Raw genomic sequence first — 288,358 nt, 5'->3', positions numbered from 1 at the left:
AACTTCGTCTGTGTCACCGTGTCGTTCGGTGGTATAGCGTTCGTGATGGGGCAACATAGTCTCATCAGGGTCTGATTCTTGATCAGCACCCTGCGAGGGCAATGTTGTGGTCTGAGTCAAAGGACCAGCATAGTAGTCTGGCTGTGGCTGTGCGTCAGTGCACTCCATGTCAGATTCAATTTGTAATGGGCATGGACTGTTAACTGCTTCACTTTCTAAGCCAGGGACGGTATGTGTAAAGAGCTCCATGGAGTAACCCGTTGTGTCGCCTGCTGCATTCTTCTCTGTTGTTGTTTTTGCTGAAGAGGACAAGGAAGTGACTTGTCCCTGACCGTGAACATCCACTAACGACGCGCTGCTTTTACTTTTACCAGTTTCACGAGATGAGGCAAAAGAGCTAGAGGCTGAGTCAGCAAGATAAGCCAAAACTTGCTCTTGCTGCTCCGGCTTTAAAAGCGGTTTTCCTAATCCCAGAAAAGGGAGCGTTCGAGGCCTTGTGTAGCCGGACGACGAACCTGGCTCCACAGCTCCAGACTTAGGTGCAATATTTTTTCCCCCACGACCACCTGATGCTCCACCACTACCACTACCCTCATTACCAGCTGACAATGAACGCCCCCGGCCACGACCTCTTCCACTAGACTTCCTCATTGTTTTAAAAACGTAACCAAACTAACGTTATTTGTTGCAGTCACACAACTTACACGGTGAGCTATAACTTCAGTATGATTTAGCTACCCCTTTACAGGTTGGTGAGACCACAGCGAAAATCAGGCCCAATGTTACACACTCTTTTTTTGGTGGCTGCAAATTAGAGAGATGCCCCACACGCAGGACTGTCACTGAAGCACAAATGTTAATATTAATGTCACACTATTATTTTTTTTTTATTTTTATTTTTTTCAGGAACACTTTAGAAACCCCCCCAAAAAAAAAAAATAGATTTTTGCAGGGAGAATTTAGAAAACAAATGTAACAAACTATATGCTTTCTATGGGCCACTGAGTGAGAGATGACGCACACAGGAATCAGGAGTGGCACACAAGCCCAGAGGCCAATATTTTTCTACCAATGATTGATGGAGTTATTTTCTCTGGTAGATTTTGGAACCCAAATCAAGGAAAAAAAATGTAGGCTTTCTATGGACCACAATTGGAGAGAGAGAGAGAGAGAGATGGCACACCCAGGAGTCAAGACTGGCACACAAGCAGAAAGGCCAATATTAATCTCCCACTGTTTTTTTTTTTTTTTTTTTTTTTTTTTTTTTTTTCAGGGAGACTTTAGAAAAAAAAATAATAAAAAAAATATGATTTTATCAGGAAGAATTTAGAAACCAAATAAAATAAAATGATTTTTTCAGGGAGAATTTATAAAACAAATAAAAACAAAAATAGGCGTTCTATGGCCCACTGACTGAGAGATGACGCACACAGGAGTCAGGAGTGGCACACAAACCCAGAGGCCAATATTTTTCTACCAATGATTGATGTAGTTATTTTCTCTGGTAGATTTTAGAACCCAAATCAAGGAAAAAAAATATAGGCTTTCTATGGACCACAATTGGAGAGAGAGAGAGAGAGAGAGAGAGAGAGAGAGAGAGAGAGAGAGAGATGGCACACCCAGGAGTCAAGACTGGCACACAAGCAGAAAGGCCAATATTAATCTCCCACTGTTTTTTTTGGTTGTTTTTTTTTTTTTTTTTTTCAGGGAGACTTTAGAAAAAAAAATAATAAAAAAAATATGATTTTATCAGGAAGAATTTAGAAACCAAATAAAATAAAATGATTTTTTCAGGGAGAATTTATAAAACAAATAAAACCAAAAATAGGCGTTCTATGGCCCACTGACTGAGAGATGACGCACCCAGGAGTCAAGACTGGCACACAAGCAGAAAGGCCAATATTAATCTCCCACTGTTTTTTTTGGTTGTTTTTTTTTTTTTTTTTTCAGGGAGACTTTAGAAATAAAAATAATAAAAAAAATATGATTTTATCAGGAAGAATTTAGAAACCAAATAAAATAAAATGATTTTTTCAGGGAGAATTTAGAAAACAAATAAAACCAAAAATATGCGTTCTATGGCCCACTGACTGAGAGAGAGAGAGAGATGGAACGCTTAGTACTGGCACACAAGCCCAAAGGGCAATATTAATCTCCCTTTTTTTTTCCAGGGAGAATTTCTGAAACCCAAAAAAAAAATAAAATAGGCTTTCTATGGCCCACTATTTGTGAGAGAGATGGGACGCTCAGGACTGGCACAGATGGCACGCTCAGGACTGGCACAGAAGCCCAGAGGCCAATATTAATCTCCCTTTTTTTCTGGGAGAATTTATAAAACCAAAAAAATATTTAAATAGGCTTTCTATGGCCCACTATTTGTGAGAGAGATGGCACGCTCAGGACTGGCACAGATGGCACGCTCACAACTGGCACACAAGCCCAGAGGCCAATATTAATCTCCCTTTTTTCAGGGAGAATTTCTAAAACCCAAAAAAAAAATAAAATAGGCTTTCTATGGCCCACTATTTGTGAGAGAGATGGGACGCTCAGGACTGGCACAGATGGCACGCTCAGGACTGGCACAGAAGCCCAGAGGCCAATATTAATCTCCCTTTTTTTCTGGGAGAATTTATAAAACCAAAAAAATATTTAAATAGGCTTTCTATGGCCCACTATTTGTGAGAGAGATGGCACGCTCAGGACTGGCACAGATGGCACGCTCACAACTGGCACACAAGCCCAGAGGCCAATATTAATCTCCCTTTTTTCATGGAAAATTGATAAAACAAAAAAAAAAATTAAATAGGCTTTCTATGGCCCACTATTTGTGAGAGAGATGGCACGCTCAGGGCTGGCTGGCACAGATGGCACGCTCAGGACTGGCACACAAGCCCAGAGGCCAATATTAATCTCCCTTTTTTTCTGGGAGAATTTATAAAACCAAAAAAATATTTAAATAGGCTTTCTATGGCCCACTATTTGTGAGAGAGATGGCACGCTCAGGACTGGCACAGATGGCACGCTCACAACTGGCACACAAGCCCAGAGGCCAATATTAATCTCCCTTTTTTCAGGGAAAATTTATAAAACAAAAAAAAAAAATAAATAGGCTTTCTATGGCCCACTATTTGTGAGAGAGATGGCACGCTCAGGGCTGGCACAGATGGCACGCTCAGGACTGGCACACAAGCCCAGAGGCCAATATTAATCTCCCTTTTTTTCAGGGAGAATTTATAAAACCAAAAAAAAAAATAAATAGGCTTTCTATGGCCCACTATTTGTGAGAGAGATGGCACACTCAGGACTGGCACACAAGCCCAAAGGCCAATATTAATCTCCCACTGTATTTTTATCAGGGAGAATTTATACACCCCACAAAAAAAAATACAGAAAAATGAAAAGGCTTTCTATGGCCCACTATGTGAGAGAGATGGCACACACAGGGATGGCACTCTAGCAGAAATGCCAAATTGCCAATCTTAATCTCCCACCAAAAAAAAAAAAAAAAAAAAAACAGGGAATGTCCTACAATTACTATCTCCCTGCCTGCAGTAATCTCAGCCAGGTATGGCAGGCAGCTACTATCTCCCTGCCTGCAGTAATCTCAGCCAGGTATGGCAGGCAGCAATAAGGAGTGGACTGATGCACAAATGAAATAAAAAGTGTGGACAAACAAAAAAGATAGCTGTGCAGAAAGGAAGGAACAAGAGGATTTGTGCTTTGAAAAAAGCAGTTGGTTTGCACAGCGGCGTACACACAGCAATGCAGCTATCAGGGAGCCTTCTAGGGCAGCCCAATGAGCTACAGCGCTGAGGGGAAAAAAAAAAAAAAAAAAACTTCCACTGTCCCTGCACACCGAGGGTGGTGTTGGACAGTGCAAATCGCTGCAGCACAAGCGGTTTTGTGGTTAATGGACCCTGCCTAACGCTATCCCTGCTTCTGACAAAGCGGCAGCAACCTCTCCCTAAGCTCAGATCAGCAGCAGTAAGATGGCGGTCGGCGGGAACGCCTCTTTATAGCCCCTGTGACGTCGCAGACAGCAAGCCAATCACTGCAATGCCCTTCTCTAAGATGGTGGGGACCAGGACCTATGTCATCACGCTGCCCACACTCTGCGTTTACCTTCATTGGCTGAGAAATGGCGCTTTTCGCGTCATTGAAACGCGACTTTGGCGCGAAAGTCGCGTACCGCATGGCCGACCCCGCACAGGGGTCGGATCGGGTTTCATGAAACCCCGACTTAGCCAAAAGTCGGCGACTTTTGAAAATGTTCGACCCGTTTCGCTCAACCCTAGTTATAAGGGTTAAAATTTGACCAGCGATTTGTCATTTTTACAACGAAATTTACAAAACCATTTTTTTTAGGGACCACCTCACATTTGAAGTCAGTTTGAGGGGTCTATATGGCTGAAAATACCCAAAAGTGACACCATTCTAAAACCTGCACCCCTCAAGGTACTCAAAACCACATTCAAGAAGTTTATTAACCCTTCAGGTGCTTCACAGCAGCAGAAGCAACATGGAAGGAAAAAATGAACATTTAACTTTTTAGTCACAAAAATTATCTTTTAGCAACAATTTTTTTATTTTCCCAATGGTAAAAGGAGAAACTGAACCACGAAAGTTGTTGTCCAATTTGTCCTGAGTACGCTGATACCTCATATGTGGGGGTAAACCACTGTTTGGGCGCACGGCAGGGCTTGGAAGGGAAGGAGCGCCATTTGACTTTTTGAATCAAAAATTGGCTCCACTCTTTAGCGGACACCATGTCACGTTTGGAGAGCCCCCGTGTGCCTAAAAATTGGAGCTCCCCCACAAGTGACCCCATTTTGGAAACTAGACGCCCCAAGGAACTTATCTAGATGCATAGTGAGCACTTTGAACCCCCAGGTGCTTCACAAATTAATCCGTAAAAATGAAAAAGTACTTTTTTTTCACAAAAAAATTCTTTTAGCCTCAATTTTTTCATTTTCACATGGGCAACAGGATAAAATGGATCCTAAAATGTGTTGGGCAATTTCTCCTGAGTACACCAATACCTCACATGTGGGGGTAAACCACTGTTTGGGCACATGGTAAGGCTCGGAAGGGAAGGAGCGCCATTTGACTTTTTGAATGAAAAATTATTTCCATCGTTAGCGGACACCATGTCGCGTTTGGAGAGCTCCTGTGTGCCTAAACATTGGCGCTCCCCCACAAGTGACCCCATTTTGGAAACTAGACCCCCCAAGGAACTTATTTAGATGCCTAGTGAGCACTTTAAACCCTCAGGTGCTTCACAAATTGATCTGTAAAAATGAAAAAGTACTTTTTTTTCACAAAAAAATTCTTTTCGCCTCAATTTTTTCATTTTCACATGGGCAGTAGGGTAAAATGGATCATAAAATTTGTTGGGCAATTTCTCCCGAGTACGTCGATACCTCATATGTGGGGGTAAACCACTGTTTGGGCACTCGGCAGGGCTCGGAAGGGAAGGCGCGCCATTTGACTTTTTGAATGGAAAATTAGCTCCAATTGTTAGCGGACACCATGTCGCGTTTGGAGAGCCCCTGTGTGCCTAAACATTGGAGCTCCCCCACAAGTGACCCCATTTTGGAAACTAGACCCCCCAAGGAACTTATCTAGATGCATATTGAGCACTTTAAACCCCCAGGTGCTTCACAAAAGTTTATAACGCAGAGCCATGAAAATAACAAAATAATTTTTCTTTCCTCAAAAATGATTTTTTAGCCTGGAATTTCCTATTTTGCCAAGGATAATAGGAGAAATTGGACCCCAAATATTGTTGTCCTGTTTGTCCTGAGTACGCAGATACCCAATATGTGGGGGTAAACCACTGTTTGGGCGCACGGCAGGGCTCGGAAGGGATGGCACGCCATTTGGCTTTTTAAATGGAAAATTAGCTCCAATCATTAGCGGACACCATGTCACGTTTGGAGAGCCCCTGTGTGCCTAAACATTGGAGATCCCCCAGAAATGACACCATTTTGGAAACTAGACCCCCAAAGGAACTAATCTAGATGTGTGGTGAGGACTTTGAACCCCCAAGTGCTTCACAGAAGTTTATAACGCAGAGCCATGAAAAAAAAAAAAATTATTTTCTCAAAAATGATCTTTTAGCCTGCAATTTTTTATTTTCCCAAGGGTAACAGGAGAAATTTGACCCCAAAAGTTGTTGTCCAGTTTCTCCTGAGTACGATGATACCCCATATGTGGGGGTAAATCACTGTTTGGGCACATGCCGGGGCTCGGAAGTGAAGTAGTGACGTTTTGAAATGCAGACTTTGATGGAATGCTCTGTGGGCGTCACGTTGCGTTTGCAGAGCCCCTGATGTGGCTTAACAGTAGAAACCCCCCACAAGTGACCGCATTTTGGAAACTAGACCCCGAAAGGAACTTATCTAGATGTGTGGTGAGCACTTTGAACCCCCAAGCGCTTCATAGAAGTTTATAATGCAGAGCCGTGAAAATAATAAATACGTTTTCTTTCCTCAAAAATAATTATTTAGCCCAGAATTTTTTAATTTTCCCAAGGGTAACAGGAGAAATTTGACCCCAATATTTGTTGTCCAGTTTCTCCTGAGTACGGTGATACCCCATATGTGGGGGTAAACTACTGTTTGGGCACATGCCGGGGCTTGGAATTGAAGTAGTGACGTTTTGAAATGCAGACTTTGATGGAATGCTCTGCGGGCGTCACGTTGCGTTTGCAGAGCCCCTGATGTGCCTAAACAGTAGAAACCCCCCACAAGTGACCCCATTTTGGAAACTAGACCCCGAAAGGAACTTATCTAGATGTGTGGTGAGCACTTTGAACCCCCAAGTGCTTCATAGAAGTTTATAATGCAGAGCCGTGAAAATAATAAATACGTTTTCTTTCCTCAAAAATAATTATTTAGCCCATAATTTTTTATTTTCCCAAGGGTTACAGGAGAAATTGGACCCCAAAAGTTGTTGTCCAGTTTCTCCTGAGTACGCTGATACCCCATGAGTGGGGGTAAACCACTGTTTGGGCACACGTCGGGGCTCAGAAGGGAAGTAGTAACTTTTGAAATGCAGACTTTGATGGAATGGTCTGCGGGTGTCACGTTGCGTTTGCAGAGCCCCTGGTGTGCCTAAACAGTAGAAACCCCCACAAGTGACCCCATTTTAGAAATTAGACCCCCCAAGGAACTTATCTAGATATGTGGTGAGCACTTTGAACCCCCAAGTGCTTCACAGACGTTTACAACGCAGAGCCGTGAAAATAAAAAATCATTTTTCTTTCCTCAAAAATTATGTTTTAGCAAGCATTTTTTTTGATTCACAAGGGTAACAGGAGAAATTGGACCCCAGTAATTGTTGCGCAGTTTGTCCTGAGTATGCTGGTACCCCATATGTGGGGGTAAACCACTGTTTGGGCACACGTCAGGGCTCGGAAGTGAGGGAGCACCATTTGACTTTTTGAATACGAGATTGGCTGGAATCAATGGTGGCGCCATGTTGCGTTTGGAGACCCCTGATGTGCCTAAACAGTGGTAACCCCTCAATTCTACCTCCAACACTAACCCCAACACACCCCTAACCCTAATCCCAACTGTAGCCATAACCCTAAACACAACCCTAACCCCAACACACCCCTAACCATAACCACAACCCTAATTCCAACCCTAACCCTAAGGCTATGTGCCCACGTTGCGGATTCGTGTGAGATATTTTCGCACCATTTTTGAAAAATCCGCGGGTAAAAGGCACTGCGTTTTACCTGCGGATTTTCCGCGGATTTCCAGTGTTTTTGTGCGGATTTCACCTGCGGATTCCTATTGAGGAACAGGTGTAAAACGCTGCGGAATCCGCACAAAGAATTGACATGCTGCGGAAAATACAACGCAGCGTTTCCGCACGGTATTTTCCGCACCATGGGCACAGCGGATTTGGTTTTTCATATGTTTACATGGTACTGTAAACCTGATTGAACACTGCTGCCAATCCGCAGCGGCCAATCCGCAGCCAAATCCGCACTGTGTGCACATAGCCTAATTCTAAAGGTATGTGCACACGCTGCGGAAAACGCTGCGGATCCGCAGCAGTTTCCCATGAGTTTACAGTTCAATGTAAACCTACGGGAAACAAAAATCGCTGTGCCCATGCTGCGGAAAAACTGCACGGAAACGCAGCGGTTTACATTCCGCAGCATGTCACTTCTTTGTGCGGATTCCGCAGCGGTTTTACAACTGCTCAAATAGAAAATCGCAGTTGTAAAACCGCAGTGAAATGCGCAGAAAAACCGCGGTAAATCCGCCATAAATCCGCAGCGGTTTAGCACTGCGGATTTATCAAATCCGCAGCGGAAAAATCCACAGAGGACCAGAATACGTGTGCACATACCGAAACCCTAACCCTAGCCCTAACCCTAACCCTACACCTAGCCCTAACCCTAACCCTAACCCTACCCCTACCCCTAACCCTAACCCTAACCCTACCCCTAACCCTACCCCTATTCTAACATTAGTGGAAAAAAAAAATTTCTTTATTTTTTTTATTGTCCCTACCTATGGGGGTGACAAAGGGGGGGGGTCATTTATTATTTTTTTTATTTTGATCACTGAGATATAATCTATCTCAGTGATCAAAATGCACTTTGGAACGAATCTGCCGGCCGGCAGATTCGGCGGGCGCACTGCGCATGCGCCCGCCATTTTGGAAGATGGCGGCGCCCAGGGAGAAGACGGACGGGACCCCGGCTGGATCGGTAAGTATGATGGGGTGGGGGGGGGACCACGGGGGGGGATCGGAGCACGGGGGGGGGAATCGGAGTGCGGGAGGGGTGGAACGGAGCATGGGGGGCGTGGAACGGAGCACGGGGGGGCTGGAATGGAGCACGGGGGGGTGGAACGGAGCACCGGGGGGGGGTGGATCGGAGTGCAGGGGGGGTGATTGGAGCACGGGGGGGTGATTGGAGCACGGGGGGAGCGGACAAGAGCACGGGGGGGAGCGGAGCACTGGACGGAGGGGAGCCGGAGCAGTGTACCGGCCAGATCGGGGGTCTGGGGGGGCGATCGGTGGGGTGGGGTGGGGGCACACTAGTATTTCCAGCCATGGCCGATGATATTTCAGCATCGGCCATGGCTGGATTGTAATATTTCACCCATTATAATGGGTGAAATATTACAAATCGCTCTGATTGGCAGTTTCACTTTCAACAGCCAATCAGAGCGATCGTAGCCACGAGGGGGTGAAGCCACCCCCCCCGGGCTAAACTACCACTCCCCCTGTCCCTGCAGATCGGGTGAAATGGGAGTTAACCCTTTCACCCGATCTGCAGGGACGCGATCTTTCCATGACGCCGCATAGGCGTCATGGGTCGGAATGGCACCGACTTTCATGACGCCTACGTGGCGTCATGGGTCGGGAAGGGGTTAATCTCCCACTGATTTTTTTTTTTTTTTTTTTTTTCAGGGAGACTTTAGGGAAAAAAAATAATAGAATAAAATGATTTTTTCAGGAAGAATTTAGAAACCAAATAAAATAAAATGATTTTTTCAGGGAGAATTTAGAAAACAAATAAAACAAAAAAAGGCTTTCTATGGCCCACTGAGTGAGAGATGACGCACACAGGAGTCAGGAGTGGCACACAAGCCCAGAGGCCAATATTTATCTCCCACTGATTGATGTAGTGATTTTTTCAGGTAGATTTTGGCACCCAAATCAAGCTAAAAAAATAATAGGCTTTCTATGGCCCACAATTGGAGAGAGAGAGAGAGATGGCACACCCAGGAGTCAAGACTGGCACACAAGCAGAAAGGGCAATATTAATCTCCCACTGATTTGTTTTTGTTTTTTGTTTTTTTTCAGGGAGACTTTAGGAAAAAAATATAATAGAATAAAATGATTTTTTCAGGAAGAATTTAGAAACCAAATAAAATAAAATGATTTTTTCAGGGAGAATTTAGAAAACAAAACAAAAAAAGGCTTTCTATGGCCCACTGAGTGAGAGATGATGCACACAGGAGTCAGGAGTGGCACACAAGCCCAGAGGCCAATATTTATCTCCCACTGATTGATATAGTGATTTTTTCAGGTAGATTTTGGAACCCAAATCAAGCTAAAAAAATAATAGGCTTTCTATGGCCCACAATTGGAGAGAGAGAGAGAGATGGCACACCCAGGAGTCAAGACTGGCACACAAGCAGAAAGGGCAATATTAACCCCTTCATGACCCAGCCTATTTTGACCTTAAAGACCTTGCAGTTTTTTGCAATTCTGACCAGTGTCCCTTTATGAGGTAATAACTCAGGAACGCTTCAACGGATCCTAGCGGTTCTGAGATTGTTTTTTCGTGACATATTGGACTTCATGTTAGTGGTAAATTTAGGTCAATAAATTTTGCGTTTATTTGTGATAAAAACGGAAATTTGGCGAAAATTTTGAAAATTTCGCAATTTTCACATTTTGAATTTTTATTCTGTTAAACCAGAGAGATATATGACACAAAATAGTTAATAAATAACATTTCCCACATGTTTACTTTACATCAGCACAATTTTGGAAACAAAATTTTTTTTTGTTAGGAAGTTATAAGGGTTAAAATTTGACCAGCGATTTGTCATTTTTACAACGAAATTTACAAAACCATTTTTTTTAGGGACCACCTCACATTTGAAGTCAGTTTGAGGGGTCTATATGGCTGAAAATACCCAAAAGTGACACCATTCTAAAACCTGCACCCCTCAAGGTACTCAAAACCACATTCAAGAAGTTTATTAACCCTTCAGGTGCTTCACAGCAGCAGAAGCAACATGGAAGGAAAAAATGAACATTTAACTTTTTAGTCACAAAAATTATCTTTTAGCAACAATTTTTTTATTTTCCCAATGGTAAAAGGAGAAACTGAACCACGAAAGTTGTTGTCCAATTTGTCCTGAGTACGCTGATACCTCATATGTGGGGGTAAACCACTGTTTGGGCGCACGGCAGGGCTTGGAAGGGAAGGAGCGCCATTTGACTTTTTGAATCAAAAATTGGCTCCACTCTTTAGCGGACACCATGTCACGTTTGGAGAGCCCCCGTGTGCCTAAAAATTGGAGCTCCCCCACAAGTGACCCCATTTTGGAAACTAGACGCCCCAAGGAACTTATCTAGATGCATAGTGAGCACTTTGAACCCCCAGGTGCTTCACAAATTAATCCGTAAAAATGAAAAAGTACTTTTTTTTTCACAAAAAAATTCTTTTAGCCTCAATTTTTTCATTTTCACATGGGCAACAGGATAAAATGGATCCTAAAATGTGTTGGGCAATTTCTCCTGAGTACACCAATACCTCACATGTGGGGGTAAACCACTGTTTGGGCACATGGTAAGGCTCGGAAGGGAAGGAGCGCCATTTGACTTTTTGAATGAAAAATTATTTCCATCGTTAGCGGACACCATGTCGCGTTTGGAGAGCTCCTGTGTGCCTAAACATTGGCGCTCCCCCACAAGTGACCCCATTTTGGAAACTAGACCCCCCAAGGAACTTATTTAGATGCCTAGTGAGCACTTTAAACCCTCAGGTGCTTCACAAATTGATCTGTAAAAATGAAAAAGTACTTTTTTTTCACAAAAAAATTCTTTTCGCCTCAATTTTTTCATTTTCACATGGGCAGTAGGGTAAAATGGATCATAAAATTTGTTGGGCAATTTCTCCCGAGTACGTCGATACCTCATATGTGGGGGTAAACCACTGTTTGGGCACTCGGCAGGGCTCGGAAGGGAAGGCGCGCCATTTGACTTTTTGAATGGAAAATTAGCTCCAATTGTTAGCGGACACCATGTCGCGTTTGGAGAGCCCCTGTGTGCCTAAACATTGGAGCTCCCCCACAAGTGACCCCATTTTGGAAACTAGACCCCCCAAGGAACTTATCTAGATGCATATTGAGCACTTTAAACCCCCAGGTGCTTCACAAAAGTTTATAACGCAGAGCCATGAAAATAAAAAATAATTTTTCTTTCCTCAAAAATGATTTTTTAGCCTGGAATTTCCTATTTTGCCAAGGATAATAGGAGAAATTGGACCCCAAATATTGTTGTCCTGTTTGTCCTGAGTACGCAGATACCCAATATGTGGGGGTAAACCACTGTTTGGGCGCACGGCAGGGCTCGGAAGGGATGGCACGCCATTTGGCTTTTTAAATGGAAAATTAGCTCCAATCATTAGCGGACACCATGTCACGTTTGGCACCTGTGTGCCTAAACATTGGAGATCCCCCAGAAATGACACCATTTTGGAAACTAGACCCCCAAAGGAACTAATCTAGATGTGTGGTGAGGACTTTGAACCCCCAAGTGCTTCACAGAAGTTTATAACGCAGAGCCATGAAAAAAAAAAAAATTATTTTCTCAAAAATGATCTTTTAGCCTGCAATTTTTTATTTTCCCAAGGGTAACAGGAGAAATTTGACCCCAAAAGTTGTTGTCCAGTTTCTCCTGAGTACGATGATACCCCATATGTGGGGGTAAATCACTGTTTGGGCACATGCCGGGGCTCGGAAGTGAAGTAGTGACGTTTTGAAATGCAGACTTTGATGGAATGCTCTGTGGGCGTCACGTTGCGTTTGCAGAGCCCCTGATGTGGCTTAACAGTAGAAACCCCCCACAAGTGACCGCATTTTGGAAACTAGACCCCGAAAGGAACTTATCTAGATGTGTGGTGAGCACTTTGAACCCCCAAGCGCTTCATAGAAGTTTATAATGCAGAGCCGTGAAAATAATAAATACGTTTTCTTTCCTCAAAAATAATTATTTAGCCCAGAATTTTTTAATTTTCCCAAGGGTAACAGGAGAAATTTGACCCCAATATTTGTTGTCCAGTTTCTCCTGAGTACGGTGATACCCCATATGTGGGGGTAAACTACTGTTTGGGCACATGCCGGGGCTTGGAATTGAAGTAGTGACGTTTTGAAATGCAGACTTTGATGGAATGCTCTGCGGGCGTCACGTTGCGTTTGCAGAGCCCCTGATGTGCCTAAACAGTAGAAACCCCCCACAAGTGACCCCATTTTGGAAACTAGACCCCGAAAGGAACTTATCTAGATGTGTGGTGAGCACTTTGAACCCCCAAGTGCTTCATAGAAGTTTATAATGCAGAGCCGTGAAAATAATAAATACGTTTTCTTTCCTCAAAAATAATTATTTAGCCCATAATTTTTTATTTTCCCAAGGGTTACAGGAGAAATTGGACCCCAAAAGTTGTTGTCCAGTTTCTCCTGAGTACGCTGATACCCCATGAGTGGGGGTAAACCACTGTTTGGGCACACGTCGGGGCTCAGAAGGGAAGTAGTAACTTTTGAAATGCAGACTTTGATGGAATGGTCTGCGGGTGTCACGTTGCGTTTGCAGAGCCCCTGGTGTGCCTAAACAGTAGAAACCCCCACAAGTGACCCCATTTTAGAAATTAGACCCCCCAAGGAACTTATCTAGATATGTGGTGAGCACTTTGAACCCCCAAGTGCTTCACAGACGTTTACAACGCAGAGCCGTGAAAATAAAAAATCATTTTTCTTTCCTCAAAAATTATGTTTTAGCAAGCATTTTTTTTGATTCACAAGGGTAACAGGAGAAATTGGACCCCAGTAATTGTTGCGCAGTTTGTCCTGAGTATGCTGGTACCCCATATGTGGGGGTAAACCACTGTTTGGGCACACGTCAGGGCTCGGAAGTGAGGGAGCACCATTTGACTTTTTGAATACGAGATTGGCTGGAATCAATGGTGGCGCCATGTTGCGTTTGGAGACCCCTGATGTGCCTAAACAGTGGTAACCCCTCAATTCTACCTCCAACACTAACCCCAACACACCCCTAACCCTAATCCCAACTGTAGCCATAACCCTAAACACAACCCTAACCCCAACACACCCCTAACCATAACCACAACCCTAATTCCAACCCTAACCCTAAGGCTATGTGCCCACGTTGCGGATTCGTGTGAGATATTTTCGCACCATTTTTGAAAAATCCGCGGGTAAAAGGCACTGCGTTTTACCTGCGGATTTTCCGCGGATTTCCAGTGTTTTTTGTGCGGATTTCACCTGCGGATTCCTATTGAGGAACAGGTGTAAAACGCTGCGGAATCCGCACAAAGAATTGACATGCTGCGGAAAATACAACGCAGCGTTTCCGCGCGGTATTTTCCGCACCATGGGCACAGCGGATTTGGTTTTTCATATGTTTACATGGTACTGTAAACCTGATTGAACACTGCTGCGAATCCGCAGCGGCCAATTCGCAGCCAAATCCGCACTGTGTGCACATAGCCTAATTCTAAAGGTATGTGCACACGCTGCGGAAAACGCTGCGGATCCGCAGCAGTTTCCCATGAGTTTACAGTTCAATGTAAACCTACGGGAAACAAAAATCGCTGTGCCCATGCTGCGGAAAAACTGCACGGAAACGCAGCGGTTTACATTCCGCAGCATGTCACTTCTTTGTGCGGATTCCGCAGCGGTTTTACAACTGCTCAAATAGAAAATCGCAGTTGTAAAACCGCAGTGAAATGCGCAGAAAAACCGCGGTAAATCCGCCATAAATCCGCAGCGGTTTAGCACGGCGGATTTATCAAATCCGCAGCGGAAAAATCCACAGAGGACCAGAATACGTGTGCACATACCGAAACCCTAACCCTAGCCCTAACCCTAACCCTACCCCTAGCCCTAACCCTAACCCTAACCCTAACCCTACCCCTACCCCTAACCCTAACCCTAACCCTACCCCTAACCCTACCCCTACCCCTAACCCTAACCCTATTCTAACATTAATGGAAAAAAAAAATTTCTTTATTTTTTTATTGTCCCTACCTATGGGGGTGACAAAGGGGGGGGGTCATTTATTATTTTTTTTATTTTGATCACTGAGATATAATCTATCTCAGTGATCAAAATGCACTTTGGAACGAATCTGCCGGCCGGCAGATTCGGCGGGCGCACTGCGCATGCGCCCGCCATTTTGGAAGATGGCGGCGCCCAGGGAGAAGACGGACGGGACCCCGGCTGGATCGGTAAGTATGATGGGGTGGGGGGGGACCACGGGGGGGGGATCGGAGCACGGGGGGGGGAATCGGAGTGCGGGAGGGGTGGAACGGAGCATGGGGGGCGTGGAACGGAGCACGGGGGGGCTGGAATGGAGCACGGGGGGGTGGAACGGAGCACCGGGGGGGGGTGGATCGGAGTGCAGGGGGGGTGATTGGAGCACGGGGGGAGCGGACAAGAGCACGGGGGGGAGCGGAGCACTGGACGGAGGGGAGCCGGAGCAGTGTACCGGCCAGATCGGGGGTCTGGGGGGGCGATCGGTGGGGTGGGGTGGGGGCACACTAGTATTTCCAGCCATGGCCGATGATATTTCAGCATCGGCCATGGCTGGATTGTAATATTTCACCCATTATAATGGGTGAAATATTACAAATCGCTCTGATTGGCAGTTTCACTTTCAACAGCCAATCAGAGCGATCGTAGCCACGAGGGGGTGAAGCCACCCCCCCGGGCTAAACTACCACTCCCCCTGTCCCTGCAGATCGGGTGAAATGGGAGTTAACCCTTTCACCCGATCTGCAGGGACGCGATCTTTCCATGACGCCGCATAGGCGTCATGGGTCGGAATGGCACCGACTTTCATGACGCCTACGTGGCGTCATGGGTCGGGAAGGGGTTAATCTCCCACTGATTTTTTTTTTTTTTTTTTTTTTCAGGGAGACTTTAGGAAAAAAAAATAATAGAATAAAATGATTTTTTCAGGAAGAATTTAGAAACCAAATAAAATAAAATGATTTTTTCAGGGAGAATTTAGAAAACAAATAAAACAAAAAAAGGCTTTCTATGGCCCACTGAGTGAGAGATGACGCACACAGGAGTCAGGAGTGGCACACAAGCCCAGAGGCCAATATTTATCTCCCACTGATTGATGTAGTGATTTTTTCAGGTAGATTTTGGCACCCAAATCAAGCTAAAAAAATAATAGGCTTTCTATGGCCCACAATTGGAGAGAGAGAGAGAGATGGCACACCCAGGAGTCAAGACTGGCACACAAGCAGAAAGGGCAATATTAATCTCCCACTGATTTGTTTTTGTTTTTTGTTTTTTTTCAGGGAGACTTTAGGAAAAAAATATAATAGAATAAAATGATTTTTTCAGGAAGAATTTAGAAACCAAATAAAATAAAATGATTTTTTCAGGGAGAATTTAGAAAACAAAACAAAAAAAGGCTTTCTATGGCCCACTGAGTGAGAGATGACGCACACAGGAGTCAGGAGTGGCACACAAGCCCAGAGGCCAATATTTATCTCCCACTGATTGATGTAGTGATTTTTTCAGGTAGATTTTGGAACCCAAATCAAGCTAAAAAAATAATAGGCTTTCTATGGCCCACAATTGGAGAGAGAGAGAGAGATGGCACACCCAGGAGTCAAGACTGGCACACAAGCAGAAAGTGCAATATTAATCTCCCACTGATTTGTTTTTGTTTTGTTTTTTTCAGGGAGACTTTAGGAAAAAAAATAATAGAATAAAATGATTTTTTCAGGAAGAATTTAGAAACCAAATAAAATAAAATGATTTTTTCAGGGAGAATTTAGAAAACAAATAAAACAAAAAAAGGCTTTCTATGGCCCACTGAGTGAGAGATGACGCACACAGGAGTCAGGAGTGGCACACAAGCCCAGAGGCCAATATTTATCTCCCACTGATTGATGTAGTGATTTTTTTCAGGTAGATTTTGGAACCCAAATCAAGCTAAAAAAATAATAGGCTTTCTATGGCCCACAATTGGAGAGAGAGAGATGGCACACCCAGGAGTCAAGACTGGCACACAAGCAGAAAGGGCAATATTAATCTCCCACTGATTTGTTTTTTGTTTTTTTTTGTTTTTCAGGGAGACTTTAGGAAAAAAAAATAATAGAATAAAATGATTTTTTCAGGAAGAATTTAGAAACCAAATAAAATAAAATGATTTTTTCAGGGAGAATTTAGAAAACAAATAAAACAAAAAAAGGCTTTCTATGGCCCACTGAGTGAGAGATTACGCACACAGGAGTCAGGAGTGGCACACAAGCCCAGAGGCCAATATTTATCTCCCACTGATTGATTTATTGATTTTTTCAGGTAGAATTTAGAACCCAAATCAACCAAAAACATAAATAGGCTTTCTATGGCCCACTATTTGTGAGAGAGATGGCACGCTCAGGACTGGCACACAAGCCCAGAGGCCAATATTAATCTCCCACTTTTTTTTTTTTTGTTCCAGGGAAAATTTATAAACCCAATAAAAAAAATAATAAATAGGCTTTCTATGGCCCACTATCTGAGAGAGAGAGATGGCACGCTTAGGACTGGCACACAAGCCCAAAGGCCAATATTAATCTCCCACTGATTGATGTAGTGATTTTTTCAGGTAGATTTTGGAACCCAAATCAAGCTAAAAAAATAATAGGCTTTCTATGGCCCACAATTGGAGAGAGAGAGAGAGAGAGATGGCACACCCAGGAGTCAAGACTGGCACACAAGCAGAAAGAGCAATATTAATCTCCCACTGATTTGTTTTTTGTTTTTTTTTCAGGGAGACTTTAAGAAAAAAAAATAATAGAATAAAATGATTTTTTCAGGAAGAATTTAGAAACCAAATAAAATAAAATGATTTTTTCAGGGAGAATTTAGAAAACAAATAAAACAAAAAAAGGCTTTCTATGGCCCACTGAGTGAGAGATGACGCACACAGGAGTCAGGAGTGGCACACAAGCCCAGAGGCCAATATTTATCTCCCACTGATTGATGTAGTGATTTTTTCAGGTAGATTTTGGAACCCAAATCAAGCTAAAAAAATAATAGGCTTTCTATGGCCCACAATTGGAGAGAGAGAGAGAGATGGCACACCCAGGAGTCAAGACTGGCACACAAGCAGAAAGGGCAATATTAATCTCCCACTGATTTTTTTTTTTTTTTTTTTTCAGGGAGACTTTAGGAAAAAAAATAATAGAATAAAATGATTTTTTCAGGAAGAATTTAGAAACCAAATAAAATAAAATGATTTTTTCAGGGAGAATTTAGAAAACAAATAAAACAAAAAAAGGCTTTCTATGGCCCACTGAGTGAGAGATGACGCACACAGGAGTCAGGAGTGGCACACAAGCCCAGAGGCCAATATTTATCTCCCACTGATTGATGTAGTGATTTTTTCAGGTAGATTTTGGCACCCAAATCAAGCTAAAAAAAATAATAGGCTTTCTATGGCCCACAATTGGAGAGAGAGAGAGAGATGGCACACCCAGGAGTCAAGACTGGCACACAAGCAGAAAGGGCAATATTAATCTCCCACTGATTTGTTTTTGTTTTTTGTTTTTTTTCAGGGAGACTTTAGGAAAAAAATATAATAGAATAAAATGATTTTTTCAGGAAGAATTTAGAAACCAAATAAAATAAAATGATTTTTTCAGGGAGAATTTAGAAAACAAAACAAAAAAAGGCTTTCTATGGCCCACTGAGTGAGAGATGACGCACACAGGAGTCAGGAGTGGCACACAAGCCCAGAGGCCAATATTTATCTCCCACTGATTGATGTAGTGATTTTTTCAGGTAGATTTTGGAACCCAAATCAAGCTAAAAAAATAATAGGCTTTCTATGGCCCACAATTGGAGAGAGAGAGAGAGATGGCACACCCAGGAGTCAAGACTGGCACACAAGCAGAAAGTGCAATATTAATCTCCCACTGATTTGTTTTTGTTTTGTTTTTTTCAGGGAGACTTTAGGAAAAAAAATAATAGAATAAAATGATTTTTTCAGGAAGAATTTAGAAACCAAATAAAATAAAATGATTTTTTCAGGGAGAATTTAGAAAACGAATAGAACAAAAAAAGGCTTTCTATGGCCCACTGAGTGAGAGATGACGCACACAGGAGTCAGGAGTGGCACACAAGCCCAGAGGCCAATATTTATCTCCCACTGATTGATGTAGTGATTTTTTTCAGGTAGATTTTGGAACCCAAATCAAGCTAAAAAAATAATAGGCTTTCTATGGCCCACAATTGGAGAGAGAGAGATGGCACACCCAGGAGTCAAGACTGGCACACAAGCAGAAAGGGCAATATTAATCTCCCACTGATTTGTTTTTTGTTTTTTTTTGTTTTTCAGGGAGACTTTAGGAAAAAAAAATAATAGAATAAAATGATTTTTTCAGGAAGAATTTAGAAACCAAATAAAATAAAATGATTTTTTCAGGGAGAATTTAGAAAACAAATAAAACAAAAAAAGGCTTTCTATGGCCCACTGAGTGAGAGATTACGCACACAGGAGTCAGGAGTGGCACACAAGCCCAGAGGCCAATATTTATCTCCCACTGATTGATTTATTGATTTTTTCAGGTAGAATTTAGAACCCAAATCAACCAAAAACATAAATAGGCTTTCTATGGCCCACTATTTGTGAGAGAGATGGCACGCTCAGGACTGGCACACAAGCCCAGAGGCCAATATTAATCTCCCACTTTTTTTTTTTTTGTTCCAGGGAAAATTTATAAACCCAATAAAAAAAATAATAAATAGGCTTTCTATGGCCCACTATCTGAGAGAGAGAGATGGCACGCTTAGGACTGGCACACAAGCCCAAAGGCCAATATTAATCTCCCACTGATTGATGTAGTGATTTTTTCAGGTAGATTTTGGAACCCAAATCAAGCTAAAAAAATAATAGGCTTTCTATGGCCCACAATTGGAGAGAGAGAGAGAGAGATGGCACACCCAGGAGTCAAGACTGGCACACAAGCAGAAAGAGCAATATTAATCTCCCACTGATTTGTTTTTTGTTTTTTTTTCAGGGAGACTTTAAGAAAAAAAAATAATAGAATAAAATGATTTTTTCAGGAAGAATTTAGAAACCAAATAAAATAAAATGATTTTTTCAGGGAGAATTTAGAAAACAAATAAAACAAAAAAAGGCTTTCTATGGCCCACTGAGTGAGAGATGACGCACACAGGAGTCAGGAGTGGCACACAAGCCCAGAGGCCAATATTTATCTCCCACTGATTGATGTAGTGATTTTTTCAGGTAGATTTTGGAACCCAAATCAAGCTAAAAAAATAATAGGCTTTCTATGGCCCACAATTGGAGAGAGAGAGAGAGATGGCACACCCAGGAGTCAAGACTGGCACACAAGCAGAAAGGGCAATATTAATCTCCCACTGATTTTTTTTTTTTTTTTTTTTCAGGGAGACTTTAGGAAAAAAAATAATAGAATAAAATGATTTTTTCAGGAAGAATTTAGAAACCAAATAAAATAAAATGATTTTTTCAGGGAGAATTTAGAAAACAAATAAAACAAAAAAAGGCTTTCTATGGCCCACTGAGTGAGAGATGACGCACACAGGAGTCAGGAGTGGCACACAAGCCCAGAGGCCAATATTTATCTCCCACTGATTGATGTAGTGATTTTTTCAGGTAGATTTTGGAACCCAAATCAAGCTAAAAAAATAATAGGCTTTCTATGGCCCACAATTGGAGAGAGAGAGAGAGATGGCACACCCAGGAGTCAAGACTGGCACACAAGCAGAAAGGGCAATATTAATCTCCCACTGATTTGTTTTTTGTTTTTTGTTTTTTTCAGGGAGACTTTAGGAAAAAAAAATAATAGAATAAAATGATTTTTTCAGGAAGAATTTAGAAACCAAATAAAATAAAATGATTTTTTCAGGGAGAATTTAGAAAACAAATAAAACAAAAAAAGGCTTTCTATGGCCCACTGAGTGAGAGATGACGCACACAGGAGTCAGGAGTGGCACACAAGCCCAGAGGCCAATATTTATCTCCCACTGATTGATTTATTGATTTTTTCAGGTAGAATTTAGAACCCAAATCAACCAAAAACATAAATAGGCTTTCTATGGCCCACTATTTGTGAGAGAGATGGCACGCTCAGGACTGGCACACAAGCCCAGAGGCCAATATTAATCTCCCACTTTTTATTTTTTTTCAGGGAAAATTTATAAACCCAATAAAAAAAATAAATAAATAGGCTTTCTATGGCCCACTATCTGAGAGAGAGAGATGGCACGCTTAGGACTGGCACACAAGCCCAAAGGCCAATATTAATCTCCCTTTTTTTTTTTCAGGGAGAATTTATAAAACCAAAAAAAAAAAAAAAAATAGGCTTTCTATGGCCCACTATTTGTGAGAGAGATGGCACGCTTAGGACTGGCACACAAGCCCAAAGGCCAATATTAATCTCCCACTGATTGATTTATTGATTTTTTCAGGTAGAATTTAGAACCCAAATAAAGCAAAAAAAAAAAAATGGGCTTTCTATGGCCCACTGAGTGAGTGATGATGCACACAGGAGTCAAGAGTGGCACACAAGCCCTGAGGCCAATATTTTTCTCCCACTGATTGATGTAGTGATTTTTTCAGGTAGATTTTATAACCCAAATCAAGCAAAAAAATAAATAGGCTTTCTATGGCCCACTGATTGAGAGATGGCACACACAGGGATGGCACTCTAGCAGAAATGTCAATCTTAATCTCCCACAAAAAAAACAAAAACAAAAAAAAAAACAGGGAGTGTCCAACAATTACTATCTCCCTGCAGTAATCTCAGCCAGGTATGGCAGGCAGCAATAAGGAGTGGACTGATGCACAAATTAAATAAAAAGTGTGGACAAACAAAAAAGAGAGCTGTGTAGAAAGGAAGGAACAAGAGGATTTGTGCTTTGAAAAAAGCAGTTGGTTTGCACAGCGGCGTACACACAGCAATGCAGCTATCAGGGAGCCTTCTAGGGCAGCCCAATGAGCTACAGCGCTGAGGGGAAAAAAAAAAAATGTAGCTTCCACTGTCCCTGCACACCGAAGGTGGTGTTGGGCAGTGGAAATCGCTACAGCACAAGCGGTTTGGTGGTTAATGGACCCTGCCTAACGCTATCCCTGCTTCTGACGAAGCGGCAGCAACCTCTCCCTAAGCTCAGATCAGCAGCAGTAAGATGGCGGTCGGCGGGAACGCCCCTTTAAAGCCCCTGTGACACCGCAGACAGCAAGCCAATCACTGCAATGCCCTTCTCTAAGATGGTGGGGACCAGGACCTATGTCATCACGCTGCCCACACTCTGCGTTTACCTTCATTGGCTGAGAAATGGCGCTTTTCGCGTCATTGAAACGCAACTTTGGCGCGAAAGTCGCGTACCGCATGGCCGACCCCGCACAGGGGTCGGATCGGGTTTCATGAAACCCGACTTTGCCAAAAGTCGGCGACTTTTGAAAATGAACGACCCGTTTCGCTCAACCCTAGTCACGAGTTAGAAGAGGGGTAGATGTGCTGTCCAGACCATTGAGTACAGCATGTGGGTCCCACTCTTGTACAACACTACTGCCCTCTGCAGAGAGACCTTCTGATTGACAGAGAAGGATACACACATTATTCATGTTTTACACTGCTCTGGTAAAACGAAAGCAGAGTTCTGATTTGTTTTCTTTGGGTAACAATGACAGTTTTACTGTAATACACTTCTGATGAATAAGGCCTCCAAACATTATTCGGTACGAACCACACAAGGGAAATAGGGGCTGTTTTTTGTGGCCCACCCTGTACTGTGTTGTGTGGGTTATATAGTGACAGGTATTAGTAACGGGTGTGATGCACAGTGTACTGTGCCCCCTTAAAAAGTATTAGGAATTGCAAAGTGGCACATTCCTCTCAGGGTGGCATGGAAAGAAAAATGAATACAGACTCAATTTTTGGGGTACTTTATTAAGGTTGAGGCACAAACTTAATTTTACAAGATAACTAAAAAGTCTTCAGGACAATCAACCAGGACCAAACAACTTCACCATTCTCTCTTGGTCATGATCCATTCTCTTTGGTTCCATCTTCCGAATCTCTCTCAATCTGTGTAACTCCCAAATCCTTACACTGTAGCGGCACTTTCTTCACTTGCAGTCAAAACTCCTCAATCTCTGGCCTCTTGGATGTGGTCTTGTTTTCTCTCATTTTTTTCTGCACAGGAGGTCTTCACTTTCCTGCCCTTTCCTCACAGTTTCCTCTTTAAGATATTGTTGAAAGACCCTCATATTCCCCAGCTTAGTCTCATTACAAGGCAGCCCCTTATCCTATACTGTGACTCTGGATCCTCCACCAACAAGAGTCGAAAGAAGCTACTACTTGTTAACCTCAAGTGGCTTACAAATTGACAATTACGGCCATCCCCTACTTAACATGTCTCAAAATCTCAAGATCTCTAAACTGCTCACTGTACTGTAAGTGACCTCAAGTGGAGGGAATCCAGCCTCTACATACTCTGTGTCACAGGTATGCTCGAAAACTGACCCCACATTACACAATCAATCCAGTCTCTCCTTACACAATCACATGCGCTTAACCCATCATTCCCAAGACAGATAGTGTGTGTGGCTCCATGAAAACATGCATTGCACAACTGTATATCTCATAAAACACACAAAACTAAATAATAAAATAAGCATGTAAACAAATATATGATCAGGGCAGACAGCACAACAAAAAATATAAAGCAAGTGACATGCCTATCGTGGGGCCATTACCATTAGAAGAAACATAAACCAAGGGACATACCTATCGTGGGGCCATTACCGTTAGAAGAAGCATAAACCAAGGGACATACCTATTGTAGGCCATTACCACTAGAAAAAGCATAAACCAAGGGACATATCTATTGTAGGCCATTACCGTTAGAAGAGGCATAAACCAAGGGACATACCTATTGTAGGCCATTACCACTAGAAGAAGCATAAACCAAGGGACATACCTATCATGGGGCCATTACCGTTAGAAGAAGCATAAACCAAGGGACATACCTATTGTAGGCCATTACCACTAGAAGAAGCATGAACCAAGGGACATAGCTATCGTGGGGCCATTACCGTTAGAAGAGGCATAAACCAAGGGACATACCTATCGTGGGGCCATTACCGTTAGAAGAAAAATAGACAAAGGGACATACCAATTGTAGGCCATTACCGTTAGAAGAAACAAACCAAGGGACATACCTATTGTAGGCCATTACCATTAGAAGAAACATAAAACAAGGGACATACCTATTCCAGGCCTTTACCAGTAAAAGAAACATAAACCATGGGACATTCCTATCGTAGGCCATTATTGTTAGAAGAAACATAAACCAAGGGACATACAGTACCTATCATGGGGCCATTATTGTTAGAAGGGGAGAGAAAACTAGGAAAGAAGAAACCCAATAGGGTCTTATCCGATGGTACAGATGAATAAGTGATGTGGGACCACTCACCTGGTATGGTTGCAAGCTAGCAACATGAAACAGGTATATATACAGCTGCCGCAAGACACCGATCAGAGAAAGACCAGAAAAATAGATGTGCGAGCCAGTGGTGTATTTCACGTGCGCCGCTAATAACACTCAAGGCAGAGGTAAAATCCAAAAGGTTTAATATTACAGGTTTAAAAAGTCAATGCGTTTCAAGGTTCCACATGACCTCTTCATCAGGGCTAAAAACAAAACAAAAAAACAACAACGCGTTGACTTTTAAAACCTGTAATAATAAACTTTTTGGATTTTACATCTGCCTTGAGTGATATCAACAGCGCAAGTGAAATACACCACCGGCTTACACATCTATTATCGTTAAAAGAAACATAAACCAAGTGGTTGAGCTACAAATCCGAGAGGGAGTTATGAATTAAAAATGTACAGGGCCAGACTCTAGTCATGAGACGAGTATCTAGATTTGTCTTGTTCCACCCCAGACTTATTACCTTCTCCACATTGATATACAGTGTGAGCGCAGCCATGAATTGGAGGAGTCTAGACTTATACTTTCTTTACCGTAATTTTTATCACAGCTTCTTTTACTTCTTGATTCCTTAAGGTATAGATGATGGGATTCAAAAGAGGAGTCACCACAGAAGGGATGACAGAGACTATCTTGTTAAAGTTTAAGAAGTCGCCTTTGGTCGGCCTGATAAACATGAAAATGATTGTTCCGTAAAAAAGAATAACGACAAACAAATGAGAAGCAAATGTGGAGAAAGCTTTCCGCCTCCCTGATGCGGTAGGACATTTAATAACTGTCCGGGTGATACACAAATAGGAGATGACAATGAAAAGTAGACAACCAACAGATATGAAAAAAGTGGTGTAAAAAAACACATTCTCTGCACCTGAAGTATCAGAGCAAGAAAGTCGAACCAAAGGGGCAAAATCACAATAATAGTGATTGATCCTATTTCCTTGGCAAAACGATAGAGTTGAAATCTGTAAATATGGACCAGCTGGTGCAATAAAGGCACAAACCCATGATCCTATAATGAGTACAGTACAAGAAGTAGGGCTCATGATGACTAAATACCTCAGAGGGTTACATATGGCGACATACCTATCGTAGGCCATTACTGTTAGAAGAAACATCTCTGTCGCGCCAAGAGAAAAATGAAGATAAAACTGCATCATGCAAGCAGCTAAAGAAATAGAATCTTCTTTAGTCTTAAGGGCCCATATTAATCTGGGAACTGTGGCAGATGGGTACCAGAGCTCAAGGAATGAGAGTCCACCGATGAAGAAGTACATGGGCTTGTGAAGACGTTTCTCAACCATCACTATAGCAATGATGAAAATATTGGCAGCGATTGTGGCCACATAAATGGTGGATATAAGAAGAAAAAGGCAAAATCTTGTCTTCTCCTCCACAGAAAACCCTATGAGAATAAATTCAGTTACTACCGTCTGGTTAAATTTTTGCTGTATTATCATGTCGATCTGCGAAAATTAATGAACACAAATTAGAAAAGTTTTGGGTACATATTTATAAGTAACTAGATGGTGGCCCGATTCTAACGCATCGGGTATTCTAGAATATGCATGTCCTCGTAGTATATTGCCCAACGACGTAGTATATTGCCCAGCCACGTAGTATATTGCCCAGCCACGTAGTATATTGCCCAGCCACGTATTGCCTAGCCACATAGTATATAGCAGAGCCACGTAGTACGGTATATTGCCCAGTCACATAGTATATTGCCCAGCACAGAGCCACGTAGTATAGAGACTTAAAAATAGTAGTATACTCACCTTCCGAAGGGCCGTTGAAATCCTGCTATACTTACCATCTGCCGCCTTTCCCGCTCCTTGCCACGCTCCCGGGATCGCTCCATTGCAAGCAGCAGCTTCCGGTCCCAGGGCTGGTGTGAGCAGGACCTATGATGATGTCGCGGTCCTTGTCGCACACCAGCCCTGGGACGGGACCGGAAGCTGCCGCTTGCAATGGAGCGGTCCCGGGAGCGTGGCGAGGAGAGGGAAAGGCGGCGGAGGATGAGTATAGCAGGTTTTTTGTTTTTTTTATTATTTTTAACATGACCTATTTTTACAATTGATGCTGCATAGGCAGCATCAATAGTAAATAGTTGGGGACACACAGGGTTAATAGCAGCGGTAACGGAGTGCCATTAACCCTGTGTGAGCGGTGAGTGGAGGGGATTACGGAGCGGGCGCCGGGCAGTGAGTGCAGGGGAGTAGGGGAGGGACTAATCGGACTGTGGCCATCGCTGATTGGTCGCGGCAGCCATGACAGGCAGCTGCCGAGACCAATCAGCGAATGAATAACCGTGACAGAAGGACAGACAGACGGAAGTGACCCTTAGACAATTATATAGTAGATGTCAGTAAATTAAAGTGTAACTGCTGTTTTAGGTGACTTTAGAAAAAGTTGTCCCATGTGCACCTGAGGAATTACACTATTTTGGCCATTATGTCCCCTTTGCAAGCTCAATTCATCGAAAGCTACAGCGGCTTTTGTTTTCTGTACTCTGCCTCTGTTCAGTTTCCCCAACCTCCTTTCTCCATAGACTTTTATAAGCAGAAGCTGTAATCTGATCCCTCAGTGAAGAAAGAACTAATGACATAATTGAGTAATGTTTGAGCGTGAAAGATCAATGCAAAAGAGAAGAAGTAACTGATAAATGGAAGTAGAGACATTTTCTCTGTAGGATATATCTCAAAAAGTTCATTGATGACCTGTATACTGTAGGTCATCGATGTCTGATAGGTCAGGGTCAGGCACTCCCGCCGATCAAGCACTTTGGAATTTTTCCCTTTAAACAACATAATTATATCCCTTTAATTCATGAATAATATAAACCATATGGTATAAGTTGAGTAAAGAAAAAAATGTTATTTTCAGTAATTTTTCAACTTAGAACAACTAAAAAGAATGGAGCAGCTCGTCAACAATGTAGTCCTATGTGCAAAGCTCACTTGAGGTGGGTCAAGTTACCCCTCTAGAAGGGCCTTATGGGTAAAATATTGTGTATCACTGGGTAAAAAAAATCACCAATTTCCTACTGTACTGGGGCTTCTGCTTTCTTTTCACAAGTTTGGTCAAATGAATTGACTTATACCATTGATGGCCGACAAGAACATCTACCAATGCCTGGCCTCTTTTGCTCTCATGAACAAAGAATGTCTCAGTGATCACACCTCACCTATCATATGTTGCTTTTGGAGCTGCGGCACGTTATATTAAATGTGTCCAGTTGCATAATTATAGTCCAATAGGCAGGGCTGCCACTAGGAATTTCGGGGCCCCATACTGGCAAAATTTTGGGGGCCCCCTTGAGACTCCACCCAGGCTCTACCCCAGGCCCGCCTCCACCGCTCGAACTTTCCACAGTCCCACCGCTGTCTCATGGAAAAACTCCACTTCTCACGAATCACACATTAACAGTTCCCATCACCAGATCACACATATAGCCAGCAGCTTTTGTTTTGTCCAAAAGATTTTTTAAGCCGCCACCATGACAAGGTAAACTCTTTTGGCCGGGCCCTACTCTACTATAACCTATTAAACATTTGTTAAAATATCCAATACAATTTAGGTATATTTGTATTTTTTTTTAAATTTTTAAAATGACCAATAATATCACATACAGGGGACAGATACCACTACACCATGACCAGACACCATATTACCACCACATATTGACCTATAATACTACATACAAGGAACAAATACCGCCACACCATGTCCAGACCACATATTACCTCCACAGTGTCCGAATAATATCACATACAAGGGACAAATACCACCACACCATGACCAGACCACATATTACCACCACATAGTGACCAAATAATAGTACATACAAGGAACAAATACCGCCACACCATGGCTGGACAACATATTACCACCACATAGTGACCTATTATGCCACATACACGGAACAAATACCGCCACACCATGTCCAGACCACATATTACTACCACAGTGACCAAATATCACATACAAGGGATAAATACCACTGCACCATGACCAGACACCATATTACCACCACATAGTGACTTATAATACCACACCATGTCCAGACCACATATTACCACCAAATGGTGACCAATAATACCATATATAAGGAAAAAATACCGCCACATTGTGATGAGGGAGCCGCCGCCATCTTGGATATGGGCATACTAACAGAGATTGGCATGACTCAATTTTGTCTCCTGGTCACAGGTCTGCAGAGATGAGCGCTACTGGCCCCCACCTTTTCTCATGAATAAAGTTCCTTTTAGCATGGTAATGGAATTAAGCTCAGTGTAGCAGGCAGAAGGTACTTCAAAGCTCAATGAGGAAGCCCCACCAGCAGGGGACATGGAGATGCCTGGGGCCTCAATTAAAGCACGCATGTCAAGTGGCCACAGGATACATGTCTATTGTGACCTTCCAGTCGAACCGTCTCCAATATGGAATTATGAATTATGGATGCATTGTCCGAGGTACAGGCTCATAAAAAAATATCCCCCTTGCCCTAAAGAAATTGCGCATCTGACAGTGCAACTCCCGGGTCCGTGGGAGTTCTGGGACCTGAGATATGGAGATCAGCCTCCCACAGCGACTGAATGGGTCCGAGTTTGGTCCCTATGTGACCGGCAGGACAAACCTCGTGCACTGGTACCGCCCGTGTGCTGATCCAATCATCCTGAGAGAAGTTATCCCATTTATTAGATATTGGATACAGATCTTGCAGGGAGGCTGAGCGGTGGAGATTCTTAGCCCGCCCAGGTACAGGGGGAAGGGACACAGCAGGGTTAAGAGCTGGGACCCTTGGAGAGTGGGTCAGAACAGAGGAAGATGACTAAGGAACTAAGAGAGAGGGTATGCCAGCCAGAGGGGAGCAAGCACACGCTTTCTGGGGGCTACCCGGCAACTAAGTCTTGGACCTGCGGAACGCTGAGCCCCCCGGCTTCCACAAGCGACCTTCAACCTGGTAAATTGACCTCCAGCTTTATACCTTTAAGCCTTGTGTTATTATTGTTATATTTTACTCTGACTGTAACTCTTGATATATTTTGACTGTATATTTCTTGTAATTACCTAGTGCGCCCTTAAGGCAATTAAATCATAAATTAATTTTGGGCTGATCCTTTTACTCTGATTGCAAATCTTAGAATACCCAGCGTCGGTAACAGGGCAGTCTCACCGGCGGTCCTTTGCGCTAGGTGCAGTTCCCTTATTGACCTGAGAGACGAAGGGGCGCCGGAGAGTTGTGCCTGTGTAGTTACGTCACAGATTGGTGACGTGGGAGAAACTGGGTTTTCTTCACATTCGCCACATCATGACCAGACCACATATTACCACCACATAGTAATTGAATACTACAATACTGATCAGCAATAAAAAAAACACAATGCTAATATCACCATAAGTGCCATTATACACAGGAGCTTTGTACATAGTTTAAAGGTAATACAATCATCACTGGTGACATTGTATACAGGACCGCTGTATATAGTATACAGTGTATAGTGTCAGTGTACAGGTAACACTGACTCACCAGTGACGTCTCTAGGTGAAGTCCTTTATCTTCGCTTTTCAACTTCATCCAGCAGACCGCCGTCACTTATTCCAGCCAGGGCTCGTCTCTGCAGGAAATAACACAGTTATCTAGAGCACCGCTTGCAGAACACATTACTTATTTTTTTCCAAAATTCTAAACTACACCAGATGAAGAAAAAAAGGCCACAGTGTTGCTCTGCACGGCAACTGGACCACCTCCCCCATTTAAAACAGTATCCTCAAAAATAAAATAACTACATCACTGCAGTAATAATATTCCTTAATTAGCCCCTATGGTAATAATATCCCCCATCCTGGCCCCCGTGTATCTCATTCCTGGCTCCAGCCATATGTTCTCCCATCCTGCCCCATCTGTCCCATGATCCTACCCCATCTGTCCCATGATCCTGCCTCATCTGTCCCATGATCCTGCCCCATCTGTCCCATGATCCTGCCTGTTGTGAATTCTGCTTTTGGGTTCCCTCCAGTGGTTGTAGGTGGTAATGCAGTTGTCCCTGGGTTGCAGTCCTGGTCAGGTGTATCTGCTGATTGCAGTTCTGACTGGGGTATTTAGGTGTGCAGGATTCTTTAGTCCTTGCCAGTTGTCCATGGTTCAGGGAGGTTTTGGATCTTTGTCTGGTTCCTCCTGCCTTGCTGCCAATTCAGCAAAGATAAGTGTCTGGTTTTTGTTTCTGTGGCACACATGCTGTGTGCTTAATAATTTTGTGCTATTCATTTGCTTTCTCTTGTCCAACTTAGATTGTGTCAGTGTTTTTCTCAGTCTTGTTGGATTCTCAGGAGTTGCAGATATACGCTCCACATCTTTAGTTAGATGGTGGATTTTTTTGTATCATCTGCTGTGGATATTTTTTGGAAGGGTTTTAATACTGACCGCTTAGTATTCTGTCCTATCCTTTCCTATTTAGCTAGAGTGGCCTCTTTTGCTAAATCCTGTTTCCTGCCTGCATGTGTCTTTCCTCTACTACTCACAGTCAATATTTGTGGGGGGCTGCCTATCCTTTGGGGTTCTGCTCTGAGGCGAGGTAGAATTCCTACTTCCATCTATAGGGGTATTTAGTCCTCCGGCTGTGTCGAGGTGTCTAGGATTTGTTAGGCACATCCCACGGCTACTTCTAGTTGCGGTGTTAAGTTCAGGATTTGCGGTCAGTACAGTTTCCACCAACTCCAGAGAAAGTTCCATGCGGCTCCAAGGCCACCAGATCATAACACCTGCCCCATCTGTCCCATGATCCTGCCCCATCTGCCCCATGATCTTGCCCCATCTGTCTCCATTGTATCCATCCTGCCCCATGATCCTGTCCCATCGGTCTCCATCCTGCCCCATTTTTACATCCTGCCCCATCTGTCTCCATCCTGCACCATGTCTCCATCCTGCCCCGTGTCTCCATCCTGCCACCTGTGTCTCCATTCTGCCACCTGTGTCTCCCATCCTGCCTCCGTGTCTTCAGCCTGCCCGTGTCTGCCAGCCTGCCCCGTCTCTATTCTGCCCGTTGTCTCCATCCTGTCCCCTGTGTCTCCATCATGCCCCCTGTGTCTCCATCATGCCCCCTGTGTCTCCATCATGCCCAGTGTCTCCATTCTGCCCCCTGTGTCTCCATTCTGCCCGTCTCCATTTTGCCTCGTCTCCATTCTGCCCCGTCTCCATCCTGCCCGTGTGTCCAATCCTGCCGCCGTATCTCCATTCTTCCCCGTCTCCCATCCTGCCTCTGTCTCCAACCTGCCCCAGTGTCTCCCAGCCTGCCCCATGTCTCCAATCCTGCCCCGTCTCCATTCTGCCCCTTGTCTCCACTCTGCACCCGTGTCTCCATGTCTCCATTCCTGCCACCTGTCTCCATTCCTACCCCGTGCCTCCACTCCTGCCCCGTGTCTCCAATCTTGCCCCTGTGTCTCCCATCCTGCCCGTGTCTCCCATCCTGCCCCTGTGTCTCCATTCTGCCCCGTGTCTCCATTCTGCCCCGTGTCCATTCTGCCCCATCTCCATTTTGCCCCTGTCTCCATCCTGCCTGTGTGTCCAATCCTGCCGCCGTATCTCCACTCTTCCCCGTCTCCCATCCTGCCTCTGTCTCCAGCCTGCTCCAGTGTCTCCCAGCCTGCCCCCATGTCTCCAATCCTGCCCCGTCTCCATTCTGCCCCTTGTCTCCACTCTGCACCTGTGTCTCCATGTCTCCATTCCTGCCACCTGTCTCCATTCCTACCCCGTGCCTCCAATCCTGCCTCCATGTCTCCCATCGTGCCTGTGTCTTCAGCCTGCCCCAGTGTCTGCCAGCCTGCCCCGTCTCCATTCTGACCCTTGTCTCCATCCTGCCTTATCTGTCTCCATCCTGCACCATGTCTCCATCCTGTCCTGTGTCTCCATCATGCCCCGTGTCACCATCATGCCCCCTGTGTCTCCATTCTGCCCGTGTCTCCATTCTGCCCCGTCTCCATCCTGCCCGTGTCTCCAATCCTGCCTCCGTGTCTCCATTCTGCCCAGTCTCCCATCCTGCCTGTGTCTCCAGCCTGCCCCAGTGCTCCCAGCCTGTCCCCATGTCTCCAATCCTGCCCCGTCTCCATTCTGTCCCTTGTCTCCACTTTGCCCCAGTGTCTCCATTCTGCCCCGTCTCCATTCTGCCCCGTCTCCCATCCTGCCTCCGTGTCTCCATTCTTGCCCCCGTGTCTCCAATCCTGCCCGGGTCTCCAATCTTGCCCCTGTGTCTCCCATCCTGCCCCTGTGTCACCATTCTGCCCGTGTCTCCATTCTGCCTTGTATCTCCATTCTGCCCCGTCTCCCATCCTGCCTCCGTGTCTCCCATCGTGCCTCTGAGTCTTCAGCCAGCCCCAGTGTCTGCCAGCCTGCCCCGTCTCCATTCTGACCCTGGTCTCCATCCTGCCTTATCTGTCTCCATCCTGCACCATGTCTCCATCCTGTCCTGTGTCTCCATTACGCCCCGTGTCTCCATCACGCCCCGTGTCTCCATCATGCTCCGTGTCTCCATCATGCTCCGTGTCTCCATTCTGCCCCCTGTGTCCATTCTGCCCCCTGTGTCTCCATTCTGCCCCGTCTCCATTCTGCACCATCTCCATCCTGCCTCAGTGCTCCCAGCCTGCCCCCATGTCTCCAATCCTGCCCCGTCTCCATTCTGCCCCTTGTCCCCACTTTGCCCCCGTGTCTCCATTCTGCCCCGTCTCCAATCCTGCCCGGGTCTCCAATCTTGCCCCTGTGTCTCCCATCCTGCCCCTGTGTCACCATTCTGCCCGTGTCTCCATTCTGCCCCGAGCCTCCATTCTGCCCCCTGTCTCCCATCCTGCCTCCGTGTCTCCAGAATGCCCCTGTGTCTCCCAGCCTGCCCAGTGTCTCCAATCCTGCCCTCTCTCCATTCTGCCCCTTGTCTCCATTTTGCCCCCATGTCTCAATTCTGCCCTGTGTCTCCCTTCCTGCCTCCGTGACTCCGTTCTGCCCTATGTCTCCCATCCTGCCTCCATGTCTCCAGAATGCTCCTGTGTCTCCCAGCCTGCCCCCGTGTCTCCAATCCTGCCCCCCTCTCCATTCTGCCCCTTGTCTCCATTCTGCCCTGTGTCTCCCATTCTGCCTCCGTGTCTCCAGCCTGTTCAGTGTCTCCCAGCCTGCCCCCGTGTCTCCATCCTGCACATCATCCATCTGTCTCTATCCTGCCGGTGAAACATATTGCGGCTTATCGCTTTCAATAAAAAAAAACCTCTCGGCAATAGAGTAACTGAACCTGCATCTTAGACAGAAGCCTGCCGCTGGGGCATGCGGGCCCCCTCTGCTGATCGGGCCCCATACGCCAGTAAGAGCAGTAGTGCCCTGATGGCCGCCCTGCCAATAGGCCACAGTGAAAAATTTGGACCTGGGTCCCCACCTACATGTTGGTCAGATATATTAGCCCTTGTAGAGTTCTAAATCCTATAAAAACGTACATATTGTTTCCCCCATGATGTAATAATGTCAAAATCCTACACTAATATCACCCATCCAGTGCTCCGTCCTTGTATAATGTTCTCCATCCTGAGCCCCTTCCAATAATATGTGTCCCTCATCCTGGGCCCCTTCTTGTAATAATGTCCTCCATCCTGGGCCCCTTCCAGTAATATAGGTCCCTCATCCTGGGCCCCTTCTTGTAATAATGTCCTCCATCCTGGGCCCCTTCCAGTAATATAGGTCCCTCATCCTGGGCCCCTTCTTGTAATAATGTTCTCCATCCTGGGCCCCTTCCAATAATAGATGTCCTTCATCCTGGACCCCTTCTTGTAATTACATCCCCCATCCTGGGACCCTTCCAATAATATATGTCCTTCATCCTGGACCCCTTCTTGTAATAATGTCCTCCATCATAAGCCCTTCCATTATATGTCCCTCATCTGGACCCCTTCTTGCCATTACATCCCCCATCCTGGGCCCCTTCCAATAATATATGTCCCTCATCCTGAACCCTTTCTTGTAATAATGTTCTCCATCCTGGGCCCCTTCCAATAATATATGTCCTTCATCCTGGACCCCTTCTTGTAATAATGTCCTCCATCATAAGCCCCTTCCAATAATATATGTCTCTCATCCTGGACCCCTTCTTGTAATTACATATCCCATCCTGGGCCCCTTCCAATAATATATGTCTCTCATCCTGGGCCCCTTTTTGTAATAATGTCCGCCATCCTGGGCCCCTTCTAATAATATATGTCCCTCATCTGGACCCCTTCTTGTAATTACATCCCCCATCCTGGGCCCCTTCCAATAATATGTCTCTCATCCTGGGCCCCTTCTTGTAATTACGTCCCCCATCCTGGGCCCCTTCCTGGTATAATGTCCCAGCTCCTGGGCCCATCTTGTAATAATGCTCCCCGTTCGGCCACTGTTCTCTAACACGTAAAAAAAAAGATTCTTGTCACCTTCTCCTGCTCCCACGAAGCGCCGCGTCCTCTTTTATAACCAACACAGAGGCCGCCAGCTGACGTCACCATGCCTGCTATTGTGCTGTCAGATGCCGGCCTTTGATTGGCCAGTAATATGTTTTGCTGTGCAGGGACCCGGCAGGACACTGCACATTTCAGCTGAATGTGCGTCGGTGAGCGCCCCTCCCGCACCAGCGCGGTCTCATCCACTGCGACCTCGATCGTCACACCCCTGAATGTGGCCCTTTGAGTCATTTGACCTAAAGAAAAACTTGCACAGACCCTCAAATAAATTTTATCATCGTCCCGATAAATGCTACTCACATTTACATGTTTTAGGCAAAAGAAAGGTTCTTACATTCCCATCAGGTTTTTAGTCTTTTCTGAAAGGATGGAACAACTTAGTCCAGGAGCCAGCACCGGAGGTAGGGGTCTGGATGACATAATTCCAATCCCACTGGAAATAAAAAAAATATGGAGACTCCTAGTGGAATTGATACAGAAAGCATAGTATATTGGAAAATGGTATAACTTTTCATTTAACAAAGAATAAACGTAAGATACTTGGATTGTGCACAGATTGTCGGATTGTCGGGATTGCTGTATACTCACTCCCTCCACAATACTCTATGGAGCCTTTTTCCGATACCCAAAGAAATTTGCAAATGAATAAAACACCTTCAAGAGCTGTAAAACAAAGAAAAACAACAACAACAACAACAACAAAAATTCACGGTCCTTTAGCCATTGATAAATATTGTCGAATTTATCATGAACCTTTCAACCTATTCATGCTGTCCAAATCACGGACAGGATTAATTAGATCATAGCTGCATGATTGTTTCGGAATTACAGAGAAAATATATTTTGAAGATCCACCCAAGGGATCATAGTGGAAGCGCAGACTAGTCCGGACCTTTACAGCACTTTTAGAGGTGATTGACAGGTCTCTCGCTATGGAAGAGACCTGTCAATCACCTCTAGCGGTGCTGGGAAGAGCCGGCTGGTGGTGGTACCAGACTAGTCACTGGCTGGATCTTCAAAACATATTTTCTCGGAACCACCAATGTGTTTCTGAGAAAAAAATATGCATGGCTGCAATAGTATAGTGAGACTCATGACAGGTTCCCTTTTGTATAATTTCCCCAAAAGATTTAGAAGTTCTGTTAAAATTGTAAACTTCTGTTGAAAATTGCTGATATACATAAATTACAAAAAAATGAAACTTAATAATAATAATAATAATCTTTATTTTTATATAGCGCTAACATATTCCGCAGCGCTTTACAGTTTGCACACATTATCATCACTGTCCCCGATTGGGCTCACAATCTAGAATTCCTATCAGTATGTCTTTGGAATGTGGGAGGAAACCGGAGTGCCCGGAGGAAACCCACGCAAACACGGAGAGAACATACAAACTCTTTGCAGATGTTGTCCTGGGTGGGATTAGAACCCAGGACCCCAGCGCTGCAAGGCTGCAGTGCTAACCACTGCGCCAAATGAAACTTTTGAAAATTGCTTGTATATAAATTACAAAAAAAATGAATCTAAATGATAATTAAAACTTACTAGTCCTGATTCATTTGCGTTTTATTTTTTTGTCACAAAAAGTCCCATGTTGCAAAATTTAGGTAAAAATTTCATGCATATATAAAATTAATCCAGGGGTGAAGTGGAGTAAAGCTGAGCAAAAATTCTGTGACTGTTCAAAAAGTCTCAATTGATGAATCAACCAAAAACATTTGGAAACTCCAAAATCCGACCAAAGTAACAAATATATGTTAAAAAAAAAAAAAGAAAAAGTAAAAAAACACTAAAAAACAAGGAAAACAGGCGAACACATATAAAAGAGACATTAAAAAAAAGAGTAAGGAGCAAATGAAAATAAAAAGGCAAAAAAACTGCAAAAACTAGACAGAAAAAGGTGAAAATGCAATAATGAATAATAATCTTTATATAGCGCCAACATATTCCGCAGCGCTTTACAGTTTAACAGTTTCAAACACAACAGTCATAAGTAACAATGTTAACAATACAATAATTAAAGCACAATAACACGACCCTGCTCGTGAGAGCTTACAATCTACAATGAGGTGGGGGAGATACAAAGTACAGGTGTGTATTTACAATGATGTATTTACAATGATGCTCCAGCCATCTTCAGGTGGTGGGGGATAGATGGAAGTAGTGAATGGGCTACACACACACGCAAACATAAAATGACTTTGATTAGTGAACATGATAGGCCGCTCTGAACAAATGTGTTTTGAGGGAGCACCTAAAACTATGCAAATTGTGGATGGTCCTAATATCTTGGGGTAGAGCATTCCAGAGGATTGGCGCAGCACGGGAGAAGTCTTGGAGTCAGGAGTGGGAGGTACGGATTAGTGCAGAGGTTAGTCGAAAATCGTTTGCAGAGCGCAGTGGTCGGTTAGGCAGATAGACCAAAATGAGGGATATTATCTATTTTCTCTATAAAGTGGGAGGCCAGGTCTTCAGCACAAATGTCTGTGATAGGGGCTTGTGCTTTTGGCCTGTGGAGGGAGTGAAAGATGTCAAAAAGTTTCTTGGGGTTGTTGGATAGTGAGGAGATCAGGGTGTGAAGTAGGTCTGTTTGGCGAGGTGAAGGGCAGAATTATAGATCCTTAACATAAATTTGAAGTGTATGAAGTCTTCTGGTGTGCGTGTTTTCCTCCATAAGCGTTCAGCACTTCTAGAGCATCGCTGGAGAAATCGGGTTTGCGATGTGAGCCAGGGCTGTTTTACTCTGTGTTTGGAAGTTCTGAGGATGAGAGGAGCTACTTGGTCAAGGGTGCTTCTAAGAGTGTCATTGTAATGATGTACAGCCAGGTCAGGACAGGAAAAAGAAGAGATTGGGGACAATGATGAGTGTAGGGAGTCTGTTGTGAATTCTGTGGCAGAGCTCCCTCCTGTGGTCACAAGTGGTACTTCGGCTGATTCTCTCTGGGAGCTTCCGTTTGTGGAGGAAAGTGGTACTGCAGCTTCTGAGTTTCCTCCCTCAGGTGATCTGGTGAGGTCGTTAGGTGCTTCTCTACTTAACTCCACCTAATGCTTTGATCCATGCTTCATGTCAATGTTCCAGTGTTGGACTTGTTTTTCCCTGGATCATTCCTGTGGCCTGCTGCTCTGCATAGCTAAGTTCTTCTTTGTTATTTGTTTGCTATTTTTTCTGTCCAGCTTGTCTTATTGTTTTGCTGGAAGCTCTGGGACGCAAAGGGTGTACATCCGTGCCGTTCGGTACGGAGGGTCCTTTTGCCCCCTTTGCGTGGTTTTCTTTAGGGTTTTGTGTAGACCGCAAAGTTATCTTTCCTATCCTCGCTCTGTTAAGAAAGTCGGGCCTCACTTTGCTGAATCTATTTCATCCCTACATTTGTCGTTTCATCTTAACTCACAGTCATTATATGTGGGGGGCTGCCTTTTCCTTTGGGGTATTTCTCTGAGGCAAGGTAGGCTTATTTTCTATCTTCAGGCTAGCTAGTTTCTCAGGCTGTGCCGAGTTGCATAGGCAGAGTTAGGCGCAATCCACGGCTGCCTCTAGTGTTGTTTGGAGAGGATTAGGGATTGCGGTCTGCAGAGTTCCCACGTCTCAGAGCTCGTTCTATGATTTTGGGTTATTGTCAGATCACTGTATGTGCTCTGACCTCCATGTCCATTGTGATACTGAATTGCCTTTCATTACAGGAGTCTGAAAGTGTGTGAGGGTTAATAGCATGTAGATTTCTGAATGTGTGGTAGGTAGGAGAGTGCTGGGGTAGGCGAGAAATTGTGAGTGTGAAGGAGAGAATGTTGTGGTCAGAGAGGGGAAGCGGTGAGTTATCTAGGTAGGAGATTGAACAGAGACGGACAAAGACCAGGTCAAGGTGTTACCGTCTTTGTGTATTTCAGAGGTTGAGAGCTGTGAGAGGCCTGAGAAGTGGTTAGTGATAGAAGCTGGGATTAAGATATGGAAGTGGGGATGTTAGTGGGGATGTTGAAGTCTCCCAGGATAAGGGTTGGTTGTTCTGAGGACATGAAGTGTGGCAGCCAGGCAGAAAAATGGTCCAGGAAGTGGGTGGGTGAGCCTGGGGGCCGGTATATGATCGCTACTCTGCGGGAGAGGGGACGAAAGAGCTGAAAGGTGTGGACCTCAAAAGAAGCAACACCTCATTAGAAAACAAAATACCATAATACAGTGCTACAGTGCAGTCATATAAGGTGCTAAAAATAATATTATTGCAAACTGCATAAAGAAGTCACCACCATGTGGGAAAAAAAAATAAACTGCATTAAAGTGCAACAATAACAATGTAATGCTTGTTCTAAATAATAGCCTCCAAATAGCAATGATTCAAAAGTTACAATTATATTACCAACTGGATGCACTATATGCAAACTTAGGACCCATTGGACTTATATACTATAGATTGGGTGGGTTTAATTCAAATTTCACATGTAAATTGTAATCTGCTTTAATGTTACAAATTATTATAGCCTTGCTGTTTAGAATTTTAACAAATTGTTGTGGAATTATAAAAGTGACATATAAAAGTGTGAATACTTACCTCTCTCAATGACAATATATCGGCCGCATCTCCACTGCAAAGGTTCTTCAACGAGAGACGGGAGACTGATCACATGGACTTAAATATTTTGTAAAGTTTTCCTATTGCTTTGCATTTGATCATTTTAATTAATCCCACGACGGATTGCAAGAAAATAGGGAATAAACTAAAACAAGTAAACTCACTACTAGAGGCCACTAACAAAACAAAGTACACTCTATAACATCACTGAGTAAGTTTAAAGGGAAATGTCTACCAGCAATCATACATGTATTAGTTTTATTAGAGCTACCTGGCATGTCAGTGTTTAAAGGGAATCCTGATTCATGACATGTGTCACTTACTCAGCTGCTTGCTGCAGTTTTGATTCAAACTTTTTTTCTACTGCGGATCTACCAGTTTTCTAACTACTGAGGTCTGTATAACCCCGCCCTCATCACTGATTGGCAGCTGTATGCACTGTGTATAGGCAGAAAGCTGCCAATCAGTGGTGGGGACATGGTTGGACTACCTGGCAGCAAGTAATCGCCTGCTGATAAAACAATGATTTTAGAGAAACTAAAGCAAGCAGCCCAGTAAGTGATATATATCGCTGGAATTAGGATCTTTGTCTCTACATTATGCTGCTCTCAGATTAAATAGCAGAAACCAGGTGACAGATTCATTAAAGTCCCAATCCAGCTCTTTGGAATTGAAAGGATAGAGACAATTTAAGGGGATGTACCCACAACGTCATTTAGACATACCCACATTGTGCTTCAGGAAAAACCAGGGGCTATTTTCCCTAATGTGTTTTTTTTTTCTGATGGATGTCACTTGTGGCAGCTTTCCCACCAGCATTTTTTTAAATTTCACACATAACATAGTGATGGTGTCACGAAATACAACGATTCAACGGGGGGTGGGGTCGGTCAGCGGATGGCACAGCAAACACACAACGTGGTGGAAAAGGGGAGAGAAAGGCCCTACCGTTAGGGAATTGAGGGATGGACACCCCCTGAGCTTGTCTCTGAACTCCCCTAACACCCTAAGTGGGTCTTTCACCCCACCACCAGCAGGAACCTCGTCCCTCACTGTCACCTCACACTGCCCTTGCTAGTGCACTGGCCGGCAAGGTTGCTAGCCTTACCACTACAGATGGTACAAACACAGTGGACAGGGACAGGGAATAAACACAACACTTAGCTTCCAGACTCCGCTGCCAAGCTCCACACCACAGATGACACAGAAACAGGACTCCAAACTCCAGAAGTAGCTGACACCAGAGAGCTGCAACTGCACGGCTGGTCTCCATAGAGAAACTCTATCACCAACAGTCAGCTGATGCATCAGAAGACCATTTAAAGGATGGTGGGAGTGGTCACCACCCACATCAGCTGACCTAGTCACTCTGCAGCAGGCTTCCAGCAAGGGAAACTAAAATTAACCCCCGCTGGTCCTGAAAGGGAAAAAGCTACATTTAAAACATAGTGTACCCAGAGCTGCCACAAAATCCAAAAATGGATTGTGACAGATGGCTCCTAAGCGGAAACAGCCAGAACAGATTGGTCCCTTCTTCTAGCCATTTCTGGGCTTTCTATGCTCGACGGGGGTTAAATGAAGTTACATAAGCCGGAACATATGCACAGCAAGTTGTTTGACATTGTGCATATGTTCATTATGTTTGGTGATTCTTTAATGCTTTTTCAGTTGGGTTCCAAGTGGAGTTCACATGAAAAATGCTGTGTGCACACACATTTCCTTAGGAAAGTAGTTTCTAGATTCTACAGCCTCTATGTATCACAGTACATACCTGACTGCTTAATGAGTTAACAGTGAATATTTTCTCTCCTCTCAAATATAGCACCAGCAGCTAGTGTTATGGCTGGCAATCAGGCAACACAGCGTGCAGTAATCAGCGCACATACAGAGATCTGGCAATAACCAAAAACAATAGGACGAGCTCTGAGACGTGGAATCTCTGTAGACTGCAGTACCTGATCTATCCTCACACAACTATAAGCAGCAGTGGATTGCGCCTATCAACTACCTATGCAACTCGGCACTGCCTGAGGAGCTGACTAGCCTGAAGATAGAAATACAAGCCTGACTTACCTCAGAGAAATACCCCAAAGGAATAGGCAGCCCCCCACATATAATGACTGTTAGCAAGATGAAAAGACAAACGTAGGAATGAAATAGATTCAGTAAAGTGAGGCCCGATATTCTAGACAGAGCGAGGATAGCAAAGAGAACTATGCAGTCTACAAAAAACCCTAAAACGAAAACCACGCAAAGGGGCAAAAAGACCCACCGTGCCGAACTAACAGCACGGCGGTGCACCCCTTTGCTTCTCAGAGCTTCCAGCAAAAGTTAATAGCAAGCTGGACAGAAAAAACAGAAAACAAACTAGAAGCACTTATCTAGCAGAGCAGCAGGCCCAAGGAAAGATGCAGTAGCTCAGATCCAACACTGGAACATTGACAAGGAGCAAGGAAGACAGACTCAGGTGGAGCTAAATAGCAAGGCAGCCAACGAGCTCACCAAAACACCTGAGGGAGGAAGCCCAGAGACTGCAATACCACTTGTGACCACAGAAGTGAACTCAGCCACAGAATTCACAACAGTACCCCCCCCTTGAGGAGGGGTCACCGAACCCTCACCAGAACCCCCAGGCCGACCAGGATGAGCCACATGAAAGGCACGAACAAGATCTGGGGCATGGACATCAGAGGCAAAAACCCAGGAATTATCTTCCTGAGCATAACCCTTCCATTTGACCAGATACTGGAGTTTCCGTCTAGAGACACGAGAATCCAAAATCTTCTCCACAATATACTCCAATTCCCCCTCCACCAAAACAGGGGCAGGAGGCTCCACAGATGGAACCATAGGTGCCACGTATCTCCTCAACAACGACCTATGGAATACATTATGTATGGAAAAGGAGTCTGGGAGGGTCAGACGAAAAGACACCGGATTGAGAATCTCAGAAATCCTATACGGACCAATAAAACGAGGTTTAAATTTAGGAGAGGAAACCTTCATAGGTATATGACGAGAAGATAACCAAACCAGATCCCCAACACGAAGTCGGGGTCCCACACGGCGTCTGCGATTAGCGAAAAGCTGAGCCTTCTCCTGGGACAAGGTCAAATTGTCCACTACCTGAGTCCAGATCTGCTGCAACCTGTCCACCACATAATCCACACCAGGACAGTCCGAAGACTCAACCTGTCCTGAAGAGAAACGAGGATGGAACCCAGAATTGCAGAAAAATGGAGAGACCAAGGTAGCCGAGCTGGCCCGATTATTAAGGGCGAACTCAGCCAACGGCAAAAATGACACCCAATCATCCTGGTCAGCGGAAACAAAACATCTCAGATATGTTTCCAAGGTCTGATTGGTTCGTTCGGTCTGGCCATTAGTCTGAGGATGGAAGGCCGAGGAAAAAGATAGGTCAATGCCCATCCTACCACAAAAGGCTCGCCAGAACCTCGAGACAAACTGGGAACCTCTGTCAGAAACAATATTCTCAGGAATGCCATGTAAACGAACCACATGCTGGAAGAACAAAGGCACCAAATCAGAGGAGGAAGGCAATTTAACCAAGGGCACCAGATGGACCATTTTAGAAAAGCGATCACAGACCACCCAAATGACCGACATTTTTTGAGAAACGGGAAGGTCAGAAATGAAATCCATCGAAATATGTGTCCAAGGCCTCTTCGGGACCGGCAAGGGCAAAAGCAACCCACTGGCACGTGAACAGCAGGGCTTAGCCCTAGCACAAATTCCACAGGACTGCACAAAAGCACGCACATCCCGTGACAGAGATGGCCACCAGAAGGATCTAGCAACCAACTCCCTGGTACCAAAGATTCCTGGATGACCGGCCAGCACCGAACAATGAAGTTCAGAGATAACTTTACTAGTCCACCTATCAGGGACGAACAGTTTCTCGGCCGGACAACGATCAGGTTTATTAGCCTGAAATTTCTGCAACACTCTCCGCAAATCAGGGGAGATGGCAGACACAATGACTCCTTCCTTGAGGATACTCGCCGGCTCAGATAACCCCGGAGAGTCGGGCACAAAACTCCTAGACAGAGCATCCGCCTTCACATTTTTAGAGCCCGGAAGGTATGAAATCACAAAATCAAAACGAGCAAAAAATAACGACCAACGGGCCTGTCTAGGATTCAAGCGCTTGGCAGACTCAAGATAAGTAAGGTTCTTATGATCAGTCAAAACCACCACGCGATGCTTAGCACCCTCAAGCCAATGACGCCACTCCTCGAATGCCCACTTCATGGCCAGCAACTCTCGGTTGCCCACATCATAATTACGCTCAGCAGCAGAAAATTTCCTGGAAAAGAAAGCACATGGTTTGAACACTGAGCAACCAGAACCTCTCTGTGACAAAACCGCCCCTGCACCAATCTCAGAAGCATCAACCTCGACCTGGAACGGAAGAGAAACATCAGGTTGACACAACACAGGGGCACAGCAAAAACGACGCTTCAACTCCTGAAAAGCTTCCACGGCAGCAGAAGACCAATTAACCAAATCAGCACCCTTCTTGGTCAAATCGGTCAATGGTCTGGCAATGCTAGAAAAATTACAGATGAAGCGACGATAAAAATTAGCAAAGCCCAGGAATTTCTGCAGACTTTTTAGAGATGTCGGCTGAGTCCAATCCTGGATGGCCTGAACCTTAACCGGATCCATCTCGATAGTAGAAGGGGAAAAGATGAACCCCAAAAATGAAACTTTCTGCACACCGAAGAGACACTTTGATCCCTTCACGAACAAGGAATTAGCACGCAGTACCTGGAAAACCATTCTGACTTGCTTCACATGAGACTCCCAATCATCTGAGAAGATCAAAATGTCATCCAAGTAAACAATCAAGAATTTATCCAGATACTCACGGAAAATGTCATGCATAAAAGACTGAAAAACAGATGGAGCATTGGCAAGTCCGAACGGCATCACCAGATACTCAAAATGACCCTCGGGCGTATTAAATGCCGTTTTCCATTCATCTCCCTGCCTGATTCTCACCAGATTATACGCACCACGAAGATCAATCTTAGTAAACCAACTAGCCCCCTTAATCCGAGCAAACAAGTCAGAAATCAATGGCAAGGGATACTGAAACTTAACAGTGATCTTATTAAGAAGGCGGTAATCAATACACGGTCTTAGCGAACCATCCTTCTTGGCTACAAAAAAGAACCCTGCTCCCAATGGTGACGACGATGGGCGAATATGTCCCTTCTCCAGGGACTCCTTCACATAACTGCGCATAGCGGTGTGTTCAGGTACGGACAAATTAAATAAACGACCCTTAGGGAATTTACTACCAGGAATCAAATCGATAGCACAATCACAATTCCTATGCGGAGGTAGGGCATCAGACTTGGACTCTTCAAATACATCCTGAAAGTCCGACAAGAACTCTGGGATGTCAGAAGGAATGGATGACGAAATAGACAAAAATGGAACATCACCATGTACTCCCTGACAACCCCAGCTGGTTACCGACATAGAGTTCCAATCCAATACTGGATTATGGGTTTGTAGCCATGGCAACCCCAACACGACCACATCATGCAAATTATGCAGTACCAAAAAGCGAATAACTTCCTGATGTGCAGGAGCCATGCACATGGTCAGCTGGGCCCAGTACTGAGGCTTATTCTTGGCCAAAGGTGTAGCATCAATTCCTCTCAACGGAATAGGACACCGCAAAGGCTCCAAGAAAAATCCACAACGTTTAGCATAATCCAAATCCATCAGATTCAGGGCAGCGCCTGAATCCACAAACGCCATGACAGAATATGATGACAAAGAGCACATTAAGGTAATGGACAAAAGGAATTTGGACTGTACAGTACCAATAACGGCAGAGCTATCGAACCGCCTAGTGCGTTTAGGACAATTAGAAATAGCATGAGTAGAATCACCACAATAGAAACACAGTCTGTTCAGACGTCTGTGTTCGTGCCGTTCTACTTTAGTCATAGTCCTGTCGCACTGCATAGGCTCAGGCTTACTCTCAGACAATACCGCCAGATGGTGCACAGATTTACGCTCGCGCAAGCGACGACCGATCTGAATGGCCAAGGACATAGACTCATTCAAACCAGCAGGCATAGGAAATCCCACCATTACATCCTTAAGAGCTTCAGAGAGACCCTTTCTGAACAAAGCCGCTAGTGCAGATTCATTCCACAGAGTGAGTACTGACCATTTCCTAAATTTCTGACAATATACTTCTACATCATCCTGACCCTGGCATAAAGCCAGCAGATTTTTCTCAGCTTGATCCACTGAATTAGGCTCATCGTAAAGCAATCCCAGCGCCTGGAAAAATGCATCAACATTACTCAATGCAGAATCTCCTGGTGCAAGAGAAAACGCCCAGTCCTGTGGGTCGCCGCGCAAAAAAGAAATAATAATCAAAACCTGTTGAATAGGATTACCAGAAGAATGAGGTTTCAAGGCCAAAAATAGCTTACAATTATTTCTGAAGCTCAGGAACTTAGTTCTGTCACCAAAAAACAAATCAGGAATCGGAATTCTTGGTTCTAGCATCGATTTCTGATCAATAGTATCTTGAATCTTTTGTACATTTACAACGAGATTATCCATTGAGGAGCACAGAGCCTGAATATCCATGTCCACAGCTGTGTCCTGAAGCACTCTAATGTCTAGGGGAAAAAAAAGACTGAAGACAGAGCTAAGAAAAAAAAATGATGTCAGGATTTCTTTTTTCCCTCTATTGGAAATCATTGAAGGGCTCCTTGTACTGTTATGGCTGGCAATCAGGCAACACAGCGTGCAGTAATCAGCGCACATACAGAGATCTGGCAATAACCAAAAACAATAGGACGAGCTCTGAGACGTGGAATCTCTGTAGACTGCAGTACCTGATCTATCCTCACACAACTATAAGCAGCAGTGGATTGCGCCTAGAAACTACCTATGCAACTCGGCACTGCCTGAGGAGCTGACTAGCCTGAAGATAGAAATACAAGCCTGACTTACCTCAGAGAAATACCCCAAAGGAATAGGCAGCCCCCCACATATAATGACTGTTAGCAAGATGAAAAGACAAACGTAGGAATGAAATAGATTCAGCAAAGTGAGGCCCGATATTCTAGACAGAGCGAGGATAGCAAAGAGAACTATGCAGTCTACAAAAAACCCTAAAACGAAAACCACGCAAAGGGGCAAAAAGACCCACCGTGCCGAACTAACAGCACGGCGGTGCACCCCTTTGCTTCTCAGAGCTTCCAGCAAAAGTTAATAGCAAGCTGGACAGAAAAAACAGAAAACAAACTAGAAGCACTTATCTAGCAGAGCAGCAGGCCCAAGGAAAGATGCAGTAGCTCAGATCCAACACTGGAACATTGACAAGGAGCAAGGAAGACAGACTCAGGTGGAGCTAAATAGCAAGGCAGCCAACGAGCTCACCAAAACACCTGAGGGAGGAAGCCCAGAGACTGCAATACCACTTGTGACCACAGAAGTGAACTCAGCCACAGAATTCACAACAGCTAGACAGAAAAGTAAATGGATCACCCATTCAGATGTAACAAAAGATTATTACATCTTTTTGCTTTTTTTTTTATTCCCCAGTTTTTATTTTCCCTCTGCTTTCTTTCCCCCTCTCCCTCTATACCAGGTTTTTCTTTTCCCTTATATAGTTGTAAAGACGTATGTGTTTATACCAGACTTCTTTTTTTCCAAATCCTTGTCAAATATGTGTTCCTCCTTTCCCCATTTATGTTAAGAATCCCCTAATAAAAACAACTTTAACACGAAAATAAAAATATTATTATAAATATTTGTTGGATCAATAGAAAATACCCGTGCAAACACAAATTACAATTAAAGAAGACCAGATCCAAAGGGGGTCAGTTTTTGCTCTCACTTCCCATTGCTCAGTGAACAAGACCAGGTTCATCAAACACTTTACAGAAAGCAGACAGTTAGGATATGAGAGTGACTGTACTCAGAGAGTGGTAATAAATGGCTGCACATCCAGTTGGAAGAGTGTTACAAATTGGGGGTCATCATTTTTATAAATGATCTAAATAAGGGAACTGAAGGTAATCTGATCAAATTTGCAGAGAATGCAAAGCTGGGAGGGGTAACTAACACTAGAGAAGACAGAGAAAGGATTCAGAAGGATCTAGATAAGCCTAAACAATGGGCAGCGACTAATAGAATGGTTTTTAACGGGGAGAAATGCAGGATTCTACATCTGGGCAAGAAAAACAAAAATTACATCTACAGAATGGGAGGAATAGAACTAAACAATAGCACGTGTGAACAAGACTTGGGTATACTAATAGATCACAGACTGCACATGAGTCAACAGTGTGATGCAGCAGCAAAAAGGCAACACAGTTCTAGGATGTATTAAGAGAAGCATAGAGCCTAGATCACGTGAAGTAATTATGCCTCTCTACACCTTCTTGGTTAGACCTCATCTGTAAGACAGTGTCCAGTTCTGGGCACCACGTTTTAAAAATAATGATCGAAAAACTGAAGCAAGTTCAGAGAAGAGCTACCAGGATTGTGATGACTATGTCCTATGAGGATTGGTTAAAGGATCTCGGAATGTTTAGATTGCAAAAAAGAAGGATAAGTTGAGACAATAGAGGTCTACAAATATCAGAAAGGCTGTCACAGTTGTTATGAACTGGTGGCCTAGGAGCAGCATGAGACGTACCCTGGAGAAGGTGGTACCTGTACTGACCGCAGACCCTGAACTTAACACCGCAACTAGAAGTAGCCGTGGAATGTACCTAACACTTCCTAGACATCTCGACACAGCCGGAGGACTAAATAACCCTAGAGATAGAAAAGGGAAAACTATCTTGCCTCAGAGAAAATCCCCAAAGAATAGACAGCCCCCCACAAATATTGACTGTGAGAGGAGAGGGAAATAACATACGCAGACTGAAATCAGGATTTAGCAAAGGAGGCCACTCTAGCTAAATAGAAAGGATAGGACAGAGTGCTAAGCGGTCAGTATTAAAACACTAGAAAATATCCACCACAGAAAATACAAAATTTCCACAACTAACTAAAGGCATGGAGGGTATATCTGCATCTCCAGAGATACCAGCTTGGCTAAACAAATCCTTATACAGACCAAGCTGGACAAGACAAAACATGGAAAATAACTGAACAATAAGGCCCACAGCATGTGGATTGCAAAAATCAAAGCCAGAACTTATCTTTGTTGAAATGAACAGCAAAGCAGGAGAGACCAGGCAGGGATGTGAATCCTCCAGGAACAATGGTCAACTGGCACTGACTAAAGGGTCAAGCAAGACTAAATAGCCCAGTCAGAATTGCAATAAGTGGACACACCTGATGAATGCTGCGATCCAAAGACAGCAGCGCTACCACTTATAACCACCGGAGGGAGCCCAAGAGCAGAATTCACAACAGTACCCCCCCCTTGAGGAGGGGTCACCGAACCCTCACCAGAGCCCCCAGGCCGATCAGGACGAGCCAAATGAAAGGCACAAACCAAATCGTCAGCATGAACATCGGAGGCAATAACCCAAGAATTATCCTCCTGACCATAACCCTTCCATTTGACAGGATACTGAAGCTTCCGCCACGAAAAACGAGAATCCAAAATCTTCTCAACCACATACTCCAACTCCCCATCAATCAACACCGGGGCAGGAGGATCAGCAGAGGGAACAACGGGCACCACATATTTCCGCAACAAAGATCTATGAAAAACATTATGGATGGAGAAAGAGGCTGGAAGGGCCAAACGAAAAGACACTGGATTGATAATCTCAGAAATCCTATAAGGACCAATAAACCGAGGCTTAAACTTAGGGGAAGAAACCTTCATAGGAACATGACGGGAAGACAACCAGACCAAATCCCCAACTCGAAGCCAGGAACCAACACACCGGCGACGGTTAGCAAAACGCTGAGCCTCCTCCTGAGACAACACCAAATTGTCCACAACATGAGAAAAATACTTTATCTAAAAAACTAATTAAAGCTGCCAAAAAGGAAACAGAGAAGCACATTGCTAAGGAGAGTAAAACTAATCCCAAACTGTTCTTCAACTATATCAATAGTAAAAGAATAAAAACTGAAAATGTAGGCCCCTTAAAAAATAGTGAGGAAAGAATGGTTGTAGATGACGAGGAAAAAGCTAACATATTAAACACCTTCTTCTCCACGGTATTCACGGTGGAAAATGAAATGCTAGGTGAAATCCCAAGAAACAATGAAAACCCTATATTAAGGGTCACCAATCTAACCCAAGAAGAGGTGCGAAACCGGCTAAATAAGATTAAAATAGATAAATCTCCGGGTCCGGATGGCATACACCCACGAGTACTAAGAGAACTAAGTAATGTAATAGATAAACCATTATTTCTTATTTTTAGTGACTCTATAGCGACAGGGTCTGTTCCGCAGGACTGGCGCATAGCAAATGTGGTGCCAATATTCAAAAAGGGCTCTAAAAGTGAACCTGGAAATTATAGGCCAGTAAGTCTAACCTCTATTGTTGGTAAAATATTTGAAGGGTTTCTGAGGGATGTTATTCTGGATTATCTTAATGAGAATAACTGTTTAACTCCATATCAGCATGGGTTTATGAGAAATCGCTCCTGTCAAACCAATCTAATCAGTTTTTATGAAGAGGTAAGCTATAGACTGGACCACGGTGAGTCATTGGACGTGGTATATCTCGATTTTTCCAAAGCGTTTGATACCGTGCCGCACAAGAGGTTGGTACACAAAATGAGAATGCTTGGTCTGGGGGAAAATGTGTGTAAATGGGTTAGTAACTGGCTTAGTGATAGAAAGCAGAGGGTGGTTATAAATGGTATAGTCTCTCACTGGGTCGCTGTGACCAGTGGGGTACCGCAGGGGTCAGTATTGGGACCTGTTCTCTTCAACATATTCATTAATGATCTGGTAGAAGGTTTACACAGTAAAATATCGATATTTGCAGATGATACAAAACTATGTAAAGCAGTTAATACAAGAGAAGATAGTATTCTGCTACAGATGGATCTGGATAAGTTGGAAACTTGGGCTGAAAGGTGGCAGATGAGGTTTAACAATGATAAATGTAAGGTTATACACATGGGAAGAGGGAATCAATATCACCATTACACACTGAACGGGAAACCACTGGGTAAATCTGACAGGGAGAAGGACTTGGGGATCCTAGTTAATGATAAACTTACCTGGAGCAGCCAGTGCCAGGCAGCAGCTGCCAAGGCAAACAGGATCATGGGGTGCATTAAAAGAGGTCTGGATACACATGATGAGAGCATTATACTGCCTCTGTACAAATCCCTAGTTAGACCGCACATGGAGTACTGTGTCCAGTTTTGGGCACCGGTGCTCAGGAAGGATATAATGGAACTAGAGAGAGTACAAAGGAGGGCAACAAAATTAATAAAGGGGATGGGAGAACTACAATACCCAGATAGATTAGCGAAATTAGGATTATTTAGTCTAGAAAAAAGACGACTGAGGGGCGATCTAATAACCATGTATAAGTATATAAGGGGACAATACAAATATCTCGCTGAGGATCTGTTTATACCAAGGAAGGTGACGGGCACAAGGGGGCATTCTTTGCGTCTGGAGGAGAGAAGGTTTTTCCACCAACATAGAAGAGGATTCTTTACTGTTAGGGCAGTGAGAATCTGGAATTGCTTGCCTGAGGAGGTGGTGATGGCGAACTCAGTCGAGGGGTTCAAGAGAGGCCTGGATGTCTTCCTGGAGCAGAACAATATTGTATCATACAATTATTAGGTTCTGTAGAAGGACGTAGATCTGGGTATTTATTATGATGGAATATAGGCTGAACTGGATGGACAAATGTCTTTTTTCGGCCTTACTAACTATGTTACTATGTTACTATGAGCCCAAATTTGCTGCAACCTGTCAACCACAGAGTCCACCCCAGGACAATCAGAAGGCTCAACCTGCCCTGAAGAAAAACGAGGATGAAAACCAGAATTACAAAAGAAGGGTGAAACCAAGGTAGCAGAACTAGCCCGATTATTAAGGGCAAACTCGACCAATGGCAAGAAGGCCACCCAATCTTCCTGATCAGCAGACACAAAGCATCTCAAATAAGTTTCCAAAGTCTGATTAGTTTGCTCGGTTTGGCCATTTGTCTGAGGATGAAATGCGGAAGAAAAAGACAAATCGATGCCCAGCCTAGCACAAAAGGCCCGCCAAAACCTAGAAACAAACTGGGAACCTCTATCAGACACAATATTCTCCGGAATGCCATGCAAACGAACCACATGCTGAAAGAACAACGGAACCAAATCAGAAGAGGAAGGCAATTTAGGCAAAGGTACCAAATGAACCATCTTAGAAAACCGGTCACAAACCACCCAGGTAACCGACATCCTCTGGGAAACCAGAAGATCTGAAATAAAATCCATAGAAATATGCGTCCAAGGCCTCTCAGGGACAGGCAAAGGCAAAAGCAACCCACTAGCGCGGGAACAGCAAGGCTTGGCCCGCGCACAAGTCCCACAGGACTGCACAAAGGAACGCACATCCCGTGACAAAGAAGGCCACCAAAAGGACCTACCAACCAAATCTCTGGTACCGAAAATCCCAGGAAGGCCAGCCAACACAGAACAATGAACCTCAGAAATCACTTTACTAGTCCATCTGTCAGGAACAAACAGTTTCCCCACTGGACATCGGTCAGGTTTTCAGCCTGAAATTCCTGAAGAACCCGTCGTAAATCAGGGGAGATGGCAGAAAGAATCACCCCTTCCTTCAGAATGCCGACCGGCTCAAGGACCCCAGGAGAATCAGGCAAAAAGCTCCTAGAGAGGGCATCCGCCTTAACATTCTTAGAACCCGGAAGATACGAGACCACAAAATCAAAACGGGAGAAAAACAGGGACCATCGGGCCTGTCTAGGATTCAGCCGTTTGGCAGACTCGAGATAAATCAGATTCTTATGATCGGTCAAGACCACAATACGGTGCTTGGCCCTCTCAAGCCAATGTCGCCACTCCTCAAATGCCCACTTCATAGCCAACAACTCACGATTGTCGACATCATAATTGCGTTCCGCAGGTGAAAACTTTCGAGAAAAGAAGGCACACAGTTTCATCACGGAACATCAGAATTCCTCTGAGACAAAACGGCCCCTGCCCCAATCTCAGAAGCGTCAACCTCAACCTGAAATGGAAGAGAAACATCCGGCTGATGCAACACAGGGGCAGAAGGAAATCGGCGTTTAAGCTCCTGAAAGGCAGAAACAGCCGCAGAGGACCAATTTGTCACATCAGCGCCTTTCTTGGTCAAATCGGTCAGGGGTTTAACCACACTGGAGAAGTTGGCAATGAAACGGCGATAAAAATTAGCAAAGCCCAAAAATTTCTGAAGGCTTTTCACGGATGTAGGCTGGATCCAATCATGAATGGCCTGAACCTTAACTGGATCCATTTCTATAGATGAGGGAGAAAAAATGAAGCCCAAAAAAGAAACCTTCTGTACTCCAAAGAGGCACTTAGACCCCTTCACAAACAAAGCATTATCACGAAGGATCTGAAATACCATCCTGACTTGTTGCACATGAGACTCCCAATCATCTGAAAAAATCAAAATATCATCCAAATATACAATCATGAATTTATCAAGATAATTCCGAAAGATATCATGCATGAAGGACTGAAACACAGATGGAGCATTAGAGAGCCCGAATGGCATCACAAGGTATTCAAAATGGCCTTCGGGCGTATTAAACGCAGTTTTCCATTCGTCACCCTGCTTAATACGAAAAAGATTATATGCCCCTGGAAGGTCAATCTTAGTAAACCAACTAGCCCCCTTAATCTTAGCAAACAAATCAGAAAGCAAAGGCAAAGGGTATTGGAATTTGACCGTGATCTTATTCAAGAGGCGATAATCAATACAGGGTCTCAAGGAGCCATCCTTCTTGGCAACAAAAAAAACCTGCTCCCAATGGTGAAGAAGATGGCCGAATATGCCCCTTCTCCAAAGACTCCTTAACATAGCTCCGCATGGCGGCATGTTCTGGCACAGACAGGTTGAAAAGTCGGCCCTTAGGGAACTTACAGCCTGGAATCAAGTCAATCGCACAATCACAGTCCCTGTGCGATGGAAGGGAACTGGACTTGGGCTCATCAAATACATCCTGAAAATCAGACAAAAACTCAGGAATTTCAGAAGAAGGGGAGGAGGCAATTGACATCAAAGGAATGTCACCATGAACCCCCTGACAACCCCAACTAATCACAGACATAGATTTCCAATCTAATACCGGATTATGCACCTGTAACCATGGGAAACCCAGCACAATAGCATCATGCAAATTATGCAACACCAGAAAACGACAATCTTCCTGATGGGCTGGCGCCATGCACATGGTCAGCTGTGTCCAAAACTGAGGTTTATTTTTAGCCAACGGTGTAGCATCAATGCCCCTCAAAGGAATAGGACTCTGCAAAGGCTGCAAGGGGAAACCACAACGTCTGGCAAATTCTAAGTCCATTAAGTTTAACCCCTTAGTGACGAGCCAAATTTTTGAAATCTGACCAGTGTCACTTTATGTGGTAATAACTCTGCAACGCTTCAACAAATCCCAGTGATTTTGAGATTGTTTTTTCGTGACACATTATACTTTATGATAATGGTAAATTTAGTTCAACATTTTTTGTGTTTATTTATAAAAAATATAAAAAATTTGAGAAAAATGTTAAAAAATTAGCAATTTTCTAAATTTGAATGATTATCCCTTTAATCCAGATAGTCATACAACAGCAAACCATTAATAAATAACATTTCCCACATGTCTGCTTTACATCAGCACCATTTGTAAAATGTTATTTTATTTTGTTAGCATTTTAGGAGGTTTAAAAATGTAGCAGCAATTTTTCATTTTTTCAAAGAAATTTACCACATTTATTTTTTTAGGGACTTATCCATGTTTGAAGTGACTTTAGGGGTCCCATATATTGGGAAACCCCCAAACGTGATACCATTTTAAAAACAGCACCCCCTGACATTGAAAACTGCTGTCAGGTAGTTTATTAACCCTTCAGGTGCTTTACAGGAATTAATGCAAAGTGGCATGACAGAAATGAAAATATGTATTTTTACCACCTAAATGTTGCTAACTTCTAAACAGATTACTATAGCCGTCAGACTCTAAGGCCGCTATTTGGTCATGAATTGCCATCACAAACATCAGGACAACAAAATCATGATCTGAGGGCACCAATTGGGATAAAGAAGAAGCCCCCACACTCTGTTAACCATTTATAATGATGTAGTCACTATTGACAGCAGCATCTAAGGGGTTAAACAGATTTAGAAGGTGCAAATACTGATCGTGGCTGATACAGCAAGTTGTCAGCTATAGTGTACAACCAACAGATGCTGGATTGTCATCTGTATGGGGAGGCTATTCTCTTATATCTCAGGTCAGTTAAAAGACGTATTGGCGGTCATTAAGGGGTTAAAGCGGCGCCTGAATCCACAAATGCCATGACAGAAAATGACGATAATGAGCAGATCAGGGTCACAGATAACAGAAATTTAGGTTGTACAGTACTGATGGTAGCGGAACTAGCGATTCTCTTGGTACGCTTAGGGCAATCAGAAATAACATGAGCAGAATCGCCGCAGTAAAAACACAACCTATTCTGACGTCTGAATCCTTGTCGTTCAGCTCTAGACACTATCCTATCACACTGCATAGGCTCAGGACTCCGCTCGGAAGACAACGACATAGTGTGCACAACTCTGCGCTCGCGCAAGCGCCGATCAATCTGAATGGCCAGAGACATAGAATCACTCAGACCAGCAGGCGTGGGGAACCCCACCATAACATCTTTAACGGATTCAGAAAGACCCTTTCTGAAAATTGCCGCCAAGGCATCCTCATTCCATTTAGTCAGCACAGACCATTTTCTAAATTTCTGGCAATACGATTCTGCCGCTTCTTGACCCTGACAGAGGGCCAACAAGGTCTTCTCAGCATGATCCACTGAATTAGGTTCATCATACAATAACCCTAGCGCCTGGAAAAAGGTGTCTACATTAAGCAAAGCCGGATTCCCAGATTCCAGGGAAAATGCCCAATTCTGAGGATCACCACGCAGCAGAGAGATGACTATCTTAACCTGCTGGATGGAATCACCAGAGGAACGGGGTTTCAGAGCAAAAAACAGTTTACAGTTATTTTTAAAAGCTCAAAAATTTGGACCTGTCCCCAAAAAACAAATCAGGAGTTGGAATTCTAGGCTCTAAAACCGGAGTCTGAACGATATAATCGGAAATACCCTGTACTCTAGCAGCAAGTTGATCCACACGAGAAGCCAATCCCTGAACATCCATGCCAGCGCCAAACTCCTGAGCCACCCAGAGGTAAAGAGGGAAAAAAAAACACAACAGACTACAGAAAAAAAAATGGCTCAGCACTTTCCTTCCCTTCTTCTGAGATGCGATTAACTCATTGTTGGCCAGTTGTACTGTTATGAACTGGTGGCCTAGGAGCAGCATGAGACGTACCCTGGAGAAGGTGGTAGCTGTACTGACCGCAGACCCTGAACTTAACACTGCAACTAGAAGTAGCCGTGGAATGTACCTAACACTTCCTAGACATCTCGACACAGCTGGAGGACTAAATAACCCTAGAGATAGAAAAGGGAAAACTATCTTGCCTCAGAGAAAATCCCCAAAGAATAGACAGCCCCCCACAAATATTGACTGTGAGAGGAGAGGGAAATAACATACGCAGACTGAAATCAGGATTTAGCAAAGGAGGCCACTCTAGCTAAATAGAAAGGATAGGACAGAGTGCTAAGCGGTCAGTATTAAAACACTAGAAAATATCCACCACAGAAAATACAAAATTTCCACAACTAACTAAAGGCATGGAGGGTATATCTGCATCTCCAGAGATACCAGCTTGGCTAAACAAATCCTTATACAGACCAAGCTGGACAAGACAAAACATGGAAAATAACTGAACAATAAGGCCCACAGCATGTGGATTGCAAAAATCAAAGCCAGAACTTATCTTTGTTGAAATGAACAGCAAAGCAGGAGAGACCAGGCAGGGATGTGAATCCTCCAGGAACAATGGTCAACTGGCACTGAGTAAAGGGTCAAGCAAGACTAAATAGCCCAGTCAGAATTGCAATAAGTGGACACACCTGATGAATGCTGCGATCCAAAGACAGCAGCGCTACCACTTATAACCACCGGAGGGAGCCCAAGAGCAGAATTCACAACACACAGTGTAAAGGGATCATCATTATTCTAATTTGCATATGTAAATGGAGCGCTCCCCCGTGTAGGGCAATGGGGTACTTGGTACCGGGTCCTTCGGTTCTCAGTGGGGATGTCACGGTGGTTGACCCGGTCCGTGGCCCTAGGGGAACGTCCATTGCAAATGAGGGAAAGGTCTTTAAATGGACAATGTTCGTGACGCCACCTGTGGTATTCGGTCAGGGTGACCGACGCTGCTTAGGGGTCCACTGGGGTGATGTTATGGCAGCTAGATGGTATACCTTCCCACAGGTGAAGTGTATCCCCAGGGCTTCCCAGAGTGTAGATGGGGAATGGTGGATGTTGTAAGGCGCAGTAAATAATGAGGACACAAGGTTGCAGTCTCTTTACCTTTACTGAAGGCTTCAGCATCCACAGTCCAGGGTAGGTACCACAGGGTCGGCAGAGTCCGGCCAGTCTGAAGGCAAATCCAGAGTCCCCTTATCCAGGTGGAATTCAATAGCCTTCCTCTAGCGCCTGAGTGTTGTAGTTCCTCCCTGCTGAGCAACTCGGTGAGGTCCTCACAACTATTGTAGATGCAATGTCTCTTTCTCTCTGTCCCCCTGATGGATAGGATAGGACAAACCCGTATGACTGATGGCCTGAGGCTTTTTACAGGGACCCTACGGCGCTCCAGCCCCCACAAGTTGCCACCGTGCCTCCTGGATATAAGGCCGGGCAGCCAACGTGGAATTAACTGTCCTGCCAGTCTCTGAAGTAAAGCATAGAGATCCTAACTCCCTCGGTATGCTGGCTACCGCCTTCTGTGCTTCAGAAGGAAGCAGCTTGCTCCTGGCTGATCTCCCTCTGATATTGCTCTCCTGTGCTCTGCTTTCCTGCACACTCTCCGCAATATGCTCACTTTTTAGTGTCTTTCCCCAGGAGTTGCAGCACTTCATGCCACAGAACTCCTCTCCGTCTGTTTTCCTGACAGGAACTGAACTCTGAACCCCTTTTCCCTCCAGATCAGGATGTTACATAGGGGAGTTCACCTTAAACAGGCTTAGAGCTCCCCCTTCTGGTCTGGAATGTGAACATGTTGCATGCATTGTGTTACCTGATGAGAAGATCTCCTTTATTGCCTTCAGACGTAACATAACTCCCCCTGGTGGAAGAGCAACATTACTGCAATGACCAGGACTCTGGGGCGCTGCATAAACACAAGAAGAAATTAAATAAAACTGATAGGAAGAAGATACAGATTAGATATTAGAAAAAACTTTTTGAAAGTGAGGGTGATCATTGAGTGGAACAGGCTGCCATGAGAGGTTGCGAGTTCTCATTCAATGGAAATCTTCAAACAGAGGCTGGACAGACATCTGTCTGAGATGGTTTAGTGGACACAATGATCCTGGAGGTCCCTTCTAACTCTAACATTCTATTCTATACCTCGGACCTGGCTCCCTAAAAGACCGTCGAGGGGTTTCTTGTACCTAATGAGGAACCAGATGGGACGTTGCTGTGCATAGTTACCCAGGAGGGGGAAAGTGTGCAGAGGGATACATAAACCCAGGGGGAGGAAACTGAAAGCACATGTACGAAATAAGGAGAACTATGGAGAATAAATGAAACAAGAATAATCTCACACCAACCTAACTGAGGGGAAAGGAAAGGTACTGGGCAGGCAAACACACGGTGTTTGCCCAGCAAGGAAAATCCCTTTGAGAAGAGCTGGAACTCCTTAGCACTAATCCATTTAGAAATATAGCCAGCAAGGAAGTGTAGTGAAGGGAGAATATACACAGATATATACTGTATATACTAGATGGTCTCCTGATTCTAACGCATCGGGTATTCTAGAATATGTATGTATGTATGTATGTATGTATGTATATAGCAGCCACATAGTATATAGCACAGGCCAGGTAGCATATAGGAGCCATGTAGTATATAGCAAATACTACGTGGCCTGTGCTATATACTATGTGGCTGCTATATACATACATATTGTAGAATACCCGATGCGTTAATACAGGCCACACAGTATATAACTGTGCCATGCAGTATATAACACTGCCCACATAGCATATAACACTGGCCACATAATATATAACACAGCCCACACAGTATATAACACTGGCCACGTAATATATAACACAGCCCACGCAGTATATAACACAGCCCACATTGTATCTAACACTGGCCAGGTAGTATATAGCAGCCACGCGGTATATAACACAGCCCACGTAGTATTTAGCAGTGTGGGCACCATATCCCTGTTAAAAAAATAATTAAAATAAAATATAGTTATATATCCACCCGTCGGGATCCAGCGAAGCTGTGCCGATGCGCGCGCGGCTGCCGCCATCTTCCGTTCCCAGGATGCATTTCGAAATTACCCAGATGACTTAGCGGTCTCGCGAGACCGCTAAGTCTTCTGGGTAATTTCGCAATGCATTTCTGGAAACGGAAGCTGGCGGCAGCCACGCGCGCCTGGGCGGACTACGGAAGGTGAGAATAGCAGGTTTTTTGTTTTTTTATTATTTTTAACATTAGATCTTTTTACTATTGATGCTGCATAGGAAGCATCAATAGTAAAAAGTTGGGGACACACAGAGTTAATAGCAGCGTTAACGGAGTGCGTTACCCGCGGCATAACGCGGTCCGTTAACGGTGACATTAAACCTGTGTGAGCGCTGACTGGAGGGGAGAATGCAGGCGCCGGGCACTGACTGCAGGGAAGTAGGGAGGGACTAATTCTCGGCCGGACTGTGCCCGTCACTGTTCACGGCAGCCAGGACAGGCAGCTGGCGAGACCAATCAGCGACGCGGGATTTCCGTGACGGAAGTTGCCAACAGACAGACAGAAGGACAGACAGAAAGACGGAAGTACCCCTTAGACAATTATATAGTAGAAATATATATATAGCCCAATCCAGAATGTGATAGAGAAACCAAAATGGGACAATGGGAAATATCTATACTGTAGATGAGAAAGCCTAGAAAGAAAAAAGGCAATAGGAACCATCAGCATAAGGGCAGAGAATAAAAGGGCAATAGCTCAGCAAAACACGGAGCCAGAGGTCACAGGATTGAATCCCACACCAAGCCATGACACCATTTCACTTAGGATTTGGATTCTTGGACAACACAAGAAGAAGAAAATTATAACTCAAATTCCGAAACGTGTGCTGCCAAAACTTCTAGAAGGTGTCTTCCATAAAAACATAGGGCCTGATTTATTAGTGCATTTACTTCTATTTATTTTCTCTAGTTTTTGTTAATTTTAGCCCTCTTTTCATTTGCTCCTTTTTCCTTCTTTCAATTTCCCCCTTTTTGTAAAGTCTACTTCATATGTGTATTTTTTATGTTCGTCATTGTGGGTGGAGTTTCCAGATGTCGCAACAAATTTTTTTTTAAACAAAATTGTCTGACATTAAGGGTATGTGCACACGTCAGGATTTTCTAGCAGAAATTTCCTGACAAAAACCGGACATTTCTGCCAGAAATCCGCATGCGTTTTTTTCACGTTTTTGACGCGTTTTTGGTGCGTTTTTTCCCAAATGCATAGAATTAATGAACATGCTGCTTTTTTTACCGCAATGCGTTTTTTTTTGCGGAAAAAAACGCATCATGTGCACAAAAATTGCAGAATGCATTCTAAATGATAGGATGAATATGTCTGCAGTTTGTAATGTATTGTTATTGCTTTTGATCGTGAAAAAAACGCGAAAAACCTGAATGTGTACACAAGTCCTTAGTGCAACATGCGTCTTTTTGCTATAAAGGCAGAAACAAGGTGAAAAACAAAAACATAGAGGATTTTTGATTTTGCACAAAATTATCAATCTGAATAATTTGGTGCAACAATATAAACGAATGCAAAACAAAAAAATCAAAGTGACTAAAAGAAAAATCAAATGAATTGGTCCTATAATGTTTGTTAGTCTTCTCCCAGACACAGCTTTCCCAGAGAGGAGTGGTAGCCGTACCCAGGCATTCTGAGCATATGCCTTAGATTATTATTATTTATTTTTCAAGCATCATTGATCCTATGGTGCTGTACGTGTGAAAAGGGTTTACGTACAAAATAAAATACCTATATCCATTCTAATTATCAAACTGACAGTGACTAGCTGACTGGACCCTGCCCTCATGGGCTTGCAATCTAAATTGCAGCAGGGAAGGAGACCGTAAGTTGGGGGATTGCAGCAGTATCGGTGGTGATGGATTGACATTGGGGCTATTGCAGGCTTTGGTAGGGCAACAGCGGGGTTATTGCCGGGCTGAAGGCTTTCCTGAAGAGATGAGTTTTCAGATTCCATCTGAAGGTTAGACAGTCGGATGCAGTCTTGGACTGGCTCACAGGAGAATAGGATAATCCTTCTGTTGGCACCCATGCAAGAGTGGGCCACCACCCTCTCATATGAGCAGCACTTGGCACAATATACTTCATTCACTATATAGAGAAAGGCAGCATGTTATTTATTTAACAATCAACCCAGGTATCGCAGGTACGGCTTCAGGTTCAGGTACCGCCAGGAGAGGCATCAGGCTTCAGGTACCGCAGGGAGCGGTGACAGGCTTCAGGCACTGAAAATGCTGCTTCAGGCACCGCGGGAAGTGTCATCAGGCTCAGGCATTGCAGGAAGCGGCGCCAGGCTCAGGCACCGCAGGAAGAGGCACTAGGCTCAGGCACCGCAGGAAGAGGCGTCAGGCTCAGGCACCGCAGGAAGTGGCTTCAGGCTCAGGCACCGAAGGGAGAGGCATCAGGCTAGGCACCGCAGGAAGAGGCGTCAGGCTCAGGCACCGCAGGAAGTGGCTTCAGGCTCAGGCACCGAAGGGAGAGGCGTCAGGCTAGGCACCGCAGGAAGTGGCGTCAGGCGCAGGCACCGAAGGGAGAGGCGTCAGGCTCAGGCACCGCAGGAAGAGGCGTCAGGCTTAGGCAACACAAGTAGCGGCGTCAGGCTCAGGCACCGCAGGAAGTGGTGTCAGGCTCAGGCACCGAAGGGAGAGGCATCAGGCTCAGGCACTGCAAGTAGCGGCGTCAAGCTCAGGCACCGCAAGTAGCGGCGTCAAGCTCAGGCACCGCAGGTAGCGGCATCAGGCTCAGGCACCGCAGGTAGCGGCGTCAGGCTCAGGCACCGCAGGAAGTGGCGTCAGGCTCAGGCACCAAAGAAAGTGGCGTCAGGCTGTCACCAAAGGAAGCGGCGTCAGGCCCCAGCACGAAGGAAGCGGCGTTAGGCCACAGGACCGAAGTAAGCGGCGTCAGGTTCTGAGACCATCAGGTGCTGCTACGGGTTCAGGGACTGATGATGCGGTTTTCGCAACCATCAGGTGCGGGTTTGGGCTCAGGGACCGCCAGGTGTGGCTTTGTGTTCAGGGACTGCTGATGTAGTTTCAGGGACTGCCAGGTGTGGCTACGGGTTCAGGGACTGCCAGGTGTGGCTACGGGTTCAGGGACTGCCAGGTGTGGCTACGGGTTCAGGGACCGCCAGGTTGGGCTACTGGTTCAGGGACTGCCAGGTGTGGCTACGGGTTCAGGGACCGCCAGGTGTGGCTACGGGTTCAGGGACCGCCAGGTTGGGCTACGGGTTCAGAGACTGCCAGGTTGGGCTATGGGTTCAGGGACCACCAGGTGCGGCTACTGGTTCAGGACTTAGCCACAAAAATATGTAAAGTAAGCTGCGGAGACACCATCACGTGTTTCTCAGGAGCAGTGCCTAGTAAAAGGCTGTGAAGGTACAGATGAATGACCTCGGGGAGACTAAAACATCCAACACCGCGGAGACACCATCACGTGTTTCTCAACGCAGTGATCCAGAACACTGCCCCCATCCCTTATGGGAAATATGCAAATGCATGTAAAGTAAGCTGCCGTGTGTTTCTCAACGCAAGCGTGATGGTGTCTCCGCAGCTTACTTTACTTTATTCCTACTCTCGGCATAGGTGGTTTTCCTTTATTGGATGTTTTCCTTTATTGGATGCTGCCCTTCCTGTGGTTGTTCCTTCCCGGGGAAACAACCGCGGGTGTCTCCGCGGTGTTGGATGTTTTGGTCTCCCCGAGGTCATTAATCTGTACCTTCTTAGCTACAAAAAGACCTGGGGATCAGATGTACTACCTACATGGGGGACCTGGTAACATACACTTGCACGCAAACTAAATCAAGGGAACTACAGTAGTTGCTCAGGTACCTCTCTACTGGGGAGGGTGCCTTTTATACCAGATGCCTCCCACCTATTGGCTGGGGGCATTTACAAAGTATGCACGCTGCTCCTCTAAGAACGGGGGAGTGCACGCACAATGCGCATCGCCGGGACGCTTCTGCCGTGTGGACAGGAAGCAGGAGACGAAGAGCTCACCGCGCAGTCGGGGCAGTATGTTGGCATCGCTGCATGGATGGGGAAGATTGTTTATACAGGGGTGCTGGAATTAGTATCACTGGAATCAGAGTCTCTGTCCCTACATCATGCTGCTCTCAGATAAAGAGGCAAAAACCTGCTGACAGATTCCCTTTAATGATTATCTTCATACAGTATATAGTGAAGTATAACAAAAGATACATAAAGAATAAGCTACCAATATAACATCTACAATCACCGATACTTTTACTAAAGCACATACATCATTAGCAGGAATAGTTCGGTTTGCGCTGGGGAGTCATCCACGTGAGAACATGGTACAATAATGAGGATTATTACACAGAACATTAATTCTCTCGGCTACAAGCTTCCATCTGATCATAAAAATCCACAGAGATGAAGCATCATGGAACCAGTATGGAGATTACATCATCCCAGAGCTCCAAAATAATCACAAGAGAGAGAGAGACCACTAATAGGAACCTGGCGATCACCGCACGGGAGCGGCACCAACGTCTGCCAGATACCAGCATTAACCTTTCGGCAGAGCTGGGTTAGCTACTGCAGTGTACATAGTGAATGGTAATAAACTGATGTAGTGGAGAACCCCAAATCCAGGTGAGGAAAGAGTCAGATGGGCGGCTGCTTCATGGGAGCGCTAAGCTGGCGGTGGGAATGTTCCAATAAGGGCGGTACGCTGCAGCTCCGGCCGGGCACCTCAAGAGAGGATCAGACAGGATAAGAGTAAAAAGAACCGGTCATGGAGGGCGCAAGCGACGTAGTTCAGCTCGTGTTAAAAGTCTTCATTTATTAGTTTCCACAACGCGTTTCAACGGAATGACTCCGTCTTCCTCAGGTGGTGATTATACATAGAGTGGGATGGGGGAGGTATATAAAGGGGGAGCACCTATGAAAATTAGGAAGCCATTCTTCAGAACACCCACATGATTAAAAATGCATTGTGGAAACTAATAAAGACTTTTTTAACACAAGCTGAACTACGTCGCTTGCGCCCTCCATGACCGGTTCTTTTTACTCTTATCAGGTCAAAGTGGTCAGTTTTAGTTATTACTTTATTCCCGCTACATATTTAGGAGGGAAGAAAGGTCATGAACGGACTTGTTACCCTGGTGGCTCCTATTACAGGACTGCGTTGGTATCAGTGAGCTCCGCACCACCAGCCGTGTCACGTTAGTACAAGCAGATTGCATGGCGGGGGGCCGGAGGTTATACACTGAAGGGTGAGTGGTCAGATGTTACACACTGGGGGGCAAGGGGCCGGATGTTATACACTGGGGGGCGAGTGGTCAGATGTTACACACTGGGGGGCAAGGGGCCGGAGGTTATACACTGAAGGGCGAGAGGTCAGATGTTACACACTGGGGGGCAAGGGGCCGGATGTTATACACTGGGGGGCGAGTGGTCAGATGTTACACACTGGGGGGCAAGGGGCCGGATGTTATACACTGAAGGGCGAGAGGTCAGATGTTACACACTGGGGGGGCAAGGGGCCGGATGTTATACACTGGGGGGCGAGTGGTCAGATGTTACACACTGGGGGGCAAGGGGCCGGAGGTTATACACTGGAGGGCGAGTGGTCAGATGTTACACACTGGGGGGGCAAGGGGCCGGATGTTATACACTGGGGGACGAGTGGTCAGATGTTACACACTGGGGGGCAAGGGGCCGGATGTTATACACTGGGGGACGAGTGGTCAGATGTTACACACTGGGGGGCAAGGGGCCGGATGTTATACACTGGGGGACGAGTGGTCAGATGTTACACACTGGGGGGCAAGGGGCCGGATGTTATACACTGGAGGGCGAGAGGTCAGATGTTACACACTGGGGGGCAAGGGGCCGGATGTTATACACTGGGGGGCGAGTGGTCAGATGTTACACACTGGGGGGCAAGGGGCCGGATGTTATACACTGGGGGGCGAGTGGTCAGATGTTACACACTGGGGGGCAAGGGGCCGGATGTTATACACTGGGGGACGAGTGGTCAGATGTTACACACTGGGGGGCAAGGGGCCGGATGTTATACACTGGGGGGCGAGTGGTCAGATGTTACACACTGGGGGGCAAGGGGCCGGATGTTATACACTGGGGGGCGAGTGGTCAGATGTTACACACTGGGGGGCAAGGGGCCGGATGTTATACACTGGGGGGCGAGTGGTCAGATGTTACACACTGGGGGGCAAGGGGCCGGATGTTATACACTGGGGGACGAGTGGTCAGATGTTACACACTGGGGGGCAAGGGGCCGGATGTTATACACTGGGGGGCGAGTGGTCAGATGTTACACACTGGGGGGCAAGGGGCCGGATGTTATACACTGGGGGGCGAGTGGTCAGATGTTACACACTGGGGGGCAAGGGGCCGGATGTTATACACTGGGGGGCGAGTGGTCAGATGTTACACACTGGGGGGCAAGGGGCCGGATGTTATACACTGGGGGACGAGTGGTCAGATGTTACACACTGGGGGGGCAAGGGGCCGGATGTTATACACTGGGGGACGAGTGGTCAGATGTTACACACTGGGGGGCAAGGGGCCGGATGTTATACACTGGAGGGCGAGAGGTCAGATGTTACACACTGGGGGGCAAGGGGCCGGATGTTATACACTGGGGGACGAGTGGTCAGATGTTACACACTGGGGGGCAAGGGGCCGGATGTTATACACTGGAGGGCGAGTGGTCAGATGTTATACACTGGGGAGCAAGGGGCTGGAGGTTATACACTGGAGGGCGAGTGGTCAGATGTTATACACTGGGGGGCAAGGGGCCGGATGTTATACACTGGGGGGCGAGTGGTCAGATGTTACACACTGGGGGGCAAGGGGCCGGATGTTATACACTGGGGGGCGAGTGGTCAGATGTTACACAGTGGGGGGCAAGGGTCCGGATGTTATACACTGGGGGGCGAGAGGTCAGATGTTACACACTGGGGGGCAAGGGGCCGGATGTTATACACTGGGGGGCGAGTGGTCAGATGTTACACACTGGGGGGTAAGGGGCCGGATGTTATACACTGGGGGACGAGTGGTCAGATGTTACACACTGGGGGGGCAAGGGGCCGGATGTTATACACTGGGGGACAAGTGGTCAGATGTTACACACTGGGGGGCAAGGGGCCGGATGTTATACACTGGGGGACGAGTGGTCAGATGTTACACACTGGGGGGGCAAGGGGCCGGATGTTATACACTGGGGGACGAGTGGTCAGATGTTACACACTGGGGGGCAAGGGGCCGGATGTTATACACTGGAGGGCGAGTGGTCAGATGTTATACACTGGGGAGCAAGGGGCTGGAGGTTATACACTGGAGGGCGAGTGGTCAGATGTTATACACTGGGGGGCAAGGGGCCGGATGTTATACACTGGAGGGCGAGAGGTCAGATGTTACACACTGGGGGGCAAGGGGCCGGATGTTATACACTGGAGGGCGAGAGGTCAGATGTTACACACTGGGGGGCAAGGGGCCGGATGTTATACACTGGGGGGCGAGTGGTCAGATGTTACACACTGGGGGGCAAGGGGCCAGATGTTATACACTGGAGGGCGAGTGGTCAGATGTTATACACTGGGGAGCAAGGGGCTGGAGGTTATACACTGGGGGGCGAGTGGTCAGATGTTATACACTTGGGGGGCAAGGGGCCGGATGTTATACACTGGAGGGCGAGAGGTCAGATGTTACACACTGGGGGGCAAGGGGCCGGATGTTATACACTGGAGGGCGAGTGGTCAGATGTTATACACTGGGGAGCAAGGGGCTGGAGGTTATACACTGGAGGGCGAGTGGTCAGATGTTATACACTGGGGGGCAAGGGGCCGGATGTTATACACTGGAGGGCGAGAGGTCAGATGTTACACACTGGGGGGAAAGGGGCCGGATGTTATACACTGGGGGGTGAGTGGTCAGATGTTACACACTGGGGGGCAAGGGGCCGGATGTTATACACTGGAGGGCGAGTGGTCAGATGTTATACACTGGGGGGCAAGGGGCCGGAGGTTAAACACTGGAGGGCGAGAGGTCAGATGTTACACACTGGGGGGCAAGGGGCCGGATGTTATACACTGGGGGGCAAGGGGCTGGATGTTATACACTGGAGGGCGAGTGGTCAGATGTTACACACTGGGGGGTAAGGGGCCGGATGTTATACACTGGAGGGCGAGTGGTCAGATGTTACACACTGGGGGGCAAGGGGCCGGAGGTTATACACTGGAGGGCGAGTGGTCAGAGGTTATACACTGGGGAACAAGGGGCCGGATCTTATACACTGGGGGGGGGGGCAAGGGGCCAGATGTTATACACTGGGGAGCAAGGGGCCGGAGGTTATACACTGGAGGGCGAGTGGTCAGAGGTTATACACTGGGGAGCAAGGAGCCGGATGTTATACACTGGGGGGGGGGGGGCAAGGGGCCAGATGTTATACAATGGGGAGCAAGGGGCCGGAGGTTATACACTGGAGGGCGAGTGGTCAGAGGTTATACACTGGGGAGCAAGGGGCCGGATGTTATACACTGGGGGGGAAGGGCAAGGGGCCTGATGTTATACACTGGGGAGCAAGGGGCCGGAGGTTATACACTGGGGGGGGGGGGGGGGCAAGGGGCCAGATGTTATACACCGGGGAGCAAGGGGCCGGAGGTTATACACTGGAGGGCGAGTGGTCAGAGGTTATACACTGGGGAGCAAGGGGCCGGATGTTATACACTGGGGGGGGGGGGGGCAAGGGGCCGGATGTTACGCAAGAGAGGGAAGGGAAGCAGGATGTTCTACACCGGGGGCCGGATGTCATACAGCTAGGGCATTGGAGCTGAATGATAAACCTAAATTCATTATTTAAAGGGAACCTGTCACCAGGTGTGGCCAATATGAGTTACGGCCATCACCTTTCAGGGCTGATATATAGCATTCTATAATGCTGTATATTTGTCCCCAACCCGACGTGGAAAAGAAAAATAATTTTATTTTACTCGCCTGCAGGTCGGTCCGCTCCAAGGGGTGTCGCTGGTCTTGGGCCGGCACCTTCCATCTTCTTGTGATGCCATCCTTGTTCTTGCTTCATGTGGATGACATGTCCTACGTCACCCACCTAGTCTACCCGGCATTGTGCTACTGGCGCACAATCCCACCCTGACGAGGGCAGAGTGCATGCGCCGGGAAAGGTCAAAGAGCCAATCAGGCGAGTATTGCTCTTTGTTCCTCACCTGATCCACTAATCTTCTCCTACTGCGCTTGGAGAGCGATACATTTTTCTTTTTTCCTAAGTGAATCGCATTTTCTACAAAACCCTGAATACATAGAGACTTGTATGGGCCATTTACAGCATTTAGATTTCAACCCCCGGTGATCCTAAAACCAGCGTGTGCTCTTTTCCCTCGGCGAGGTTGCTGACGATGTCCTGTCATTCTCCATGAAAGCTTACAGGAGGTAGGAAAGCAGCAGCGGGCGTCCGCTCTACAACAGGAAATGCTACTGAGCCCCGCTATTCTTGGGACATGCCCACAGCTGGGAAACCACGGACATCGTAAATAAGAGGACCACCTAGGACAGATGCATGATATATATTTATTCAGGGCAGAAGGCGTTTCAGAATGACACCCAGTATACTGTAAATATATAAAACACTTTTAATGGTTGGCTTTTCTGGACCTTTGTGAATGTCCGCAATGTCTTCTCCACCTTGGCAGTGCACATAAATACAGAAAGAAAAAAAGCATGTCTCACAACATCTGAAGCAAACGCTCACAAACAGAGGCTTCAGAGCGAAAATCAGAAAGCTGCAACACAGCACCCATTCAACGCGGCTCCTCAACCTGAAAAACGGAGCCTTCAAAATCAAACTCGGGAAAAAGAGACCAAACATGGAAGGAGCAAGGACGTGTGGGCCGAGAAACGTCAACTTGGAAAGCGAATGTTCCCTTTTATTTATTAGACCATTTTTTGGTCTACAAATCGTTTGCCAATTAATATCTAAAAGTTAATGTGTAATCAGAAAATGGCCCCCGGTTTATATCTGGATTTTATGTTAAACCTTTTTTTTATTATTTTTTTCATCACTGTTCATATAAAAAAAAACACAGATGTCTTCCAATTTCCACTCTAACCACTAGGCCTAGTACTAGACACTTCTTGCTCTGTACAGAAGACTTTTCAGCAGTTTCATTATGATCATAGACAGGATAATAATGACAGATTAGACCTCTATATATAGTAGATAACACAGTATCCACCATTCACCTGTGAAGTCACAGCTCACCTTCTCCCCTTTGTGCTTTTATAAAGGTCCATGACTGCTTAAAGAAAAAAAAAAGTATGAGTCTAGAATTAGAACTTATTGTCAGTGTGAAAATTGCAAGATTTCTGATTTTTTTTTTATAGAAATATAATCAGGATATGATAAATTTGAATAATATTATCCAAAATTGAACAAATAATTTTAAAGGAAAATGCTGATTCAGGGTATGTGCACACGTTGATCCGCAGCGTTTTTTGAGGTGCAGAAACGCTGCAGATCCGCAATTGATTTACAGTACAATGTAAATCAATGAGAAAAAAAAAATGCTGTGCATATTTTGCGGAAAATCCGCTGTGGAAACGCTGCGGTTTAAAAGAAGTAGCATGTCACTTCTTTTTTTGTAAATCTGCTGCATTTTTGTACCCATTCCATTATAGAAATTCGCAGGCGTAAAAAAACGCAGCAAATCCGCAAGAAAACAGCAGCAAAAACGCACAAAAAAGGCTGCGGAACCGCACAAAAACGCGACAAATCCGCAGGTGGGTTTTCTGCCAGGAGAGGCAGAATCCGCACCAGAGAGATGATGTTGGGGGGAGACAAGGATCTGACATTTACCAATTTCGGCAGATCGAGGAGCTGTTAGAGACAGATGCGGCTGAAACACTATTATTTAACCTTTGCCTCTGTAGGTTTAGCGGCTCTGAGTAATCTCTAGTTACTATAAATTTCTATAAAAAAAAATTCTATTAAAAAAAATATTCAGCCTTTTGGACATATTTAAGTGAAATAAAAACTGTTACACGTGGAACATTCACTTTAGCATATGACACTTAAAAAAAAAAAGTCACAAAAAAAAAACTCTTCCCACCTTTACTACGTGTGGCAAGCAAAAATACTATTCCAAGAATATACTTTCTTTATACAACAAAACTAGGTATTTACCGGGCTCCTCACAAAAAGCCAGAGAAATGAGCATGACCGCGTATGTCCAACAGGCAGATGACGGCAAGAGAATGATTGAGTCAGGACTACGTGTCTCGTGCCTCCTGGTCCAGCCCTGCTGACTGATTGGCTGCTTTCTGCCTCTGCACTGTGTACACAGAAAGGAGCCAATCAGTGGTGTGGGCGGGGCTGCACAGAGCTCTGCAGTGCAGAGGAGGCCGTATAGCTCTGACGACTCGGAGTAACAGGTCACTGCTCTCGAAGGTAAGATAGAACAGGATTTTTATTTGCCAAAAAAACAAATCTATATGGAGGAGGACTTAAGCATTTTATAATATATTTCCTATATATGAATAGTTTCCAGATAAAAATATATAAACACAGTGTGTATATATATATGGACACACACAACAGACATGAAGAATAAAACACTATACAATATTTGGTTCAACACGTTGTAATAAAACGTAGACGATGTTCATCAAGTTCTCCTAAAGGGATAGTCCTGCTCCGCTCACCTCCGCATGGACGGTATCAGCAGACGTGACGTCACCTGAGCCGCTTGATGGAGAAGTAACCGGAGCAGGACTAACGCGTTCCATTCCGTAGTTTCCATATTGCAGCTCTCTAGCTGTGTCCCATCATCAGCCTGAGGATGATGGGAGGTGTAGCTTCATAACCGGAGAGGCGCACGCTGGAGACTACGGCCATAGCTGGACGCCACCAAACACTGAACACCTTCTACAATCTGTCCGCCTCCCTCGCATCACCAGGTACATCCTATAGGCACGGCTTTCCTTTTCTAAATCAAAAAGTAAAATTAAAAGGCTGCCTGAACAAGTGTGGTCGGCAGGTTGAATGGTTTCTTTACACATCTCCATCACCAGAACTGGTCAAGAAGGAGAAGTTGGTGAAGGACACAGTTGTGCTTTCATGTTTTTCAGGGGGTTTATCCATTCCCTAAGGATATAAAATGGAGATCGCTGAGGAAGGCCCCTGGTGCTCATCGCAGTGTAGCTTTCAGTACAGGCTGGTCTTCTTCATTATTCTAAGGAACTCCTGCTCATTCACTTCCCCGTCTCCATCCCGGTCAGCTTCATCGATCATCTCCTGTAAAAAGAAATAAGATTATAGGTGGAATACTGAGGCCAGCAGAGGTTCACATCTTCTCTTCTCTGTGGATACAAGGAGATATTCTGAAATTAAAGGGGTTGGCTGGTGAGAACGAGTTATCACTTATCCTGTGTATAGGTGGTAACTCGCTGATCGGGGAGGGTCCGATGGGAGAGACCCGCCGTGGAATTTTTTATCCCCAGTACAATATGATCTGGCAGTTGGATTTCTGACCTTCGCCCCATTCATTCTCTATGGTGCTGCAGGAAAAAGTCGAGTGCAGCCCCATGGGGATGAATGGAGCGGCAGTCTATCATGCACACTGCTGCCCCACTCTAAGCCCGCAGTCAGGTGGCCATATAACAAGGATGACGATTGCATCGCAATGCTCGGACTGGCTGGCGGCTCTCCTGACCCAAGCGCAAGACCTTGTAATTCTCTGCACTTCTCAGGCTCGGGTCAGGAGAGCCGGCGGCCAGTCCGAGCATTGCGATGCAATTGTCCGTCTGTCTGCACCCTCACTGGGATGAAAGTGGCAATCAGTGTCAGTCCCAGCAGTCGGACCCCCAAAGATCAACAAGTTATTACCTTTTCTGTGAATAGGTGATAACTTGTTTTCATTGGACAACACCTTTAGGCTTTAAGGGGTTGATCACTTTCAACACCCTCTTTCCATTAAAAAGGCGAGTGGCGCTGAAGGATCTTAGGTGGTCTCATCAACACAAGAGTCAGATCAACCAGAGTTAGATCAACCCTTTGCTGCACAGTCCCTCTAAATACCCACATCCCCCTAACTGTCCACATTCATAGGACTGTTCACTATAAACAACATCTGACACATCACAGAGAATTGCGAGAAAATGCCGATGACTGGGGAAATTCCCAAATTGAACGGTTATTCCCATCTTTAGAGGTTAGAAATCCGTAGGACCCCCACCAATCGATCCAGTGAAAAGGTATCTGCACAGTCCCTTCTGAATGGAATGATGGCCCGTGGTCTCTGGAGATACTGGAGTACAACTCTCAGCTTATTGGGGGGTACAACTCTCAGTGTTCGGACACCCACCGGTCCAGCGACTTGTGTATCAAGGTTTTGGCAACTTATGTGCCGAAATGCAAAGCAATTTAATCATACTATGTTGTGATACAGCAGCGGCATTGTGCAGTGTTTGAGGTGTTGATTTCACCTTTTTTTGCTGAGATTTTAGAGCAATTCTCCAATCAAAACTTGTGTTTTTTGTTTTTTTAACTCCTCATGTTTTTTGGAGAGTTTCTGGCTCTCAAAACAGAGCCAAAAAAGCCTTAGTGTGAACACAGCCTTAACCTGGAGATCGTTGGTATAATCTTTACCTCTACTTATTTTCATTGTGAAGCAAAAATTGTATAACTTCTGGGGAGGAGAACGATGGCCGAACTCTGAATCGTTAAATATTGGACCTAGTATTGCAGGCCAGCCCTACACAGTTCAGGGGAAAGTCATGTAGCATTAGATTAACAATATTAATCCATAATCTGCACAGCTGCAGACACATTTCTGGCATAAATTCGTCTCTCCTTTTTCAAAGCGCCACTGATTTTTATTTTTAAAGTGACACAAAGTTAAAAAAAAAAAAAAAAGTTGTGAATTATGATGTACATGTGGTGTGTACCATAATTTGAGACTTTTTTTTAAGGCAGTTTCTGGCATAAAATGTTCCCAAGGGGGGGGGGGGGGATTTGTGACATCATGCATAGAATGTTCCCACGGGGGGGGTTGTAACATCACGCATAGAATGTTCCTATGGGGGGGTTGTGACATCACACATAGAATGTTCTCATGGGGGGGGGGGGTTGTGGCATCATGCATAGAATGTTCCCACGGGGGGAGGGAGGTTGTGGCATCACGCATAGAATGTTTCCATGGGGGAATTTGTGACATCACGCATAGAATCTTCCCACGGGGGGGATTTGTGACATCACGCATAGAATGTTCCAACGAGGGGGGATTTGTGCCATCACGCATAGAATGTTCCCACAGGCGATATTTGTGACATCACGCTTAGAATGTTCCCACTTGGGGGATTTGAGACATCACGCATAGTATGTTCCCACGGGGGGGATTTGTGACATCACGCATAGAATGTTCCAACGAGGGGGGATTTGTGCCATCACGCATAGAATGTTCCCACAGGCGATATTTGTGACATCACGCTTAGAATGTTCCCACTTGGGGGATTTGAGACATCACGCATAGTATGTTCCCACGGGGGGGATTTGTGACATCACGCATAGAATGTTCCCACGTGGGGGATTTGTGACATCACGCATAGAATGTTCCCACGGGGGCGATTTGTGACATCACGCATAGAATGTTCCCATGGGGGGGATTTGTGACATCACGCATAGAATGTTCCCATGGGGGGGTAGTTGTGACATCACACATAGTATGTTCCCACTGGGGAGGTTGTGACATTACACAAAGAATGATACCACTGGGGGGGTTGTGACATTACGCATAGAATGTTCCCACGGGGGGAGAGGGTTGTGACATCACGCATAGAATATTCCCATGGGGGGGATTTCTGACATCACACATAGAATGTTCCAACGGGGGGAGAGGGTTGTGACATCACGCATAGAATGTTCCCATGGGGGTGATTTCTGACATTACACATAGAATGTTCCAACGGGGGGAGAGGGTTGTGACATCACGCATAGAATGTTCCCACGGGGGAAAGGGTTGTGACATCACGCATAGAATGTTCCCATTAGGGAGGCGGTTGTGACATCACGCATAGAATGTTCCTACGGGGGGGTTGTGACATCACGCATAGAATGTTCCTACGGGGGGGTTGTGACATCACACATAGAATGTTCCTACGGGGGGAGAGGGTTGTGACATCACGCATAGAATGTTCCCACGGGGAAAAGGGTTGTGACATCATGCATAGAATGTTCCCATTGGGGAGGCGGTTGTGACATCACGCATAGAATGTTCCTACGGGGGGGTTGTGACATCACTCATAAAATGTTCCCACAGGCGATATTTGTGACAACATGCATAGAGTGTTGCAATGGGGGGAATTTGTGACATCACGCATAGAATGTTCCCACATGTTGGGTTGTGACATCAAGCATAGAATGATCCCACTGGGGAGGGGATTTGTGACATGATGCATAGAATGTTCCCACGGGGGTGGCATCAGGCATAGAATGATTCCATAGGGGAATTTGTGACATCACGCATAGAATGTTCCCACGGGGGGGGGCGGGGGGGTTGGGGCATCCCGCATAGAATGTTCCTACTGGGGGGGTTGTGACATTACGCATAGAATGTTCCCACGGGGGGAGAGGGTTGTGACATCACGCATAGAATATTCCCATGGGGGGGATTTCTGACATCACACATAGAATGTTCCAACGGGGGGAGAGGGTTGTGACATCACGCATAGAATGTTCCCATGGGGGTGATTTCTGACATTACACATAGAATGTTCCAACGGGGGGAGAGGGTTGTGACATCACGCATAGAATGTTCCCACGGGGGAAAGGGTTGTGACATCACGCATAGAATGTTCCCATTAGGGAGGCGGTTGTGACATCACGCATAGAATGTTCCTACGGGGGGGTTGTGACATCACGCATAGAATGTTCCTACGGGGGGGTTGTGACATCACACATAGAATGTTCCTACGGGGGGAGAGGGTTGTGACATCACGCATAGAATGTTCCCACGGGGAAAAGGGTTGTGACATCATGCATAGAATGTTCCCATTGGGGAGGCGGTTGTGACATCACGCATAGAATGTTCCTACGGGGGGGTTGTGACATCACTCATAAAATGTTCCCACAGGCGATATTTGTGACAACATGCATAGAGTGTTGCAATGGGGGGAATTTGTGACATCACGCATAGAATGTTCCCACATGTTGGGTTGTGACATCAAGCATAGAATGATCCCACTGGGGAGGGGATTTGTGACATGATGCATAGAATGTTCCCACGGGGGTGGCATCAGGCATAGAATGATTCCATAGGGGAATTTGTGACATCACGCATAGAATGTTCCCACGGGGGGGGTGGGGGGGGGGCGGGTTGGGGCATCCCGCATAGAATGTTCCTACTGGGGGGGTTGTGACATCACGCATAGAATGTTCCTGCTGGGGGGGTTGTGACATCACGCATAGAATGTTCCCACGGGGGTGGCATCAGGCATAGAATGATTCCATAGGGTAAATTGTGACATCACGCATAGAATGTTCCCACGGGGGGGGGGGTTGGGGCATCCCGCATAGAATGTTCCCACGGGGGGGGGGGGGGAAGGGGGGGTTGGGGCATCACGCATAGAATGTTCCCACGGGGGGAGGGGGCTAGTGGCATAAGGCATAGAATATTTCCATGACATCACGCATAGAATGTTCCCATGGGGGGGGATTTGTGACATCACGCATAGAATGTTCCCACGGAGGGATTTGTGACATCACGCATGGAATGTTCCCACGAGGGGGATTTGTGACATCACGCATAGAATGTTCCCATGGGGGGGATTTGTGACATCACGCATAGAATGTTCCCATGTGGGGGTAGTTGTGACATCACGCATAGTATGTTCCCACTGGGGGGGTTGTGACATTACACAGAGAATGTTACCACTGGGGGGGTTGTGACATTACGCACAGAATGTTCCCACGGGGGGAGAGGGTTGTGACATCACGCATAGAATGTTCCCCCAGGCGATATTTGTGACATCACGCATAGAATGTTCCCACGAGGGGGGATTTGTGACATCACGCATAGAATGTTCCAACGGGGGGAGAGGGTTGTGACATCACGCATAGAATGTTCCCACGGGGAAAGGGTTGTGACATCACGCATAGAATGTTCCCATTGGGGAGGCGGTTGTGACATCACGCATAGAATGTTCCTACGGGGGGGTTGTGACATCACGCATAGAATGTTCCCACAGGCGATATTTGTGACAACATGCATAGAGTGTTCCAATGGGGAGAATTTGTGACATCACGCATAGAATGTTCCCACATGATGGGTTGTGACATCAAGCATAGAATGATCCCACTGGGGAGGGGATTTGTGACATCACATATAGAATGTTCCTACTGGGGGGGTTGTGACATCACGCATAGAATGTTCCCAAGGGGAGGGTTGTGACATGACGCATAGAATGTTCCCACGGGGGTGGCATCAGGCATAGAATGATTCCATAGGGGAATTTGTGACATCACGCATAGAATGTTCCCACTTGGGGGATTTGTGACATCACGCATAGAATCTTCCCACAGGGGGATTTGTGACATCACGCATAGAATGTTCCCACTTGGGGGATTTGTGACATCACGCGTAGAATGTTCCCACGAGGGGGGATTTGTGCCATCACGCATAGAATGTTCCCACAGGCGATATTTGTGACATCACGCATAGAATGTTTCCATGGGGGGAAGGGTTGTGACATCACGCGTAGAATGTTCCCACGAGGGGGGATTTGTGACATCACGCATAGAATGTTCCCACAAGGGCGATTTGTGACATCACGCATAGAATGTTCCCACGGGGGGATTTGTGACATCACGCATAGAATGTTCCCACGGGGGGATTTGTGACATCACGCATTGAATATTCCCACGAGGGCGATTTGTGACATCACACATGGAATGTTCCCACGGGGGGGGGGTTGTGACATCACACATAGAATCTTCCCACGAGGGGGGATTTGTGACATCACGCATAGAATGTTCGCACGGGAGGGGGGGGGGGTTGTGACATCGCGCATAGAATGTTTCCACAGGGGGGTTGTGACATCATGCATAGAATCTTCCCACAGGAGGATTTGTGACATCACGCATAGAATGTTCCCACTTGGGGGATTTGTGACATCACGCGTAGAATGTTCCCACGAGGGGGGGATTTGTGCCATGACGCATAGAATGTTCCCACAGGCGATATTTGTGACATCACGCATAGAATGTGTCCATGGGGGGAAGGGTTGTGACATCACGCGTAGAATGTTCCCACGAGGGGGGATTTGTGACATCACGCATAGAATGTTCCCACAGGGGGGATTTGTGACATCACGCATAGAATGTTCCCATGGGGGGATTTGTGACATCACGCATAGAATGTTCCCATGGGGGGATTTGTGACATCACGCATAAAATGTTCCCACGGGGGGATTTGTGACATCACGCATAAAATGTTCCCACGGGGGGATTTGTGACATCACGCATAGAATGTTCCCACGGGGGGATTTGTGACATCACGCATGAAATGTTCCCACGGGGGGGATTTGTGACATCACGCATAGAATGTTCCCATGGGGGGGTAGTTGTGACATCACGCATAGTATGTTCCCACTGGGGGGGTTGTGACATTACACAGAGAATGTTACCACTGGGGGGGGTTGTTACATTACGCACAGAATGTTCCCATGGGGGGTAATATCACGCATAGAATGTTCCTAAGGGGGGATTTCTGACATCACGCATAGAATGTTCCCACGAGGGGGGATTTGTGACATCACGCATAGAATGTTCCCACGGGGGGAGAGGGCTGTGACATCACGCATAGAATGTTCTCATGGTGGGGTTGTGACATCACGCATAGAATGTTCCCCCAGGCGATATTTGTGACATCACGCATAGAATGTTCCCATGGGGGGGATTTCTGACATCACACATAGAATGTTCCAACGGGGGGAGAGGGTTGTGACATCACGCATAGAATGTTCCCACGGGGGAAAGGGTTGTGACATCACGCATAGAATGTTCCCATTGGGGAGGCGGTTGTGACATCACGCATAGAATGTTCCAACGGGGGGGATTTGTGACATCACGCATAGAATGTTCCCACGGGGGGGGGGGGGGGGGAGATTTGTGACATCACGCATAGAATGTTCCCGCGGGGGGGGATTTGTGACATCACTCATAGTATGTTCCCATTGGGGGTTTTGTGACATTACACAGAGAATGTTCCCACTGGGGGGGTTGTGTATAGAATGTTCCCACGGGGGAGAGGGTTGTGACATTACGTATGGAATGTTCCCACGGGGGGATTTGTGACATCACGCATAGAATGTTCCCAAGGGGGGATTTCTGACATCACGCATGGAATGTTCCCACGGGGGGATTTGTGACATCACGCATGGAATGTTCCCACGGGGGGATTTGTGACATCACGCATGGAATGTTCCCACGGGGGGATTTGTGACATCACGCATGGAATGTTCCCACGGGGGGGATTTGTGACATCACGCATGGAATGTTCCCACGGGGGGATTTCTGACATCACGCATGGAATGTTCCCACGGGGGGATTTGTGACATCACGCATAGAATGTTCCCACGGGGGGGATTTGTGACATCACGCATGGAATGTTCCCACGGGGGGATTTGTGACATCACGCATGGAATGTTCCCACGGGGGGGATTTGTGACATCACGCATGGAATGTTCCCACGGGGGGATTTCTGACATCACGCATGGAATGTTCCCACGGGGGGATTTGTGACATCACGCATGGAATGTTCCCACGGGGGGGATTTGTGACATCACGCATGGAATGTTCCCACGGGGGGATTTGTGACATCACGCATGGAATGTTCCCACGGGGGGGATTTGTGACATCACGCATGGAATGTTCCCACGGGGGGATTTGTGACATCACGCATAGAATGTTCCCACGGGGGGGGGGGGGGGGGGGGGGGATTTGTGACATCACGCATAGTATGTTCCCACTGGGGGGGTTGTGACATTACACAGAGAATGTTCCCACTGGGGGGGTTGTGACATCACGTATAGAATGTTCCCACGGGGGAGAGGGTTGTGACATTACGTATGGAATGTTCCCACGGGGGGGATTTGTGACATCACGCATAGAATGTTCCCACTGGGGAGGGGATTTGTGGCATCACACATAGAATGTTCCTACTGGGGGGTTGTGACTTCACGCATTGAATGTTCCCACTGGGGGGATTTGTGACATCACGCATCGAATGTTCCCACTGGGGGATTTGTGACATCACGCATAGAATGTTCCCACTAGGGGGATTTGTGACATCACGCATAGAACGTTCCCATGGGAGGAGATTTGTGACATCACGCATAGAATGTTCCCACGGGGGGGGATTTGTGACATCACGCATAGAATGTTCCCACTGGGCGGGGGGGGGGGGTGATTTGTGACATCACGCATAGAATGTTCCCACTGGGGGGGGGGGGATTTGTGACATCACGCATAGAATGTTCCCACTGGGGGATTTGTGACATCACGCACAAAATGTTCTCACGGGGGTGGTTGTGACATCACGCATAGAATGTTCCCACAGGGGGGGTTGTGACATCACACGTAGAATGTTCCCACAGGCGATATTTGTGACATTTAAACTCTGCTGCCCGACTAATCCACCTGTCCCCCCGCTATTCCCCGGCCTCTCCCCTCTGTCAATCCCTTCACTGGCTCCCCATTGCCCAGAGACTCCAGTACAAAACCCTAACCAAGACATACAAAGCCATCCACAACCTTGCCGACAGCCTTACAATACACCAACGCTAACGGTGTGACTAAGTGCATTTAGTTTCTGCAATATATTAAAAGCGTTAATAGCAGGATCTAAGGGAAATATCACCCACATATACCAGACTGGTAGCACCTATTGGTAGCAGTTTTATTATTTAATGGTATTATTGTATTAGCATGCCATAAACAAGTAGCATAATTGAGATATATAATCAAGTGTGGTTCATTGGACAACAACTGTTTTAGTACTGGCCTTTACCTTTAGAGCGATATCTATGTTATTGTTTTAAAAAAAAAAATGTTTATTTTCCTGACAGAGTTGGCACAGTTCTTGTCTTGATAGCAGCTTCAGGGCTCTTCTTAGCGCCGATGTGTTTCTTATTTTCTTGTTTAACCTGTTGGCTAAACGGCGTAGCGAGAAAAAAATTCAAAATGCCAGAATTACGTTTTTTTTGGTTGCTGCGACATTGCATTAAAATGCAATAACGGGCGAAGAACGTATCTACACCAAAATGGTATCATTAAAAACGTCATCTTAGCGCTCAAAAAATAAGCCCTCACCCATCCCCAGATCACGAAAAATAGAGACGCTACGGGTATTGGAAAATTGCGCAATTTTTTATTTATTTTTTTTAGCAAAGTTTGGAATTTTTTTCACCACTTAGATAAAAAATAACCTTGACATGTTTGGTGTCTATGAACTCGTAATGACCTGGAAAATCACATTGGCAGGTCAGTTTTAGCATTTACTGAACCTAGTAAAAAAGCCAAAACAAAAAACAAGTGTGGGATTGCACTTTTTTTGCAATTTCACCACACTTGGAATTTTTTTCCCGTTTTCTAGTACATGACATGGTAAAATCAATGGTGACTTTCAAAAGTACAACTCGTCTCGCAAAAAACAAGCCCTCACAATGCCATATTGATGGAAAAATAAAAAAGTTATAGCTCTGGGAAGGAGGGGAGCGAAAAACGAAAATGCAAAAATGAAAAAGGGCTGCGACTTGAAGGGGTTAAGATTACTGTACTTGTTTTTTATTATGTATACCCCTCCCCACACGTAAAGCGCCATGGAACAAATGGCGCTATAATATATAATAATAATAATAAATGCTGCATTAAATAGCCTAGAAGTGCACCGAAATATGATGGTGGGGAACCAATGAAAGCAATAATGACCCAAAGTGGTGGCACCTCCGCAGCTCGTTACAGGCAGTGAACGTCCACCCTGGTACTAGTACAAAACGTTTTGGGTTGCTTTCTATGAATGGCGCAGAAACGTATTAACAGTCCATTCAATCACTAACAGGCGGATGAGTTTGGCTGCTAAAAATATCTGAATTCCACATTATTATGTCCAACCCGGATCTGAACCTGTTGCATCCAAATCTACACTTTTTGCACAGCAGCGATCGCTGCTTTAGTTCCACCTGGGTTCTGCAGAACACTTATAGGACAAGACACTTCTGAATACTAATAATATAACATTCCCAACACCGAGCTTTATAGATCTAATGGCCGATATGCCGGGATATTTCATTATCACCATACTATCAGGCTGCAATAGTCGGGGATTACAGACCTGCAGTTCCTCGTCAGTGAGGTTCTCGCCCAGCTCTTTTGCTACTCGTTTCAGGTTCTTGAAAGATATTTTTCCGGTCTCGTCGTCATCAAATAACCGGAACGCTTTCATTATTTCTTCTTTAGAGTCCTTTTCAGCCTAGAAAATACATTTTGATCAACGGTGATGATTTAATCAAATATATAAAATATTATGTAAGAAAAATTAAATTAAATCTATACAATGACCTAGAGAATATCTAGTGAGTTGAACATGGAGACGGGACTAGTCTGGCGCTTCTCCCTGCAACACTCTAGATGATTGACAGATCTCACCGATGTGTGCACCTGTCAATCACACATAGCATGGCTGGGAGAAGCTGTCCACACTAGTCTGGTCTCTGACTATGGTCTCCCTGTCCATGTTTCTCTGAAACACTGTGGGTGTACGGTCTGCAATCGTGCCATGGTTTGGGCAGCATGAATCGACTGGCAGGTTCCCTTTAGGTTTCCGGCAGCCAGGATCTGAGTTGTGTGATACATGCATTGGAAAAAGCCGTGCTGGTTTCCCTTCAATAACCTCTGACAAAGTCTAAGACGACCATTATTATTCAAAGGTTACAGTCCAGCAGCCAAGGTTATACTAATTATTGTGCAATCTCCACATGGGGAGTGAAACCCTTCAAGCCGCCTTCTCTTGATGGGACGGGATCCCATCACTGGAAAGAAAAAACATGGCCAAGCCTTGCAAGTTCCCGCATCCCATCAAAGCCACGCAGTGAGATCATTTCACAGCCACTCAATTCCATGTTGCATCAGACCCACAACTTGCCCAGGAGGACTAGTGGACCATAGTCCAAAAGTTGGATATGGGCTAGGGTCCACTAGTCCTCCTGGGCACCCCAGTCTGCTTCCCCTGTGCTGCTTTGTATCACATCACCGCATTGTTACCTCTGCAGGGTTCATGCTGGGACTTGGGGATTTTTCTGCTACCATCATGGGGGTAGCTTGGTGTTTTTTCACCGTCTAGGATTTTTGAATCATCTATTATGCCCTGTACATGTTCCCAGATACCCCATGAGCCGTTAGGAAGGATTATAGGACTATATATTGTATATTTCATTGTCCTACCTTAGGCTGACTGTATATTGATATGTGCCCTAGGTTGTACGTAGTGGCGTAGTGTTTTTAAATTGTTTTTATACATGTGCCAATAAAGTGTTTTTGTATTACATGTTCATTAGGTGGTGTGCATACTGTAGTAGTGTCTTTTCTCTGGTTTTTTTTTTCGGTTAGCTTATTCTACTACTTGCTCCCCCTGTTTACATACTATTCTCTATGGCTGTGCGCCGGTTTTCCTTAATTCATCAACTATGTCTCTTCAATCCAATACATTAGTCAATCCGTATTGTCATAAAAACAGGATTTTTGGTTGCTTACCGTAAAATCTGTTTCTCGGAGCCTTCATTGGGGGACACAGGAACCATGGGTGTATGCTGCTGCCACTAGGAGGCTGACACTATGCAAATAAAAAAGTTAGCTCCTCCTCTGCAGTGTACACCCCACCGACTGGAAGTAGGATATTCAGTTAGTGAAAAAAGCAGTAGGAGAAGCAACATGTTAAAGATAGAAAGTCAAACTGTGACAATATAACACAATAAAACAGAGCTGTTCAACTTGGGAGGGTGCTGTGTCCCCAATGAAGGCTCCGAGAAACAGATTTTACGGTAAGCAACCAAAAATCCTGTTTTCTCTATCGCCTCATTGGGGGACACAGGAACCATGGGACGTCCCAAAGCAGTCCCTGGGGTGGGAACAGCAGAAAAAAACTCCATTCAGGTCGGAGAACTTACCACTGCCGCCTGCAAGATCCTTCCGCCTAGGCTGGCAACTGCCAAAGCGTAGGTATGGAGCTTATAACATTTGGCAAATGAGTGAATGGAACACCAGGTTGCCTTGCAAAGTTGTAGGGCAGATGCCCCATGGTGTACCGCCCAGGAGGCGCCCACTGCCCGAGGCAAAGTGAGTCTTAATCCCAGGAGGAGTCACTCTGTTCCGGACCTGGTAAGCCTCCAGAATAGCAGGTCTGATCCAGAGAACAATCATAACCTTGGAGGCTGGCAGGCCTCTTGGCGCACCGTCTGGAATGACAAATAGACGGTCCGTCTTCCTAAAGAAGGTGGTCCTAGACAAATAGATCCTCACCGCCCTGACCAGGTCTGGCCTGTTCAGCGAACGCTCCAGAGAAGAGGTCGGAGCAGAACAAAAAGGTGGGAAGGACGATCTTATTGAAGTAACAAGGAGGACACCACCCTGGGAAGAAAAGGCGACGATGGCCGTAAACTACCTTATCTTGGTGAAGAACCAAGAAATGGGGCGACAGGAGAGAGCCACCAACTCCGAGACGCGCCTAATGGAGGTGATGGCCACCAGAAACGACACCTTGCAGGACAGAACAGACAGTGAGGTCTCATGGGGAGGTTCAAGGGGGGGAACCCCACAGCCTCCAGAACAAGATTAAGCTCCTTGGGATCCACGAGAGTCCGGTACAAGAGAGCTGCATGCACCACTCCTTGAAGAAAAGTTCTGACCTGAGAACGGGACGGATATATATCCTTGTACCGTGATAGCCAGTAGATAAAATATTTGGAATTGAATTAGTCTATGCCTGATGAAGAGGCCTGAGAAGTCTCGAAGGTTTGCAATTTGCTACCATCTTTTCAGTTAGCCATTAAGAGGTATCAACCACCGAGGTCTCTCAGATCTAAATATCTGACCTGAGAACGGGAAGTCAAGGACTTCTGAAATGGGACTTCAGAAAGAGAATGGAAAGCGTTGCTACCTGACCCTTTAGAGGACTAAGGTCAAGGCCAGCATCAAGTCCCGCCTTGAGAAAAGGCCAAATGGAAGGATTCAACAGCCAAGATGTTAAATTGAGCAACCAAGAACTCTGGTGGCAGATCGGTCCTTGGGACAGAAGATCTGGCCTGTTTGGGGCCTCCAGAGGAAGTCCGCGAGGAGATTGGCGATCTCAGCGAACCAGAACCTTCTGGGCCAATCTGGTGCGATCAGAAAGACCGGCACCCCCTCCGCAATGATCTTCAACAGCCTGGGAAGAAGGGAAGGGGAGGAAACAGATAGGGAAATACAAAATGCGACCCAGGAATGGCCAAAGCATCGGTCTCCACTACAAGAGGGTCGCGGACCTGGAAATAAACGGTGGAACCTTCCTAAGCAGTCGCGACACCAAGAGATCCGCGTCCGGAGATCCCCATCAAAGGCAAATTTGAAGGAAGACCTCCCGATGCAGGGACCACTCTCCTGCCGAAAGGCCCTCGTGGCAGAGAAAAACACCGCGGCCTAGTTGCCAACACCGGGAATATGCACTGCGGATAGTGCTGGAACCGTCGCCTCTGTCCAGAAGAGGATCTTGGATACCTCCGCCATTTCCAAGAGACTGATTCCCTCCATGGTGTTTGACATATGCCACAGCCGTGGTATTGGACGTCTGGATTCTGACTGGCAGACCTCTGAGAAACTTTTCCCAGTGACTCAGGGACAGAAGAATGGCCGCTATCTCAATGATGTCGATCGGCAGAGGGGAATCTTGCTCCGACCAACGCCCCTTTAACTGACGGATTGTGGGAAACCGTGCCCCAGCCGGGAAGGCTGGCGACCGTCGTCACCACCTGCCATGGGCGAGAAGGAAGGACCGGACCTAGGGAATGAGAGGGGATGACAGCCACCAGCTGAGAGACCATTAGAATCGGACGGAAGGCCGAATCGGACGATCCAGAGACAGCACCGACCTGTCCCACTGAGAAAGGATGGCCTACTGAAGTGGAACAGCGCAAAAGGGAACGCTTCCGATGCTGCCACCATTCGTCCCAGGACCTTCATTGCTGAACGGAAGGAAGGCAGCCGAGGGCCTTGCAGAAAACTCCGTCCTGGAGAATTGCCCGTTTCTCCTTGAGAAGAAAAAAATAACAAAAAACCCTCGACTGACAGGTGTCGAACAGCATGCCTTAGAAGACGAGGCACTGACTCGGAACAAGACAAGACTTTGTTCTGCTGACCAGCCACCAGAAACGGGACAGGGAGTCGGATGATTGTCACTCTCCTGGGCCTGAGAGGGGGGCGGAGCCTTGATGTCTTCGAGGTACGGAATGAGCACTAGGCCCGTGATCCTCAAAATGGCCATAAATGTAGCCATGATCTTTATGAAGACACTGGGTGCGGTCGCAAGACCGAGTGGCAGGGCGATGAATTGGAAATGACTCTTCTGCACCACGAAACGCAGGAGACACAGGTGTGCTGGGAAAATCAGAACATCGAGATAGGCTTCTTGGATATCTATGGAGAACAGGAATTCCTGTGGTTCCATGCAAGCCAATACTGAACAGAGGGACTCCATCCTGAAATGCCGCAGGCAGAACCTTTTGTTCACTAACTTAGGAACCAGATGGGTCGAACTGCGCCGTTGTTCTTCGGCACTACAAGCAGGTTTGAATAGAAACCTGTGAAGCGTTCCTACTCTGAGATGGAAACGATAACCTCTGAACAAAGAAGAAAGGCAATGGACACAAAGAAACCTGGGATCAGATTAGGATCTTTTAGAGGGTGGGATTTGAAGAAGCGATTCCGGGGCCGTGAAGCGAACCCCATCTTGTATCCAGAGGATACCACCTCCCTGACCTCGACTGAGGCAAGCCAAACATCCCTGCAAAAAAGAAAAAAACAAAACAGACGCCCGCCCAAACTGGGAGGAACACTGGGCCCTTAGCACGAGTTATGCCAAGGAAGATCTGCCAGGTCTGGGCCTGGTGGACCTACCATGGGAACTGAGGGAACGCCAGGAAGGGGTAGGCTTGAAGGAAGCCTTTTCTCTAGCCAGGCGAGACCGCGGTCTGTGCTAGCCAGAGGAATATTCTGACGCCACGAACCAGCGAAAGGACAAAAAGGGAGCTGAACTGCCATATCAGGGGAGGCCAGCGACGCTCGTGCCTCCCATTGCGTCCTTAATAATTTGTTCCAGCATGTAGTCAAAGACGGGCCCCCTGGAAAGGGAGGCTGGTAAGGGACTTCTTTGAAAACAAGTCCACCTGCCATGTCTTGAGCCAAATATTCCGCCAGATGGTCACCATATTGCTGGATACCTGAGCTGCACAAGACACGCATCTAGGGAGACAGCTACCAAATATTTCCCTGCATAGGAAATCTGGTACGTCAGGTCGGCCAGCTCCCCCGGAAGAGGTCCAGCCGTGGTACCCTTACAAGGCTGTTTGGTCCATCTAGCTGTGGTCCTTGAGACCCAGGTAGAGGCAATGGCCGAGGCACAAAGCAGAAGCAGCCACTTCAAAAGGCTGATTTTTCCAGCGATTCTATACTTGTATCCTTGGAATCCATGAGGGATGCTGCATTAGAAAAGTCGAAGGACCATGTTGGCGGACAGTCTGGGGACCGACGAGTCCGCTGCCGAGAAATCAGTCCAGTTAGCGATGAGCTCAGGGGAGAAGAGATATAGGATGCCGAGACGCTTCCCTGTCTGAAAGCATCTGGTATGGTTCACCTTTCCCCTGGCAAGTACCACAACAAATTCAGTGTGTAGAGCAAAGACCTTGGAAGTTGGTTTTGACCGTCTAAACGAAACCGCCTTTTCTGCGGGTTCCGTAGATGTATCCATGATGCCTAAGGTCTGGTTGACTGCAATAATAAGGCTTTGCACCCTATCACTCATGCTAGAGGCCTGTAGTGAAACAAAGTCTGAATCTTCCTCTGAAAACATGACCGAGGACGCCCGTCTGACTCGGGAGAGGAGGATCTGGAAGAGGGATCTCACCGTGCCAGACCGGAGGGCGAGATGGATCGGGAAAAGGACAGAATTTCGCTCCTGTCTGGATCTCTTGTGACCTGTGTTGAAAAGGCCGGATGGAGAATCCTGTGACCCACTGGCAACTGCGGGGGGCTGGGAGGGACAATCTGTCAAGCACGGACACCAGGGACGTGACATCCTGGTGAGGTCCGCCACAGACCGAGACAAAAGGAAAGCCCACCCAGGGATAGGGGCCTCTGTCTCACCCGGGGTAGGAACTCCTGGGCGGTGGGTTCATGATGAGCAGACCCATTAACTGATGCCAGAACATTAGGGAATAGGAGAGCTGAGGAGAGTGTCGGGCTGCAGAGCAGCTACTCACAGTAGGTGCAGTCATCCTGTATTCAGCTCCAGACTGTAGGGCTGCTGTGCCAGGAAGAGAAGGCTCCACAGGAAACACGTACAATCTGGATCAATAGGAAAAATGGCAGTCACAAGAGGGTGTCCAGGTCCAGGAGTGAAAAAGCGCACACTGCAGGGACACATGCTGAAAAGCCTGCTCTGAGACAGGAAAAAGGGGCGGAGCCAAACCGCGGGACCAGGGAGCGGAGCCAAGTGCCGGGGGCGGAGCTAAGTCCCGGCAGGAAGGAGCTGACTAAGAGCTAGGTGGGAAAAAAGCCCGCCCGAAAAGCAGGAAGAAGAGGGGCGGAGCCAGCCCTGCAGCTAGGCCCGAGTGAAGCCGGGACCTAAATTAGAGCTGGTGACCGCCGGAGGATGGGGGAGCGGCGCAGAGGATTGAAAAACGCTGCAAAACAATGCCTGCAGCCCCAAATACCCGCAAAATTAAAGGGGAAAAGACCCCCGATGCCCCACTCTGCAGCTAGGCCTGGAAGAGGCCGGGACTTAGATTACATCCCATGACCACCGGAGCACGGGGGAAGTGTTGAGGAAAGCCCTAAAACTGCTGCAAAGGTAACCTGAATTAAGGGGCCCACTATTAAAATAAAGGAATTTTTTTTTTTTTTCTTTCCCGATCTTCTTTCTTCTGTGATCTTCTTATCTCTGTACCTGGGGAGAGAGAGAGAGAGAGTACCTCCCCATCCAAGATCGGACGTCCGATAATCCAGCATAGTGGGACGTCCGTGTCTCCTCGAACCGACAGGCTCTGGTGGGCGAGTGGGTGGGAGACGGAGGCAGGCCCGGGTCTGAATCACCTCAACACGCTTCAGTGTTAGGGGCTGGGGTCCTGCCGACCAGACATATGAGGATACGGGGTGGCAGTACACGCCGTACTCATAGTCTCTTTGTGGGACTACAGGTGTGACTGTTCACCCTGTATCCCTCCGTGGTACCTGAAAAGAAACGACGCACATTGAGGTAGATATGGGTCTAATGAAAGACCCGTGTCCACCTCCTACTGACACTAAGCTAACCTGAATATCCTACTTCCAGTCGGTGGGGTGTACACTGCAGAGGAGGAGCTAACTTTTTTATTTGCGTAGTGTCAGCCTCCTAGTGGCAGCAGCATACACCCCATGGTTCCTGTGTCCCCCAATGAGGCGATAGAGAAAGGGGTATTATGTTAAAAAGAACAAATGCTATTCTATGCAATGCTGGATGCAACTAATTAAAAGGAATTTGTCAGGGGAATATGAAATGATAGACGTTTAAACTGATCTAAATGAGGCTGAAGGGCAATTTGTAGACCTGAACCGTCTGTCACTCCAGCTCTATTCCCCGGTCAGCGCCACCTCCTCCTGCCTGACCGATGGCTCCTTTGCCTGAACTCGCACAGCATAGGGGCTGTCAGTCAAGCAGGAGGAGGTGGCACTGTGTGAGAATAGAGCTGGACTGACAGAGGCTTCAAATCTACAAATAGGACTTCCGCCTTATTTGCATATCTATTCAAACCCGAATTTCTCAGTAACGAAGGAAAAGGTATTGATTTGTCTTTTAAAGAGTTACATGTGCATATAAATAGCTTGGGGGTGAAATCCTGATGATGGATTCTCTTTAAAGGGACTCTGTCAGCAGAAAATAAATGCACAAACCAAGTACAGGCGCTCAGCGCACCCTTGTTGTGGTCAAACTGTTCAGTGTAACTTCCCACCTGCTTGTCTTCCATCTGTGTCCCCCCTTCCCAGGCTCTATGAAGCCACAGCTGTCAATCAAAATAGAGTTTGAGGGGTGGAAATAGGACTACAAGCAGGCAGAAAGGTGCACAGGACCGTTTGGCCCCGCCATGGTGCAACAAGCTCCCGTTCTTGGTTTGATCAGTCATTTTGTGCTCCCTTAAGTTTTCTGAGTAGCTGCAAGCAGAGATTTCAATTGACAAGTTGCTCGTGTTACTAACATTGTGCAATGTTACCTATTTCATCCCTTTTAATATACGGCATCTGCTTTATGGCAATGAGAGGATCTTACCATCTTCTGGGTCATCGCTGAAAGAAAGTCACTGAAGCTGATTTTCCCTGTTCCTTCCTTATCGATATCTGAAGTCATCTTTTTAATTTCTTCTTTTTTGGGTTCAAACCCCAGAGCTCGCATAGCAACCTGAGAAAGTGAAGAAAAAAAAAGTCAGAATATATGAAATAAGCAACGCAACTAGGCAGAGCTCAATACTAGCGGATGAGGCAGTGCCCAGATCTGCATGGGGTCTTCTGTACCCATTGAATGAAAGCAACGGTGCTAGATGGAACCGATGCATTGGCCCTAGGCCTGCGGTGGTAAGAGGCGACGCAGGGATATTTCTGCTATTCCCCTGCACCTCCTCAATATAGCAGAGCCGGGTATGCAGCATTGTACCATTCCACTCTGAACCCTGACCAACCTATGAGTCGCAGCAAACAGAGGCTGCGGAGTACCCCGGAATCTAATAGTGATCGGTGAGGGTGCCCGGGGTTGTTCAGCCACTGATCAGTTATTGATGACCTATACCAAGGATAGGCCACCAATATTCTGAACCCAGAAAACTCATTTTTAATGGGACAGCTGCACTTCCAAGTTCAGAAATATCAGAGATGGAATACTATGATGCCATCCCAAGGCCCTTCAGAATGACCAATATTCTGGCAGCCGCACTCTAGCTCTACATCCATGCACAATAACACTGTCACCTTCAGCTCCTTTACGTCTATGGTTCCACTGGAATCGGTATCAAAAAGGTCAAAGGCCTCTTTAATCTCCTGCTTCTGCTCCTCGCTGAGCTCAGGTTTTGGACACGGCTTTTTCCTCTGAACTGCTGTTCCTAATGATGGCTTCTTGTAGTTAGATGCCTAAAAAGGAGCAGATGAAAGGTAAGGATTCGGTAGCTCGCGGGTCTAGAGACACATGGGAATATAGTAAGAAAAGCAGAACAAATGGAAAAGAGAAAAATAAAAAATGATAAAAATTATTTTAAAGGGATTTTCTGTTTTAATCCAAACCCCTGTCCCCAGCTGCAGTTTTTAAAAAAAAATATATATTTTTTACTCACCCTCCCCAGGTCCATCATGGAGTTTCTGTTGCTGCTCCCAGTGTCTGTTATTGTCTGCAGTGGTAATGTCACATGGACGGCGCTGCAGCCAATGACTGAACTCGGTGGCTCATGCCGCCAACTCCTTTGGAGCCGTTCAGCTCACTGATTGGCTGCAGCACTGTCAACGTGACATCAGCGCTGCTGACAATAACAGACACTGCAGACTCAGTCCAGAATCCAGGTAGGAGGAGTAAAGCACGGCTTGTTTAACACAAACTTGAGCCAAAACCTAAAGGGTTGTGCCAACTTAATAGTGTCAACATTATAGGGGATAGCGTATTGATTGCTAAGGGTCTGACCGCTAGGACCCCCATCATGAGAGCTGGACAGTGCAGAGCCCCATCTGAAGGGAGCGAGAGTCGGGCACACACAGCTCTGCTCCATTCATCCTCTAGGGGTGTGATGGAAATAGTTGTGCACAATGCTCACCTACCACGGCAGTCCAATAGAGAGTGAGTGGAGTGATGCGTAAGTTTGACTACTGCTCCACTGAGACAGGGCCCTGCATGCAATCAGCATGGGGAGAAGGAGGACTTATAGGCTTGATTACCTTACAATTAAAGATTGATTATAATATGTTATTTCAGAAGAAGGAGCCCTTTTCAATGACATATTAAAGGGGTTGTCCGGTCTTATTCACAAGTCTGTAGTCACATAGAGTGACTGCAGACTTGTAGTCTACTCACATCGCATGCACTGCTTCTCCGATGCTGAGAACGGCAATATGCATTCTCCCGGCCACATCCCGACTAGACTTCTCCCAGCCTCGCTCAATAACCTTGCACTGAGTCCACCCCCGACTAGTCGGACTGTGACCGGCCATATACATATTGCACTCACATGACCGCCGTTCCAAGTGCCGACACGGAAAAATCCTGACAGCGTGCAGTACGTGAGGATTCACAGCTCTGAAGTCACATACTGCCCTAACTAAGGTCACCAATGACCTATTAACCGCCAAGAGCAAGCGACACTTCTCTGTCCTCCTCCTCCTGGACCTGTCCTCTGCCTTTGACACAGTGGACCATTCCCTGCTGCTGCAGACCCTCTCATCCCTTGGAATCACAGAATTGGCCCTATCCTGGATCTCATCATACCTAACTGACCGTACATTCAGCGTCTCCCACTCACACACCACCTCCTCACCTCGCCCCCTATCTGTCGGAGTCCCGCAAGGTTCAGTTCTAGGACCCCTGCTCTTCTCCATCTACACCTTTGGCCTGGGACAGCTCATAGAATCTCACGGCTTTCAGTATCACCTCTATGCTGATGACACACAGATCTACATCTCTGGACCAGATATCACCTCCCTACTAACCAGAATCCCTCAATGTCTGTCTGCTATTTCATCCTTCTTCTCCACTAGATTTCTAATACTTAACATGGACAAAACAGAATTCATCATCTTTCCCCCATCTCACACGACCTCCCCAACGAACCTATCCATTACAGTAAACGGCTGCCCACTCTCCCCAGTCCCACAAGCTCGCTGTCTTGGGGTAATCCTTGACACTGATCTCTCCTTTAAACCACATATCCAAACCCTTTCCACTTCCTGCCGCCTCCAACTCAAAAATATTTCACGGATCCGCACATTCCTAAACCAAGAATCTGCAAAGACCCTAGTCCATGCCCTCATCATCTCCCGCCTTGACTACTGTAACCTCCTGCTCTGTGGCCTCCCCTCTAACACTCTTGCACCCCTCCAATCTATTCTAAACTCTGCTGCCCGACTAATCCACCTGTCCCCCCGCTATTCCCCAGCTTCTCCCCTCTGTCAATCCCTTCACTGGCTCCCCATCACCCAGAGACTCCAGTACAAAAACCTAACCATGACATATAAAGCCATCCACAACCTGTCTCCTCCATACATCTGTGACCTCGTCTCCCGGTACTTTCCTGCACGCAACCTCCGATCCTCACAAGATCTCCTTCTCTACTCCCCTTATCTCCTCTTCCCACAATCGCATACAAGATTTCTCTCGTGCTTCCCCCCTACTCTGGAATGCTCTACCACAACATATCAGACTCTCGCCCCCCATCGAAACCTTCAAAAAGAGCCTGAAGACTCACCTCTTCCGACAAGCCTACAACCTGCAGTAACCACCGATCGACCAAACCGCTGCACGGCCAGCTCTACCCTCACCTACTGTATTCTCACCCATCCCTTGTAGATTGTGAGCCCTCGCAGGCAGGGTCCTCTCTCCTCCTGTACCAGTTGTGACTTGTATTGTTAAAGATTATTGTACTCGTTTTACTATGTATACCCCTCCTCACATGTAAAGCGCCATGGAATAAATGGCGCTATAATAATAAATAATAATAGTGACTGCAGATTTGTAGCTTAAGATCAGACAACCCCTTTAAATCAAATATCGGATCATCCTCCGTGCTAAAGGAATTTTCCTCCTTGCATTTCCACTTATACCACAAATTAGAGCATTCCGGGGGCAAAAGTGGACTGATCGTCTACAGCAGGGGTCACCAACCTGTGTCGCACAGCTCCGTGGTGTGTGGCTCATGGCTGTCTGCCAGCTTGATGCATTAGTACCAGGTCTAGCAAACATCTAAGAGGAGCACGTCTCCAGGTGGGGATTTTTGTGAGTAGCCCCGCACTTTTGTGGGGGGGTACAAGGTGCTTTCTGTGGGGGGGTACAAGGTGCTCTCTTTGGGGGGGCACAGGGTGCTCTCTGTGGGGGGGCACAGGGTGCTTTCTGTAGGGGGGTACAAGGTGCTTTCTGTAGGGGGGTACAAGGTGCTTTCTGTAGGGGGGTACAAGGTGCTTTCTGTGGGGGGGTACAAGGTGCTTTCTGTGGGGGGTACAAGGTGCTTTCTGTGGGGGGGTACAAGGTGCTTTCTGTGGGGGGGTACAAGGTGCTTTCTGTGGGGGGTACAAGGTGCTTTCTGTGGGGGGTACAAGGTGCTTTCTGTGGGGGGGTATAAGGTGCTTTCTGTGGGGGGGTATAAGGTGCTTTCTGTGGGGGGGTACAAGGTGCTTTCTGTGGGGGGGTATAAAGTGCTCTCTTTGGGGGGGCACAGGGTGCTCTCTGTGGGGGGTACAGGGTGCTTTCTGTAGGGGGGTACAAGGTGCTTTCTGTAGGGGGGTACAAGGTGCTTTCTGTAGGGGGGTACAAGGTGCTTTCTGTGGGGGGGTACAAGGTGCTTTCTGTGGGGGGTACAAGGTGCTTTCTGTGGGGGGGTACAAGGTGCTTTCTGTGGGGGGGTACAAGGTGCTTTCTGTGGGGGGGTACAAGGTGCTTTCTGTGGGGGGTACAAGGTGCTTTCTGTGGGGGGGTACAAGGTGCTTTCTGTGGGGGGTACAAGGTGCTTTCTGTGGGGGGGTACAGGGTGCTTTCTGTGGGGGGTACAAGGTGCTTTCTGTGGGGGGGTATAAGGTGCTTTCTGTGGGGGGGTATAAGGTGCTTTCTGTGGGGGGGTACAAGGTGCTTTCTGTGGGGGGGTATAAGGTGCTTTCTGTGGGGGGGTACAAGGTGCTTTCTGTGGGGGGGTATAAGGTGCTTTCTGTGGGGGGGTACAAGGTGCTTTCTGTGGGGGGGTATAAGGTGCTTTCTGTGGGGGGTACAAGGTGCTTTCTGTGGGGGGTATAAGGTGCTCTCTTTGGGGGGGCACAGGGTGCTCTCTGTGGGGGGTACAAGGTGCTTTCTGTAGGGGGGTACAAGGTGCTTTCTGTAGGGGGGTACAAGGTGCTTTCTGTAGGGGGGTACAAGGTGCTTTCTGTAGGGGGGTACAAGGTGCTTTCTGTAGGGGGGTACAAGGTGCTTTCTGTGGGGGGGTACAAGGTGCTTTCTGTGGGGGGGTACAAGGTGCTTTCTGTGGGGGGGTACAAGGTGCTTTCTGTGGGGGGGTACAAGGTGCTTTCTGTGGGGGGGTACAAGGTGCTTTCTGTGGGGGGTACAAGGTGCTTTCTGTGGGGGGTACAAGGTGCTTTCTGTGGGGGGGTATAAGGTGCTTTCTGTGGGGGGGTACAAGGTGCTTTCTGTGGGGGGCACAGGGTGCTTTCTAAGGGGGGTACAAGGTGCTTTCTGTAGGGGGGTACAAGGTGCTCTCTGTGGGGGGCACAAGGTGCTTTCTGTGGGGGGTACAAGGTGCTTTCTGTGGGGGGTACAAGGTGCTCTCTGTGGGGGGCACAAGGTGCTTTCTGTGGGGGGTACAAGGTGCGTTCTGTGGGGGGCACAGGGTGCTTTCTGTGGGGGGGTACAAGGTGCTCTCTGTGGGGGGCACAAGGTGCTTTCTGTGGGGGGGTATAAGGTGCTTTCTGTGGGGGGGTATAAGGTGCTTTCTGTGGGGGGGTACAAGGTGCTTTCTGTGGGGGGGTATAAGGTGCTCTCTTTGGGGGGGCACAGGGTGCTCTCTGTGGGGGGGTACAGGGTGCTTTCTGTAGGGGGGTACAAGGTGCTTTCTGTGGGGGGTACAAGGTGCTTTCTGTGGGGGGGTACAAGGTGCTTTCTGTGGGGGGGTACAAGGTGCTTTCTGTGGGGGGTACAAGGTGCTTTCTGTGGGGGGTACAAGGTGCTTTCTGTGGGGGGTACAAGGTGCTTTCTGTGGGGGGGTATAAGGTGCTTTCTGTGGGGGGGTACAAGGTGCTTTCTGTGGGGGGCACAGGGTGCTTTCTAAGGGGGGTACAAGGTGCTTTCTGTGGGGGGTACAAGGTGCTCTCTGTGGGGGGCACAAGGTGCTTTCTGTGGGGGGTACAAGGTGCTTTCTGTGGGGGGTACAAGGTGCTCTCTGTGGGGGGCACAAGGTGCTTTCTGTGGGGGGTACAAGGTGCGTTCTGTGGGGGGCACAGGGTGCTTTCTGTGGGGGGGTACAAGGTGCTCTCTGTGGGGGGCACAAGGTGCTTTCTGTGGGGGGTACAAGGTGCGTTCTGTGGGGGGCACAGGGTGCTTTCTGTGGGGGGGTACAAGGTGTTTTCTGTGTGGGGGGCACAGGGTGATTTCTGTGGGGGGGTACAAGGTGCTCTCTGTGGGGGGCACAAGGTGCTTTCTGTGGGGGGGCACAAGGTGTTTTCTGTGTGGGGGGCACAGGGTGATTTCTGTGGGGGGCTCCGGCTGTCACTGTAACAGTAATGTGGAGCTCTGGGGGTCACTGCAGTGGGGTGTGGAGGTGCTGGATGTGGTTTTCAAGGTAAGAAATGTTGGGGACCACCAAACATTAGTGTGGTGCGTACATAAGAGCTCATCATTAGAGTTGAGCGACCTTGACCTTTTTAGAGTCGAGCCGGGTTTTGCGAAACCCGACTATGTCCAAAGTCGGGTCGAGTGAAATCGGCCGATTATGACGTAAAGTCGGGATCGACCGAAACACGAAACCCAATGCAAGTCAATGGGGCAGCATAGTCGGCAGTGAGTGGGGGCCAGGAAAACACCTAGAGTGGCCATTTTAATGTCAAAACCATCCATTCTTCTTAATGAAGCTTGTCAAGCGTAATTTACCTTATAATAATTGGAAGGCATTTGAAATTGGGGGTCATTTGGCTAAAGTTGTGGGGGGTAGGGCTGGTTCAAGTAATTAGTGGGCCCAGGAAATCTGGACCACGTCACGGCAGTGGAGCAGGGAGAGGTAAGTATTTCAACTTTGCAAGTGCTGTGAACCTGAGCAAGCAGGGGGGGCCCACTCGTTGGCATTGGCACTGGCACAGGGCCCCTCAAAGTACAGCGGTGTGTTTGCACGGCGGGGGCGCCTCCCACCGGCAGCAACACTTTTGCGTACTATGAGAGGCCCTGTGCCAGTGACGTCGCCAACTAGTATTCCTCCCCCCACCTGATGAAGGAACCTGCACTTTCATCTGCACCTTCCTCTTTGTCCCCGTGTAAGGTGGTATGGTATGCGGGAAGAGCAACCTGACTTTCAGCAGGGTCACAATGTTGTTGTGTAGCGTGCACGGGGAATGTTGCGTTATGGGTCAATGTACCAGCAGACTCATCTATCACTGGCTGGGCAATGGGCACGATGAAGTGGAAACACAGATATAGGCCCAAAGAAGAAAGTGGGCTAAATGCAGTTCAAAATTGGTAACACAGGAATAACCAGGGGGCATTGCAGTGGAGGACAACTGGAATGAGAGGCTGACACAGAGAGTAGGGCCAAATCAGTAAGTAGTCGAAATGCAGTTCAAAATTGGCAACCGTAGTAAACAGGCGGCACAGCTTTGTTCAGTGGAGGAGAACAGCAAGGAGTGGCAGACACCGATAGTAGGCCCCAAACCAACTAGTACGCCAAATGCAGTTGTTCCATTTAACCACAATTTAATGAGAGCCTGAAGATAGAAGCTCAGGAAAGGCAACCTGGGGAACACCTTGGAGTGTAACACACCATCTCTCTCCACCCCATACCCATTTTGTATGGCCTAATGCAGTGTACTTTTCTACAACTACTAAACGAGAGTCGGAAGACCGAAGCAATGGCAAGGAAACCTGGGGAACACCTTAGAGTGTAACACACCCTCTCTCTACACCCCATACCCAATTTGAAGGCCTAATGCAGTGTAGTTTCCAAGAACTACTAAACGAGAGCCGGAAGATCGAAGCTCAGGAAAGGCAACCTGGGGAACACCTTGGAGTGTAACACACCCTCTCGCTACACCCCATACCCAATTTGAAGGCCTAATGCAGCGTAGTTTCCAACAACTACTAAACGAGAGCCGGAAGATCGAAGCTCAGGAAAGGCAACCTGGGGAACACCTTGGAGTGTAACACACCCTCTCGCTACACCCCATACCCAATTTGAAGGCCTAATGCAGCGTAGTTTCCAACAACTACTAAACGAGAGCCGGAAGATCGAAGCTCAGGAAAGGCAACCTGGGGAACACCTTGGAGTGTAACACACCCTCTCGCTACACCCCATACCCAATTTGAAGGCCTAATGCAGCGTAGTTTCCAACAACTACTAAACGAGAGCCGGAAGATCGAAGCTCAGGAAAGGCAACCTGGGGAACACCTTGGAGTGTAACACACCCTCTCGCTACACCCCATACCCAATTTGAAGGCCTAATGCAGCGTAGTTTCCAACAACTACTAAACGAGAGCCGGAAGATCGAAGCTCAGGAAAGGCAACCTGGGGAACACCTTGGAGTGTAACAAACCCTCTCTCTACACCCCATACCCAATTTGTAGGCCTAATGCAGCGTAGTTTCCGACAACTACTAAACGAGAGCATGAAGATCGAAGCTCAGGAAAGGCAACCTGGGGAACACCTTGGAGTGTAACACACCCTCTCTCTACACCCCATACCCAATTTGTAGGCCTAATGCAGCGTAGTTTCCGACAACTACTAAACGAGAGCCGGAATATCGAAGCTCAGGAAAGGCAACCTGGGGAACACCTTGGAGTGTAACACACCCTCTCTCTACGCCCCATACCCAATTTGTAGGCCTAATGCAGCGTAGTTTCCGACAACTACTAAACGAGAGCCGGAATATCGAAGCTCAGGAAAGGCAACCTGGGGAACACCTTGGAGTGTAACACACCCTCTCTCTACGCCCCATACCCAATTTGTAGGCCTAATGCAGCGTAGTTTCCGACAACTACTAAACGAGAGCCGGAATATCGAAGCTCAGGAAAGGCAACCTGGGGAACACCTTGGAGTGTAACACACCCTCTCTCTACACCCCATACCCAATTTGAAGGCCTAATGCAGTGTAGTTTCCAAGAACTACTAAACGAGAGCCGGAAGATCGAAGCTCAGGAAAGGCAACCTGGGGAACACCTTGGAGTGTAACACACCCTCTCGCTACACCCCATACCCAATTTGAAGGCCTAATGCAGCGTAGTTTCCAACAACTACTAAACGAGAGCCGGAAGATCGAAGCTCAGGAAAGGCAACCTGGGGAACACCTTGGAGTGGAACACACCATCTCTCTACACCCCATACCCAATTTGAAGGCCTAATGCAGAGTAGTTTCCAAGAACTACTAAACGAGAGCCGGAAGATCGAAGCTCAGGAAAGGCAACCTGGGGAACACCTTGGAGTGTAACACAACGTCTCTCTACACGACGGAAGGGCTGATTCTTAGGAAGGAAGGCTGTTGGAAATAAGCATTGCGCGTCCGAGGGTGATTATATTCTTATTAGGTATATACTCACCCTCGGACGCGCCCTGCTTCTTTATTTGGAATGAATGTTTATTTGCAATGTGGTGTTGACTTTCTCTATTATTTTGGTAATTAATGATTTTATTATTTTCATTATTTTGCATCTTCTCGGCAATAATATAAAGAAGACGCGACAGGACAACACTCGGTGGATGCCATATGTGTGTTTTCAATTTAAAAAAACTTTCAGTTAACTACTTGCAGGAGAAAGTAATTGTAGCTGGTGGCCATTTTTAGTACTGTACCAGATTAGAGTTGTGTGTTTGTTTTTAATGTTAAAATGTCTGCATTTGATATCTCACCAGTATTTTCTTTTTTATAAGCAAAATACTTATTTTTATATTTTCTGATGTTGGTTCCAGGGGTACACGGCCAGCAGTGCCCTGGTCAGTGTAGTAGTAGTTGAAAGAATGGACCGCAGACAGGCATCGAAGGCCTAAAATAATAACACATGGCTGTAGGCAATTTTAAATTGGTTCCAGGGGTACACGGACAGCAGTGGTGTGGTCAGTGGAGGCCTAGTGGAAGGAGTGACCGCAGACAGGCATCGAAGGCCTAAAATAATAACACATGGCTGTAGGCAATTTTAAATTGGTTCCAGGGGTACACGGGCAGCAGTGACCTGGTCAGTGTAGTAGTAGTTGAAAGAATGGACCGCAGACAGGCATCGAAGGCCTAAAATAAAAAAATTGGGCTGGCTGTAGGCAATTTTAAATTGGTTCCAGGGGTACACGGGCAGCAGTGACCTGGTCAGTGTAGTAGTAGTTGAAAGAATGGACCGCAGACAGGCATCGAAGGCCTAAAATAAAAAAATTGGGCTGGCTGTAGGCAATTTTAAATTGGTTCCAGGGGTACACGGGCAGCAGTGGTGTGGTCAGTGGAGGCCTAGTGGAAGGAGTGACCGCAGACAGGCATCGAAGGCCTAACATAACAAACTTGGGCTGGCTGTAGGCACTTTTAAATTGGTTCCAGGGGTACACGGGCAGCAGTGGTCTGGTCAGTGGAAGTCTAGTGGAAGGAGTGACCGCAGACAGGCATCGAAGGCCTAAAATAATAACACATGGCTGTAGGCAATTTTAAATTGGTTCCAGGGGTACACGGACAGCAGTGGTGTGGTCAGTGGAGGCCTAGTGGAAGGAGTGACCGCAGACAGGCATCGAAGGCCTAAAATAATAACACATGGCTGTAGGCAATTTTAAATTGGTTCCAGGGGTACACGGACAGCAGTGGTGTGGTCAGTGGAGGCCTAGTGGAAGGAGTGACCGCAGACAGGCATCGAAGGCCTAAAATAATAACACATGGCTGTAGGCAATTTTAAATTGGTTCCAGGGGTACACGGACAGCAGTGGTGTGGTCAGTGGAGGCCTAGTGGAAGGAGTGACCGCAGACAGGCATCGAAGGCCTAAAATAATAACACATGGCTGTAGGCAATTTTAAATTGGTTCCAGGGGTACACGGGCAGCAGTGACCTGGTCAGTGTAGTAGTAGTTGAAAGAATGGACCGCAGACAGGCATCGAAGGCCTAAAATAAAAAAATTGGGCTGGCTGTAGGCAATTTTAAATTGGTTCCAGGGGTACACGGGCAGCAGTGACCTGGTCAGTGTAGTAGTAGTTGAAAGAATGGACCGCAGACAGGCATCGAAGGCCTAAAATAAAAAAATTGGGCTGGCTGTAGGCAATTTTAAATTGGTTCCAGGGGTACACGGGCAGCAGTGGTGTGGTCAGTGGAGGCCTAGTGGAAGGAGTGACCGCAGACAGGCATCGAAGGCCTAACATAACAAACTTGGGCTGGCTGTAGGCACTTTTAAATTGGTTCCAGGGGTACACGGGCAGCAGTGGTCTGGTCAGTGGAAGTCTAGTGGAAGGAGTGACCGCAGACAGGCATCGAAGGCCTAAAATAATAACACATGGCTGTAGGCAATTTTAAATTGGTTCCAGGGGTACACGGACAGCAGTGGTGTGGTCAGTGGAGGCCTAGTGGAAGGAGTGACCGCAGACAGGCATCGAAGGCCTAACATAACAAACTTGGGCTGGCTGTAGGCACTTTTAAATTGGTTCCAGGGGTACACGGGCAGCAGTGGTCTGGTCAGTGGAAGTCTAGTGGAAGGAGTGACCGCAGACAGGCATCGAAGGCCTAAAATAATAACACATGGCTGTAGGCAATTTTAAATTGGTTCCAGGGGTACACGGACAGCAGTGGTGTGGTCAGTGGAGGCCTAGTGGAAGGAGTGACCGCAGACAGGCATCGAAGGCCTAAAATAATAACACATGGCTGTAGGCAATTTTAAATTGGTTCCAGGGGTACACGGGCAGCAGTGACCTGGTCAGTGTAGTAGTAGTTGAAAGAATGGACCGCAGACAGGCATCGAAGGCCTAAAATAAAAAAATTGGGCTGGCTGTAGGCAATTTTAAATTGGTTCCAGGGGTACACGGGCAGCAGTGACCTGGTCAGTGTAGTAGTAGTTGAAAGAATGGACCGCAGACAGGCATCGAAGGCCTAAAATAAAAAAATTGGGCTGGCTGTAGGCAATTTTAAATTGGTTCCAGGGGTACACGGGCAGCAGTGGTGTGGTCAGTGGAGGCCTAGTGGAAGGAGTGACCGCAGACAGGCATCGAAGGCCTAAAATAATAACACATGGCTGTAGGCACTTTTAAATTGGTTCCAGGGGTACACGGGCAGCAGTGGTCTGGTCAGTGGAAGTCTAGTGGAAGGAGTGACCGCAGACAGGCTTCGAAGGCCTAACATAACAAAATTGGGCTGGCTGTAGGCACTTTAAATTGGTTCCAGGGGTACATGGGCAGCAGTGTATGGTCAGTGGAAGTCTAGTGGAAGGAGTGACGGCAGACAGTCTTCGAAGGCCTAACATAACAAAATTGGGCTGACTGTAGGCACTTTTAAATTGGTTCCAGGGTAACACGGCCAGCAGTGGCCTGGTCAGTGTAGTAGTTGTAGAAAGAAGGGACCGCAGACAGGCTTCGAAGGCCTAACATAACAAAAATGTCAAAACAATGGTATTGTCAGTGCCAGGCATTGAAGGATGTCAGCGGCTAGACTACACATTGGTGAAGCTGTGAGAGATAATTTTGCTAGTGGTAGAGCACTGTTTGAGCTGGGGGGGGGAACTGTCTTGTGGCCGGCGGTACAGGCACAGGGCCCCTCATATTACAACGGTGTGTCTGACGTTGGGTGCGCACCACCACCGCCAGAGACACTTTATTGTACTATGAGGGACCCAGTGGCAGTGCCGTCGACCAAAAGCGGCCACACCCACCTCTTCAGACAAACAGCACTCTCAAGGGTCCAAGCGCAAAGTGGCGATAGCACGGCCCCGTGTGGGGAGTTTGGCCATTTCGTGAGGTGGAAACATGTCGTATGCTGGACAATCAGGTGAAGAAAATTACGAGATTGGAAAAGTCATTCAGAATAGTCCACAGGCAAGACCTTTTCATAGGAAAGCTAGGTGTCAGCCGGGCAGGGTGGGGCAAAAGATTTTGAAATCCAGTTGTGGTTCATTTTAATGAAGGTTAGATCATCTACATTTTGGGTAGCCAGACGAGTCCTTTTTTCTGTTAGTATTGAACCTGCAGCACTGAATACTCTTTCTGATAGGACACTAGCTGCCGGGCAAGCAAGCTCCTGCAATGCATATTCTGCCAATTCTGGCCAGGTGTCTAATTTGGATGCCCAGTAATCAAATGGGAATGACGGTTGAGGGAGAACGTCGATAAGGGATGAAAAATAGTTTGTAACCATACTGGACAAATGTTGTCTCCTGTCACTTTGAATTGATGCTGCAGTACCTGTCCTGTCTGCGGTCATAGAAAAATCACTCCACAACCTGGTCAGAAAACCCCTCTGTCCAACGCCACTTCTGATTTCTGCCCCTCTAACACCTCTGGTCTGCTGGCCCCTGGAGCTCGTGTGAGAACGATCACGGGCGCTGTGTGCAGGGAATGCCAGAAGCAAACGGTCAACAAGAGTTGATTGTTTTGTTGCTAATATTAGTTCCAAGTTCTCATGTGGCATAATATTTTGCAATTTGCCTTTATAGCGAGGATCAAGGAGGCAGGCCAACCAGTAATCGTCATCGTTCATCATTTTTGTAATGCGTGTGTCCCTTTTGAGGATACGCAAGGCATAATCCGCCATGTGGGCCAAAGTTCCCGTTGTCAAATCTGCGGTTGTGCTTGGTTGAGGGGCAGTTGCAGGCAAATCTACGTCACTTGTGTCCCTCAAAAAACCAGAACCCGGCCTTGCCACGCCACCAATTTCCCGTGCCCCCGGGAAAGCTTCCTCATTAAAAATATACTCATCCCCATCATCCTCCTCATCCTCCACCTCCTCTTCGCCCGGTACCTCGTCATGTACACTGCCCTGACCAGACAATCGCTGACTGTCATCAAGGCTTTCCTCTTCCTCTGGTGCAGACGCCTGATCCTTTATGTGCGTCAAACTTTGCATCAGCAGACGCATTAGGGGGATGCTCATGCTTATTATGGCGTTGTCTGCACTAACCAGCCGTGTGCATTCCTCAAAACACTGAAGGACTTGACACATGTCTTGAATCTTCGACCACTGCACACCTGACAACTCCATGTCTGCCATCCTACTGCCTGCCCGTGTATGTGTATCCTCCCACAAAAACATAACAGCCCGCCTCTGTTCGCACAGTCTCTGAAGCATGTGCAGTGTTGAGTTCCACCTTGTTGCAACGTCTATGATTAGGCGATGCTGGGGAAGGTTCAAAGAACGCTGATAGGTCTGCATACGGCTGGAGTGTACAGGCGAACGGCGGATATGTGCGCAAAGTCCACGCACTTTGAGGAGCAGGTCGGATAACCCCGGATAACTTTTCAGGAAGCACTGCACCACCAGGTTTAAGGTGTGAGCCAGGCAAGGAATGTGTTTCAGTTGGGAAAGGGAGATGGCAGCCATGAAATTCCTTCCGTTATCACTCACTACCTTGCCTGCCTCAAGATCTACAGTGCCCAGCCACGACTGCGTTTCTTGCTGCAAGAACTCGGACAGAACTTCCGCGGTGTGTCTATTGTCGCCCAAACACTTCATAGCCAATACAGCCTGCTGACGTATGCCAGTAGCTGCCCCATAATGGGAGACCTGGTGTGCAACAGTGGCAGGTGCGGATGGAGTGTTTGTGCGACTGCGGTCTGTGGACGAGCTCTTGCTTCTGCAGGAGGACGAGGAGGAGGAGGAGGAGGGGGTGCGAACGGCTACAGACAACTGTTTACTAGACCGTGGGCTAGGCAGAACTGTCCCAAACTTGCTGTCCCCTGTGGACCCTGAATCCACCACATTTACCCAGTGTGCCGTGATGGACACGTAACGTCCCTGGCCATGCCTACTGGTCCATGCATCTGTTGTCAGGTGCACCTTTGTGCTCACAGATTGCCTGAGTGCATGGACGATGCGCTCTTTAACATGCTGGTGGAGGGCTGGGATGGCTTTTCTGGAAAAAAAGTGTCGACTGGGTAGCTCGTAGCGTGGTACAGCGTAGTCCATCAGGTCTTTGAAAGCTTCGCTTTCAACTAACCGGTAGGGCATCATCTCTAACGAGATTAGTCTAGCTATGTGGGCGTTCAAACCCTGTGTACGCGGATGCGAGGCTAAGTATTTCCTTTTTCTAACCATAGTCTCATGTAGGGTGAGCTGGACTGGAGAGCTGGAGATCGTGGAACTAGCGGGGGTGCCGGTGGACATGGCAGACTGAGAGACGGTGGGAGATGGTATTGTTGCCGCCGGTGCCCTAGATGCAGTGTTTCCTACTACGAAACTGGTGATTCCCTGACCCTGACTGCTTTGGCCTGGCAAAGATACCTGCACAGATACAGCAGGTGGTGCGCTAAATGGTGGTCCTACACTGCCGGAAGGGATGTTGCGTTGATGACTAGCTTCATTGGCCGAGGGTGCAACAACCTTAAGGGACGTTTGGTAGTTAGTCCAAGCTTTCAAATGCATGGTGGTTAAATGTCTATGCATGCAACTAGTATTGAGACTTTTCAGATTCTGACCTCTGCTTAAGGAAGTAGAACATTTTTGACAGATGACTTTGCGCTGATCAATTGGATGTTGTTTAAAAAAATGCCAGACTGCACTCTTTCTAGCATCGGATACCTTTTCAGGCATTGCAGACTGAGCTTTAACCGGATGGCCACGCTGTCCTCCACCAGGTTTTGGCTTTGCCACGCGTTTTGGGCAAGATACGGGCCCGGCAGATGGAACCTGTGGCGATGTTGATGCCTGCTGCGGCCCCTCCTCCTCCTCTGCTTCAGAACTGCTGCCGCCTGCACCCTGTTCCCCCAATGGCTGCCAATCGGGGTCAAGAACTGGGTCATCTAATAACTCTTCTTGTACCTCCTGCGCAACTTCGTCTGTGTCACCGTGTCGTTCGGTGGTATAGCGTTCGTGATGGGGCAACATAGTCTCATCAGGGTCTGATTCTTGATCAGCACCCTGCGAGGGCAATGTTGTGGTCTGAGTCAAAGGACCAGCATAGTAGTCTGGCTGTGGCTGTGCGTCAGTGCACTCCATGTCAGATTCAATTTGTAATGGGCATGGACTGTTAACTGCTTCACTTTCTAAGCCAGGGACGGTATGTGTAAAGAGCTCCATGGAGTAACCCGTTGTGTCGCCTGCTGCATTCTTCTCTGTTGTTGTTTTTGCTGAAGAGGACAAGGAAGTGACTTGTCCCTGACCGTGAACATCCACTAACGACGCGCTGCTTTTACTTTTACCAGTTTCACGAGATGAGGCAAAAGAGCTAGAGGCTGAGTCAGCAAGATAAGCCAAAACTTGCTCTTGCTGCTCCGGCTTTAAAAGCGGTTTTCCTAATCCCAGAAAAGGGAGCGTTCGAGGCCTTGTGTAGCCGGACGACGAACCTGGCTCCACAGCTCCAGACTTAGGTGCAATATTTTTTCCCCCACGACCACCTGATGCTCCACCACTACCACTACCCTCATTACCAGCTGACAATGAACGCCCCCGGCCACGACCTCTTCCACTAGACTTCCTCATTGTTTTAAAAACGTAACCAAACTAACGTTATTTGTTGCAGTCACACAACTTACACGGTGAGCTATAACTTCTGTATGATTTAGCTACCCCTTTACAGGTTGGTGAGACCACAGCGAAAATCAGGCCCAATGTTACACACTCTTTTTTTGGTGGCTGCAAATTAGAGAGATGCCCCACACGCAGGACTGTCACTGAAGCACAAATGTTAATATTAATGTCACACTATTATTTTTTTTTTATTTTTATTTTTTTCAGGAACACTTTAGAAACCCCCCAAAAAAAAAAAAATAGATTTTTGCAGGGAGAATTTAGAAAACAAATGTAACAAACTATATGCTTTCTATGGGCCACTGAGTGAGAGATGACGCACACAGGAATCAGGAGTGGCACACAAGCCCAGAGGCCAATATTTTTCTACCAATGATTGATGGAGTTATTTTCTCTGGTAGATTTTGGAACCCAAATCAAGGAAAAAAAATGTAGGCTTTCTATGGACCACAATTGGAGAGAGAGAGAGAGAGAGATGGCACACCCAGGAGTCAAGACTGGCACACAAGCAGAAAGGCCAATATTAATCTCCCACTGTTTTTTTTGGTTGTTTTTTTTTTTTTTTTTTTTCAGGGAGACTTTAGAAAAAAAAATAATAAAAAAAATATGATTTTATCAGGAAGAATTTAGAAACCAAATAAAATAAAATGATTTTTTCAGGGAGAATTTAGAAAACAAATAAAACCAAAAATAGGCGTTCTATGGCCCACTGACTGAGAGATGACGCACACAGGAGTCAGGAGTGGCACACAAACCCAGAGGCCAATATTTTTCTACCAATGATTGATGTAGTTATTTTCTCTGGTAGATTTTAGAACCCAAATCAAGGAAAAAAAATATAGGCTTTCTATGGACCACAATTGGAGAGAGAGAGAGAGAGAGAGAGAGAGAGAGAGAGAGAGAGAGAGATGGCACACCCAGGAGTCAAGACTGGCACACAAGCAGAAAGGCCAATATTAATCTCCCACTGTTTTTTTGGTTGTTTTTTTTTTTTTTTTTTTTCAGGGAGACTTTAGAAATAAAAATAATAAAAAAAATATGATTTTATCAGGAAGAATTTAGAAACCAAATAAAATAAAATGATTTTTTCAGGGAGAATTTAGAAAACAAATAAAACCAAAAATATGCGTTCTATGGCCCACTGACTGAGAGAGAGAGAGAGATGGAACGCTTAGTACTGGCACACAAGCCCAAAGGGCAATATTAATCTCCCTTTTTTTTTCCAGGGAGAATTTCTGAAACCCAAAAAAAAAATAAAATAGGCTTTCTATGGCCCACTATTTGTGAGAGAGATGGGACGCTCAGGACTGGCACAGATGGCACGCTCAGGACTGGCACAGAAGCCCAGAGGCCAATATTAATCTCCCTTTTTTTCTGGGAGAATTTATAAAACCAAAAAAATATTTAAATAGGCTTTCTATGGCCCACTATTTGTGAGAGAGATGGCACGCTCAGGACTGGCACAGATGGCACGCTCACAACTGGCACACAAGCCCAGAGGCCAATATTAATCTCCCTTTTTTCAGGGAAAATTTATAAAACCAAAAAAAAAATTAAATAGGCTTTCTATGGCCCACTATTTGTGAGAGAGATGGCACGCTCAGGACTGGCACAGATGGCACGCTCACAACTGGCACACAAGCCCAGAGGCCAATATTAATCTCCCTTTTTTCAGGGAAAATTTATAAAACCAAAAAAAAAATTAAATAGGCTTTCTATGGCCCACTATTTGTGAGAGAGATGGGACGCTCAGGACTGGCACAGATGGCACGCTCAGGACTGGCACAGAAGCCCAGAGGCCAATATTAATCTCCCTTTTTTTCAGGGAGAATTTATAAAACCCAAAAAAAAATAAAATAGGCTTTCTATGGCCCACTATTTGTGAGAGAGATGGCACACTCAGGACTGGCACACAAGCCCAAAGGCCAATATTAATCTCCCACTGTATTTTTATCAGGGAGAATTTATACACCCCACAAAAAAAAATACAGAAAAATGAAAAGGCTTTCTATGGCCCACTATGTGAGAGAGATGGCACACACAGGGATGGCACTCTAGCAGAAATGCCAAATTGCCAATCTTAATCTCCCACCAAAAAAAAAAAAAAAAAAAAAACAGGGAATGTCCTACAATTACTATCTCCCTGCCTGCAGTAATCTCAGCCAGGTATGGCAGGCAGCTACTATCTCCCTGCCTGCAGTAATCTCAGCCAGGTATGGCAGGCAGCAATAAGGAGTGGACTGATGCACAAATGAAATAAAAAGTGTGGACAAACAAAAAAGATAGCTGTGCAGAAAGGAAGGAACAAGAGGATTTGTGCTTTGAAAAAAGCAGTTGGTTTGCACAGCGGCGTACACACAGCAATGCAGCTATCAGGGAGCCTTCTAGGGCAGCCCAATGAGCTACAGCGCTGAGGGGAAAAAAAAAAAAAAAAAAAATTCCACTGTCCCTGCACACCGAGGGTGGTGTTGGACAGTGCAAATCGCTGCAGCACAAGCGGTTTTGTGGTTAATGGACCCTGCCTAACGCTATCCCTGCTTCTGACAAAGCGGCAGCAACCTCTCCCTAAGCTCAGATCAGCAGCAGTAAGATGGCGGTCGGCGGGAACGCCTCTTTATAGCCCCTGTGACGTCGCAGACAGCAAGCCAATCACTGCAATGCCCTTCTCTAAGATGGTGGGGACCAGGACCTATGTCATCACGCTGCCCACACTCTGCGTTTACCTTCATTGGCTGAGAAATGGCGCTTTTCGCGTCATTGAAACGCGACTTTGGCGCGAAAGTCGCGTACCGCATGGCCGACCCCGCACAGGGGTCGGATCGGGTTTCATGAAACCCCGACTTAGCCAAAAGTCGGCGACTTTTGAAAATGTTCGACCCGTTTCGCTCAACCCTACTCATCATCACTATCAAGGTCCAGCATGAGGATAAAATGGGCTCCAGTATCCAACTTTGTGGGCCACAGAACGGCACCACTGCCTAAGGGGGAGCGGCTGTGGCGGCATATTTATACTTTATATTATTATTTTTAATGTTTTCTCATTTATCTCTTTTTTTTCATATTTTCCCTATTATTTATTTCTGCTATTGTTACATATGTATGAGTATTTATGAAATCCTTCATGTTTCCATCCCATGGCAGCACAGTCGCACAGATACAATGGTGCAATAAGACACTACTAGAGGCAGCCTCCTATAGAGTCCAGGTGAGGTGTGAGCCCCCAGCATGCACCTGGGCAGCCACAGCGCCTACACTAGAGTGTATCCTCACTAGGACACAGTACAGACTCCGCTTTATATCTGACCAATGTTTTACAACTCACCATATCGGGCTGCAGCGCTACCGAACCAGTACCTCTCCTACCACACGGCCCAACCGCCTGCTCCAATCATTAACACGGGACACACTCATTCAACCAATCAGCACTCAGCAAATAAGGCAACTTAATTCCTATTGGTCACCTATCAACAGTTTAACCAATAAGAAATAGACTGTCATTGACCAGAACGAGGCTTAACACGCGGTGCTACTTCCAGGCGCATAGTGAGTGACGTAACATGCTGGTTACCATGGGAGCTGCTGATGTCTTTTTCTATTGGTTTACTGCGTGTTAGGTTAACCAATCAGGTGCAAGCGTCTGAGCTCTGCTGATTCTCAGCCCATAGTCAGGCATGTTATCTGCATGTTATACAGGGAGGACTGGGAGCTCAGCAGATAACAGCGGGGAGAGGGCTGAGAGCACAGGGGACAGGTAAGAGAGGGCAACTGGGACAACCAGCGTCTGCACCGCAGCACAGGCTCACTGCAGACATTTAAAGGGGCGGTCTAGCGGAAGCAGCAGTAAAGGCAAGCAGGAATCCCTTTCTGCTGGTCGCTATGGAGACTTTGGCTCTGGAATTATTTGACCTCCGACTAATTGTTCCATTGATTGTTTCCTACTATTTTGTGTATATCAGTCATGATGAAAATGATCTCTGATCTGCGGGCAGGGTGTTATAGAGCAGGAGGAGCTGATCAGGGTGCTCCACATTTCTTGTGGGAAAATTTTCAGTAAAATTTGCATTCCATCCTTTGGAATCCTTGATGTTTTTATGTGGGAGTCCAGTGGGCGGACCCACTCTGTGAATGTGGGAGTCCAGTGGGCGGACCTACTCTGTGTATGTGGGCGGACCTACTCTGTGTATGTGGGCGGACCTACTCTGTGTATGTGGGCGGACCTACTCTGTGTATGTGGGCGGACCTACTCTGTGTATGTGGGCGGACCTACTCTGTGTATGTGGGAGTCCAGTGGGCGGACCTACTCTGTGTATGTGGGAGTCCAGTGGGCGGACCTACTCTGTGTATGTGGGAGCCCAAGTTTAGTAACCCGGCCCCATAAGATTGGCTTGGGCTGGTGGTTCATGTACCGTATATTGATCATGTTCCTTTAGAGTAGATTGCATTGGATCCATATTTATATCTCTTTTGTTTTCAGGTGAACATTGGAAAAAATTTACTTAAATGGCGACACGAATCCGACCTGTAAGTAGCGTAATGTGAACTGGATTTATTATTGTATACATTTATGTCACTTGGAAAGGGAATCTATCAGTAAGTTTTTGCTATTTAATCTGAAAGCAGCATGATGTAGGGACAGAGACCCTGATTCCAGTGATGTCACTTACTGTGCTGTATTTTTCTGTTTTGATAAAATCAGTGTTTTATCAGCAGATTATTACTAAAGAACTAGTTGTCTTGTGCCTCCTTGTCCTTCCACGCCCCACACCACTGATGGGCAGATTTCTGCCTATGCACAGTGTACACAAAAATCTGTCAATCAGTGGTGTGGGCGGGTTTATACAGGGCTCAGCATTCAGGGCTCTGCAAGATCTGCAGCAAACAAACCTGATTGTATCAAAATGACAGCAAGCAGATCAGCATGTGACACATTACTGGAATCGGGGCCTCTGCCCCTACTTTATGCTGCTCTCAGATTACATTGCAAAAATCTCTCTATTACACATCCATATTGCGTTAAGTAAACTGTTCTGTTAGAAAAATCTTCCGTAAGAATTATTCCATTGTTAGGTAACCCCACGGCTGTGCTTTATTTCAACCAATCAGACATTGCATTGAAATGCAAAATGTTCATAGCATACAATTGAGCAAATTTCACAGATTTGGGAACTTTTGTACTTAATGCTTCAACTATTTACCTGCCGAAACCAAACTTTCTAGATTCACTGTCATTTGTTTGACAGTTGAAAAGCTTTTTAAAGGGCGTCTGTTCCTCTCAGCTAGTTAAAGCCGTCCTCACGCTCTGATAGATGCGGATGACGCGCCCAGCGCCATCCACATAGCTGAACCAACTCTTTTGCCTTCTCAATGGTATTTTTGAGGTTTACAGGAGGAGTCAGGAGTTTACTGAGGAAAGCACTTATGGGGCCAGGTCCACGCACTGTGCACTTGTGACTTACTTTTATCATTGCGGCAAATATGCAAATTATGTTTCCGCTCCTGAGACAGATCCCTACCAGCTGCTGTTATCAGTTTTTGGACAGATTCCTAGATTGACTGACCTGGAGCCTTAAAATGATGAATATTATTATTACAGAAAGTGGATTTCTAGTTTTGGGGATGAATCCTAACAGTGTCTTACCCCTGGCCCCTGACTTGAGGGGCCATCATATGACCCAGCGCCCACCCCATATTCCTAAATGCTCACTCATTCCATCAGGGAAATCTTGGCATTGTCATTTTCTGTTTCCATGATGCTACGTAACGGCCGATCCCGTACCGTGCCCCATAATAAAGACCTTCTGTCTATTCTAGGCCAGCAAGAAATGCACTGTGATTGGTGGATCGGGATTCCTTGGCCAGCACATGGTGGAGCGCCTGCTGGAGAGAGGATACTCCGTCAATGTATTTGACATCCGTCAGGGCTTTGAGAATGAGCGAGTGCAGTTTCATATTGGGGATCTGTGTAGTAAAACGGTAAGAAGACATAAATGTCTCCGCTGGGATCAGTGGGGGTCTTAGAGTTCAGACCCTCATCGATAATTAAGTGGTGGCATATCCCAGCGATCCAGCAATGTCCCATCACTACAATTTTTGTGTACAGGTGTTATTTGTAATTTTCACATATAGCAATAGTACCTGTGATGAGCCAATCACTTGTCTGATTTTTTTTTTGCCCAGGGAAATGTCCGATTTTTCCTTCACCCAAGACAGCACACCTAAATATACGGGTGCTGTCGTGTTCTGGAAAAAACGGCTGCTGGTAAGTAAACTTGGTGTTTTCCCTTCTCCCATGACAGCACTCATATATTCAGGTGTGCTATCATGGGTTCTGGATAAACCGGCTACCAATAAGTAACCTTGGTGTTTTCCCTTCACCCATGACAGCACCTGTATATTCAGGTGTGCTGTCATGGGTTCCGGGAAAACCAGCTACCGGTAAGTAACCTTGGTGTTTTCCCTTCTCCCATGACAGCACCCATATATTCAGGTGTGCTATCATGGGTTCTGGATAAACCGGCTTCCGGTAAGTAACCTTGGTGTTTTCCCTTCTCCCATGACAGCACCCACATATTCAGGTGTGCTATCATGGGTTCCAGATAAACCGGCTACCAGTAAGTAACCTTGGTGTCTTCCCTTCTCCCATGACAGCACCCATATATTCAGGTGTGCTATCATGGGTTCCAGATAAACCGGCTACCGGTAAGTAACCTTGATGTTTTTATCCAATCGTTCAATAAAAATCGGCAATGCAATGCAAGTTTATGGGTCCGGGGTAAAATGAAATTGCGCTTGGATGACGTCAGAGTTCAGTTAGTTTTTCACAGACTGTCCGAATGGAGAGGATTGACAATTGTATTTATTTTTTTTTCTATATATCCTTCACATATGAGAAAATCAGACCAGAATAATCTGTTTTTCTCGTACCTGGAGAGATCAGATGTCTGCACGAGGCCTTGCTGAGATGCGAGTATTCGCTTTATTTCCAAACCTTCCATTGTCTTAGTCCTTACATACTCTTCATTATCTCGCAGGATTTGCTGCCGGCGCTCCAGGGTGTGAACATTGTCTTCCATTGCGCATCACCGGCCCCTTTTAGCAACAATAAGGAGCTGTTCTACAGAGTGAATTACACCGGGACAAGGACAGTCATCCAAGCCTGCAAAGAAGCCGGCGTTCAGGTGACCGTAGGAATAAAGCGGCGTTACAATGTGACGTTCAGTGTCACCGTCCATAACAGCGGGCATCTGTAAGAGCGCTCACACTGCTGTTCTGCCATGGACGTGCGGGTAGCACTTCAGAACGAGGGGCTACTCGGCCCCCACCAGTAACGGCCGGTGTCACTGACTGGCTGCACAGTTTAAAGCCTCGTTTTACATTGAAAGAATTATGTGTAAATGTCCGAAATGTCTCCAACCGTAGTTAGCACCATTCACATTACCATGTTGTAAAAACTGGTTAAAAATTCCAAGTGCGGTGAAACTGCATTTTTTTGGAGGTTTTTTTTTATCTACAGGGTTCACTGTGCAATAAAAATGACCTGGTAACATAATTCTTCAGGTCAGTACGATTACGGCGATACCAAATGGGCATTTTTTAGTAGACACTTTTTTTTTTTTTTTTTTGTTAAAAATAAAGAGAATAAATTGGCTTTGTTTGGTGAGGTGGTGTTTGTTTTTGTTTTTTTGTTTGTTTTTTTTTGTATGGCATTTTTGTTAGTACCATTTTGGAGTAAATACAATCTTTGGAATGTAACTAATAAAATAGCAATTTTTTTTTTATTATTCTGGCATTTATCGTATGGGTTAAATGATTTTATATTTTCATAAATTGGGCTTTTAGGCCGGGAATATATTGCGAGTTTTCGTAGTGCCGCAGATTTATTTTAAATATTTAGCTCCAGCTGCAGCCCAAAGCGATGCATTGAGTTGTATGCGAGTGGTGGTCTGCCGATTTAACTGAGAATCCATCAGTGAGCTCTTTCTCACGGGAGAGTTTGTAACTCTTTAATCTGTCTTTTTCCAAAACTCTTTTAGGCCTCTTTCACACGCCATTGTCTCAGGTACATGTGATGACAGCTTTCACACGTACCAGAGACACTGACAGATGTAGACCCATTCAAATGAATGGGTCTGTGCACATATCTGTGTTTTTTCACGGACTGTGTGTCTGAGTGACCCACACGTAGACATGTCCGTTTTTGTGCATTTGCACGGATCGCACGGACCCATTCAAGTCAATGGGTCCGTGTAAACACATTCCCCACACGGATGCCATCCTTGTGATGTATCAGTATCACACGGACGGCCGCCGAGGAAGAAGCGCTGCAGTAAGCTCTGTTCCCCGGCAGCTGGTGCTGAACCTGGCTCTCCTGATTCTCCCCTGCTCTGCTGTGATTCGTGCGAGCAGAGGAGAATGATGAGCGTTATCTTAAAGCCCGAACAATGACAGCAGATGGGGGCTTTTGGGACTCTTACCCCCATCATCTGACACCTGCTGCCGCTAATAACAGTGACAGCAGGAGCGGATGATCGGGGTATTCCACAGCCGCCACCTGCGATCTAACTAAATGAATGAAAAACCTGACATGGGTTCCCCCCTATTTTTTTGAACTAACCAGACAAAACTCACAACTGGAGGCTGCAACCATCAGCTATCAGCTTCTCTAAGGTTGGTTATCAAGCATAGAGGGGTCCTCACGCCTTATTTAAATAAATAATTTAAAAAACTACGTGCCCTCCTCCTCAGCCTAAAATAGCTGCCCCCAGCGGCCCAGAAAAGGTGAATCCATTAGATGCGCCTTTTCTGACATTTTGCCCGACTCTTCCCACTTGCCCTCTAGCGGTGGCAAGTGGGGTTAATATTTATGGGGTTGATGTCACCTCTGTAATGTCAGGTGACATCAAGCCCAAGGCTTAGTAATGGAGAGGTGTCAACAAGACACATGTATCCATTACTATTCCTATAGTTATATGTTAAATAAAAAACGGCCAGAATAAAATCATTTATTTGAAAAAATGGCACAGACTCCTTTATTAATCTCAATTAAACCATACTTACTGCATCTCCTAATTCCTTGATCTCCTGTAATAAAAGTAAAATAAAAAAACAACAATATACCATAACTGTCCGTCGTTCTGTCCCACGCTGTAATCCCATGTCTGGGGGCTAAATAGTTTTCAACCTGGACGGTCACAAGATGCGACCATCCCGACTGAGAACCATTGGTGTATGAGATGCTGAGAGTGCAGCATCAGTCACCAGCGGTGACATCATCACTGGCTTTTTCCCATGTTCCTGAGGTCACCGCAGTTCAGCTCGGCCTCGATGATGTCACTGCTGGTGACTGATGCTGCACTCTCAGCAGCTGATTCACCAGTGGTTCTCAGCATGGACAGTAACATCTTGACACCGTCCTGGTTGAAAACTATTTAGCCCCCAGACATGGGATTACAGCGTGGGACAGAGCGACGGACAGTTATAGTATATTGTTGTTTTTTTATTTTACTTTTATTACAGGAGATCAAGGGCTTCGGGGAATTAGGCGAGGGTTTAATTTAGAATACTAAGAGTCTGTCATTTTTTAAATAAAGGATTTTATTCTGGCTGTCTCTTTATTTAACATATAACTATAGGATTAGTAATGGATAGGTGTATTATAGACATTCTCGAATACTAAGCCTTGGGCTTGATGTCACCTGACATTACAGAGGTGACATCAACCCCACAAATATGAACCCCACTTGCCACCGCTAGAGGGCAAGTGGGAAGAACCAGGCAAAGCGCCAGAAATGGTGCATCTAATAGATTCGCCTTTTCTGGGCAGCTGTGGGCTGCTGTTTTAAGGCTGGGGTGGGGCAATGTCCATGGTTCCTTACCAGTCTGAGAATAACAGTCCCCAGCTGTGAGCTTTAGCAAGGCTGGTTGTCAAAAATGGGGGGGACCCCACACTGTGTTTTTTTTTTTTTTTTTAATTGTTTATTTAAATAATTTAAAAAAAAGGTGTGGGGACCCCTCTGTTCTTGACAACCAACCTTGCAGAAGCTGACAGCTGAGGGTTTCAGCCCCCAGATGTGAGTTTTGCCTGGTTGGTTCAAGAAAATGGGGAGGAACCTACATCGGGTTTTTCATTCATTTATTTCGTTAGATCGCAGGCGGCGGGTGAGGAATACCCCGTTCATACGCTCCTGCTGTCACTGTTATTAGCGGCAGCAGGAGTCGGATGATGGGGGTAAGAGTCCTAAAAGCCCCCACCCGCTGTTATCCTTCGGACTTTAAGATAACTCCTCTTATCATTCTCCTCTGCTTGCGCCGATTACGGCAGAGCAGGGAAGAATGATGACAGCTGGCTTCAGCACCAGCCGCCGGGGAACAGCACTTACTGTAGCGCTTCTTCTCTGGCAGCCGTCCATGTGGTCCTGATGCGGCACACGCATGCCGCATGTAGTACATATCCGGACACGGATATCTCCGGTACCAGTTTTTCCGGTACTAGAAATATCATGACGTGTGAAACTGGCCTCATACTGGTTTATAATCAGAGACCACATGAAAGTTCAGCTGAACTGGTCATATATCACCTGGACAGACGAGTGGGTCAGGAAAAATTATCATTTGCCTGTTCATGCAGTTGTCTTCCCTGGAAATTTGATTTACGGAGAAGTTATTCTCTGCAAATTTAATGACCCTTATTCTCCAGAACGCAGAGCGTAATACATGTAATTTGTAAAAATTAAAAAAAAAAATAGTTTTTGCTTCTTATACTGCCCTAGACGTCCGTCTGTCATGGCATCCAGGAGATCAGCGGCGGCATCATGACATCACGGTGTGTGCCACGATCTTCTCGATCGCACGCGCAGCACCGTCCCGGGTGCCATTGCTTCTGGAAGTCCTGGCCGGTGTACGAGGACTGATGATTTCAAAACGAGCGTTGGGGGAGATGCAGTCAAATCTACCAGTCCACATCTCGCCTCCAGTCCAGCCAACAGGATACAAATGTGCATAACAAAACATGCAGCCATTTTTTCTTGTTATTATACTTTAAAGCTAATTGCCAACATAAGGCTCTGCATATGTAGAAAGTGACACAAGTCGTCGCCTCAGTTGTCTAGTAAAGACCACCTGTGATTAACTCTAACAATAAAGGGCTGTGACCCCGTTATAGTCGGGTCCTATACTGATTATAGACATGTATATGACCTCATGATGTAACAATAAAGGGCTGTGACCCCATTATAGTCAGGTCCTGTACTGATTATAGACATGTATATGACATCATGATGTAACAATAAAGGGCTGTGACCCCGTTATAGTCGGGTCCTGTACTGGTTATAGACATGTATATGACATCATGATGTAACAATAAAGGGCTGTGACCCCGTTATAGTCGGGTCCTGTACTGGTTATAGACATGTATATGACATCATGATGTAACAATAAAGGGCTGTGACCCCGTTATAGTCAGGTCCTGTACTGATTATAGACATGTAGATGACCTCATGATGTAACAATAAAGGGCTGTGACCCCATTATAGTCAGGTCCTGTACTGATTATAGACATGTATATGACATCATGATGTAACAATAAAGGGCTGTGACCCCGTTATAGTCGGGTCCTGTACTGGTTATAGACATGTATATGACCTCATGATGTAACAATAAAGGGCTGTGACCCCGTTATAGTCGGGTCCTGTACTGGTTATAGACATGTATATGACCTCATGATGTAACAATAAAGGGCTGTGACCCCGTTATAGTCGGGTCCTGTACTGATTATAGACATGTATATGACATCATGATGTAACAATAAAGGGCTGTGACCCCGTTATAGTCGGGTCCTATACTGGTTATAGACATGTATATGACCTCATGATGTAACAATAAAGGGCTGTGACCCCGTTATAGTCGGGTCCTATACTGGTTATAGACATGTATATGACCTCATGATGTAACAATAAAGGGCTGTGACCCCGTTATAGTCGGGTCCTATACTGATTATAGACATGTATATGACATCATGATGTAACAATAAAGGGCTGTGAACCCGTTATAGTCGGGTCCTGTACTGATTATAGCCATGTATATGACATCATGATGTAACAATAAAGGGCTGTGACCCCGTTATAGTCGGGTCCTGTACTGGTTATAGACATGTATATGACCTCATGATGTAACAATAAAGGGCTGTGACCCCGTTATAGTCGGGTCCTGTACTGATTATAGACATGTATATGACATCATGATGTAACAATAAAGGGCTGTGAACCCGTTATAGTCGGGTCCTGTACTGATTATAGACATGTATATGACCTCATGATGTAACAATAAAGGGCTGTGACCCCGTTATAGTCGGGTCCTATACTGATTATAGACATGTATATGACATCATGATGTAACAATAAAGGGCTGTGAACCCGTTATAGTCGGGTCCTGTACTGATTATAGACATGTATATGACATCATGATGTAACAATAAAGGGCTGTGACCCCATTATAGTCAGGTCCTGTACTGATTATAGACATGTATATGACATCATGATGTAACAATAAAGGGCTGTGACCCCGTTATAGTCGGGTCCTGTACTGATTATAGACATGTATATGACATCATGATGTAACAGTAAAGGGCTGTGACCCCGTTATAGTCGGGTCCTGTACTGATTATAGACATGTATATGACATCATGATGTAACAATAAAGGGCTGTGACCCCGTTATAGTCGGGTCCTGTACTGATTATAGCCATGTATATGACATCATGATGTAACAATAAAGGGCTGTGACCCCGTTATAGTCGGGTCCTGTACTGATTATAGACATGTATATGACATCATGATGTAACAATAAAGGGCTGTGACCCGTTATAGTCGGGTCCTGTACTGGTTATAGACATGTATATGACCTCATGATGTAACAATAAAGGGCTGTGACCCCGTTATAGTCGGGTCCTATACTGATTATAGCCATGTATATGACCTCATGATGTAACAATAAAGGGCTGTGACCCCGTTATAGTCGGGTCCTATACTGATTATAGCCATGTATATGACCTCATGATGCTTCTTATTTCCAGCATTTCTGTTACCATAATAGTGAATAATAAAACCACTTCTTTATGATAGGACGGCTTACATAACCAGCAGTTTCCTCTCATGGCCGCCGTACATACCTGAGCACTGTAGTCATTTGGCATTCACTTTGTGATTTGTCATTTCTGTATTATTTCTGTACATTTAGTTATGGTGTAATCATAGCAACCGGCCATGTTACAGCCTGTAGTCTTCCCTCCTGATAATACCTCACACATTCACACTTAATGCCCTCACAGAAAACATGGTGTTGCTGCCCTCATACACGGCAGGGCGCACGTTCACTCTGTCAGCACCATTATAGTCTATGGCCCCGTCGGCGCATACTTCCAAATCCCATTTTGCGGGGGGGGGGGTTCAGACATAAGCCTTGACGAGACCACCGAATGCGTGCTGGAACGCAATATGAAAGCACCCTAACAGATAACATGTACTGATAATAATACTGTATGGATTCTTATGTATTACAAGACACGTCTATTCTATTAATGGCCCCCTATATTAATTCAATTAATCACAATCTCCGCTCACCTAGCCTGACTGACAGCTCCTCAGTGTCCCTCCTCCCTGCTGCTGCTGAGATCTCACACTGCTCAGTACAAGCTGCAGCCGTCAGTCTGGGTAGGTGGAGACGGGATACACTTGGGCTCATCAGTAATGTCACTTTTTAACTGGATTCCCAAAATGTTCCTTTTTTAGTATGAGAATTACGCATCCATTCTGGCACGGATTTCCAAAGTAAGTTCCCCAGCCTCATCAGGTCTAAGAGTTCTATTTAATATTGTATAAAGTGGATATAGTAAAATCTGGGGACCTAACTTCACCACCACCTTCCCTTGATCTGGGAGTCAGGTAAAAGTTGCGTTTTCCTGGATAGTAACAGCTATGGTCCAAAAGTTGTAGTTTAATTTCAGATGTAGCTGAGCTGCGTTGGCTTTCATGGCACGGCTCATCGCATTGTTATGTGTTGTTATGGGATGGATGGAGAATACAATATGTTTCTCGATCAATGGGTGTTGAAACTTCTCACAGCTGCTTTTTGCCTTGTCTGGAGGGTGGAGGCCACTGGGAGTTCCCACCTGAAGGGACAGTAGAGGTGTGGGGGATGATTAAGGGCAGAAGGTTGGGCCGTGTGATGCAAGTCACTGCTAAACGGAGATTATCTGCTTAGTGTGACACCGGATGGCACTGACTGATCGATTGTGTGTAGAAATCAACACGATAAGTGCCGCGTCTGTTTTCTATGTCAGTTTCAGGGACTGCGCCGTCCTTTTCTGGTATCCTCTCATGTATGACCTGTCCCTGTGTGGTTAGTCCCTTTTACTACGCAATCCTATGGGTTCATAGCACCAATAACAGGAATTATTTTCTAATCCAGAGTTGAATCTCTGCTCGTATAATAAGGAGTACAGTCACTTGATATCAGGAACTTTTCTTCATGTTATCACCTCTCCTAAAAACTATATACTTTTTTTTTTGTATTTTGTGTAATTTTTTTGTGTCGCTACATTATTTTTTGCTATTAATTGCACTCATATCGGGAGATTTATCAAAATTTACGCTAAAGAAAAAAATGTATTCCAGTATTTTGAATAACTAAAGGGGGAATCTGACTGTGCCACCGCCATAACCATGTATGAAAAAATAAAAAATAGATGATCAATTCAATATATTTCAGTTGTAATCAGTCTAAGGGAATGCAGGAGGCTCACGGGGGGCACTGTGCTGCCGGAAACCTTCTTTTTCTGCAGGTTAATGTTAAATATTACACACTTAAAGGGGTTCTTCACTACTAGGACGGCTCCTTCTTAATTACTATATTCCACCTTTTGTAAAATAAAAATACCCTATATTTTAAAGGGGTTGTCTGCCCTTGGCGTACAAGTATGCAGTCATTTTATGTGACTGCAGACTTGTCAATACTCACAGCGTGCCCAGTGCACAATGTGAGGATTCTCCAGCATCGGGAGAGAGCGGTGATGTCATGTGAGCCCCCAAGTATGTGATTTGCATACTTCTGGTCACATTCCGACTAGTAATACGTGCAAGTGTACTGAGCAAGGCAGCACACATCTAGTCGGCACATGATTGCATGTATGCCAACCACGCCAGTCATCAGAGAATCCTCACGGAGCGCACTGTGCGTACTGTGAGGATTCTCAAGTCACACAGAGTGACTGCAGACTTGTGCCAGTCCAGTGATATTGGTGCCAAGGCTCACGTGACATTATGCCACACCTTCCCCAGATGACAGCAGTTCATCCCATGGAAGTGAGAGCCCTGCAGCCACTAATTGGCTGCAGGGCTCCCGTGGTACAACACCTCCCATCCCGACGCCATTCATTTATTTTACAAAGGGAAATATAGTATTTTAGAATGGGTTTTCTGAGTAGCGGACAGCTCATTTACAATCCTATATTTTTTTTTCTTAGAAACTAGTGTTGACCAGCAGTGCCAGTGTTGTATTTGAAGGCAAAGACATTAAGGATGGAACTGAGGACCTTCCATATGCCCATAACCCCATTGACTACTATACAGAGACCAAGATACTACAAGAAAAGGTAAAACAGCATTATAATCTTCATCTGTGATCAAAATCGTGTTTTCAGGACTGTGTTGTAGCGTCAGGCGCAACCAAAGGGTGGCACTGTTGCTGGAGAAAAAAGTTATTTTACCGTTGTTTTTTGGGGGGTTTATTTTATGGCATTCATTGTTTGTGTAGTAAAAATGACTTTTCAGTACGTTTATGGCAATACTAAACTTGTGTAATTTATTTTTATTATTATTATATTTTTTTTTTTTATTGAATGGTAAAAAATGTATATTTTTCAACCAGTATGAAGAATTATTTTTTGCTTGCCGAGTTGTAGATTTTAATGGTACCATTATAGGGTACCCACGATGTTTTAATGGCATTTTTTGGTAGGAGGTTCAGCTACCAAAAGAATAAAATGGAAATTCTGGCATTTTGTCCTTTTTTTTTTTGCTTTATGTTGTTATCCACATGGGTTAAATAATTTTATATATTGGACTTCTGCAATAGCTGCAAATGATGTTTATTATTGCCAAGATGGCAGCCATGGGGGCCTTCAATAGACTCTCAACCGCCGTGGCAACCCACCGGTACACCTTGCAAATGTCACTAAGGGGGCGACGGATGCCCACTCGCACTCTCTGTTGGACGTACATGTACGTCACATGTCTGGAAGGGGTTAAACAGACCATTAGCAGGTTAAACCAAAAACGTGTTCATTTCCTCATTTACTACTGGTGTAATCTGTTGCAGGAAGTTCTGGGATCAAACGACCCAGCAAATAATTTCATGACAGTGGCCATTCGACCCCATGGTATATTTGGCCCAAGAGACCCTCAGCTTGTTCCAATAATGGTGGAGACAGCAAAAAGTGGCAAGATGAAAATCATGATCGGGTAAGTGGCCATGTCCGTGCCAGCTTGAACTCCTTCAGTATCATTATCCGATCATGCTCCGGGTCTTATTAATAAACAGGCCTTGTTGTCCATAGCAACCAATCAAAGCTGTGGTTTCACCTCAGGAACTGCTCCGGAAGGTTGAAAGCTGCTCTATGATTGGTTGCTAAGGGAAGCAAGGCCTGTTTTTCCTACTAGACCCTTTTCGTAGTTTTATATTTGATTTGGTATCTTTCCATTTTATTACTTTACACATCGATTCAGAAATGGGAAGAATCTGGTGGATTTCACGTATGTGGAGAATGTGGTCCACGGCCATATCCTGGCGGCTGAATATCTACAGAAGGACTCTCCTCTTTGTGGAAAGGTATGCTTTACGTTTGGATCTGTATCCTATATGTTACGTGCGGTGGGAAAGATGGCGCACAGCTCAATTCATCCGGAAACTGAACATATTGTCACAAAATTACCTATTGTTTAAATCGTGTTCAGAGGTTATTTTTAAGATATATCTGATAATATCACTTATTTATTTCACGATCTTTATTTTAAAAAAAAATCTGAATTATTGCAATTTTCACACAGGGTACTAGGCAATATACTAGACTGACACTTCCTGTTCCGTACAGAAGACTTTTCAGCAGTCTCATTATCATCACTGACAGGATTTCAATGTGCCTGGGTTGCAGCATGCACAGACAATGCATCAGTCAGTCTATTAATGTTAATGTCCATGTGAAGAACAGGGAGAAGGAGCCTAATATTAGGCTTAGATACCATAAAATTATACATAAAATAAAGTGATATGGGAAATAAATAATATAACAAATTAAAAACAAAATACTTAAATGGGTATACCCATCTCCAAGATCCTACCCCAATATATAGTAGGTGTATCAATAATTATAGTATTAGCAAATACCTCCAATTAGACGTGTAGTATAGTTCTTCTGATTCGTTATGTCTCTTTCCTCATGTGCAGGCATTACAGGACCTTACATATCCATGGTTACGACCACTGATTAAGTGAAAGTTAGTTCGCTAGTGGTCGATAGAGGCCTAACCCTTATTCAGTTGTGTGAAAAATTGTTTGCCCCTTCCTGATTTCCTATTCTTTTGAATGTTTGTCACACTTAAATGTTTCTGATCACAAAACAAATTTAAATACTATACAAAGATAACACAAGTAACCAGAAAATCCAGTTTTTAAATGAAGATCTTTTATTAAGAGAAAAAGAAATCCAAACCGACAGAGCCCTGTGTGGAAAAAATAATTGCACCTGATAACTGGTTGGGCCACCCTTAGCAGCAACAACTGCAATCAAGCGTTTGCGATAACTGGCAGTGAGTCTTTTACAACGCTCTGGAGGAATTTTGGACACTCATCTGTGCAGAATTTCCGTTCTTTGCAGGTTTCTGCACATAAACTGACATTTTTATTATCATGTCACAGCATCTCAATTGGAATAAGGTCAGGACTTTGACTAGGCCACTCCAAAGTCTTAATTTTGTTTTTCTTAAGCCTTTTCAGAGGTAGACTTGCTGGTGTGTTTTGGATCATTGTCCTGCTGCATAACCCAAGTGCACTTCAGCTTGAGGTCACAAACAAATGGCCGGACATTCTCCTTCAGGATTTTGTGGTAGACAGCAGAATTCATGGTTCCATTCACCACAGCAAAACAGCCCCAGACCATCACATTCCCAGCACCATATTTTACTGTTAGCATGATGTTCCTTTTTTTTTAAGTGCTGATTTACTTCTATGCCAGATATAATGGGACATACACCTTCCAAAGGTTCAAATTTTGTCTTCAGTTTCTTGGCAATTTCTTGCATGGAATAGCTTTCATTTCTAAGAACAAGAATAGACTGTCGAGTTTCACATGAATGTTCTTTTTATTCTGGCCATTTTGAGAGTTTAATGGAACCAACAAATGTAATGCTCCAGATTCTCAGCTAGCTCAAAGGAAGGTCAGGTTTATAGGTTCTCTAATCAGCCAAACTGTTTTCAGCTGTGCTAACATACTTGCACAAGGGTTTTCAAGGGTATTCTAACCACCCATTAGCCTTCTTACACAGTTAGCAAACACAAAGTACCATAAGAACACTGGAATGGTGGATTTTGGAAATGCGTCTCTATACGCCTATAAGATATTGCATTACAAACCAGACGTTTGCAGCTAGAATAGTCATTTACGTCATTAACAATGTATAGAGTGTATTTCTGAATCATTTAATGTTGGCTTCATTGGAAAAAACTGCTTTGCTTTAAAAAATAAGGAAATTCCTAAGTGACCCTAAACTTCTGAACGGTAGTGTATGTGTTTCACTTTTTGTATTGAAGAACTGAAATAAATTAACTTTTTGATGATATTCTAATTTTGTGAGATGCACCTGTACATTTGTTTGCTGATCTGAAACATTTGTGACGAACATGCAAATTAATAGGAAATCAGGAAGGGGGCAAACACTTTCCCACAACTGTATGTCACGTTAGCCAATGTTAGCCAAGGGAGGGATATATACCAGTATGTATAATTTTTTTTTTTTTACATATATTTTATTATACATGAACTCTTTGCTGAAATTTGCATTGCATGGGGGAAAACCAAAGCAGCCAGACTATAGGTCTACATGATGCTTTAGTACTGCGGATATTGCTGGATCAAAATGAAACGGAGAACAACATTTTCTACCTGGTGCATATACGATACAATACGATACACTTTATTGCTTTATTGATCCCGGGGGGGAAATCACAGTATAATATGATATTGTATACAATATGCAGTGCTGATATATAAATGTCTATGAATTCTCTTCTTTTAGGCATACCATATCACAAATGACGAGCCCATTCCCTTTTGGACATTTATTTCCCGGGTCTTGGTTGGCCTGAATTATGACGCCCCCAAGTACAAGATTCCCTACTGGTTGGCTTATTACCTGGCTCTGTTCGTCTCCTTTTTGGTGTTGGTTGTGAGCCCACTTATCACAATTAAGCCAACGTTTACACCGATGAGGGTCGCCCTGGCGGGAACTTACCACTATTACAGCTGTGAGCGGGCCAAGAAGGACATGGGCTACAAGCCAGTGGTCAGCCTGGACAAAGCTATAGAGAAGACTGTCCAAAGTTACCCACAACTGCGGAGAGCAAGTCAGTAATAAGACGTGACCACGGGGAAGACTTCTGTAAATTATTTTCTACAAGTAGCGACATTAGTAACGAAATCTGACCTAGCACTGATTTATTTTGGCATTTTAATGAAAATGTGGGCAAAATATATGAAAAATAAAATACTAGGGCATAATTAAAAATCCCTATAATTCAATTGATCTATAAAACTAATGCTATAAATTCGGTCATAAAGAGCAGATAAAAGTATTTCATTTAGATCCCAGACCTCATTTCAGCGCCATTTTTTTTTTTTGCTCATAATTTAAATGTAAATATTCATATTGAATCTAACATTCCTAAATATTGTACTGAAAATTGCTAATAAAACAATTGTCTATGAAGTAGTTAATGTATCTTGTCACTTTACAGTTTTTGTATTTTTTTTCTTCACTTTTTTTTTTATCCATGTTTAGTATTTACAGCTGATATTTGCAAAGCATTTCACCCTTTGCAGCGCAGACTCTGCATAGACCCAGCTTAAGGGTATGTTCCCACGACCCATATCTGCTGTGGAATTTTCACTGTAAAGAAAGTTGCGGATTTTCGACACATTACACGTTTCACATTGCACAAGTCGAAGTTTGGATTTTCCTTGCAGCGCGTGAATGAGATTTCTCTATACTGTAATTTGCAGCAGGTTTATCGCACACAAATCCACAGCGGTGTACTCACAACGTGGAAACATAAACTTACAGTGGGGAAAATAAGTATTTGACACCCCTCCGATTTTGCAAGTTTTCCCTCCTACAAAGAATAAAGAGGTCTGGAATTTTTGCCGTAGGTTCACTTCAAATGTGAGAGACAGAATCTAATAAAAAAAAAACCTGAAAATCACATTGTATGATTTTTAAATAATTAATTTGCATGAAAAAAGTATTTGATCACCTACCAACCTGCAAGAATTCTGACTCTCACAGACCCGTTAGTATTTCTTTAAGAAGCCCTCCTACTCTGCACTCATTACCGGTTTTATTTGCTCCTGTTTGAACTTGTTACCTGTATAAAAGGTTCACACACTCAATCACAATCCAACCTCTCCACCATGGCCAAGACCAAGGAGCTGTGTAAGGACACCAGGAACAAAATTGTAGACCTGAACAAGGCAGGGATGGGCTACAGGACAATTGGCAAGAAGCTTAGTGAGAAGGGAACAACTGTTGGGGCAATTATTAGAAAATGGAAGAAACACAAGATGACTGTCAATCGTCACCGGTCTGGGGCTCCATGTAAGGTCTCGCCTCATGGGGTAAGGATGATTCTGACAAAGGTAAGGAATCAAACCAGAACTACACGGAAGGACCTGGTCAATGACCTGAAGAGAGCTGAGACCACAGTCTCAAAAATTACACTTAGTAACACACTACGTCGTCATGGACTAAAATCCTGCAGGGAAAGCAAGGTCTCCCTGCTCACGCCAGCACATGTCCAGATCCGTTTGAAGTTTGCCAATGACCATCTGGATGATCCTGAGGAGACATGGGAGAAGGTCATGTGGTCAGATGAGACCAAAATATAACTTTTTGGTATCAACTCAAATCCCTGTGATGGAGAAAGAAGAAGGATGAGTACAACTCCCAAGAACACCGTCCCAACCGTGAAGCATGGTGGGGGAAACATCATACTTTAGGGATGCTTTTTTGCAAAGGGACAGGACGACTGCACCGAATTGAAGGTAGGATGGATGGGGTCATGTGTAGCGAGATTATGTCCAACAACCTCCTTCCCTCGGTATGAGCATTGAAGATGGGTTGTAACTGAGTCTTCAGGCAGAGCAATGACCCGAAACACACAGCCAGGTCAACTAAATTGTGGCTCCGTAAGAAGCATTTCTAGGTCCTGGAGCGTCTAGCCAGTCTCCAGACCTGAACCCAATAGAAAATCTTTGGAGGGAGCTGAAACTTAATGTTACCAAGTGATAACCCCGAAACCTGAAAGATCTGGAGAAAATCTGTATGGAGGAGTGAGCCGAAATCCCTGCTGCAGTGTGTGCAAACCTGGTCAAGAACTACAGCAAACATAATTGCAAACAAAGGTTTCCGTACCAAATATTATGTTCCGTTATTCTACTGTATCAAATACCTATTTTGTGCAATAAAGCGCAAATTAATTATGTAAATATCATACAATGTGATTTTCTGGATTTTTTTAAGATTCTATATCTCACAGTTGAAGGGTACCTATGATAAAAATTACAAACCTCTCCATTTTTTGTAGGTGGGAAAACTTGCAAAATCGGCTGTGTATCAAATACTTATTTTCCCCAATGTATATGTGCCTATACCTATCAGATATTTGTGGGCCAAAGCCTGTTCATTTTGGTGGAACGGGCTAACCACGTATAAGTATAAGGATGTCGTGTCTCTTCTACCATGTGAATAGGCCCAACATTTGCAGTGTCTGACAACAGCTTATTCTTCTGCCCTATTGAGAACGCACACACGCTTGTTGGTTGAGTTGCTGGTTGTTGGACCCCCACCGATCTCATATTGATGTCGGCCCTGGACAACTCCTTTAGGCCGGGATCACACACAGCGAGATACGGCCGAGTCTCGCAGGTTAAAACCAAGCTCTGGCACCGGCACTACAAAGCGGAGCGTGCGGCCGCACAGCAATAGGCCGGTTTCACACGTCAGTGGCTCCGGTACGTGTGGTGACAGTTTCCTCACGTACCGGAGACACTGACTCACGTAGACACATTAAAATAAATGTGTCTCTGCACATGTGAGCGTGTTTTCACAGACCGTGTGTCCGTTTGCAAAACACGGAGACATGTCAGTGTTCGTGGGAGTGCACGGATCACACGTACCGCACACTGATGCTGCCCGTGTGCGTTTTTGCTGTCATAGGGTTAAAGTTGTAAAAATTGTTGCAATACACGGACACACGTACGGCACACAGACAGCACACGGACCCTAAAAACGTACTCACGGACATCACACGGATCCCACACGGACACGGATAACTCCGGCACAGTTTTCTCCGGTACCGGAATTATCTGGACGTGTGAGACTGGCCACACATGGAGCCGCACGCTCCGCTCCGGAGTGCCGGTGCCAGAGCTTGTTTTTAACCTGCGAGACTCGGCCGTATCTCGCTGTAGTGTGACTCCAGCCTTAGGGGTATTTCTGCACAAGGCATATCTGCTACTGGTTTTCCTTTTCTAAAGCTGAAAATCGGCAACAATAAAATCCACTCCAAACCGTTTTGATTTCAAGGTGGATTTAGTTGTGGAAATGCTCTATTGCAAATTATGAAAGTTGACATCCAGATGGTGACTTTTGTGAGTAGCCCCATATAGAGTAGATTTAGATACAGATATATTGGCCTTGGGGTTGAAGAGATAAGTTAAGTGCTAAGCTCGACATAGAGGGAGAGCTTAAAGTTGGATGCAACAGCGGGGAGGGGCTCCTTGAAAGAAGAATACCGAATGAGGGTAAGGTGGGAACCCCTAGTTGGAAGTATACTGCTTTGGTGTGATTTCTGCAGGGAAGTTTTGGTTGTCGTTATACAAGTAATGGAAGGTCTGATGTCACTATTCTGGAGGTGGGCTCTGGATGTGGCTTGCGATGCTCTTTCAGAGCTGAATATGGCTCTCGAGGTAAGAAAGGTTGGGGATCACTGTATTAGACTATCATAAATGTAACCATGATATATTCTAATCACGAAACCTAAGAAGATGGCGGATATTTCTAAATGGTACAGGCTCAGCTCCAGATGTGTTCAGCTGGCCATACACCGACCGTCTGCTATCTCTCCCGACTCCCTGATGCACATGAGCTCTCGGAGCAGTAGAATCTTCATGTGCTTCCAACGGGTAAAGAGGAGAAATATGCGACTTATCTCCTGAAGGACAAAATGGTTAGGCCTTAAAATTGAAATGATGCAACCCTTATCTCCTCCAGAATCATCTCTCGGATTGTCTGTTTGGCAATCCACGCATGTGTTGCGACTGTCGAACAGCTGCGAGACATGGAGCTGCGGGGACTCCAACTTAGTTTTCGAGCATTCTGAAGACACAGCATGCTCAGATAACATGATATCCCAAAACGTTCCCTCATCACCAATCCTTACTGATAGAGAAGATCATCTCCCCACTCCGGATACATGATGACCGATCATTCAGACTCACACTTGTACCTGGAGAAAGAAGGCCGAATAATGAAACATGGTGTCTCCGCGTGACACTCAATGACGGGGACAAGAAGCGTTTTATAGATCTGTCATCGTTGTTTCCACAATACACTTCTGCAAAGAATTAGTCAGAAAAACCCATAACGTCTTGTGTTCCTCAAAGCTGCTAAACTGGTTTGTGGTGGAAAAATCTATAATTGTCAGCAATGGTTGAAAATCTTTCAACCTGACCATGGTTGGTCAATGACTAAACATGAAAAAAATAAGCTCGGTGACTGTTTCCAGGAGACTGGGTCAGCGATGACGCCTTCGGTGGGAATGTGAAGAATGTGGCAGCTATGCCCACTTAGAGAAAGAGAAAGATGAGGACGGGAGGAATTTTTGTAGGACAAACCTGTTTGGTTCCCTGAAGGGCACAACTCCCTTCGCTCCTCCCAGGCCTCAAACCTTGGGCTTGGCTGTTTTCAGTAGAGCACATCTTCAGTCAGGTAACCCTGAGTCACATCGACCTGACAGCTCTGGAGACAGGTACTACAGACAACGCCTGGACTGGGATTACTCAACAAGACCGAGGTCTGAATTTATAAGTCGCAGGATCGGTAAAACCTCGCAGCGCAGGTAAAATCTGATTCTGGGAAGAAAAATCATAGTGGCGGTATAGCATTAAAGGGATATGGCTGAAATGAAGGAGCGCTCGGAATAAAGTATAGAGTGGAGGAGCCGGTGGATACGTCCATGCAGAATTGTATGGTTCTTGCCATATATACATATGGGTTTATGGACTTATGTTGTATGCTCACAAGTATGTATTCCTTGCATCAGCATGTCCAATATATGTCGCTCTGCGGTAATTTGTGCAGCATGTCCCATATATGTCCTACAGGCAAGGCTTACACCAGAGCTAGTGCAAAAATACTGATTATATTTGCCTGTGTTATATCACTGCTTCACTCACCTTACAGTATATATTGATGTCCATATTGATGCACTTATATATACATTTCTATTCATTTATTAAAATGTTTTTCCAGTTTTCCCACATTGCCTTATGTTCTCCACAACCATCCGATTGTCAGGCTGCAGCTAATCTGTTCTCTCTCGGTAAATACTGAGGTTCCGCTATTGTCCCCTGCTATCAGCCATATCGATTAGGAAAGGGAAAATGGCTGTTATTCAATATAATCCCTTCCGCGATGACCCTTACTTTATCTCGCCCATCTGCAGCGCCGGGGAACATGTCCGTGCCCATGTGTGAGCTGTTGTAATCTGTATTTTTATAGGTCGCAGATATTATTAGGTTTTTATGGCCTTTTAAAGTTTCGGTTTATTACAGACTAATGTATTTTATAGGAATCTTTTAGATATGCGGCGCTGGCATTTAAAAGGTTAACGGCACATGATATTTTCTGCGCGGTAAACGCCCATTCAGACTCCAACGGCGTTTTGGCTATTTTCTGTAAATTTGATTAATTTTATGAATATGCTCTATAAATAAATATAAATATATATATATATATATATATATATATATATATATATATATATGGTATATGAAGTTATATATATATTTGACAGAAAGTTTTGGTCTTGTGAAACTACAACTCCCAACATGCACTAACATATGACTATTAGCATAAACACCTGTTCTGTCCATGTAATTGTGCAATAAAGCAATGAAGAGCTGGGTTTGTCATTTGGCGCGGCTCGTCGTAGGAGCAGAGTTGTACAAAATTGGCTCTTCTACATCTGTACATACCTGATCGGGTTATTTTGCGGTTGCCCTGAGTACCGTCCTTGGCTTGTAAACATATTCCTGCCTTTGTTTTCTTGGCACGTTGAGAAGATTGTATCTCAATTATATGGTGCAGAGTCTGAATGCTTAGACACCAGGATTCCTTGTAGGGGCGGCTGATGCTGTAGTGTTTGTGAAATGAAGGCTGTAGAAGAATGGGTTAATATCTGACTGCACACACTATATACAGTATATGCAGTACCTATAGGCATATATATCTATCCAGGGTGCAATGACAGTGGTGGTAGAGTCCTAGGTGGGTCATAAAGGATTAGAACACTGATACTATTACTGACGTTCCTGGGAACTTTTAAAGGAGTTGTCCATCTTTGAGGACAAATTTAATATACATTTCAGTAACTTCTACATCCCCAAAGCATTAATATGACTCTGTATCCCTCTAAAAGATAAGCACTTTGATGCCTTCATGACCACAAAGCGATGGTCTTTGTGAGAAGTTCTCTTTTGCATATCCATGCATATGTGTGTGGAAGTGCTTTGGGGCGTCACCGTGCACTTCCAGATCCTCAGCCTCACGCTGCAGCATAATACAGGCGGTAACTTAGGATCGGTGCAAAATACATCATGTATTTATTTAGAGAGCAAAAAGGCTCTTCAATGGACATACTGTATGGTTGGAGTTTTGTGTTGCCTGTTGTACAGTAGTTACATAGGTTGAAAAAAAAGACTACGGTCTATCAAGTTCAGCCTTTCTCCACCAATTACACTGTACATTTTTTGGTCATTAAATTTGACTATAACCCGCAATATTATGTGTACTGAGGACATCATCCAGCCCTTTTATAAAAGCTGTTATAGTGTCGGCCATTACTACCTATGTTCGGCATTTCACAGTCTGAGTGCTCTAACTGTAAAGAACCCTTCCGTACCTTTTTTCTCAAGTTGCATTTGAAAGAAAAGTAATGAAAATGTCACGTACCTTTGTACTACCTGCATAACTAAGAGCGTTAGACTGTGGGTCTGGATACTGCATGTGAGTAGAGATTAGCAGATCGATTTGTGAGACTCCAGTGCGGCCTCTAGGCCAGTGGTACGCGGCCGCTAGATGGGAGGCCCGTGAATCTCTTACCTTTCGACGTCCCCGGCGCGGCTTTTGATTGGCCAGGACTGGCAACGTTGCACACAGATGACGTCGCACCAGCCCCGACAATCCAATTCTATGCCTGGGACAGCAGAAGGTAGAAGGTTCACGGGCCACTGACCTGGACTGGAGTCCCACAGATCGATCCACTCACCTCTATATCTAAGACTTAACTTTATTAGTGAGGTACGGTGTACTTTAGTCTGCTGAACGCACATATCCCACAGGGATATCCCTGTTATTTGGCTTTATTATTGTAAGGGTCATATTAGGAAATGATGATTGGGGAGTCATCTTCCCATTTATAGATGCCATGCATATTGCTGAGGTCTAAGGTCACATTCACACGTTCAGTATTTGGTCAGGATTTTACCTCAGTATTTGTAAGCCAAAACCAGGATAATCAGAGGGAAAGTATAATAGAAACACGTCACCACTTCTGGATTTATCACCCTCTCCTGTTGTTGGCTTACAAATACTGAGGTAAAATACTGACCAAATACTGAATGTGTGAACGTGGCCTAATTCTTTTCTTAATAAAAAAATAAAATTACATAACTGGTTACATTTCCTTTCTCACAAGATTTGTAGAAAAACATGGCCTCATCCCTCAAAAGGTAAAACAGTTTTTGGTGCGCATAGCAGTCTAGTATGGAACTGTCCCAATTCTCATATTTTGTAACTTCTGCCAGCTCTAAAGGATCTAGACCCTTTCTTCTATCACATTCTTCATTGCTTCTGTCCAATGACTCGGCTTCCCTAAAAAGCTCATTGAATTATGCCTGTATGTAGTTTGACAGAGAGAAGAGCAGGAAAATCGAGACAAAGATCTGTCCCCACTTTCTGCAATCCGTCTATGCTAGAGTCAGATTAGCTTGACAACAGGCAGTGGATTACTCTTGACAACAGGCAGTGGATTACTCTTGACAACAGGCAGTGGATTACTCTTGACAACAGGCAGTGGATTACTCTTGACAACAGACAGCGGATTACTCTTGACAACAGGCAGTGGATTACACTTGACAACAAGCAGTGGATTACACTTGACAACAGGCAGTGGATTACACTTGACAGCAAACAGTAGACAGAAAGTTACTCAGAAGGGAGAAATCTAATGGAATGATTTACTTAGCGGTACAAAGATATAATTTAAGTAATTATCAGATTGTATATTTATCACATTTTTTAGCAAATGAGATCAAGTTATCTGAAAGTACAGGGACCATTAAATGACAAAGACATTTTCCAGCATGTTTTAAAACCAGTTGTACAATATCAAATTCTTTTGTTTAGGCCAATGAATCAGATTCTGTCTAACCTCTTAAAGCAGATGTAAAACATGGAAAGATAATAGTGCGCTGATAAGACCCCCATACACTTTAGATAGCTATTCAGCCGACAGCCGTCTCATCCGATTCTCTGATACACATTAGTGCTCACTATGCTGAGTGCTCCTGTGACCTCTGTGCTCTCGGGTGGCAATTTATCTCTTTGAGAACAAAAAGACCAGCAGTCCATAATCAGACCAAATTCTTATCTTCCCCAACATAACCTGTCTGGAGCCCTCATACACATCACAGTGTGGACCGAACCCCTGGATATTCAGGTTTAGGCGAAATTTGTCTAATTTATGTGGGGGCCTTAAAAGAGGTGATTAATAGAAAAAATAGCACAGTAGTAGGACAAAGCACAAAGGTAGAGGCTCAGGCAGATTATCCTGCAGCTTTAGTTCTGGATTCACAGCTACACAGCTCAGTATGTTTTTATGTTTAATGTGTCCTGTAGAGAAAGAAAAACAGATATCCATTTCTCTTTTTTTGGAGACATCATAGCAGATAGTTTACACCTAATAAGTCAGAGAGTAATGACCCTAAGATTGCCTTTTTTATCTAGGAACTATATAATCCATTGTTTGAGGAGACACAATTACACTGTAGAATTGAAAAAACTGTGATTGCAAAGCTTCTCTTTCCCTTGATAACTATGTCTATTGTTCGTTGGCTACAAGATGGCCATACAACTTGCGTTCTGGCTTCCGTTCGTTAGTCCTGTCAGGGCCAACCGAACCCCCCACAAAACAGGATTCAGGCGTGTGTGCTGACAGGACCTTCTAATATATAATTGCCTAGAATACTACTTCCTGCAATTTGTGCCAACTTCCTGTCCGGAGCTAATGTCCGGAGCTAATGTCCGGAGCTAATGTCCGGAGCTAATGTCCGGAGATAAGTGACGTCAACAGTGTCCAGTGTCTGATTGGTTGCCGCCTGCTGCGAGCGACCAATCAGAAACGTGCCGTACTGTGACACACTCCGCCCGCCATTTTGGTGTGATTTTTGAATTTTTACCTCACAGCAAGTTTCTACTGCGTGGAGGCGGGCCCAGTGACGCTGCTCTTCAAGCTCCTGCCGAATTTCGTCAAAAAAATGATAATACCATTTACCAAAACTATATATATTTAGTTGTGAAGTGGTTCAGTGACATTTTCACACCAATTTTGAACTTTTGTTTGGTGTTTTCTCCATATACTGCCTATTATTCACTGACTGTTATACTGAGAGACTGCCGTTTATTAACCTCTTCTTTGCCACATTGGGTATATTGCTCTATTATTTGCCACATAAGGACATTGTCCATTATTGCCCAGCAATTTCTTAAATAACAAGAATTGTCAAGAGCTGGTAAGTGCAGCCATTTTTTGTTCTTTCTTACTATTATTTATTAATTGTATTATTCTTACATTTGAATAAATAAAGTATATATGGATTCTAGACTCCCGATTCTTTAGAATCGGGCTGCCATCTAGTATACTATAATGGTGCTGACAGAGCGAATGTGTGCTCTATTGTGCAGCATTTTCGGGCATGTATGTCAGCAATTGTAGACATAAAAATGGACAAACTGTTGGAACATGGATGAAATTCTGATGACAATTAGAAAAGAAATGGTCCGAGTTTTCTCCAAGAAACTCGGACGATTTTTCATTTACACACTTGCAAGTGCACTAAGGCATATGCCCACTTTGAGAAACGATTATCATGTAGTACGGACATTTTGAATTTTCTCCTACTCGATCCCTATAACATCAGTGACCTGATTTTATGTAATTACTAAGATGCCTTTGGCGTCAACCCAAGGATGAGCGCACAGCGTTGTTTGTGAATAAATAATCAAATTTGTATCCTCCAAGGCAGGAAAGAGGAATCTAATGCAAGTTAGAAAACAGATACATGGACTGTTTTCTTTAAGTTCCCTCCCTTTAATTTATATTGAATAGTCCTTAGTGTGACATAAGTAAAGGTGAGACCTTCCAACCAGAGGAAACCATGACGTAACGCAGATGACAAACTGATCAGAAATGTTGTGGAGCCAGTGACGTTAGTACACGAATAGTCTGTTATTGCCGTATACAGTGATACTTTTTACAGATGACCACCCAAAACTCCAAATGGATGCTAGTCCATGTTTTTTCGATGAGGAGAGAGTGGGATAAAATTTTGCCAGGAAACGTATCACCTACCAAAAGCAAAAAAAAGAAGGGACATGATAATTCAACATGCCTGATGATTCTCTTTCCTGACATCATCTTTTTCAAATAGTCATCATTTTTCACCTAATCAAATGAAAGGGGGAAAAAAATGCATGTAAACATTATCATAAAAAATTCACATATTGCAGCATTTTTCCTTTAAAAGCACTGTTTTTGATGCAGTAAATTCTGGTGCAAATACCCAAGGTTTGCTGATATCTTTAGGGTTTGTTCACACGTAGCTTTTTTTTATGAGGCTTTTATGTGTGTTTCTTCCGTGTGAAAAATATGCAGCATTTTACAGTAATAACAGCAAAATGAATGAAATTCATAAAATCTCATTCACGCAATGCGATTCTTATTTTGCATTTTTTTCTAAGTACAGCATGTCCATTCTTTCAGAATTAATATTTCAGTTGTACCCCATTGGGATCAAAATGGTTTTAGTAAAAAAAAAAAAAAAAAATGCACCAAAACACTCATCAAAAACACGTGAGCGCTATTCTGGCCATGACATGAGTTCTTTATGCAGAACAAAATGCATAAAAAATGCCACGTGTGAACAAGCCCCAACGTCATGTATGTGTTCAGCGATGAGGTTTTGTATTTTCCTTGACATGTATCTCACATATTTAAGATCGTTGATAAAATCCCTAAAAAGAGGGGAACTATGGTGCTACTTGGCAGTCTGCTGTCAAGGGTATCTATGTATACTGTATGTAGTCATGGCCAAACGTGTTGGCACCCTTGAAATTTTTCCACAAAATGAAGTATTTCTCCCTGAAAATTATTGCAATTACACATGTTTGTTATATATGTTTATTTCCTTTGTGTGTACTGGAACAATACAAAAAAAAATGATAAAAAGGGCAAATTGGACATAATTTCACACAAAACCCCAAAAATGGGCCAGACAAAATAGTTGGCACCCTCAGCTTACTACTTGGTTGCACACCCTGTGGAATAAATAACTGCGATCAATCACTTCCTAAAACCATCAACAAGCTTTGTCCGTTTCTCAACTGGAGTATATTCTCCCAAAAGCAATTTTAAGATCTCTCCATAGGTGTTCAATGGGATTTAGATCCGGACTCATGGCTGGACACTTCAGAGAACAATTGTGGTTCTCAAGTCCTCAGACAGTTCTCTTCCCCTCTTTCTGTTCTCCATGCTTAGTGTGACACACAAGGTAAAGATTGAGTCATCTTCTCCCCTTTTTATCTGGGTTCAGGTGTGATTTTCATATTGCCCACACCTGTTACTTGCCACAGGTGAGTTTGAACGAGCATCACATGCTTGAAACAAAGTTGTTTACCCCCATTTTTTATATTTTTGTGGGTTTTGTGTGAAATTATGTCCAATTTACCTTTTTTCCCTCTGTTTTTTTATGATACCCTAAACATTCACAAAGACGCCTTCTCACTTAGACCAATAATACTTGAAATTAGATAATTAAGTGAACGTTTGATTCTCAACTACAACCCTTATTAGTCTAACATACTGTTTATGATGTATTTAAACAATAATAATGTGAATTTTTAAATGTTTTCCAGCCTTGGGGACATTTACAGTAGTTTTAATCAAATCCATTTATTTGGGGATAAAAATAATGTTTAAAATTGGGTTTCATTAAAAAAAATCAGTGGAGAGGAGCTCAAAAAAGCCAAGTACAAACTGCCTATCTGACTGTCATAACCATCTGACTGATGGATTCTCAGTTAACTCATTCTGCAGCCAGCAAGCGACAGTGCAACGTAGAGGCTACAGAAAGCAAACAGTTAAAAAATATAATGAAATCCAATAGCAAAAATAATTTTTCATTTCAATTACATGTATTTACATTGCAAAAAAATGTCCTAAAAGGTGGGCAAGCCCTTTTAAGGTTTACTGGTGCTAATATAATAATTCAGATACATTCTTGGGCGCATCATCTGAACAGGCGCTTGGGGCACAAATGTATTCCCCTGTTGGAGTTGATTTAATTGTATGTTTTGGGTGTGAGCTATTCGCCCTCAGGATAGTATTATGAACCTGAGGTTTGCGGTAAATAGATGGTTGAACCGCACTCATCTGTACATCACCCCTTAAGGGGAACCTGTCAAATCACCAAACACAGATAACCTTACAGATATAGGGTTAATTTGCAGGTTAATAACGTTAGAAAGCAGCTGGTCCATGGCACTGAAAGCCCGGCTACTGGGAGAAAATGAACTTTATTCCTTTTCGGGAGCCACAAGCTTTCAGTCATAGAGGCATGGCCAGCACGGCTACAGCCACCGCTTACAGCATTGTACTAGGCAGCTGTAAGTGCACTCCAGCACTTTGATTGACAGCTGGTTCTGCACAGATGAGCTGCAGAGCGAGCTCTTAATTATAGTGTCGTGGAGTGCAAACAGCTGCCAATCACAATGCCGTGAGCGGTGACTAAAGCTGCTCCAAATGTGTGTAACGAGAAATGTTCATATTGCCCACACCTGTTACTTGCCATAGGTGAGTTTGAACGAGCATCACATGCTTGAAACAAAGTTGTTTAAGTACAATTTTGGAAAGGTGCCAACTTTTTGGTCCGGATCATTTTCTGGGTTATGTCCAATTTGCCTTTTTTCGCTGATTTCTTGTGTTGTTCCAATACACAAAAAGGAAATAAATAGGTGTCTAACAAAACGTATGCTCTCTCCTTGTTTGCGTGGGTTTCCTCCGGGTACTCCGGTTTCCTCCCACATTCCAAAGACATACTGATAGGGAATTTAGATTGTGAGCCTCAACGTGGACAGCGATGATAATGTGTGCAAACTGTAAAGCACTGCGCTATATAAAAATAAAGATTATTATTATTAAAGATTATTATTTTCTGGAACATTTTCAAGCATTCCAACACTTTCGGCCATGACTGTGTATTGGTCAATTTATTGACGCTTCTAATTTAGAAAACTGACATAAAAGCTTTGAAAAGTCGCAAAATTCTTTACATAGTGGGAAAGTCTGCTCATTTTTTTTTTCGACTTCTGGTATTTTTTCACTAATTTCACTAAGCTCCACCAACATGGATGTGACTGGGGCTGGGCTACATGCGGATGTCAAGTTCATCAAAAATGTCTGTGCGCTGTACACCACAAATAGGACAACAGTCAGGGACTGGCGCAGTGCACGGAGGCACGCGTCATTTACTAGAGGTGCAAAATTCATTAAATGGACTGCTCCTCTTAATGGACTCAGCGCCTTCTGTTTCAGTAAGTCTGATGCACTGCTTTTCTGCGTTATGCCAGTCTTAATAAATCTGCCCCATAGTGTCCAGATCTTTGCTGAGCAGCAGTTGAAAGGGTTTTCAGAAGGAGCATTACCACGGCATTGAAACAGCACTGGAACATAGTGTTTGGGAGAGAAGGAAGCAAAATAAGGTAATAAAGTATATTACAAAAATTCATAACTTTCCAATGTCTGGAGTATATTGGCTTTTTTTTTTACTTATGGGGCTGAGGACTAGCAGGCAGGCAGTTACTAACTACCTGCCTGTTTGGCCCACCGACAATGTCTGTTGACACAGAGCAGTGACTCTCCTGCTTCCTTTGACCTCAAATCAACAGAGCAGATTTTCCTCTTCTGCTCTGCTCTGACTGCCAACGTCATGCTGATTGACAGCCGGCTCCCCGCAGTTAGGCAGCAGGGAGCTGGCTGTCAATCAGAACGACGTTGGCAGTGACTTCTCAACGACTGGGCAGATCAGAAGAGAAGGAGCTGCTACTCTGTTGATGTGGAAACAGAAGAATCACAGGCAGCAAAGGTCCACGACCACTCTGAGAGATCTTCACCAGGCAGGAACTTAGCCACAAAAATAAGCAAAGAACCCTTTAATAGGGGACGTTCGGCATGCGCCTAGTAGGGTTTTTGTCTTCCCCTCAGTCAACATGGTTTGATTATAGTTCAGTCTGTGTCTTTTTTAGCCATCTCATAGATATAAGTTTCCGTGGCACGATGCTGTAGAGTTCATCCAAAGTTTGGTCATAAATCTGTAATTAACGCTTGCAATCAACTACTATTTAGCTGCCATGGCGAAGCTCCATCAGTAGTAATCTGCGATACCTTACAGGCCTGTAATGACGACTTCTGTTTCTTCCTCCATTACATGGTTCTGGCATTAATTGACGTTTTATTGCCATCAGGAAACACCTTATTCCCGGAGCAGGATCCTACATGTTCTGTAGGAATGCCTGGCCAAACCTCAGCCAGCAGCGAATATACCAGAAATACCGATCATGTACCATGGAGACATAGCGGTACCAATAACCATGGGGGGAGATACTGAGGTACCGTACGTCCCATAAATGTGCTGCAATCATATACGTATATACATATCTGCCATAAAAAATAATGTATTTGTCCTGGGTCCCTCGGTGGTCCCTCGGGGTACATTCCTATGTGGCAGTAATGGTCTGTAGCTCAGCAAGAACTACATGTACGTACAGCTGCAGAGCAGTAGTCTGTGCGTGCTGCCGGGACAGCCCCGAGACCACTGCTTTGAACTGTAATTTCAGTCTATGACCCGGATCAACCAGTTTATTTGTGTTAATGCACAATTAGAAGCATTTCCTAAGCAATCTATAAGTTTTTACCCACCAGCAAAACGCTTTCACTTTAAGGCTATGTTCACACGTTACGTTGTTGCTGCGTTTTTGTTTTTTTTTTTCATTTTGCTTTGTTTTTTTTTTTGCTGCTTTTTTTAATGCAAATTTTAACCTGCATTTTACAGTACCAGCAAAGGCTAGGAGATTTTTGGAAAACTCATGCACACACATTGTTTTTTTTCTTCCCGACCGATTTGGAAAACTGCTGCGTTTTTGCAAGCTGCAGCAGCATGTCACTTCTTTCACCGTTTTTTCACCCATAGAAAACAGTGAATAAGTGAAGAAAAAAAAACATAGCAAAAAACGCAGTTATCAGGTTTTGCTGCATTTTTGGTGCAAAAACATAAGGAAGTTGCGTCATGTTATTTTTTTTTGGGGGGGGGCACTAAACTTGCACAAGAGACAATAAAAACTCAGCGAAAAGCGCAGTAAAACCTGATTTTTGTAAGCAGCTTCTTTACTGCCAAAAGAGCCTGCAGAAAAAAAAAATGCACCAAAATGCAACGTGTGAACGTAGCCTAACTGGAAAAGGTTTGAAGATTAAAAGTGGATGAAATTAATAGTAACGGTAACGGGTAATGGTAAAAAAACAAACGTGTCCGTCTTGAAGAGGGTGAGTATGTGACTGGGGGGGGGGGGCAGTGAACTTAAATTTAAAGCACTACTCAAGGGGTGAAAAAAAGTAGTGCTTTAAAACTTACTTAAAATTCATTGTTCTCAGAAGCACTTTGTACCATATAAAAAAGTGCTGCCGAGAACAATGGAATGAGCTGCGCTCGGAATGATCACTCCTTGCACAGGGATGTGTAGTTGGACTGTCTAAACAGACTATTAAAGGGTCTGCTGAAAATGGCCGTTTCTTGTATGTAGCCAATCAGCGGGCTTTTAACGTCCTTGAGAGTTACCAATAGCAGATTTCTGCCCAGCGACCAGTGATCAATGATGCAGCAAGTAAATCAGCACTCATTTCAAAGTTTTGTGTCATATTAATATGTTATCTTCTAAGGGAAGGATAAAAGGTAATCTTATCTTTTGATCGCTGGGAGTCTGACTGAGGGACCCTCATCTCTCCTAAGAAAAAAATGTCTGAACGGAGCGTCCTAAAATTGCATATTAAGGAGTCCTGTGGGAGAAGCTGTAATGGTCACTATGGTAGTAGCCACCCAGAGTTTTACAGAACCAAGTATGTTTCATAGGAATGATGATTTTATTTGTATATATTATTTTTTCTTTGGTTTAGGGCAGAGGTCCCCAACTCCAGTCCTCAAGGCCCACCAACAGGTCATGTTTTCAGGATTTCCTTTGCATTGCACAGGTGATGCAATTATTACCTGGGCAAGACTAAGGAAATCCTGAAAACATGACATGTTGGTGGGCCTTGAGGACTGGAGTTGGGGACCCCTGGTTTAGGGGGTACCGGTTCTGCTAGTGGAAACCAGTGGGATGCTCCCTAAAAAACAGTATGCAAACTAGTTCTTCTCCAAGAGGAAGGGACCTGTCTCTTTCTAGTGCCACCATCAGAGGCTACTATCCAATAAGTCAATATCTGATCTCGCCAAACAGGGTGTACTAAAAATTGAAAAGACTTTCATCCACCGACATTTGCTTGGGGTTCTTGCTCCCTGTCAGTGTAGAGTACGCCACTGGTTGGCCCGGGATAGAGGTCTTTGATGGAGATATAGGGAGTACTGTTTTTCCTTGTGGGCTGTTGTGGGGGCGGACATTGACATATAGGGGAATTATCTTCTATGGGTGGCACAAGAAATCCAGCTTTCTTCCTTTTAGAGGAGAGATAATTTGAGCGTAAGTATAGGAATAATATAACAATATGTATGCATTATACCTTGTGCAGAACCTCAGGGGCGGTGCATGACTACTAACGAGAGACTTCATCCCCGCCCCCTCGGTACTATATTTACTGAGAATTGAATTTTGTTGAGTGTTCCTTTAATTACTCACTTTTTAATGTATTTTCTGGGTGTTCAGCAGATATCATATTGTACTACTTGACTGAAACCTCTAATGAAAACATTGCATTGCCTGGACTGTGTGACGTGATCTGGAGCGCTCAGTCATGCATAGTCACCATGCAAGGCTGACATTTTTCGATTATGAGGCAGGTGTACAAAATATTCACTTACCTCCACAGTTCATCATTTTATCCCTCAAACATTCATGTTGCCGAGATCCACCTAATTCCAGTCACTGCAGGCTGTTATTAGCAGCGATTGTCAGATATCAGGTTTGTTAATATCCTCATTCACAGGAGATTACCTTCTTGGTGAATCATATAGTATCTGTTGGCGATGACGTCAGTCTGTATCTGGCGACATATCAGTGATATTGGCTAGGAGACTGATGAATGACACCATTTTTGGTGGTCTGGTGAGAAAGATTCTTGCATAGGTCTCCATACACACCAGGTGAAAATCGGCTGAACCCGCAGGTTTTGATGGAACTGATTGATCATCGGATTTGTATAAATCTTCCCCACCAAATAATGTTGGGGGAGAGAAGGATCAGGCCGTTGGATTTTCAATTGGCGATACTTTTGTTTTCTAGGGAGATGAGTCGCTGCCAATGGTGTCTGGCAGTGCCTTTCTCTTCTCTAGGGTCACACCACCATTTTTTCTCTCAACCAAGAAAATTGATCTATTTATGTTGATCACAATCTGATCATACTAGCACAGTGTGATCCGTTTTTTTTCAGATGTGGAGAATATGTAAAAAAAAAAAATTCTCTATCTTCTCCATTCTGTCAGTCTGTGAAAATGGAATTCCAGTACAGTCCAATTTTTTTAATGCATTTCGCCATTTCTCTGCATGGGACACATGCAGATATTTTATTTGGTTTCTTCTCAGCCATGGAAAATGTTGCTGGGCAGGTTAGACAGGCATTGGGTGGCAAACAGACTGACAAGAAACTATGTTTCTGCAACCACACCCCCCGAGAGGAATTAACGAGAAGCTATCACACCCTCATTAAAAAAGGCTGGGGTAGGTTTTAGATCATTCTAGAAGAGAAATTGTTGTAACAACACGTGATAATCTGTAGGAAGCATTTGTTAATTGAGCCAATGATATATGAAGTTGATATCCAATGTTCTCGGGAGTTTGTCCCTGAGGCTCATTCTTTATTAGGTCTACCTCAGGGTTATACGGGTTGCAAGAAGCCATGGAGGAACTCACAACAATCAGATATGTTCCACTTTCAACGACCTTTGCATTTCCACAACAATAAAGGTGACCATACACTATGGATACCTGTCAGCCAAGCATGTGCAATGGAGAAATGAGAAGTCACTGCTAGACTGCTCTTCAAAAATGGCCTGTCTCCCACAAGAACAAAGAAACAGAAATGTAAAAATCTTCCTCCGGAAATTTTCTTTTTTTCCCTTGACATCTGAGAAGAACGTTAGTTGGTCAGCCAGTCCATCGAAATTTGGTCTGGAGAACCTTACATACATAGTCAATGTTTTAAATAGCTCTCAGAAAGACTTTAATTTGGTCGACAAAAACTAGCCCATCTGCCCTCTTGAACAAAAGCATTATCAGTTTAGCCAAGCATGCATGTGTTCTGAATGGGTAGAGAAGAGACAGGCGCTGTAGGACACCTGTAACAAAACTTTATCTCTCTTGAGAACAAAAGTACTGGTGATACTTGAAACCCAACTGCCCGATCCTTATCTCCAAGTCAAGAGGTCCCATTAAGATGATTCAGCCAACATTTTGAATGTTCAACTATCTTAAGTGCCAGAAGCAAATCCCATCTACTGATCAGGCATGGATCCACCTCTTCAGTCCTGGTTCCATGGTTGGACCATACTATCAGAGAAGGGGTGACATTGCTTGCCCGGTTGCCTGACTGCTTAATATGAATATCTACACTTGAACATCTTTTTATTAATCTAAGTGCCCATTTGCACACCGTGATTTTATTTAGTGATGGATCTTACAAGAGTGGTGTTCTAGGCATCAATGCCTTCAGTCATGCTGCTGATGAGGATTAGTGATGAGCGAATATACTCGTTACTCGAGATTTCTCAAGCATGCTCGGGGGCCCTCCGAGTATTTTTTAGTGCTCGGAGATTTAGTTTTTCTTGCCGCAGCTGAATGATTTAGGCTGGGTTCCCATTGCGTTAATGAGAAAGCGCTAACGGACAGCGTTGCACGGCGAAATTAACGCCGTGCAACGCGTCCGTTAGCGCGCCCATTCACGGCAATGGGAACGCGCAGCACTAGCGTGTGCCATGTTCGGCACGCGCTAGCGATGCGCCGGTGTTTCCTGGCGTGCCGCGGACGCTGCTCGCAGCGTCCGAGGCGCGCCCGCGGTCCGTTCCCCGCTCTCGCAGATCGGGGATCTGCGAGAGCGGGGACGTTACCGCGCCCCGGGACGCGGCCACATTAAAAACATTGCGTTAGCGCAACCCGCTAGCGCTAGCGCTAAACGGGTTGCACTAACGCAATGTGACCCTAGCCTTACATCTGTTAGCCAGCATAAGTACATGTGGGGGTTGCCTGGTTGCTAGGGAATCCCCACATATACTTATGCTGGCTAACAGATGTAAATCATTCAGCTGTGGCAAGAAAAACTAAATCTCCGAGCACTAAAAATACTCAGAGGACCCCTGAGCGTGCTCGAGAAATCTAGAGTAACGAGTATATTCGCTCATCACTAATGAGGATGGATTTTACAGTTGGGCAACTGATGATGATCAATGATAAAATATAGTTGTATTATTAATCTCTCACCTTCTCCTTCACGTAAAGTTGTTCTCAGTGAATTAAAAAATAGAAAAGATAGAAAGTGTAATTATAAATAAATGCTAATTACCTGTAATTTACCAATCACATTTCCCCATTAGCAACATTTAGGCCATGTTCACACAGTGCGTTTTTTTCTGCGGAACCGCAGCGTTTTTGCCGCTGCGGTTCCGCAGCTGTTTTCCATGCAAGGTACAGTACACTGTACCCTATGGAAAACAGGAACCACTGTGCACATGATGCGGGAATCGGGAAAAAAAGCCGCGCTGAATAGCCGCGGTAAAAAAGAAGTACCATGTCACTTCTTTTTTCGGAGCCGCAGCGGTTCTGCACCCATAGACCTCCATTGTGAGGTCAAACCCGCAGTAAAACCCGCAGATCAAAAATATATGGTGCCGAACCGCTGCAGCAGGAAGTGCGGGGAAGCGGGCGGAAGTGCGTGGGCGGAGTGTGGCTGCCCCGATCCCACCCCCCCATGCTCCGATGCCCTCCCCCATACTCCGATGCCCCCCCCCCCCGTGCTCCGATGCCCCCCCCGTGCCCTAATCTCCCCCCCTTATACTTACCCGGCCTCCCGGTGTCTGTCCGGCCGTCTTCTCCCTGGGCGCCGCCATCTTGCAAAATGGCGGGCGCATGCGCAGTGCGCCCGCCGAATCTGCCGGCCGGCAGATTCGTTCCAAAGTGCATTTTGATCACTGAGAAAGGTTATATCTCAGTGATCAAAGTAAAAAAATAGTAAATTACACCCCCCCCCCTTTGTCACCCCCATAGGTAGGGACAATAAAAAAAATTAAGAATTTTTTTTTTTTTCCACTAAGGTTAGAATAGGGTTAGGGGTAGGGTTAGGGGTAGGGGTAGGGTTAGGGGTAGGGTTAGAGGTAGGGTTAGGGGTAGGGGTAGGGTTAGGGGTAGGGTTAGAGGTAGGGTTAGGGTTAGGGGTAGGGTTAGGGGTAGGGGTAGGGTTAGGGGTAGGGTTAGGGTTAGGGTATTTTCAGCCATTTTAACCCTAAAAAAACTTCCTAGAAAACACACAGACTCTGCATAGAAAACTGCATAATAAAAGGATCAAAAAACGCACCAAAAAAGCACAAAAAAAGGACCAAAAAAAGGACCTGCGCTTTCTCCCAAGAGCTGCGGTTTCAGTCCTGAAAAAAAAAGGATGGAAATCAGGAACGTGTGAACATACCCTAAGGGAGAAAATCACTATAGGACATTAAAACAGCCCCCATTTAGTTACACTGACAAGAATCTGTCCTACAATATTAATACATGTGCAGTTAGTAGCTCCACTTCTGTGACCTGGAGATAAAATATTGCATGGTATATATTATTTGCAGGTCACAGCAGTTGTTCAGCAATCAGAAACTTAACTGGGAATAATAATAATAAATAATAATAATTTTATTTATATAGCGCCAACATATTCCGCAGCGCTTTACAAATTATAGAGGGGACTTGTACAGACAATAGACATTACAGCATAACAGAAATACAGTTCAAAACAGATACCAGGAGGAGTGAGGGCCCTGCTCGCAAGCTTACAAACTATGGGGATAAAAATTTTACCGAAAACTGAACTGAAGTATAAGTCGGTATGCATGCAAAATATTGGAGCTTGTACACACTGACCATGTTCTTACATAAACACACCTGTTATCTCCAGCAGTAGAACAAATAGGGTGGACAACAGTGTGAGCAGCCTTTTCTTACCTCAGCACTCCTCATATCTACAGTATTAGATCAGATAGACAGCGTGGGCAGCAGTGTGAGCAGCCTCTTCTTACCTCAGCACTCCTACCATCTCCAGTATTATATCAGATAGACAGGGTGGACAGCAGTGTGAGCAGCCTCTTCTTACCTCAGCTCTCCTGCCATCTCCAGTATTAGATCAGATAGACAGGGTGGACAGCAGTGTGAGCAGCCTCTTCTTACCTCAGCTCTCCTGCCATCTCCAGTATTAGATCAGATAGACAGGGTGGACATCAGTGTGAGCAGTCTCTTCTTACCTCAGCTCTCCTTATATCTCCAGTATTAGATCAGATAGACAGAGTGGACAGCAGTGTGAGCAGCCTCTCTTTTACCTTAGCACCCCTGGTATCTCTAGTATTAGATAACATAGACAGGGTGGATAGCAATGTGAGCAGCCTCTTCTTGCCTTCATACCCCAACACCCCTGTTATCTTCATTAAAAGAACAGGTAGACAGGGAGGACAGCAGTGTGAGTCACCTCTTCTTATTTTAGAATTCCTCATATTTCCAGTATTAGATCAGATAGACAGGGTGGATGGCAGTGTGAGCAGCCTCTTCTTACATCAGCACCCCTGGTATCTGTAATATTAGATCAGATAGACATAGTTGACGGCAGTGTGGGCAGCCTCTTCTTACCTCAGCTCTCTTGATATCTCCAGTATTAGATCAGATAGACAGTGTAGAAAGCAATGTGAGCAGCCTCTTCTTATCTCAGCACCCCTTGTATCTCCAGTATTAGATAACATAGGGTGGACAGCAGTGTGAACAGCCTCTTCTTATGTCAGCACCCCTTGTATCTCCAGTATTAGATCACATAGACAGGGTGGACAGCAGTGTGAGCAACCTCTTGTTACCTCACCACCCCTGGTGTCTCCAGTATTAGATCAGATAGACACTGTGGACAGCAGTGTGAGCAGCCTCTTCTTACCTCACCACCCCTGGTATCTCCAGTATTAGATCAGATAGACAGGGTGGACAGCAGTGTGAGCAGCCTCTTCTTATCTCAGCACTGCTCATATGTCCAGTATTAGATCAGATAGACAGGGTGGACGGCGTGTAAAAAGAGAGAATAGTGAGCTTTTAAGTGGCATCTGCCACACTCCTATTTCATAAAACGTTAAAGAGGTTGTCCGGTCTAAAATGAAAAGTCTGTAACCAACTAGCCTCACGCACCAGATGGCTTCTGCCTAAGAGTATGCATATCGCATACAGCACCGCCGTTTCTGGCTCAGAAACTAGCGAATCTCTGCAGCACATGGTTTGTGCTCTGGGGGATTCAAAAGTCTGCCGTCACAGAGTAGATAATAGATAAAGATAGAACAAGGAGAAAATGTACAATTGCAATGAAAAGAATGGAGCACAGAATTGATTTCAAAATTAGCACAAACATAATTGTCCTACCTCGGTCAACACCCAACCATTTGCCATGTGCCAAGTACTTAAATCTGTTCAGTTAGTATTAGTATTGTGGTCAGAACTTGCTTATTATTGATCATACACTGCACCTACATTTATCAAGATATTTCATGCTGTGTAAGAGTGAACTTAGCAAACTTGTTACAGACTGTCCCATCGGTTTGGATGTAGCTCCTAGAAATCCATTTGCTTGTGAAAGAAACAATCAAGCACAGATGTACGACACTTCACGGGAATATACCCTTGTAATGCCCATAGATTTGTCAGTGATCCCATTAAACTTCCTTTATGGATAATTTTAAAAGGATCTCCTATAACAGACAATAGCACCACCTCAAAAACCCAACTCCAAGAAGAACTTGGTCATGGTCTGCACCTTGATCAGGCCAACCTGGGCAAGTGTTGTGACCCTATCCAGGTTTCAATTTGCCATATATTTACTGCAGATGTGGTGTAGACTGCATATATGGACGGAATTGTCTCAATACAGCACATGTGTTGGCCAGTGCCAAATGGAGCAGTTTAACAGTAGATTTGAAGCCTCTGTCACTCAAGCTCTATTCCACACTCAGCGCTGCCTCCTTCTGCTTCACTGACAGCCTCTATGTCATGTGACTTCAGGCAAAGAAGCTGTCAGTCAAGCAGGAAGAAGCAGTGCTGTGTGGAATAGAGCTGGAGTGACAGAGGCTTCAGATCTACTATAGCTCTTAAGCCTCATTTGCATATCAATTCAAATGCTGATTTCTCAGTAATGGAGAAACAGACTGGCCAGGAAGAGGTATTGCTGGACTTGCCTTTGAAAGGGCTATATGTACATACCGCAGTTTGGGGTGAGAAATCCTGCTGACAGATTCCCTGTAAAATAAAAAATATTAAAAAGTTTACTCCCATTTTTATGAAACTTAAAATGTAAAAGAAAACTACAGCTTTTAGTGCAAGAAAACAAGCTGTGATACAATTCTAGCAAAGAAAAAAATAAAAAGTTAAAGGTCTCGAAAAGTGATGTTAAAAAATTGAAAACAAAGAGCGTCGTCCCCATAACTTGCCCTATTGCACACATAAACATTCAGCCGTCTCTCAGTTTGGTGCATAAATATATTTCTAGATTGCTCCATGGGTATTTCTGGGCTGATCGTGGGTGAGTCTTATTTTTTGGCAGTAATCTGTTGGGAGGTATGGATCTCCACCTCTACTTATATTTAGAAAAGAATAATTCATAATGCAGACCAGGATGATTATAACATTTCACAATTGCTGGCAGGCTGCTCTTATGTTTGCTGTCATTGCATTATCAACATTTGACAGAAATAGTTTTATCATGGAACAGACTGGTTACTAGTCATACATAGCCAATTAATCCAGTACCTACTAACCAGTAAGCGATCAAGGCTCAAAATATGTGTATTGGGACCATACTGTATATGACTCTCAAATAAGCATCTGTCTAAATGATTATCTTTTGGGCATTGCAAAGTTATCATTTTTGTAATTTGCTTCATTGTCTTATTTTGGTTGCTTCTCCCCTAAACACTATGCCTCGGAGGTGTTTCAATATCCATTGCATGCTCTGGAAGTTCATTTGAACTGCAGCTCAAAGATCTGCATACTATATTCAAACAATCAGATTCTAGGAATTCCCCTCTGTCAGTATCTCAGCTCCCTACTCTCTAGCACGCAGTAGAATTCCTGTAGACAGGCTGTTTGACTAGAGTGTAAAGACCTTTGCTGAGCAGCAGCTAAAAGCAGCTTCTAAAGGTGCATAAATTGGTCACTGAAACAACACCACAATATAGTGTTTTGGGGTTAAAGTTTTTGGGGAGAAGAAAGCAAAATGAAGTATATTTAAAAAAAAAAATCCTACATTTGCAATAATTAAATAAATAAAAGTTTAGTTATATTTTAACATTTATTTTTTCTGACATGCTATAGGAATATATAATGTGTTCTTTATTTCATGAATAACACCAACAAACATTAGGGCATGGAAAATAGCGGAAACAGAAGAGTATATTTTGCCCATAAATATTTGACTCCATCTTACACAAATTTAGACTAAGAAAATTCTTTAAAAATGAGTATAGGCAAAGTGCTGCCTAATATGCAGGGATACATTGCATGAACACTCAAGTGCAGGTAGATAGCATGAAAAATAATTCCCTATAAAACAACAATCTGCCAAATATGCCAAATAAATAGTGATGAGGAAGTATGCTCGTTACTTGGGTTTCTCGTGCTCGGAGAGTTAGTTTATGTCGACGCAACTGCATGATTTGCGGCTGCTGGACAGCTTGAATACATGTCGGGATTGTCTGTTTGTTAATCAAACCCCACATGTATTCAGGCTGTCTAGCAGCCGCAAATCATGCAGCTGCGTGGACATAAACTAAATCTCTGAGCATGCCGAGATACTCGGAGACCACCCGACCATGCTCGGAGAAACTCTAGTAACGAGCATACTCGCTCATCCCTACAAATAAAGTGTAGATGCATTACATGCAGTGCGACTGGGTTCAGCGTGTTCCTGCCGCTGCAACATGCGTTTCGCCATTCTTTGTCAGGAGGTGTGTTGGGGACGTTGAAGGCTAGAGTTTATTAAGCCTCGTTGGACCAATGGTACTCGAGTCTGAGGAGAGTGTGTGCGTCAAATGTCCGTGTTCTGATTAGCGCTGGTCTCCCTGCTTAGCAGCACATGCATCACTGACATCACATCCAGATGAGCTAACAATACCCAATATGTTGTTTATAACAGGTTAGGTCTTGTTAGGCTATCTCATCAGGAACAGCCTAATTAGATAGCTGATAGTGACAGACCGATATAAACTTAGCTTAGATTGTCACAATTCCACCACTCACAGTGTCCTATGGATGCTATGAATGACCGCTCTACCGCCCTATGGGTGCGAGGGATTGCTGAGCTGTCAGGATAGAGAGTGACAGCTCTACCGCCCAATCTGAGGCAGAGGTGTGAGTATTGTGAATGACAGCTCAGCTGTCCTATCTGGCTGGGTCTATGTGATCTCCTCCAAGGGTCATCCGTTCTGGGTGATTACAGGGCTATTTAACAGTCTGACATTTGTCAGACCATTGCCAACTGTAGCTTTGCTCAAGTGGTGTGTGTGTTTGCGCTGTGCTCTGAGTTGTATTCTAATCTGCGTTGCCGACCTTGAATTTACCTTTGATTTTCCGATTCATATACCGTTTTGTCTTGATCTACTTTCCTGATACTCTGATCTCGGACTGTGACCTTTTGTCTTTCCCCTTTGTCTATTACGAGTCCTCTTGGTACTGACCCTGGACCTCTTAACTATCCTGCATCACGGCAAGTCTGGGAGTAGTGACTAGCATCACACTGACTAGCCATAGTGTCACATTACAGTTGTCCATAATACTTTTTTTCTTTCTCCCACCATTATGGAACCAATTTGCACACTTTGTGATTAGGTGATGAATCGGACCCAGGTAGTTCAGGATCTGACCAGTCTCAGCTGTTGGGTCAGTTTTCTAGTGATTGGTGCTACTCAGAATCCTCCATTGCTGGCAGTAGCTATGACGGCAGTACTTTTTGATGTATAATTGGTCTCTCCCGAACCAGTAGTTGCTCTTCCTGATACATTTTCAGTGGAGAAAGATCAAGGAGGCTTGTAGATTATTTTTTACCCTGTGACCCCTGTCTTCAGGGGATGAGTCCCAGCTGGTGGGAATAATCGTGCCACTTACTGCCAGGAGGTCCTCAGACTTGGGTTTTTCTTTGTCCCAACAAGACCCAGAACGGTATTTGGTTCACATCTTTTTTTGGTGCGTTAGAGTTAATCTATGACTACCCTTAAAGGTTCCAGGAGGTAAAGATTATGACCCTGACACAGGGGGGACCGCACCACTGAGGATTACTGTACCGAATTCCGGCAATAGCCCACGGAAGTGCTGTGGAATGATGCAGCTCTCCTCTCAAGTGCCAGTTTCACAGATACTTCCAAGGACGCTCTTCATACTCCACCTTGTTCCCTGGATGAGGCCATGACCCAGGCTATTCGATTGAATTGCAGAATTTTGGAGAGGCATCATAAGAGTCAGGGGGGTTTTACTGTGGTCACGCTGGGCATTTTCTTTGTGAGTACACAAAACGCCCTCAAACAAGAAAGCCGGTAGGAAATGCCTAAGGCTACTTTCACACTAGCGTCGGAATCTCCCCGTCGCAATGCGTCGGGGAGAGATTCCGACGCTAGCGTTTAACGCATTGCACAATGGAGGCAGCGGATGCATTTCTCCGGCGCATCCGCTGCCCCATTGTAAGGTGCGGGGAGGTGGGGGCGGAGTTCCGGCCGCGCATGCGCGGTCGGAAAAAGCGGTCCGTCAGGAGCAAAAAACGTTACATGTAGCGTTTTTTGCTCCCGACGGTCCGCAGAAGTCTATGGGGAAAAAACGCATCCTGCAAGCACTTTTGCAGGATGCGTTTTTTCTGCAAAACGATGCATTGTGACGGATTGCAGAAAACGCTAGTGTGAAAGTAGCCTAAGTCTGACTGATTGTTGAGGAGGTCACCCAGACTTCCAGGTACCTTCTTACTCCTCTGATAAAGTGCTGTTAAATGTGGAACTAGGTTTCCGGAATCTGCTTTTGCTTTTATTGACTGTGGACCTGCAGCCAACTTCATTGATTCAGGAATGATTCTTAAACTAGGATTAGGGACCGTTAGATTAGAGAGACTCATTGAAATAGTCGCCATTGACAGGACACCATTACTCCCTCCAGAACTTTGTGCAGCTGGTAACGGTGGAATTCACACTTAGAGTGGGAACTCTTAACTTTGAATCCATTTCCTCCAATGTTTTGGATAATTTACCTGCTGTGTTGGTATTTGGGTTTCCATGCCTGAATATTCAAAATCCTGTTATTGATTGGTGTGAGAAGGATATTGTTAAGTGGAGTCTCGATTGTCATAAGAAATGTCTTAGTTCTGTACAAATTTTCTCCGCTAGTCTGGAGGGTCTGCCCGGATATCTGAAAGACTTCAAAGATGTGTTCTCGGAAAAATAGGCAGAGATACTACCTCACCATCGTCCTTATGGTTGTACTATTAATCTTATGCCTAATGCCAAATTGCCTATAGCTCACCTGTATATTTGTCGGGGCCTGAACACACTGCCATGAAAGAATATTTAAACGAAAGTTTAGGGTCATATCTATCCTTGCTGTAGCTGCTGGGTTTTTCTTTGTTAAAAAGAAAGATGGTGGTCTCGTCCTTGCCTCCATTTTCATGAATTAAACAAAATTATGGTGCTGTATACTTACCCACTTTCGTTCATCCGCTACCAATATAATCAGCTTACTGGGGCTAAATAGTTTTCTAAACTTGATCTTAGAGGGGCTTATAATTTAATATGCATCCTTAAGGGTGATGAAAGGGAAATGGCGTTTTTAACGTCTGAGGGCCTATTTGAAAATGTTGCCATGCCTTTCGGGTTAACCAATGCACCCGTAGTATTTCAAAACTTTATGAATGACATATTTTCTGATATTATTGGAAGGCTTATTGTGGTATACCTTGATGACTTTCTAATTTTTCCGCTTTATCTGGATTCACACTACAAATATGTCTGTTTTGTTTTACAAAAGCTCAAGGAATATTCTTTGGTAAATTGTTTTCAGTTCAAGAAATATCATTCCTAGGGTTCATTGTATCGGCTGAAGGGTTTAAAATGGGTAATGAGAAGCTGCAGGAAATAATCGAATGGGTTCAACCTTGTGACTTTAAAGCATTGCAATGTTTTCTGGGATTTGCCAAATACTATAGAATATTGTTTTGGGTTTTTTTCTCAGATCATTAAACCTCTTATGGATCTCACAAGTAAGGTGGCGGATCTTAAAGTTTGGTCGCTGGATGCTATTGGAGCCGTTAGTAAATCGAAAGAGAGTTTTATGTCCGCTCCAGTTTTAATCCAATGCAATGTCAAGAAATCATTAATGAGGTGGATAGAGGTGGATTCCTCAGAGGTCGGGGTAGGGGCTATTTTGTCTCAAGATCCTAAAACTCTGACACACCTGCGGCCATGTGCATTTTTCTCTAGGAAATTTTCACGTGCCGAGAGAAATTATGATGTTGGAAATCGCAAGCTGCTCGCTGTCAAATTAGCTTTTGAAGAATGGAGACATTTTTTCGAGGGAGCAATACATCAGGTCACTGTGGTGATGGATTAGAAAAATATAGCTTATATTGAATCTGTTAAACGGTTAACTCCAAGGCAAGCTAGATGGACCTTATTTTTTTCTAGATTCTATTTTGCCATCATGTTCAGGCCGGGGTCGAAGAATGTTAGGGCTGAAGCATTATCAGCAGCCTTGATTCCGTTTCTCCCTCAAAACCTCCATCCTCCATTAATGTGATTTCTATGGTATCCTCGGAGTTGGAAGCAGAGATGTGTGAAGTCCAGTTGTTGGCTCCTGCTGCCACTGCAGAATCAGTTGTTGGAACAAATTTTAAGGTGTTTTGTTGTGGCTCAGCAGGTCCTCATTTTTACCTCCTAAAAAAGCCTACAAGAAGAATGAAGTACTAAGCCTAAGAGTAAAATATATAATGACCCCTTGGGTTTTCATCCACATTTTGGTGAATTCTCTAGGATGAGTTCTGGGTGTCCTGGTGTAGAGGTTGCTATACAGAAAATTGAGAATGTCTGGAGGAAGGTTCAAAAGAACATTGGGGTGGTTCAACTTTGCCAGAAAAAGAAGGCCAGTAGGAAACATTCGGCGGGTCCCTTATTGAAAGTAAGTGATAAGGTTTAGTTGTCATCCAAAATTATTAAGTTGAAAGTGCCATCAGCAAAGTTGGGTCCTGAATTATTGGCCCGTATGATTTTGGAGATAGATAATCTGGAGGCCTTTAGATTAAAACTCCTTCCATCTTTTTGCAATATGTTCCATAGATCACTGCTATAGGAGTTGTCCTTTCGGTTTTGTCTCCCTCATCTCTGACTCCTCTGGTTTTTGTTAATGACAGTTTAGAGCATAAGGTAAAAAACATTGTTGATTCTCGGAAAGACTGTAATTCTCTCCATTATCTCATCCATTGGAAGGGATATGGACTGAAGGGGAGATTGAAGTCAGTGCCTTCAATTGTAGGTTTTTTTGGAAAACCTGGGGGACTGGTGGCCCCCCTATAAAAGGGTGTACTGTAACCATTCCACCACTCACGGTGTCCTATGGACACTGTGAATGACAGCTCTGCCACCCTATGGTACTGAGCGTATAACAACCCTGCCGGCAATCAATGCATGGCCTGTCATCCCCCACCTGCCTGATACATCAACTTACTTACTGCTCCAGGCCATGCTGTGAGTTCTGTCTTCTGCTGGTTCCATGCTGTGTGCCTCATGTCTCCTGCATGCTCTGTGCATGCTTCCTGGCTGTGTGCATAGGGAGGCGGAGCTGGTTATTCCTGATTCTTATTGAGACTGTGTGCACCTTCCTAAGGTGTTCCCGGCCAATTGCCAAGAGGCCTCTGATACTTAAGGCATCCCCACCCATTGGAGGATGCCTGAACAACTTTCTCCATCAATTAGTGTCTTGCTACTGAGCTACCAGGTCCTGTCCTGTCTCAGCCACCCAGTGGGGCTTTGTAACATAGTAACATAGTAACATAGTAACATAGTTAGTAAGGCCGAAAAAAGACATTTGTCCATCCAGTTCAGCCTATATTCCATCATAATAAATCCCCAGATCTACGTCCTTCTACAGAACCTAATAATTGTATGATACAATATTGTTCTGCTCCAGGAAGACCCTGGTCTGAATCCTTGTCTTTGTGCCTTGTCCCGTTCCTGTCCCTGTCTGTACTCTGGTCTATATCTGTTCCTGTTGTTTACTTGTCTGTTGCCTTTCCCACTCAGCTGTGCGTTCCCTTGTGTCACCTCAACCTGTGGTTCTGCGCCTCTCTGCTCTGGTCGCCACAACTTGTGGTTCTGTGCCTTCCTGCTCTGCTCACCACAAACCCGCGGCTCTGCTCTGTTCTGCTCCGCTCCTCACTTTGAGGCTCTGCTCTGCCCGCTGCAACCTGTGGCTCTGCGCCTCTCTGCTCTGCTCACCGCAACTTGTGGCTCTGCGCCTCTCTGCTCTGCTTGCTGCAACCTGTGGCTCTGCACCTCTCTGTCCTGCTCACCGCAACCTGTGGCTCTGTGCCTCTCTGTTCTGCTCGCTGCGGCCTGTGGCTCTGTGCCTCCTGCGGTTCTGCTCTTGGCTCCACCTCCAGCGGTTCTGCTTTTGGCTCCATCTCCAGCAGTTCTGCTCTTGGCTCCGCCTCCAGCAGTTCAGCCCTTTGCCCTGTCTCCCTCAGCTCTGCTCTTAGCTCCTCCTCCTGCGGTCCTGTTGTTAGCTCTGCCTCCTATGTTTCTGCTCTTTGTTCTGCCTCCCTCAGCTATGCTCTTAGCTCCTCCTCCTGTGGTCCTGTTGTTAGCTCTGCCTCCTATGTTTCTGCTCTTTGCTCCGCCTCCCTCAGCTCTGCTCTTAGCTCCTCCTCCTGCGGTCCTGTTGTTAGCTCTGCCTCCTATGTTTCTGCCCTTTGCTCCGCCTCCCTCAGCTCTGCTCTTAGCTCCTCCTCCTGCGGTCCTGTTGTTAGCTCTGCCTCCTATGTTTCTGCTCTTTGTTCTGCCTCCCTCAGCTCTGCTCTTAGCTCCTCCTCCTGCGGTCCTGTTGTTAGCTCTGCCTCCTATGTTTCTGCTCTTTGCTCCGCCTCCCTCAGCTCTGCTCTTAGCTCCTCCTCCTGCGGTCCTGTTGTTAGCTCTGCCTCCTATGTTTCTGCCCTTTGCTCCGCCTCCCTCAGCTCTGCTCTTAGCTCCTCCTCCTGCGGTCCTGTTGTTAGCTCTGCCTCCTATGTTTCTCCTCTTTGTTCTGCCTCCCTCAGCTCTGCTCTTAGCTCCTCCTCCTGCGGTCCTGTTGTTAGCTCTGCCTCCCATGTTTCTGCCCTTTGCTCCGCCTCCCTCAGCTCTGCTCTTAGCTCCTCCTCCTGCGGTCCTGTTGTTAGCTCTGCCTCCCATGTTTCTGCCCTTTGCTCCGCCTCCCTCAGCTCTGCTCTTAGCTCCTCCTCCTGCGGTCCTGTTGTTAGCTCTGCCTCCTATGTTTCTCCTCTTTGCTCTGCCTCCCTCAGCTCTGCTCTTAGCTCCTCCTCCTGCGGTCCTGTTGTTAGCTCTGCCTCCCATGTTTCTGCCCTTTGCTCCGCCTCCCTCAGCTCTGCTCTTAGCTCCTCCTCCTGCGGTCCTGTTGTTAGCTCTGCCTCCTATGTTTCTGCTCTTTGTTCTGCCTGTGTGGTTCTGCTTTGCATCCGCTCCTTGTGGTCCTGCTCTACTTCCATTCTGCAAACTACAGGTCAGGTTCCTACCTATTTCCATATACTCTCCTGTCTGAACAGGTTCCTACCTTTTCCCATATACCCTCCAGTTTGAACAGGTCCCTACCTGTTTCCATATACCTGTTTGTATTCTGGTCCCTACCTAGCCAGTAGTACCTGGCCTGCCAGTGTCTCAGCCGTGCCCGCGTGCCTGCCAGTGTCTCAGCTGTGCCCGCCTGCCAGTGTCTCAGCTGTGCCTGCCTGTGTCTCAGCCGTGCCCGCCTGCCTGCCAGTGTCTCAGTCATACCTGCCTGCCAGTGGGATCAGCAGCCACAGCCAGACACCACCCTGGAGTGGTACCTGGCAGCTAACTGCCGCACAAGCCTGACCTCACCATCAGAGGCTCCAGTGAACACCAAGGTAGCTGGTTAGTCACGCCCCTTCTAGGGTAGTCTGGTTTGTGGCACAGTGGGGCCACACCCCACGCTCACACCAACCAGTCAGGGCGCGAGCATTACAGAGGGCTTGCTGAGCTGTCAGGATTGTGAATGACAGCTTAACCGTTCTATCTGGTTGGGTCTGTGGGATCTCCTCCAGGTGTCATCTGTCATAGGTGATTATAGGGCTATTTAGCAATTTGATAATTGTCAGCTTTGCTCAAGTGGTGTGTGTGTTTGCTCTATGTTTTGAGTTGTGTTCTGATCTCCATTGCCGACCTTGGATTTACCTTTGATTATCCTTGTGACTTACCCCTTTGTCTTGAGCCGCTACCTTCCTGATACTCTGCCCTCGAACTGTGACCTGACTACGCTTTTTGTCATTTTCCTTTGACTATTACGAGCAATCTTGATACTGATCCCAGATCTCTTGATTATCCTGCATCACGGCAAGTCCGTAAGTAGTGACTAGCATCACATTGAGTAAAGACTAGCGTCACATATATTCTACAAATTTATAAAACCGCATGAACAATTGGAAACTAAGACCCAGTTTATATAAATCGTCTTCATTTCTATGCCCTGTCCGGACTAAAGTAGGAGTATTTTTATAAAATATGAGGATCTCTACCTTACAAATACATTACTTTATTTGGAAAATAAATGATTGGATAGATCAATCTAAGGTTCAATTTTCTTTTTCGTGTATTAGTATCCTGCACATTCCTGTTTCAAACGGAAGGAGAGGGGTGCCATTGGTTTTAAAGGGGTCCGTCTGATTCTTGTCTGTTTTTAAAATAAGCAATAAATAAACGGCTTCCGTTTGAAATAGGAATCTGTAAAAGGATCAGAAATGTTGAAGAGGCATGTTGAAACTGACATGTGAACAGTAATACTGTGAAAAGAAACCGGAAACCTTTGCAGTGTTGAATATCAAATTACAGGCTGATCCAATTGCAGTGGAAATGCCTCATGACAAGGAAAAGATGCTCAGTATTGGGTGTGGCCTCCACATGCCTGTATGACCTCCCTACTGTATAACGCCTGGGCATGTTCCTGAGGAGGCGGCGGATGGTCTCCTGAGGGATCTCCTCCCAGACCTGGACTAAAGCATTTGCCAACTCCTGGGCAGTCTGTGGTGCAACGTGACGTTGGTGGATGGAGCAAGACATGATGTCCCAGATGTGCTCAATCGGATTCAGGTCTGGGGAACGGGTGGACCAGTCCATAGCTTCAATGCCTTCATCTTGCAGGAACTGCTGACACACTCCAGCCACATGAGGTCTGGCATTGTCCTGCATTAGGAGGAACCCAGTGCCAACCGTACCAGCATATGGTCTCACAAGGGGTCTGAGTATCTCATCTCGGTATCTAATGGCAGTCAGTTTACCTCTGGCGAGCACATGGAGGGTTGTGTGGCCCTCCAAAGCAATGCCAGCCCACACCATTACTGACCCACTGCCAAACCGGTCATGCTGAAGGATGTTGCAGGCAGCAGATCTCTCTCAACGGCGTCTCCAGACTCTGTCACGTCTGTCACATGTGCTCGGTGTGAACCTGCTTTCATCTGTGAAGAGCACAGGGTGCCAGTGGTGAATTTGCCAATCCTGGTGTTCTGTGGCAAATGCCAAGCGTCCTGCACGGTGTTGGGCTGTGAGCACAACCCCTATCTGTGGATGTCGGGCCCTCAGACCATCCTCATGGTGTCGGTTTCTAACTGTTTGTACAGACACATGCACATTTGTGGCCTGCTGGAGGTTATTTTGCAGAGCTCTGGCAGTGCTCCTCCTGTTCCTCCTTGCACAAAGGTGGAGGTAGCCATCCTGCTGCTGGGTTGTTGCTTTCCTACGGCCCCTTCCACATCTCCTGGGGTACTGGCCTGTCTTCTGGTATCGCCTGCAGCCTCTGGACACTACGCTGACAGACACAGCAAACCTTCTTGCCACAGCTTGCATTGATGTGCCATCCTGGATGAGCTGCACTACCTGAGCCACTTGTGTGGGTTGTAGAGTCCGTCTCATGCTGCCACGAGTGTGAAAGCACAACCAACTTTCAAAAGTGACCAAAACATCAGCCAGAAAGCATTGGTACTGAGATGTGGTCTGTGGTCCCCACCTGCAGAACCACTCCTTTATTGAGTGTGTCTTGATAGTTGCCAATAATTTCCATCTGTTGTCTATTCCATTTGCACAACAGCACATGAAATTGATTGTCAATCAGTGTTGCTTCCTAAGTGGACAGTTTGATTTCACAGAAGTTTGATTTACTTGGAGTTATATTCTGTTGTTTAAGTGTTCTCCTCTCTTTTTGAGCAGTGTGTATATATATATATATATATATATATATATATATATTTATATACATTTCTTGGTGTAAATGCAGGAAGACACATTTACTGATATTGACTTCATAGGAACATGCTTCTTCTTGTCAAGTTATTTTGTTGAAGAATTCAGGTCCTATAGTTAGAATTACACCTGTGCTGCCAAATAGCTGGAGGGACGGACCTGAGTTGTGTCACGTGTACAGAATCATAAAGCTGCATTTAGATTTGCTGGCTTCAGTCTTGAAAAGCCCACCGGCAGCAGACGCATGATGTATGTAGCTTGTATGGGTTACAACATGGTCTAATTACTGGAAGCGAGAACTTTGCAGCAACCAACCAGAGACAGTTGTAAAGAAGAATAAAATGTTTCCTGCAAAATTAAGTCTATTAATTTACACTAAAGTGACTATGTAAGTCATATTAGTAAGAAATCCACCTCCTGTTCCACCAGAAGCTCAGGCGTCTCTCTTTTCTAAGTCCAATGCTTTATGCAGAAGCTTCAGACAGGCTGCTGTGTATAATGATTATAAAAATAATGTTGCAGATGTAGCTCCTTATCCTGATGATATTCTCAGGGTCGGCTGCAAGTAGTTTATGCAGTCCCTTGGGCTACAATGTCCTGGTGGTCCCCTTTTACCTTTTGATGTTCCCACTTTACCTTCTAAGAGATATAACTTTTTTATTTCTTGGTGGATACAAGTTATAGGTTTATGTTATGACCTGGTGGTTAGGACAATAATGGACCTGGTGGTTAAGAGCACACGGAATGACCTGATAGTTACTAATAATACAGGACAAGCTCTGGGACGTGGGAACTCTGCTGACCGCAATCCCTAATCCTATCACACACACTAGAAATATCCGTGGATTGCTCCTAACGCTCCCTATGCAACTCGTCACAGCCTAAGGAACTAGCTAGCCCTAAAGATAGAAAAATAAAGCCTACCTTGCCTCAGAGAAATTCACCAAAGGAAAAGGCAGCCCCCCACATATAATGACTGTGAGTAAAGATGAAAATTACAAACACAGAGATGAAATAGATTTAGCAAAGCGAGGCCCGACTTACTGAACAGACAGAGGATAGGAAAGGTAACTTTGCGGTCAGCATAAAAACTACAAAAAGACCACGCAGAGGGCGCAAAAGATCCTCCGCACCGACTCACGGTGCGGAGGCGCTCCCTCTGCGTCCCAGAGCTTCCAGCAAGCAAGACAAAAATCAAAATAGCAAGCTGGACAGAAAAATAGCAAACAAGAGAAAAACAAGCAGGAACTTAGCTTCTGCTGGGAAGACAGGTCACAAGAACGATCCAGGAGCGAACAAGACCAATACTGGAACATTGACAGGTGGCATGGAGCAAAGATCTAAGTGGAGTTAAATAGAGCAGCCAGACAACGAATTAACCTCGTCACCTGTGGAAGGAAACTCAGAAGCCGCAGCCCCACTCACAACCACCAGAGGAAGCCCATGGACAGAACCAGCCGAAGTACCATTCCTGACCACAGGAGGGAGCTTGACAACAGAATTCAGAACAGTACCCCCCCCCTTGAGGAGGGGTCACCGAACCCTCACCAGAGCCCCCAGGCCGACCAGCACGAGCCAAATGAAAGGCACGAACCAGATCGGGAGCATGAACATCAGAGGCCAAGACCCAGGAATTATCTTCCTGACCATAACCCTTCCACTTGACCAGGTACTGGAGTTTCCGTCTCGAAATACGAGAATCCAAAATCTTCTCCACCACATACTCCAACTCCCCCTCAACCAACACAGGGGCAGGAGGATCAACGGATGGAACCACAGGCGCCACGTATCTCCGCAACAACGACCTATGGAATACATTATGGATGGCAAAAGAAGCTGGAAGGGTCAAACGAAATGACACAGGATTGAGAACCTCAGAAATCTTATACGGACCAATGAAACAAGGCTTAAACTTAGGAGAGGAAACCTTCATAGGAACATAACGAGACGACAACCAAACCAAATCCCCAACACGAAGTCGGGGACCCACACAGCGCCGGCGGTTAGCGAAACGTTGAGCCTTCTCCTGGGACAATGTCAAATTGTCCACCACATGAGTCCAAATCTGCTGCAACCTATCCACCACAGTATCTACACCAGGACAGTCCGAAGACTCAACCTGCCCTGAAGAGAAACGAGGATGGAAACCAGAATTGCAGAAAAACGGCGAAACCAAAGTAGCCGAGCTGGCCCGATTATTAAGGGCGAACTCAGCCAAAGGCAAAAAGGACACCCAATCATCCTGATCAGCAGAAACAAAGCATCTCAGATATGTTTCCAAAGTCTGATTAGTTCGTTCGGTTTGGCCATTTGTCTGAGGATGGAAAGCCGAGGAAAAAGACAAATCAATGCCCATCCTAGCACAAAAGGATCGCCAAAACCTCTAAACAAACTGGGAACCTCTGTCCGAAACGATGTTCTCCGGAATGCCATGTAAACGAACCACATGCTGGAAAAACAATGGCACCAAATCAGAGGAGGAAGGCAATTTAGACAAGGGTACCAAATGGACCATCTTAGAGAAGCGATCACAAACCACCCAAATGACCGACATCTTTTGAGAGACAGGGAGATCCGAAATAAAATCCATAGAAATATGCGTCCAGGGCCTCTTCGGGACCGGCAAGGGCAAAAGCAACCCACTGGCACGAGAACAGCAGGGCTTAGCCCGAGCACAAGTCCCACAGGACTGCACAAAAGAACGCACATCCCGTGACAAAGACGGCCACCAAAAGGATCTAGCCACCAAATCTCTGGTACCAAAGATTCCAGGATGACCAGCCAACACCGAACAATGAACCTCAGAGATAACTCTACTAGTCCATTGATCAGGAACAAACAGTTTCTCCGCTGGGCAACGGTCAGGTCTATCAGCCTGAAATGTTTGCAGCACCTGCCGCAAATCAGGGGAGATAGCAGACAAAATTACCCCCTCTCTGAGAATACCCGCCGGCTCAGGAACACCCGGAGAGTCGGGCACAAAACTCCTTGACAGGGCATCAGCCTTCACATTCTTAAAGCCCGGATGGTGCGAAACCACAAAATCAAAACGGGAGAAAAATAGCGACCAACGAGCCTGTCTAGGATTCAACCGTTTGGCAGACTCGAGATAAGTCAAATTCTTGTGATCCGTCAAGACCACCACGCGATGCTTGGCTCCTTCAAGCCAATGACGCCACTCCTCGAATGCCCACTTCATGGCCAACAACTCTCGATTGCCAACATCATAATTGCGCTCAGCAGGCGAAAACTTTCTAGAATAGAAGGCACATGGTTTCATCACCAAGCCATCAGAACTTCTTTGCGACAAAACAGCCCCTGCTCCAATCTCAGAAGCATCAACCTCGACCTGAAACGGGAGCAAAACATTTGGCTAGCACAACACAGGGGCAGAAGAAAAACGACGCTTCAACTCCTGAAAAGCTTCCACAGCCGCAGAAGACCAATTGACCACATCAGCACCCTTCTTGGTTAAATCAGTCAACGGTTTAGCAACACTAGAAAAATTACTGATGAAGCGACGATAAAAATTAGCAAAGCCCAGGAACTTTTGCAGACTCTTCACAGATGTCGGCTGAGTCCAATCATAAATGGCCTGGACTTTAACAGGGTCCATCTCGATAGTAGAAGGGGAAAAAATGAAACCCAAAAATGAAACCTTCTGAACTCCAAAGAGACACTTTGACCCCTTCACAAGCAAAGAATTCGCACGAAGGACCTGGAACACCATTCTGACCTGCTTCACGTGAGACTCCCAATCATCTGAGAAGACCAAAATATCATCCAAATATACAATCAGGAATTTATCCAGGTACTCTCGGAAGATGTCATGCATAAAGGACTGAAATACTGATGGAGCATTGGAAAGCCCGAATGGCATAACCAGGTACTCAAAATGGCCCTCGGGCGTATTAAATGCTGTTTTCCATTCATCGTCCTGTTTAATACGCACAAGATTATACGCACCACGAAGTTCTATCTTGGTGAACCAACTAGCCCCCTTAATACGAGCAAATAAATCAGACAGCAGCGGCAAAGGGTACTGAAATTTGACTGTGATCTTATTAAGAAGGCGGTAATCAATACAAGGTCTCAAAGAACCATCCTTCTTGGCCACAAAAAAGAACCCTGCTCCCAATGGTGACGACGACGGGCGAATATGACCCTTCTCCAAGGATTCCTTTATATAACTCCGCATAGCGGCGTGTTCTGGCACAGATAAATTGAACAGTCGGCCTTTAGGGAACTTACTACCAGGAATCAAATTAATAGCACAATCGCAATCCCTTTGAGGAGGTAGGGCACTGGATTTGGGCTCATCAAATACATCCCGGTAATCCGACAAAAACTCCGGGACTTCAGAAGGGGTGGATGACGAAATAGACAAAAATGGAACATCACCATGTACCCCCTGACAACCCCAGCTGGACACAGACATAGATTTCCAATCCAATACTGGATTATGGACCTGTAGCCATGGCAACCCCAAAACGACCACATCATGCAGATTATGCAACACCAAAAAGCGAATATCCTTCTGATGTGCAGGAGCCATGCACATGGTCAATTGGGTCCAGTACTGAGGCTTATTCTTGGCCAAAGGCGTAGCATCAATTCCTCTCAATGGAATAGGATACTGCAAGGGCTCCAAGAAAAAACCACAGCGTCTAGCAAACTCCAAGTCCATCAAATTCAGGGCAGCGCCTGAATCCACAAATGCCATAACAGAATAGGATGACAAAGAGCAAATCAGAGTAACGGACAAAAGAAATTTCGACTGTACCGTACCAATGGTGGCAGACCTAGCGAAACGCTTAGTGCGCTTAGGACAATCGGAGATAGCATGAGTGGAATCACCACAGTAAAAACACAGCCCATTCCGACGTCTGTGTTCTTGCCGTTCAGCTCTGGTCAAAGTCCTATCACATTGCATAGGCTCAGGTATATGCTCAGATAATACCGCCAAATGGTGCACAGCTTTACGCTCACGCAAGCGTCGATCGATCTGAATGGCCAAAGACATAGACTCATTCAGACCAGCAGGCATGGGAAATCCCACCATGACATCCTTAAGGGCTTCAGAGAGACCCTTTCTGAAAATTGCTGCCAGGGCACATTCATTCCACTGAGTGAGCACAGACCACTTCCTAAACTTCTGACAATATATCTCTACCTCATCCTGACCCTGACACAGAGCCAGCAAGATTTTCTCTGCCTGATCCACTGAATTTGGTTCATCATAAAGCAATCCAAGCGCCAGAAAAAACGCATCAACATCACGCAATGCCGGATCTCCTGGCGCAAGGGAAAATGCCCAGTCTTGAGGGTCGCCACGTAGCAAAGAAATAATGATTTTCACTTGTTGAACAGGGTCACCTGAGGAGCGAGGTTTCAAAGCAAGAAACAATTTACAATTATTTTTGAAATTCAGAAACTTAGATCTATACCCAAAAAACAAATCAGGAATTGGAATCCTAGGCTCTAACATCGGATTCTGAACCACAAAATCTTGAATGTTTTGTACCCATGCAGTGAGATTATCCATACAAGAGGACAGACCTTGAATGTCCATATCTACACCTGTATCCTGAACCACCCAGAGGTAAAGGGGAAAAGAGAGACAAAACACACTGCAAAGAAAAAAAAATGGTCTCAGAACTTCTCTTATCCCTCTATTGAGATGCATTAATACTTTGGGCCACCTGTACTATTATGACCTGGTGGTTAGGACAATAATGGACCTGGTGGTTAAGAGCACACGGAATGACCTGAAAGTTACTAATAATACAGGACAAGCTCTGGGACGTGGGAACTCTGCTGACCGCAATCCCTAATCCTATCACACACACTAGAAATAGCTCCTAACGCTCCCTATGCAACTCGACACAGCCTAAGGAACTAGCTAGCCCTAAAGATAGAAAAATAAAGCCTACCTTGCCTCAGAGAAATTCCCCAAAGGAAAAGGCAGCCCCCCACATATAATGACTGTGAGTAAAGATGAAAATTACAAACACAGAGATGAAATAGATTTAGCAAAGCGAGGCCCGACTTACTGAACAGACAGAGGATAGGAAAGGTAACTTTGCGGTCAGCATAAAAACTACAAAAATACCATGCAGAGGGCGCAAAAGACCCTCCGCAGCGACTCACGGTGCGGAGGCGCTCCCTCTGCGTCCCAGAGCTTCCAGCAAGCAAGACAAAAATCAAAATAGCAAGCTGGACAGAAAAATAGCAAACAAGAGGAAAAACAAGCAGGAACTTAGCTTCTGCTGGGAAGACAGGTCACAAGAACGATCCAGGAGCGAACAAGACCAATACTGGAACATTGACAGGTGGCATGGAGCAAAGATCTAAGTGGAGTTAAATAGAGCAGCCAGCCAACGAATTAACCTCGTCACCTGTGGAAGGAAACTCAGAAGCCGCAGCCCCACTCACAACCACCAGAGGAAGCCCATGGACAGAACCAGCCGAAGTACCATTCATGACCACAGGAGGGAGCTTGACAACAGAATTCACAACAGGTTTATCATTACCATTTTTGGGTCCATACATTAATCTGATCTCTATTCATTCCATATTTTTGGGAGGCGAAGTGACCCCCCAAAAAATTTTATTTGACGACAATAGCATTTTTTTTTTTTACATTTTAAAAACTTTCTGGCAAAGGGTGAACTTTTATGTATATTTTTTGTGATGTTTTAGATTTTTTATTAGGTTCCCTAGTTGATTTGAACCTGAGATCACTTGTAAAATACACTGCTATACCGTAATATTGCAGTGTATAAAACTCTGAAATACTTTAATATTCCAATGTATTGTAAAATTACCATCTCTCATGAAGCCAAGCCACAGGCTGGGCTTCATAAGTGTTCACACATGAAGGACAAGAGTGGCTACAGCAAGTATTTGGCTGCCATAACAATGTCATTGTTATCCATTTCCAGCCTGTTAAATGCCGCTATCACAATTGACAGCATCATCTAAGGGGTTGCAACAGACGGCACTCCATGCTGTATGAAGCGGTCTCAACTCCTGAGCCCGCTCCATGCATACAGTGCACACAGAGCCAACTGGGACCCTTGGTCTACTTGTCCAGGTTTCCCAGGTGCTGGCACCATCCCTGGATATGATTATATATTAGCAAAAAGTTCTTTCCAAAGTAAGATGCTTATTAGTCTTCCTGATGAGGGTTTTGCACCCCTTGAAAAGTCCTGTAAACTCACAACCATGAAAAAGTGTAATCTGTATGTGTGTCATATGATTTCACCGAATCCACAGCCCTCTTTTCTAGGAGGGATTTTCCCATCTCAGAAGGGCACATTAGGTAGAATTTCAGAAGACACCTATTGGTATGGTTTGGGGAGTGAGGAAGAAAATTGAAGTAGCCCGAGGAAACAAAAAAAAAAAACACAGGTGGAAATTGATAATTCATGCTCATCTGGTCTCTGGCCCCAGGGCTTCAAAGCAGCAGGGATAAGAGGTTACTGATATTGCTGACATACCTCTCAAATTGTGCAGGTTTTACCTATTTAGCCAATGGCTGTTCATGAAGACACCTGGAAAAATTTATCAGGTGGCGAAACTGCACACAACATTTCTAGTGGTAACATCAACTGGACTATCACTGTTTGGACATTGGTGGAGTCTCCTAGTGCTATGCCACTTAGGTCTACATTTACTTTGACCCACATCCTTAGTATTTGTCTCCTCTGGATGAGATATACAAAACTGAAGACTCAATAGTAGGAATTTTCCAAGACTGGCCTTTTATACTCCGGTCTAAAACAGCAGTGCGATGAAGTAAAATGTGCCAAGATTTGGTGTTGTGTGTTCCAGATAATAATATTTATTGTGCTACGCGTCGGCATAGATTTTCATTATAACTAGTTGCCAATTTTTGGTGTAACTTAAATAACATCTGCCGGTTCACAGGGACGCTTGCCACCTTAATTCTCCCTCTCTTCTTATACTTTTAAGACGTGTGAAAAGTTGAAATAGCGTGAGCCAAAAAAGGGCAACTTTTTGCAGGTAGAAAAGTGGCATACAGCAATTGGTAACTTCTCACAATGAGTATACGGTGGTTTCCGTATTTTCTTTGTCGGAAATGAAATAGAATTGCGTTACAGCACACCATCAAGAGACATTGCTGTTTCACCATAAACCATATTTCTTGTGTGTCATTAATAGGAGTCTTGAAATTTCTAGCTAAAGCAAAAACAATCCCTAGCTGGCGTCATCCGTCTTCACCCACATAACGCCAGCCATATTTATGTATACCATGTTTTAAGGGCTGACAACAATGAGTGCACTCATCTCCATCAAACACACCTCAGAACAAGGGAATAACATTGAAGGCATTCGATGCCAAATCACACAGTTATTACTAAGAAGTTATACAAGGTGGTTTGTGTAGTTGTGGTGGCATACAATGTGCAGAGATCCATTTAGGGAACATTCCAGCATTTCATGTATGAATATGGTGGGATCATCCAAAGGTTGATTCCCTTTGTTCCAGAAGAGATGTTGGGTGTAAACTACCATGATATTCATGCTGCAGTCATCACTAGGCACCATAACCTACCGAAGAACTGGCACAATCATGGGCATGCTCCAAGTTGGCTGTAACACAAAAGTTTTTATGATAAGTTCATGAAATCCATTTATGATGTCTTGATCGTGCATTTGGCCTGTGTAGACAGAAGTCCTTGTACCTGTCCATCAGAGGATCATTGGTGAACTATAGGTCATAGGGGGATTATCTATGAAGTATAAATGGTGGGAGGTCAAAAAGACTTGTTCATTGCTGGAGAGATGAGTGGGCTGATGGCCTGATAGTGTATTAATGGGCCTGGGTATATGCAACTCAGTTGATCACCTGGCACTCTTTTGGAGACGCTAATAACAAAAGTTAAAGGTTTGATATCACTGATCACGGACTGTAGATTGTCATAGAGAGCAGAGGGAGAGTTGACCTAAAGAATCATTATTACTTGAGCGTAGGGGAGTGGAGTAATTCAGTAGCACAAGAGGGAAGCTCACAGAAATCTGTGGTGATTGCTCCTAAAGTGGAGTGGAGTGAACACACACTGTCAGCCTGGGAAGTCTGCTGAGGCTGTGAGAGACATAAGCCGAGAGGGAGACAAAGCAGATGGGTAGTGTTAGACTCATGCATTAGCTAAGCCTAGGAATGGCTGTGTGGATCATTAGGCTCGGAGAGACTGAAGAATAGCGTGTAGTGGTGACCTAGCTGCCCTGACTTGTGTGGTGTGGCCTGGCTGGTTAAGTCTGGTGGTATACTACACAAAATTGAAGTTTGGTAGGAGACGTTGGTTGTCGATGGGCTCCAAGGAATTAAGACAGAAATGAAAATGACCCGTCTTCTGTTTACAAAGTTTTCGATGAAAAGTTGAGTTGTGAGTACCCATGAAAGTGGGACAAGTTTGACAAACCTATGTGCAGGTAAACCCTACCTGGACATCTGTGCGAAGCAGTACGGGTCTGAGACCTCTGTGAAGCAACAACTAGAGAGGGAAAGAAAGTTATACTTTAACTTATAGTCTGGAACCTTCAAGCAGAAGCGTCACATAAAATGAACTCCAACCACCAAGCTATGTGTGCCTGTGTGAGATTTGTAACCATCAAGTTTATCGTGACACTGAGTGTGAAAAAATGAAAAGCTAAGTTTTTCTGTTTCAACTAATCGTTGTCTGCAATGGTATCTTTAAAGATGAAACACTCAGCCACCCCTCTACTGAGGTTTCGACTGTAGACAGTGATTTATTCAGTCAAATGATGGAGGAGAAGCTATATTATTCTCTTCTCTCATTCAATTTAGATGTTTTATTGGGGAAAAATAGAACGCTGTACAATCATTTAAACTACAGGTGCTTCTCACAAAATTAGAATATCATCAAAAAGTTAATTTATTTCAGTTCTTCAATACAAAAAGTGAAGCTCATATATATATATATATATATATATTTATATATATATATATTTCAAGTGTTTATTTCCGTTAATGTTGATGATTATAGCTTACAGCCAATGAAAACCCAAAAGTCATTATCTCAGTAAATTAGAATAATTAACAAAAACAACTGCAAAGGCTTCGTAAGCGTTTATAAAGGTCCCTTTGTCTGCTTCAGTAGGCTCCACAATCATGGGGAAGACTGCTGACTTGACAGATGTCCAGAAGGCAGTCATTGACACACTCTACAAGGAGGGTGAGCCACAAATGATCATTGCTAAAGTAGCTGGCTGTTCACAGAGTGCTGTATCCAAGCATATTAATGAAAAGTTGAGTGGAAGGAAAAGGTGATAGAAAAAGGTGCCCAAGCAACCGGGATAACTGCAGCCTTGAAAGGATTGCTAAGAAAAGGCCACCACACAGACATATCCAGGACATGGGCTACAAGTGTCGCATTCCATGTGTCAGGCCACTCATGACCAATAGACAACGCCAGAAGCCTCTTACCTGGGCCAAGGAGAAAAAGAACGAGACTGTTGCTCGTCCAAGTTGTTGTTTTCTGATTAAAGTAAGTTTTGTGTTTCATTTGGAAATCAAGGTCCCAGAGTCTGGAGGAAGAGTGGAGAGGCCACAATCCAAGCTGCTGGAGGTCTAGTGTGAAGTTTCCACAATCAGTGATGGTTTGGGGAGCCATGTCATCTGCTAGTGTAGGTCCACTGTGTTTTATAAAGAACAGAGTCAGCGCAGCCATCTACCCTATACAATAGGGTGACTCTATATAATAGTGGCTCTATATAATATATGAGTTTCACTTTTTGTATTGAAAAACTGAAATAAATTAACTTTTTGATGATATTCTAATTTTGGGAGAAGCACCTGTAGGTTAAAAGGTTGTGGGAATAGTTACACATGTCCACATCTCCTAAAGCTTCAAGCTTTCACCACGGGTTTGTCAATAAATAGGCCATAAATTGGTCACCATCATCATTACTCATCTTGACACGGAGTCATTATGTAACCCATTCTTTACACTGATTTACTATTGTTCTGTCCTATGATATTATTACTATAGTCTCATGCACTAATAATGAAAGCTTCTGCTTGCTAGATTTATAGCATCATGTAAGAGACTAGTAAAACAATATAAAAGTACATCTATAAAAACAAGTTCAAAGGTAAAAAAGCGTTAGGTCTAGACGGCCCTTTTAATAATTGTCTGCTCTCAGACACCTAATACGATGCTATCTAATATTTGCACATGTTAACATGCGGACTTAGGAGATACAAAGCATTACAAGGGGTGCTTTATGTAGCTTGGATAAAGGTCTTTGTATTATTGCACCTCCACCACCGCTACGGTGAATCGAGTTGACATGGGTAATTTAATAAAGTTCTAAAGACTCCTTGAATGCTGCGATCACAATTGTGATGTCTTTCTAGAAATGTCTAGGTCCTAATTACCCCCAATGCATTAGACAACAAACACATACCAGGGATTCTCTAAAGCAAAGTACAATACGCCATCTATAATGATGGCTCTCACAAAAAGTCAGTTGACTTGTGTTTCAGTGATTAACCACTTCTACACCATGTTTGTATCCTTTGCGATGATCTTATCTTAGGACTTCTGTGGGGACCTTTTACAAGGGCAGACAATCAGCCTGTTATGAGCATTGTTTTACCATACAATATGCCGATTGACACTCCTTACACTTCCCGTACGATATAGCAATAATTACTATGATGGTTAATTCCAGTAAAATTTGTGTATTCTCACCAGATCATCCCATATATACATGTGCTGCCAACCAATATTCATTGTAATGCCCAAAAATGACCGACAATCGGCTACCAGCAAACCAATCCGTGGTGATTTAGGCTACTTTCACACTAGCGTCGGAATCTCCCCGTCGCAATGCGTCGGGCAGAGATTCCGACGCTAGCGTTTGACGCACTGCACAACGGTGTAGCGGATGCATTTCTCCGGCGCATCCACTGCCCCATTGTGAGGTGCGGGGAGGTGGGGGAAGAGTTCCTGCCGCGCATGCGCGGTCGCAAAAAGCGGTCTGTCAGGAGCAAAAAACGTTACATGTAACGTTTTTTGCTCCCGGCGGTCCGCCACAACACGGCGCAACCGTCGCACGACGGTTGTGACATGTGGCAAAGCGTCGCAATGCGTCGCTAATGTTAATCTATGGGGCAAAAACGCATCCTGCAAACAACTTTGCAGAATGCGTTTTTTGCCATCAACGACGCATTGTGACGTCTGGCAAAAAACGCCAGTGTGAAAGTAGCCTTACTAGCCTGTTTACACAATCGGAACTCAATTCTGTGCTCACAGAACAATAGCTAAAACTATTCTTCTGTGCGCATATTATGTCATGTTATCGGCAGAACATCTCCTGTTTACATGGGAAAATTTGTTTTCGATAACTAGGAATTGTAAAGGGGTTGTCCTCTAACTGTACAGCTATGTTTTTAAATTAATTAGTCCCCCTTGTAAAATAAAAATAATGCTCAGCTCCGCCATTCCAATGATGTCCGCACCGGTTCTCTTGGAGCTCGCGTGGCATTGTTATGCCATGTTAGCCCTCCAGCAAAACAGTGGCCACCTTTGGGATCCTGTGCTTTCATTTTCCTGGAATGAATGTCAAATTAGTGGAAGACGTGATAGCGCATCAATCCAATAGCAGCCATTGATTGGCTGGAGGGCTGACGTGGCATAACAATGTCTTGTGAGACTCATGAGACCCGGCATTGACATCGTTGGAATGACGCAAGTATGCGAGATGAGCAAATGTTATTTTTTATTTTACAAGAGTAAGGGTACCGTCACACAGTGCAATTTTGATCGCTACGACGGCACGATTCGTGACGTTCGAGCGATATAGTTACGAGATCGCAGTGTCTGACACGCTCCTGCGATCAGGGACCCCGCTGAGAATCGTACGTCGTAGCAGATCGTTTGAAACTTTCTTTCGTCGTCTAGTGTCCCGCTGTGGCGGCATGATCGCATGGTGTAACATATATCGTATACGATGTGCGCATAGTAACCAATGGCTTCTACATCGCACATACGTCATGAAATTATCGCTCCAGCGTCGTAGATTGCAAAGTGTGACAGCAGTCTACGACGCTGGAGCGATATTGTTACGACGCTGGAGCGTCACGGATCGTACCGTCGTAGCGATGAAAATTGCACTGTGTGACGGTACCCTTACTTCTTCATTTAAAAAGGGCTTGTCCAGGTAATGAACAAACCCTTTGTGTCAGCATTAAGATTATCTTACCAGATGAAGAAGAATTTTACTTGTTTGTTTGGTGATTGCCGACCTATTTGGACAGGAACGTGTGTTTCTAGAAATGCTAAGGTCACAAATATCTGCTCATCTAAGTGGGCCTCTAGGCTTGCATAAAAGATGGGATCAACCCACATGGGAGCCTTTGCTTGTTTGTCTGGTGATCACCATGCATGTGTACACAAGGGATACAAACATTTCTTTAGATATCCTATAGGTGTGATGTTATAGTCCAACACACTGACCAGACAGAAAATTGTGCATTTTTTGGGAACAGTCAACCTCTTCTTTTTATGGATCAACTGGTCTATCAGAATTTCAGTCTTTCCAAGTTCTGGAAAAAAAAAAGAAAATGGGACCCAATTAAGACAATCCCATTTCACTTTCTGCTAGAGACAGAAATGTATTACCAATTTGTGCAATGAAAGGATCATCTAGGACACAGATACAAGTAGACATGCCAGTGTTCTGCATAAACCCATAGGAAGCCTTCAGGATTATTTTATCCAGTGTGCCCAAGGTTCCCAAAGTCAATCAATAATTCTTGCAATGAAAAGCACTTAAACATCGACGAAAGATTCTCCAACATACAGTATCTAACATTATTCCACCATTGAATAGATGTCACATTTCCTAGTGTTTGTTAGTCTTGATAGCACCATTTAAAGTGTCCCAAAAATGACCATAAATTTTTAGGCTTGGACATCATTTCATGGCCTAAAACCTGTACTTACTGGAATTATTTTCCCACAAAAAGCCCAATTCATACCTTCTGCATTAACAATTGTTGTGACTGTGATACACACAAAAGGCCATGATTACATTTTGCCTCTGGTAAATATTACTTAAACGGCAGAGAAAATGAAATCAATGATAGTAGACATCTTGACCTTGATGCTCGTCAAGTAAGAATAGACAATGGATGGGTTTATGTGAAATGTTGTCATCGTTATGTAACAGTGGATGAACTCTCTGATTCATTCATAAAACTGCTGAAAATAACTCAGTCGTTAATGAACCAACCATGGAAGATAAAAAAGTAGGATGCCGAATCCGAGTCTTCATTAATGACAGTAATACCCATGGTTGAGGCATGGTTTTGTAAGTATGAGACTGAATGAGGCAGATCTTATTTTCTGGAAGTCTCATGTTGAAAATTGCAGACCAGAAGACGTTGCCTTGTGTTTAGCAGTGAAGAAGTGGTAAGCCCTGGGTACCAAGTGGAGAATTTGACAATATTATAAAAGTTAAAAAAATGACTTTATTGAGAAAAATTATTAAAAATGCTTACCCATGGCCTTTTTTCCACTTTGGGTCTTGCGTTCAAATTCCAATGTTCTCCACTGCTCTTCATGTGATGGTCTATATAAAAGACTCAAGTTCAGGCTTTGTGATCGGCATATTAGGTCTTCAGCATTGGAAATTTACCTATTTACACCAATTTCAAAATGCAGGGTCTTCTGGACCGATGGGTTTGGCCATCGTGAGGTTGTGTCTCAAGTTGTTTAGTTACAAAACTTGGCTAACGTTAGTCAATATACATGGAGTTATTGTGGAATTTTAGACTTTACAGTATTTTAAAAAATTGAGGCTGATGAAAAAATGTTCAGCCTCATTTATGTGGCGGCATTTATGTGGTTTAGTCCTTTTTTTAATTTTAAAATGCTTTTAGAAAGAATTGAAGCTACTCTCAGCCCCCCCGCAATAATTTGTATAATGTTTCATTTTTTTCCTTATCTTTCAGGTGAATTATTGTCAAAAGTAAATACAAAAGTAAAAAAATGGGAAAAAAAATATTTTCTAATTTTAGTTCCTCAAAATCTACAATGAATGATTGTGATATTGATTCATAGTTAGTGAGGCATAGAAAACAAATTATTTCATTATTATATTGGTTTAATGGACGGATACAATCAAGAGCAATTGGAGCAAAACACCCATTGTGTAATGAGCTGTTAATTTGTTGATTAAAATCCAGTGTGACCAACAAGTTTAGCAAGTTATTATGACATTAATCATATTCTCAATTGAGATAATGGAACTTTCGACTGAAAGTGATGCTCCAGCTTGAACATACTTAAAGGGAACGACCAATGCATTCTACTACAGTTCCTCTCTTGCTTTGGCATCTAAGACCTTGCCCTCTCCTGGATCTTCTCATACCTTACCAACTGAACATTTAGTGTCCCCTACTCCCACACTACATCCACATCCCGCCCTCTCTCTGTTGAAGTCCCTCAAGGCTCTGTTCTAGAACCCTTCTCTTCTCGATCTATACCCTTGGCCTGGGACAACTCATAAACTCCTATGGCTTCCAGTACCATCCGTATGCTGATGACTCCCAGATCTTCCTCTCTGGCCAAGACGTCACCTCTCTGCTCTCCAGAATCCCGGAGTATCTATCAGCTATATCCTCCTTCTTCTCCTCTCGTTTCCAAAAAGCTCAATATGGACAAATCTGAAATCATTATCTTTCCTCCATCTTGCGTATTTTCCCCACCTGATCTATCTATCACAATAAATGACATCAAGCTTTCCCCTGTACCGGAAATCCGCTGCCTTGGAGTAACCCCTGACTCTGCCCTGTCCTTCAAACATCCAACTTTCGCTACTTCCTGTCACCTCCAGATCCAAAAATTTCCAGAATGCGTCCTTTCCTCAACCCTCAATAGACTAAAATGCTTGTGCATGCCCTCGTCATTTCCCGCCTCGAATATTGCAACATCCTTCTTTGTGGCCTACCTTCTAACACTCTCACACCTATCCAGCCCATCCTTAACTCTGCTGCCTGACTAATTCATCTCTCTCCTCACTATATCCCTGCTTCCTCCTTTGCAAATCCCTTCATTGGTTCCTAATTTCCCAACCATCCAGTTCCAGCTACTAACACTGACCTACAAAGCTGTCCATAACCCTTCCCCTCCGTACATATCCTAACTAATCTCCCAATATCTTCCCTCACCTAATCTGCAATCCCCCCTAGGCCTCCTTCTCTCCTCCACACTTATTCGTTCTTCATCCAATTGCCTCCAAGACTTCTCCTGAAAATCCCCCATCCTCTGGAATTGTGTGCCCAAACACGTTCGATTAGCCAACACATTCGGATCCTTCAGATGGGAACCTGAAAGCCAATTTCTTCAAGAAAGCTTACAATCTGCTATAACCGCACTGCCATCTCAACACCACCTGAACCACTGCAACCCCCCAACCTACTGTCTCCTTCCTCCTCATCCTGTAGAGCGTAAGCCCACAAGAGCAGGGTCCTCACCCCTCTGTACCAGTATGTCATTGTTTGTCTACTGTAAGTGATTTTGTATGTAATCCCTTCTCATGTACAGCACCATGGAATCAATGGTGCTATATAAATAAATAAATAATAATAATAAAAGAGAAGTTGTTACCAGAAAAAAACGCTATTAACCTGCGCATATGAGTTTAATCTGCAGGTTAATAGCATTGTAATGCTGGCCGGTGCCTGAACATAGCTGGACGCTGTAGCGGTGAAAATGAACTTTATTCTCCCCAGCAGTATTACTGTTTCAGTCACGGGGGGCTGCACCAGCCCTGGTTCAGTCACTGCTCTGAGTGTACAGAGAAATAAGACCTGTCGCAGGTTCAAAAGTGGGCAGTTTTTGCTCTTATTTTATTCCCACTGCCTTGATTTTTTTTATCCATCCTTCAGATCCTGAGATTTGGGCCTGTTTATTTATTTGGGGCCTTCACATTACTGACCTCATTACTCAGCTGTGACCTCAGGAGAACTTCAATAACCTTACTGACATCAGCGCTCTTCACAGCAGCCAGATCAAAAGTGGGCAGCTTTTGTTCTTATTTTATTCCCACTGCTCCTCTGAGTATACTGTTTTGTTTTGTTTTTCAGTCCATCCTTTGGTTCCTGAGATTTGGGCCTTTTTATTTAGTGCCAATTTTATGGTCTTTACCAGGGGAACGTGGTTCTCTGGGGGTGTGCCTTTGGGCAGCTCTACATAACACTGTGAGCATCAGCCACAGGAAAATTAGCACTAAATAAAAAGACACGTATTTGTGAAATTGTATGATGGATTTAGCAAAAAAAACCTCAAGAAATTAGTGGAAATTAAGTTAGGTCTTCTGAGGCAGCTGAGGGCTGGTGTTATTAGTCTGTGAGGGGGCTAATATCCATAGCATATACCAGCCTATTAATATCAGCCTGCAGATGTCTGCTAAGCCTTTGCTGGTTTTTAAATATAGGGATGACCCCATGTAATCTTTTTGGGGTCCCCCAATTGTAATAACCAGTACAGTCTGCGTAGAGAGCTGTGAGCTCATATCAATAGGCTGGGAACATTTATGGATATTTGCCCCTTCCCAGAATAATAACACCAGCCCTCAGCAGTCTGCTTTACCTCAGCTGGTTATTAAAAATAGGGGGATCCTAGGTCACTTTTGGGGGGACCGCCATTTTTAATAACTAGAAAAGGCTACTCAGACAGCTGTGAGCTGTTATTAATAGACTAAGAACCTTTATGATTTTAGTTCCTTCTCAGAATAGTAACTCTAGCTCACAGCTAGTCAGCTCTTCTGATCCTGGAACACTTTTTATTTTTCTTCTGTAACCTTCTGTTACAAAGTTATGCCTCCAGGCACATAGCACAGAACTTCTCCTCCTCATTTTTCTCCTCTCTATGCTGGAGCTGTGTTTTGATTGGCCAGTGTCAGAGGAGAAAAAGCCAGTGCCCACAAAGAAGTTCTGTGGCATATACCCAGTTGATGAAGGGAACATTAGCATCATTATTACCGTAGGAGGGGGGTGATTGGCATAACTTTGGAATGGAGGGTCACAGAGGAAAAAGGAAAACTTCCAAAATCAGTGGAGCAGCAGCAATTGGAGGAGGCTATCAGTTTAAAGGTGGTATGTAAAGATCTCAGGAAGTGAACATATAACCAACAGGTGATGAGTCACGTTCCCAATATGTTCAGAGATCATACTATCGCCTATTTGGTTTTCCTTACAGAAGAGATGAGTGCCTCAGAAGCTGAGAGAAAGAACATCCTAAAACAGATGAAAGTGCGGACAACATACAAGAAGGACAAGAGCTGGATAAATCAACAAAACTCAGAAGATGAGAGAGATGAAATCCCAAGCCCGATGTAAGAAGTTCTTACTGGTTTTTTTAATGTTACGATAAAATTAGTACATCGTAATTTCATCACATTTCAGATTACATACAGTAATTTAAGCTTCATCGACATGAAGAATACATTGAAGAAGGCCTTAATAGATATGGACACCTTTGGGTTAATTTTTTTTTAAATTAATACATATATTTGGGGTTAAACATCATTTTTGCAATTGGGTTTTATTAAACAATTTGCACTCTTTGAATTTTAAAGGCCCATTGCTTCCCTGCACTTCCCTAGTGTATTCTCATTTTATGAAATAGTTAAACAGCATGAAAATAAACAAGTTTCCAATTTACTTGCTTTTTCTATATACTATGAGAGCTTTGTCTTACATTCCTTATAGCTCATTGACAAGGAAATTGACCACCAGAGCCTGGTTGAGTGTGCACAATAGATATATTCCAGGACAGGAGTTAACTCCTGAGATCCTAGTCAACTCTCTACAGCCCATTAATTGCTATACAGCAGTTGAACAGCTGCTCACCTCTCCCTCCCCGTCAACTTCTGATCCAGAGTTGCTATCATTCCTGAAAAATCACAAGACACAAGCCACCACCTGTCAGTGTTTCCAAAGCAGTTTTACTATAGACTGCCCATTGTCACTTTCCCTTTCACATGTGCTTGTTGAAAGGCATATATGCAAATATAGTGATGACACTGTAGACTTCAGAACAAACACTGTTACATCTGAGTGTACCACAGTAGCAAGATAAGCTCAACAGAAGGATGATGCCACTTAACTAGAACTGTCATTTAAGGAGGAGCGCCCGCCCACCCAGCTACAAAGAAGCGAACAGACATGAGAGCTTTTTGCTGCTCAAGGCACATGTTGAGAATAACCTTTTAACTGAGAAGCTGTCAGTCGGCTCATTCTGACCGGAGAATGTATAACTCTTATTTGTTTTTTGAAGATGAGCTCCTCTTCTCTGGTTTATGACCACAAAGTTCATCTAAACTTTGATGTGGTCTGTGATCATAAATCCTCAGAAAAATACAAAGAAAAAAGCTCTGAACTCTCCTGCCAGAAAAAAAACACACTAACAACTCTTCAGTTAGTTCATTCTGCAGACACAAGCAGACCCCAGCAAGCACACGTGTTCAGAATGTATGTCTGTGACCATGAAGTTGGTTTCCTAGCAGTACTAATAGTCCAATTGGGCTCATACCATCAAACTGAAGCGCTTCAGAATTTTTTGTTATTCATGTACTGCATATAAATAAGGCCAATTTCTGATTACTTTTTTTTATATAACTTCTCTCTTTTTTTTTTTAGATCACCACAGCTAAAGTCCCTCGAGGGCAGGAAGTCCCTTTGGTCTCCAACCCCAGATTCAAAGCCTGAGAGGTGATTATATGTGTAGTCATTAATATACAGATGTACAAAGGATGTGGAATTTAGAGAAAATGAAAATTAACATCTGAATCCTTTGAAACAGAATCATGAAGCTTAAATGGGATGTCCTCTGCTGGACAACCTCTTCTTAACTGCTAAAGTGGCCATAATAAAATTATAAAATCAAATAAACTTACCTTCTGGACCAACGGCGGTTGTAGAGTGTTGGCATGAATTTCTCAGGGGTCGCATAACATTATTACGCGACATGACCACTGAAGCCTTTCATTATTCCATGAGAGATGACATCAACTCTGACAAAAGAGTGAAGGCTGCAGCCAATTACTGGCAAGAGATTTGCTGCAGTGGTCACTCGACCAGTAGGAGACACAGACGGTATAAGAGAAGTGGCGGCATTCCGGGAAGTAAGTATATGTTATTTTTTTATTATATTATGGCCACTTTAGCTGCCATGTAGGGACAGGCCACTGGTGGACAACCTTTTTAACCACGGTTGATGGCCCTTTATACTGCTAGGATCCAGTACATGTCTTCTCAAACAGACAACCCCTTTCTACATGCCCTCTAAGGGCTTTTCCGAGGATGTTATGAAGATGGGTATATCACGGTCTCACTTTACTAACTTTTTGTTATATTATTATAATACTCTTTTTTTGTCTTTTAGGAATTCAGGATCATTTACAGCTAAAGAGATTATTACAACGTCTTCATCACCACCGGTTCAATCAGTCAATAAGTACGCAATAGATTGGCTTCGAAAGAATTTTCATTAATCACGATCATCGGCCTCCTAAAAAAATACTTGGTACTCCTCCACCGATCCAGCCCTGATGTGCCAATAGTCCTTTCAATCTACGTTTACATGCATCCAGCATGTGATCCCAACCAATCAGTGTTTGTCCCTTTGCACAATAGATTGTTGCCCAAGCACCCAAAAGGTCACCATAAATATGTTTTTTTTTCATCACTTGATGTAAATGCCACTGCTCTCCTGAATCTGGCGATGTTTTTCTTTTGTTCCTGTGCCTCTCCATTCCTGAGATATTGTCTTCTCTACCTTGTATGTAAACGTTGTCTTGTTAGCCTAGTGGGTGTTGTCATAAGCTCATCCAATGGGAGACTTCTTGATGACCACACCCAAATGGCTAAAAGACTAGAGGTACATTCAGGGAAGAGGAGGCCATATCTCAGGAATGGAGACAAGCAGGAAAAAAAGGAAAACATATCTGGATTCGCGAGAAAAGCGGTATTTACACCAGGTAAAAAAATACATATTTATGGCAAGTGACAGGTTATCTGTAATCTAATGTGTATTTCTACCTTTCTCCCATGGTATTATCCATAGTGATAGTCAGAATTATGCTATAAATACTTTCCTTATTTCACCAGGCAATTCTCCTATAGTGCGAATGAAAGTAACAAATCATCATCTACATCTCAGCCGTCCCCGCCGTCATCGACCACCGGTGCCAAGTAAGTTACACAACAGGACTCAAGCGGATATTGAGCAATTAATTATCATGGTTGGTCAACCATTAAATCAGGCATCTTACTTGTTATTTGCCATTTTTGCTCCTTCCGAAGCAACGGCCCGGTCACAAAACTGATGTCACTTTAGGCTCTAATGAGTTGTAGGAACACAAATTGGAAAAATGGCCACACAAAAAAAGATATGCGGCACATAGATATGTAGCAGATATGCGGCACACAGATATGTAGCCAACATGTGGCACATGGATATATGGCACGCAGATATACGGCACACGGATATGTAGCCAACATGTGGCTTATGGATATATGGCATTCAGATATACGGCACACAGATATGTAGCCAACATGTGGCTTATGGATATATGGCACGCAGATATACGGCACATGGATATGTAGCCAACATGTGGCTTATGGATATATGGCACGCAGATATACGGCACACGGATATGTAGCCAACATGTGGCTTATGGATATATGGCACGCAGATATACGGCACACGGATATGTAGCCAACATGTGGCTTATGGATATATGGCACGCAGATATACGGCACACGGATATGTAGCCAACATGTGGCTTATGGATATATGGCACGCAGATATACGGCACACGGATATGTAGCCAACATGTGGCTTATGGATATATGGCACGCAGATATACGGCACACGGATATGTAGCCAACATGTGGCACATGGATATATGGCACGCAGATATACGGCACACGGATATGTAGCCAACATGTGGCACATGGATATATGGCACGCAGATATACGGCACACGGATATGTAGCCAACATGTGGCTTATGGATATATGGCACGCAGATATACGGCACACGGATATGTAGCCAACATGTGGCACATGGATATATGGCACGCAGATATACGGCACACGGATATGTAGCCAACATGTGGCTTATGGATATATGGCACGCAGATATATGGCACACGGATATGTGGCCAACATGTGGCTTATGGATATATGGCACGCAGATATACGGCACACGGATATGTAGCCAACATGCGGCACATGGATATATGGCACGCAGATATACGGCACACGGATATGTAGCCAACATGTGGCTTATGGATATATGGCACGCAGATATATGGTACACGGATATGTGGCCAACATGTGGCTTATGGATATATGGCACGCAGATATACGGCACACGGATATGTAGCAAACATGTGGCTTATGGATATATGGCACGCAGATATACGGCACACGGATATGTAGCCAACATGTGGCACATGGATATATGGCACGCAGATATACGGCACACGAATATGTAGCCAACATGTGGCTTATGGATATATGGCACGCAGATATACGGCACACGGAAATGTAGCCAACATGTGGCTTATGGATATATGGCACGCAGATATATGGCACACGGATATGTGGCCAACATGTGGCTTATGGATATATGGCACGCAGATATACGGCACACGGATATGTGGCCAACATGCGGCATATGGATATATGGCACGCAGATATACGGCACACGGATATGTAGCCAACATGTGGCTTATGGATATATGGCACGCAGATATACGGCACACGGATATGTAGCCAACATGTGGCTTATGGATATATGGCACGCAGATATATGGCACATGGATATGTGGCCAACATGTGGCACATGGATATATGGCACGCAGATATACGTGTTATGATAAGGTAATTCAGTACCACAATGGACATAGAGGTCAGAGCACATACAGTGATCTGACAATAACCCAAAAACATAGAACGAGCTCTGAGACGTGGGAACTCTGCAGACCGCAATCCCTAATCCTTTCCAACCACACTAGAGGCAGCCGTGGATTGCGCCTAACGCTCCCTATGCAACTCGGCACAGCCTGAGAAACTAGCTAGCCTGAAGATAGAAAATAAGCCTACCTTGCCTCAGAGAAATACCCCAAAGGAAAAGGCAGCCCCCCACATATAATGACTGTGAGTTAAGATGAAAAGACAAACGTAGAGATGAAATAGATTTAGCAAAGTGAGGCCCGACTTTCTGAACAGAGTGAGGATAGGAAAGGTAACTTTGCGGTCAACACAAAACCCTACAAAAACCACGCAAAGGGGGCAAAAAGACCATCCGTACCGAACTAATGGCACGGAGGTACACCCTCTGCATCCCAGAGCTTCCAGCAAGCAGGAAAAAACAAATATACAAGCTGGACAGAAAAAACAGCAAACAAAATAGCAAAGCGGAACTTAGCTATGCAGAGCAGCAGGCCACAGGAACGATCCAGGAGGAAACAGGTCCAATACTAGAACATTGACTGGAGGCCAGGATCAAAGCACTAGGTGGAGTTAAATAGAGCAGCACCTAACGACTTCACCACATCACCTGAGGAAGGAAACTCAGAAGCCGCAGTACCACTTTCCTCCACCAACGGAAGCTCACAGAGAGAATCAGCCGAAGTACCACTTGTGACCACAGGAGGGAGCTCTGCCACAGAATTCACAACATATACGGCACACGGATATGTAGCCAACATGCGGCACATGGATATGTGGCACGCAGATATACGGCACACGGATATGTAGCCAACATGCGGCACATGGATATATGGCACGCAGATATACGGCACACGGATATGTGGCCAACATGTGGCTTATGGATATATGGCACGCAGATATACGGCACACGGATATGTAGCCAACATGCGGCATATGGATATATGGCACGCAGATATACGGCACACGGATATGTAGCCAACATGTGGCTTATGGATATATGGCACGCAGATATACGGCACACGGATATGTAGCCAACATGCGGCACATGGATATGTGGCACGCAGATATACGGCACACGGATATGTAGCCAACATGTGGCACATGGATATATGGCACGCAGATATACGGCACACGGATATGTAGCCAACATGCGGCACATGGATATGTGGCACGCAAATATACGGCACACGGATATGTAGCCAACATGCGGCACATGGATATGTGGCACGCAGATAAACGGCACACGGATATGTAGCCAACATGCGGCACATGGATATATGGCACGCAGATATACGGCACACGGATATGTGGCCAACATGTGGCTTATGGATATATGGCACGCAGATATACGGCACACGGATATGTAGCCAACATGCAGCACATGGATATATGGCACGCAGATATACGGCACACGGATATGTGGCCAACATGCAGCACATGGATATATGGCACACACATATGCAGCACCCATATATGCAGCAGATATGCGAGGTATGGATATGTGGAACACGGATATGTAGAAGATGTGCATCACACAGATATGTAGCAGATATGCGGCGCATGGATATATGGCACACAGATATGTAGAAAATATAAGGCACACAGATACAGTTAGGTCCATATATATTTGGACAAAGACAACATTTTTCTAATTTTGGTTATAGACATTAACACAATGAATTTTAAACAAAACAATTCAGATGCAGTTGAAATTCAGACTTTCAGCTTTCATTTGAGGGTATCCACATTAAAATTGGATGAAGGGTTTAGGAGTTTCAGCTCCTTAACATGTGCCACCCTGTTTTTAAAGGGACCTAAAGTAATTGGACAATTGACTCCAAGGCTAGTTCATGGACAGGTGTGGGCAATCCCTTCGTTATGTCATTCTCAATTAAGCAGATAAAAGGCCTGGAGTTGATTTGAGGTGCGGCGCTGCATTTGGAAGGTTTTGCTGTGAAGTAAACATGTGGTCAAAGGAGCTCTCCATGCAGGTGAAACAAGCCATCCTTAAGCTGCGAAAACAGAAAAAACCCATCTGAGAAATTGCTACAATATTAAGAGTGGCAAAATCTACAGTTTGTTACATCCTGAGAAAGAAAGAAAGCACTGGTGAACTCATCAATGCAGAAAGACCTAGGCGCCCACGGAAGACAACAGTAGTGGATGATCGCAGAATAATCTCCATGGTGAAGAGAAGCCCCTTCACAACAGCCAACCAAGTGACCAACACTCTCCAGGAGGTCGGCGTATCAATATCCTAATCTACCATAAAGAGAAGACTGCATGAAAGTAACTACAGAGGGTTCACTGCACGGTGCAGCCACTCATAAGTATCAGGAATAAAAAGGCTAGACTGGACTTTGCTAAAAAACATCTAAAAAAGCCAGCAAAGTTCTGGAAGAACATTCTTTGGACAGATTAAACCAACATCAACCTCTACCAGAATGATGGAAAGAGAAAAGTATGGTGAAGGCATGGTACAGCTCATGATCCAAAGCATACCACATCATCTGTAAAACATGGCGGAGGCAGTGTGATGGCTTGGGCATGCATGGCTGCCAGTGGCACTGGGTCACTAGTGTTTATTGATGATGTGACACAGGACAGAAGCAGCCAAATGAATTCTGAGGTATTCAGAGCCGCCATACTGTGTGCTCAGATCCAGCCAAATGCAGCCAGACTGATTGGTCGTCGTTTCATACTACAGATGGACAATGACCCAAAACATAAAGCCAAAGCAACCCAGGAGTTTATTAAAGCAAAGAAGTGGAATATTCTTGAATGGCCAAGTCAGTCACCTGATCTCAACCCAATTGAGCATGCATTTCACTTGTTAAAGACTAAACTTCATACAGAAAGGCCCACAAACAAACAGCAACTGAAAACCACCGCAGTGAAGGCCTGGCAGAGCATCAAAAAGGAGGAAACACAGCGTCTGGTGATGTCCATGAGTTCAAGACTTCAGGCAGTCATTGCCAACAAAGGGTTTTCAACCAAGTACTAAAAATGAACATTTTATTTAAAATTATTTAATCTGTCCAATTACTTTTGGTCCCTTTAAAAACAGGGTGGCACATGTTAAGGAGCTGAAACTCCTAAACCTTTCATCCAATTTTAATGTGGATACCCTCAAATGAAAGCTGAAAGTCTGAACTTCAACTGCATCTGAATTGTTTTGTTCAAAATTCATTGTGGTAATATCTATAACCAAAATTAGAAAAATGTTGTCGCTGTCCAAATATATATGGACCTAACTGTATGTAGTTGATATGCAGCACATAGATATGTAGCCAATACGCAGCAAGGGAGCGTCCATAATTAAAGTAAATTAGTAAGATTAATCAATTTCTACTTTATCCACCACATTTAATGTGAAAGGGTGATCCCTTAAATAATGAATTTCTGACTGCCTGTAGATGCCAAAAGGAGGAAGTTAAAGGGAACCTGACAACTGTTACCTGCTGCCCATCCATGGGCACCGTGTATCAGATACTGGCTGCACGATTTCAGGCATATGTGTTTAACGCTGCGACATTTCACAGAAAAACACAACTTAATAGCTGGAGGGGAAAGCGCTGCACAGGAGACTGCTCAGAGAGGCGGGTCCTTGACGCTTTCTCCCCGCCCGCTGCCCTTGAGTGACAGGTCTCCCCCTATATACACAGGGCAGCAGGTGTGGAGAAGCTGCCAGGGACCCGATTATCTGAAATTATATTCCCTGGTATCCGACATCTGACCCCGCAGTAGGGTAAATTACAGGATTTGTGATTCATTTATGGCAAAGTTTCCTATATTTGTAAAGTGCATTGTATCTGTGAAAGTTTAGAAGCAGATGGCTTGTGCAGAGTAACTGAGTTTTCTTGTATCTGTGCAGGGTGACGCCATCATACATTATCAGGTACGTGCTCTTCTATAATCAGTAACATCATACATAACACAATATGTAACTGATATACCGTAATAATATAAAACAACAATACATAGTCACATAGGTTCATGGGTTGGGAATGACAAAGCTCTGTCAAGCTCAACCTTTCTCCACCAATTCTACATTGTCTGTCATTAAATGACCCAGAAGGAAATCATCCAGCAATTTTTTTCATAAAAGCTGTTATAGTGTCGGCCATTCCACAGTCTGACTGCTCTAACTGTAAAGAATCATTTCCTGCTTAGTTGCCGGAATACCCTTTCTTCCACCTGTAGTGAGCGCCCCCTAGTCCTCAGTATGGTCTTTGGAAGGAATAAGCCATTTGCCAGTGTTTTGTAGTGGCCACACAAATATTTATACGTGTAAATGAGATCCCCTCTGATATGTCTTTTTTCTAAGCTAAACATGTCCAGCTTTTCCATCTTCTCATCATATTGGAGGCCTTCCATAACTAGCAATAATCTAGTTGTTGCATTTGAACCCTCTCTCGTTTTCCAATATCCTTTTTATAATATGAAGCCCAAAACTGGATCCCATATACTAGATGTGGCCTTACCAGTGACTTATAGTAGGGTAGTATTCAGGCTCGGACTGGCCCACCGGAGAACAGGAGAATCCTCCGGTAGGCCCCTGTGAAGAAGTGCTAATGAGTAATGCTATTTCACTTGATTCATAATTTGCAGAAAAAGGTGTAATCTAATCATTCATATAAATTATTATATAGAAGCAAAAGTAAATCTGCGTACTAGGGTCAGGTTATTTTTCCATATAGCTGAACAGTGGACCCCAAAAATCAATGTTACTGGTGGGCCTTTGCCAAACCAGTCCGACACTGGAGTATTAGCTGAGATCATAGATTGTTATCTCTTTTTATATAACACCAAAAAGCGAAGTTAAAGGAGGAAATTAAAAATCCCCATCGAAAGAACATGGACACACTATGGATTATGGATGGATTGGTCTTTACTTGCCTCCAAGACTTCAACCATTTATATTTTGCAGGGGGCCAGGTACATGGGGGCCCATGTGATTTATCTGCCCCTGAATTAACCTGTTTGTTTATTGCTATATACTTAAAGGGAACATGTCAATGGAAAATGCACAGGGTTTTCTGTGTTACATTTATTTTTTTTATTTTGGCAGTTTTTTTTTCCCCCTCATATCAAAACGTATATTAAAAAAAAATTCGGAATCCTGCAATTTTCACATTTGTCAATGGGGCAGTTTTATTATACTGCCTGTTTTTTTCATGAAGAGTTTTCAGCAGACTTATTATCACAGGCAGGATTACAATGACAGGAAAATACCTCTATACTGACAACACAGGATCCAAGAACCACAACAGGCGATGTCACAGCTCCTCTGCTCCCCCTTTTCACTATGGTTTTTGCACATGCTCATTAGATGCTTCAATACAAAAGATAGAGTCTGTGACTCTAGAGTCTGTTCATTGCCTCTAATGTGCATGTGAAATTTCTGAAACGACAGGAAGTATAAGTCTGGAACCGCTCCAGTAGAAAGTGTGAAAATTGAAAGATTTCTTATTTTTATTAAATAATGTGATTTTAAAAAAAAAAAAACATTGGTAAAAGTGCAAAAGAAAAAAAACATTAAATATAAAAACCTGATTTAGGCAATAAGTAATTTTGAGATGACACATTCCCTTTCATTGATAAAATGTGCCTTTGTATTGTAGGGGTCAGCCAGTAAATGCTGTCTCACAAGTAAAGACCCCAACTTCTTTCAATGGATTCCAGAAGAGGTAATGAATATTTATCTATGTACTATATGTAATGCTCTGTGGGGCAATAGAGGTGTAACATGTATCTAATCCCAGTTCTGGTACAAAGTATAGATTTCTTATTATGATTCAAAGTATATAGCCAGCAGATAAAGCCATAGTAGAGCCGTAAGCTCAATAGCCTAACAGGAGGCATAGGGAGCAGAAAGGGAGGTAGTGGAGGCCGGAGACAGCAGGGACTCGGTACTTTTTGAAGCCTATATGACTATGTGACTATGCAACTTAAAATCTGCTAAGAATGGATCCTATACTTCGGCTACTTCCAGCTGTACAAAGAGGATAGGAGTATAAGAGGCAAGATTGGGAATAAAAATTGGAACAAGAACCTTGTAGAAAGCCAAAGTTGTGTAACCCCCAAACGTGTTGATCTCAGTTACAGCACAGTCCAGCCTCGGACATCAAACAGCCTCCCAAGAGTGCCCATGGCTACAGGCCATAAGATGTCCACAGACGAATACAAGAAATTGTAAGATACATTCTCATCCCCACATTGTGGTCTTCGATCCTCCGGTGGTCTATTCCCACCAACAGTCCTTGAATGTTTAGGGACTTTCCTGCAAACTAGTTTTTTAGTGTTTGCAAATTTGGATAAAATATTGGTGGTATGTCCCACAATTTAGAAGTGAAATGTTGGGAGGTGGGCTGGTGGGCTTTGGAAGGTATCATAATTGCGGTACTGATTTTGCTATTTTGGACAGGGCGCCTTATAATGTAAGGAACAAATCTACAGATCTGTCGGATGACGAGACACCTTATACACAACAGGAACAAGCCACACGGTAAATAATGCTTAATAATTTATAGACTGTACCACTGTAGGAGCACAATTTTACAAGCAGCAATGTCCTTGCCTGTAAAGCTGTTTTCTATATATTGTGCAATCACTGCACATATCTATCACTATAGGATGTATGGATATTGTATATTAATTTGCTTTCTTGCTGTTGCAAGGACTGAACAAGCCAGCAGCGTATTAAGAAACACATCATCGAGGGACCGATCCTACGTCATATCTGCAGCTAAAAGAAACAGCGGGTGAGCTCTTCATAGAATCGTAGAATATTAGAGTTGTAAGGGACCTCCAGGGTCATCGTGTCCAACCCCCTGCTCAATGCAGGATTCACTAAACCATCTCAGACAGATGTCTGTCCAGCCTCTGTTTGAAGACTTCCATTGAAGGAGAACTCACCACCTCTCGTGGCAGCCTGTTCCACTCATTGATCACCCTCACTGTCAAAAAGTTTTTTCTCATATCTAATCTGCATCTTCTCTCATTATCTCCCCCCTTTTGTTTGGATTAATTGATTGGATTAAAAGAGGCACTCTCAAAGAGATTAGGAAATGCGTAAATAAATAACACAGAACTTACAGGGTTCACACATCCCTAATAACCTGTCATGGCCAAAACTTTTGGGACTAACACAAATTTTGATTTTCGCACCATTTCATCCTTTAGGTATTAAAGTGTCAATTTTCATTAACTCTAGATTGTTATGAAGAGTGATCAAGTGAATTACAAAAAAATCACGAAATCAATCCCTACCATAAAAATGACCTGGATCACAAAAACCCCATTTCCACTGAATTTTGGCCATGGGTCAAAGCGACCTGCTTAACCAATTTTATTATTGAAGCTGTCTGGTATTAGTAGCTTGTTTGGATTTTTATCTAAAACCTATACTTAAATAACGCTGCTTCCCTCCTACCTCTATATTCATAGGAAAAGTTAAAAAATAGACTACTTCATGTGCTTCATTATTCAAGAACAGAAGCCTTTAAGGCCGCGTATCGAATGAACAAAACTCTACTTTTTATTTTGTAACAACTTTGCCCAATAAGATAGAGATAAGTTTGGGCTACCGCAAAGATTAAAGAAGTTGTCCTCTTAGAACAAGTTATCCACCACCATCCTCAAGATGGATGATAACTTGATGATCGGTGTGAGTGCCACTACCGGGACCTGCACCGATCGGTACATACGAGATTTTTTATCCTGGTTACAAAAGGACTTGGCCGGTAGGATGCCCAACCGTTGTTCCATGCATGGGGCTCGGCAACCCCATAGGACATGAATGGAGCCCAGGTTGAGCATACGTACTCCCGTTCCATTCTTACAGGATGTAGGGATTTAGCTAGTCGGTAATGGTCAGCGGTCACAGAGGAACCCAGTTTCTTGTCCAAACCGGAAGGTTTATTAACTCTATAAACTTCCAACAGAAAGTAATAACAAGGTATAGAGATCATCCAGCAGTATGAGAAGCAGAGCGGTTCAGCTGCTCAATATTCAAAGTCCAATATTCGGCCTCTTGCAACGTACACCCGTCCTCCACCTTGTATACACAGACCCAAATACCAGAGGTGTTTGCACCTCCACTCCCGGACAAGGAATGAACAGCTCAGCTGCACCTCCTGGATTCGAGGGTGGGAATGACTAGTCCGCCCATCTCATCTAATCATTCCTAACATACCTGGACCCATATATCGGTCCTATTAACCCTCTCAGCGCCTCTTATCCAGGATTCTGACAGCGTCTTGTCTACATGGGATAAAAGTGTCCCTCTCTGCCGATCGACGAGATTCCTGAAGTCAACAAGTTAACATTTTTCCTGTGGATAATTGATAACTTGTTTTCACTGGACAGCCCCTTCAAGGATACAATATGTTCCCACTCTCTAAACAGTAAGTGATATCGGGGGTAATCTGGAAACCAAGCCTTTCATTTTTGGGTGACAATTACTAAATTACTATTGCGTTTGAAAAAAAAATGTTCATAGCGTCACATTTATGATCGTGATATTTTATTTCAGAATCGGAACACAGGAAACATCGACCCCTTTTGTGGCAAAAAGGTGAAATTACTTATTTGTGCAATATTTTTTACAATTTTATTACAATTAATTAAAATATAGTTTGTTAACTTTTTTTTCAGTTTTAACTTGTAAGAACTCTTTTAACCTTTTAGGGAATTTTGAGTTCCCAGGTGAGGTCCTCTGTTCAGGAGCCTTATTTCTTGGCCAAAGTGGAGAGCGCTTACAAGGCCTGTCCTCGTCTCCTGTCCTTTCAACATGAAGGAGAATGGCCACTGCTTGATTGACAGCTTGGATCAGTGACATCTTTGTGCCACTGTCCCAAACCGTGCACCCACGATGCTGTTATATGAGGCTGCTTTGCCCCTGTGGTATCGGAGGAGCACAGTTACTCAGAAGCTGCCCAGATCAGGAGATAACAGGGCGATCCAGCCAGTTTCAGTGCAGTGCTTACAAGCTCCATCGGAAAGTGCTTGTAAAGACCCCAGATTTCCTTACAGTATAGCCAGAAGTCATATACCGTATGTATTTATTTTGTTCTTACAGGGTGCAAATAGAGGAAGAAAACAGTCCAACCCAGAAGAGTCAAACGCTTCCTAAAACCCTGTCTTCATATCTATACGATGATAATAAAAGGTATGTATTATACTGATTTTCCAATAATCTTTATTACAGGGGTTCAGGACTTATACCGCTAGGATATGCCATCAATATATGGTATAAGGGGGTCTCACCTCTAGGACTTCAATACATTGAGAGAAAAAATTGAGGTTTGAGCTCATGGTAATATTTTTTGATGTGATGATAAATGGAATTTTTCCTTATTATGGTTTGGACTGTTTTTCAGAATTTCTTGGTTTGTTTTACATTACGAATATCAGATAGTGGGAAAATAATAGGGCCAGGCGGTTCAGATGCTCGCCCTCTGCTCTGCTTTTCGATAGGGCCTAACAGGGTCATTCCAGGGTTAGTCCATCCCTGTCATCTTTTATGTGACCTTCCCTTTACACCCTATAATTTATTATAAGCCATTGCCTCCTTGTTGTTGCTATTTTATGTATTTCTCTGTACTATTTTTGCGTTAAGAGTAACGTTTCCCCCATAAACATTGGACGAACATCAGCTGAACCCACCGATATTGACAGTTCGGCCAATAGTCTATGTATATGGGGGCTCCCATAAGGATCTTGCATGTCCCATTTTGGACTGCCGCTCCTTTTGTTGTCCCTAAGATAGGCTGTCCCCAGAGATGTTCAGCAGCGGCTCTCACATGGAGAACACAGGAGCACCCCTGTGTTTAAGAGAGTCAACCAAGATGGCTGCTGGCCAAACAATCTTTTAGTTATATAATACATATAATAAATGTCAAGAGATTGTACCACTCAGACAGCCACTTTTCATATACCCTGTAGGGGCATATAGATATTAAAGAGGGGCTCTCCATCTTAGGACCCCTTTTGTTATTCAGATTAAAGAACTGAAAAAACAAAAAAACACCAGTTTCATCCATGTACTAAATGCCAGATATTGATTTCTGTAGCTGGCACATGTAGTCTTCGATTTAAAAGGGGTGGTCTTGATGAGGTAGGTGACACCTTGTATGATCACAATGAAGCGATGATATTAATATTCCTTCTTGTGTAGCCTACTTTAGATTTTTTACCTTGACGCTGTGTTGTTTGACGCCTTTTTTTTGTGTGTTTTAGAGTTGAAAACCACTGGAAAGAAACACAAGCAAAGCAAGGAAGTTCACAGGTGGCCTCCTCCGGACAAGTGTAAGTTTTGTGTTTTTTAATATGACTCATGAATCAAGCTACAATTTACGTGCCCCAGAATATCCCCTGACTTGTCGATGGTAGAAGTTGACAATGTGTAACTAGAAATTCAGTGTTAGAAACACGAGTAATATTATCCACTCTGAACATAAAATTCAACCATGTAGTAATTCCATGAGGTCTACCTGGAAGTGGCGGACCTCTTGGGTTGAAAATGGGCTTGGCTTGATTTACACTAAGGAGTGGGAACTTTGGGGTGTGAGAAATGTGATGAGACTAGCCAAGGGTGGTAGACTTCTATCAATATGGTTGTAAAGCAGAAGATCAGGGCAGGGCGGCAGACAAGAACCAAGGTCAAGTTACAAGCCACATCTGAAACTGGAAGACTACATTGAAGCGCACCTTTTCATGGAAAGGAACTATAGCTCCTTATTCAGGTGCGTTGTTGGGGGTCCGTTAAGTATCTGAGGTCTGCTGGGCATTAGCTGGGGAAGAAGGACCAGGGCGTTCTGACCCTTAAAAAGACTGGGAGTGATTTAGATAAAACATTAGCGGTCTCAGGCAGAGGACGGTGCTGGCGGCCACATGACATGGCATGGCATGAGAGCCTGTGGAGAATGCACCGGCAAGCTGGTAGATAAATAATGAAAAGAAATAAACTCATAGCACAAAACATTCAGCATACGATTCCAGGTGGTCAACTGGATATTCATCCTCCTGATGTAGTGGTAATGTAATTCCTTGGTACCTAGAGGCAATTATAGCCCATTGTGGTCCAGTGGCCTGCTTTGTCCTGGTGGTCCGGTGGAGGACAGATCCTACTTAATAAGTGTCAAACTTACAAGCTGAGCTCCTAGACCGTAGTCGTTACATTTTTCCAAAAGGTTCAAACAACAGGACTCGCTGTTGACAGTGGTCAGAGCCCCATCAGCTGCTGCACAGAATGATAGTTATAAAGGATATAAAAGCGGAGGACGGCTTTACGTTTACAATAACATGCTTATATTAACATGATATATTCGTACCATCACTTTTGGATTCTTGGTAACCTCATGAGATCGCCACAAAAACAACACAAAACTGTATTCTATCTACAGAACTGACAGAAGCAGCAGCCCAAAATTAACTTCTTACTCTACAAGCAACGCCCCGGAGACCATAAAGTCAACAATAAAACCCGAACCAGCAAAGATCACAGTTGTCAGAGAAGAAAGGTATGATTTACCATATACTAATTTATATCATGTAATATACTGTGTGCAGAATTATTAGGCAAGTTGTATTTTGATCACATGATTCTTTTTATACATGTTGTCCTACTCCAAGCTGTTCAGGCTTGAGAGCCAACTACCAATTAAGTAAATCAGGTGATGTGCATCTCTGTAATAAAGAGGGGTGTTGTCTAATGACATCAAAACCCTATATAAGGTGTGCGTAATTATTAGGCAACTTCCTTTCCTTTGGCAAAATGGGTCAGAAGAGAGATTTGACGGGCTCTGAAAAGCCCAAAATTGTGAGATGTCTTGCAGAGGGATGCAGCAGTCTTGAAATTGCCAAACTTTTGAAGCGTGATCACCGAACAATCAAGCGTTTCATGGCAAATAGCCAACAGTGTCGCAAGAAGCGTGTTGGGCAAAAAAGGCGCAAAATAACTGTCCATGAATTGAGGAAAATCAAGCGTGAAGCTGCCAAGATGCCATTTGCCACCAGTTTTGCCATATTTCAGAGCTGCAACGTTACTGGAGTAACAAAAAGCACAAGGTGTGCGATACTCAGGGACATGGCCAAGGTAAGGAAGGCTGAAAAACGACCACCTTTAAACAAGAAACATAACATAAAACTTCAAGACTGGGCCAAGAAATATCTTAAGACTGACTTTTCAAAGGTTTTATGGACTGATGAAATGAGAGTGACTCTTGATGGGCCAGATGGATGGGCCAGAGGCTGGATCAGTAAAGGGCAGAGAGCTCCACTCCGACTCAGACGCCAGCAAGATGGAGGTGGGGTACTGGTATCTGCTGGTATCATCAAAGATTAACTTGTGGGACCTTTTCGAGTTGAGAATGGAGTGAAGCTCAACTCTCAGAACTACTGCCAGCTTCTGGAAGACAACTTCTTCAAGCAGTGGTACAGGAACAAGTCGGTATCATTCAATAAAAACATGATTTTCCTGCAGGACAATGCTCCATCACATGCCTCCAACTACTCCACAGCGTGGCTGGCCAGTAAAGCTCTCAAAGAAGAAAAAATAATTGCATGGCCCCCTTGTTCACCTGATCTGAACCCCATGGAGAACCTGTGATCCCTCTTAAAATGTGAGATCTACAGGGAGGGAGAACAGTCCACCTCTCGGAACAGTGTCTGGGGGCTGTGGTGGCCGCTGTACGCAATGTTGGTTGTAAACAGATCAAGCAACTGACAGAATCTATGGATGGAGGCTGCTGAGTGTCATCATAAAGAAAGGTCACTAATTTTGGGGGGTTTTGTTTTTGCGTGTCAGAAATGTTTATTTCTAAATTTTGTGCAGTGATATTGGTTTACCTGGTGAAAATAAACACGTGAGATGGGAATATATTTGGTTTTTATTAAGTTGCCTAATAATTCTGCACAGTAATAGTTACCTGCACAAACAGATATCCTCCTAAGATAGCCAAATCTAAGAAAAAAAACACTCCAACTTCCAAAAATATTAAGCTTTGATATTTACGAGCCTTTTGGGTTCATTGCGAACATATTAATACACTTTTTCACTATGGATAATTGATTACATTACTTTTCAAACAGTTTATCTGATACATTAACTGCATTTGCACTGCCCATAGACTTTATACAGTATGTCTGTGCGGTCCACACTTTACTCGGCACTGACGTTCGAAAATGTCAGTGCAATATAACAAATTTGCATGGAATTGTTCAGTATGGAACCAGCTGTCAGACACAGCCAGACTCCCCGCAGAGAAGATAAACATGTTTTAGTACCATGTTTCCTTGGTCAATCTTTATATATAAAGCACTGAAGCAGCACTTGTGTATACAGATTAAGAAGCATATGCCTGTTCTTCTTCTTCCAGAGCCACTGAATATATTCAGTATGTGATCGCTGGGTGTAGGGAGCGGGCAGGAACTGCTGGGTACTAGGAGACCCAGTCAACTCTGCTGTGCAGGAAGGAGGCTGAAATTCTCCTATAACTCAGGCTAATACACCAGGGGAAGTCAGCAACAACAACAAAAATTATTAATATGTTAAAATTCCCCCCAAAGATCTTTTAAGACATCAAAGAAGCACATTGTTTAAAATAAAATAAAATAAATAAATAGCAAAAATAAAAAAAAGCATATATAAATGGAAAAACAAATTGCCAGTTTAAGCCGTTGTCCCTAGCAGACTCTCCACACCCCATAAAAAAAAGATATATTCAATATATAACCCTTATTTCTACAGAAAGGAGAAAGTAGTTTGAATTTTTTTTTTTTGTGGTTGTAAAAAAAAATTCAAATTGTGAAAAGATTTAACTATCGTTCCTAGTATTCCTAAATGGAAAGAAAAATATTTCCTATTCTTTACAGTTTCAGCAAAAATAAGCATATAAAAATAGAGTGAAAAGGAGGCAAAAAAATTGCTTGAATGTTTTTTTTTTTTAAGTCGTTAAAAGTGCAAAATGCACCTAATCAGGAGGGGGGAATCATTTTTTTCAATTCCCGTCTATTTCTGGCTGCAGAATGAGTTATCAGATAATCCGTCAGTGAGCTCATTCCAAGGTCTGACAGGAGAGTTTCTAACTATTTTATGGCTTTTTTTAGCACCTCTCAAATGATTTATGACAACAGAACTCATCAAAGATGAATGTGCAGGGAAACTAAGGTCCTGTAAAAGCCACACTATGCAAAGTTTTAAATGAAACCCAATTGTAAAAAAAAAAAATGTAACTCGAAAACCATGCATCTAAGTAAAAAAAAAAAACCAGTTGCTCGAAAAGGTGGACATTCCCTTTAACTACAGTGACCTCTTCTGGCAAATTGCGGAACTGAGTGACAGATGTAGATCTGAATGAAACTTATTTTTATTAAGTAGATCGATGACTACACTTGGAGATAGACAAAGACTATTTCGCCCAGTAAATTAAAATTGCATTTATTAGTGACTTGGTAATATTTTCAGTTTGCTGAATATGCTACTCTGACTAAATAAAGTAATTTTATTATCACCCATACATTTTGGGGGTGAGCAAAATGGGGTTGGCTCATAAACTCTGTATATGACCCTTTTACATCATGGGGGATAAAAACAGTATAGTGTCAGATCTCTGCCCCCCACTAACAACGAGAATAAGGGCCTTAAACTCCCGTGTTATTAGAATGCTACTGAGCATGTGCGACCACTGCTCTACTAACTTCCTGTATTAGTGATGGTCGCACATGCTCATTACCACTTTGGAACCCCAGTTCATGGGAGCATTGTGGTCCTAGGATCTAGCCTGCCAGTGATCACGCCTAAGCTATAGAAAGGTAATAAATATTATTTATAGGAAGACCCTTTAAAATTCCTCTTGTCACTACTATGATTGAAAAATTGGAATTTAATTTAAATTTTTTTTTTTTTTAGAAACAATAATGAGAAAAATATATCTAAGCCTGCCACAGAAAACGAAGTCCCTACAGTTACTACAAGGAAGGATTGGTGGGTAGAGGATTTATATATTTATTTTAGGAAATTTATATTTGAGAAATGAATCATAGGAATCAATTTAATATACACGGAAGAGAGGAAGCCCCCGGCAGGATGGGTGCAGGCTATGTATCTATTATGACGAGTGATTTTATTAATGAGACCCTCATGGGCAGGGCCACAAAGAGTACAATTGGTGAAGACCACAAGTCTTCCTGATTGGTGACCCGGCCCATGAGGGTCGCATTGATAATACTTGTAATGTGACCTAAATTTTTTTTGCCCCTTTTTAAAGCCGTAAGGGATTTTCCAAAAGTAACGCTATCACTAGATGTGTCGTACCAGAGAGTGGGGACCTGACACCTGGGATCCTTACCTATCATTAGATCGATGGGTCCATGGCCGGCTCCTATGTCAGTGCTGACCCCTATCAGAACGTTCTTGTGGGTTTTACCTCCTGACATCCAGCCCCTGTTATTGGCCAACATGGTTATTATTCTGACCCATTTGCAATGAGAAGCAAAAATTATTTAAAAAAATAATTCCATTTTGTCATTTTGTACTTTTTGTTGGGTTTCACGTATGAAGAGCGCAGAGATAATAAAGCTGTTCTCCTCGACAGCCAATCATGGTCCTTGTTTCTTGATCTTAAAACAATGCCAGGAAATGAGATCAGTATCCTGATTGGTCGAAATTGACAACTCCTACTGTCCGCACTTGCTTTCATACATTTTCAGGATCACTGGAGACTTTATTTCCATCTTTTGTGAGCAGAATTTTCTGCGGAGCTGCACATTTTACGGTTCTAGCCTGTTTTACCTGTACGTGTGTCTTTATTAACATGAAATGTAACTACACATATCATACTTCTCTCTAGCAGGGTGGAGACCACAAAGAAGAGCGACGCTCTCCCAGAATCTCTGTCTTCTTATCTGTATGATGACGTCAACAGGTAAACTATGCCAATCATGGAAAATCTGGCGCCCAAACTCATCGGACTGTTTACTCCAGAAATCTTGCTTAAAGCACTTTGAAAACTTGCAAACTTTTTGAGTACCGGAAGAGTGTGCAAACATTTTTCGACTTTTTTGCGTTTTCTCCTGCTAGTTTCACCCAGCTAAGCCAAAATGAGAGGAGCTGGGTGGGACAGGGGAAGAAGAGGATGCGGTGACCCCCACTTGTCCAATTCACGATGAGCTGTGGTGAGGAACATGGAAGCACATGCGCTGGATTCATTAAGGGGCAATGCGCCTCTTAATAAATTAGGGGCCTCTGACTCCAGCACCTCCCCCTCATCAAGACCCGGCGTGAACAACACCAGTCTCGATTAATCAGGACTTTAGGTGCTGACACTTATATGGGATCAGTAATCCTGATGACATCTACATTGTTACATAGCCATTAATGTTGGTTTGTTCTAAAAAAAAAATGGTAGCCAAACACACCAGTTTTGCCACACCACACATGTGCCTTAACTTTCACGTTACTGCAGATGTCAAGGAAAAGAGGAAAGAAGGATGGAGCATATTGGATTTCCGCATGCCCAATCCTTTCATAAGCTTGGGAGATAAATTACCTTCAGAGGTGTCTGACCGCAACTTACTCCCTGCTCCCTGTTGAGAACACATGCACACTCCGCTGTACTGGAAATACATGTGTATGGATGGGTCAACAGGAATAGCTTGTTATGAGCACCTTAAGAGACTCTCTCACAAAGTCCAAAGTGGGAGTTTTTTTCTTCTGTTTTATTCCTGCTGCTTCCTTTAATAGTTTGTCTTTTAGTTTTATTAAATCCACCATACGGTTCCAGAGATATAAGCTTTTTTATTTAGTACTCATTTTTATATTCTTTATCATTGGGGTGGTACTTACAGGGTAATAATGCAAAGCAGCCTAAGTACACACCCCCGAGGATCCTATGAGCCACGTCTGATTGGTAAAGACCATAAAAATTAGCACTAAATAAAAAGGTCCTTATCTCTAGAACCGTATGGTGGATTTAAAAGAATCAAAAAAACTTAATTCTCAGTAGAGCAGAGGATAAATTAGGAGGAAAACGGGCAACTTTTGACCTGGTGGCAGGTGATCTTTTACTGTATATTAAAGCAAACAACTATTTCTGTTATAATCAAGATCAAATCTATTATTACACACTGCTACGATAGGGAACCTTGATGCTGTTATATATATATATTGTTTTTTGTGCGTGTATTTTCAGGTTTGAGAAAAGCAGGAAATCAACTCAGCCTGCACTGACACCATCACAGACACTGACTACCAGGTTGGTTCCATAGTTTAGTCGTCTCGACCGTCCGATCACCGACAACAATCCACCTCACCGGCATTAATTGTTCTCCGCAGGGTGACAGAGCGTCCAGAGAGCCAAAAGCTGACCTCATGGAGCACCAACACGGAGAGCGCAACCTCAGCTGTGAAGAAAGAACCGGGGAAGATCACAATAAGAGAAAGTGGACCCCCTACTAATACTGTGACTCCAGGAAAGGAAAGGTGGGTCGCGGATTTATCTCTTTATTAGGATATTTCTATTGAACGGTGAATTATTGGAGTCAATTCAGAAAGCAAATGAAGAAACATACACAGAAGGGAGAAAGCAGGATGTGCGCAGGCTCCTCACCTACCAATACAGATCCACATCAGAAACGTGCGGCACTTCCACAGCAGATATCAGAGGGTCAACCTTGGATTTCTGCTGCAAAAATACACACAAAACACTTCCCCCAAATGTCGTTTGAGCGACCTGTGAATTGAAGAGTATTTTTTAGATGAGCACCATCTATACTCGTTTTAGGATAAGCTCGAATTATGTGTAAAATAATGCCAGTGCCAAATTCAATTTATGACAGAAACCAACATCACCCGACAGACCCAACTGATAACAAGAAGGTCCCTTGAGTTTCCATCATTGTGTCTGACAGTTCGCTATAAATAAAATTTGGGGTTTTTTGGGGACTTTTTGGTCAAAATTGCATCAATCCTTTTCCATTTCTCTTTATCTAACCCATGCTACCACATGAGAGCTGGATTCTTATTGGTCGTAATAAACTACAACTCCTGCTGTCCGCACTTGCTTTCATACATTTTCAGGATCGCTGTAGACTTTATTTCCACCTTTTGAGAGCAGAATTTTTGGCGGAGCTGCACCTTTTACTGTTCTAACCTGTTTTACCTGTACGTGTGTCTTATATTAGCATGAAATGTAACTACACATATCATACTTCTCTCTAGCAGGGTGGAGACCACAAAGAAGAGCGACGCTCTCCCAGATTCTCTGTCCTCTTATCTGCATGATGATGTCAGCAGGTAATCTATGCCAATCATGGAAAATCTATGCCCGGTATCAGGACTTTAGGTGATGACGCAGCTATGGGTCCAATGATCCTGATGAGAGATAAGTGGAGAAATTCACCAGATTAGTTCAGTTTGTCAGTTCATGGGAAAAATTCATCAGTCATCTCATCTCAAGTTGGTGAATCGAATCTTTAGCCTGATTGCACCATGTCTCGTCCAATCGGATGATGCAGGAGGAGATCAGGATCGGGCGATTCTCCAGGCAGATAAATCGGTGACAGATGAATTTTGCAGCCGATTGTTCCACTATTAATCCAAAATTGAGAAAGTCGGAAGAAATAGCTGTGTGGCCGACAGTTATCTAAGGTCCTTCATTCTCCTTGACGTCTTCTGTGTAGTCGAAGACCATTCTTTTCCTCTCTTCTTACTTATCTGTCTGGGAAAATGGATGAAAAATGGCTGAAAAATTAGAACTTGAGACAGTTTGAGGCATGAGTTAGTTTGACCTAAGGATGGTAAGACTGAATTCTTTGAAGAATTGTACACATTTACTTACTGTAGTCGTCAAAGTTTTTACAAATTGTCTTAAAGTGTTAAACACATCATACAAGCTTCACCTGAACCCAACAGTTTTGGAGGGACTGAGCGACCATATACTGTATATGTGTCACGACTTTCCTGTTATTGCAGATAGTGAAAATGAAAGAGGGATGGGGCATCTTAAATTTCAACATGCCCAATCCCTTCATGATCATTGAAGATAAGCTGCCACCATAGGTGCTTGACCCTCCTCTTATTATTAAGAGCACATGGACACTTGGCTGTAGAAAAACAACACACTTAGTGTTGGGCTGTGAAACAAAGACCAAACCATCCAGATAAGAAGGAACAAATGGAGGCAAAAAAACGTGGTTTATTAGCCTATAGTGACAACGTTTCTGTTCTGAGATATGAACCTTTCTCTAGCAGTGATAGGATACAAATTCCAAATATTTAAAGGCAAAGTGATTAGGAAGGTGATTATACAATGTTATAAAAAATACATATACAAGTTGAATATACAATATACAGATGTATGACCATGTACATATACAGTTAGGTCCATATATATTTGGACAGATACCACATTTTTCTAATTTTGGTTATAGACATTACCACAATGAATTTTAAACAAAACAATTCAGATGCAGTTGAAGTTCAGACTTTCAGCTTTCATTTGAGGGTATCCACATTAAAAGTGGATGAAGGGTTTAGGAGTTTCAGCTCCTTAACATGTGCCACCCTGTTTTTAAAGGGACCAAAAGTAATTGGACAATTGACTCCAAGGCTATTTCATAGACAGGTGTGGGCAATCCCTTCATTATGTCATTCTCAATTAAGCAGATAAAAGGCCTGGAGTTGATTTGAGGTGTGGTGCTTGCATTTGGAAGGTTTTGCTGTGAAGTAAACATGCGGTCAAAGGAGCTCTCCATGCAGGTGAAACAAGCCATCCTTAAGCTGTGAAAACAGAAAAAAACCATCCGAGAAATTGCTACAATATTAGGAGTGGCAAAATCTACAGTTTGGTACATCCTGAGAAAGAAAGCGCTGGTGAACTCATCAATGCAAAAAGACCTGGGCGCCCACGGAAGACAACAGTGGTGGATGATCGCAGAATAATCTCCATGGTGAAGAGAAACCCCTTCACAACAGCCAACCAAGTGACCAACACTCTCCAGGAGGTCGGCGTATCAATATCCAAATCTACTATAAAGAGAAGACTGTATGAAAGTAAATACAGAGGGTTCACTGCACGGTGCAGCCACTCATAAGCATCAAGAATAAAAAGGCTAGACTGGACTTTGCTAAAAAACATCTAAAAAAGCCAGCACAGTTCTGGAAGAACATTCTTTGGACAGATGAAACCAAGATCAACCTCTACGAGAATGATGGAAAGAGAAAAGTATGGCGAAGGCGTGGTACAGCTCATGATCCAAAGCATACCACACCATCCGTAAAACACGGCGGAGGCAGTGTGATGGCTTGGGCATGCATGGCTGCCAGTGGCACTGGGTCACTAATGTTTATTGATGATGTGACACAGGACAGAAGCAGCTGAATGAATTCTGAAGTATTCAGAGCCATACTGTGTGCTCAGATCCAGCCAAATGCAGCCAAACTGATTGGTCGCCGTTTCATACTACAGATGGACAATGACCCAAAACATAAAGCCAAAGCAACCCAGGAGTTTATTAAAGCAAAGAAGTGGAATATTCTTGAATGGCCAAGTCAGTCATCTGATCTCAACCCAATTGAGCATGCATTTCACTTGTTAAAGACTAAACTTCAGACAGAAAGGCCCACAAACAAACAGCAACTGAAAACCACCGCAGTGAAGGCCTGGCAGAGCATCAAAAAGGAGGAAACACAGCGTCTGGTGATGTCCATGAGTTCAAGACTTCAGGCAGTCATTGCCAACAAAGGGTTTTCAACCAAGTACTAAAAATGAACATTTTATTTAAAATGATTGAATCTGTCCAATTACTTTTGATCCCTTTAAAAACAGGGTGGCACAAGTTAAGGAGCTGAAACTCCTAAACCCTTCATCCACTTTTTATGTGGATACCCTCAAATGAAAGCTGAAAGTCTGAACTTCAACAGCATCTGAATTGTTTTGTTTAAAATTCATTGTGGTAATGTTTATAACCAAAATTAAAAAAATGTTGTCTCTGTCCAAATATATATGGACCTAACTGTACATTAAGAATGCCTGTAAGTGAAGATATTGTAGTATGACAGTGTACAGAAAACGTGCAATGGTGCTTAACTTTGCAGGTTAATACCAGGTAAAAAAAATCATAATAATGATATATATATATATATATATATATATATATATATATATATATATATATATATATATATAAATATATATATATATATATATGTATATATATTTGTATTTTGCATTTTCAGGCTTGAGAAAAGCAGGAAATCGAATCAGCCTGCACTGACACCATCACAGACAGTAACTACCAGGTTGGTTCCATAGTTTAATCGTCTCGACCATCCGATCACCGACAGCGTCCACCTCACCGGCATTAATTGTTCTCCGCAGGGTGACAGAGCGTCCAGAGAGCCCAAAGCTGACCTCATGGAGCACCAACACGGAGAGCACAACCTCAGCTGTGAAGAAAGAGCCGGGGAAGATCACAATAAGAGAAAGTGGACCCCCTACTAATACTGTGACTACAGGGAAGGAAAGGTGGGTCGTGGATTTATCTCTTTATTAGGATATTTCTATTGAACGGTGAATTATTGGAGTCAATTCAGAAAGCAAATGAAGAAGAAATATACACAGAAGGGAGAAAGCAGGATGTGCGCAGGCTCCTCACCTACCAATCCAGATCCACAGCAGAAACGTGCAGCACTTCCACAGCAGATATCAGAGGGTCAGCCTTGGATTTCTGCGGCAAAAATATATTGGTCGTAATAAACTACAACTCCTGCTGTCCGCACTTGCTTTCATACATTTTCAGGATCGCTGTAGACTTTTTTTCCACCTTTTGAGAGCAGAATTTTTGGCGGAGCTGCACCTTTTACTGCTCTAACCTGTTTTACCTGTACGTGTGTCTTATATTAGCATGAAATGTAACTACACATATCATACTTCTCTCTAGCAGGGTGGAGACCACAAAGAAGAGCGACGCTCTCCCAGATTCTCTGTCCTCTTATCTGCATGATGATGTCAGCAGGTAATCTATGCCAATCATGGAAAATCTATGCCCGGTATCAGGACTTTAGGTGATGACGCAGCTATGGGTCCAATGATCCTGATGAGAGATAAGTGGAGAAATTCACCAGATTAGTTCAGTTTGTCAGTTCATGGGAAAAATTCATCAGTCATCTCATCTCAAGTTGGTGAATCGAATCTTTAACCTGATTGCACCATGTCTCGTCCAATCGGATGATGCAGGAGGGGATCAGGAACGTGGTTTATTAGCCTATAGTGACAACGTTTCGGTTCTGAGATATGAACCTTTCTCTAGCAGTGATAGGATACAAATGCCAAATATTTAAAGGCAAAGTGAATAGGAAGGTGATTATACAATGTTATAAAAAATACATATACAAGTTGAATATACAATATGCAGATGTATGACCATGTACATATACATTAAGAATGCCTGTAAGTGAAGATATTGTAGTATGACAGTGTACAGAAAACGTGAAATGGTGCTTAACTTTGCAGGTTAATACCAGGTAAAAAAAAATCATAATAATGACATTTTTATAAATATATTTTTGTATTTTGCATTTTCAGGTTTGAGAAAAGCAGGAAATTGAATCAGCCTGCACAGCCACCATCACAGACAGTAACTACCAGGTTGGTTCCATAGTTTAATCTCCTCGACCATCCGATCACCGACAACACTCCACCTCACCGGCATTAATTGTTCTCTGCAGGGTGACAGAGCGTTCAGAGAGCCCAAAACTGACCTCATGGAGCACCAACGCGGAGAGCACAACCTCAGCTGTCAAACCTGAACCTGGAAAGATGACAATAAGACAAAGTGGACCCCCTACTAATACTGTGATTCCAGGGAAGGAACGGTGGGTTGCTGATTTATTTCTTTATTTTGGATACTTTTATTGAAAAATGAATTATTGGACTCCAGTCAGAAGGCAAATGATGAAGTATACACATAGAAGGGATGAAGCCCCCGGCAGGATGAGTGCAGGCTGCAGCAGTAAATACACATCAAAGACTTACCCACCTGTCATTTGAATTGACTGTAAAACTGCCGTATTTTTAAGATAAGCACCACCTATATTTGTTTTAAGCTGTGCATTGGGTTTCAGAAATGAGTTAATTAAATTGAATTTGCCATATTTTTCCCTGAAATTTTCATTTGCATTGATTTTATTTGCCACAAATTAAAAGTATTGAATCCTCCAATTGCCCTGAAAAAGCTGTGTCTAATACTCTGAGGTCTCCTAGGATTATACCCAAAATCTTTCAAATTTTTTTAACGCAAACACAGCTTTAGTAATGTCAAAGTGACTTCAACACACGGTGTATGACTGTTGGTGAATGGATGGTAACTGGTGGTAAGCTCTGCACTGATAGACTTTTTATTTTTTTTTTTAAATTGAAAAGTTCCAAGATTTAACCCATTTTGAGAGCATATGCCTATTGTGGAAGCATTTGTACATATGCAGTGTATTCTGAGGTAGCCATGGCTTTTTGACCTACGGTGATCCAAAAATTGCCCTTTATAGGCAGTAGAAACAAATTTGGCATTTGCAGTTAGTTTGGCTTCTCTCAGTCATTAAAAAGGGGACTATAGGCCAGAAAACAGAGTTGTCATTAATGGAACTGAAAGTCCACAAAGTAAAAAGTTAACTGTTACAGCAGTGGAAGATGAGGACTGCAAAACACTGACTCAACTGATGGTGTCACTGTCAGAGTTAACATAATCCTTTTGTGACTGACCATAACATCCTCCTCTTTCCGAAGACAAAAGACAAAGAGGCAAATTGTTACCTGCTTTTGGTAGCTTTACTGGCCAGATTGCTGGTGCCAGTAGCCAGAAGTCATGATATTTTTTTTTCTATTAGATTGCCCTGTTAATTTCAACTTACGCTTTTTATTTTAGCATACATTTTTACTATACTATAATTAACTTTTGTCACTGTTTTGTACTGCTAGTCCCTCCTTACCAACAAGGACCGTCCAAAAAAATGCTCAAAACAGCCTACCCAAAAAAACTGCAGAAATAGGACAATGCATTGGTATGGATGTAAGTCAAATTTCACCAATAAAAGGGGTGTACAAATATTCAGTAGTTGCTGACACGCACACTTTGAGGGTCACAGAGTTAAATGTCCGTATTTTTTTTTTACTTACAAAAATTCCAATTACAATTCCCCCTTACAAAAAAAAGGGTTGGTTTTGCAGTGTAATCTCCTCGACCATCTGATCACCGACAGCGTCCACCTCACTGGTATTAATTGTTCTCCGCAGGGTGACAGAGCGTCCAGAGAGCCCAAAACTGACCTCACTGAGCACCCACACGGAGAGCACAACCTCAGCTGTGAAGAAAGAGCCGGGGAAGATCACAATAAGAGAAAGTGGACCCCCTACTAATACTGTGACTACAGGGAAGGAAAGGTGGGTCGTAGATTTATCTCTTTGGCCGGAGTCACACATAACATATAAAAGAATCGGTCCGTTTTTCACGGACGAGAATCGCACAAATGTTCCCGAACTGTGATCCGTATGTCATCCGTTTGCAATGCGATGATGCGATTTCCTTGCATCTATGTATCCGTATGACATGCGTATTTCTCAATGCGTTTTCCCCATGGCTCGATGGGCTGAAATGAGGAAAATGCTTGCGCATTTCTGGCAAGTCACACTAAAGGTCCGTGTGTTCTCCATTTTTTTTCTCGCACCCATAGACTTGCATTGGCGAGTCTTGCCCGTTACACGGTGCAAATCGCAGCATGCTGCGATTTCACTCGCACGTATAATACGGCTGAGAAAAAAAACGGATGATGGGAGCTGCCCCATAGATTAACATTGGTCCGAGTGCTATGCGATTTATTCTCTCATAGCACTCGTTCGTAGTCCTCTCTAGTGTGACTCCGGCCTTTATTAGGATATTTCTGTTGAACAGTAAATAATGGAGTCGATTCAGAAAGCAATTGATGAAACATACACAGAAGGGAGGAAGCAGAATGAGCGCAGGCCGCTCAGCTACAGCCGCGGGTCCTGTGTACTGATTACATGACTATCAATGTGACATGCCTGGTCCATAGGTCAGGAAAACTTGTGTTGTTAAAAAGCATAAAAGTTAGTTAGGGCTCTTTCACACTTCCGTTTTTTGCAATCCGTCGTTTTGGGCAAAAAACGGATCCTGCAAATGTGCCTCCCCCCAGCCTAAAACAAAAAATAATGCCAGTGCCAAATTCATTAGATGACATAAACCAACATCGCCCCACAGACCCAACTGATAACAAGAAGGTGACTTGAGTTTCCATCGTTGTGTCTGTTAGTTTGCCATAGATAAAATGCATTATTTTTTTTTTTTACTTTTTTGACAAAATGTGTCAAAAGATATGAAAATAGTCAAATTTTTTTGCCCCTTTTTTTAGCGCAATGACGTTTTTTCCAAAGTTAAAGTTATGTAATATAACTAGGATGGTCCATGCACCGTGAGTGGAGGTCTGAAGTCTGGGACATGTACATATTAGTAGATCGGAGGATTGGCTCTTTCTCTGCTCAGTACTGATTCTTCCCAGGAGCTGAACAGTGATCAGTAGAGATGGGCTGACTCGAGCAGTAAGGTTCAGCGTCCGTACCGAACACCTACTGTTCAGGCATGGACACCGAAGATGGGCTTCACCAGAAAGTCCGTGTTACTGTTTGGGTTTGGCCCCCAAACATCGGGTATTTGTCGCACTGTCATGTGCATGACACCACGGTAAACAGTGCTTCTGATGGGAGGTAAAATAATTACCGACGGTCAGACAGCTGCGGTTACCACGCTGTCAAATGACAGCATTATCCCACAGCTGTGATCAGAGGTGTAAAGTTTAGCTCCAGACACTGGTGTCCACTGATGGGACTACTGTTTCCATCATCCGACGCATGATGCCGCTAATAACAGCGAGAGCAGGAGCGTCTGATGGGAGTATTCATTAGCCGACTCCTGTGCTGTAAATAAATAATTTAAAAATTATAATAATTTCCCCTGTATTTTTGATAACCTGATAGACAAAACTCACAGCTGGGGGCTGCAACCCTCAGCTGTCAGCTTCAGAGAGGCTGGTTATCAAGAATGAGGGGTCCCCACTCTCTTTTTTTTTAATTATTTAAATAAAAAAATGTAAAACGGCATGGGGTCCCCCCCATTTTTACAACTAGCCTTGCTGAAGTAGACAGCTGGGGGCTGGTATTCTCAGGCTGATAAGGAGCCATGGATAATGCCTCCCCCCAGCCTAAAAATAGCAGCCTTCAGCCTCCCAGAAATGGACAATTCTGGCACTTTGCTTGGATCTTCCCACTTACCCTGTAGCAGTGGCAAGTGGGGTTCATATTTGTGGGCTTGATGTCACCTTTGTATTGTCTGGTGACATCAAGCCCATGGATTACTAATGGAGAGGCGTCTATGAGACACCTTTTCATTACTAATGCTATAGTTACATGGTAAATAAAGACACAGCCAGAATAATGTCCTTTATTAGAAATAAGACTGAACACAGTTTTCCATTTTATTTAAAAATAACAAACACAGTTATACTCACCCCACGCCTAATTCCACCGAAGCCCTCGTCTCCTGTAATAAAATAAAAATAAAAACCAACAATATACCTCACCTGTCCGTCATTCTGTCCGTGCCATAATCCATGTCTCAAAATTGATAGTTTTCAACCTGGATCGTGCCAAGATGTGACCGTCCAGGCAGCATCCAGGAGAATTTCACTGCAGTGAATATGACTGCTGTGAACTCGCCTCTGCACCATGAGACTTTTTCTCAGTGTGCTAGTGATGATCTCACCGGAGGCAGTTCAGCCTGGCTGGGATGCAGCCTCAGTGACCTGCAGTAATCTCGATGATATCACCGCTGCTCACTGATGCTGCGTCGCAACAGCTCATTCATCAGTGGTTCTCAGCCTGGACGGTCACACCTTGGCACCATCTAGGCTCAAAACTATTAATCCCCAGACATGGATTGCGGTGTGGGCCAGAACAATGAAAAAGTGAGGGATGTTGTTTTTTTTAATTTTTGTTTTATTACAGGAGAACAAGGGCTTCAGTGGAATTAGGCGTTAGGTGAGTATAACTGTGTTTGTTATTTTTAAATAAAAATGGAAAACTGTGTTTTGTTTTATTCCAAATAAAGGACTTATTCAGGCTGTGTGTTTACTTCCAATATAACTATAGGATTAGTAATGGATATGTATCTTATAGACACCTCTCCATTACTAATCTGCGGGCTTGATGTCACCAGACAATACAAAGGTGACATCAACCCCACAAATATGAACCCCACTTGCCACCACTACAGGACAAGTGGGACGAGGCGAGAAAAGCACCAGAATTGGCACATCTAATAGATGCACCTTTTCTGGGGCTTCTATTTGTAGGCTGGGGGGGCAATTTCCATGGCCCTTTACCAGCCTGAGAATATCAGCCCCCAGCTGTTTGCTTTAGCAGGGCTGGAAGTCAAAAATGGGTGGGACACCACGCCATTTTTTTAAAATTATTTATTTAAAAAAAATGTAAAAAACAGCGTGGGGACCCCTCTATTCTTGATAACCATCCTTGCTGAAGCTGATAGCTGAGGGTTTCAGCCCCCAGCTGTGAGTTTTGCCTGGCTGGTTATCAAAAATATAGGTGAACCACGCCGTATTTTTTAAAAATTATTTATTTACAGCCAGGAGTGGCTGATAAATGCTCCCATCCACCACTCCTGTTCTCACTGTTATTAGCAGCAGCAGGTGTTAGCTGATGGGAGCTGTAGTCCCATCAGCCGACACCAGTGACTGGAGGTAAACTTTATACCTTCGGTCACAGCTGAGCGCTCACGCTGTCATTTGACAGCATTGGAACCGCGTCTGTCTGACCAGCAGTAATGATTTTACCGCCAATTAGAAGTAGTATTTGCTGCACTGTCATGTACATAACAGCATGGTAAGCGCTGGATGTTCAAGTGAGTTGGGGTTCAGGTCCGGGTACTATTCTGGTACCCGAACCTAAACTTTTATTTAACTGTTCGGCCTAACCCGCCGGACCCGAACATCCAGGGGTCCGCAAATCTCTAGTGATCAGTATTAGTGATGAGCGAACATGCTCAGATACCGTCCTATCTCAGCATGCTGGGTGTTATCCGAGTATCTTGGGCGTGCTCGTATATTATGTTCAAGTCCCCGTTGCTGCATGATTTGCGGCTGTTAGACAGACATAACGCATGCGGGAATTGCCTGTTTGTTTGGAAACCCCCACATATGTTGAGGCTGTCTTACAGCCGCAAATCATGCAGCTGCGGGGACTCAGACATACTATATGACCACGCCCAAGATACTCGAATAACACCCGGGCAGGCTCAGATAAGATGGTATCCAAACACGTTCGCTCATCACTAATCAGTATGCATTTGTGGGTTTTTACTTTCTGACATCCATCCTCAGCCTTTTATCCCTTTATTAGCTGACCTGGTTACTAATCTCTCTGGTCAATAGATACTACGCAAAAATTATTTCATTTTGCAACTTATTGAGATTCACGCATAAAAGCACATAGATAATAAAGCTGTTATTCCCGGAAGCCAATCCCTTTCCATTTTTCTTTATCTAACCCATGCTACCACATGAGAGCTGGATTCTTATTGGTTGTAATAAACTACAACTCCTGCTGTCCGCACTTGCTTTCATACATTTTCAGGATCGCTGAAGACTTTATTTCCACCTTTTGTGAGCAGAATTTTCGGCGGAGCTGCACCTTTTACTGTTCTAACCTGTTTTACCTGTACGTGTGTCTTATATTAGCATGAAATGTAACTACACATATCATACTTCTCCCTAGCAGGGTGGAGACCACAAAGAAGAGCGACACTCTCCCAGATTCTCTGTCCTCTTATCTGTATGATGATGCCAGCAGGTAATCTATGCCAATCATGGAAAATCTATGCCCGGTATCAGGACTTTAGGTGATGACGCAGCTATGGGTCCAATGATCCTGATGAGAGATAAGTGGAGAAATTCACCAGATTAGTTCAGTTTGTCAGTTCATGGGAAAAATTCATCAGTCATCTCATCTCAAGTTGGTGAATCGAATCTTTAGCCTGATTGCACCATGTCTCGTCCAATCGGATGATGCAGGAGGAGATCAGGATCGGGCGATTCTCCAGGCAGATAAATCGCTAACAGATGAGTTTGGCAGCCGATTGTTCCACTATTAATCCAAAATTGAGAAAGTCGGGAGAAATAGCTGTGTGGCCGACAGTTATCTAAGGTCCTTCATTCTCCTTGACGTCTTCTGTGTAGTTGAAGACCATTCTTTTCCTCTCTTCTTACTAATCTGTCTGGGAAAATGGATGAAACATGAGTCATGGAGTATATCTTAGTACTTGAGACAGTTTGAGGCATGAGTTAGTTTGACCTAAGAGTGGTAATAAGACTGAATTCTTTGAAGAATTTTATACATTTACTTACTGCAGGTGTCAAAGTTTTAATAAATTGTCTTAAAGTGTTAAACACATCATCCAAGCTTCACCTGAACCCAACAGTTTTGGAGGGACTGAGCGACCATCTACTGTATATGTGTCACAACTTATTATTGCAGAGGGTAAAAATGAAAAAGCGATGGGGCATCTTAGATTTCAACATGCCCAATCTTTTCATAATCATTGAAGATAAGCTGCCGCCATTGGTGCTTGACCGCGGCTTACTCTACATGGACACTTGGCTGCAGAAAAACACCATACTTTGTGTTGGGCTATGAAATCTTGAAGCTGTAATGTGTATATGTATGGATAATCAGGAGCAGCACTAGGGTAATGTGGACGCTGAGCCTCCCTGGCAAAGACCAAATCATCCAGATAAGAAGTTACAAATGGAGGCAGCATACCTAGCAATATGGCAAAAAACGGTGGTTTATTAGCCCATAGTAGCAACATTTCGGTTCTGAGATATGAACCTTTCTCTAGCAGTGATAGGATACAAATGCAAAATATTTTGTCGGGTGACCCGGGACCAGGGGCTCCTTCCCTGTCCCTAACATGAGGGGTCGCCTTAGCTCACCCTATTCCCCAGGATACTTCTGAAGGTGAAGATGCCAGGGCCTCCACTCTTACATTATCTCCTGAGACAGCCCTCTGTCTGTTCTCTTCCCCCACCCAGGGAAGAGGGGTGCTACTATGCATCGTAGTACACCATCCCGACAAACAAGGCAACACAAACAAGGGTTAACAGAAAACTCCAGGCATTCAAAATATTCCCTCACATATAACAGAGGAATGCAGCAGGGTGTGAAGGTATGGGAATAAACCAAAATAGAGAAGGATAAGGGATTACCACACTTTCAAACCAATCAACAGTCGTAGATAACTCCTCCAATACTCCTTCTCATATGAAAACCTCTTCTTCCTGAAGCCGTGCAGCAAATGCTAGCACTGACAAGGATTTGCATCAGAGCCCAGATTATAAAGGGGAACGGATTGACTAACTGAGCTCAGCTGCGAGTGCAGAGATTTCCAACATGGCCTATTAACCCCTGTTCCATCAGAAATAATAAACACTATTAAAATGAAAGGGAAGTGCTTCTTCTCAGCACTGGAGTAGGAGCAATCAGATGCTACGGTCTGCTGGCTACACACTGTCGCGGTAACCCCACGAAAAATACATGTACAAGGTGAATATACAATATACAGATGTATAACCATGCGCATATACATTAAGAATGCCTGTAAGTGAAGATATTGTAGTATCAGAGTGTACAGAAAAAAGTGCAATAGTGCTTAATTAAGCAGGTAAATACTAGGTGAAAAAAAATCACAATAACTAAATATATATATATTTGCATTTTCAGGTTTGAGAAAAGCAGGAAATTGAATCAGCCTGCACAGCCACCATCACAGACAGTAACTACCAGGTTGGTTAAATACGGTAGTTTAATCTCCTCGACCATCCGATCACCGACAACAATCCACCTCACTGGCATTAATTGTTCTCTGCAGGGTGACAGAACGTTCAGAGAGCCCAAAACTGACCTCATGGGGCACCAACACGGAGAGCACAACCTCAGCTGTCAAACCTGAACCTGGAAAGATGACAATAAGACAAAGTGGACCCCCTACTAATACTGTGACTACAGGGAAGGAAAGGTGGGTTGCTGATTTATTTCTTTATTTTGGATACTTTTATTGAAAAATGAATTATTGGACTCTAATCAGAAGGCAAATGATGAAGTATACACAAAGAAGGGATGAAGCCCCCGGCAGGATGAGTGCAGGCTGCAGCAGTAAATACACATCAGAGACTAAAGGCACCGTCACACATAACGATATCGTTAACGATATCATTGCAACGTCACGCTTTTGGTGACGTAGCAACAATCCCGCTAACGATCTCGTTATGTGTGACAGCGACCAACGATCAGGCCCCTGCTGGGAGATCGTTGGTCGTTGGGGAATGATCAGGACCATTTTTTGGTCGCTGATCACCCGCTGTCATCGCTGGATCGGCGTGTGAGACGCCGATCCAGCGATGTTACCCACCTGTCATTTGAGTTGCCTGTAAAACTGCCGTATTTTTAAGATAAGCACCACCTATATTTGTTTTAAGCTGTGCATTGGGTTTCAGAAATGAGCTAATCTTTTGAAAATTGAATTTGCCATATTTTTCCCTGAAATTTTCATTTGCATTGATTTTATTTGCCACAAATTAAAAGTATTGAATCCTCCAATTGCCCTGAAAAAGCTGTGTCTAATACTCTGAGGTCTCCTAGGACTATACCCAAAATCTTTCAAATTTTTTTTAACGCAAACACAGCTTTAGTAATGTCAACGTGACTTCAACACACGGTGTATGACTGTTGGTGAATGGATGGTAACTGGTGGTAACCTCTGCACTGATTGACTTTTTATGTATTTTTAAAATTAAAAAGTTCCAAGATTTAACCCATTTTGAGAGCATATGCCTATTGTGGAAGCATTTGTACATATGCAGTGTATTCTGAGGTAGCCATGGCTTTTTGACCTACGGTGATCCAAAAATTGCCCATTATAGGGATTAGAAACAAATTTGGCATTCACAGTTAGTTTGGTTTCTCGCAGTCATTAAAAAGGGGACTGTAGGCCAGAAAACAGAGTTGTCATTAATGGAACTGAAAGTCCACAAAGTAAAAAGTTAACTGTTACACCAGTGGAAGATGAGGATTGCAAAACACTGACTCAACTGATGGTGTCACTGTCAGAGTTAACATAATCCTTTTGAGACTGAGACAACTGATGTGTCATATATTCCATAACATCCTCTTTCCGAAGACAAAAGACAAAGAGGCAAATTGTTACCTGCTTTTGGTAGCTTTACTGGCCAGATTGCTGGTGCCAGTAGCCAGAAGTCATGATATTTTTTTTTCTATTAGATTGCCCTGTTAATTTCAACTTACGCTTTTTATTTTAGCATACATTTTTACTATACTATAATTAACTTTTGTCACTGTTTTGTACTGCTAGTCCCTCCTTACCAACAAGGACCGTCCAAAAAAATGCTCAAAACACAGCTTACCCAAAAAACTGCAGAAATAGGACAAAGCATTGGTATGGATGTATGTCAAATTTCACCAATAAAATGGGTGTACAAATATTCAGTAGTTGCTGACACGCACACTTTGAGGGTCACAGAGTTAAATGTCCATTTTTTTTTATTTATCTTTTTTTTTAAAACAATTCCCCCTTACAAAAAAAAAAGCACCAAGCAAGAAATGGTAATGGCTTGACCAAAAAACAGAGCTACTGTAGGTGTAATGTAGAGGTGTCTTAATACGTTTGTCCATACAGTGTATATCAAATTGTTCTCTTTGTCAGAGTGGAGACCACAAAGAAGAGCGACGCTCTCCCAGACGCCCTGTCTTCATTTTTGTATGATGACGTCAACAGGTAATCTATGCCAATAATGGAAAATCTATGCTTCATATCAGGACTTTAGGGACTGACATATCCATGGGATCAATGATCCTGACGAGACATAAGTGAAGGAACTCACCCACTTGGTTTAGTTTGTCAATTAATCTTCGTGAATGACCAGAGGAGGAGGAATTCATCTCTCAAGTTGGTGAATCGAATCTTTAAATTGATTGCACCATCTTTTAGTCCAAAGAGAGGATTCAAGATCTGCTGATTCTCCAGCAGATAAGTCATTGACGGATGAGTTTGGGAGCAGATTACTCCTCTCTCCCTATAGAGAAATGGGGAAATCGGGAGAGATAGCTGTTTGTCCAGGAGTTATCTAATGTCCTTTATTCTCCCTGAAGTCTTCTTTGTGGTTGAAGGCCATTCTTTTACTCTGTTCTTACTTATCTGCCTGGGAATATAGATGAAACATGAGTGTTGGGATATATCTTACAACATTGTTTCTACTCATTGATTCAAAGGAATATAAAAAGAATAAAAAACATAAGATCAGACTGAGTGCATTGAAGAATTACTGTATATACATTTACATACACGCTAATGTTACTTTGTTCAATAAATTATCTAATGTTGCCAAACACATCATTCGAGCTTCATCTGAACCAGTTGTGGAAAAACAAGGTGACCATGTAGGACATATTTGTCCTACACGACTTTCTCATTACTACACATGTTGGGTTGGGTCATCTTGGATTTCAACATGTCCAATCCTTTCATAATCGTAGGGGATAAGCTTCCGCCATTCGTGCCTAACAGCAGCTTACTGCCCTCTCCCCAATGAGAATACATGCACACTTGGTCGTAGCTAAAGTGCATGCATGTGGATGGGTCAAGAGGAATACCGGCCTAAGCCCATCTTGAGGCAATCAACTGTTACTTTTATCCTCAACCTGTGAGATGTATAGGAGTAATTAAACATTGCAGTCTCTGCGGAATTCAGCTTTTCTTTTTAGGGAACACCCTCTACTCTTTGAAGAGGATATGGAATTACTCCTCGACATATTTTTGTTGTCCATTTATAAATGTTATTGTCTCGCCACTTTGACTTTTCTTCTCAAGAGTAAATCATAGTGACTTGTTCCATGGTCGGCAGTAGAGATAGAAATTCGATTTGCGCTGTCCTCCTTTGGTGCCCAGTCCGGCCCTCTGTGGCAGATGGTCTTCTCTTTTGTATGCATCCTATGATATGCATCCATGGCACTTCTGGTGACGAGACCCCATGCGATTTCATGACATTTTGGTGCTTAGCAAGCGTAAGATGCACTCAAGATGCCAGGCTTAGGATGGCGGCTGCCAAGGAGGACCGGACTGGATATTGGACACAGGCGGCATGAATCAAATTGCTAATTTCTGGGTGGCAACTTTACAAACTATTACTGAATATGTGAAATGCTCCACAATTTTTTCCCTGTTCCCAAATATTGTCCCAATAGTGAGTGTCCCCATGTCACTCATTGCCAGCCATGTAGTTGTGCCAGCCATATTTATCAGCACTGATGGTTCCTCTGTGTTTCTGTTACCGCTTGTTCTGTAGTGACATCACCAAAGTGCAGCACCTCCAGTACATACCTACTGTTGGGATAGGCAACCTCGAAGCTGTAACATATGTATTTGTATTTTGCCTCTTCAGGTTTGAGAAAAACAGGAAATCAAATCAACCTGCACAGCCACCATCACAGACTATAACTACCAGGTTGGTTCCATAGTTTAGTCTCCTCGACCATCCGATCACCGACAACAATCCACCTCACCGGCATTATTTGTTCTTCGCAGGGTGACAGAGCGTTCAGAGAGCCCAAAACTGACCTCATGGAGCACCCACACGGAGAGCACAACTTCCACAGTGAAGCCCGAGCCCGGGAAGATCACAGTCTTTCGTGATGAAAGGTATTTTTTGGGGGGTGGGACAGAGATGGAGATGGGGATGTTTTTGGGTAACTTTTTAGTTATTGCATCACATATGGTTGACTATGCTCTACAATTTTACATCCACATCAGACAACATTGGCCAAGGGACATCAGAGGCAAAGCCTGGGAATATTCTCACCGTCTGTTACCGCCAGTCCAACATTTCTCCATTACACAAAAGACTGTCACATAAAGATCATAAACTTGATGTGAACTCTGTTGGCTGCTTATCTAACCCCTGGGACCCCCACCAATCCTGCACATGGGGGCCCCAAAGTATCCTGTGTGAGCTGCACAGTTGTTAACGTGCCTGACCATTTCTTTGGGACTCGTGAAGATCGCCATTCAATCGGTCCCATAAAAGTGAACAGAGTAATGGTCGCACATGCACACTACGGCCCTAGACTTTGGGACTCCCCTATTTTCTGGCTCAGCGAGAATCCCAGAGATTAGAAAGCCAGAAATCATCTATTTATCACCTATCCTTTAATCACAGTATTTAATTGTATTCAGTGGGAAAACTTCAATAAAGAAAGTGGCCCGAGTTTCATCAGTTTTTCACTAATAGGTGACGTTCAGTATTTGGTCAGTATTTTACATCTTGTGAAGTGCTGTGGCTATAAAAGTATAATAGAAACACGTCACCACTTCTGTATTTATCACCCACTCCCGGTTTTGGCTTACAGCTATCGAGGAATTTTATTTCATCTTACTGAAAACAGTGCCACTTTTATCTATGGCACTAGTCACTTGTCCATTTTGAAAACCTATATTCATATACCCATTAAATAAATTCAGAGTTAATAATGAGGGGGTCCTCTGATTGAGAACCTCATTTCTTGGTCAGAATGAGGGTAATTATTAAAAGTGTCTCTCACTCTAGAGGACTGGTCCTGTCCTACAGTACCCACTGATTAGAATAAACACTGTGTAATATTCTCCAATTTGACATAAAAATGTAATAATTTGTGAGGTATCCTTGTGTAATTACCTGACGCCCTCCTATGCAGACCTCTGCCTCTGTTCTACTGATTGCCGCGACCATTTTCTTCACCTTTATCCCCTGTACAGTATAAGACACTCCCACCTGCTCTTAGATTGGCCAGGTGAACAGCATTAGCCAATCCGAGAACTGGGGGGGCGTGTCTCAGACTACAGCTGTCTACAGGAGTGTAAGAAATGCTGTGGACACATTGGCTTAATAATTAGCATATTAGTAGTATAAAAAAGGCGACAATGTCACTTTGCCAAACATCTCTCAGATGATATTACAGTTTTATGACAAACCAGTGGGTCACTTTAATTATCTTGGAAAATGTAGCACTTCCAGGTTTCCTACTGCTTATAGCTGATTGCAGGGAATCTAAAAAAAAGGGGTATAATTTGCAATACTCTTTGTCAAGAGACCCTCAAGATAAGTCTGAACTAAAGAATCCCTAAAAATGAGCTGCAATACTAGACCCAGCCATGTGACACGAGTGGCACTGTGTCTGCAAAAATAATCAGATGTCATGAAACCATTTATCTACACAGGTAGAGTGTACAGGGGGTTACAGGGTGGTACATCCGGAATACAGGCAGTTAACCTTGAGATCTGTCTGATCGAGGCCTTATGATAAGTTTACCGATATCTTCTCTTTTTGCAGTTATGGCCCCAACAGAGAAACACCGAAGTCCCCAGTGCAAAGCCGCACTACGAGAGTCACAGAAAAGTAAATAAAGCTCAGATATACAGGGGGCGTCCTACAGGGGGTGCGGAGGTGACAGTCACACCCGGCCCCTGGTGCTGGAGGGGGTCCTATAGTAAGTGAGGATGGTATTATTGGAGCTGGATAAAGCATCAACCTGGTTTCAACATTATAATGTTCAGCATTTGGGACAGAAAAGTTTCAGATTGTGGCTCATTTTACCTGGGAGGCAACATGTTCAAAAACTTTAACCTTTGGGCAGAAATTGACTGGAAAAACAAAGAGTAATTCTTCTAATAATTGAGACATAACAGAACCCAGACAGATGCTCTAATAACCAGCGCGGCCCCTCCGCGCCCATCTACATCAGTTATGCTGCTCATCCATTTTGGACATACAGTAAATAGCGTTTGATTTATTCTCAGAATGGGATAGATAAGTGGAATTCCCCAACACAGGTGAGAACTCAGCCCTAACCCTATGTACCACCACATTGGTTCTGAATCTAGATAGTAATAAATATTAGGATTTCACTATTATCTCAGTGATACATAACATATAGTAAAGTAGAGCACAATATCTACAGTTCATGAGTGAATGTCATTTCACATTACTGTGTTTCCAAGCAGCAAAGATGCACCAGGTGCCATAAATCTAATATCATCATCACTGTCCACAAGTGCCACCGAGAGTCCACAGCCCAGGACACAGGCTGGACCTGGGAAGATCACCGTCATCAGAGACCAAGGGTGAGACACGGGACACCAGTATATATGCACCGGGACTTCGAGAGAAACCTAATGGATTCTTCTGTCCTTCCTTTTTTTCTCAGTCTCTATTCTGTTTTTCTTTCTTTCATTTCTTTTTCCCTGTCTCATTTCACTGTCTTATTTTCTCTCTTTTTTTTCTTTCTTTTTTTTTCTTAGTCTCTTTGGTCTCAGTTTTTCTTTTTTCAGTATTTTTTCTCTCAATTTTTATTTCTTTTCTTTTTTTTAATCTCTTTTCTCTTTTTCTTTCTTTCTCTCTTTTCTTTCCTTCTCTATACTTTCTTTCTCTGTTTTCTTTCTTTCCCCCTTCTTTCTGTCTTTCTTTGTTTCTCAGTCTCCCTTCTCTCAGTTTTTATTTCTTCTTTCTTTTTTCTCAGTTATTTTCTGTTTTCTATGTTTTTTCTTTTTCTCTGTTTTTCCTTTTCTCTCTTTTCTTTCTTTTTCTTCTTTCTTTATCCTTCCTTTTTTCTCTCTTTTTTCTCTCTTTCTTTCTTTCTTTTCAGTCTCAGTCTCTGTTTTTCTATCTTTTCTTTTTTCTCTGTCTCTTTTCCCTGTTTTTCTTTCTTCCTCCCTCCTTTCTTTCTCCCTCTTTTCTTTCTTCAACCTTTCTTTGTTCCTCCTTTCTTTCTTTCTTTTTTTTTCTCAGTCTCCGATATCTGAGTTTTTTTTTCTTTTTCTTCTCAGTCTCTTTTCTTTCAGTTTTTCTATCTTTTCTTTCTTTTTTTCCTGTCTATTTTCTCTGTTTTTTCTTTATTTATTTCATTTCTTTCTTTCTCTTCTTTGTTTTACTTCTTTCTTTCTATTCTCTTTCTTTCTTTCTTTCTTTCTCTTTCTTTCTTTCTTTCTTTCTTTCTTTCTCACAATGTCTCCTCTTACATTATAGTGATGCAGATAACAGCAGAGGAACCAGCAGATCGACTGAGACAACCACCACTACTACTACGTCACGTGCCAAAATCACCATAGAGACTATAGAGAGGTGAGAGACTACAGATCCCAGCAGATCACAGGTCTCCTGGTGGTGGGAACATGCCAACAATGTGCAGAAACATCTTGTAAGACTTGAGAAGCTTTTGGGGAACGTCCTAATTTGCTCTTCTCAGTGTTCTGCTTCTGGTCTTGTATAAGATTCCCAATGTTAGTGCCAGATTACAGAGTTCCTGTATAACTAAATGCTGCTTCATAGAAAAGTCCCTGTATTTTAGTCCTAACTAGTGAGAATCTATGTAATAATGATTTGTTGTGTTATATTTTCAGCATATCTCCCAAACCTGCACCCAGAATGGAAACAAAACCAAAAGAAGCGCCAGCAGCTACTACAAGGTAGGGTTCTCCATCTCGCTGTAAATTGTCTAATTAGAGGGAGACGCTCAGCATGTCTTTATACATGTATTTGGAAGTAGTGGCATGGCTGTGTAGTCGCTTGTCCGCCAATAATAATGATACCTTTTCATATTTTCATCTTGTAGTGATAACAAGCAGGATCTGATCTCCTGGTCTGATCTGGATCAAAGTACAAACACCAGGTAGGTTCTAATGTGAATCGTTATATGGAGGGAGATTATGTCCCTCCAGAGAAGTTATCCCTCTGCGCTCTACCTAGTGGGAACTAATACCTGCTCCCTCCTCATCCTTGACCAATGTCTTGAATTCTTACTTGTACATGTTGCCCTCCGCAAGGAGAAACGATACTTCTTGGATCCCGGTCAGACGCCTCTCACTCAGCCAAACCAGATCTCCACTTTGCACTGACGAGGGGCAGTACCCCGAAACACAGAGTCTGCAAATTGAGGTTCTGGTTTGGCTATTATCCTAAGTCATGTGACAAGGCTCGTTAAAGAGTCACTAGAGTTCTAGTCCTCTTCCTCTCTGAAGAGACAATTTGCATACTTGTGCTAGAGTAACTTGATTCATTCATACTTTTGATTATCTTCTCGTCCTACTAGATGGCAGTAGTGAGGTGTCACATTTCCCTGTTGTCCCTGTGAGTGATCAGTACTGAGGACTTTCTTGAGCAAGTCAGGTGCATGTGTAATAGTCACCCTCGAGGCTCGCCATTATGCAAATTCCGCTCTACATTTCCAAGAAACTTAGTTTCATAACTTCTCCTCCCAGTTTGTTCTTCTCTTTACTATTTTGTCATGAAAAGTAAAAAAAAAAAAAAAAAAAGCGCTTGGTTTGGACGAGCCATACTATTGACCCGCTTGTGAAGGTTTGGCGATATTTCGCAGTCGCCTATTTAGGATGTGCAAGAGGCACGATAATCGATGCACTGATTTGCCCCATTTCCTGTATAGAATATCTCAACCCCAGATGAAGGAACATTTCGCTGGTTCTATTGACACTACTAATTAACGATCCTTGGACTTGTGGTGCTTCAAGTCATTTCATTGTGTCAAATAAGACATTTTCCAATCCGTACAGGAGGAATCCTCACGGAACTTCAAGCTCTTTTATTGTGTTTTCAAATCAGAGTCGGATTCTTCATCAGTTTTTTTTAATTGATGGCATTTTTTTTTCAAATTCAAAAACCGCATTTTTTGACACAATAAAAGAAACTTGATGTACTAGAAGTTTCAGAATTGTTAAATGGCAGCGGCAAAAGTGTCCACAAATTATTCTACCCATTCAAGGTTATTCTAGGCATCTTCTCGTTCCATGCTCTTGTGAACTCAGTTCTACGTGTCCGCGATTTCTTAGTGAAGATATACAGTGGGGCAAAAAAGTATTTAGTCAGTCAGCAATAGTGCAAGTTCCACCACTTAAAAAGATGAGAGGCGTCTGTAATTTACATCGTAGGTAGACCTCAACTATGGGAGACAAACTGAGAAAAAAAAATCCAGAAAATCACATTGTCTGTTTTTTTATCATTTTTTTTGCATATTATGGTGGAAAATAAGTATTTGGTCAGAAACAAACAATCAAGATTTCTGGCTCTCACAGACCTGTAACTTCTTCTTTAAGAGTCTCCTCTTTCCTCCACTCATTACCTGTAGTAATGGCACCTGTTTAAACTTGTTATCAGTATAAAAAGACACCTGTGCACACCCTCAAACAGTCTGACTCCAAACTCCACTATGGTGAAGACCAAAGAGCTGTCAAAGGACACCAGAAACAAAATTGTAGCCCTGCACCAGGCTGGGAAGACTGAATCTGCAATAGCCAACCAGCTTGGAGTGAAGAAATCAACAGTGAGAGCAATAATTAGAAAATGGAAGACATTCAAGACCACTGATAATCTCCTTCGATCTGGGGCTCCACGCAAAATCCCACCCCGTGGGGTCAGAATGATCACAAGAACGGTGAGCAAAAATTCCAGAACCACGTGGGGGGACCTAGTGAATGAACTGCAGAGAGCTGGGACCAATGTAACAAGGCCTACCATAAGTAACACACTACGCCACCATGGACTCAGATCCTGCAGTGCCAGACGTGTCCCACTGCTTAAGCCAGTACATGTCCGGGCCCGTCTGAAGTTTGCTAGAGAGCATTTGGATGATCCAGAGGAGTTTTGGGAGAATGTCCTATGGTCTGATGAAACCAAACTGGAACTGTTTGGTAGAAACACAACTTGTCGTGTTTGGAGGAAAAAGAATACTGAGTTGCATCCATCAAACACCATACCTACTGTAAAGCATGGTGGTGGAAACATCATGCTTTGGGGCTGTTTCTCTGCAAAGGTGCCAGGACGACTGATCTGGGTACATGAAAGAATGAATGGGGCCATGTATCGTGAGATTTTGAGTGCAAACCTCCTTCCATCAGCAAGGGCATTGAAGATGAAACGTGGCTGGGTCTTTCAACATGACAATGATCCAAAGCACACCGCCAGGGCAACGAAGTAGTGGCTTCGTAAGAAGCATTTCAAGGTCCTGGAGTGGCCTAGCCAGTCTCCAGATCTCAACCCTATAGAAAACCTTTGGAGGGAGTTGAAAGTCCGTGTTGCCAAGCGAAAAGCCCAAAACATCACTGCTCTAGAGGAGATCTGCACGGAGGAATGGGCCAACATACCAACAACAGTGTGTGGCAACCTTGTGAAGACTTACAGAAAACGTTTGACCTCTGTCATTGCCAACAAAGGATATATTACAAAGTATTGAGATGAAATTTTGTTTCTGACCAAATACTTATTTTCCACCATAATATGCAAATAAAATGTTAAAAAAACAGACAATGTGATTTTCTGGATTTTTTTTTCTCAGTTTGTCTCCCATAGTTGAGGTCTACCTACGATGTAAATTACAGACGCCTCTCATCTTTTTAAGTGGTGGAACTTGCACTATTGCTGACTGACTAAATACTTTTTTGCCCCACTGTATATGCGGGACGGGAAGAAGAAATAAAAATACATATAATTAATTAAAAATTTTATAAACCTATTTTTTAATTAAAGGGGTTGTCCATTACTATATTTTATTTTACAGCGCTACATAAAAAATAAAGATTATTAATAATAATAAAAAAAAAAAATGATCTAGTGTACCACTGACTGTGACCTCCGCTCGTTTTCCCGCTTCCTTTTCAGGTGGGAGATAAAACATTACCGCTGCTGGCAGTCAGTGGTCGTTGATTGTTTGCAGTGGTGTCATTCCATTCGAGTCTTTTGCTTGGACAAGAAAGTCACCGCTGCAGCCTGTCAGTGGTCACTCATTGGCTAGAATGGTCATATGACTTCCCTCACTGGAAAAATAAGCGAGGCGACAAAGCTTACAAATATTGATGTAAAATACTGAACGTGTGAATAATCTATATATATAATTGCCTAAGGGTTTTTCCGTCTGTCTGTCTGTCCTGGAAATCCTGCGTCTCTGATTGGTCGAGGCCGCCAGGCCTCGACCAATCAGTGACGGGCACAGTATCGACGTCGAAATCCCGCGCCGCTGATTAATCAGCGACGGGCACAGCGACGATGATGTCATAAAGGATGTAGACATCCCGCGTTTCTGATTCAGCTACAGGCACAGTGTCGACGTAGATGTTATAATGGTTGCCATGGCGATGATGATGTCATAAAGGTTGCCTCGACCAATCAGCGACGGGCAGTCTGCCGCGAATTCTGGAATCGTCATTGTCCATATACTACGGGGACATGCATATTCTAGAATACCCGATGCGTTAGAATCGGGCCACAATCTAGTCTAATCTAATATATAATTGCCTAGAATACTACTTCCTGCAATTTGTGCCAACTTCCTGTCCGGAGCTAATGTCCGGAGCTAATGTCCGGAGCTAATGTCCGGAGATAAGTGACGTCAACAGTGTCCAGTGTCTGATTGGTTGCCGCCTGCTGCGAGCGACCAATCAGAAACGTGCCGTACTGTGACACACTCCGCCCACCATTTTGGTGTGATTTTTGAATTTTTACCTCACAGCAAGTTTCTACTGCGTGGAGGCGGGCCCAGTGACGTTGCTCTTCAAGCTCCTGCCGAATTTCGTCAAAAAAATGATAATACCATTTACCAAAACTATATATATTTAGTTGTGAAGTGGTTCAGTGACATTTTCACACCAATTTTGAACTTTTGTTTGGTGTTTTCTCCATATACTGCCTATTATTCACTGACTGTTATACTGAGAGACTGCCGTTTATTAACCTCTTCTTTGCCACATTGGGTATATTGCTCTATTATTTGCCACATAAGGACATTGTCCATTATTGCCCAGCAATTTCTTAAATAACAAGAATTGTCAAGAGCTGGTAAGTGCAGCCATTTTTTGTTCTTTCTTACTATTATTTATTAATTGTATTATTCTTACATTTGAATAAATAAAGTATATATGGATTCTAGACTCCCGATTCTTTAGAATCGGGCTGCCATCTAGTATATATATAATTGTCTAAGGGTTTTTCCGTCTGTCTGTCTGTCCTGGAAATCCCGCGTCTCTGATTGGTCGAGGCCGCCAGGCCTCGACCAATCAGCGACGGGCACAGCATGGCGATGATGATGTCATAAAGGTTGCCTCGACCAATCAGCGACGGGCACAGTCTGCCGCGAATTCACCTCGACCAATCAGCGACGGGCACAGTAATCTTTATTTAATAATCTTTATTTCGACGTAGATGTCATAATGGTTGCCATGGCGATGATGATGTCAAAGGTTGCCTCGACCAATCAGCGACGGGCACAGTCTGCCGCGAATTCTGGAATCATCATTGTCCATATACTACGGGGACATGCATATTCTAGAATACCCGATGCGTTAGAATCGGGCCACAATCTAGTGGGGAATAATGAACTCACTGCAGATTCTGAAATCCACACCATGAACAGAAAAGCTGCAGATTGGATCTATTGAGTTATGGCTGGACTAAACCCTAGCCAATCAGCAGCAGAAATCTAAGGTTCCCCTTCATCATTTCTTTTTTTTAATCTTTTTTTTTGTCTTGATGTTTTTTGCTCCAAATTCCACAAAACAACATGCAAAGTGTGTATTTCTCCTTTGCCTCATTGGGGGACACAGGACCATGGGTTATGCTGCTGTCACTAGGAGGCTGACACTAAGCTGAGACAAAAAAAGGTTAGCTCCTCCCCTGCAGTATACACCCTCATGCTGGCTTCCAGAGACCCAGTTCAAGCTTAGTGTCCGTAGGAGGCACACTGATTTTTAACCTCACGGATTTTTTCCTTTTAATCTATTCCGGACGAAGGGGGCGACGGATTCTTCTAAGGTCCGATCTCCCCCGAACCAGCAACAGGCGAGCACGGGAGTTTCACCTCACCGTATCCTCTCCTGCGACGTGGGAGCCACTGCCTGAGCTGACCTTTTTTGGGCGACGGTTTTTTCCCTAAAAGGGCGCCGTTCTCCCCTCTTTATACAGACGAGCACTGGTGTTTAACCTCCAGTATCCTCCTCTGCAGCCAGGCTTTTTGTATTGCCGGACTTCTGCCCTGTCCACCAGGTTCACCCTCGGCTGTACAGAGGCCCCTTTCCCCGTGGAGTCCGTCCAGACCACACTGCATCACCAATGCTCTGCGTGACTCAGGTGGTGGACGGTTCCTCTCCACCCCCCCCCCCCCCCCCGTCGGGGGCTGGTGGATAGAGGCTTCCCAACCCCTGCACCGTCCCTATTCCAAGGCACCCTCTCACCTCTATCGGGGTAAGTGTCTCGTGGGGGGATGGGGGGGGGGGTCGCCGGCGGTCCGGAGGGCTCCTCTTATTTAGCGGCACATCGGCAGGCTGAGACCGCTCATTCCCCCATTTTTTCTCGGCTCTTGCAGCCACGCGCCGGGCCGAGGCCGCAAATTTAGCCCCCGGCTTCGGCCCAGCCGCTGGTCGCCGCCGATAGGCTCCGCCCACTCCTGCGCGTCATCAGCGGCGCCGCCTCCCGGTCCTGGCGCTTCTCGCAGCCACCGAGATCTCTCTCCTGATCTCGACGGCCATCTTGGTCCCTCACAGCGCCGCAGCTCCAGCCTGTCGCATCTCCTGTGTGTCACAGCGTCCACGTGCAGCCAGTTTTCTCTTCAGAGGGGAATTCTTCACAGTTTCGTCTTCTCAGGACAGCGGGACACAGGACCGGGGTAAGGAGACATCGTTAGCTCTCCTCTGCAGCGCCGCCCTCTGCTCCCCAGGCTCGGTCATAGTTTATAGACCCTGTGGTTTTCTTGCATTAGAATCATGTCGCAGTCAAGGTCTAAAAAATCCTCTAAGGTGCATACGACCTTTTTCTCTGCGTGTACCACCTGCCAAGCCCCACTTCCTAGGCCTCAAAGTTCTCCCCTCTGCTCTGCCTGCGATGCTCCATGTGCCCAGGAGCCCTCCACCGCCACTGACTCTGGAGTACCTACTCCTCCCCCGTGGGTCGCTTCACTTTCGCAGTCCGTGGATTTTTTAGCAAAAAAAAAAAAGGGAAGAAGCCAGCACTGCTTATGGTCAGAACGCAATAACTGAAGTGCAATTGCACATAAATTCTAACTGTATTTCAAATATGAGACATTTAGCAAACAATTGATCAATTCTTTGAGCTACCCCGCCACTTCACGGCAATCTCATAATGGGGCAGTCCTAATCTTCGTATTTTATTTACGTTGTGCCATTATGGCTTCCTGAATGTATAAAAAAAAAAGGACCACATTAAATGCGAACTGTACCTGGAGCATTTTCAGAATCACTCCCTTGGTGCCAGGAAAGGCAAGCGCAGGTAAAGGCCGATCAGGTCCAGTGCGGACATTTCAGATCTGGCTTCCACACTGCCAAACCCGCACCAAAGATGAAGGGTGAGACAGGCTGAAACACAGGTGCACAATTAACTTGAGCCTGAGGCGGGGCAGGGCTGCTGTGTGTGTGCACAGCAGCCTATCAATCACAGTGAACACAGAAAGAATGGCGCACATAACCCAGCGTGCGCGGCAACAGTGGTGGTCAGCCACATACCAATGCAAAGCAAAAAAAAAAAGGGAAGAAGCCAGCACTGCTTATGGTCAGAACGCAATAACTGAAGTGCAATTGCACATAAATTCTAACTGTATTTCAAATATGAGACATTTAGCAAACAATTGATCAATTCTTTGAGCTACCCCGCCACTTCACGGCAATCTCATAATGGGGCAGTCCTAATCTTCGTATTTTATTTACGTTGTGCCATTATGGCTTCCTGAATGTATAAAAAAAAAAAAAAAAAAAAAAAGGACCACATTAAATGCGAACTGTACCTGGAGCATTTTCAGAATCACTCCCTTGGTGCCAGGAAAGGCAAGCGCAGGTAAAGGCCGATCAGGTCCAGTGCGGACTTTTTAGCCAACGCCATCAAATCCATTCAAAATCCTCCCGGAGAACGGGGTAATCCGTTAGAGGTGTCAAGAGATCCCTCCATAGCAGGGGAATCGTCGGTCAGCAGGGGCCGCTCTCTCCACAAAGAAGCACGGTCATCCCGAAAACGAATCCGCACTACCTCTCCTGAGCGCTCACCTCGCCACTCAGACTCTGGCAGCTCCACCTCTCGCTCACCCTCTTTGGGGGCTCACAGCGTTCACAACTCTGAACACGAGTCCGAGGTATCATTGGACCCGGAGGCTCCGGAGTTCAGAGCTACGGTTGACTCCCTCATTGTAGCAGTCAATCACGCACTTAAGGTGGATGACGACTCTAATTCCGCTCCGGAACACGCGGTCTCTTTTACCAGAACCAAACGTTCCCACAAATCTTTTGCCTCTCATCCAGCCTTCCTGGATATAGTCGGGCGTCACAGGGAGCGCCCAGACAAGCGTTTCACGGGTAAGAAGGACCTGGTATCCAAGTATCCCTTCTCAGCTGATCTCGTGAAAGACTGGACGGATCCCCCTATTGTAGACCCGCCGGTCTCGCGCCTGGCTTCTAAAACGCTTCTTTCAGTCCCAGATGGCGCTTCAATTAAGAGCCCCACTGAACGCCAGCTAGACTCTCTAGCTCGGTCAGTGTATGAAGCCTCTGGCTCTTCCCTGTCCCCCTCCTTCGCCGCGGCTTGGGTGACCAAGGCAATGGTTTCCTGGGCGGATGCTCTAGCGAAATCCATTAATGAGCAGGACCTCCCGTCTGAGATGGCAGACCTAGCTAAGCAGTTAGCCATGGCCAGTGATTACGTGATGTTCGCATCCCTCGACGCGGCGAATTGCGCAGCATCTGCGGCTTCCAACGCCATCGCTATCAGAAGGGCTCTTTGGCTCAGAGAGTGGCGCGCAGATTCCTCCTCTAAAAAATCTCTGATCTCCCTTCCTTTTCAAAGCGGGCGTCTTTTCGGCGAAAAGCTTGACCAGCTTATTTCTGACGCCACAGGGGAAAAAGAGCAAGTTCCTTCCCCAACAGAGGCCTAAGGCGGCTTTCCAGCGCCAGCCTTACTTTCGCTTTCGGCCTTTTCGTACCAGCCCAGCCTGGTCCAGTCCCTCCGGTCTTCCCAGATCAGACCGTTCCGCTCGCACAGACAGAGACGCTCGTCCCTCCTTCAGGCCGAATCCTTCCTGGCGCGGGAAACCGAGGCAGCCCAGAACCCGAGGTTCCAGACCTCCCAGATTTCCGTCTCAATGACTCGGGAACGGCGCCAGTCGATACCATCAGAGTAGGTGGACGCCTACTCCTTTTTCAGCAAACCTGGCTCTCCGTCGTTCACGACGAATGGGTCAGGGATCTGGTATCGTCTGGCTACAAAATAGAGTTCTCCTCTCCTCCTCCAACTCGGTTCTTCCCCTCTCGTCTCCCCAGCTCGGCAGCTCAGTCTCGCGCCCTTCTTTGCGCCATTCACTCCCTCCGCCAGAGCGGGGTCATTGTCCCGGTCCCGGAACACGAGAGGTTCAAAGGTTTCTACTCAAACCTCTTCGTCGTGCCAAAGAAGGACGGAAAAGTGCGTCCCATTTTGGATCTGAAGCTCCTGAACAAGTGCGTAAGAGTCCGGCACTTCAGGATGGAATCGCTCAGATCGGTCATCTCTTCGATGGAAAGAGGGGAATTTCTGGCCTCGATAGACATCAAGGATGCCTATCTTCACATCCCGATTTTCCCGCCTCATCAGAGGTTCCTCCGCTTTGCCGTCCTGGAGGATCACTTCCAGTTCACGGCCTTACCCTTCGGTCTCGCCACGGCGCCCAGGGTATTTACCAAGGTCATGGCGGCTGTCATGGCCATCCTTCATTCTCGAGGAGTCGTCGTGTTACCTTACTTAGACGATCTCCTCATAAAGGGCCCGTCTTTTCAAGCCTGCGAGTCAAGCGTCCACATTACCCTGGATTCTCTTTCGCGCCTGGGTTGGTTGATCAACTTGGACAAGTCCTCTCCCGTTCCTGCCCATCGGATCTCCTTTCTGGGAATGATCCTGGACACTTCGAGGGGGCTGGTCTTACTTCCTCGGTCCAAGGCCCAAGCGCTCCGCCAGGGAGCCCATACGCTCTGCCATCCTCGTCCGCAAACCATTCGGTTCGCCATGAAGATCCTGGGAAGGATGGTTGCAGCAATCGAAGCGGTTCCTTTTGCTCAACTCCATCTCCGTCCCTTGCAACAGGCTTTGCTGGACAACTGGGACAGGAGTCTCTCATCTCTCGACCGCTCTTGTCCCCTGTCCCCGCGGGTCAGACAATCTCTCGTATGGTGGACCCTGGGCCCATCTCTTCTCCAGGGGAAGTCCTTCCTCCCGATCCGCTGGTTAGTGGTAACCACCGACGCCAGTCTTCTTGGCTGGGGGCGGTGTTCCTCCACCACTCTGCCCAGGGCCGCTGGACAGTTCGGGAATCCAAACTCCCCATCAATATCCTGGAGATTCGTGCTATCAGACTTGCTCTGAGTCGCTTTCACGCCCTGCTTGCGGGTCACCCAGTACGAGTCCAATCGGACAACGTCACGGCGGTGGCTTACATCAACCACCAGGGGGGTACCCGCAGCAGGGCGGCGATGCAGGAAGTCTCCCTCATCCTTCGTTGGGCCGAAACCAACCATTCCATCATCTCTGCGGTGCACATTCCGGGAGTCGAGAACTGGGCGGCGGACTTCCTGAGCCGCCAGGGCCTTGCCTCGGGGGAGTGGGAACTCCACCCAGAGGTCTTTCACCAGATCTGTCTTCGCTGGGGGACCCCGGACGTGGATCTGATGGCGTCCAGATTGAACGCCAAAGTCCACCACTTCATTGCATGTTCTCGGGATCCCCAGGCCATAGGAGTGGACGCGCTGATTTCTCCGTGGCATCAATTTCAGCTCCCATACGTGTTCCCTCCCCTTCCCTTACTGCCGAAGGTGATCCGAAAGATCAAGATGGAGGGAGTTCCGGTCATCCTGGTCGCCCCAGACTGGCCTCGTCACGCTTGGTACGCGGAGCTCGTTCAGCTCGTAGCCGACGTTCCCTTGCGGTTGCCAGACCGCCCAGACCTGCTTCGCCAAGGACCGATCTACCATCAGAGCTCAGGGGCCCTACGTTTAACGGCGTGGCTGTTGAAACCTGGATTCTAACTCGTGCCGGTTTCTCTCAGCAGGTCATTCCCACCATGTTAAGTGCTCGCAAGGCGTCTTCCGCCTCCATCTACCACCGCGTCTGGAAAATCTTCTTCTCATGGTGCAGGCTCCGAGGGCACCCTCCGCTCGTTTTCTCTATCCCTTGCATCTTGAATTTCCTTCAGTCTGGTCTGGACTCCAGTTTGGCCCTGAGTTCCCTCAAAGGTCAGATTTCAGCGTTATCCGTGCTTTTCCAGCGTAGGATCGCCACCAACCTTCAGGTCAAGACTTTCATCCAGGGAGTCTCCCATGTGGTTCCTCCCTACAGGATGCCGCTAGAGACCTGGGATCTCAACTTGGTCCTGGGGGTTCTTCAGGAACCTCCGTTCGAACCCCTTCAAGACGTTCCGCTCTCTGTCCTCTCTTGGAAGGTTGCCTTCCTGGTAGCGGTGACGTCCATCAGAAGGGTTTCAGAGCTCGCCGCTTTATCCTGCCGGGCTCCTTTCCTTGCCTTTCATCAGGACAAGGTAGTTCTACGCCCTTCTCCGGCGTTTCTTCCGAAGGTGGTCTCATCTTTCCACCTTAATGAGGACATCATTCTTCCCTCCTTTTGCCCGCAGCCCAAACATAGGGTCGAGAAGGCTCTCCATACTCTGGACGTGGTACGGGCCCTCAGGAGGTACATTTCCAGAATAGCTCATTTCAGAAAATCGGACGCCCTTTTCGTGCTCCCGGAGGGTCACAGAAAGGGTTTGGCTGTGTTTAAATCCACGATAGCCAGATGGATCCGATCTGCTATCCAGGAATCCTATCGGGTCAGGGGCAGTCCTATCCCGGCGGGGATTAGAGCTCACTCCACTCGGTCGATGGGTGCTTCCTGGGCCATCCGGCACCAGGCAACAGCGGAGCAGGTTTGCAAGGCCGCAACGTGGTCCAGCCTGCATACTTTCACAGAGCATTACAATGTTCACATTCACTCCTCTGCGGACGCGGCCCTTGGCAGGCGTATTCTGCAAGCGGCCGTTGCGCATTTGTAGTCAGATGGTACACGGAGTTATTTGGTTGTATTGTTTCCCACCCAGGGACTGCTTTGGGACGTCCCATGGTCCTGTGTCCCCCAATGAGGCGAAGGAGAAATAGGGATTTTTGTGTGTACTCACCGTAAAATCCTTTTCTCCGAGCCGCTCATTGGGGGACACAGCACCCACCCTGGTAGCCTTACGGCTCGTTACCTTTTTTAGTCTTTGACATGTTATACTCTAATGTTATTTGATATATGGTTGTTATTATCCTACTGCTTTTGCACTGAACTGGATCTCTGGAAGCCAGCATGAGGGTGTATACTGCAGGGGAGGAGCTAACCTTTTTTTGTCTCAGCTTAGTGTCAGCCTCCTAGTGACAGCAGCATAACCCATGGTCCTGTGTCCCCCAATGAGTGGCTCGGAGAAAAGGATTTTACGGTGAGTACACACAAAAATCCCTATATTTTGCCCAAAATGAAAAACTGCTTTTTAATTTTAAATTGAACTTTTTTATGACTTCCAGCCAAACAGGTGATAATGTCACTCCAGGGGTGAAACTGGGCTACATTTGCTCAAAAGTAAAAATAAATATACAGATGAATAAAAATACAATAAACTTTTTTTAAAAAAATACACAAATTAAAAGAAAGAATAAGACAAAATATAGACAAAAAAGACAGAAAAACAACAATGAATCGGCCCCTATGTTTCAGTTTGGGGTTTTGGATAATTAACTTTCTGAAGAATCCATGGTGCATGTGCTCGGACACGGTGTTATCCCTGCATGCGTTGAGACATGCAGCCACAGGAACTCAATTATATTTTTCGAGCATGCCAAAGTTATTCGGTTAGCACGCGAGCGTGCTCAGATATCACCTTATCCCAGCACATTTGCTCATCACTAATGGTGAATCCTCCTGGTGTAAATAATGACTAAGATCGATCACATATCACCATGGCTGCCATCAGTCCATTACTGCCCTTACTGTTGTATGGGGCCCAGTGATCAAGATCGGGCCCTCTCTTTTTTGCTCACTGGGCCCCAGCGGCAGAATTCTGCCAGTTCAATAACTGAACGTGCGTTCTCAGATGCACGTTCAGTTAAGATAGTTACTGCCATGCGGGAAAGCTTCCAGCACCGCAATAGTTAACAGCCGCCAGCCAGTCACAGGCCAGCACGCATGTCGCCAGCGTATGGAGGGAGAGCACGCTGCTGGACCAAAGCTAGGTAAGGAGAAACCTTTTATTTTTGGTAAAGCAGTCTCACTATTTCAGCATTATGGAGAGACATGGGGGCAGCATGTAGAGACATGGGGGTAGTATGGAGAGATATGGGGGCAATATTTAGAGACATGGGGGCAGTATGGAGAGATATGGGGGCACGATGGAGAGAGATGAGAGCAGAATGGAGAGACATGAGGTCAGGAAAGGGAGAAAACATGGGGCAAGGAAAGGGAGAACATATGGGGTCAGGAATGACAGAATACATGGGGCCAGAAATGACAGAACATATGGGGCCATGAATGGGAGAACATATGGGCCAGGTATGAGAGTATGGGAAGAGAATGTGGGGCATTATCACTGTAGGGGCTGATATTACTGCTGAGATGTATTTTACTTTTGAGGATACTGTTTTCAGTGGGGGAGAGGTCCTTTTACTGTGCAGGGTGACACTGTCAATTTTTTCTGGTGTAGTGTAGAAGTTGGGCAAAAATTTTCTGCAGAGACGAGTTCTGGCTGGAAGCAGTGAAGGTGGTCTGTGCTGGATGAAGAAGAAAAGTAAAGATGAAGGAATTTCAACTAGTAACATCGCCAGTAAATCAGTGTGTTACCTGTACACTGAGATTATACGCTGTATGTTATATACAAAGCTCCTTTGTATAATGTCACCATTGATCACTGTATTACCTGTACATGAACATTACATACAGAGTTCCTGTGATTAATATCACTGGTGATCACTGTATTACTTGAACACTGACACTATACACTGTATACTATATACAGAGCTCCTGTATATAATGTCTAGTGATGAGCGAATATACTCGTTACTCGAGATTTCTCGAACATGCTCGGGGGTCCTCCGAGTATTTTTTAGTGCTCGGAGTTTTAGTTTTTAGCGCCACAGCTGAATGATTTACATCTGTTAGCCAGCATAAGTACATGTGGGGATTCCCTAGCAACCAGGCAACCCCCACATGTACTTATGCTGGCTATCAGATGTAAATCATTCAGCTGCGGCGCTAAAAAGTAAAACTCTGAGCATTAAAAAATACTCGGAGGACTCCCGAGCATGCTCGAGAAATCTCGAGTAACGAGTATATTCGCTCATCACTAATAATGTCACTAGTGATCACTGTATTACCTTTATACGGACACTATATACAGAGCTCCTGTGTATGTCACCGGTGATCACTGTATTACCTGTACACTAACACTGTATACTATATACAGAGCTCCTGGATATAATGATACTTATGGTAATATTGGTATTGTTTTTTTTTTATTAATGATCAGTATAGTAGTATTAATTCACTATGTGGTGGTAATATGTGGTCCGGTCATGGTGTGGCGGTATTTATCTCTTGCATGTGGTATTATTCGGTCACTATGTGGTGGTAATATGTGGTCTGGTCATGGTGTGGTGGTATTTATCTCTTGTATGTGGTATTATTCGGTCACTATGTGGTGGTAATATGTGGTCTGGTCATGGTGTGGTGGTATTTATTCCTTGTTTGTGGTATTATTGTTCATTTAAAAAAATATATGTGACACATTTCTTGAAAGAAAAATAAATACAAATATACCTAAAATAGTATTTTGTATATGTTAATAAATGTTTAATAGGTTTGAGTAGAGTATGACCTGGCCTAAAGGGTTTATTAAACAAAAGCTGCTCACTATGTACTGTATGTGATCCGGTGTTAGATGGGAACTGTTAATGTTTAATTAGTGAGGATGTGGTGCAGAAGTAGAGTTTTTCCAAGAGTGGACGGTGGGACTGCGGAAGGTTCAAGGGGTGGAGGCAGAGCTGGGGTGCAGCATGGGCAGAGTCTCAAGGGGGCCCGAAAATTTTGCCAGTATAGAGCCTTCAAATTTCTAGTGGCAGCTCTGCATATCACCCATAATAACTGCAACCATCCAGACTAAGCTGGCCAATTATTATGTCTATGATCAATATGATTTACACAGTCATATTTCACATTGTAAAGCCCAATCATACAAGGTTTGACTCGCTGTCATCCATCTAAATGTCTCTATGTCATCTAATACCAAGAGCTGTGCTAGACGTCTCATAGTAATTAACATACAATGTTCATTAGTTGGGCATCAATCGAAAGGAACAAACATGGTTCTCATGGTTTTTACTTATATGTATTGGGGCCTTTGGGACGTCTTCAATATTCAGCACCAGGTATAGAAAGTTAAAATCTTCCTTCTTCTGCACAAAGCAATTTCCTCTTTTTGGGAAGGCTCCCTTGTTGCATAATATATTTACTCAGCTTTATTCTGCAATCACCAAAGATGCAATCAAAACTGATACAGCTCATTACACAATGACGCATTATGTAAAGTGTCTTTATGGCTGTTTACTTTCCTGCGGTTTTCTTGTTATGTGGTCGGTAGTTTCTTTCTCATGAACATAAATATTCATTAAAGTCAGTACAATATGGGAAAACATTGCCAACATCAACACACTGCACAATGATATTATTCCCTGTGGTCTCCTTGACGTGAAATCAAAGACTTCAAAAACAAAGGTGACAGCTAGGTCTGAAATACTGCATTGAGCGATGAATGGAAGTATTAGAAGGGACTGGTCTTCTCACCAAGGACCTAACGCTGGGTTGAAGATGTTTAAAAACCTGTAAATAATCAGGTTAGGTTCTTGGCAAAAATCGTCCTACTAGAAAATCAGGCTCCTTGGACTATGTTACTAACAAATAATGGATTCCACTTCGAAAATCTGACATGTGACGATGAAATTGTACTGGTTCATGCCGACCTTCACATCTGAAAATGAGATGGATTTCCTCTTTCTAACTTTTTATGACTTTAGGAAGCCCAGGGCGAGACTCAGGTACAAAAACAAGGAACCAAAGAGAGCTAGATTGTCCAATCTATGGACACTATATGGCCCTGTTCCTCAAAGCTCTTACCCCAGTCAGAAATCATGGGACCCCATAGCAGAATTCCTAATTGACCCCTACTATTAATATTCAGTGGGCTCACAGAAAAGCATATCTCAAAATGTTTCAGCCTTTACAAAGTAATTTTCCTACTAATGAAGCCCTCATAAAGTATGATGCTAACAAACGTGCCCCAAAAATGCTGTACGATACCCCCACATGCACAGTATGACCTTACTGTATCCCACCTCAACTCCCCCTGCAAAGTATGATGACCCCAACCCAACATACTGTGACCCATATACAGCTCTCTATGCAGTACAATGGCCCCCACACCTCTACACACTGTACAAATGGCCCATGTTAGCCATCCATACAGTATAGTGGCCCCCACATAGCCCTCCAAATATTATAATGGTCCCCACATAGCCCTCCAAATGTTATAATAAGGCTACGTTCACATTAGCGTTGTGCGCCGCTGCGTCGGCGACGCAACGCACGCAAAAACGCACCAAAACGCACGCAAAAACGCTGCGTTTTGCGACGCATGTGTCGTTTTTTGCCGAAATTTGGACGCAAGAAAAATGCAGCTTGTTGCGTTTTCTTGGTCCGACGCTTGCGGCAAAAAAGACGCATGCGTCGCACAACGCAACAAACAAAAACGCATGCGTCCCCCATGTTAAATATAGGGGCGCATGACGCATGCGTTGCCGCTGCATCGCCCGACGCAAACCCGACGCAAACTAGCATAACGCTAGTGTGAACGTAGCCTTAGCCCCTACATAGCCTTCCATATGATATAATGGTCCTCACAGAGTCCTCCAAACATTATAATGGCCCCACATAGCCCTCCAAATATTATAATGGCCCCCACATAGCCCTCCAAATATTATTATAGCCCCACACAGCTTTCCATATAGTATAATGGACCTCACATTTCCTTCCATATAGTATATTGCACTTCGAATAGTCCTCCATATAGTATAATGTATTTTCCATAGTCCTCCATAACGCATATATTATTATATTGTAACGCACCCCCCATAGTCTTCCATATTATATAATGCAACCAATAATCTTCTGTAGAGTTTAACGCAACGCCCATAGTTCTCCTACAGTATACTTCACTCCCCATAGTCCTCCATATAGTATAATATACCCCTATAGTCCACCATACAGTATTCTAGCCACCACATTGAATTCACTGATTTAAAAAACAATACTCACCTCTCCTCGTTCCCCCACTGCTCCAGTCTCTGCAGCGAGTGTTCTGAAGCACCGCACATCTCAGTGCAGGGGGCTCCATGTAATCACGTCACTACATCTGCTGCACTGAGACGTCAGATGCCAAGGAAGAATGATGGAGGAGGGATCGTCATCTGACTCTCCCACCTCCATCATTACTTTCAAATGTATCGGCATCTAGGGCAGGGGCCCCCATAGAAGAAGAGTGTCCAGCTGCCATTGGTGATACTCCAGTGACGGCTAACATAGAAAAAACTCAGAAAAAATACATACCATGAGATACGGCCTTCCCAAAACCCTGTCTGATGACAAATGCACACTAAGCAGGATGCAGCAGGCCTCCACTGATAAAGGCTAGGGGCGGCACAGGTGCAAACTACTTGATAAAAACAGCCACCCCAACCAAACATTGCAGGGGTTGGCTGCCTAGCAGAAAAAATGCACATTGATATGACTCACATAGGACGCCAGTCACACTGATAGGTGCGGTGCACAGTGTCTGTATGCAACCTATTGATGACGCCCCTTGTATTAACAGGCGGGCTGCCCAGCACTATAATATGCAGCACACAGTGAAAGACGCCCCAGAAAAACCTAGCCAACATAAAGAGGCCTGGCCACATCCTGCAAAAAAGGATATGATAAAGTGCAAAAAAATGCATGCATATGATAAATGCATACACTATATGGGGTATTGGTTTAATATTTTGGCCAAAATAAAGTAAGCCCGCAACCCAACGGCAAGGGTCCCCATAATATTGCGGGTCCTACCACTAATACCAGTATACATGACAAGAGGCGGCACTCGCTATGCCAGAAATATTACTCTAGCAAGGACTGCAGTAGGATTTGTAGCCAGGAACACACAGAGGTGTACGCCACTCATCCTGATTCATGAAGATGCGTCATGAATCAGGAGCGCCTGACTCCAGCACATCTCCTCATGATAATCAAGGTGAACAACCATGTTCTTGTTCTATTAGGCCCTATAACTGTAATTGGGGCATGATGCATCTTTCCTCAGTGGCCATTAGAATTTTCTCACCTTGTCCAACACGCTTGTAAAACTTTACACACGACACATTCTTCTGAAGTGGAGAGGAATAAAAATTACATGAAAACATTCTGAGAGCTTTGGACATTGTACTCTGTGTGAGTAACCAATAAACACAAGTTAAATAAATGGATTATTAAAAGTCTGTCGTAAATCTTGCATTCATAACATACTTACCTTTCCTTGCTCCTGATTTATTTTTCTTCCTGGCAGTGCTGGCAGAAGAGTATGGCGGCACATATGCTTAGCCTAGTCAGGTTGGTGAACAGTATCGCAGGCTAAAGGTTGACCATGCAATCATAGCCCCTGGTTAGCAGACCAGTTCCAGGTCAATCAATGGCCCTATTGAACCTTTTAGGTCTTGTGTTTTGTACCCTGTGCCAGCTACCTAATAACTAATACTAAAACCACTAGTACTCTGCTACGTTTTTAGGCTACTGTATTACTGAAGGTACAAGACACTTGACTGAAGAGAGAAAATAGGCAGTTCAAAATCTCTCAATCTTTACCCAATTCACACCAATAGCTATGCACCTTTTTGGGCTTAGGGTTCTATTGCAGGCCTTAGATATAAGGTCTGCTTCCCAAATTATGCAAACCCTCTATGACTGTCTGTTGCCGGATCCCTTTGATCTCCATCAAAAAGTTGTTGTTTCTTGACTAGGATTAAACCATGGTTGTCCACTCTGGTTTGACCTCGGACTGTCTGACCGTTCTTTTGCCTAACTCCTCTAGACACTTCCCTGGATATCCCTGACTTCACTTCTTGGTTCTTTGTCTGTCCCTGCTAGTTTAGTTTATCCATTCAAGTTACTTCATCTGTCAGCGACTGCTCCGTGGACACAAACTGAGAATCACTGCCGTGAAGTCCAGATGTCTGTAAAGGGAGTAAAGTGTGAAAACCAAAGAACTCTTTAGTTGTGTAGCTGACACAAATGCTTCCTGCGGAAGCATGTTTTGGGCTGACGGTTTCATTGTAGCACCTCACCCAAAAGTATTTGCCAACTATGTGATCATGGATTATTTTCCAAAACTGAGGCAATCATGTTCTACAGATTTCATGTCTATGGCCAACTCTTATCTAACCGATATACAGAAGTTATGATGGCCGTACATATTAGATAAATGTTATACTAACCTGGTGGGATCTGTTAATTATCTAACGTTCATGACCTTGGAGGTCTCTCAACTTTACCAGACATCTTGGTAAAACAGGATCAGATAATCCTTGAAATCAAACATGTCCAATTCTTTGTTTTTTAAGAGATGTAAGTTATTCCCAGAGGGCTCTATTATCAGCACAGTCCTCTTTTCCTCTGGTAAACATAATCGAGCATTAATGTTTTTGGAGAGGTCAGGCGTTAAGGCTATCAGATGGCTTTTCAGCCTATAACCATCTTAGTTGTGTAGCCATCCTTAGATTTGGCTACCCGTCTCTATATGGACAGAGTTTAGACTTAGACCTGACTTATTTTTGTCTCAATGTTCGCAATAATTTTCTCATGATGGATGCCCCCATGGTTGTCCTTTTCAGTTTGGGCCGTGACTTTTCTGGTCATGTCCAAGGAGCCACATGTTCTATCATTCATTGGGTTCTTAAAACTTAGTGCCAACACCAAGGTTGAACTAGGTCCATCTATCTCTTTTATGGGGTCTGTTATTGGTCAATTTTCACATCTGTAAGGAACCATGGACAATCTCATGACTCGGACAGCTCTGAGTCTTCAGAAATACTTTTGAGATTTATAATAATATCCCCCTTACTCATCTTCTCTTCCTTTCATAAATGGATGTATTATAGAGTATCATTTACTCAAAAACAGCAGTCGCATACTCCTGGACCTACTGAATCACTGATCCTTTCCTGTTATTTTCCCTCGTGCTTAGCCCTTAACTATATTAATTTGCAGTGACACGAAGCACAAGTATGGTTGCAATCTAACAATGCCTAATTCATGCCATTGCACTGGTTGTGGGAGTAGAAAAGCACCTAGGTCACACCCTACGTACTGATATTTGACCCAAGGAGCATTGAAATAGTAAACTGGTTGAGTGAGAAGCGGTGGAGGTTACATTTGGCAGAAGTGGACGGAGCAGTGAGGTTGGCTCAGCTGAAGACGTGCAGTAAGTTTACAATCTAGGGGGTAAACTTTGGGTTGGAGGGGGTTTAAGGCTTAGATTGGAGGTACACTGTTTGGGGTGTTCAGATGGAACAGCAAATTCCACCTGGTTACGTTAGATTTGTGAACATCTACAGTGAGCAAGGCAGACGTTATAGTGATTGACAGAAGTGGTTGCATGAACTGTACAGCTGGGTAACGCTTAAAAGGCTTCTTTTATAAATGAGCACCGAAATGTTATGATTGGGTCAATTGTTGTGAACCTTAGGATTAGTAGGGGGCTGGCGGCTATATTTATTCGGCGACGGCTATAAGACTTCACATGCATGATATCTACTGTACATTGTTCTAAATTTACATGCAATGTCTACATGCATGGAAAATAAAACCAGCCTATAACTAAGTCCTCCAAGAAAAACACTCAGGGACTTAGGCTGTGTTCAGTAATCCCATTAAAGCGTACAACAGTCAGCCAGAAATGACTGATATCAGGAAATAGTGTTTTTTTTTTAACTGGACAGCAACTAAAGATAATATGGACATTATATTGTGTAGAGTTCATAATTGTGTCTACCTTCATGCTATTCCTGGTGTGGTTGGGCGAAACAATGTCCTTACTTGATTGATTTGTTCCATTGTATATTTTTAGGTAGTAGCTCCACCTGCATACACTTTCTATTGTGTAATAACACATTGTTGTATTTGAGAAACTTGATAATATATGTAAATTAGATTATATGTCAGGAACTACAAAAGATTAAAGGCAGAATTTGCCTATAACTAGGACCAGATTACATGGTACCCCAAGGGTCTGGATTAGTAGAGGGCTTATTGGACCAATCTTCTGCTCCACAGCAATACCGCAACCTAGTAGTGGTATATTATCTGAATTTATTGACACAGCTTGACAATAGGGGGCCCAGGCCCCTCGCAGTCCAGTCCTGCAATATAAGGCAACTACTTATGCAAAAAAAAACTAAATCCTCAAAATACAGGGGTGTAGCTTAGTAAGGAGTGGGGCTGACAATCACTATGCCTTGATCAGGATACTTAGCTACACGGCTCTACACAGATATGGAGCCTAGCTATGACCCTGTCCTTGGGACCGTTGGTCCTGCACCCATCTCACAAATTGGGCCCATCTCGTGCCACCGGGAACACACAGCTAGCACGGCTCTCTGCATTCACTTCTATGGAAGTTCCAAGAATTACAGAGCAATCATTCACCTATATGAGAGTTTACAAAATGCTTGACCATGCTTGTTTGGCTTTTGGATCCTCCATATATGCTAATATTAGAGAGTCACCTCTGTGGGGTCACCTCTCCATTCTTGTTGACTGATTCTCAAAAGAGGTGCAGGTCCTATACATTTTACTTGAACTTGTCAGACATCTTTGTAGAGAAGTAATAAATGTCGGAGTTAGGTATAACCCTCCAAATGTAATATTTAGCAAAATCAGACTCAGACATGGCACCTCCCAAACTCATGATATAGCTAAATGAAGAAGAATTATATATATATATATATAAATATATATATATATATATATATAACCAAAATAATTATTTTATAGTCTTTAGGAAAAATATCAAACCCATTAGTCACAGATGGTGATAAAAAAAAAATCAATGGGTGAGTCAGGGAAATTTTACTTTGTCCTTTGTCTTTGGAACAAAAGGAGAATAAGAATTGTAATTATTTAATTTCCTTGTTGTCTAATAGGATAGCAAAGGAACGAACCATCACCCCAACACCGGTGCCCCGTCAAGCCAACAAAGACAGGTGAGTGCATGAAACACTGAAACAGTGTTGCAGAAATCCTCCATTGAATACACAGGTTGGTTTTGCTATGAGAGGTTAGGACTTAACCCAAGATGATGAAGTTTCCATTGATTTTACCTACGCCAGACAGGGCAGAGTAGGGGGAGGCTCCTGCTGCAGGCAGTTGTCTTACAGCCAGGCTCAGGAGATACACAGGCTGAGTGGTCATGTGTATGGGAAATCGGGAGGAATAAGCTAATCATTCAACCAACTGCAGTGGAAGGTTGTATGAGCTCCTTTTTCTTCTTTTCATTAGTACAGAATACACTAATAGCTGGATTTAAGTTTTGATTCCTAAAAATACATAATGCTAAGACAGTTTTGTATGTTTCACTTTACGCTGTCAGTGAGAAGTCTGCAGGGGAACCTCCGCTCATTATTATCTCCCCAGAGCTGAACAGTAACAGGTATTATTACTAGTACTACATCTATTATTATAGGGTGCAATGAAAATATAACAAATTGGAGCAACTAGTTATTCTGATATAAATTTGTCATGGCCTAAAATGTAAAAAGTAATATTCCAAAGTAGTGGGTCTCACAACGAATCTCCAAAGGGCTGTTACTACAATCTAGAAAAAGTACCATAAATAAAGTGCAACATTCATGAGATCAATGGAAATATGATAAAGAACATAACATGGAGATATTTTAGCAAACTGTTTTCAAATGTTGCAATAAGAAAAATAGTATAATAGAAACATGCAAAATTAGAACAAAAAATAGAAATAATTAAATAATTTCTTCTCTATGAAGTGTCTATTTTAGACCTGCTGATCTCTGTACCAGGAATATCAATCGTTCCCCAAAAACAAAAGGGTCCAAGTTCAAAGTAGAGGACTGCACACCTTCATATTTAAATGATATATGCAATTGCAGCATCCTGTATTCCTGATTGGGGCCCTGGTCATTATAATAAATAGAACTTATGGAATATAACACAATACTGCATGCTACCATTTTAGCTAAATAATCCATTGACTCTTTGAAATCCATTTTATTTTCAATTGAATCATTAATGCGCATTTTCATTTCCAGAAGCAATCAGCCTTCAAAGCCTGGTTATATCAATTCTGTGGATGAGACAAAAGTTAGCGAGACCAGATACCGAGTTCCTGAGAGTCTTGATGAACCAGAATCCTATATCAGCAATAATCGGTAAGAAGCAGCAATGTTATAATTAAGCTGCAATGATTTTTTTTTTTTTAGATTTTTTTATTTTGTTATAGCACTTTCATCATTTTAAAAAACGCTTTTGTCATTGTTTAGATATTATTCAATCATACTTACTTTGGGTACCGCTATGGGGTCTGTCCCCTCTCTCAGGATTGCTCATCAATCACAGATCATTCTCAATAGCCATTCTAATTGTTACATAAGTAATATAATTTCCGAGGGCAACACAAATTATCATACTAATAGCTTAACGTGCTGAAGTATTGTAGTTGGCACAAAAACAGGTGGGATGAGCTAGCCAATTGCGGGACCCCAAATAATAAAAATCTGGGGACAGAGATAAAAAGTTAACTCCAACCTATAACTTATAGCTGAAAATATGGTACTCTCTTACTATATTTTCCCTTTTATAGTTAAATATGTATGATTTACTTGTTAACAGATCATCTTCTGGAAATAAAAGAGTGACTTTTTCATCCTCCGAGACAGAATTTGAGCGCCCTCGAACCCCAGAGCAGAGAAGTAACTCTCCAAGGTTATTACCACCACATTAACTACTGTATTATTATCAACCTAATGACTTAATAAATATGTATGTCCGTATGTATGATCACTTATTGTACTATGGCATCACACATGTCTAGCTGTAGACAACACGTTATACCATAATCTGTTAATTACAAGTAAGTAAGCTTAACATGGATTAACAGTATGAAACAATAATGTACTTTCCTCTTCTGCTCACAATAAAAGAGTAGATGTTAACACTTACTAGGGGCCAATGACAAGATCAGTTGACCACATTAATTAATAGATGACCCTGGTGTATTTTTTTATATATCTCAGTCCTATCACACGTCCTCGTGAAGCCACCACAGTCACCACAGAGTCCAGATACAGAGTTCCAGAACTTCTTGAAGACACAATGCTAGAAGCAGGTCCATCCAGGTAATTTACATCTCTTAATTTCTCGAAAATGTTTCCTAAAGCCATATGGTTTACCTTTTGGGTTATATTCACAAGTTATGAAGAGTACATTTCTCCATGTGGATATCAAGCTAGTAAGAAAAACAACAAGAACGTCCAATCTCTTGAAGCATGTGGTAACTTTTGACCACAGATACCCAACTGTTTGGTAGTTGCTTGTCCTCATCGGTACGGAGTAGGGATCCGTTTGACTGTATGTTCCAACACAAACTTACAGGAATGTCCTCGTACTGGTATGTAGGATTTTAGATGTGTCTAAAACTTTCACTAGATGTGACACCAGTAACGATGAAGTATTGATGGATGCAATAGTTGCATGTTTTTTCTGGTGAGATCTGTTTGCATAACTCCAGTGTAGTACATGAATAGTTTTTCTATTACCAGTTCATCGTTGGAATCTTATTAAACCAAAGCACTCATATGAGTCACCATTATACGGTTCATGGAAGGTCCCCATTGCTAAATTGAAATTTAACAACCCTATAGTTACCGCCCTCAATAATCTGCATTTAGGCTGAAGTTTACTTAGGGATATGTATATACCCAGGAAGGTAAAGACTTGTAAAACTCATACCAGAAGAGCGTCATCCCTCCACCATGCGGTCATCCATGTCCATGTCCCAAGTTGTGCTTTCAGTCCTTTTGCTGTATGAGATAAGTGAAATGTCACTCCTTCCTTACCTCAAATTTACAGATAGGAAAGTCAGAGAGTACACACAGCCCAAACAGATGTTCCCTCTTCTGATTGACTTTCCTACTGGTCGTAATGACAACAGTCAATAAGTCTGACCGGTCAGTGCTGCCTTCTCCTGCTTGACTAATGGCTCCTTTGCCTGAGGTCACACAGAGGCTGTCAGTCAAGCAAGAGGAGGCGGTGCTAGGAGTGAATAGAGCTGGAGTGACAGAGGCTTCAGGTCTACCATTGCTCTCCTTATCACTTCAAACGCTAATTTCTCAGTAACGGAGGAATGGACTAATCATGTAAAGGTATTGCTGGACTCATTTTTTCAAGGGCTTCATACACATATAGTTTAGGTAGTGTAAGACTCATGCTGGTGTGGTAGATGGAGGCAGGTATATCTCGCCCAGGTGTTTGTCCTATGTGAATTAGGCCACTCAGTATCTTCAGGGTGCTAATGGGTTAATGATTGCAGGAATAAAAGATGACCAGCTGGGTGGTTCCAGTGTCTGCCTGGGGCACACAGTTTGCCTGCCTGTGTGAGACAAACGTGAGTGAAGAGCTCTGCTCAAGATCTGTATGATGTTAGCTGGGTGGGAGAAGCCCCCCCAGTTGTTGAGATAGCAACGTATTTGTTTAGTTAGTGCCGGACAGGCTAGGGTTTATTTTTATGTTTTGTTTTTTGTGTTGCTTTCACGTTAATAAATCTGACCTGAGGTCAGCCTGCTCAGAACCCTACTGTACGCCTCAGATTCAATGCACAAACCACGTGTCCTTTGACCCCAGCAAAGGCGATCCCAGAGTGTTTTGTCACATTGTGGTGGAGAACGCGGGCATACCGTGGCACAGGCGACAGCATGGAAGACGTGGTGAAAGCCTTAGTACAGTCCACTGCCGTACAGCAGCAGGCCACTGCCGCACAGCACGAAGCTAATCGCTTGATGGCCGCACAGCTGAAGGAGTTACTGGACATGACGGTTGCAGACCGCCAACTTCTCCAACAGGTGGCGCAGCGCCTGGTGAGCATGCCTGACGCTGACCCGGAAGCAGAGTCCAGAAGGATCCATGTGAGTCGATACTGGCAAAAGCTGACTGCAGAAGATGACGTCGAGGCATATCTGACAACTTTTGAGCGGACAGCATTGAGAGAGAAGTGGCCGAAGGCACGTTGGGCCGATTTGATTGCCCCGTTTCTCTCCGGCGAGGCCCAAAAAGCTTACCATGATTTGGACCCGGAGGTCGCTCAGGACTTTGAGAAGCTGAAAGCTGAGATCCTGGCCCGGCTGGGTGTGACGACGGCTGTCCGTGCACAGAGGGTACATCAGTGGACATACCAGCAAGATAAACCAGCGCGGTCTCAGATGTTCGACCTGATCTACTTGACAAAGAAATGGCTGCAACCCGAGGTACTGACAATACCCGAAATAATCCAGCGGGTTGTCCTGGACAAGTACCTGAGAGTACTACCCCCAGCGCTGAAAAGGTGGGTAAGCCAAGGAAATCCCACGACAGCGGATCAACTTGTGGAGTTGGTCGAGCGTTATTCCGTGGCAGAAGGACTTCCCGACGACACCGCCAAACCCCGGACTGTGCCTCCTCCTCGTGGAACCGGTAAGACTGTTCCAGGGACCACGGGTGAAGGAAAATCGCTTAAAACTGTGGGGGAGGAGTCCGGGACTGCTCGCACTCCGAGACCAAGAGTATTGGACGGTGGTCTCAGTAGGGGACCTGTTAGGTGTTTCCGCAGCCATGAGAAGGGTCATGTTTCTGCGAACTGTCCTGTTACCGCTGAACCCATGCAGTGCGACGTTATAGACTCTAGAAAACGCATGTCTTTGGTTACACAGCTAGTGAGTGTGAATGCGGGTCAAAATGATACAGTGAAACACCTGTGTGAATTATCTGTTGATGGGAAAAATGTTGTGGCATTACTAGACTCTGGAAGTGTGGTGACTCTGGTGAAAGCTAGTCTGGTGGCACTTCCGTCTGGTCCGTCTGACAAGTTTTCTGTGACGTGTGTGCATGGTGACACCCGCTCGTACTTAACAGCGGTCATATGGATTTCTACTCCCTATGGGTCAGTGCAGCACAAAGTGGGACTCGTTCCCGCATTGTTACAGGATGTAATCCTGGGAAGGGATTTTCCCTATTTCTGGCAGTTGTGGGAGAATCAGTTGCTCCTTCACGGTAGCTGTACCCGTGAATCTTCTCCCATGCCATCTGGAGGTCCCGAGTCCCTAGAGGAGACCCCACAGGAAGATGTTGCTGGGGAGGTTAGTGAATCTAACCTTCAGTACCCCTTCTCCGTCATGGCGGGGGAAACAGAGGAAACTGAGGAACCTCAGCGAGAGGCGGAGGCAGACAGCCATCCGGCACCCTGCCTGCCAGATTTGGGAGTCCAGGTGGATGACTTCCACAGCGAGCAAATGAAAGATCCTACCCTGACTCCGGCTAGGAAAAATGTAAAAATGATAGATGGGGTACCCGTAGAACCTGACACTAGGCTAGCGTACCCGTATATGGTTCTTGAAAATGATTTGCTCTACCAGGTAGAAAAAAAAGGGGAAGACACAGGGCAACGGTTAGTGGTACCCAAACCTTATCGGCGGAAGGTACTGGATTTGGCCCACGGACATATAATGGGGGGACATCTGGGGGTACAGAAAACCACAGAAAGGATATTGCATTGTTTTGTGTGGCCTGGAATACATTGTGATGTGCGTAACTATTGTGAGTCCTGTCCAGAGTGCCAAATCGCGGCCCCTAAATCTCAGTTCCGTAGCCCTTTGGTACCCCTTCCTATCATCGGGGTCCCTTTTGAGAGAATTGGGATGGATTTGGTTGGGCCCCTTCCCCGATCCGCACGTGGGCACCAACATATCCTCGTCATCGTGGACTATGCCACTCGTTACCCGGAAGCCGTCCCTTTGCGTAACACAGCTACCAAGACGATCGCCAAGGAATTGGTACAAGTGTTTAGTCGGGTGGGAATTCCAAAACAGATACTCACCGACCAGGGGACTCCCTTTATGTCGAGGGTAATGAAGGAGCTCTGCAGGCTCTTACAAATAGACCCGTTGCGTACGTCTGTCTATCACCCTCAAACAGATAGCCTGGTTGAGCGCTTCAACAAAACCTTAAAACAGATGCTCCGGAAGGCGATAGACAAAGATGGGAAGAACTGGGATTACTTGTTACCCTATTTGCTGTTTGCCATTAGGGAAGTTCCCCAGTCTTCCACAGGATTTTCGCCTTTCGAACTGTTGTACGCCCGTCGTCCCCGGGGACTGCTGGACGTCGCAAAAGAAACCTGGGAAGGTCAAGTCACTCCCTTTAAAACGGTGATCGACCATGTAACACAAATGCAGGATCGTATTGCCGCTGTCATGCCCATTGTTAGGGACCATATGTTACAGGCCCAGGGAGCCCAGAGGCAAAGTTATGATAGAGGCGCTAAGGTCCGTACATTTGCACCCGGCGATAGGGTGTTGGTCCTAATCCCTACGGTGGATAGTAAATTCCTGGCGAAATGGCAGGGCCCATTTGAGGTCCGAGAAAGAGTTGGTGAAGTGAACTATAAAGTGTACCAGCCGGGTAAGAGAAAACCGGAACAGATTTATCATGTGAATCTGATAAAATCCTGGAAAGACCGCTCTGCCCTAACGGCGGATCTGCCCCGTCCGGTTTGTTCACCTACTGTACCAGAGGTGCAGGTTGCTGAGACTCTCTCAGAACGACAAAAATCTGAGGTTAAGCAATTTTTGTTACAGAACCAACAGTTTTTCTCCGAAAAACCTGGCCGGACGAAGTTGGTGAAACATGAGATTGTCACAGAGCCTGGCGTCACTGTTCATGTGAAGCCCTACCGGATTCCGGAAGCCCGCCGTGAAGCTGTCTCCCGGGAAGTGATGGCAATGTTGGACTTAGGAGTCATTGAGGAGTCACACAGCGCCTGGTCCAGTCCAATTGTGTTGATACCTAAACCGGATGGCTCCATCCGGTTTTGTAATGACTTTAGGAAACTGAATGCAGTTTCTAAATTTGATGCGTACCCTATGCCCCGGGTCGATGAGTTGATCGACCGGCTTGGTAAAGCCCGATACATTACGACCCTGGATTTAACAAAGGGGTACTGGCAGATTCCTCTGGCCGAGGCGGCCAGAGAGAAGACGGCATTTGCTACACCGGAAGGTCTGTTCCAGTATGTCTATATGCCGTTTGGACTTCACGGAGCTCCCGCAACGTTCCAGAGATTGATGGATCGAGTCTTGAGGCCTCACAGACAGTACGCCTCTGCCTACCTGGATGACATCGTAATTTACAGCATGGACTGGGAAACTCATCTCCAGAAGGTACAAGCGGTGATTGATGACCTGCGAGATGCAGGTTTAACGGCAAACCCCAAGAAATGCCACATCGGGCTTGAAGAAGCCCGATACTTGGGCTACGTGATTGGCCGAGGAGTGGTTAAACCCCAGATCGACAAAATACAGGCAATTCAGGGCTGGCCACAACCAGTGAACAAGAAACAAGTGCAGGCTTTCCTGGGGATTGCCGGCTATTATCGCCGGTTCATACCCAATTTTGCAGCCATGGCTACTCCGTTGACGGATCTTACCAAGGGGAAGGGTTCCGTCATGGTAAAATGGACCTCAGCTGCTGAAGAGGCCTTCCACAGCCTGAAACGGGCTTTGTGCTCTCAGCCCGTACTAGTGACTCCTGATTTCAGCAGCGAGTTTGTGGTACAAACTGATGCCTCTGATACTGGTGTCGGAGCTGTACTTTCCCAGGTGAGGGACGGAGTCGAACACCCGGTCCTCTATCTCAGTCGGAAACTGAATGTACATGAGCAGAGGTATGCCGTGGTTGAAAAAGAGTGCCTAGCCATTAAATGGGCTCTCGACTCCCTCAAGTATTACCTGGCTGGTAGGAAGTTTAGGCTGGTCACAGACCATGCCCCTCTCAAGTGGATGCACCTCCACAAGGACCGTAATAGTCGGGTAACCCGGTGGTTCCTTGCCCTGCAGGCTTACTCTTTTACGGTGGAGCACCGACCTGGGGTTCAGATGGGGAACGCCGATGCCCTATCCCGAGTGCACTGTTTCAAAAGTGTTCTTGCTCGACCGGAGTGGTCTGAGCAAGGGGGGGGGATATGTAAGACTCATGCTGGTGTGGTAGATGGAGGCAGGTATATCTCGCCCAGGTGTTTGTCCTATGTGAATTAGGCCACTCAGTATCTTCAGGGTGCTAATGGGTTAATGATTGCAGGAATAAAAGATGACCAGCTGGGTGGTTCCAGTGTCTGCCTGGGGCACACAGATTGCCTGCCTGTGTGAGACAAACGTGAGTGAAGAGCTCTGCTCAAGATCTGTATGATGTTAGCTGGGTGGGAGAAGCCCCCCCAGTTGTTGAGATAGCAACGTATTTGTTTAGTTAGTACCGGACAGGCTAGGGTTTATTTTTATGTTTTGTTTTTTGTGTTGCTTTCACGTTAATAAATCTGACCTGAGGTCAGCCTGCTCAGAAACCTGCTGTACGCCTCAGATTCAATGCACAAACCACGTGTCCATTGACCCCAGCAAAGGCGATCCCAGAGTGTTTTGTCACAGTAGTGAAATCCTGCTAACAAATTCCCTATAACAAGTGCAATGCCACTCCATTTATTGTCTGTGGCACTGATGGCTATAGCTGGAGTTCTGTCATAGGGACCTCTGTTTTAGTGAATGGTGGGGGTTGCGTTAGACATCTATCCCTAACTTCTTAAATTCTCCACCGGTGGTGAACATTTGGCACCAGGTGTTTTCATAGATTAGATCATCACTTAGAACCCCGGCAGTGGGACCACCTGTGATTGTCCAAGTGCAGAAACCCATTAGTAAATTTTCGTACACACTAGGAAGCTCTGACAACATTACTCCATGCACCTACACACAATCATCAGAGAAAAGTCATGTTTTCCGTCTACCCCAAATAAATTCTTCTAACATTTTAACAAAGGGAGAGGTCTAACCCAAAGATGAGTGCCTGAAGGGAGGTGACGGGTCCCGAGGCAGAACATTAGACATTTCTAGTTGTGTGTGGCTCCCAGTTTGCACTTCTATGTGGGTTTTCAGCATTCCCAGCATGCTTGGGGTTGGTGCAGTCCACTGTTTTTTGAAGGAGGTGGCTCCATCGGAGAACTGGTTCTACCAGCGCTCTCCACTGTACGATATGTAGATGATTAATCGCCCTGAGACTAGCGCTATGTGCACATTCAGCTGTATATCACAGTCAGGAAAATTCTTTCTGCTGTAATAAAGGTGATGTGGCTTAGATCCCATTGTTTATCCAGCAGTAACGTATGGCAACGTATAGACCTCCTCCTCCTGCTACTAATACAAAAGAAGGGTAACACGCACGTAATAGCAGGTTCTGTGGGTCTAGTAAATTCTTTCCATTCCTGAATCCATATTATTCATAAAGAAGATTGTTACTAAAACTGTGCGTAAAAAAACTCCTAAAAAACCAGGTCTGATCGTCTAATAAAAATGCCGTAATTCTCTATATACTTTGTATATTAGTTAGGACCAGGCAAAGCAGGGTATATGGAGCGAGCTCTGGCGCTGAGAACCATCCCTACAGTGTGGGTGCCGGCTGTGGAGTCGGTAAGCCAAACCTCCGACTCCAACTCCTCAATGTCGATGACAACGACTCCGACTCCACGACTCTGACTCCGACTCCACAGCTCTGGTTATACAGTTAGTGGCCGTATCTAAGGCCAAATTCACACAAGCGTATTTCCAGGACTGGGTACGGACAGCAATGTCTGGTCATATGTGTCCATGAGGCTATATATTTGGGTTGGGAGAACCGCGGTCAGTCTGGGCATTGTAGTCTATATACGAACCATGAAATACACTCATGTAAACCTGGTGTAATCGATGCAGTTTTGACCTCCGAGGTGACCCTATCAATCGTGACAGCAGCATTTAAGAGGATGGGAACAAGGGAAGGTGTCCCTTCCAACCCCCAATGCCCCTTTTTTCCCCCACAACATGATTGTGTGTGGTGCTGATGGCCCAGTCATAGTTAGCAGGGGACCTTTGGAAGACCCTATTTATGAAATGTTTCTACACCTTCAAATGAGATAATTTTATAATAAACTGTACTATTAATGCTATACAGGAGGGGAAACAGACATAAGAGGGCCCCTGTGCAAGAACAGGATATGGGCCCTTTACAGTCCTAACGGCTCAACATAATGCACCATTCCTATTATATAATGCTATTGGGGGTGTATGTGGCCCCCTGATCTCTTGGAGCCCCCGTGTGACTGCCCCGGTTGCACCAATGGCAAGTCCGCCCCTGAGGCTATGTATTGTACAAGTTATCCCTGGTTTAAAGTATTATTTGATTCTTCTTTTCCTTGTTATTTTTTGAATTATGGAGGCATTTACCCTATGATGTTTTTCTCACGGGCGGTTTAGTAATCTTCACAGTAGTTTTTGTAAGTCAGCTCAGGGGTTAACATACAGCGGTCGGTCGGCGGCTCCGTCTACCAGGACTGCGGAGCTTTCTCCAGCTTGTCAGCATTGATTAGGGATATGCCCGTTTTATACTTTTTCTTTGTCTGTCCCGCTCTTTTACCTTGTGTGACCTCGATCACATCTCATGAATACAGAGAAAAGCGTGAAACGTTTGCATGACATTACTGCCTCCTCTCATCACTGTCTCCACGTAAAAGCTGCAATTATTGGGGGTGACGTGAGGGTATACGGGGCTCACTAGACAACGCGTGATCTGCATAGGAGATACACACAGGACTCATTTTTATGCATCGCAAAGGGCATTTCCCAATGAATCCAAAGACTAACCCAATAAATATACATTTTTGAAATATATTAGTTGCTATCAATTCAACTAACTTTTCATAAATCAATCATATAAGCAAATATAACTTTGTAATATATTTTATCAGTGAAAACTGCTTCTTTCTCCACTTATGAGCCACTTCTTCCTTTCCCCTTGCCTCCCGAATTCATCATTTAATCTGAGAAAAAAAACTTCAAAAACAACTTGGTCAAAATAAGGACTGTCAGCTTACAAAGGGTTCAGGTTACACATTCTATTATTTAGAGAGGAGGAGCGAAGAGCACTCAGCGCAGCTTTAAACAGCTGATTTACCTAGTGCTGGATTCACAGTAACACAGCTCAGTACTACTTTTATAATACCCTCCATGCTTTTCCTTTGACCCCTGATTATCAAAACTTCTCTACGACCTATCAAAAGTTTTGCAGAAGTTTAGTTACACTATAATGATGAAGATATTGCTTGTCCTCACCTTAAAATAAACAAAAAACAGCCAACTAGAACTTTTATAGGGGTCATCGCACCCTTTTTTCATGGGAACCTCCAGGGTCAGCTGACCATAAGTTGGGTTTCAGAAACCCCAATGATTAGTTATTGGGGGAAGCCGTGGCCAGACATAGATTATCCCCATAAGTACAGGCCTGGCCATGAGAGCTGTGCAGAGGCTTTCCATTGTAAGAGGACCTTCAAGAGCAAGGACATACATCGAGACGTTTTCTGGAATAGGGAGTCGTTCATGTCATCATCCTTAGACAGTGTCTTCTGACCGTCTGCTTATCTATTTAAGAACAATTAATAAGCAGCAATTACATGATTATCCGAGCTAATTACATTCCAAACCGGAAAATTGACTTTAATGTAGCGGAGCAAACTCTCTTCTAATAGGGAAAAGATTTCATTTCATACATACAAAAAATGTTTCACTGCTACTTTATTATCATAGTGTACTGATCCCTCGTTGTACGCCCCAAAGGTCAATGATTGCATCTTAAAGTCATAAAATTGTCATTGGCATAAATCGAGATTACAAACAAATATAAGAAAATTTTTAATACATCATTTCAGAGAAATGTAAATATTTCTCCACTTATGAGACAATTATTCCACTCCCTCCTCAGTCACGAACTGATCATTCACTCTGAAAAAAGCTTCAAATGCGTCTTGGTCAAAGCAAAACCGACTACCAGCACAATGAGGAGTCAGGTTACAGATCCTATTAAAGTTTATGGAGAGGGGAAATGTTAGGAAGATAGGGGCATGCAGAACAGTGACAATCTATGTTCACAAAGGTAGAGACACAGGCAGAGTGTACTGCAGCTTTAAGCAAATTTCCCTTTTGAGCTAGATTCACAGCTACATTGCTCAGTACTGCAGTAAAATGTCCACCATGCTGCTGCTGCTGTTTTTATCTCGTATTCCACAGAGAAAGAAGAGCAGGAATCCATTTGTATATGTATGTGTTGTGTATGGGAGACATCATAGCAGCTAGTATCCACCCACTAGCTCAGAGGCAACAGAAAATTAGTCTATTCTGAACAGTCACCAGTCTGTATGCAGTTAAATTAATTTTATGATATATTTCACCATCATGCCTTTTCCTTATTCTGTAGCCATACCCTTTATTTTAATTTATTGTAATACTTAAATTGTGGTAGTTTTTTTTATTTTTCTGCATTTTAGTAACCTGTTTATGGATCAGTGTGTTCCAATACTCTTGTAAGGACACATAATGATCATGGAGGATACTGTACCTTGTGTAGACGACATGTCTGAATATGATAATTGTGGTCTTTTAATTAGATCCAGCTCACGTACAACAGTCACTACAACTCGCTCTACGGATCCTTTATACACAGAATATATGGACGACTCCAACAACCGATCCACACGGTAATTGAACTGAGAAGGGATCATCCCATTCATTTATAAAAATGAAAAAATAATGTAAAAATGAAAAAAAAATGTCATTCTATTTCTTTTTTTTTTTTTTTACACACATCACCTAAAGCAACCGGTCAAGGAAAAACAAAATTCCATCATCCACTGTATATATAGTGCCGTCACCCAATATATAGTAAATCCTGCAACCCAACAACCTCAGTCTTTGATTCTTTCCAAGACGTATCTTGTAATAAAGGCCTATGCAGCCATCAGGCCAGAGTGCACAAAACCTTATCTATGTTGTAAAAGTGCTTACTAAGGAATGCAAGATGGAGTGATGGTAGGTTTTTCAGTTGATTTCAATCAACAGTTGACTCTTGTTATTTCCAGGACTGTATCCAGCTCCAGAGAAAAGACCACCACAACCACCAGCGTGGAGACGAGATATGAGAATTCTTCCTCTGATGCCAGCCAGTATGATCCTCAGTCATCCAAGTAAGCTTCACTTCAGATTACACACAACCCATGTGCCCTGGTTCCTAGTCATGGCCAACCTAAGGGACCCGATACTTATTACACAGACGTCGGCCAAACCTGCCGATACGGACAGTCTAATGTGTATGAGGGCCTCATGACTGATGATGTCGGAGGAGATAAGGATCCACCCAGTTCAATTTTGCAGGATAAGACGCTACCAGAAAAAGTCTGGCAGTGGCTCTCTCCTAGAGAACCCATGAGCGCTCCTCCGAGCGATCGCTCCTGTGTATAGTGGAAACAATCGGCCAAACCATCGTGTGGCCAACAGCTACCCATTGTGTACAGGGGCCCCTAAATCTGACCACACTCATCAGATAAAAATGGGTTGAAATGTTCAAATTTGTCCATTGCACCAAATCATCGTTTTAAGATTGTATATGAAGTATCTTTTGAAATACCCAAAGGTTGTCTTCTAAAAATGTGATCTCTTGGGTTGGATTTTCTCTGGTCATTTTCCACCATGCACCACTACTCTTCTTGTGATCTCCCAGTTTAGTGCGATTTGTTGATGGTCTTATCGTTTGTACAAACTATACTTTGCTTGATGTATACTTCACTAATCTTGGCCATCATAAAACCTGAGGAGGCTTCAAAGAGGCACAAGAAATTTTGGCTGGTTCTTGATTACAGCATATTTCTACAATTTTCTGAACAATGTTTACACATTAGATAGAAATCGGCTGAACCTGGAAATTTAGGTGGCATCAGCCAACCAGCTAATTAATGTACGGTGGCCTCCCAACTGTTGCCCAAAAGATTATGTCTGGGGACAGAAGGAATTCAATCACTTGATCTTTTGGGGGGAGAGCTAAACAGGTGCCTGATGATTTTGGCAGCAACTCTCTCATAGAGAAAACGGGAAGGTTGAGCCGATTGCTCCTATGTATGGGGGAGTGTAGGGAGAAATAGTCAAACGCTTGTTTAGCCAAAATCTATCGAATGTGCATGGTCAGCTTACACCATACAATCGGAATTTGTTGTAGTCTTGATCTTGACACTAAGTGTTCAAATTCCAAGCAGTGCCCCCATAGGGGACATTGAGTATTACACAGTAACCAACGATCTAACCATGCAATGCATTGATATGCCGGCTCCTACAGAGCATATGACGCACTCTGCAAACACTTTTGCTTATAGTTAATGGAGGAATCTATACTTTTAACTCCTTAAAGCATTCTGTAAATTAAAGTCGTCTAGTGCTTGTTATCAGAAGCGCTGGTAAATGGTGGTTATACAGCTCCTAAAGTCTGCAGTGACGCCTGGTACAATGTGTGAGTCTTTGTGCATTTGTCTTATTTGACATTTTATTCTCTTTTTATAGCAAAGGAGTGCTATTTGTAAAGGAATATGTGAACTCAAGAGAGAGCATGAAACCTCCAACCACCTCCGGGTAAAACTTAAAGTGTAATTTCTACGTGATAATGTGACATTTATATGAATATGTTACATATCTCTGAAGTGTATATATTCAATAGAATTTCAGCCTGTCCCATCTGAATCAGCATTCTTAGCAGACCGTAGTCTAATGTGTAGCATCAATTTTAGAATAAGTCATCAATGTATAATTAGAGAAAACCCCTTTAAAGAGGACCTATCACTTGTCATAAATACGGTATTTATTTTTTTTATTACCTGGTGTAAATGCTGCTGTTCTGCTGAATCCAGCTTTGTGCTACATAAAGCGGGCTCACGCAGATAAGCGGATCCACTAAGCCCAAGGTCCAGGTGGGCACACGGGCCATGGTCAATGGTGCAACAGCCAAATGGAGCACACGGAACATGGACATGTAGGATGCAAACTAGACGTTTATCAAAGTACTCGAAACCACAGATGGAAAGCAGAGATACTATAGACCTTAGGCAGATTTACTGTACACCTTAGGCAGACATCAGAGTTACTGAAGACCTCAGACAGATAGCAGAGTTACTGAAGACGATGGACAGGTAGCAGAGCAGGATCATAATGACTGAGGTAGCAGATGTCACGACTGGGCCTGTGAGGGTGAGTGGTCCATCAACCCCAGTGGAAACTTCAACTGGATGTGCATCCTTGCACGCACATCTAGTTAAGTTGATTGTGGCGCACATACACGTCGGGTCCCTACACAGCAATACCTGCTGCCGGCCAACCAGAGGCCAGCAGCTGACGTCGGCATGCATGTTACTGGGGACGCATGGCAGTGACGTCATGTTCTCTTGTTGCTTGCACAATGAAGTCAGCTGCCGGCTTCAGAAGAAGACGCCATGTGGCGGGGGAGCGGAGGGAAGGGGAGTATAATTTTGGGGTTTTTTTTGTATCTATTAAAAAACAGCGGCAGAACGGTGGATGTATACCAGGATGGGGGATATATACCAGCATGGGGGCAAGGATAAGGGACATATCATTATTTATTATTATAGTGCCATTTATTCCATAGCGCTTTGCAAGTGAGAAGGGGTATATACAATAGAAAACAAGTACAATAATCTTGAACAAAATTAGTTATGGACTAGCACAAGAGAGGACCCTGCCCACGAGGGCTCACAGTCTACAAGGGATGGGTGAGGATACAGCAAGTGAGGGTAGAGCTGGTCATGCAGAGGTATGGTGGAAAGAGAGTTACTGAAAGTTGTAGGCTTGTCGGAAGAGGTGGGTCTACAGGTTCTTTTAGAAGGTTTCCACGGTAGGCGAGAGTCTAATATGTTGGGGTAGAGAGTTCCAGAGTAGGGGGAATGCGCGATAGGAAGCTTGTATACGATTGTGGGAAGATGTGATAAAAGGGGAGTAGAGAAGGAGATCTTGTGAGTATTGGATACTGTGTTCAGATAAGTACCTGCAGATGTATGGAGGAGACAGGTTGAGGTTGGCTTTGTATGCCATGGTTAGAGTTTCCAAGTTAAGTCTCTGGGCAATAGGGAGCCAGCGAAGGGTTTTGCAGAGTGGAAAGGCAGGGGAATAGTGGGGGGACAGGTGGATTAGTCGGTCTGCAGAGTTTAGGATAGATTGAAGGGGTGTGAGAATGTTAGAAGGGACGATACAAAGCAGGAGGTTGCAATAGTTCAGGTAGGAGATGATGAGGGCATGCACTAGAGTTTTTGCAGATTCTTTGTTAAAGAATGTGCGCATCTGAGAAATATTTTTGAGTTGAAGTCTGTGGAAGTGGAAAGGGCTTGGATGTGTGGTTTGAGGAAAAGATTAGAGTCAAGGGTTACCTCGAGGCAGCGAGCTTGCAGGACTTGGGAGAGTGGGCATCTATTGACTTTAATGGATAGGTCTGTTGGGGGCAGTTGAGTGAGATGGGGGAAAGATGATGAATTCTGCTTTGTCCATGTTAAGTTTTTAAATCTAGCAGAGAAGAAAGATGAAATAGCTGACAGACATTGTGGGATTCTGTTTAGTAAGAAAGCAATATCGGGGTCCAGAGAGGTAGATCTGTGTGTCATCAGCACATGATAAAAACTGTGGGACTCTATGAGCTGTCCCAGGACGAAGGTGTAGATGGAGAAGAACAAGGGTTCTAGAATATACCACAATGGGGAACCCTGGTCCAAATCTTGCACCAGGGTCCATCGGATTCTAGTAACGCCACTGTAGCAGAGTTGCTGAAGACCTTGGGCAGGTAGGAGGCATCATGGAGACACAGTGAGGTAGCAGACAAAGCTCTGGAGTGACAAGTATGTCTAATACCATGGAAGCCGCACACAGCCATGAAGACGTCTTGAAAACTGTAGGCAGGCTCGTAGAAGAGGTCCTAAACAGCAAGTGGGTAGCAATACTGGAAACCGCAGATAAGCAGGTGAAGACCTCCACTGACAGGTAGCAAGACCACTGGAAATCGCAGAGAAGTAACTCATGGACAGGGAACCACAGATAACCACTAGATGTCCTGATGAATGTGGACTGGAACTGTGCACAGCAAACAAAGAGTTACTACAAGTATTAGAGCTATACAAAGACACATGGGAGTCTCTAGGTAGCCTTTATATAGTCCTTGGAAGTACAGCACATGGGCCGATGTGGAGCACCAGAAAATAAAACAGACCGGGGCATGTGCGTAACACTTTGTTTTTCCTCTGCCTCTCCATTCCTGAGATATGGCTCTCTTTTCCCTGTGAGTCAGTCTTGTTGGTCAATTGGGCGTTGTCCCAAGCTCCTCCCTAGAGGAATCTTATACAGGGTTACTCCCACTTGGATAACAAGACTAGATTTATGTACAGGGAAGAAAGAGCCGTATCTCAGGAATGCAGAGGCAGAGGAAGAAAATAAAAACCACCTTGGATTCAGGAGAACAGCGGCATTTACACCAGGTCAAAAACAAAAACAAAACATATTGATGGCGTATTAGATGTCCTCTATAAGCCATAATGGGTCAGGTATGCTGTATAAGACTAGTAGTGATGATACAACTTTTTCTTTGACAGAAGCTTCACAGATTACTCAGATGATGGAGAGCATGTGTCCTACAGCAGCAGCTCCAGTTATCTGTACAGCAGCCCGCCAGAGAGGTAAGATATGGAGACGGACGTCACGGGATCGTTACCTACCCAGATACATGTGTTATTCAGTGAGGGTGTACTTTATTCTCCTGGGAGGTGACATCAGTCCTCTCTATATAAATTAAGTTATATTATGTATTCTATAAAAATATCATAATTATTGATTACTTTTCACGTAAAACAATATATTCTTTACGGGATATTATCCTAATGTCAGAGGTCGGCTGTACTGCTGTGAGCTATAGACATAGAATTGTGATACGTGCTGTCTCTTTATGACCCAGATTTCAGAACTCTGCTCTTAAATATTAATGTGTCAGTCAAACTAAGCAAAAAAAAATAATCAAAAAATGAAATGTCAGCGTTGTCTCTCTGTGTGATCCGGCGCAGATATCAAGGGATGTTTTTCCCTTTGATGGATATAGTCAGGATCAGTCGGTTCGCTGTTGTAGTTAAAACGGCAAAAAACTGCAAATGGAATTTTGGTTTGGAGTTTTTTAGACTTTTTTTTTTACTTCCCTACAGTATTTGAGACTTAGTTGTACATTTCTTACAAAGGAAACAAACCTATAATGTGGGTTTTAGCTTTGCCTGGAGCTTGTATGGGAAGCAGAACAGATCTGATGTCAGAAAGCTCACACAATCTATAGATCTACACGGGGCGGAGATGAATGCAGCGTATATGCAACCAATGAAGGTCCAGTGGGTAAGGGGGCACTACTATTAGTAAGGCTATGTTCACACGTGGCGTTTTTGCTGCTGCAAAACCTGCTTTCTTGCCAGTCAAAAAAGCTGCAGAAAAAAAGTACGTTTTCCTTGTATTTTTCTTGCTTTTTTTCTGCATTTTTTCTGCGTTTTTGTCATGCTGCCTTTGTCTCTTGCACATGCTGATAAAGTATAGTGACACGAAAAAATAATTATATTCTACTTCATAATGTTTTGGCACAAAAAAATGCAGAAAAACCCGATACCTGCGTTTTTTTTCTACAAAAATGTAGATGAGATTTTCAGTATCTCACCTACTTAGGCCAATCTCACACGTCCAGATAATTCCGGTACCGGAAAAATCGGTACCGGAATTATCCGTGTCCGTGTGTCCGTGTGCTTACGTTGAATATCAGTGTGGCACACGTGCGGCAGCCGTGTGCCGCCCGTGTGCCGACTGAGGACCACACGGACCATGCAGGAGACAGCGCTACAGTTAAGCGCTGTCCCCTGCATGCGGTGCTGAAGCCGGTATTCATCCCTTCTTCCCAGCAGCATTCACTGGAAAGAAGGATCTGAATAATCTTTTTTTTAATTTATTTTTGTTTTTAAAATAAAGTTACCGGTAATCTGCCCCCTCCCACCCCCTGTGCGCCCCCCCCCGCTGGCATTAAAATACTTACCCAGCTCCCTCGGCGCTTACATCCTCTCAGCGTCGCTGCTTTTCCTATATGAGCGGTCACGTGGTGCCGCTTATTACAGTAATGAATATGCGGCTCCACCCCTATGGGAGGTGGAGCTGCATATTCATCACTGTAATGTGCGGCACCATGTGACCGCTCATACAGGACAAGCAGCGACGCTGAGAGGATGTAAGCGCCGAGGGAGCTGGGTAAGTATTTTAATGCCAGCGGGGGGGGGGGGGGGGCGCACAGGGGGTGGGAGGGGGCAGATTACCGGTAACTTTATTTTAAAAACAAAAATAAATAATAAAAAAGATTATTCATTCCTTCTTTCCAGCAAATGCTGCTGGAGAGAAGAAATGAATGGGGCTTCAGCACCACACGCGGGGGGGACAGCGCTTACAGTAGCGCTGTCTCCTGCACGGCACACGGACTGCACACGGACAACATCCATGTGTGGTACGGGTTTTACACGGATCCATTGACTTTAATGGGTCCGTGTGATCCATGCGCTCCAACGAACACTGACATGTCTCCGTGTTTTCCAAACATACACACGGCCCGTGAAAACACTCTGACATGTGCAGAGACACATTGATTTTAATGTGTCTACGTGAGTCAGTGTCTCCGGTACGTGAGGAAACTGTCACCTCACGTACCGGAGCTACTGACGTGTGAAACCGGCCTTAGATGATACTGTATTGTATGCGTTTTTGCAGCGTTTTTATAACATTTTATTGCACCAGCAAGGTGATTGCGATCTCTGAAATTTCAGGCTTATATTTTCCTGGCAGACTTGATCCATCAAAGCGTTTTTTTTTTTTTTCACATCGGCAGTATGTCAATTTTTTCAGCGATTTTGCGATGTTTTTTACCCATTCAGATAAAGGAATAAAAAAAAAATCTAAGTAAAGTAATCCTGATTTTACATGTTCACAAAGAGGGTAATGTGTTGCCTCTTGCCTTCTGTGCCTAGGGCATGAAAATACCCTGTCTCCGCCATGCATATCTAGGGCTGAGACTATTGATTTCATAGCTCGCAATTGATGCATTGTTACAGAGACTTGATTTTTTTTTTCCATTTCACCCTTCTAACAGGTTTAGGGTCAGTTGTTCTCTTGATTACTTACTTCTTTTATCACCTTTGTTTCCAGATCTGGTGAAGGTCCCTGCACTTACTGCGGTCGGGAAATCAAAGACTGTCCCAAAATCATTCTCGAGCACCTTAATATCCACTGCCATGAATATTGCTTCAAGGTAACGACGCTTTGTACCATTTCTATCAGCTTTAGAAAAATGCCTGCACTGATTCAGTATGAGCCTATGGAATACTGTGCAGATATAGATATATATGGCACTCAGAGCTCTGTCCCACTGAAATTGTGCTCTGACTCCAGAAAATAGATGTCCCGTATTTAAGAAATAATTCAGCAAAAATTTTTTTACACATAAAAATTACATAGTAGTTCAAGGTGGAGATTGAGATTTAATACACCTTCTAGAAGGCCGATGCAATGATTCTACCACTGCTTATTGAAACACAAATAGGAATACGAATTGAGTTCAACATACTGGACAAGTGCTGCTGTTTAACTATATAAATGCCAGTGTCAGTCTCTGACAGCAACATTTAAATGGTAGGAAGCTGGAACAACTGTTCCTGAGCCCATCAGCCCCTCACAACACAATCGCAGGGAGCCAATGGTTTGACATGCAACCCAGGGCCAAATAAAGGCCCCCATCGTGGTGCCCTGGGCTGAGATTCATAGATTAGTAATTTTACTGTATACTGCAATACCATAGTATTGCTCTATATAATACAAGTGATCAAATGATTCAAGTTCCCTAGGGGGACTAAAAAAATAAAGTAAAAATGTGCATATTAGCAATAAAAATAAATAAATAATAATAATAACAAGTTTAACTCATTCTCCTTTTTCCCAATTCCAGAATTAAGAAATGTAATAGACGAACATATTTATGTTCACAGTGTCCATAAAAAAACAGTCTATGAAAGTATAAAGTTAAACCGTTAAAGACTTTATAGCAAAAAAAAGAAAAGAAAAATCAAATTGCCATTTTTCTGTCATTGCACTTCACCCCAAAGGGGTCAAAACATCATATGTGCCCCAACATGGTGTAAAATAAACTACAGTTCGATGGAAAAATAATAATAATAATAATAATATGTTGATGGAAAAAACAAAAAAAAATAAAAAACTGACTCGGGGAAAAAAGGAGGAAAAAAAAACAAAGTGCAAAAATGAAAGGTCACCTGGTTGGGAAGGGGGATAAAGGTGTTCTATGATGGAAATATCACCACGGCGGAGATCGTCTGAGTGCCGGCCATTACATACTCACACATCGTGTCGTCGCTTTGCTTTGCAGTGTGGGATTTGCCACAAGCCTATGGGAGATTTGATTGACAGCCTGTTCATCCATCGTGACGTGGTTCACTGCGAGGGTTGTTACGAGAAGCTCTTCTAGTAAGTAGAATATATATATTACTATTCAATAACATGAAAGGAAAAAGCAAAGGAGAAAAAATAATAAATAAGAAGAATTGATGTGTTTGGCCTAAACCCAGAAGAAGCCGTTACTGCCCCTTTTACCACCATGGAAAGTTATGGCCGGTCACACATTTCCCTTGCGGTGGTGTCTGCTTACAACGCAACTCCCTCGTGATGTCCATGTGCCGTGACAGAGGTTGATCTGGCCAGCCAGCCCCTTTAAGGAGAACCATTACAAGTAATACATATTAAAGATCACTTTTAAGGAAGACCTGTCTCTTGCAGTAAATCGTTAAATCTATCACCTGGTGTAACTACCGCTTTTCTCCCGAATCCAGCGTTGTTTTTCTTTTGTTCCTGCGCCTCTCCGTCCCTGAGATATGGCCTCTTTTTCCCTTTATGCCATCTTGACTTATTAGACCAGTGTGCTTCGTCATCGAGAGGACTCCCATAGACAAGTGCGGAGGACCACACCTACTTGGCTAACAAGACTAGATTTATATATAAGGAAAACAGAATCACAGGAACAAAAGAAGAAAAAAAAAAGGCCGGATTCAGGAGAATTTACACCAAGAAAAGGAAGACATAAACATATTCATAGCAAATGTCCGATTTAGAGGCTGGGATGCGCGGCTGCGCTGCCTCAGAAGTGATAGTTAGGGGGGTATATATGGCTGAAGTTTATAAAAAAATGCATAGGGTTATGGGATTGGGCACTCAGCACGTGGCTTTCTCGGGCCTCTACACAGTTCTTCACCTCTTTAAAGAGGTAATCAAGGACTTTTTTTTACTATGGGCAAAATACTAACAGGCGCGTAGTTGCTACCTACCAGAATGTTGTGGCCAGTGCCGATCTCTGCCGGCGTTTAGAGGTCACAGACCGCTCCTGGGGGTGATTCAGCAGCTTCCATTGATGTGACATTGACAGGGCAGTAACTTCTCTTCTGCTCAGTTGAGGGGATGTGACTACCGATGTCATGCTGATTGAGAGCCAGCTCCTTACCGCCTAACTGCGGGGAGCCGGCTGTCCATTAGCATGATGTCAGCAGTCACGCCCCATTGACAGGACAGCTTGGAAGAGGAAGAGCAGCTCCATTGACGTGGAGCAGCTGAATCGCTGGCAAGAGCAGCTAATGACCGCTATGTGTCGGTGGCAAACAGAAGAAGCAGGTAGTTAGCAAACACCTGCCTGTTCGTTTTTAAGCCCATAGTAAAACTAAATAAATTAAAAAAATTAGTAGACCTGGAAAAACTCTTTAGGGGATTGTCCTGTTTGTATAATTCCTTTGATATTGTAGGGTAATCTGATTATGAAGCAAGCTGTTTCTCTCAAACAAAAAGGGATGCATCAATCATGACTTGGGACCACCAGCATCCATAAGAATGGGTGGGACCAGTGCATTACTCCATTGTCCTCTGCAGACAGTTTTTTTTTTTAGAGAAAGCATTCACACCGGGGTCCTGGTGCCTCAATAGCCCCGTAATGTACATAATAGTAGGTGAGGGGTCCGGTTACAGATTTTACAAGACACCCAGGACCTTCATGTTATAAGAGTGTAGTAGATGAGACAACCCTTTTATAAGAGGATTTCTCCCCGACACATTATGTGGTTAGAAAACCCTGCGTGTAGGTGTGATCTGGTATAAAGAAATCTACAGTATGTGCCTCATTACATAAGGGCGTCCAGAACTAGAAGGAACGTGTTCATACAATGGGTTCTATATGGAACATTCCGGAGTATCACACATTAGAGGTGACGACGTTGGAACAACATGAGAGGGAAAACTGATGAAAGCAGCAGAGAACGGGCAGCCATGCAGACAAATTGGGAAGTGACTGTAGATTCACAGCGAAGAGATGCAGCGGAGCGCGGAAAAATAGCCTGAATTATTCATGGCAAAGCATCAGCTGGAAATAAGGGAAAGATAGATAGATAGATAGATAGATAGATAGATAGATAGATAGATAGATAGATAGATAGATAGATAGATAGACAGATAGATAGATAATAGATAGATAGATAGATAGATAGATAGATAGATAAAAGATAGATAGATAGATGATAGATAGATAGATAATAGATAGATAGATAGATAGATAGATAGATAGATAGATAGATAGAAAGAAAGATAGATAGATAGATAGATAAAAGATAGATAGATAGATGATAGATAGATAGATAATAGATAGATAGATAGATAGATAGATAGATAGATAGATAGATAGAAAGAAAGATAGATAGATAGATAGATAAAAGATAGATAGATAGATGATAGATAGATAGATAGATAGATAGAAAGATAGATAGATAGATAGATAAAAGATAGATAGATAGATGATAGATAGATAGATAATAGATAGATAGATAGATAGATAGATAGATAGATAGATAGATAGATAGATAGATAGATAGATAGATAGATAAAAGATAGATAGATAGATAGATGATAGATAGATAGATAATAGATAGATAGATAGATAGATAGATAGATAGATAGATAGATAGATAGATAGATAGATAGATAGATAGATAGATAAATCTGGGAACGTTCTAATGTATATATATTATTTTCAGCGGTCAGACCCAACTTCTTCACACTGATGTATTCTTTCTGTTTCAGGTTAAGAGAAAGAAGACTTTTCCGTCCACTCCAAGATTTACTAAAGCTACAGCCACCTTTTTCTTTTTTTTTTTTTTTTTGGTTAGAGATGACCTGATCGCTACATATAAAGTGTTTTATTACTTCTGTTCCATTTACTTCTAATCTCCAAGGTGTAAATGATCCGCTCAGAGTAACTCTGCCCTTATCTTCTGCGTCATGTCAGCTCTTTATAACTCTATTGGTGATTTATAGAAATCGACCAATCGTGTATGTAGGACAAATCAGTCAGAATAATTCAATATGTCAGATACATGTGAGAGGACCACACCGGTGAGGTCTCGGACCACCACTGATACTCACAATGGAAAACACGTCAGATACAAGTGAGAGGACCACACCGGTTAAGGCTTGAACTACCAATGATACTCAGAATGGAAAACACGTCAGATACAAGTGAAAGGACCACCCTGGTGAGGTCTCGGACCACCACTGATACTCAGAATGAAAAACACGTCAGATACAAGTGAGAGGACCACCCCGGTGAAGGCTTGGACTACCAATGATACTCAGAATGGAAAACACGTCAGATACAAGTAAGAGGACCACACCGGTAAAGTCTTGGACTACCAATGATACTCAGAATGGAAAATATGTCAGACACAAGTGAGAGGACCACACCAGTGAGGTCTCGGACCACCACTGATACTCAGAATGAAAAACACGTCAAATAGAAGTGAGAGGACCACACCAGTGAGGTCTCGGACCACCACTGATACTCAGAACGAAAAACGCATCAGATACAAGTGAGAGGACCACACCGGTGAGGTCTTGGACTACCAATGATACTGAGAATGGAAAACACGTCAGATACAAGTGAGAGGACCAGACCGGTGAGGTCTCGGACCACCAATGATACTCAGAATGTAAAATCTAATGAAATCAATAGCAGTTTGCACACAATGATGTGTAGTCAAAGTCTCTCCGCAGAGCCAAAGAGGTTCACATGCATCTGTGATATGTTAGATTATTACGATTGGATTTCACCCTTTTAAAATAACCATTTACAATATTTATCTGCAAAGTCTGATTTCCATCTAACCTTTCCTCTCCATTGCTCTCACTGCCTAATTATGTAATGAACAATTATATAACTGCAGACCTTATAATAATAATTATCACCGGAGATAATAACCCAATATAGTTCTCTGGGTTCTGGACCCACGGAGTTGCCTGCGGCACTACAGAGTCACGGGGACTCAGTCTGGCTCCATTCCTCTAGAAGTGAATACTTCCATACTTAGTCTCGAAAACCTGTCACCATCATCCCAACCCCCCTAAAAAAAAAGAGTTGATCTAACCACTTTTGGGCAGGGTTTACGTAACCACTCCGTATAGTCCTGGCAAAATTGTCAGAATTAAAATGGTATCAAAGGATGCTTCAGAATTCCATTAATGGACGCAGAGGTCCAGTAAAACCCTGCAAAAAAAACCCTCCAAAAAGCTATGGGTTCATGGTGCTGTAAAGCTTGAGGTATAAATGTCAATGTCATATATAAAATATAGATCTATATGTATTTTACTTGGACAATATGACTTTTACCATATAAAGGTAATATTCCTAGTAGGATTTTAGTGAACAGGGACCTTGGGGGATGAACCGATTGATCACAGGGATATCAAGGTCTGTCTTTGTTTTTTGTTGTTTTTTTTATTTTACTGATCCAGTCCTTTTTATTATTTAGTATAAGGAATATAACATTGATCTCATCCATCCAAGCAAAAGAGGGGTTGATAGAAATAATTGCTGCACATCCTGTTATGTTCTCACAGACGTGTTTGGGTTCATGGTATACGATATATTATAATGAGGCAGGTGGGGAATTGGATGCAGGCAGAGTCTATACCAGTATGGATGAGATACTCATGGAGGATGTCGGTGTATGTTATGACCAGCAATAAAGTATTACTTTAAACTGTATTGTTTCCATTTTTCATTTTCAAAGAAAAAAAAATTGCACCAAAGCGGTGCTGCACGGCACCATGTGACAACCAGCAAGTTGCTGCAAACATGATGTACAAATCTCTAGGGATCCAAACCAGAAAATGATGATTGCCAAAGGTTTTGGGAAATTCCAGAAACAATCTCTGATGGCTTAATACTGGGTCTTATTAAAAGGGGTTGTCCACCCTTGGGGCTCAAGTTTTCAGTCACCCTATGTGCTTGCCGACTTATGGATGCTCAACATGCAGAGTGTGTGATGTCAGGAATCGGCGGCACCAGGAGCGTTACTGCAAGTACAGTATGTGATTTGCATAGATGCAGTCAAGTGCCGACTAGACGTGCACGACTTCACTCAATGCAAGTGAGGCTGGATAAGTCTAGTTGGAATGTGGCCGGAGGTATCTAAATCAGATGCTTACGGTCACATGACCACCAGTTCAGCACGCATTGTGAGAATTCACAAGTCTGCAGTCATACACAGTGATGCACAAATCAATAAGGTATTACCTATCCTCTCGATAGAGGATCTCTCTCTTAAAGCTGGACTCATGCATCCAACATTAACCGTCCAAGTATGGACCACTATGTCCAAACTAGCCAGCGGTCTCGCGACTCATCTCAAGACCCTCATAGCTAAATATGAGGCTGTTGAGTTCAGGTCAGGAGACCACATCCAGTCAGGAAGCCACATCCAGTCAGGAAATTGCATCCTGTCAGGAAATTGCATCCAATCAGGATACTGTATCCAGTCAGGAGACCAGATCCAGTCAGGAGATTGCATCTAGTCAGGAGACCACATCCAGTCAGGAGACCACATCCAGTCAGGAGACCGCATCCAGTCAGGAGATACCATCCAGTCAGGAGATCGCATCTAGTCAGGAGACCACATCCAGTCAGGAGACCACATCCAGTCAGGAGACCGCATCCAGTCAGGAGATACCATCCAGTCAGGAGATCGCATCTAGTCAGGAGACCACATCCAGTCAGGAGACCACATCCAGTCAGAAGACCACATCCAGTCAGGAGACTGCATCCAGTCAGGAGATACCATCCAGTCAGGAGATACCATCCAGTCAGGAGATCGCATCCAGTCAGGAGATCGCATGCAGTCAAGAGACCGCATCCAGTCAGGAGATCGCATCCAGTCAGGAGACCGCATCCAGTCAGGAGATCGCATCCAGTCAAGAGACCGCATCCAGTCAGGAGATCGCATCCAGTCAGGAGACCGCATCCAGTCAGGAAACCGCATTTAGTCAGGAGACTGCATCAAGTCAGGAGACTGCATCCAGTCAGGAGATCGCATACAGTCAGGAGATCGCATCTAGTCAGGAGACCGCATCCAGTTAGGAGACCGCATCCAGTCAGGAAACCGCATTTAGTCAGGAGACTGCATCCAGTCAGGAGATCCATCTAGTCAGGAGATCGCTCCAGTCAGGAGATCCATCTAGTCAGGAGATCGCATCCAGTCAGGAGATTGCATCCAGTCACGAGATTGCATCCAGTCAGGAGACCACATCCAGTCAGGAGACCGCATCCAGTCAGGAGACGGCATCCAGTCAGGAGATCGCATCAAGTCAGGAGACTGCATCCAGTCAGGAGACCGCATCCAGTCAGGAGACCGCATCCAGTAAGGAGGTCCATCTAGTCAGGAGATCGCATCCAGTCAGGAGATTGCATCCAGTCACGAGATCGCATCCAGTCAGGAGACCACATCCAGTCAGGAGACCGCATCCAGTCAGGAGACGGCATCCACTCAGGAGATCGCATCAAGTCAGGAGACTGCATCCAGTCAGGAGACCGCATCCAGTCAGGAGATCACAACCAGTCTGAAGACCGCATCCAGTCAGGAGATCGCATCCAGTCAGGAGACCGCATCCAGTCAGGAGATCGCATCAAGTCAGGAGATCCATCTAGTCAGGAGATCCATCTAGTCAGGAGATCGCATCCAGTCAGGAGATCACATCCAGTCAGGAGATCGCATCAAGTCATGAGATCCATCTAGTCAGGAGATCCATCTAGTCAGGAGATCCATCTAGTCAGGAGACTGCATCCAGTCAGGAGATCGCATCCAGTCAGGAGATCGCATCCAGTCAGGAGACCACATCCAGTCAGGAAACCACATTTAGGCCGGGATCACACATGCGAAAAATACGTCCGAATCTCGCATGGTAATACCTGGCATTGCCGCTGTCACTCAGGAGCAGAGCGTGCGGCCGCATGTATTGCTATGGGGGCGTACGAATTTTTGTGGCCTGTTTTTGCGGCCCCATAGAAATGCATTGGGGCCACAAAAACAGGCCGAAAAACCACGGCAAGTGTAAAACCAGCCTAAGGGAGGTTCTTACTCCCCAACAGCATGAAATGTTTATTGTGGTGGCTTGGTATGTAATGTGGGGTTTCTCTAAGAGATCCCCTTAAAAATAATGTACATTAAATATTTTGATCACCGTGACCTTCCCGGACAAATTTATTTTTTTGCACATTTGTTTTAAACTCCCCCTCTTCCATGACTCATAATAACCAGAGACTGAAATTCAGCCTTGGCATTTGAAAGCAGATAGGCCCATGCTGCCCCCGACCCCTTCCCCAGATTGGGGTCTAAAGAGGTGTAACAATCATGGTTGCAGAGGTCACAACCGCAACGGTGCGGATGAGTGACACACTGATGCCAGCGCAAACTTCAATTGCATGTGCTTCCTTGAAAGCACATTCAGCTGAAGTGTATTGCGGCACAGAGACCCTTGGGTCCGTGTGCTGTAATACCCACTGCCAGCCAATCAGAGGCAAGGGACTGAAGGCGCATGGCAGTGACATCATGTGCTCCCATCACTTGCAACCTGAAGTCACCTGCCGACTTCAGAATAGGACGCCGTGGGGCAGGGCAGCGGATAGGAAGTGAGCAGAATCCTTTTTTTTATGCATTAAAGATCAACGGCAGAATGAGGGACAAATACCAGCAGCATATACCAGGGACATATATGCCAGCATGGGGCCCAGGGTAAGGGACATGTATACCAGGATGGGGCCCAGGGTAAGGGACATGTATACCAGGATGGGGCCCAGGGTAAGGGACATGTATACCAGGATGGGGCCCAGAGTAAGGGACATATATACCAGGATGGGGCCCAGGGTAAGGGACAAAACTGTGTCCAGTTTTGGGCACCGGTTTTCAGGAAGGATATAATGGAACTAGAGAGAGTACAAAGGAGGGCAACAAAATTAATAAAGGGGATGGGAGAACTACAATACCCAGATAGATTAGCGAAATTAGGATTATTTAGTCTAGAAAAAAGACGACTGAGGGGCGATCTAATAACCATGTATAAGTATATAAGGGGACAATACAAATATCTCGCTGAGGATCTGTTTATACCAAGGAAGGTGACGGGCACAAGGGGGCATTCTTTGCGTCTGGAGGAGAGAAGGTTTTTCCACCAACATAGAAGAGGATTCTTTAATGTTAGGGCAGTGAGAATCTGGAATTGCTTGCCTGAGGAGGTGGTGATGGCGAACTCAGTCGAGGGGTTCAAGAGAGGCCTGGATGTCTTCCTGGAGCAGAACAATATTGTATCATACAATTATTAGGTTCTGTAGAAGGACGTAGATCTGGGTATTTATTATGATGGAATATAGGCTGAACTGGATGGACAAATGTCTTTTTTCGGCCTTACTAACTATGTTACTATGTTACTATGTTACTATGACATGTATACCAGGATGGGGCCCAGAGTAAGGGACATATATACCAGGATGGGGCCCAGGGTAAGGGACATGTATACCAGGATGGGGCCCAGAGTAAGGGACATATATACCAGGATGGGGCCCAGGGTAAGGGACTTATAAACAAGGATGGGGAATATATACCGGGATGGGGCCCAGGATAAGGGACATAGACTGTATACCAGGATGAGGGCTATATGAATGGGGCCAAGATGGGGTACATGTATACCAGGAAAAAGCCCACAATGGGGGACATTACTACATAATGGGGGCAGCGTGACAATAGGTATGTTCTTCTAGGATTTAGAATGCTACAAGAGCCCATACATCTGACCAACATACAGGAGGAGGAGGGGGAAGGTCCAAATTTTTCATGGGGGCCCATCGGAATATAGTTACGCCACTGGGGGTCTCTATTACTAATATTACCCTGATTTACTACAAGAACAATATCTAATATATAATTGCCTAGAATACTACTTCCTGCAATTTGTGCCAACTTCCTGTCCGGAGCTAATGTCCGGAGCTAATGTCCGGAGCTAATGTCCGGAGATAAGTGACGTCAACAGTGTCTGATTGGTTGCCGCCTGCTGCGAGCGACCAATCAGAAACGTGCCGTACTGTGACACACTCCGCCCGCCATTTTGGTGTGATTTTTGAATTTTTACCTCACAGCAAGTTTCTACTGCGTGGAGGCGGGCCCAGTGACGTTGCTCTTCAAGCTCCTGCCGAATTTCGTCAAAAAAATGATAATACCATTTACCAAAACTATATATATTTAGTTGTGAAGTGGTTCAGTGACATTTTCACACCAATTTTGAACTTTTGTTTGGTGTTTTCTCCATATACTGCCTATTATTCACTGACTGTTATACTGAGAGACTGCCGTTTATTAACCTCTTCTTTGCCACATTGGGTATATTGCTCTATTATTTGCCACATAAGGACATTGTCCATTATTGCCCAGCAATTTCTCTGCAATATAAACTGCCTATTTAATACCTTATGGGCACACAAGTATGGGTACTAAGAGCCTTTCCACATAATAATGAAATATTTTAAAATGTCATAGAACATACCAATATACATAGTTATTGATACATATTATTTATTATTTACATTATTGTTCTTAAGCAAAGAACCGTTGTTGTGGCATTTGCCACAACACGCAAAGTTGTCGTCTGATGTCTTTCATCCCTCCCCTCATAAGCATGTTCATGGATCCTGTGTAACTGTACCTTAAATAACAAGAATTGTCAAGAGCTGGTGAGTGCAGCCATTTTTTGTTCTTTCTTACTATTATTTATTAATTGTATTATTCTTACATTTGAATAAATAAAGTATATATGGATTCTAGACTCCCGATTCTTTAGAATCGGGCTGCCATCTAGTCTAATATATAATTGCCTAGAATACTACTTCCTGCAATTTGTGCCAACTTCCGTGGCTTTGTCCGGAGCTAATGTCCGGAGCTACTGTCCGGAGCTAATGTCCGGAGCTAATGTCCGGAGATAAGTGACGTCAACAGTGTCCAGTGTCTGATTGGTTGCCGCCTGCTGCGAGCGACCAATCAGAAACGTGCCGTACTGTGACACACTCCGCCCGCCATTTTGGTGTGATTTTTGAATTTTTACCTCACAGCAAGTTTCTACTGCGTGGAGGCGGGCCCAGTGACGTTGCTCTTCAAGCTCCTGCCGAATTTCGTCAAAAAAATGATAATACCATTTACCAAAACTATATATATTTAGTTGTGAAGTGGTTCAGTGACATTTTCACACCAATTTTGAACTTTTGTTTGGTGTTTTCTCCATATACTGCCTATTATTCACTGACTGTTATACTGAGAGACTGCCGTTTATTAACCTCTTCTTTGCCACATTGGGTATATTGCTCTATTATTTCCTACATAAGGACATTGTCCATTATTGCCCAGCAATTTCTCTGCAATATAAACTGCCTATTTATTAATATCTGCATTCCTGCAAAGAACTATTGCCTATTATTAACTGGCTATTTTCCTACTACCTGACACTGCCTCTTATTAACCTGTTGTTTGCCACCACCACGCTTAAAGCTGTTTAGCTTAGCCAACATGAGCTCTAATAGTAAGGATACTAATGACACAGAGCCCAAAGCTGCTGATGGCGCACGTAAGATTAGGTCTGACAGAAAGTATACTAATAATGCAGAGCAAAAAGACGCCGATGCCGCACGTAAGCGCAAACAGCGTGCTAACAAGAGTACAGAGGATAGATGCAAGCGCATGGACACTGTTAAGTATACTAATGACACAGAGTCCAAAGCTTATGATGGCGCACGTAAGATCAGGTCTGATATAAAGTATGGTAATGATGCAGAGCGAAAAGCCGCCGATGCCGGACGTAAGCGCAAACAGCGTGTTAACAAGAGTACAGAGGAGAGATGCAAGTGCCTGGATACTGTTAAGTATACTAATGACACAGAGTCCAAAGCTGCTGATGGCGCACGTAAGATCAGGTCTGATATAAAGTATGGTAATGATGCAGAGCGAAAAGCCGCCGATGCCACACGTAAGCGCAAACAGCGTGCTAACAAGAGTACAGAGGAGAAGTTGTCGTCTGATGTCTTTCATCCCTCCCCTCATAAGCATGTTCATGGATCCTGTGTAACTGTACCTTAAATAACAAGAATTGTCAAGAGCTGGTGAGTGCAGCCATTTTTTGTTCTTTCTTACTATTATTTATTAATTGTATTATTCTTACATTTGAATAAATAAAGTATATATGGATTCTAGACTCCCAATTCTTTAGAATCGGGCTGCCATCTAGTTTCTAATAATACCACAATAATATATGTATTTTCGCTTGCCAAGAGCACAGCATCTTACAATTCCAGTAAAGTGGATGAATTATATAGAAGTCTCATGCCTACTTTTTTTTCATTACATACACACGCTGCATAAACTGAGCGGTGGTGCACGCTTCAAATCTGTGCAAAAGGAAAATAGAAGAAAAACTGCTTGGAAAAAAATCTTGCACACCCATTGTTAAAGAAATATAAATGTATTGTAGTTAATCAATACAATTCAGAGAAGGGGTTTTGCTGTTTTTGCACAGGAAGAAAAAAGATTTTGCCCAAGTCTGATTCCTGATGCCTGTGCCAGCAGAATCAGTCCCCCCCACCCACCCATCTCAGTATAATGACCTCAAACTAAGCATAATGGCTCCCACCAGGCCCCCACTCAGTATAATGGCCCCCACTGCCCCTCCACTCAGCATAATGGGCCCCTCTTAGTATAATGGCCTCTACCAACCCCAACTAAGTATAATGGCTCCCACTCAGTATAATGCCTCCCCACCCACTCAGTGTAATGACACCCCCACCGATCCCCTCACTCAATAATGCCCCCACACTCAGTATATTGGGCTTCACCATCCCCCCACTCAGTATAATCGGCTCCTCTTAGCATAATGGCCCCGATCGGCACCCCACTCAGTATATTCGCCCCAACCAACCCCCCACCAAGTACAATGATCCTCCCACAATTACAGGGAAATGAAAAAGAACAAAGCACACGTCACCCCGTTTCCTTGACACGTTGCTTGACTCTGTGCAGTGAGAGTACTAATGCTCCACACTACAGATGTAATGTAATGATGTTATTGTGCCTGTAGTGCACGGAGTCTGAGACTCCATCATGGAGCGTCGATTGTTGCTGTGAACCTCCTAAATGCTGCCTTCAATGGCTGATAGAGGCATTTAAGGCCCACAATCCCGCCTGGACTTCAGATCAGCTTCCCTGTGATGGAATAGCAGGGAAATAACAGATTGCTATGGCAGCTGTTCGGGGCCTGTCATGGTTTGATCTCTCCTGTGGCTGGGCATCATAGAAGACAATGACTTTTACTTTCCACCGTAATACCAGCGATTAGACGATCGCTGGTTCAGTCCTCCTAAAGGGATTAACAAATAAACGAAAAAGTAAAAAAAAAAAAAAGATTTAAAAATTAAAAAGATATAAAAAATTCAAATCACCTCCACAGTTACCAATAAATAAATGTAAAAGAACATTAAAAAATACATATATTTGGAATGAAGGTGTCCAGAAACGTCCGATCTACTAAAATGTAAAATGAATTAACCCAATCTGTAAAAACTGTAAGGAGAAAAAAAAATGAAATGAGAGAATTGTGGGGTTTTAGTTGCTGCAACTCCATTAAAAAAATGTACTAAGACGTGATGCTCCAAAATAATATGCTCCAAAATAATATCAATGAAACATATGAGACATATGCTCCAAAATAATATCAATGAAAGCATCAGATCAGCACGCAACATACAGGCTCTACACCCTCCACCGACCAAAAAATAGAAATGTTATGGGTTTTTAAAAATGGCGACTCAAGCTAATTTTTTTTCTTCGAATTTCTGAATATTTATTCAACTTAAATAGAAAAAAAGTTTTGTATCGATATAATGATGCTGACCCGGAGAAGAGTATTTACAGGTTATTTTTACTGCCCAACGAATGCAACACAAAAAAACGAAACCCAAAAAACTATTGTGGAATTGCATTTTTTTTTTTCGCGATTTCACTTCACGTACATCATATGATAAAATGGATGGTGTCATTTAGTACAACTAGTGCCACAAACAGACAAGCTTTGTCAGCTGGAACATAAAAAAAAAAAGTTATGTCTCTTGGAAGAAGGGGAGGAAAAAATGAATGCAAAAAAAAAAAAAAAAATTGTTCTGTCCTTAAGGGGTTAAAGAGTAATTGCTGCTTTAAGTTTCTTTCAATAATCAATATTACTATTACACATGAAAATATGCAAATATATCTTAGCAGAGAAATCTGCTTCTCTCTCCTCCTGGACGGATGATTCTCTCTCAGTTCATGGGTAAAATCTGTATTCAGTGAACATAGATCTCCTCATTACTGAGATAGGAGAGGACAGTTGGTGCTTATAAGGTTCTATGAAGGAGGGAGGAGCTTGGCCTTTAGCTCCTCCTTTCTCCTCCCTTTCTCCTCCCCCTCTCCATAGAATCTTATCAGCACCAACTGCCCTCTCCTATCTCAGTAATGTAACATTCTATCTTAACTGAATACAGATTTTGCCCTTGAATTGAGAATTTTGGGAATAAAAGATCAGTCCAGGAGGAGAAAGAAGCAGATTTCTCTGATAAGTTATATAACAAAGTTTTTTTTATATTTTCACATGTACTAATAATTTATGAAATAAAAATTAAAACGACAATTATTCTTTTAAGATGGTTTGGCAATACTCATTAATACCCAAGTAGTGTGTTTAATGGCTTTGCTTCAAGAGATTAACTTGTTTGCTTTTTTTGGGGGGGGAGGGGGGTGTGCTTTATATATAGAGAGGTCGCCCCCGGACAGGAAACTCTTTGAAGTTCTGATAAGTACAAGCCGGTCACATCCCCACATCCTATGCCGTGATCCTGCAGTTTTATCCAAAAGAAGTGTCTCCTTTGAATTACCCATTTAGTGACATTTTATTTGTAGAAGGTTTTGGGGGAAGGGGACGCCATTGTGAATTCTATTTTTACTAGATCCTCGGCCGTTACATGTGTGTTAGCGCTAATTATCAGGCTTCAGCATGGAGCAATCGCCAGTGTAAGTGCTGGCCGGTATTGGTGATAAGGTGCCAACGTGGTCGATATTCCTGATAATTTCCACAGCTGTTCAGATGGGGAGAGAGGAGGCTCCATCCTGGTGAGCCCAGTGGTGAGCGGAGGAACAATGCTGGAACGCTCTAGAGGGATAAGGAGCGGTATCGGCACCTTCTTCTCTTACCAGACCTACCCTGATCTCCTCTGGCCACTAGACCCATGAGTCCTCCAGACACTGGGTCACACACCGGCAGCACCTGCAATCAACGACCATCCTCAAATCTTCCAGGCCCTTACACTAGGACACCAGTAATGGGGGCAAACTGCAAGTGCCCCTACTTGTCGGCTTATACTCTGTAAGGATGGGGTCATAAGACGGAGACATAAAAATGATTGCAAAGAGATCAGAGTGGGGAAAAAAAAGCGATGCTGACCCCCCGATCTCCCAGTTCTCTTCACAACGTATACTCAGCCCGTCAGTGACCCAGAAGCAGAGACCACTGGGGGCAAGTGTCAGATATTGTACTGCAGGGGACGGATACGGTGAATATCACTTTCCTAAAGGTGATATGTCATCATGTCAAAACAGGACACATTTGCTTCTTATTTTATTCCCGTTACTTTACAGTTTTTTGTCTTTTTAAAATCCGCCGTACTTTTACGAAGGTATGGGACTTTTTTATTTATCAGCAGCATAAGGACACGCCCCCGAGGATCATGTGAGCCACGCCCCCTCTTGTTGGAGCTCAAAAAAGGCTCCTCTCTCTGGTCAGCACAGTGCCCCCTGCCCTCTCTCTCGTCAGCATGGTGCCCCCTGCCCTCTCTCGTCAGCATGGTGCCCCATGCCCTCTCTCGTCAGCACAGTGCCCCCTGCCCTCTCTCTCGTCAGCATGGTGCCCCCTGCCCTCTCTCGTCAGCATGGTGCCCCATGCCCTCTCTCGTCAGCACAGTGCCCCCTGCCCTCTCTCTCGTCAGCATGGTGCCCCCTGCCATCTCTCGTCAGCACAGTGCCCCCTGCCCTCTCTCGTCAGCACAGTGCCCCCTGCCCTCTCTCGTCAGCACAGTGCCCGCTGCCCTCTCTCATCAGGATGGTGCCCCCTGCCCTCTCTCGTCAGCACAGTGCCCCCTGCCCTCTCTCTCGTCAGCATGGTGCCCCCTGCCATCTCTCGTCAGCACAGTGCCCCCTGCCCTCTCTCTCGTCAGCATGGTGCCCCCTGCCATCTCTCGTCAGCACAGTGCCCCCTGCCCTCTCTCGTCAGCACAGTGCCCCCTGCCCTCTCTCTCGTCAGCATGGTGCCCCCTGCCCTCTCTCGTCAGCACAGTGCCCCCTGCCCTCTCTCTCGTCAGCATGGTGCCCCCTGCCATCTCTCGTCAGCACAGTGCCCCCTGCCCTCTCTCGTCAGCACAGTGCCCCCTGCCCTCTCTCTGGTCAGCACAGTGCCCGCTGCCCTCTCTCGTCAGCACAGTGCCCCCTGCCCTCTCTCTGGTCAGCACAGTGCCCGCTGCCCTCTCTCATCAGGATGGTGCCCCCTGCCCTCTCTCGTCAGTACAGTGCCCCCTGCCCTCTCTCGTCAGCACAGTGCCCCCTGCCCTCACTCTCGTCAGCATGGTGCCCCCTGCCCTCTCTCGTCAGCACAGTGCCCCCTGCTCTCTCGTCAGCACAGTGCCCCCTGCCCTCACTCTCGTCAGCACAGTGCCCCCTGCCCTCACTCTCGTCAGCATGGTTCCCCCTGCCCTCTCTCGTCAGCACAGTGCCCCCTGCCCTCTCTCGTCAGCACAGTGCCCCCTGCCCTCTCTCTCGTCAGCATGGTGCCCCCTGCCCTCTCTCGTCAGCATGGTGCCCCCTGCCCTCTCTCGTCAGCATGGTGCCCCCTGCCCTCTCTCGTCAGCATGGTTCCCCCTGCCCTCTCTCGTCAGCACAGTGCCCCCTGCCCTCTCTTGTCAGCACAGTGCCAGCTGCCCTCTCTCGTCAGCACAGTGCCCCCTGCCCTCTCTCTCGTCAGCATGGTGCCCCCTGCCCTCTCTCGTCAGCATGGTGCCCCATGTCCTCTCTCGTCAGCATGGTGCCCAATGCCCTCTTTCTGGTCAGCACAGTGCCCCCTGCCCGGCATCCACCCTTTTCTGCCTACACCCACCGTACATGGAGCAGAAGCCAGGAGGGCGTATATGGGCTGAGCTCGCTCCATACCCGCTGGGTGGCTGCTGTATTACACTGCAGGTACCTCCTGTGACTGGAGGGCACTCTGATGACACAAATTTAACCCCTTACATGTCACGGTGAGCAGTGGCAATGGCATCTAAGTGGATTTACCGGGGTCAGAGACCTCATCACCCCCCCTTGGACAACTATCGTGGGATAGTTAGGGATAGAGATACACTCGTGGGAACCCGATGGGTTGGTTCATGGCCAAAAATAACTGAGCCTTCGCTATAGGATCCCCAGATTTCTATCCACACTCCTGGAGATCAGGGGTAATTCTGGGCATCGGAATAAGCGGTTAGTGCAGCCCTAAGAATGACGCCTCCCTACACCCAAAGTGGCAGAGAAGGATTTTTTTTATTTAGAGATTAGCATTTCACATTTTCTGCTTAAAAATTTGGGCAGGAGACAAAACATGATGCTGCTGTCACTTTAAGGCCGGCCTCACACTAGCGAGTTTTACAGACATATGAGAGGTGCTGAAAATATGGATTGCATACGGTACACTGCTTCTCTATGGCCCAGCTCCTATCTGCTGTATTTTACTGATCCGTATTATACGGTCTTCTACGGCCGTAGAAAAACGCAGCATGCTGCGTTTCTCACCGTATTGCGCAAAAAATACGCCAATGAAAGTCTATGGGGGCCAGAAAAATACAGATTACACACGGACCAACAGTGTGACTTGTGAGAAATACGCAGTGGTGTTAGAGAGAAAAGCCGGCAATTCAGTGCGGTGTACAGTAAAATCACACTGACGGGTTAGAATAGAATAGCTAAGATAAATGTCTACACATAGTATAGGGATATATATATATACTAGCTATTGAACCCGTTCTACTCCCGGGTGGCGAGCATTTATATTGGTATATGGTCTCCATCCTGGTATGTGCTGCTCCATCCTGCGCCCTAATCTTGTCATGTGCTGCTCCCATCCTGCGTCTCCATCCTGACGTGCTGCTCCCATCCTGCGCCCCCATTCTGACATGTGCTGCTCCCATCCTGCGCCCCCATTCTGACATGTGCTGCTCCCATCCTGCGTCCCCATCCTGTCATGTGCTGCTCCCATCCTGCGCCTCTATTCTGACATGTGCTGCTCCCATCCTGCACCCCCGTTCTGACATGTGCTGCTCCCATCCTGCGCCCCCATTCTGACATGTGCTGCTCCCATCCTGCTTCCCCATCCTGTCATGTGCTGCTCCCATCCTGCGCCCCCATTCTGACATGTGCTGCTCCCATCCTGCACCCCCATTCTGACATGTGCTGCTCCCATCCTGCGCCCCCATTCTGAAATGTCTGCTCCCATCCTGTACCCCCATTCTGACGTGCTGCTCCCATCCTGCGCCCCCATTCTGACATGTGCTGCTCCCATCCTGCTCCCCCATTCTGACATGTACTGCTCCCATCCTGCGTCCCCATCCTGTCATATGCTGCTCCCATCCTGCGCCCCCATTCTGACATGTGCAGCTCCCATCCTGCACCCCCATTCTGACATGTGCTGCTCCCATCCTGCGCCTCCATTCTGACATGTGCTGCACCCATCCTGCGTCCCCATCCTGTCATGTGCTGCTCCCATCCTGCGTCCCCATCCTGTCATGTGCTGCTCCCATCCTGCGTCCCCATCCTGTCATGTGCTGCTCCCATCCTGCGTCCCCATCCTGTCATGTGCTGCTCCCATCCTGCGCCCCCATTCTGACATGTGCTGCTCCCATCCTGCGCCCCCGTTCTGTCATGTGCTGCTCCCATCCTGCGCCCCCGTTCTGTCATGTGCTGCTCCCATCCTGCGTCCCCATCCTGTCATGTGCTGCTCCCATCCTGCGTCCCCATCCTGTCATGTGCTGCTCCCATCCTGCGCCCCCGTTCTGTCATGTGCTGCTCCCATCCTGCGCCCCCGTTCTGTCATGTGCTTCTCCCATCCTGCGTCCCCATCCTGTCATGTGCTGCTCCCATCCTGCGTCCCCATTCTGTCATGTGCTGCCCTATTCTGTCATGTGCTGCTCCCATCCTGCGCCACCATCCTGTCATGTGCTGCTCCCATCCTGCGCCCCCATCCTGTCATGTGCTGCTCCCATCCTGCGTCCCCATCCTGTCATGTGCTGCTCCCATCCTGCGCCCCCATTCTGACATGTGCTGCTCCCATCCTGCGCCCCCGTTCTGTCATGTGCTGCCCTATTCTGTCATGTGCTGCTCCCATCCTGCGCCCCCGTTCTGTCATGTGCTGCTCCCATCCTGCGCCACCGTTCTTTAATTTGCTGCTCCCATCCATATGCCCCATACGCTGCTCCATAAAGGTTTATGGCCCCCATAAAATGCTCCATAGTATATATATATATATTACATATGTCACACACACATTATCTTATCTCTACATATTTCTCCCCTGCTATTTCTAGTAACGCGCTGCGGAATATGTTGGCGCTATAGAAATACATAGGATCATTCTAGCAGCAGGCAGGGGTGTATATTCCTGCCATCCATGCTGGTATCTGCAGTCATCATCTCCCGGGATCACCAGCCCGTGCTGTGGGGGCTCCTCCTGCAGTAATGGGGGCTCCTCTGTGTATAGGGGGCCACACAGCAATCCCCACACATACACTATACAGGGGGCAGTCGGGTGTATATGGACACAGTACACACGGCACAGCGGCTCCCAGTTTTGCAGCGTTATTATATAGGACTGTGGAAAGGAAACTCCATTACTGTGCTCTGCACTCTGATTAGTGTAGGGTAGATCTGTGCTGCATGCTGGGGGTTATAGTTCCACAACAGGTGTCACAGTGAGATCATATGACGATGTGAGTCATGGCGGTGACGGCCAGAAGTTTCCCGTAGTTAGCAGTGTGCCCGGCGTACAGCCGCCCTGGTGAGTACACCGAGTGCTCTGTGCCGGGGCAGTACAGCCGGGGAGCTCTTACCTTAGAGCCGCAGTAACTTGTCCCGGGTCCCGCCGAGTGCTGGGGGGCCTGAGCAGGCGGGGACACCGGCACGCTGCGGGGGTCAGGTGCCGGTATCACCGCTAGTTCAGGCCCCCCAGCACTTACTATATTCACCTGGCCCCGTTCCACCGCTGCGCGCATTAAGCGCATCACCGCGCCCTCTGAACTGAAGGTCACAGGCCGAGGACCGGGAAGATGGCGGCGCGCAGCGGTGGAACGGGACAGGTGAATATAGGTCATACTTACCCTCCTGGCAGTCCCTGACTCTCCGGTGTGCGTTCAGTGCTTACGCATACCGCGATCTCCTGGGAGCGTCACTCTGTGAGGCCCAGACTGCGCTGGCGCTTGCGCAGTCTATAAAGGCTTCGGACAGAGTGACGCTCTCAGCGTTATATTATATATATATATATATCAATCAGTGAGACACATACAGTGGGGCAAAAAAGTATTTAGCCAGTCAGCAATAGTGCAAGTTCCACCACTTAAAAAGATGAGAGGCGTCTGTAATTTACATCATAGGTAGACCTCAACTATGGGAGACAAACTGAGAAAAAAAAATCCAGAAAATCACATTGTCTGTTTTTTTAACATTTTATTTGCATATTATGGTGGAAAATAAGTATTTGGTCGGAAACAAAATTTCATCTCAATACTTTGTAATATATCCTTTGTTGGCAATGACAGAGGTCAAACGTTTTCTGTAAGTCTTCACAAGGTTGCCACACACTGTTGTTGGTATGTTGGCCCATTCCTCCATGCAGATCTCCTCTAGAGCAGTGATGTTTTTGGCTTTTCGCTTGGCAACACGGACTTTCAACTCCCTCCAAAGGTTTTCTATAGGGTTGAGATCTGGAAACTGGCTAGGCCACTCCAGGACCTTGAAATGCTTCTTACGAAGCCACTCCTTCATTGCCCTGGCGGTGTGCTTTGGGTCATTGTCATGTTGAAAGACCCAGCCACGTTTCATCTTCAATGCCCTTGCTGATGGAAAGAGGTTTGCACTCAAAATCTCATGATACATGGCCCCATTCATTCTTTCATGTACCCGGATCAGTCGTCCTGGCCCCTTTGCATAGAAACAGCCCCAAAGCATGATGTTTCCACCACCATGCTTTACAGTAGGTATGGTGTTTGATGGATGCAACTCAGTATTCTTTTTCCTCCAAACGCGACAAGTTGTGTTTCTACCAAACAGTTCCAGTTTGGTTTCATCAGACCATAGGACATTCTCCCAAAACTCTCTGGATCATCCAAATGCTCTCTAGCAAACTTCAGACGGGCCCAGACATGTACTGGCTTAAGCAGTGGGAAACGTCGGGCACTGCAGGATCTGAGTCCATGGTGGCGTAGTGTGTTACTTATGGTAGGCCTTGTTACATTGGTCCCAGCTCTCTGCAGTTCATTCACTAGGTCCCCCCGCGTGGTTCTGGGATATTTGCTCACCGTTCTTGTGATCATTCTGACCCCACGGGGTGGGATTTTGCATGGAGCCCCAGATCGAGGGAGATTATCAGTGGTCTTGTATGTCTTCCATTTTCTAATTATTGCTCCCACTGTTGATTTCTTCACTCCAAGCTGGTTGGCTATTGCAGATTCAGTCTTCCCAGCCTGGTGCAGGGCTACAATTTTGTTTCTGGTGTCCTTTGACAGCTCTTTGGTCTTCACCATAGTGGAGTTTGGAGTCAGACTGTTTGAGGGTGTACACAGGTGTCTTTTTATACTGATAACAAGTTTAAACAGGTGCCATTACTACAGGTAATGAGTGGAGGAAAGAGGAGACTCTTAAAGAAGAAGTTACAGGTCTGTGAGAGCCAGAAATCTTGATTGTTTGTTTCTGACCAAATACTTATTTTCCACCATAATATGCAAATAAATTGTTAAAAAAACAGACAATGTGATTTTCTGGATTTTTTTTTCTCAGTTTGTCTCCCATAGTTGAGGTCTACCTATGATGTAAATTACAGACGCCTCTCATCTTTTTAAGTGGTGGAACTTGCACTATTGCTGACTGACTAAATACTTTTTTTCCCCACTGTATATGTATATATATTAACTAGCTATTGAACCTGTTCTACGCCCGGGTGGCGAGCATTTATATTGGTATATGGTCTCCATCCTGTCATGTGCTGCACCATCCTGCGCCTCCATTCTGACATGTGCTGCTCCCATCCTGCGCCCCCATTCTGACATGTGCTGCTCCCATCCTGCGTCCCCATCCTGTCATGTGCTGCTCCCATCCTGCGCCTCCATTCTGACATGTTCTGCACCCATCCTGCGTCCCCATCCTGTCATGTGCTGCTCCCATCCTGCGTCCCCATCCTGTCATGTGCTGCTCCCATCCTGCGTCCCCATCCTGTCATGTGCTGCACCCATCCTGCGTCCCCATCCTGTCATGAGCTGTTCCATCCTGCGTCCCCATCCTGTCATGTGCTGCACCCATCCTGCGTCCCCATCCTGTCATGAGCTGCTCCATCCTGCGTCCCCATCCTGTCATGAGCTGTTCCATCCTGCGTCCCCATCCTGTCATGAGCTGTTCCATCCTGCGCCACCATTCTGACATGTGCTGTTCCATCCTGCGCCTCCATTCTGACATGTGCTGCACCCATCCTGCGCCTCCATTCTGACATGTGCTGCTCCCATCCTGCGCCTCCATTCTGACATGTGCTGCTCCCATCCTGCGCCTCCATTCTGACATGTGCTGCTCCCATCCTGCGCCTCTGTTCTGTAATTTGCTGCTCCCATCCATATGCCCCATACGCTGCTCCATAAAGGTTTATGGCCCCCATAAGATACTCCATAGTATATGCCCCCGTACACTGCTCCATAAAGGTTATGGCCCCCATAAGATGATCCATAGTATATGCCCTGTACACTGCTCCATAAAGGTTTATGGCCCCCATAAGATGCTCCATAGTGTATGCCCCTGTACACTGCTCCATAAAGGTTTATGGCCCCCATAAGATGCTCCATAGTATATGCCCCCGTACACTGCTCCATTATGGTTGATGGCCCCATAAGATGCTCCATGGTATTTTATGCCCCCGTACACTGCTCCATTATGGTTTATGGCCCCCATAAGATGCTCCATAGTATATGCCCCCGTACACTGCTCCATTATGGTTAATGGCCCCATAAGATGCTCCATAGTATATGCCCCCGTACACTGCTCCATTATGGTTGATGGCCCCCATAACATGCTCCATGGTATTATATGCCCCCGTACACTGCTCCATTATGGTTGATGGCCACATAAGATGCTCCATGGTATTTTATGCCCCGTACACTGCTCCATTATGGATGATGGCCACATAAGATGCTCCATAATATATGCCCTGTATGCTGCTGCGATATATAAAAAAAAAAATACCATACTCACCTATCGTCGCTGGGCGCCGAGTGCTGGGGGGCCTGAGAAGGCGGGGATACCGGCGCACTGTGCGGGTCAGGTGCCGGAGTCGCCGC

General features: G+C 44.7%; 4 protein-coding genes across 21 annotated transcripts; 3 read left to right on the top strand and 1 right to left on the bottom strand.

Annotated features, from left to right (window-relative positions):
- Positions 1 to 68,479: 68,479 nt before the first annotated feature.
- On the bottom strand, positions 68,480 to 109,216 carry CETN2 (centrin 2). The gene is made up of 5 exons (XM_069746885.1): positions 109,134 to 109,216; positions 90,220 to 90,378; positions 89,528 to 89,656; positions 81,314 to 81,451; positions 68,480 to 71,220 (listed from the first exon to the last, which is right to left on the bottom strand). Exons 1-5 carry the CDS (start codon positions 109,134 to 109,136, stop codon positions 71,131 to 71,133), a joined length of 519 nt encoding a protein of 172 aa, XP_069602986.1. The 5' UTR covers positions 109,137 to 109,216; the 3' UTR covers positions 68,480 to 71,130.
- Positions 109,217 to 109,445: 229 nt separating this feature from the next.
- Positions 109,446 to 125,846, top strand: NSDHL (NAD(P) dependent steroid dehydrogenase-like). Its single transcript, XM_069746884.1, has 8 exons — positions 109,446 to 109,562; positions 110,286 to 110,332; positions 111,623 to 111,784; positions 112,843 to 112,989; positions 121,328 to 121,456; positions 122,182 to 122,324; positions 122,589 to 122,691; positions 125,154 to 125,846. The coding sequence occupies exons 2-8, from the start codon at positions 110,312 to 110,314 to the stop codon at positions 125,487 to 125,489; spliced, it is 1,041 nt and encodes a 346-aa protein (XP_069602985.1). The 5' UTR covers positions 109,446 to 109,562; positions 110,286 to 110,311; the 3' UTR covers positions 125,490 to 125,846.
- Positions 125,847 to 130,089: 4,243 nt separating this feature from the next.
- Positions 130,090 to 270,403, top strand: ZNF185 (zinc finger protein 185 with LIM domain). 18 transcript variants are annotated; one of them, XM_069746871.1, is made up of 48 exons: positions 130,121 to 130,251; positions 178,963 to 179,098; positions 180,405 to 180,476; positions 181,150 to 181,221; positions 181,875 to 181,958; positions 187,603 to 187,626; positions 189,353 to 189,418; positions 189,831 to 189,923; positions 190,156 to 190,236; positions 190,409 to 190,492; positions 192,265 to 192,306; positions 192,811 to 192,900; positions 193,971 to 194,039; positions 195,137 to 195,253; positions 198,643 to 198,717; positions 199,586 to 199,657; positions 200,924 to 200,986; positions 201,067 to 201,213; positions 201,955 to 202,026; positions 204,970 to 205,032; positions 205,112 to 205,258; positions 205,677 to 205,748; positions 206,318 to 206,380; positions 206,461 to 206,607; positions 208,022 to 208,168; positions 212,591 to 212,662; positions 214,592 to 214,654; positions 214,740 to 214,886; positions 216,591 to 216,662; positions 218,326 to 218,388; positions 218,469 to 218,582; positions 220,250 to 220,315; positions 220,921 to 221,040; positions 221,942 to 222,037; positions 222,316 to 222,381; positions 222,528 to 222,584; positions 244,240 to 244,299; positions 244,686 to 244,745; positions 245,377 to 245,496; positions 245,957 to 246,049; positions 246,361 to 246,462; positions 256,830 to 256,919; positions 257,301 to 257,405; positions 258,769 to 258,837; positions 261,849 to 261,932; positions 264,466 to 264,568; positions 265,700 to 265,797; positions 268,444 to 270,403. In XM_069746871.1, coding segments are annotated over exons 2-48 (4,014 nt in total). In that variant the 5' UTR covers positions 130,121 to 130,251; positions 178,963 to 178,967; the 3' UTR covers positions 268,445 to 270,403. The 18 variants fall into 18 exon arrangements, with proteins under 18 accessions (XP_069602977.1, XP_069602980.1, XP_069602972.1 ...); XM_069746868.1 differs by having other exon boundaries at positions 201,952 to 202,026; positions 205,674 to 205,748; positions 212,588 to 212,662; positions 220,918 to 221,040; XM_069746866.1 differs by having other exon boundaries at positions 199,583 to 199,657; positions 205,674 to 205,748; positions 212,588 to 212,662; positions 220,918 to 221,040.
- Positions 270,404 to 271,066: 663 nt separating this feature from the next.
- LOC138666256 (uncharacterized) lies at positions 271,067 to 271,774 on the top strand. Its single transcript, XM_069754487.1, has one exon. The coding sequence runs from the start codon at positions 271,067 to 271,069 to the stop codon at positions 271,772 to 271,774; it is 708 nt and encodes a 235-aa protein (XP_069610588.1).
- Positions 271,775 to 288,358: the final 16,584 nt, after the last annotated feature.

The sequence above is a fragment of the Ranitomeya imitator genome, chromosome 2, assembly GCF_032444005.1.
Source record: "Ranitomeya imitator isolate aRanImi1 chromosome 2, aRanImi1.pri, whole genome shotgun sequence".
Classification (NCBI taxonomy): domain Eukaryota; kingdom Metazoa; phylum Chordata; class Amphibia; order Anura; family Dendrobatidae; genus Ranitomeya; species Ranitomeya imitator.
This window is presented reverse-complemented; position numbering and strand designations above follow the sequence as displayed.

Excerpts from the sequence above, each read along its gene's own strand:
- CETN2 (XM_069746885.1), bottom strand. Across the intron at positions 81,452-89,527 it reads CAGCGATGACCCAGAAGATG|GCTGAAAAGGACTCTAAAGA; the intron begins GTAAGATCCTCT and ends TGTATTTTCTAG. Across the intron at positions 71,221-81,313 it reads TCACTGACGAGGAACTGCAG|GAGATGATCGATGAAGCTGA; the intron begins GTCTGTAATCCC and ends TTCTTTTTACAG.
- NSDHL (XM_069746884.1), top strand. The coding sequence starts at position 110,312 with ATGGCGACACGAATCCGACCT. Across the intron at positions 112,990-121,327 it reads GCAAAGAAGCCGGCGTTCAG|AAACTAGTGTTGACCAGCAG; the intron begins GTGACCGTAGGA and ends TTTTTTTCTTAG. Across the intron at positions 122,692-125,153 it reads ACTCTCCTCTTTGTGGAAAG|GCATACCATATCACAAATGA; the intron begins GTATGCTTTACG and ends CTCTTCTTTTAG.
- ZNF185 (XM_069746864.1), top strand. The coding sequence starts at position 178,968 with ATGAGTGCCTCAGAAGCTGAGAGAAAGAACATCCTAAAACAGATGAAA. Across the intron at positions 179,099-180,404 it reads GATGAAATCCCAAGCCCGAT|ATCACCACAGCTAAAGTCCC; the intron begins GTAAGAAGTTCT and ends TTTTTTTTTTAG. Across the intron at positions 195,254-198,642 it reads ACAGTTGTCAGAGAAGAAAG|AAACAATAATGAGAAAAATA; the intron begins GTATGATTTACC and ends TTTTTTTTTTAG.
- LOC138666256 (XM_069754487.1), top strand. The coding sequence starts at position 271,067 with ATGAGGCTGTTGAGTTCAGGTCAGGAGACCACATCCAGTCAGGAAGCC.